The sequence below is a fragment of the Mesoplodon densirostris genome, chromosome 9, assembly GCF_025265405.1.
Source record: "Mesoplodon densirostris isolate mMesDen1 chromosome 9, mMesDen1 primary haplotype, whole genome shotgun sequence".
NCBI classification, from domain to species: domain Eukaryota; kingdom Metazoa; phylum Chordata; class Mammalia; order Artiodactyla; family Ziphiidae; genus Mesoplodon; species Mesoplodon densirostris.
The window spans coordinates 56,473,743-56,762,100 of record NC_082669.1 but is presented as its reverse complement, the minus strand read 5'-3'; the positions used below and the strand labels follow the sequence as shown (position 1 = coordinate 56,762,100).

The window sequence follows — 288,358 nt, the reverse complement described above, 5'->3', positions numbered from 1 at the left end:
GTTTTCTCATTTTGGTGAGGCTGAGGCTTTTGGGCTTACTAGTACCAAGAATGAGACTTTTCTTCAAAGTTTCCATCCCCTCTGGAATTGGCTAAGGTCATTCCAAGTTAATCACATCCAGCCACTAGGAGATGCTTCAGAGCAAATCACAGAATATACATGCGTCAGTCAGATCCTAGTAGGAAACAGATTTCACATGCAAATTAGGTTAATTTGAGGAAGATTATTAAAGGAAACATATATGAAACTATGAGTATTAGGGAGACCATAAACACTGTCCTGGAGTTATTGGCAGCAGAGCTGCTCCCCTTAACCCATGAAGAAATGAAGACAGGGAGAGGTTTTGGAACCCAAAAAGAGAGAGAGTCTTGTCAAGCAGTCTCCCTAGAAAGCAGCAGTTACCTTTATTCAGGAACACAGCCAGAAAGGTAACTTTGCAAAGAAGCAGCCAGGGTAATAAATATCCTTACTTTTCTTCTTCCCTCCAGTTTCTTATTGAGGCATCCTTAATAGCCAACCCCAACTGGAAACCAGAGTGCCAGAGGAGGCCTATTGATGTGGTCCATGTAGGTGAGCACCTTTGGCAGAAAGGAGAGTGGGGACGGTGGAGAATAGACCCTATGGGGCAAGGGGAAGCTATCAGAACAATAAAAACCTTTGGAGAATAAAATATAATGACCAATAAACATGTTTCAAATGCTGGCTAGTGGAAAATAATGCACTAGATTCAGAGTAGAAGAGGAAAGGATTCTTCATTTTTCTAAAACCTTCAGCAGTGATTCAGATCAGAGAACTGCTGAGCCTTGGGGTGCTGGACAGTTGAATCTAGTGTCTATGACCTTTTTTACCATGACTTGAGCATATCATTCTCTGTCTTCATTAATCAAGAGAGCCTAGCAACTACCAACTCATCCCACACGCTTCATAGTTACTATTTCCTCTGTAAGTCTCAAATGTATTACAGAGATAAGTGTGTCTCCTTCCACTGTATCCCACAGAAATTTACCACAGATAAAAGTCTTAGTAACTGCAGTGCTATAGCTTGCCAGGGGCTACAAACAGGTTATTTTAACTCACATATATTATTAGGCATATATTCATATACATTATATATTATTTATGTTATACATACATATATGTGCATATATATACATTTATTCATTTACTCAAGTTTCCTTAAATTATAGAAAGTTTACAAAATTAGCTGAGAAAAACAGTAAGCTTAAAAAATCCTATTACTATTATGGAAAATTAAACTATTGTTTTTAAACCTTCTTACAAAAACAACGTAAGCCAAATAGATTTATGCACCATTTCAGGAAGCTATAAATAATATATATGAATAAATTCATACATATGTGAATAAACACAAATATATGTGAATAAATCTATAAACACAAGTTCATGTCTATGAATTTAGTAATTTAATTGTTTTCAAATTTGTTGGTGTAAATTTTTGGTAGCAGTCTCTTATTACACTTTTTTTCTCATTAACTTTTTTTTAAATTAAAAAGCTTTGAAGGGGAAGATTGTAGATTCACATGCAGTTGTAAGAAATAATTCAGAGAGATCCAGTGTATGCTTTGCCTACTTTCCCCCAGTGGTGATAACTTGGAGTAGCTTGGAGAGCTACAGTATGAAATCACAAGCAGGATAGTGACATTGATACAGTCAAGATACAGGCAATTCCATCCCTACAAGGATCACGTATATTGCCCTTTTATAACCATACCCATTTTTCACCCTACTTCCCCAGACTCCTGGCAACCAATAATCTATTCTCCATTTCTATAGTTTCATCATTTCAAGAATGTTATATGAATGGAATCACTCAGTATGTAAACTTGTGGGATTGGATTTTTTTACAGCCAATTCCAAGTTGTTGAGTGCATCAATAGTTTATTCATTTTATTGCTAAGTAATATTTTATAGCATAGGCATTTTATAGTTTGTTTACCTATTTACCATAAGGACACCCGGGTTGTTTCCAGTTTTGGGATATTATGAGCAAAGTTATTTTAAATATTTCTGTACAAGACTTTGTGTAAACATAACTTTTCATTTCTCTGGGATAAATGCTCAAGAGTACAACTGCTGGATGGTCTAATAGCTGCACAGTTAGATTTTAAAGAAACTGTAGGGGGAGGGGGAATCAAGATGGCAGTGTGGGAAGATGTGGAGTTAGCATCTCCCTACAACTAGGGTGCCTGCCGGCCGCTGGTGGGGGACTCTGATCCCCAAGGAGATGGGAGGAACTCCAGAATGAACCAATAGGATGTAGGGGGACAGAGGCAGGAGGAGAAGTGGAGGTCAGACAAAATCAGCTCCCCTAAGGCCAGGGAGATGAGGAGAGGCAGGTGGGAGGGACTCTCTGGGAAGAGCTGGAGAGGAGCAGAGGGTGATCACCTGGCCCACTTGGGCTGGGAGCCTGCTGAGCTCCCAAACCAGTTCCCCCACTCCAAAGCCCCATCCAGGCAGCGTGGGTCCTGGGGGCATAGGAGGGAGGCTGGAGAGATCAGGAGTGACAGGTGGGAGGGGTCCTCCCAGACCCCAGACAGGAGGAGCAGTAGAGGAGAGGAGGGTGTTTGCCCCACCCACTTGAGCCCAGGAAGCCTGCTGGGCTCCCAGGGGAGGTCCCCTACCCTCTGAGATCAGGGGTGGGGGGCACACCTGGGCCCCTTCTGTTCTCTGAGCCTAAGCCCTACCCCCTACCGCCCCCAGGGCCTTTTCCAGCCCTGTGGGTCCTAAGCATTGGCCCCACCCACTGCCCAAGCCTTGCCCTTGCTTAGGCTCTGCTCTCCACAGCCAAGGCCTTTCACCCTCATTTTTTTTTTTCTTTTCCCTCCTCCTCTTTTTACTATGGTGGTAGTGATGTACCTTCTGGTTGTTGATTCATCTATATTTTTATTTTTACATTCTTTCTAACATATCTGTTAGTTTCCTAGTCTAATTTTATTTTTTACTTTGTTATTGTTCTTTTATTTATTTATTTTTTTAACACCACACTCAGGCTGCAGGATTTTCATATGAGCGTCTGGGGTCGGGTGGCAGCTCCTGCGGTGGGATCTGTGAGTCCGAACCACTGGACTATCAGAGAACCTCAGACCCCAGGGAATATTCATTGGAGTGAGGTCTCACAAAGGTCGTCATCTCAGCATCAAGACACAGCTCTACCCAATAGCCTATAAACTCCAGTGTTGGAAGCCTCAGGCCAAACAACCAGTAAGACAGGAGCACAATTCCACTCATAAAAAAAAAAAAAAAATAAGATGGCAAAAATACATGTCACAGAAGAAGAAGCAGGTAAAAACCTACAAGACCAAATAAATGAAGAGACAATAGGCAATCTACCTGAAAAAGAATTCAGAGTAATGATAGAAAAGATGATCTGGAATCTTGGAAACAGAATGGAAGCACGGACTGAGAAAATACAAGAAATGTTTAACAAAGATCTGGAAGAACTAAAGAACAAACAAACAAAGATGAACAACACAATAACTGAAATGAAAAATACACTAGAAGGAATCAGTAACAGGATAATGGAGGCAGAAGAACGAATAAGTGACCTGGAAGACAAAATGGTGGAAATAACTGCCAAGGAGCAGGATAAATAAAAAAGAATGAAAAGAATTGAAGACAATCTCAGAGACCTCTGGGAAAACACTAAATGCACCAATATTCGAATTATAGGGGTCCCAGAAGAAGAAGAGAAAAAGAAAGGGTCTGAGAAAATATTTGAAGAGATTATAGTGGAAAACTTCCCTAACATGGGAAAGGAAATAGTCACCCAAGTCCAGGAAGCACAGAAAGTCCCATACAGGATAAACCCTAGGAAAAACACACCAAGACACATATTAATCAAACTAACAAAAATTAAATTCAAAGAAAACATATTAAAAGCAGCAAGGGAAAAACAAAAAACAACATACAAAGGAATCCCCATAAAGTTATCAGCCGATTTTTCATTGGAAACTCTGCAGGCCAGAAGGGAGTGGCACGATATACTTAAAGTGATGAAAGAGAAAAACCTACAACCAAGATTACTCTACCCATCAAGGATCTCATTCAGATTCCATGGAGAAGTCAAAAGGTTTTCAGCCAAACAAAAGCTAATCGAATTCAGCACCACCAAACCAGCTTTACAACAAATGCTAAAGAAACTTCTCTAAGTGGGAAATACAAGAGAAGAAAAAGACCCAGAAAAACAAATCCAAAACAATTAAGAAAATGGTAATAGGAACATACATATCGATAATAACCTTGAATGTAAATGGATTAAATGCCCCAACGAAAAGACACAGGCTGGCTGAATGGATACAAAAACAAGACCCATATATATGCTGACTATAAGAGACCCACTTCAGACCTAGGGACACATACAGACTGAAAGTGAAGGGATGGAAAAAGATATTCCATGCAAATGGAAATCAAAAGAAAGCTGGAGTTGCAATGCTCATATCAGATAAAATAGACTTTATTTTACTTTTTATTTTATTTATTTTTGGCTGTGTTGGGTCTTTGTTGTTGTGTGTGGGCTTTCTCTAGTTGCAGGAGTGGGGGCTACTCTTTGTGGCAGTGCACGGGCTTCTCATTGCAGTGGCTTCTCTTGTTGAGGAGCATGGGCTCTAGGCTCACAGGCTTCAGTAGTTGTGGCACGTGGGCTCTAGAGCACAGGCTCATTAGTTGTGGTGTACAGGCTTAGTTGCTCTGCGGCATGTTGGATCTTCTGGGACAAGGGATCGAATCTGTGTCCCTGTACTGGCAGGAGGATTCTTAACCACTGTGCCACCAGGGAAGTCCCTAAAATAGACTTTAAAGTAAAGACTGTTACAAGAGATAAGGAGGGACACTACATAATGATCAAAGGATCAACCCAAGAAGAAGATATAAAAATTATAAATGTTTATGCACCCAGCATAGGAGCAACTCAATACCTAAGGCAAATGCTAACAACCACGAAAGGAGAAATTGATAGTAACACGATAATAGTAGGGAACTTTAACACCCCACTTACACCAATGGACAGAGCATCCAAACAGAAAATAAATTAGGAAACACAAGCTTTAATGACACAATAGACCAGATAGATCTAATTAATATTTATAGAAAATTCCACCCAAAAGTGGTAGAATACACTTTCTTCTCAAGTGCACATGGAACATTCTCCAAGATAGATCACATCTTGGGTCACAAATCAAGCCTCGGAAATTTAAGAAAATTGAAATCGTATCAAGCATCTTTTCTGACCACAATGCTATGAGATTGGAAATCAAAAACAGGAAAAAAACTGTAAAAAACACAAATACATGGAGGCTAAATAGTGTACTACTAAATAACCAAGAGATCACTGAAGAAATCAAAGAAGAAATTAAAAAATACACAGAAACAAATGACAATGAAAACACGATGACCCAAAACCTGTGGGATGCAGCAAAAGCAGTTCTAAGAGGGAAGTTTATAGCAATTCAATCTCACCTCAAGAAACAATAAAAATCTCAAATAAGCAATCTAACCCTACACTTAAAACAACTAGAGAAAGAAGAACAAAGAAAACCCAAAGTCAGTAGAAGGAAAGAAATCATAAAGATCAGAACAGAAATAAATGAAATAGAACCGAAGAAAACAATAGCAAAGATCAGTAAAACTAAAAGTTGGTTCTTTGATAAGATAACCAAAACTGGTAAACCATTAGCCAGACTGATCAAGAAGAAAACGGAGAGGATACAAATCAACAAAACTAGAAATGAAAAAGGAGGAATCACAACAGACACTGCAGAAATGCAAAGGATTATAAGAGACTACTACAAACAACTATCTGTCAATAAAATGGAAAGCCATGAAGAAATAGACAGATTCTTGGAAAGGTACAATTTTCCAAGACTGAACAAGGAAGAATTAGAAAATATAAACAGACCTATCACAAGTAATGAAATTGAAACCATAATTTAAAATCTTCCAACAAACAAAAGTCCAGGACCAGACGGCTTCACAGGCGAATTCTATCAAACAGTTAGGGAAGAGCTAACACCGTTCCTTCTCAAATTCTTCCAAAAAAATTGCAGAGGAAGAAACACTTCCAAATTCATTCTACAAAGCCACCATCATCCTGATATCAAAACCAGAAAAAGATATCACAAAAAAAGAAAATTATAGACCAATATCACTGATGAAAATGGATGAAAAAATCATGAACAAAATACGAGCAAACAGAATCCAACAGCACATTAAAAGGATCATACACTATGATCAAGTGAGATTTATCCAAGGGATGCAAGGATTCTTCAATATATGCAAATCAATCAATGTGATACACCACATTAACAAATTAAGGAATAAAAACCATATAATCATCTCAATAGAGGCAGAAAAAGCTTTTGACAAAACTCAACACCCATTTATGATAAAAACTCTCCAGAAAATGGGCATAGAGGGAACCTACCTCAACATAATAAAGGCCATATATGACAAACCCACAGCAAGCATAATACTCAATGGCAAAAAACTGAAAGCATTTCCACTAGGATCAGGAACAAGACAAGGATGTCCACTCTTGCCACTCATATTCAACATAGTTTTGGAAGTCCTAGCCACAGCAATCAGAGAAGAAAAAGAAATAAAAGGAATTCAAATTGGAAAAGAAGAAGTAAAACTGTCACTGTTTGCCGATGACATGATACTATACATAGAAAATCCTATGATGCCACCAGAAAACTACTAGAACTAATCAATGAATTTGGTCAGGTTGGAGGATACAAAATTAATGCACAGGTATCTCTGGCATTCCTATGCACCAACAATGAAAAATCAGAAAGAGGAATTAAGGAAACACTCACATTTACCATTGCAACAAAAAGAATAAAATACCTAGGAATAAACCTGCCTAAGGAGGCAAAAGACTTGTACTCAGAACACTGATGAAAGAAATCAAAGATGACATAAACACTGGAGAAATATACCATGTTCTTGGATTGGAAGAAACAATATTGTGAAAATGACTATACTTCCCAAAGCAATCAACAGATTCAGCGCAATCCCTATCAAACTACCAGTGGCATTCTTCACAGAATTAGAACAAAAAATCTTACAATTCATATGGAAACACAAAAGACCCTGAATAGCCAAAGCAATCTTGAGAAAGGAAAATGGAGTTGGAGGAATCAGGCTCCCTGTCTTCAAACTATACCACAAAGCTACAGTAGTCAAAACACTATGGCACAAAAACAGAAATATAGATCAATGGTACAGGATAGAATGCCCAGAGGTAAACCCATGCACATATGGGCACCTAATTTATGACAAAGGAGGCAAGAACATACAATGGAGAAAAGACAGCCTCTTCAATATGTGGTGCTGGGAAAACTGGACAGCTACATGTAAAAAAATGAAATTAGAACACTACCTAACACCATACACAAAAACAAACTCCAAATGGATTAAAGAATTAAATGTAAGACCAGACACTATAAAACTTTTAGAGGAAAACAGGAAAAACACTCTTTGACATACACCATAGCAAGATCTTTTTTGACCCACCTCCTAGAGTAACAGAAATAAAAACAAAAATAAACAAATGGGACTTAATTAAACTTAAAAGCTTTTGCACAGCAAAGGAAACTATAAAAAAGACAAAAGGACAACCCCCAGAATGGGAGAAAATATTTGCAATTGAAACAACAGATAAAGGATTAATCTCCAAAATATACAAACAGGTCATGGAGCTCAATATAAAAAAACAAATAATCCAGTTAAAAAATGGGTGGAAGACCTAAATAGACATTTCACCTAGGAAGACATATATATGGCCAAGAGGCCCATGAAAAGATGCTCTACATCACTAATTATTAGAGAAATGCAAATCAAAACTACAATGAGTATCACCTCATGCCTGTCAGAATGGCCATTTTCAATAAAGCTAGAAACAATAAATGCTGGAAAGGGTGTGGTGAAAAGGGAACCCTCCTACACTGTTGGTGGGAATGTAAATTGATACAACCACTATGGAGAACAGTATGGAGGTTCCTTAAAAAACTAAAAATAGAACTACCATACGGCCCAGGAATCCCATTACTGGCCATATACCCTGAGAAAACCATAATTCAAAAAGAGACGTGGACCACAATGTTCACTGCAGCACTATTTACAATAGCCAGGACATGGAAGCAACCTAAATGTCCATTGCCAGATTAATGGATAAAGAAGATGTGGCACATATATACTATGGCATATTACTCAGCCATAAAAAGAAATGAAATTGAGTTATTTATAGTGAGGTGGATGGACCTAGAGTCTGTCATACAGAGTGAAGTCAGAAAGAGAAAAACAAATACCGTATGGTAACACATATATATGGAATGTATATTAAAAAAATGGTACTGATGAACCTAGTCGCAGGGCAGGAATAAAGAGGTAGGCATAGAGAATGGACTTGATGACATGGATGGAAGGGCACATTGAGAGTAGCATCAACATATACACACTACCGGATGTAAAATTGTTGGCTGGTGGGAAGCAGCAGCATAGCACAGAGAGATCAGCTCGATGCTTTGTGATGACCTAGAGGGATGGGATAGGGAGGATGGGAGGGAGGCTCAAGAGGGAGGGAATATGGGGACACATGTATGCATATGGCTGATTCGCTTTGTTGTGCAACAGAAACTAACACGGTCTTGTGAAGCAATTATACTCCAATAAAGATCTATTAAAAAAACAAAAAAAAACAAAAACCCATCTGGATTCACATAAACCTAACATCAAAGAGATTTGCAAAAATGTAAAATAATACCATGCTTCTCCCTACTTTATTTTGGAAAATATAATTTTTTTCATAAAAATATGTTAATATGCAATGGGTTTACTTTATTAGTTTTAAATAAATAAATATTTTGAAATTTAAAAAAAAGAAAGAAACTGCCAAACCATCTTCCAGATCGGCTATATCATTTTATAACCCATCTACATTACATGTGTTTCTCTGCTTCCTTCCAAAATATAGTGTTGGCACTACTTTTTTATGCTAGCCATTCTGATAAGCATTTAGTGATAACACATTTTGATCTTTTAGAAATATCTTTACTGGAGAATAATTGCTTTACAATGTTGTGTTAATTTCTGCTATACAACAAAGTGAATCAGCTATATGTATACATATATCCCCATATTCCCTCTTTCTTGAGCCTGCATTTCCCTAATGGCTAATGATGTTGAGCATCTTTTCATGTGCTTATTTGCCATCTATATATCCTCTTTGATTAAATGTCTCAATGTTTTTTCATGTCCCTTGCCCATTTCTGATTGGATTGGGTGTTTTTAACAGGTGATATTTTAGGGTTCTTTATATATTCAGGATAATAATCCTTTGTTAAATATGTGGTTTGTAAATATTTTCTTCCATTCTGTATCTGTCTTTTCATCCTCATGATAGGATCCTCACAGAACAAAATTTTTGATTTTGATTAAGTCCAATTTATTAACTCTTCTTTTATGGTGCTTTTGGTGTCAAGTCTAAGAATTCTTTGCCTAGCCCTAGATAGCAAATACTTTCTCCTGTTTTTTTTCTTAAAAGTTTTATAATTTTATAAAATTTTAAAAACTTATAATTAAATCTAAACCTGTGATCCATTTTGAGTTAATTTTTGCATTAAGTGTGAGGTTTAGGTTTAAGTTCATTTTAAAACCTGTGGATGATCAATTGCTTCAGCACCATTTGTTGAAAAGACTATCCTTCCTCCATTGAATTACTTTTACAGTTTTGTCAAAAATCAGTTGAGCATATTTATGAGTCTATTTATAAGCCTTCTATTCTGTCCCATTGACCTATGTGTCTCTTTCTCTGTCACACAGCCTTGACCATTTTATAAGATGTGAAATCAAGTAAGTCGATTCCTCTCAATTCTTTAAAAATTTCTTTTAGCTATTCTACTTTTTTTGCCTTTCCATATAAATTTTACAACAATTTTGTCTATACAAAGAATCTTGCTGGAATTTTAACAGAAATTTCACTAAAAATGTATAAATTTGGGGAGAATGGATACATTTATTATGTTGAGTCTTTTAATCCTTTAACATAGTATGTCTCTCCATGTAGTCAATCTTTGATTTCTTTCATCAGCATGTTGTAGTTTTCAATATAAGAGTGATAAGGAGGGTGGGAGGGAGACGCAAGAGGGAGGAGATATGGGGATATATGTATATGTATAGCTGATTCACTTTTTTATAAAGCAGAAACTAACACACCATTGTAAATCAATTATACTCCAATAAGGATGTAAAAAAAAGAAAAAAGAAAAAAAAGAGTTATGCACATGTTTTGTTAGACTTAAATTGAACTATTTCACTTTTTTGAGTGATTATCAAAGATATTGATATTTTATTTTAGTGTCCATGTGTTTATTGCTCATATATAGAAAGACTATTTATTTTTGTATGTTAATTTTGTATACTGTGACCTTGCTGAACTCGCTTATAAGTTCTAGGTGGGTTTTTTTGGTAGATTCCATAGGATTTTTTATGTAGAAAATCACATAATTTTCAGTTTTTATTTCTTCCTTTCTGATCTGTATGTTTTTATTTCCTTTCTTGCTTTATTGCATTAGCTTGAACTTCCAGTACAATGTTGAATAAAAGTGGTAAGAGCACACATCTTAGCCTTGTTCTCATTCTTGGGATATAAACAATTAGTCTTTTACCATTAAGTATGATGTTAACTGTATGTTTTTTTGTAGATGCTCTTTATTAAGTTGAGGAGGTCCTCCTCTATTCCTTGTTTTCAATGAGATTTTATCACAAATGAATGTTGAATACTGTCACATGATTTTTCTCTATAAGTTGGCATGTTATGTAATTTTCTACTTTAGCCTGTTAATATGGTAGTTGATTAATTTTTGAATATTTAATCACCCTTGTATTTTGGTATATACTCCACTTGCCATGGTATATAATTCTTTTATATATTGATGAATTGTTTGCTTATGTTTTGTTAAGGATCTTTTGTGTTTACGTTCATGAGGGATATTGGTCTTTTCTTTGGGAGAGGCACTCTCTTTGTCTGGTTTTGGCATCAGGGTAATTCTAGATTTATAAAGTCAACTAGGAATGGTTCTTCTATTTTCGGGAAGAGATTGTATATAATTGGCATTAATTTTTCTTTACTTGTTTGGTAGAGTTCTCCAGTGAAAGTATCTGGGCCTGGGGACTTCATTTTTGGGAATTTAAAAATTATATATTCAATTTCCTTAGGGGTTATAAGTTATTCAAATGATCTAATTTACACTGGACAAGATATAGTAGTTTGTACTTCTCTGATAATTGGTCAACTTTATCTAAGTTGTAAAATTTATCTGTGTAGAGATGTTCATAGTATTCCCTTATTATCCTTTTAATGTTTTCAGAGTCTATAATGATATCCCTGTTTCATTCTTGATATTGGTAATTCTTCTTTTCTTTGTCTTGCTAGAGGTTTGTCAATTTTATTGATCTTTTCTAATCACTAGCTTTTTAAAAGTTGATTTTCTCTATTGTTCTGATTTCAATTTCACTGAATTCTGCTCTTATCTTTGACTCTAGTATGTGCTGGTGTGGTTTTCTTTGGGTTTATTCAAGTGAGGTTTCCTTTGCTCAGCTTTTTTAATCTGTAGATTTATATATTTTCCCAGCTTTGGGAAGTTTGTAGCCATTATTTCTTCCAGTAATTTTTCAGTCCCACCCTCTTTCTCCACTCTTACGATTACTATTAAATGAATAATAGATTTTTTTTTCTTTTTTATGGTCTCACAGTTCCTGAATCTCTCTGCATTTTTTCAGACTGGTGATTTCTTTTCTTTCTTTTTTTAAAAACTTTATTTATTTATATTTATTTTTGGCTGCGTTGGGTTTTTGTTGCTGTGCAGGGGCTTTTCTCTAGTTGTGGTGAGCGAGGGCTACTCTTTGTTGTGGTGCACGGGCTTCTCATTGGGTGGCTTCTCTTGTTGCAGAACATGGGTTCTAGGTGCATGGGCTTCAGTAGTTGTGGCACTCGGGCTCAGCAGTTGTGGCACATGGGCTTAGTTGCTCCGCGGCATGTGGGATCTTCCCAGACTGGGGCTTGAACCCGTGTCCTCTGCATTGGCAGGCAGATTCTTAACCACTGTGCCACCAGGGAAGCCCCAGACTGGTGATTTCTATTATTTTATCTTCAAGTTCACTAATTCTTTCCTCTGTCCCCTGAATTCTGTTGAGTCAATCCTTTGTGTTGCCTATTTTAATTATTGTGTTTTTAATTCTAAAATGTCCATACAGTTATTCTCTACATCTTCTATTTGTTTGCTGAATCTATTTGTTTGCTGAAACTTTTTTCATTTGTTTCAAGTGCCTTCACAGTTCCTCACTGAAGCACTTTTACTATGTTTTAAAGTCTTTGTTAGAGAATTCGAATCTCTCTGGCATCTTGGTGTTGGCATCAATCAATTGTATTTTTTCATTCATTTTGAGATTTTATTTTTTTGGTTCTTGGTATGATGAGTGACTTTTTTTTATTGAAACCTGTACATTTTGGGTACTCTGTTATGAGGATCTAAATCTTATTTAAAGCTTCTGTTTTAATTGGCTTTTGTGACATCACTCTGTCAGGGAAAATGGCGGTGCCCTTTGCCTTGTTCCTCCCAGTTGGGGATAAAAATCCAGCTTTCCCACTTGATTTCCATTAACACCTGAGTGGGGCATTACTACTGAACAAGGGTGAGAGTTCTGGTTTCCCACTTGGTGCTGGTAACACCCTGCATCATGCTGTTTCTTTTGATCTCTAGGTCCCTAGCTACTTTACCTTCCATTCTCTACCTTTAAAAGCCATCTTTTGACACCTGTTGTAGTTAGTGAAAAGAATAGGGGAAAATGTACCTACTCCATCTTCATAAAAGCTGAAATCTGTATTTTTAGCTTTATCTGTAATTATGTTTCTTTTTCTTTAATTATTTTATGGTCAATCATACCAGAAGTTTGTGTATTTTGTTAGTTTGTTTCAAAAAGCCAGTTTTTGGTTTATTGAGCTCTTCTGTTTTCTTTTTATAACATTAATTTCTGCTTTTATCTTTATTGTAATATATTTAAATTTTTTCTTTGAGATATTCTATTTTTTAATTTCCTAAGTTTATACCTAATTGATTTTCATTATGTTTTATTGTCTGGAATAAGCAATTAAGCCATACATTTCTCTCCATGCAACACTTTTGCCTCATCTCTCAAGTTTTGAAATGTAATGTTTTAATTTTTATTCAGTTATAAGTGCTTTAAAATTTCCTCTTTTTTTTAGCTTATAAGTTTTTGGGTTTGATTTTAAATTTCCAAATATATAAGGGTGCTTCTATTTAGTTATTTTTATTATCCACTTCAGACTTCCTTGCATTATAGTCCAAGAATGTGCATCGCTTATGCTTATTGTTTGAAGTTGATAAGACCTCCTCTCTAGACAATAAATTACCAGAAACTCAACCAAGTAGTAGTCCTAATTGCAATTTCATTGACAGTTGTGGTATCTTTCCTAGAGAAGATTAGAATGATCTCAGGAACATGGTATGAGGGCACTGCTTTAACCAATGCCTTATATTCTAGCCCTATCAGAAAAAAAGATCAGAAATGGACAGCAGTATACAGTCAATAGTTTTGCCCAAGGACTACATAAACTCTTGGTCCCTCTGTCATGATATCAGTTGCACATATCTGGACATCCTGCTGAACATCACTGTGATCCCTTACGTTGACAACATCATGCTAATCAGGTCAGATGAGCACAAGCTGGCCAGCACATTAGAAGGTTTGGTAAGAAACAAGTGCCCCAGAGGATGGGAGATAAACACTCTGAAGACTCGGGGACTGGTCACATCAGTAAAACGTGTTTGAGTCTGCTTTCAGGAGAATGTGAACTGCAACAGATTTTCTAACTCTAAAGATACCTGAACTATTGATGCCATATTTAATGTAGGCTAAAATAAATTAAAAGAACAGTATTGCTACCTTTTTGTTTATCATTTTTCTATTGCTGATCCTGTGTTTGGATTTGTTCAAAGAACCAATGAAATCCTAAAGCCCTACTTCAGATCGCAGAATATAATGCTGAATGAAACACACTAACAGAATGAAGTAAACAGCCCATTTCTGTGAATGGCTAATTTTCCTGTTCTATATGATTCCTCTCATCCTATATCTAGTCATTACCATGGGCCAGTGAATCTGAACTATGTGCAGATCAACTTCTTTCTTATCCAATAAACTAGCTATAATGCTTTTTTTTTCTGTAACATGATTTTGAATTAATGCTAAATTATTTTTAAACACTTAGCTCACTTGGAGCTTTCTCTACAGATATTTATATTTGGAAACATCTCTTTGTGTAGACATTCAGAAATCAGATTGTCTTAGTTTAGTAAATGGGATCTGTTTTTATCTAGGACTTGGAACTGCTTTAATTTTGTTTTATCTGAGTTTGGTGTTTGTGATAGTCATGGGAATGCACTTGGCAGATCTCTAACCGTAGGGAGCTTAACTGACCAAGGGCCTTTGCTGCTGGGCTTTGAAATCCATTCCTGCATTTGAACCAAGGCAAATTCCATGGGCTTCTTGCAGCCAATGATTTATCAAAGCAAGAATACTAAGGAAGGCTGGTTTCTGGGATATCTGAGACTCCTGATGGCTGATTTTTGGTTTAAGGACTGTGATAGTTCTCCAGAGAAACAGAACCAATAGGATGTATATATATAGAGAGAGATGTATACACACACACTCCACACTCACATATTGTGTGTGTGTGTGTGTGTGTGTGTGTGTGTATGTTGCAGCTGGAGTCCGAAGGCAGCCTCTCTAGAATTTCTTCTTCCTTGGAAGACTTCAGTCTTTTCTCTCTTAAGACCTTCAACTGATTGGATGAGGCTCACCCACCTTATGGAGGACAAGCTGCTTTACTCAAAGTCTACTGATTTAAATGTTAACATTATCTTTAAAAAAAATATACCTTTGGGACTTCCCTGATGGCGCAGTGGTTAAGAATCTGCCTGCCAATGCAGGGGACACGAGTTCGATCCCTGGTCCGGGGGAGATCCCACATGCTGCAGAGCAACTAAGCCCGTGTGCCACAACTACTGAGCCCATGTGCTGCAGTTACTGAGGCCCGTGTGCCTAGAGCCCATGCTCCGCAACGAGAAGCCACCATAGTGAGAAGCCCACACACTGCAATGAAGAGTGGCCCCCACTCGCTGCAACTAGAGAAAGCCTGCGCGCAGCAACAAAGACCCAACACAGCCAAAAATAAATAAATAAATAAATAAATTTATTTAAAAAAATTACCTTCACAGCAACATCTAGATGGCTGTTTGATATAATATGTGGGTGGCCAAATATCTGGGTACCTTGCCCTAGCCAAGTGACACACATCTTAAGTAAATCACTAAAATACGGGCTTAAACTATATTTTCGGCAACAAGGATGAGAGGATGACAGCATTTCACTAAAGGGTAAATTTTTGGATTTCAAACTGAACAATTGTCTCCTTCCACTAATGAAAGAAGATGCAATTTTTTACTTACTTGGAATGTATTCAGTGGTGACATAGGACTCTTAGGCTATAAAGCCTGCCTTGGAATTGGAAACTCATCTACAACGTTATGATGATGGTATACATACATATTTAAGTTTTTAAAATACAGAAAAGAACAGAGAATTATAGTACACATACTTTAATTAGAGCTGGGCTTCTTGACAGTAGAGAAGGTGAAAAATCTATAAATATTTCAGTGCATATGAACTCTTTTCTAGTATGTTTTAAGTTGTGCAGCAGGAAGACCTTTGAAGGAGCAAGAAATATAAAAATAAGTGAGGGGCTTCCCTGGTGGTGCAGTGGTTGAGAGTCCGCCTGATGATGCAGGGGACACGGGTTCGTGCCCCGGTCTGGGAAGATCCCACATGCCGCGGAGTGGCTGGGCCCGTGAGCCACGGCCGCTGAGCCTGCGCGTCCGGAGCCTGTGCTCTGCAATGGGAGAGGCCACAACAGTGAGAGGCCCGCATACCGGAAAAAAAAAAAAGTGAGAAAATAAAAGTTTTTAAGAAAAATAACTTAGTCTATACAATAAGTGAACTTCCCTTTGTGATTACTTTCGGAGAGTTTTCTTTGCTAATCCACATTCCAAATAGCCAGAAGCAGAATCCCATGTAGTTTCCAAAGCTCATTTGTTCTGGTCACCATTCATTTTGAGAGTGTTGATTAACATTTCCTTTTGAACACTGAGTTGTGAAACTTTTGTATTACAATGACCTAATCAATGATTCTCAAGTTAAAAAAATATCTGATGCCTTCTCACTCTAGGTAGGCCTTATCTGAATTAGGAGACAGAATAGGCAATTTGGAAAGACCTCTCAGGGAATTCTGTTCAGCTGAGAACTGCTGGCTTATGAATAGTAAATTATTAATATTTAAATATTACATTCCAAATTTCTATTTTTCAAGACCAAATTCCATGGACCTAAGGAAAATATAAAGCTAAATAAAGAGAATTATGATAAATCAATATGCTTGTCAAATTTATCCAGCGTAGTTCAGCTATGTTTTATTTGCAAAAGAAAAACTGACACACTTATTACTCTGCTGTTCCTTGGTAAAGTGGGCTTGGATGATGATGATGATCATCATCATCATCATTATTTTGAGCAAGATAAAAAAGTGATAGTGATCTTCTTGAGTTATACAATCATCTAACTTCCAAAGCACTCACAAAACTGAGCAAATAAAGCCAGTATCTGCATATTAGGGGAAGGAAATATATTGCTAATGGAAGCCACAGGCCTAGTCAAAAATAAATGTTTTGTATCAAGTGGTAAAATAAAAGAGGGATTCTACCCCAAGACCACCACCTCGATAAGGACCCATGAGTTACTGCAGCTGCAAGGGAGGGTCCACCAAAGCCACCTCAGTAAATAGCAGCCTAAAAAGCAGATGTGTTGGCACATCATTACAAGCCCCCACCCCACCCCACCCCATCATAGCCATTTGCTCTCCAGAGATGGTCTAGAGTTTCTTGCAAGGGAGAGATGCACTGGCAGGGCCACCTCCCAAGTCCAAAACAGGGAGAGGCAGTAGCATGGGGCTGGCCTGGGGCCCTGACTTTCTGAGGGTGGACAAGTAAGGCATACAGACAGAGCCCCTGCCTGAAGAATACTCAGATTTATCTGTGAAAAACAGATTCAGTGAGACAAAAATGTTGTTAAATTTTAACTTTGGCCCTAAAACGATAGAAATCAGATACCAAAGTTAGGTGATACACCAAAATGTGTATTTTCAAAGTAAATGTCCAAGAAACAATTGACCTACAATAAAGACATAAAAGCATTGACAGCATAGAGCAGGGGTTGGCAACCTTTTCCTGTAAAGAGCCAGATGGTAAATATTTTAGGTTTGTGGGCTGTATGGTCTCTGTTGCAACTACTCAACTCTGTTGCAATGCAAAAGCAGCCAAAGCCAATACTTACAAAAATGAGCGTGGCTGTGTTCCAATAAAACTGTATTTAAAAGTAAAAGACAGGCTGCATTTGGTCTACGAGCTGTAGTTTGCCCACTGCTGGCACTGAGGAAGAGAGGGTTTATGAAGAGGTTCTTTTGGTGAAAGTTCTCCCAACCACCACAAGAACCTCATCCTGAGCCTAGAAAGAGAGGGGCTTCAAGAGGACCACGTGGAGTGCTTGATGCATCCTCTTGACTTTATGGGGCATGTTGTTCCCAAGACTGGACGTTAGCTGCACTCCCTACCAACGGTAGAACAGACATCCATTAGTGTTTCTCATGCACCCCAGGTAGATCATGGGGGAGAGAGCATCTGCCTAAGCTGGTTTAATTTGAGTTCAAAAGGATCACCTGGGAAGGTAAGAGGACTCCAACAGAGACCGTTCTCTTTAGAGTAGAACGAAACTTGGAGCAGAGTGGGAAGTGGCTCCAGAGAAAACAATGCAACTGGACATTCTCATCTCTAAACTGAGACTGTGTTTGAGCAGAGGATTTTTTTATGCCAAGAGTGAATTGGTAAGTTATGAAGCTGAAATTTCATGCAGGAGCAAAGGAAAAACCTCCTCCAGTGAAAATATTTGAATGGGATTGTAAAGACAAAACAAATAGCATTTCTTGTTTCGTTTTTATAAATATTTTATAACAGAAAACTTCAAAAGCACAGTCCAAAGAAGAGAGGAGTCTGATGAACTCCCATGTCCTCATAATGCAGCAATTGTTAACTCCTGTCGAATCTTGTTGCAACTATACTGCCCATCTACCCTCCTTTCACCTTCCCCATACCCCATACACAGAATTACTTTGAAGCATATCCAATGTCTGTATTTCCTTTAAATTGGAAGTAAGATCCAGAGGCTTGATCAGATTCAGTTTCAATTATTTGGTGAGACTGTCTCACAGGTGTTGTGTGCACTCCTACAGGACTTCCAGGCCCATGATGTCTGGTCCTCTCTCAGCAATGTTAATATTGATCAGGATTTAGGACAGTTTGATTCATCTGTTATAGTTCTTTATCAGCTTTTTATAAGTTTTAGCAACCACTGATGATTTCCCATATCCATAATTTTATTAGGAAAATTACATTTTGATTACCTCTCACTAGCTGTGCATAGGTTATATGTATACATGCTAGGACACTGGGATCCCCTGGATTGGAGACTCATTAGTCTTTTCACAAGAGTCCTTTTTATTCATTAGCTTTGGAATTTTGGTGTACTTTTGTTTGTTTGGAGGTCTATGAGTTTATCAGCTGTAGAAACAAAATTCATTTTTGCTCAACTGCCTGCTACTGCATGAAAAGGAAGCCTAATTCTCCAGCCTACTTACTTTGGTAGGATCTGCAGACCTCTATGGGTATGACCTTCAGAGAACTGGTTGGTCCTCTCCTTTGAAAGACCCTTCAGTGCCAAGTACATGGTACCTTTCTGGTCTGCCTGGTAGGAATAAATGTTTATGTTGAGAGTTTTCACCTGTTTTTGTGAAACGGTTTCCCAGATCTTGTAATGTCTTGGTACCATAACTATTGTTTTTCAATTCTGAAAAATTTTCACATTTAAGAAGAAAGTAGACAGTCTTCCTCAATCCATGCCTTTGTTGGTTAATTGAGGGAAGTGGTGGGATTCTGTGTGGCTGAATGATTACATTCACCACTCCTAATTCCATCCATAGCTCCTTATTTTGCCCTCGATGGTGTTGTCCAAGCCAAGGTAGATATTTGATAGTTTCCACATCTCTCATTCCTTCCTTTTCCACCACAGTCTATTTGGGACTCACAACATGCTTAAGAGGAAACATAAATATTGTATGTACAGGGCTGAAAAGTCAGAGGCTGTATCTATAAATTTGCCAATTTAAAGTACAGATCTTGGGTTTAAAAAAATTAAGTGCTTTTGTGTCCACATTCCTGGAGGGAGAAGATCAAACTCTTAAATAACCTCAATGTCATAAGCAAGTGGGCCTCCAAAGGAAAACCCCAGGTAAAAAGATACTTTTTCTATGCTTCTACCACTTCTAAGTTGACCCAAAAAAGCAGGTGTGATGGGTATTGTGACTTTTTCATTTATTCCATATTCTATGTGTAAACAATTATTTTCAGCTCTTCCCTTTAACCGAAGCAAAAGTTCTCGGACTTTTTCCTCCTTCCATACATCTCCACTCTGCCACAAGGAATTAATATCAGCTATCTTTCTAAAACATTGATCGATTTTTCCTTTGTGAACAAGTCTGTTCATATTGTTACCTTTCCCAAGAAAGAAATATGCAATTGGTTGCTTTGTACGATACATATGCTTATATTGCCCCCTGAAAGAATTTTCCAGTGACCAAGCATACTTTTCCATTTGTTTAGAATCTTGATCTAGTTGTTGGTTTCCTGGCCAGAATAACAGGGAAGCTAGGAAATAAGGTTCTGGAAATTGATAAGTCATTCCTACTTGTTGCAAGACTTCTCGAAGCTGATCTTTCAGTTTTTTAATTGGCTTCACTATTTTGGAGGTAGGTTTAATACAGTAGAGAATGATGTTGGCCAAGATGAAATTTTGCTTTTCCCTTGGCAGGATTCTGACAGTGCACTGCTCAAAGAGAAAAGTATATTTGTTAATTATATCTTCCATGGTGCGTATAGCATCTTCTTGAGTTTTGATAAGATATTCCAAGAGCCCAGAAAACTTGTCTGCTTTTAGAACTTCTAGGCTTTTCCGATACAGCTCTACTTGAAGTGGCAAACTAAGCTTTGGTCCAAGATCTTTGTTCTGTGATTCCTCTGAGGGACCGAATATATCTGCATACTTCTTAAAATATCCAGCCACCTTTTTCCGAGTTTTGGCCTCTTCATTTTGCTTAATATTGTTCCTGGGTTTTAGAAGGACAAAGTAATCATCAAAAAAATCAAAGGACTTTTTCAAAGAAAATTTCAAATTGGTTAGATAAGGAATAAAGTTCTTGAGGACTACTTTAAATTCATTGCTTGGATCTCCAGGAATATCATTACTTCCTGATATAAAATTGATCATATCTCTTTTAGATAGTTCACTTTTATTGTCAAAAAAAGGAATGAGCTGGAGAATCTGGATTGTGTAGAGCCCAACTTCTATCTCCCCTTGATACCCAGCTATATTGTAAGTATCATACCGCCTTTTCGACTTCTGATAAAACCTTTCCTTTGCTTCATACTGTCTATCCTCACTTTGCTGTTGAGATTCTTTGAATGCATTTGAGGCATGCACTGCTAAGTCCAAAAGATCAGATAGATCATCAACTGAAATGTTCCTGTTTCTTCCATTATCCTCTAACCACCATCTAATTTTACTTTTGTACACTTGACCCAGTGTATCCGAGATATAAGAATTGTCAGGTTCTATCTTTTTTGCTTTATTTGCCCAATGTAGAGCACTGTTAAAATCCTTCTCTTTAATGTAGAAATGTCTTGTCAAGGCTTGGCAAATGAATGCATTTGGGTTGAACCGATGAATACCTTCAAGTAATACATTTTTAGCTGCCACATTCCCTTCATCTCTATGTAATGCTTCAATGAATGGGGAAAACAAAGTTCCCGTTTCACCTTCATGTTCATTGCGCTGTCTTGTGAGCAGCAGTGTTTGCATGTCTTCTAAAAATTTGCTTTTTCCTATACCAGTTTCATAGAACACATTTTCTGTTAGCATATCCAGCATAATTTGACTTTTATCTAAGTCATAGCTTATCTTCAATTCTTCCAGTGAGCGAATGGCAATCAAAGGGTGAATAGTGCGTACGCCACAGTAGTTCCCACATTCCACCACCTCTGTTTTTATTAGAATTGTAGAGTAGGTGCCCATCTTGTCTTCAAGCTTTTCTATTCCCCAGAAAGCTTTCTTGTTTGTGATTCCTAAGAACTTTTCACACTGTGATAATGAAATGGTGGTATCATGCACATATGAATTAAGTAGAGCCAGAAAAGAAAAGAGCTTTGCTTCCTTGGTGGAAATGTTTTGTCCTTTCAGAATATTCCTGACCACATTTTCTATGTACTTTTTATCAAAGTTGGTTTTCATAATCATGAAGGAATAAAAATCTTTAAAGTTTTTATGTTGCTCTTCAATTTCTTTCAGTTTAAGCTCAAAAGCTCTCTGTTCTTTGGGAGATAGTTGTTGTATTAGGGCAATACTGTCTGAGATCTTTGCACTTTTTTCAGGATTCTGTGATCTCCTGCAATTTAGGATGATCACTAGAGGCTTCTCATATCGAATATACCTATTAGCTACAGCTGTTTGAATAGAGGCCCGCAGAAGATAGACATTATCTTGTTCTTCAAAATCATCAACAAGCAGTAGTACAGGTAAGTATTCCTGATTATTTTTTGTCCCATAGGTTATTAAATTAGTCACTTGTTCTCCAATTTCAGAAAAATCCACTGTCTTGTTTTTCAGCACAGCACATCTGAATTTCTTCCTTAGTTCCCAGAGAATATGCATGGCCAAGGTAGTCCCACCACAGCCTGGATGATGAAACAGATGAATAATTTTGACACATGTTGGCTTAGAAGAATCTGCCCAGTTTTGAATCATTTCTTCAAGTCTTTCATATTTATCCCTTTTGACAAAAGAGGAAGAATAGTTTTCAGAAGAAAAGTAGAAGTTCCACCATGATACTTTGCCACCTCGATAGAAGTCTTCCTCTTTTGATGCTTTGAGTTGAAGTAATTTTTTTTGGTCCTTCTCTAAGAGTGTACCTTCACACTCATTTTCACAGAGAATTTCCAGAGCAGTCATGATATCTTCTTCTTTTTTCAGAAGGACAGTAGATGAACCAATAGATGGTAAAAATCTCTTTGAAGATTGAGTCACAGATTTTAGCTTAAGAATAGTTCCATTTATCTCTTCAAGATTTAAAGCAGAAACACATTGGCTTGATAATTCATCTTGCTGTTTTGTTAATCTTGCTTCAAGTAGATCTTTCCATCTCTGACATATGTGTGAATGTGTGCAAATACACAATATATTTTCCATTCCTTTGAGATCTTGGTAGAAAGCACAGAAGGTCTCAATGAGGGGGTCTCTTGGGTCATCCACAGGGGAGAGTAATAGAAATACCACCAAAAACTTCCCTCTTGGCATTATGTCTTCATGTGTAAGAAATGAAATCAGTTTCCTGACTTCAGATGCTTTTTCTCTTTGCCAGGAACTTGGATCTAAGGGTTTATATTTTTCACTGTCAAGGTCTAACCTGCCATTGCAGAAAATCCAGCTGAGTTGTTGATAAAGATTCAGACTAGTAATCTTCTCATCTGTGGTTTTCCCTTCCACATATAAACTTGGGAAGTGAAGGTTTGCTACTCGGGTTTCTTTGTAAGCTCTGACCACACCGTTGCTCACAGATTCAGGATCAAACTCCAACACAGCAAACCATTTAATTTCCTTTAGGAAATCTAAGTGTTTTATTTGAGTTGGATGGCATTTATTTATTACAAGAATGTACCATTCATAGTAGGAATTATCTAACAAATCCTGATTTCCTGTCAACAGATTAACAAGCTTTGGTCCCTCACTCTCTTTTTTATTTGTTTTTACTCTGCATTTTTCTTCTGCTTCTTTCCTAGATTCTGCCAGTCTTTTTAAATCTAATTTAAATGATGTGAAATATGCATTATTTTTCATGATGTCCTTAGAACTGGCCCCATCGCGCACAAAGACTGAGAATTTTGGACTTTGTGTCCATGTCTTCTTGCTGTAATTTTGCATTTTAATCTGGAAATAATCATGTTCACATTCAGAATATTTTGGAACAACATCCACTTCAATAACAAATCTGTCAGATGGAGTACTATTTGGCATTAAAACTTCTACAAATCTTGGCTCTCGAATGCAACTCTTTGCTTTTTGGACCTGATGGTCTTCAAAATATTGGTGGATCATCAGATTGAAGTGGTCAATGAGGGCTTCCTTGGTGACAGTGGTGACTTCCACACCAACAATTTTTCCATGGGGTTTGTCCTTGACTCCAAAATGAATGGTGCCATTGGTACGTGAATTCATACAAGCTGAAGCAAACCGGAAAACTTCATTGCTAAATTTCATCTTAACATCCTCTTCTGTGGCTGTTTCTGTATTCGTGAAGCTTTTGAATTCATGTATTGGATCAATGAGATTGAGTGGTCCTGTTTCAGGCTGTAGATTAAAATTTAATTTGTAACGATATGGATCACTGAATTCATCAAAAGGGTACGATACACATGTCAGTTCTACGGATGGCTGCTCTTCCTTCGTGTCATCTATTTCATCGTTCATGAACTCATTTTTTAGTGACTTAGAACCTTTAGTAACTGTGCTTATTGTACAGTCATTAACCATGTCTGATTTCTCTTTCTCCTTTTGTTTTTGCTTTGAAGTTTCTCCATTTTTCTCCTGTTTTTTAGGAACATTTTTACTGCCTTTCCCCCTCTTACTTGTCTGAAAAGGATCTCCAGAGGATGTTTCCAGGAACTCTTTGAAGAGATGTTCTATTTGGATAGCTGGTCCAAATGTTATGCCCATAGTAACAAGGTGATCTTTAGTTAAGTACTTCAAGTTTGCGCCATTCACATCTTGTGCGGTCAAAATTTCCCTGTGTTTTTGGTCAATTTTATGACTTTCTAACCACCGATTTACATCCTCTTTTGTCCATTCATCTGTATTATCTGGTAAGTTAAGTTGTGCTGCCATTCTGATACCTATTTATAGAAAAAGAAAAATTATTTAGTATTTTTATAAGTAAATTTTTAAAATAATCAGTTAATTTTTCAATAGACCAATATGTACATGTCTTATAAAACTGAAAACGCTCAAAAGGATATACATTCCATCTAATTACCCTCCTGAGAGGAAATTACCATTATCAGTTTCTTCTATATCCTTTCAGAGAAATACTACCAAATACAAATGCATTTGTATTTGGTAGTATTTTTCCATTCAAATGGCAACATACTATACTCAACTCTCTTTGCTTTGCTTTATTCACTAACTGTATCTTGGGGATGCTTCCAGTCAATATATATATATAGAGAGAGATGTTTCATCCTTCTTAATGGTTGTTTTCTATAATGTGTGTTAGCTCTATTGTTTATAAATATTCAATTCTGCTATAGAAAATAAGAAAAACAAAGGAGGCTATATGAAACTAAAGAGAGAAGGATTATGATATGAGGAGGATATATGAAACAAGGTATAGAAGCAAGTAGTTTGTGAAACATGTTATGATAGACATAGATAAAGTAAATAGAGCATATGAACATTAAACATAGTTAGGAAGAGAAAGAATGGCCAAATAGATATTAAATATTCATGAGGCACACTTGAAGCACTTTATATTTTTGACATCTTAATTGGTCCACCTACTGTTGACACCCATTCTGATCCTTTGTATACTCTAATTAAAAGACATAAATAAAATACAGAGTAGCTTATCAGGCTAACTGATGAGTTAGAGCTGTGGTCAGGCATATATGCCCCTCTGCACCTCTCTGATTGGAGCAAGTGTATGTCACTGACACAGGTGTCTTGTATCTGTTGATCCCCCTTGGACAGACCTCAACTCTGGTTCTCAAAATCACACAATCAGTGGAGAATGCTGATACTGCAGAGAGGGAGAGAGAGGATATATAAACTTGTATAACTCAGGTAATGAGATCCTTCCACCCCTCTTGTACCTTATCCAAAGTGTGTTACCCAGCTCTTTCCCCCTGCTTTTTTTTTTTTTTTTTTTTTTTTTTCTTTTTGCGGTATGCGGGCCTCTCACTGTTGTGGCCTCTCCCGTTGCGGAGCACAGGCTCCGGATGCGCAGGCCCAGCGGCCATGGCTCACGGGCCCAGCCGCTCCGCGGCATATGGGATCCTCCCAGACCAGGGCATGAACCCGTATCCCCTGCATCGGCAGGCGGACTCTTAACCACTGCGCCACCAGGGAGGCCCTCCCCCTGCTTTTTGTTGTGTATCTTAATTGATTTAATAAAGATGTGTCTCAAATACCTTAAATTGATCTGAGCCATTCTGTTCCATGACTTCTGGGATAGCTGGCTGGGTAGTGAACTTGGAGGCTACTATTATATCCATGTAAATTTTCACATAATATTTGATAATAGCTAATTCCTGGGCAGTAACAAATGGCATTACTATTTGGTATTCAGATTGAAAGACTACTATTTGGAAAAATTATTGGCCATCTGGGTTGCAGAAATATAGCAATGGTTAGAAAAAAACACAATAGAATCCAGATAATAATAGTCAGCTTTAAGTACAATCCAAAAATGGCTCAAATAACGTGAGCCATTCCTATAAAGTCACCATGGGAGAAATCAGATCAACAGAGAAGATAAGCCTGGAGAATAGTGGAAAGTAGATTATATAGGCACACTTCCATGAAATAATACACAGGAATATTACCTACCAGTGGTACATAAAAAATGAAGGTTAGGATTTACCTTCCCAACCAGACATAAAGCTGCCAGAGCAATGGTCTAATGTTAAAGCTATTATTTTTTGGTTAGTAACTCCTGCATTCATATTAAGTTAATAAAAGATATACCTTACAGCTACATTAATACAAAAATAGGCAAAGATATGCACAACGGATGGAAATTTTACTCTATTACAATACTATGACAATCAGAAACCATGGAGATTTAATGCCTTCTAAAAAAAGTGAACTAGGTGAAATTTATTTCAGTTATTTGACCTGTAGAGATTAAGAAGCTCAAATTTAAAATAAGCTGGGGAGAAAGAAAAGAGTGGAGGTGGGAAATTGTTTTAAGTGTACTGCTTTTTAAAGTAAGCCCCTTTTGTGGGACTATATCAAACTTAGAAACTATGCGTTGAAGGACACAATGAACAGAATGAAAAGGCAACTTATGGAATGGGAGAAAATATTTGCAATATTTTCAAATCATAGATCTGATAAGGGCTTAATATCTAAAATATATTTTAGAAAACTCCTGCAACTCAATGACATGACAAATAACCAGATTAAAAGTGAGCAAAGGATTTAGACATTTCTCCAAAGATGATATATGAATGACCAACAAACATATAAAAAGATGTTCAACATCACTAATCATTAGAGAAATACAAACCTAAAACACAGTGATATATCATTTCACATCTACTGTGATGACTACTATTTTTAAAAACCCCAGAAAATAACAAGTATTAGCGAAGATGATGTGGAGAAATTGGAGGAACCCTTGTGCCCTACTGGTGGGAATGTAAAATGATACAACCTACACAACCTACGTTAAGAGAATGGTTAAAGGAAGTTTTCTAAACAGAAAGAAAATAATAAGAGAAGGAATCCTGGTACATTAGGAAGAAAAAAGAACACAGTAAGCAAAAATATTGGTAAATATAATAGACCTCTCCTCTTTGGTTTTCAAAATTATGTTTGATTTTTGAAGCACTGGCTGATATGGTTCTAAATGTATGTAGTGAAAATATTTAAGACCATTATATGTGGATAGGGTAAAGGGATATGAAGGGAAGTAAGATTTCTATGCTTCACTCAAACTGGTAAAAAAAAACACTATTGGACTGTCATAAGTTATGTATGTATAATGAAACATCTAGAGCAATCAATAAAAAAGCCATACAAAGTGATACTCAAAGTGATACACTCAAAAGTGATACACTCAATTCCACTAGATAAAAGTGGAATTGTAAAAAAACTTTCAAGTAACCCTCAGGACATCAGGAAAATAAGATAGAAAATTGAAAAACATAAGTCCTAACATATAAATAATTAATTAAATATAAATGGCCTAAATACAGAAGTTAAAAGACAGAATTGGTAAAGTGGATTAAGAACATGACCCAACTATATCCTGTTGGGATATATTATAAGATGCTCACTTGAAATATAATGATATAAATAGGTTGAAAAGAAAAGTATGGATAAATATATATAATATAAATATTAATCAATAAAGACAGGAATGGTTATGTTAATGTCAGATAAAGTAGACTTCAGAGAAAAGAAAATTACCAGAGACAAAGGCATATTACATAATGATAAAATGTTCAATTCAACAAGATGACATAACAATCCTAAAAGTGTATGTGCCAAAGAAGAAAGTTTCAAAATGTTTGAAACAAATAATGACAGAACTTTTCAGTTTTAGACAAATCCACATTTATAGCTGGATATTTAGACACCTTTCTCTCTATAATTGAAAGAAAAATTAGACAGAATGTTAGTGAGGTTACAGAAGAACTCAACACCATCAACCAACAGGTACCAAACCACATTTATAGAACACTCCATTCAACAACAGCAGGAAATCTTTCTTTTTAAGTGCCCAAGATAGACCATAACCTAAATGATAAAACAAGCTTTAACAAATTTAAAATAATTGAAATCATACAGAATATGTTTGCCAACCACAATGGAATCTTATTAGGAACTGATAACAGAAAGATAAGAGGAAACTCACTAAACACTAAAACTACACTCCTAAATAATTCATGGGCCAAAGAAAAGTCTCAAGTGAAATAAAAAAAATACATTGCAGTGAATGAAAATGAAAATACAACATACCAAAATTTGTGGTACATGGTTAAAGCAGTATTGAAAAAATTGTTGCAATAAATGCATACATTAGAGAAAAGTCTCAAATTAATAATCTAAGATCTTACTTCAAAAACTTAGAAAACCTTGAAAAAGAAAAGTAAAATAACCCAAAGCAAGCAGAAGGAAAGAAATAAAGATAAGAGCAGAAATCAATTAAATTGAAAACAAAAAACAATGGAGAAAATCAATGAAACAAAATCTGCTTCCTTGAAAGATCAGTAAAATTGACAAAACTCTAGCAAAACTGACAAAGAATAAAAAAGAGAAGACACAACTTACCAATATTAGAAGTGAAACAGTGGATATAATTTTGAACTGTATAGACATCAAAAGGGAAGAAGGGAGTAGTATGAATAACTTCACACACACAAATTTGACAACTCAAATGAAATAGAACAATTCCTCAAAAAACAAATTTCCACAGTCCATTCAGTATGAAACAGATGATTTGAATAGTCCCATACTTTAAAGAAAACTGGATTTTTAACTTTAAAGATCTCCCTACAAGGAAAAATTTCCAGGCCAAGACAGATTCACTGAAGAATTCTACCAAACATTTAAAGAATTAATGCTGATTTTATATAACCTCTTCTAGAACACAGTAAAAGAGGGAATACTTCCCAATTCATTTTATGAAGCTTGTATTACCCTACTAGCAAAGCCTCTGCAAACCCAGCCTTCAGGTGAGCTCCCATGGACCAAGACTCCTGCCTCGCCCCAGTGCCAAGCCAGTCCCTGAGGCCCCAGGCTCAAAGCAGTCTCCTGCAGATCCAGGCTCCTGCCTCACTCCAGTGCAAGGCCAGCTCCCACAGACCCAGGCTCTTTGCCTGTCCTGGTGCTGGGTTGGGTTCCATGGACACAGACTCCAGATTGGTTCCCATAGACTCAGGCTCCTGGCTTGCCCCAGCCTCCAGGTTGGCTCCCGAGGACCCAGGCACATGGCCAGCCCCAGTGTCAGGCTACACCTCATGGACCCAACCTTCAGGACAGCACCTGTACCCCAAGGCTATAGGCCAACTCCTGTGGCATCAGAATCCAGGCCCACCACCAGCACTTCAGGGGCGAGGTCCACCCCATGGACCCAAATGCCAGCCTACCTCTGTAGATCCAAGCACTAGTTCAGCCCAGACACTGACCCAGGCAGCAGACCTTCCCACCTGAGGATCAAGCTCATCCTCAGAATCTACCAGACAATTCACCCACAATCTCTGGACAAGCTGACTGGTGAAGGGCTTTTCTGGCCTAAGCCCAGTCTGTAGAGACTGAAAGAGGTGCCTACTTCTTCAAATGTGCAGACAATAATGCAAGGCCAGAAGAATTATGAATAACCAATGAAACAAGCAAGGCCAGAAGAATTACCAATAATCAATGAAACATGACACCAACAAAGGAAACTAATAAAGCCCCAATAAATGACCCTAAAGAAATGAAGATCTATGAACTACCTGACAAATTATTCAGAATAATCTTCATAAACAAAGTCTGTGAACTACAAGAAAACACAGATATATAGTTAAACAAAATTAGTAAAACAATGCATGAACAAAATGAGAGGTTCAGCAAAGAAATAGAAACCATTAAAAACATATAAATGAACAAACAGAAATCCTAGCGTTGCAGAACACAGTGAATGAATTGATGAATTCAACAGAAAGCTTCAAAAGCAGACTCATCTAGGCAAAAGAATCAGTGAACTTGATGACAGTACATTTGAAATTCTCCATTCAGAGGAGCAAAAAAGAAAAAAGAATGAAAAAGAGTGAAAAAAGCCTATGTGAATTATGGGATACCACTGACAGTAAAATCTACTATTGTTGGAGTTCAAGGAGAATAGAGGAAGAAAAGGGCAGAAGGCTTATTTATAGATATGGCTGTCAATTTCCCAAATGTGGGGGGAGATTTGGACATCCAAGTTCCTGAGGCTCATAGGTGCCCCAAAAGTTTCGACACAAAAAGATCTTCTCTAAGACACATAATAATTAAACTACCTAAAATCAAAGACAAAGAATTTTAAATGCAGCAAGAGAAAAAAATTCCCACATACAAAGGAACCTCCATAAGACTATCAACAGATTCCTCAGCAGAAACCTTATAGGCCAGTAGAGAGTGGGATGATATATTCAAAGTGCTGAAACTGTCAACCGTGAATACTTAAGAACCTTACAAGTTGTCCTTCAGAAATGAAGGAGAGATAAGGACTTTCCAAGACCAAAACAAACAAACAAACAAAAAAGTTGTAGAATTCTTCACCACTAGACCTGTCTTACAAGAAATGCCAAAGGGAGGTCTTTGAGTTGTAACAAAAGTATGCTGACAACATGAAAAGAATATGAAAGTATGAAACATAGTGAAGGTGAGAATATAGTCAAACTCAGAACACTCTAATACTGTAATGGTGTTAGATAAATCACTCTTAACTCTGGTATAAAAGATAGGGACTTCCCTGGCAGTCCAGTGGTTAAAGACTTCACCTGCCAATGCAGAGGGTGTGGGTTCAGTCTCTGGTTGGGGAGCTAGGATTCCACATGCCTTGTGGCCAAAAAACTAAAACATAAAATGGAAGCAATATTGTAACAAATTCAATAAAGACTTTAAAAATGGTCCACATTAAAAAAAATCTTTAAAAAAAAAGTAAAACACAAAAGTATTAAAAATAACTATAGGTAAAATAAAATAATGTGTTAATAGATACAACATATATAAAAGATGTAAACTGTGACATTAATAACATAAAATGTGAAAGAAGTTAAGTTAAAGTGTGGAGTTTTTGTATGTGGTTGAATTTAAGTTGTTATAAACGTAAAACAGACTGTTATATCTATAAGATGAATAATGTAAACTTCATGGTAACCGCAAATAAAACACCTGTAGTAGATATACAAACAATAAAGAGAAAGGAATCAAAGCATATCACTACAAAAGGTCATCAAATCACAAAGGAAGACAGAAAGAAAGGAAGAAAGGAAAATGAAGGAATTATAAAGCAGTCAGAAAACAATGAACAATATGGCAATATTAAATCCTTACCTATCAATATTTACTTTAAATGTAAAAGGATTAAATTATCCAATCAAAGGATACAATGTGGCTAATGGATTAAAAAAATCAGATCCAAAAGTAATATGCTGCCTACAAGAGACTCATTTTAGATTTAAGGACACACATGCACTGAAAGTGAAGGGATGGAAAAACATATTCCATGCAAATGGTAACCAAAAGACAGCAGAAGTGATTATAATTAGACAAGATAGACTTTAAGTCAAAAATTGTCAAAAGTGACAAAGAAGGTTACTACATAATGATAAAGGGGTCAATTCATCAAGATGATATACAATTGTAAATATACAATGCACCCAAACTTAGGTACTTCAGTGTACCTAAAAATATAGCAGATATTAGCAGAACTAATGGGAGAAATAGACATATACAACAAGAGTAGGTGACTTCAATATCCCAGTTTTAACAATGGATAGGTCATTCAGACAGAAATTCAATAAGGAAACAGCAGGCCTAAACAACACCATAGATCAAATAGACCTAGCAGACACATTCAGTACAGTCCATCCAATAGCAACAGAGTACACATTCTTTCAAAGTGCACATGGAACATTGTCCAGGATAGATCATATATTAGCCCACAAAAGAACTCTTAACAAATTTAAGAACTTTGAAATCATATCAAATGTCTTTTCTGACCACAATGATATAAAATGAGAAATCAATAATAGAAGGAAAATTGGAAAATTTATAAATATGTGGAAGTTAAATGACACATTTCTGAAAAACCAACAGGTCAAAGAAAAAATCAAAAGGGGTATCAAGAAATATCTTGAGATTGTTAAAAATGGAAACACAACATACCATAATTTAAGAAATGCAGAACAGTTCTAAGACAGAAGTTAATAGTGATAAATGTCTACTTTAAGAAAAAAGAAAGATCTCAAATAAGCAACCTAATGTTACACCTCAAGAACAAACTCAACCTAAAGTTCACAGAAGGAATGAAATAATAAAATCAGAGCAGAAATAAATTAAATAGAAACTAGAAAAACAATAGAAAAGGTCATCCCTTCCTGGTGCTGGACCCCCCGGGCTGCGGGGCCTGACATGGGTCTCAGAATTCTCACTCCTGTGGGAGAACCTCTGTAATATAATTATTCTCCAGTCTGTGGGTCACCTACCTGGGTGATTATATCACTAGTCCTCCCCTCCTACCAGTCTTATTGTGGTTCTTTATGTCTTTAGTCGTAGAGGATCTTTTCTGGTAGGTTTCGGTTTTTTCCAATGATGGTTGTTTTGTGGATTGTTGTGATTTGGGTGTGCTCTTGAGACGAGATGAGTTTAGGGTCCTTCTACTCCACCTTCTTCTAAAGAAGACCTTCCCATCGATACCAAGTTTCTTAAAAATAGTTGTATCTCAGAGCAGCTGGGCATGAAGGAAATAACACTGCAGAGAGAAAAGGAGACCAGCCAAATTAATGACCAAGGCATCCATCTTCTCTTACCACTAAGAGCTGTTTTTTGTAAGCAAAATTAATGAACCTTTAGCTAGATTAAGAAACAAAGAGCAGAGACTCAAATAAATAAAATTATAAATGAAAGAGAGATGTTACAACTGATACTACAGAAATGCAAAGGATCATAAGATAGTACTATGAACATTTATATGCCCGCAAACTGGACAGTCTAGAATAAATAAATAAATTCCTAGAAATATACAAACTACCAAGACTGAATCATGAATAAAGAATCTGAACAGACCAATAATGAGTAAGGAGGCTGAATCAGTAACTGAAACCTCCCAAGATGGAAAAGCCTCAGACCTCATGACTTCGCCAGTGAATTCTGCCAAATATTTGAAGAAGAATTAATATGAATCCTTCTCAAACTCTTCCAAAAAATAGAAGAGGAGGGAACACTTATAAGCACATTTTATGAGGCCAGCATAACCTTGATACCAAGGCCAGATAAAGACAGTACAACAAAAAGAAAGTTACAGATCAATATCACTGATGAACATAAATGCAAGAATCCTCAATAAAATACTAGCAAACCAAGTTCAACAGAACACTATACGGATTATAAAGATCTTATACCATAATTAAATGTGATTTATCTCTGGGATGCAAGGATTGTTTGATATATGCAAATCAATAAATGTGATATATCACATTAAAAGAATGAAGGATAAAAATCATATGATCATCTCAATAGATCCAGAAAAAGTATTTGACGAAATTCAACACTATTACATGACAAAAACCCTGAACAGGGGCTTCCCTGGTGGCGCAGTGGTTGAGAGTCTGCCTGCTGATGCAGGGGACACGGGTGCGTGCCCCGGTTTGGGAGGATCCCACATGCCACGGAGTGGCTGGGCCCGTGAGTCATAGCCGCTGAGCCTGCACGTCCAGAGCCTGTGCTCCGCAGTGGGAGGGGCCACAGTGGTGAGAGGCCCGCATACCGCAAAAAAACAAAACAAAACAAAACAAAAAAACCCTGAACAAATTAGGTACAGAAGTAATGTACCTAAACATAATAAAGGCCATATATGACAAGCTCACAGCTAGCATCATACTCAGTAGTGAAAAGCTGAATGCTTTTCCTCTCAGATCAAGAACAAGACAAGGATTCCCACTCCCACAACTTTTATTCTATATAAAACTAAAAGTTCTAGCCAGATCAATTAGCAGAAAAAGAAATAAAAGCCCTCCAAAAAGGAAAAGGAGGAAGTAAAATTGTCTGTTTGCAATGATATTATACACATAAAACCTTAGACACCACCACCAAAAATAACCCCCCAAAAAACTGTTAGAACTAATAAATAAATTAGGTAAAGGTACAGGATACAAAAAAATCAATATTAAAGGGCTTCCCTGGTGGTGCAGTGGTTGAGAGTCCGCCTGCCAATGCAGGGGACACAGGTTCATGCCCTGGTCCGGGAAGATCCCACATGCTGTGGAGCGGCTGGGCCCGTGAGCCAAGGCTGCTGAGCCTGCGCGTCTGGAGCCTGTGCTCCGCAACGGGAGAGGCCACAACAGTGAGAGGCCTGTGTTCCGCAAAAAAAAAAAAAAAAAAAAATCAATATTAAAAAGTTGCATTTCTATACACTAACAGTAAACTATCTGAAAAAAAATTAAAAAAACGGTCTCACTTAACAACAGCATAAAAACTATTCAGGAATACATTTAAACAAGTAGGAGAAAGATCTGTACACTGAACACTATAAAACATTGATGAAAGAAATTGAAGAAGATACAAATAAATGGAAAGGTATCCTGTGTTCATGCATTGGAAGAATATTATTAAAATGTCCATACTGCCCAAATCAATCTAGAGATTCAATGCAATATCTATCAAAATTCCAATGACATTTTTCACAGAAATAGAAAAAATAGGCATAAAATTCATATGGAACTACAAAAGACCATGAATAACCAAAGCAACCTTGAGTAGAAAAAACAAAGTTGGAGGCCTCACACTACCTTATTTCAAAATATACTATAAAGCTATAGTTCAAACAGCATAGTACTGGCATAAAAACAGACAAATAGACCAATGGAACAGAATAGAGAGTCCAGAAATAAATCCACAGGTTAATGATCAATTGATCTTCAACAAAGGTGTTAAGAACACACAATGGGAAAAGGACAGTTTCTTCTTTAGATAATTTGGGGAAAACTGATTTTCCATAAACAGAAGAATGAAATTGGACCCTTATTTCACTCCATATACAAAAATCCACTCAAACTTGATTAAAGACTTAAATCTAAGACCTGAAACCAAAAAACTATAGATGAAAACATAGAGAAAAAGCTTCTTGACATTGGTCTGAGCAATGATTTTTGGATATGACCCCAAAAGCACATGCAGTAAAAGAAAACATAGATAAATGGGATTGCATCAAACTAAAAAGCTTCTGCACAGCAAAAGAACAATCCACAAAATGAAAAGGCAACCTATGGAATGAGAGAAAATATTGGCAAACCATATCTAATAAGGAGTTAACATCTAAAATACATGCGGAACTCAAACCACTCAATAGCAAGAAAATAAATAAACTTATTTGAAAAATAAGCAAAGGACCTGGATAGACATTTCTCAAAAGAAGACACACAAATGGCCAACAGATATAGGAAAAAGTGTTTAACATCACTGATCATCAGGGAAATACAAATTAAAACCAAAATGAGATTATCACCTCACACTTGTTAGAAGGTGTTTATCCAAAATAAAACAGATAACAAGAGTTGGTGAGGATGTGGAGAAAACAGAACCCTTGTAGACTGTTACTGGGGATGAAAATTGGTACAGCCATTATGGAAAACTGTATGGAAATTCCTCAAAAACTTAAAAACAGAATTACTACATGATTCAGCAATCTCACTTCTGACTATATGTCAGAAGGAAATGAAATAGGTATCTTGACGAGATAGCTGCACTCCCATGTTTATTGTAGCATTATTTACAATAGCCAAGATAAAGAAACAACCTAAGTGTCTGTCAATGGATGAATGGATAAGGAAGTGTGATACACACACACACACACACACACACACACACACAGTATTCAGCCACGAGAAAGAAGGAAATCCTTCCATTTGTGACAACATAGATGAAACTGAAGGACATTATGTTAAGTGAAATAAGCCAGAAAGAGAAAGACAAATACCGTATGATCTCATTTATATGTGGAATGTAAAAAACAACTCCCCCCCCCGCCGCCCCCCACCAATCCCAAAGTTGAAATCAGAGAACAGTGGCTACCAGGTGCTGGAGTGGGGAAGGGGGATGGGCAGACTGAAAGTGAGGGGGAGGAAAATGGTATTCCATGGAAATAGAAACAAAAAAAAGCTGGAGTAGCAATACTTATATCAGACAAAATAGACATTAAAAGAAAGACTGTAAGAAAAGACAAAAAAGAACATTATATAAAGATAAAGGGGGGTTTCCCTGGTGGTGCAGTGGTTAAGAGTCTGCCTGCCGATGAAGGGGACACTGGTTTGTGCCCCAGTCCGGGAAGATCCCACATGCCGCGGAGTGGCTGGGCCTGTGAGCCATGGCCGCTGGGCCTGTGCGTCCGGAGCCTGTGCTCCGCAGCAAGAGAGGCCACAGTGGTGAGGGGCCCACGTACCACAAAAAAAAAAAAAAAAAAGATAAAGGGATCAATCCAACAAAAAGATATAATAGTTGCAAATATATATGCACCCAACATAGGAGCATGTAAATACATACAGCAAATATTAACAAACATAAAGAAAGAAATTGTTACTAACACAATAATAGTATGGGACTTTTAACATCACACTTATATCAGTGGACGCATTATCCAGACAGACTATCAATAAAGAAACACTGGTCTTGAACAACACGTTAGGTGAGGTGGACTTTATATATATATATAACATTTCATCTTATAGCAGCAGAATACACATTCCTTTCAAGTGCACATAAAACATTATCAAGGATAGATTACATGCCATGCCACAAAAGAAGTCTACATAAATTTAAGAAGACTGAAATCATGTCAATCATCTTGTTGACTACAACATTCTGAAACTAGAAATCAACTACAAGACGAAAACTGCACAAACACAAACAGGTGGTAGGTAAACAATATGCTCCTAAACATCCAATGGATCACTGAAGAAATCAAAGAGGAAATAAAAAATACCTGGAGACAAATTAAAATGGAAACTCAACAATCCAAAATCTATGAGATGCAGCAAATGCAGTTCTAAGAGGGAAGTTTATAGAATACAAGCCTACATCAGGAAACAAGGAAAGTCTCAAATGAACAACATGACCTTAGACCTAAAGGAACTAGAAAAAGAACAAACAAAACCCAAAGTTAATAGAAGGAAAAAATCATTAAGATCAGAGCAGAAATAAATGAAATAGAGACTAAAAAAACAATAGAAAAGATCAATAAAGCTAGGAGCTGGTTCTTTGAAAAGATAAACAAAATAGATAAACCTTTAGCCAGACTCATCAAGAATAAAAGATAACTCAAATATATAAAACCAGAATGAAAAAGAAGAAGTTACAACCAACAGCACAGAAATATAAAAGATCATAAGAGATTACTACAATTATATGTCAATAAAATGAACAACCTAGAAGAAATGTATAAAGTCCTAGAAACATACCACATAAGAGATTACTACAATTATATGCCAATAAAATGAACAACCTGGAAGAAATGTATAAAGTCCTAGAAACATACCACATAAGAGATTACTACAATTATATGCCAATAAAATGAACAACCTAGAAGAAATATATAAATTCCTAGAAACATACCATCTCCCAAGACTGAATCAGGAAGAAATGAAAAAATATGGACAGACTGATTACCAGTAATGAAATTGAATCAGTAATAAAAAAAAAAAAACCCTCACAACAAAAGCCCAGGATCAGATGGCTTCACAGGTGACTTCTATCAAACATTTAGAGAAGAGTTAATGCCTATCTTTCTCAAACTCTTCCAAAAAATTGATGAGGAAGGAATGCTTCTGAATTATGAGGCCAGCATCACCCTGATAACAAATCAGGCAGATACCACAACAAAAGAAAAACTACAGGCCCATATTACCAAGGAACATAGATGCAAAAATGCTCAACAAAATATTAGCAAAGCAAATTCACTAATATTTTGAAAGGATCATACACCATGATCAAGTGGGATTTATCCCAGTGATGAAAGAATGGTTCAATATCTGTAAATCAATCAATGTGATAGACCACATTAACAAATTTAAGAATAAAAATGATATGATCAACTCAATACATTCAGAAAAAGCTTCTGACAATCGATTTATGATAAAAACTCTCAACATAGTGGGTACAGAGGGAACATACCTCAACATAATAAAAGCCATATATGACAAACCTACAGTCAACATCATACTCAGTAGTGAAAATCTGAAAGCATTTCCTCTAAGATCAGGAACAAGACAAGAATGCCCACTCTTGCTACTTTCATTCAACATAGTATTGGAAGTCCTAGTGACAGCAGTTAGACAAGAAAAAGAAATAAAAGTCATCCAAATTGGGTAGGAAGAAGTAAAACTGTCCTTGTTTGCAGGTAACATAATACTACATATAGAAGATCCTAAAATGCCACCAAAAAACTATTAGAATAAATGAATTCAGTAAAGTTGCAGGATATAAAATTAATATACAGAAATCTGTTGTGTTTCTATACACTAACAATGAACTATCAGAAAGAGAAATTAGGATAACAATCTCATTTACAATTGCATCAAAAATAATAAATACCTAGGAATAAATCTGAGGTAAAAGACCTGTACACTGGAAACTATATGACACTGATAAAACAAAAACAGATGGAAAAATATATTGTGGTCATGTATTGAAAGAATTAATATTTTTAAAATAACCATACTACCCAAGGCAATATACAGATTCAATGCAATCCCTATCAAAATACCAATGGCATTTTTCACAAAACTAGAACAAATAATTCTAAAATTTGTGTGGAACCATGAAAGACCCTGTATAGCCAAAACAATCTTGAGAAAGAAGAACAAACCTGGAGGTATCATGCTCCCTGATTTCAAACTATACTACAAAGCTACAGTAATCAAAACAGTATGGTACTGGCAAAGAAATAGACATATAGATCAATGGAACAGAGAGAACCCAGAGAAGAATCCATGCTTATATGGCCAATTAATCTACAACAAAGGAAACAAGAATATACAATGGGGAAAAGATAGCCTTCTCAATAAATGGTGTAGGGAAAACTGGACAGCTCCATGCAAAAGAATAAAATTGGACTACTTTCTCACACCATATATAAAAATAAATTTGAAATGTATTAAGGACATATATGAAAGACCTGAAACCATAAAACTCCTAGAAGAAAACATAGGCAATACTCTCTTTGACTTCAGTCTTAGTAATATTTTTCTGGATATGCCTCCTCAGGCAAGTGCAACAAAAGCAAAAATAAACAAATGAGAATCAAATTAAAACACTTCTGTAGAGTGAAGGAAACCATCAATAAAACAAAAAGTCTGCCTACTAAATACGAGAAGATATTTGCAAATGACATATATGATAAGGGGTTAATATCCAAAATATACAAAGAACTCATACAACTCAATATCAAAAAACAAGCAACCCAAATAAAAAATAGCAGAGGACCTTAATAGACATTTTCCCAAAGACATACAGATGGCCAACAGACAGATGAAAAGATGCTCAACATCACTAATCATCAGGCAAATGCAAATCAAAGCCACAATGAGATAACACCTCACACCAATTAGGACAGCTATTATGAAAAAGAAACAACAAGTATTGAAGAGGATGTGGAGAAAAGGGAACCCTTGTACACTACTGGTGGGTATGTAAATTGGTACACACACTGTGGAAAACAGTATGGAGGTTCCTTAAAAAATTAAAAATAGAACTACCATATTATCTAGCAATTCCACTTCTGGGTATTTTTCCAAAGAAAACAAAAACACTAATTTGAAAAGATAATCACTCCTATGTTCATTGCAGCATTATATTCAATAGCCAAGACATGGAAGCAACGTAAGTGTCCATCAATAGATAAATGTATAAAGATGATATGGTATGTACATACATACACATACACACAATGGACTATTACTCAGCCACAAAAATGAATGAAATCTTGCCATTTGGGACAACATGGATAGACCTAGAGGGTACTATGCTAAGTGAAATAAGTCAGACAAGGACCATATGATTTCACTTACAGGTGGAGTCTATAAAACAAAACAAATGAACAAAAATAAGAAAACAGAAACAGAGTCATATATACAGAGAACAGATGGGTGGTTGCCATATGGGAGAGGGGTGGGAGGATGAGTGAAATAGGTTAGGAAGATTAAGCAGTACAAACTTCCAGTTACAAAATAAATGTGTTGGGCATGAAATGCATAGTGTGGGGAATATAGTCAATAATATCAATAGTAATATCTTTGCTGACTAGATTTACAGTGGTGATCATTTTGTAATGTATAGAAATATTGAATCACTATGATGTGTACCAGGAACTAATTATACTTCAAAAACAAACTCATAGAAAAAGAGATAAGATTTCTGGTTACCAGAGGAGATGGATAAAGTGGCTTGAAGGTGGTCAAAAGGTACAAACTTCCAGTTATAAGATAAATAAGTACTAGGGATGTGATGTACAACATGATTAATATAATTAACATTATTGTATGTTATATATGAAAGATGTTTAGAGAGTAAATCCTGAGAGTTTTCATCACAAGGAAAAAGTATTGTTTTCTTTTTCTTTTATTTTGTATCTACATGAGATGATGGATGTCACTAAACTCATTGTGCTCATCATTTCATGAGGCATGTAAGTCAAATCATTATGCTATATACCTTAAACTTATATGACATATAAGATATGTCAGTTATATCTTAATAAACTGGAAGAAAGAAATTAAAAAGTCAGAAAAATAATCAGGGAGAAGGCTAAATATGGGTAGAAGAGGAAAGAAGGTGAAGCCATGGAGTAAAGTTAGTGCCTAAAATAACTTTTCAATTCTATATACTTTACTAGAATTGGCCTGAAAATTTCATTCTGAGCTTCTTAGCAACCCCATAAAAAATGGAAACATAAGTTGTTACATGATTGATCAAACCCACATATATTTATGAACTGTAGGGTTAACTGTAGGGCTTGTTAGCTTTACTAAAGCAAGTTGAAGAGCAGGCCTTTAATCTAAACTGTATTTCCCCCAACTCTTTGTATTACCTTGTTCCTTACTTTGGGGGAAACCAGACGTAAACCCAGGATTTTTAGGAAGAAATAAGAAAGCTGTCATAATTTCAAGTACTTCCTGTAGTAGTCTGTCTTCATCTCTATCACTGTCTCTGTCTCTGTCTGTCTGTGTCTTATACATATAATTTGACACTAATATCTGAGAAGTTATCAGGGAATTTTATTTTCTGGCAACTCCTTAGAGTAGATGGTGGAAGGGATCTTTGATTAATGTAAAGTACATCTTTAAAATTTCATTATATGTTCTTTCTGAAGATGCTCCTAACGCCTTGGGGGATTTCATCAATAAAAGTGCCTCTAGTTTTCCACTGCATCTTTTATGGAATGTTGTGACTCCTTCCTCAACTAATATAAAGCAGACTCTGTCACAGCAATGAACAGTCTAGGCTTAAAATATTTTTAGGCTTAAAATATTATTTTTGGAGTATATTTCAATTTTCTAATTGAGAAGTAGATTCCTTCCTAGTCAATAAAATGCTGCTACAGAGAGTAATAATACTATAAATAGCAGATATTGTACTTACCCAGATTTTTCTTGCAAAGTTCTTCTACATAAACGAGGGAAAAACCATGTATTTCGGTGTAGGAAACATTCAAACATCTGTGTTTTCTTCTTCCTACTATGTTAGAGAAAAATACTTTTTTCACTCCAGTTTTTATGAAAGCTTCTCCTCTGCTTCCACCAATCTGAACTCTGATCGGCTCAGAAAGGACAGTGTTTCTCAGTAATGGGTGTGCCGAAACTGGAAGGTGGGGGAGGAGGAAGCCTGCAGAATTGATTTCAGTTTCGTTTTCCTAGATCTGAATTTACTGAAGTGACTTTTCTCTCTGAAATGATTTTTTTTTTTTTTTTTTTTGGTAAGCCATTACTCTTCCACCTTCTGGTGTGTTTGGTTAGAAGCCAAAGGTTTAAAATCTGTTCTTTGCTTGAGAGTTTTGAGGGCTGCAGAGAGCCCAGAACTTGGGTAGGGAAGAGCTTATGTTGGCATTTCACTGGCCTTCCTGGGTGGACTATCCATCCATCTCTGTTTTCCTAAAGATAATGTAAAGGAATGGCTTTCGGGGACTTTTTGGAGCTCCCTATAAATGCTAAATTCCTCTGGGTTAGTTCTGCAGGGCAGACCAGGGTGGGACCCCTAGTGGCCACATTGCAGGTATTTTCTTTTCTAATGTCAGCCTCAGGGACAGGCACAGAACAGCCTGAGTGAGAGTGAAGAAAATAGTTAGCATTTAAAAAATTGATATCAAGTGTTAAAATTTATTGTGTGTGCTCAGTTAGCTTTTGGTTTCCACATTCCACTGTTGATTCACACTGGCTTCATGTTTTTTAAACATTTATTGGGCACATACTATGTACCAGGTACTGTTCCAAGTGCTTTATATTAATTTATTTACTCTTCACAACAATCCTCTGAGGTAGATGCTATTATTATTTCCATTTTACAGCTAAAGAAACTGAGGCGCAGAGACGTTAAATAATCTCTCTCTCTCCCCCCACCTCCCTCCTTCTCTTTCTCCAATATGTACTACTGGTTCTGTTTCTCTGGGGAATCCTAATACAAACAGGTTATAAAAATTAACTTTTCTGCTATCTCAGAGCAGTCTTATTCCCCTAGCTTATCTCATTGCTCACATTCCCTGTGAGGCCAGGTTCCAGGTCTTCAGCATGAGCAACCTTTCTCTTCTATCCTGTGTCGCCCTCCTCACGCTGCCTCTCTGACCACCCAGACAGTGCTTTTCCATTTCTTTATTAGACTATTTCCCACTTAAGGAGGGGAATTTTAACCTAGTTGTCCCCTCCCTTGAAACTGTAATACTACAGATATGCTGTATATCTGTTTATGTATATCTGTGCTTTATACATAAAAAAGAGCATCATATGCCATTAGGGAATTGCAACTTAAAACAATGAGATACCAATACACACCCATCAGAATGGCCAAAATCCAGAATACTGACTCCACCAAGGGCTGGTGAGGATATGGAGCAACAGAAACTCTCATTTATTGCTGGGGGGAATGCAAAATGGTACAGCCACTTTCGAAGACAGTTTGGTGGTTTCTTACAAAAGCAAACCTACTCTTACCGTATGATCTGGCAATCACACTCCTTGGTATTTACCCAAAGGAGTTGAAAATTTATATCCATACCAAAAACCTGCACAAAGAAGCTTATAGCAGCTTTATTCATAAATGCCAAAGCTTGGAAGCAACTAAGATGTCCTTCAGTAGGTGAATGGATAAATAAACTGGTATATCCAGACAATGGAATCTTTATTCAGTGCCAGAAAGAATTGAGCTGTCAAGCCATAAAAAGACGTGGAGGAATATTAAATGCATATTGCTTAGTGAAAGAAGTCAATCTGAAAAGGCTACAGACTATATGATTCCACCTATATGATATTCTGGGAAAGGCAAAACTTTGGAGACAGCAAAAGGATCAGTGGTTGCCAGGAGTTAGGGAGGAGGTAAGGATGAATTGGTGGGGCATAGAGGATTTTTAAGACAATGAAATTATTCTATATGACACTATAATGGCAGATTTATGCCATTATATATGTATTTGCCAAAACCCACAGAAGATACAACACCAAGGGTGAACTATAATGTGAACTATGGAGTTTGGGTGATGATGTGTTAGTGTAGGTTCATCAGTTGTAACAGATGTGCTACTCTGGTGAGGGATGTTGATAGTGAGGGAGATTAACTTTGAACGTTCTGAAAATATATACCCTCTCCCCCAGAGGGTATATGGGAAATCTCTGTACCTTCCTCTCAATTTTGCTATGAACTTAAAACTGCTCTAAAAAAATAAAGTCTATTTTAAAGAAAGTTTTTTTTTTTTTTTTGCTTCCAAGAACAGATTTTTACTTCCTTGGAGGTGATAGTGTCCCAGTTGAGAATGCATGATCTAGACTTGCATATATTGTTTGCCTGGATTCCTCATTACTTCACCCACCATGTTGGTTCAGTCCTGCTATTGCATACGAACTTCTTGGGCCAACTGTTTCCTGAAACAGTCCTATAGAAAAGGGAAACCAGTTATGCCTTTCCACCTGAGGGGATGGATTCTGCTGGTGAATTCTGATGTTGCCTAGCTCCCCCTCTCCTCCTGCGCTCTAGGATCTCAGTCTGGTTCTTCACCCATCAGCCCTCTCCTTCAAGTAAGCCTCTGAATAATCCTGGGATGTGGGCTGTCTCACTAGAGGACACGTCCTATATTTGAGAGGAATTCTCTGGTGAAGATCAGGGGAAGTTCCTTCTCTTTTCCAGGCCTTCTTTTAAACTCTTTCATTTAAATTATTTCAATAATCCAAAGAGTGAGGATCTCTTTCTTAAGAGAAGTGTGTTCAAAGTTAAGCTCCCTGGATACTATCTGATCAATGTTTCTCTTTTAACTCATTTGGGGTCCTTATACTCTAATAAAATTATTATAATGTAGCAAGCACAGAAAAATGTGTCATGATCTAGAAACACTCTGTAGAATATCTCATGCTTTCATTCCATTCTCCTTCTTTTTTATAAAATTTATCAAAGGAACAGAACCACCAAAAGTTTTACATTCGATCATGTTCCTCTTTCTCTCAGATGAAGGAAGTATTGCCATATTATAATACCAAGAAGCCTCTTAGTCCATGAGACAGGATTTTTGCAAGTGTCCGGAGCACATTTCCCTTGTTGTTATTGATTCAGAGTAATTAGGACTGAGTCTTTTTTTGTTTGTTTGTTATTATTGGTCATTTTTTTTTTTTTTTTGCGGTACGCGGGCCTCTCACTGTTGTGGCCTCTCCCTTTGCGGAGCACAGGCTCCGGACGTGCAGGCTCAGCGGCCATGGCTCACGGGCCCAGCCACTCTGCGGCATGTGGGATCTTCCCGGACCGGGACACGAACCCGCGTCCCCTGCATCGGCAGGCGGACTCTCAACCACTGCGCCACCAGGGAAGCCCTGGTCATTTTTAAGAAAGTAATATTTATAGTATATTTTTCTAGTTAAAAAGCTAATATGTGTTCAATTAAAAACATCAGAAACAACTAGAAAAAAGAAAAACAAGCTCTACCTGAATCCCATCCCTCATTCATAGTTATGAACATTTTTGGTATACAATCTCTCGGTCCTTTATAGATAATCTCTCAGATAAATATTTGCCCAATAGTAGAAGCATATGCCTTATAATGTTTTGTTCTTCTACTTAGCAAAATATAGCTTCTGTTTCCCCACATCACGAAATAGACTTTTATGGCATAATTTTTTTGGAAAATTTTAAATACAAACAAAGTAAACGGGACAGCATAATGAATCCCCTTGTAGTCATCACTCAGCTTCAAAGCTATTAGCTTTCTGTTATTCTCTCTTTTTTACATTCTGCTACTCTTGAGGTAAAACTGGAGTGCACATATATTAAATGTAAAATTTTGACAAACCATCCCAATCTAGATATAGGACATTTCTGTTACCCCATGTCCCTTCTCAGTTACTCCTAACCCCCTCCAGAGGAAACCACTCTGCTGATTTTTTTTTTCACCATAGATTAGCTTTACCTGATCTAAGTGTTGAAATACTGGAATCATATAGAATATACTCTTCTGTGACTGGTTTCTTTTATTCAACGTAATGTCATTGTGATTGGTCTAAATGTTGCATGTATCTATAGTTTGTTTCTTTTTATTGCTGAATAGTGTTCTGTTTTATTAACATACCACACTTATCTAATGTCCTTAAATAGACATTTGAGTTATTTCCATTTTTGGCAATCACACAGAAAGCTGTTATGACTATTTCTGTACAAGTCTTGTGCAGACACATATCTTCATTTCTCTTAGGTAAATAACCCTGGCAAGGAATTGCTGGATCAAATAGGTGCGTGTTTAACTTTATAAAAAACTGTACAGGCTTTGTCCAAACTGGTACCAGAAGCAATACTCTTTAAGGCATGGTGAGTCTTTGTATCAGGCGACTCTATCAGTCAAAGTGAAATAAGGAACTGGTGTAATCTCACCTGGCAAATTTAGGGATAAAGAAATAATGATACTTGGCACATCCGTATCAAAAGTCTGAGGCTGCCAGACATCACAATTTTACCCCACAACACCTGTGAGTAAAAGCGGTTTACTTTAATTAGTACCCATGATATCTGGCCTGATGTCAGAACTGTCTAATATGTTCTCATCATCTTAGGAGTGGTCAGATGTGGCACTCATTAGTCAATGTTTATATTTTTACAATAGCTGTAATGAACATCATTTCAGGACTTCCAAGATGAGCCAGCAAAGCGAATCTGCTTTATACATATTGAGCAGGCAGATGGAAATTTAATACAATTGGTTGAAAGAACAAAGTAAAGTGACATTATAAGGGTCACATATGGATATTGTATCCTACTAGGCAGTTCTTGCTCCTTCGCACACAATGGATATCTTTTAAATAACCGCAGACCACATGGATATTTCCTATTAACTCTCTAACTATTACTAATTTTTTCTTTCTGGATGGACTTATAAATTGTATGCCATGACTCATTTGAATGCTACTTTCCACTTTTCTAAGACTGTAAGAACATGGGCTTCCCTGGTGGCGCAGTGGTTGAGAGTCCGCCTGCCGATGCAGGGGACACGGGTTCGTGCCCCGGTTTGGGAAGATCCCACATGCCGCGGAGCGGCTGGGTCCGTGCGTCATGGCCGCTGAGCCTGCGCATCCGGATCCTGTGCTCCGCAACGGGAGAGGCCACAGCAGTGAGAAGCCCGCGTACCGCAAAAAAAAAAAAAAAAGACTGTAAGAACAAATTGAATATTCCTGTGGCTATTTATACCCAATACACATCTTCAGTCTTTTGGACACATGAAGCTCCTTGAAGAGCTGGCTCCATTCAGGAACTGGCTTATATCCTATGAGCAAAAGATAACACATTGCCACCTGTCCACCTGGAAGGCCCAATTTTCCCACAGGGACTAGGCATGTTTGGACAACAGAGTCTCTATTCCACATAATAAAAAAAAAAATTGGTTAAACTCAGAGCATACAGGTATGCTTTATTTACCGAAGGGTTACTCAGCTTTAAGCAGAGACCTTTGACCTTTGATGTTTCTTTAAAAATTTCTTCCTGGGAATTCCCTGGAGGTCCAGTGGTTAGGACTCGGTGCTTTCACTGCCAGGGCCTGGGTTCGATCTCTGGTCAGGGAACTAAGATCCTGCAAGTCGCGTGGTGCAGCCAAAAAAAATTTTTTTTTCTTGCCTCTTGTTACATATCTCTTTGCTAAGAGTCTTTTTGGTAACTTAAAATACTATTTACATGATTTAAAATTCCACGTTGGGCATGCATTTCTTTTTTTTTTTTTTTGCGGTACGTGGGCCTCTCACTGTTGTGGCCTCTCCCGTTGTGGAGCACAGGTTCTGGACGCGCAGGCTTAGCGGCCATGGCTCACGGGCCCAGCCGCTCCTTGGCATGTGGGATTTTCCCGGACCGGGGCACGAACCCGTGTCCCCTGCATCGGCAGGCGGACTCTCAACCACTGCGCCACCAGGGAAGCCCGTGCATTTCTTATTATAGGTATTTCCAAACTAATATACCAGTGATCACTTCAGAGTGATACCAAGCTTACTGTAAGTTTTTCTCTAATCCAGTCTCTTTGTTTATCTAGTCATGTGTTTTGAGGAAACATTGGAAGTATTGTTAATATTGGAAAATAGAATGATTGTTCCCTAAAGGATTTGCTGATCCGAAGGGCCTGTATTTATCCATCCTTCAGGAACTGTTGTAACATGGCTTCACAGTGCTCAGTAGAAGCCAACCATGTTTAAAGATATTCTGGCTCTTAGATAATTCATGCATATTTGATATTCAGGAATGATATTTATTTTCTCAAATAAAAATGAAAAAATAAAACATTTAAATGGTTTGAAGAAACATTCTGGGGTATAATTGTTTTTTCACTTTATACTTAACTTAGGTATGAGTAATGAACTAAAAAAACCTATGGGTTTGTTTTTTGTTTTTTCATCCAGTTGTTCATTTCCCTGTTTCCAATGTGATAATTAGCTTTCCAACTACTGGGAAAATATTGTTTTTACTTAAAATCATATAAACTGATGTACTGCAACATATCTACATGTGAAGATGAGCATTGGAAAAGGGGTAAACAATACAGTTTGAGAAAACTAAGGTTGTATGTTTAGGGGAAAGGGCTTGAACTAGAGTGTCAGTGAATAACTTTCTTTAACCAAAGACTGAAATGGAGTGACAAGGACAGCTATTATTTAAATTCAAGAAGGCCTCAGCAAACTTGGTAAAACACACCCATCTTAAATCAATAAAGCAATATTCATTTAGTGCTTCATAAAAATAAATTGCCTTTCATGACTGAATAAACAAAATGTGGTATATCCATATAATGGAATTTGTTTGACAGTAAAAAGAAATGAAATCATGATAATACAACATGGGTGAACCTTGAAAACATGCAAAGTGAAAGAAACCATTTACAAATAAACACATATTGTGTGATTCCATTTATATGAAATGTCCAAAATAAGCAACTCCATAGAGAAAGAGAGTAGATTAGTGGTTGCCAGGGGCTGGAGGATAGGGTAAATGGTGATTGACTGCTAATGGGTACAGGAATTCTTCTGGGGTGATGAGAGTGTTCTAAGATTGATTGTGCACAACTCTGTGGATACACCAAAACCCACCGAATTGTATAACTTTATGGTATGTGAATTATCTCAATAAATTTGCCTAATAAGAACCTTCCAAGTGCCAGATATGTAACTTATGCTATCCAATTTAATCCTCATCAGACGCTTGCAAACAAAGTTTATTATCATTTGACAAATGAGAAAACAGGGTTCTAACTTACCTGTGTACACTCACTTGATGGATGACTGGCACAAGTGGGCTTGCATTGTAAGCCTATTTTCTAAGTATAAGCTTCTTCCACTGGCTGTCTTGGGTCACACTGCTTCAAGAGTTTTATACTCCAGGTTCTCAGTGAGCTCGACTCACAGGGTCTCTGTGTTATCCTCTGCCGTTTGAACTGCTCTGGTTGTCCTAGGCAAACGGACTTTCCTCTGGAGATGCTCTTATCTTTCTCCACAGACTTGCTCTGCCCAGGTCCGAGGCACTATCTTCTCTTAGCCAGAGTCTTCTCTCAGTAACCTACCCACTGGCTCCAATGGGCGCCCCAAAGACTGTAAAGAGAAGCTCTAGGTTTTCTCTCCTGTCTGAGCCAGTGATTGCAGCAATTGCCCGTGAGCCCAGCATTCTAGAAACAGCATATGAAGGACTTCCGGCTTACCGGCTATTATTATACTTGCCCAGAGACATTGTATGTGTGTACGCGCGCGTGTCCACGGGCGCGCGCATGTGCCTGTGTGTAACATGGAGATGGTGGGAGGGCTTGTCTTTGCGTCACCTCACAGGGAAACAGGCTCCTTCTTGCTTTCTCCTTTATTGTTTCAATTCTCTGAGGAATTCTATCCAGGGAGATGGAATAGGGTGACTGACATCTGTTCTCCCCAAGCCTGTCTTTTTTTTTTTTTTTTTGCGGTACACGGGCCTCTCACTGTTGTGGCCTCTCCCGTTGCGGAGCACAGGTTCCGGACGCGCAGGCTCAGCGGCCATGGCTCACGGGCCCAGCCACTCCGTGGCATGTGGGATCTTCCCGGACCGGGGCACGAACCCGTGTCCCCTGCATCGGCAGGCGGACTCTCAACCACTGTGCCACCAGGGAAGCCCAAGCCTGTCTTTTTATCTCTACCTTATCTCAAAGGTTCCCCCATAATTCAAAGATGAAGACCCTTTATAACATTAAAAAATTTCTCAGCTGCCACCCTATGATGGGAGCTGAGAAGATATATAATGATCTGAAGCTACTATACATTTGGTAACCCTTTCAGATGAATTTTGTATTCTGTCAATTACATGAGCAACTTATGTGGTCTCTGATCTATGTTTGGTTTGGAGCTATGTATTTAATTCAAGGTGAGAATGATTTGAGCAAAAAGGTTATAATGCTTTGACATAACTCCTTGGCCCATCAGTGTCTTCAACCTTTTTTTCAGTGATGGTTTGTTAATATTTATATAGAACTTTAACATAGTTCACTGATCTGAGGCTTACAAAGTCCTTTCATGAACATTATCTGATCAGATTTATGTTCTGGAATGTTCGTATATTTTTTAACATGAGGGACCTTTATGTTTGGCAAGAAGCTGCATAGTGTAAGTAAAGGGGGAGGAGCTGTGATCAGGAAAACTATGTCATAATTAAATTATGTCTCCTCTCAGCCAACCTGTTTTCCCATTCATTGTGCGTATAGGGGAACTGGACCAGAACCAGTGTTGTTTGTTGTTTGTTTTTGTTTTGCTTCTTCAAAAGAAATGCACATGAAACTTCTGTGTCTAAATGGGTAAAGGTGGAACTGCTCTGGTTGGAACTGGGGGAAGAATTACACTTTACCTTCTTTATTCTGTTCTGGGAAAATTTTGAACCCTAGAGGTCTCCTTATGAGTACTTACTTTCAGGATCCATTCTCTAAGGACTTTTACTTTCTCTCTTTGGTGGGTGAGAAGGAAGGATCAAACTAGCAGCTTTCAGGGTGAGAACCAGTGCCCACCCCCATCTCTAGGAGGCTGGGCCTTGGCAGCCTGCAGGTAGTCATGCCTCCAGGGAAGGATGCTCGAAGTCCTGGCTGGAGCTCAGCAGGCTTATGCCCTGTTCTGATGTTCTTCGGGAGTGAAACTACAAAGCTAGCTACTTTCCTTTTCTGGAACTATGTTTAACTACATTAAAATTATGTAATTCTTCTCAGAGTCTCTGTACAAGCTAATTGTGAAGGAAAGCCTTAAATAAAATGTTGATTAAACTTCGGAGGGTTTCATCTTTAACTAGATGTAAACTTTTGATATCATCTTGAGTTACATAGGACAGAATTTTGCATAGCTGCATGTGGTCACAATTTTCTACACAGTTTCGTATGCTTGAATTCCTGATCTTCTGAACTACATTTTACTTAGGTCTTCTAGCTTCATCTCCAGAGCCTTCCACCATCAGAAACATTCTGCACCTTGCTTGCTGGAAGATTTTTTTTTTGAAGAACTCTGTAGTCAGCACAAGTGGCATCTGGCGATATGTATATGAAAGCAGTGAGATTTCTCATTCCTTTTAGAATCATTTTGCTAGAAATGGCTTATGTACACTTGGAAGTATATTCATTTCCAAAGTTCTGCTTTAGTTTTTAGAATTAGTTTTTAAAGATAGCTTTGAAAGAAAGTTGATGAAACAGATATATTTAATGATTAGAAACTTACCAGAGCTTTTCTGAAAACTTCTACTTTTTATATCAGCAACTTGAAATAGTTCTTCAAGAGGTTCTTTGATCTCCAGCAGTTAGATGAGTTGCATTTTCTTGTGAATTTGCAGGAGTCACATCCCGGAAAGCATCTATGAGGAAGTAAATATGTGAGAAGAATAGACCTGGTCATTTCCTAGTTTTACCTGAGGGTATATTTGTTGAGAATCTACTACATTAAAAAAAAAAGATATCACAGCAAAATTAAAATGTAGTTGATTGGACTGTTGCTTAGAAATTGTTTATAGGACAGATTTTCCCCTTAACTTTCTACTATAAAAATGTTCGAACATAGAAAATTCAAAAGAACATCCTTCAGCTAGATGGCATCTCTTCCTATATTCCTAAATACTGATACTTTTTTTTTTTTTTTTTTTTTTTTTTTTTTGCAGTATGCGGGCCTCTCACTGTTGTGGCCTCTCCCGTTGCGGAGCACAGGCTCCAGACGCGCAGGCTCAGCGGCCATGGCTCATGGGCACAGCTGCTCCGCGGCACATGGGATCCTCCCAGACCGGGGCACGAACCCATATCCCCTGCATCGGCAGGCGGACTCTCAACCACTGCACCACCAGGGAGGCCCAATACTGATACTTTTAATAAAAAAAAATAAACATTCAAAATATGTTGCAGGCATACTTTCTCTTTCTCTTCTCCCACATTCTACATTCAATGTGGAGAAAATCCTATAGGTTGCTTCAAAACAAGCATCTGATTACCAGCTACCACTTCCCACCAGCTGGTCCAAGTCCCCATGTCTCTCTCCTGAATTATAGGAGTGTCTGTCTCAGGAGTTTCCCTCTTGCTGTTATTGATCCCTTTGGGAGCTTCTCAAAATAGCAGCTAGAGTGATCCTTTCAAATGTAAATAACATATCAGTATTTGGTTCACTCCTTCTAGTGGCTTTCCATTTGACTTGGAGTGAAAGCTGAGCTCCTTATTATGAACTACAAGGCCTTATATGACCTGGCACCCTGTTACCCCTCTGACATAACATGTTAGTTTTATTTTTCCTCTCTCTAAATATGGTATAGCTCCCTGGCTGCCCTGTTGCTCCTCACATGTGGCACCTGCTCCTGCTTCTAGCACTACACTTGTTTCCTCTCCCTGGAATGTCCTTAGACACCTGCAGGGCTCACTCCTTCACTTCCTTCAGGTCTTTTATCAAATGCCACCTTCTCACAGAGGCACTGCTCTGCCAGCCTACTGAAAACTATCCCATCTCCCAAAGTCTCCTATCCCTCATCTGGCTTTTAAAAAAATCTAGTTAAGACTTACCACAATCAAGTATTCCATTCCATATAGTTTTACGTATTTGCCTTGTTTATTTTCTCCCCACCCATTATTCTGTGTGATTCATGAGGACAAACATTTTTGTGTGTTTTGTTCACTTATTTTACAGTGCCTAACACATAGTAGCTTCTTAACAAAAATTTGTCGAATAAATAACATATTCTCTTAGAGTAGTAAAAAATAATGAATTTTTGAAAACCCTTGAGTTAGCAGTGTCTATGGGTCAAGGGATTTTGCTCATTTCACTAGGTCAATTATTTTACTTGGCTTGAATCCCAGACTGAAATCTGGGGAACTTTCTTTTCTGTGCTGCCTGTTAGGCCAGAACTAACTCTAGCTTCAATCATCTAGTCACAAAAGATTGAAACAAAGCTACAGTAATCAAGACTGTATGGTACTGGCACAAAAACACAAATATAGATCAATGGAACAGGACAGAAAGCCCAGAGATAAACCCACACACATATGGTCACCTTACCTTCGACAAAGGAGGCAAGAATATACAATGGAGAAAAGACAGCTTCTTCAATAAGTGGAGCTGGGAAAACTGGACAGCTACATGTAAAAGAATGAAATTAGAACACTTCCTAATACCATACACAAAAATACTCAAAATTGATTAAAGACTTAAATGTAAGTCCAGACACTATAAAACTCTTAGAGGAAAACATAGGCAGAACACTCTGTGACATAAATCACAGCAAGATCTTTCTTGACCCACCTCCTAGAGTAATGGAAATAAAAATCAAAAATAACAAATGGGGCTTCCCTGGTGGCGCAGTGGTTGAGAGTCCGCCTGCCAATGCAGGGGACACGGGTTCGTGCCCCGGTCCGGGAAGATTCCACATGCTGCAGAGTGACTGGGCCCATAAGCCATGGCCGCTGAGCCTGCGCGTCTGGAGCCTGTGCTCCGTTACGGGAGAGGCCACAACAGTGAGAGGCCTGCGTACCGCAAAAAAAAAAAAACAAAAACAAATGGAACCTAATGAAACTTAAAAGCTTTTGCACAGCAAAGGAAACCATAAAAAAGACAGAAAGACAACCTTCAGAATAGGAGAAAACATTTGCAAATGAAGCAACTGACAAAGGATTAATCTCCAAAATATACAAGCAGCTCATGCAGCTCAGTACGAACAAAACAAACAACCCAATCCAAAAATAGGTGGAAGACCTAAATACACATTTCTCCAAAGAAGACATACAGATGGCCAACAAACACATGAAAAGATGCTGAACATCACTAATCATTAGAGAAATGCAAATCAAAACCACAGTCAGGTATCACCTCATACTGGTCAGAATGGCCATCATCAAGAAACATACAAACAATAAATGCTGGAGAGGGTGAGGAGATAAGGGAAACCTCCTGCACTGTTGGTAGGAATGTAAATTGATACAGCCACTATGGCGAACAGTATGGAGGTTCTTTAAAAGACTAAAAATAAAACCATTGTATGACCCAGCAATCCCACTCCTGGGCATATACCCTGAGAAAACCATAATTCAAAAAGAGTCATGTACCACAATGTTCATTGCAGCACTATTTACAATAGCCAGGATGTGGAAGCAACCTAAGTGTCCATCAACAGATGAATGGATAAAGAAGATGTGGCACATATATACAAAGGAATATTACTCAGCCATAAAAAGGAATGAAATTGAGTTATTTTTAATGAGGTGGTTGGACCTAGAGTCTGTCATAGAGTGAAGTAAGTCAGAAAGAGAAAAACAAATACCATATGCTAACGCACATATATGGAATCTATAAAAACGGTACGGAAGAACCCATTGGCAGGGCAGGAATAAAGCTGCAGGCTTATTGAATGGACTTGAGGACACGGGGGGAAGGGGAAGCTGGGATGAAGCGAGAGGGTGGCATTGACATATATACACTACCAAATGTAAAGTGGATTGCTAGTGGAAAGCAGCCGCATAGCACAGGGAGATCAGTTCAGTGCTTTGTGACCACCTAGAGGGGTGGGACAGGGAGGATGGGAGGAAGGCTCAAGAGGGAGGGGATATGGGGATATATGTATACTTATAGCTGATTCACTTTGTTGTACAACAAAAACTAACACAACATTGTAAAGCAAATATACTCCAATAAAGATATAAAAAATAAAGGGAAAAAAAAGTTTTTATCAAAAGGAAAAGAAAATGAATATATTTCCTCCCCCAGTCCTTCTAGGTACCCCAGCTCCATAATATCCCATATCAGTTTTCTGCTGTGTCATTCTCAGTCCCCAAATGAAGTCATTTGTCATACCAGGTTTTCCCCAGCATGGGTTCCTTTTTCCTCTGGGTCCTCAACACCTCTGCTGTTTTAATCTCCTGCCTCTGCTCTGGGAAGCTGATCTCCAGGTGAGGGGCCTGCCCCTTTCCACAGACACACTCTGTTTAGGTCTGATGCCATACCTTCTCTTAGCCAGAGTCTTCTTTCAGTAATTTAACCATACCCCCTCTCTCTGCATATCCTAAAGACTGAGAGGACAGACTCCAGATTTTCTCTTTTGGTTTAACCAGTGACTACAAAAGTCCAATAGGGCCCAACCTTCTGGAAATGAAGCAGCGCATCAAGAATTTCCCTCTGCAGTCCGTCCCTTATTCTTACACCTCTTTGGCCTCTATACCAGCAGTGACTCACTGTGTGCTGTGTCTAACGTAGGGGATGCTGCAAAGGGAATTTTGTGCCATCTAACAGGTGACAGTTTTCTGTTACTTTCTTTTGTTCTGATTCTGCCAATAGATACCAGGGAAATAGAAATATTCTTCTCAAATAAGGTCACTGACATTTATTCCTCAAGTATGGAGTCTTTTCTTCTGTTAAATGGAAACATCAGGAATACCTGGTCTCAATATTATATACTAAACTCTTCAATAATATCCTTGGACTGATTATAATGTCAAAAGTTGCTCAACTCCCCTCTCCCCACATGAGAGCTGTTGTGAACATATAATGATTTGAACATATTCTATCAGTAATGCTTTTTAAAATATATTTATTTATTTATTTATTTTTGACTGCATTGGGTCTTCGTTGCTGTGCGCGGGCTTCTCATTGCAGTGGCTTCTCTTGTTGTGGAGCACGGGCTCTAGGTGCATGGGCTTCAGTAGGTGTGGCATGTGGGCTCAGTAGTTGTGGCTCGCGGGCTCTAGAGCACAGGCTCAGTAGTTGTGGCGCATGGGTTTAGTTGCTCCACGGCATGTGGGATCTTCCTGGACCAGGGATCGAACTCATGTCCCTTGCATTGGCAGGAGGATTCTTAACCACTGCACTGCCAGGGAAGTCCTATCAGGAATGCTTTTAAACTAGTTTATACTTTATTAATTTTAAAAGCATATGTATATATATTGTTGGAGTTAAATAAAGATTAAAATGACTGGTGTGGACAAATTTTGAGAATGCCTTGATATAACTCCTGGCTTCCTAGGGGCCCTCATCTTCCTGTTTTGAAATAATCACGAACACAAATCTTCTTATTAGTAATAACATTAATTATTGGCAAGGGAGCTATAGGATGCCATTCTCAAGTGACTCCTCCAGTTTTCTCTCTCGAGGTATTAAACAAGAAGTAACAAATCAGCAGAGCTCTTAGGGACAAGTACTCTTAGGGATAAGTCCACCCACCCTCATCTCAGGGGTGTCCTCAGTAGCACCCCAGATATCCATGCCCTGAGGAGTTGTTCTGCTCCACAGGACTTAGAGCTGATAGTGGGGAGAGACAATTCAGAATCCTGGCTCTTGCCCAGGAAGGCTACACACACACTCCTCTGATGGTCTGATGAACTGAAACCACACATAAGCCAAGTTAGGTTTTATTTTCCTGAGGATAAGTTTTTATTTTAATTATTTTTTATTTTTTTTTCTTTTTGCGGTATGTGGGCCTCTCACTGTTGTGGCCTCTCCCGTTGCGGAGCACAGGCTCCGGACGCGCAGGCCCAGCGGCCATGGCTCACGGGCCCAGCCGCTCCGCGGCATATGGGATCCTCCCAGACCGGGGCACGAACCCGTATCCCCTGCATCGGCAGGCGGACTCCCAACCACTTGCGCCACCAGGGAGGCCCTATTTTAATTTTTAAACCAGATTGTTGTATGACATGGATGTTAAGGAAGCACTTACATTGAAAAATAGCCTCTGTGGGACATTATCTCTGATTAAATGTAAAACTTCTAGTAACATCTCAAGTTCTGGAAGACAGAATTTTGCATAATTGCACACAACCACAGGTTCCCTTACAATCTTTTATGCTTAACTTCCTGAACTTCTTTGCATTGTTTCTGTATCATTTTTCCCACTGCCCTACATGACCAGAAACACTCTCGCCACCTTATGTATACTTAATGTTCCATTTCTTTGCAGAAGAGCATTTACAAAGTTAGCTTCAGTTAGAAATACTGATATGCATTTAACCCATTGAAATGTCTAATTACGTTCATTAGTTTTACAAGTAACTGGCTTATGCACAGACACGTTTTACTATAAAAAGAAGTACAGCTGGAGTTTATGAAAATAGCTGTCTCCTCATAAGCGTAAAAAATAAAAGGGTAATGATTCAGAAACTTACCAGGATTTTTCTGAAAACTTCCTCTTCTTATGTCAGAAACTTGAAACAGTTGGTTTTTAATCTTTACTTTCTTATTCCTCTTCTAATGGGTAGGAGATGTATGATTGTAAGGATCCTTTTTAAAAAATAAGCCTTTAAGTTGTGAAGTTTACTGGTCTCCTGATGCCCTGCCTCTGTGCTGATGCAGAATGAGGAAGTAGAAATGCAAACAGTTTCAGTTTTGCTTCAGAATGTATTTATTTAGGTTTATAAAATATTAAATATATTTATAATATATGTAAATATATTTTAATGGTTATAAAATATTAAAAGATTAACATCACAAAAAATTACCAATAAAGTTGAACCATTGCTGAGAAACTATACACCAGAGTTTCAAGTTATAAGAGTTAAGAAATCAAGGTGAAAAAACACCTATAGAAAAAAACACTGGGAAAATATTAAAAAGTCAGTGTGATCCAAGTGCCTGTTATGGACTGAATTGCGCCCCGCCCACAAATTCACATGTTGAAGCCCTAACCCTCGGTATCTCAGAATGTGGCTGTATTTGGAGATAACATCTTTAAAGAGTTAATTAAGTTAAAATGAGGTCACTAGGGTGGACCCTAATCCGGATATGACTGGTTTCCTTGTAAGAAGAGATTGGCACTTGCATGCTCCCTTTCTCTCTCTCTCTCTCTCTCTCTCTCACACACACACACACACACACACACACACACACACACACATACACACAAGACTGGATGAAGACACAGGGAGAAGACAGCCATCTATAAATCAAGGAAAAGGCCTCAAAAGAAACCAACTCTGCCAAATCCTTGATCTTGGAATTCTAGCCTCTGGGAGCAAACAAATTTCTGATTTTTCAGCCACCTATTCTGTGGTACTTTATTATGGCAGCTCCAGCAAACTAATACTTCTGTGTGCTGGGTCGTCATTAATTTCATTATTTTTTGAAAATTAAAACATTAGTTTTTTCATTATGAATATGACTAAAATTCATTTTCAAACTTAAGAAATACAGAATATGGAAAGAAGCAGGGAGAACCATATTATCCAAATGCAATCTCTATTTTCCATTGTATTTTTTTCTATTCATACATTAAAAAAATATAAATTTAATATTTGGGAAATTTTACCAAACCTTGAAACATATAACTTCAAATAGGTAGTGAACAGTGCCTGGTAAAAGCTGAATTACATTTTATTTCTTGAATTAATATGATATGAACATCAAAATTCAGGACCACTGGAATATGCCAACTTTTGTTTTGGGGTTGTGTGCACAGTTTTTGTTAATTTTTTTTTTTTTTTTTTTGCGGTACATGGGCTTCTCACTGTTGTGGCCTCTCCTGTTGTGGAGCACAGGCTCCAGATGCGCAGGCTCAGCGGCCATGGCTCACGGGCCCAGCCGCTCCATGGCATGTGGGATCTTCCCGGACCGGGGCACGAACCCCTGTCCCCTGCATCGGCAGGAGGACTCTCAACCACTGCGCCACCAGGGAAGCCCCTGTTAATTTTTTTTTTTAAAGAAACAAACTGCTACATCTGCTAGTGGAAGAAAATGCTTTGTTCTGCTTTGAAGTTCTGAAATTGTTCAGGTGTATCGTGGTTCATAGATTACAAAGAATAATGCTAGTTAAATTCCAAAGAATTATTTTTACTCCTTTATATGAAATGCACAAATTTTGGGGGGGTGATAGTGGCAGTGATGCCTCCTACTACCTTATGTAAAACACTTGAACATTCTCATCAATATTGCCATCAGCTGTTTAATACTCCCAGTATATTTTCTCAGACTGTTTACTTAAAATTGTATGGAATGATATAATTAATAAGCAATAAAATCTGAATCACACACACACACACACACACACACAATCTTGGTGAGCTTGTTAAGAAACAAAATTCTATAAGAATGTCTTGAACATTTTTTCATTATTAAATGAAGATAATTTTTATAGCTGTTTGAGGTGCTGTAATGTCTGATACTCCCAGTTGTTTTACCAAACTGGCTGGCTGTTCTAAAAGCCAAGTGAGGCGTGGGTTTTCAGAATGTGCATGCTCCTGTGTACTACAACATTCTAAAGATGAAAAATTCACCCCAGTAAGACTCTTGCTACAGTTTTTGTCAAATTCATTATTTTCAGACTCTTTCGTTCTTATTTCAGTTTGTCTCCCTCTCTCAATAAGCATAGTTTCCTGGATTCTCCACTTCCCACCCCCTGACAATTTTGACCTCCATCACTCACTTGATGACAACTCTTCCTACCTAATGGACAAAATTGAAGGTATCAGGTGGGCTTTCTCACATGCTCCATTCTCCAGATCCCTAAACCCACCTGTGCCCCTACATTCCTCTCCGTACCTACTAGAGCAGTTCTCAACTCAGACTCCACAATAACATCATCTGGGGAGTTTTCAAAAAAAGCAGATGATGGGACTTCCCTGGTGGCCCAGTGTTAAGACTCTGCACTCCCAATGCAGGGGGCCTGGGTTCCATCCCCAATCAGGGAACTAGATTCCACATGCATGCCACAACTAAGAGTTCGCACGCCATAACTAAGGAGCCTTCCTGCCGCAACTAAGGAGCCCACCAGCTACAACTAAGACCTGGCGCAACCAAAAAAAAGAAATACTTAAAAAAAAAGGCAGATGATGCCCAGGACTGCTATTGGGCAATCATATATCTCTAGCGATAGGGCCAAATATCAATAAATTTTTAAAAGCTTCCTAAGCAGTTCTAATATGTAGACAGGGCAAGAATGTCTGGAATAAAATGAACTCTTCCTCTTCCCCTTTCTTTCCCTTATCTTTTTATTTCTCTTCCATTTTCAAACAATTACGTCCTAAAATCATTACATATGCAGAGAAAGGTAGGTGTCTGTGGTAGGAGAGTGGGGAAGTCAGGGCCCAGGAAGGTGGCCCTTCAGAGAGGTGACCTGGAGTGAGGAGTCAGAAACTGGACAGTGTGAAGGGAGTATCCACCTGCAAGAGTGAGCCAGTGCTGGGAATAAGAGCCTGAAGGAGGCATGGAGGGTATACAGGGGCAGCCTGGTGTGGGTGTCAGAGCCCAGGCACAGTGAGCAAAGTGTCTAAATGGAGAGTTGGCCTGGTGTGGGATATCAGAGCTCAAGCAGAAAAGACAATGTTCTTCTGGGAGAAGATCCTAAAATGAAGAATGTCAAAAATTGCACTGAGCAAAGTTAAACAGGCAAGGAAAACTTTATTCAAGACTATGGTAGTAGAAGGGAGATAGACTGAACTCAACTCAGCTGAAGTAAAACATGGGAAGGTTTTTAAGCCCTGGAATGAACTAGTGGAAAAGAACTGGAGTACTATCAGGTAGGTTGGTCAGGGGTGTGTGTCAAGCGTATGGATTGCTCCTGTTTGCAAACATTTTTCTCTGTGATTAGGCCACCTGGGTTTGCTAGTTGATGTGCATCCAAGTCAGGCTTCCACCCTCCTACTGATACTGGGAGACAGGGGTGCTATCTTCTTTGATGTTTACATTTCAAATACCTGGTTCCCTGGTGCTTGAGAAAGACAATCCTGGGTTATAAAACTGGCAACAGGGTGGGAGAAGATTTACATACATTTTAATATTTAAAATTTTTTTACATTTATTTATTTAGCTGCAGCGGGTCTTAGTTGTGGCACACGGGATCTTTTTTAGTCGCAGCATGTGGGATCTTTAGCTGCGGCATGTGGGATCTAGTTCCCTGACCAGGGATCGAATTGGGCCCTCTGCATTGGGAGTGTGGAGCCTTAGCCACTGGACCACAAGGGAAGTCCCAAGATTTACATACATTTTAAAGGGACAGAGAAAAAATTTGCCATTACAAATTCTCTAAAGTAAATGCTCTAAGGAAAGGGAGGCCTTTAGTCAGGGACCTATAATCTAGAAGATGCCTGTCCAAAGTTTAGTAAAGCTTAGGGGATCGTTAAAGGCCACTTTGGTCAAGAGTCAGATCTGAGTTGAGAGAGGAACACACCTGTGCTGGGCAGGGGATTGCTGGGCATTGAGATGGAAGATTGATTACACAGAGGGATTGCTCAAATAAGGAAATATATAAGGAAATGAAAGCCATATTTCTCACTGTTGGAGAAGTGGCTTACAAATATGAGAAGAGAGTAACTTGCAGTATGGAATTACAATTGGAGATATCTGTGTGAACTCATGGTTTTTTAATATATTTAGGTACAGAAATAAATATAGCTGTGAATATATTGTCTAGGCTTGCTGACTGAGAGGGAGTAGAGACACCACAATAGCAATGAACACAACTAGCATTCAGATGGTGTCTTCTAAATGCCATTTTTTCTATGAAGAACCAGGGCCCCTTGGAAAGACGGCTGATTCCAGAGATGGGACAGAGAAAGTATTAGATAAGCTTGGAACATCTTTTGTTCAGAAAGCAAGGAAGAAGTCAAAGAAAGATACGGACAACATTAAAAGGTCTAGTCAACTTGTATAAGCTCCTACTAGTCAAATCTAGGACAATTGGAGCATCAAAATAAATAGTGTAGTAACACATTATTCACTGAATAATCAGATAATTCACTGAATGAAATGGAAAACCACAAGTCCATACAGATAAGTAAATGAATAGATGGAAAATTTCGTGAGAAATAGTGTATTTACAAAGTTTCAAATTACCTCTCCACCAAATACTAATGACAAATGGGGAAAGACTTAACTTTACAGTGGAGAAGTTTGGCCTGTATGCCCTTTTTTCAGTGGTATTTTCAAGTCACTGAGGTGAACAACATCAATATGGGACAAATGAGATGGGATGGGATGGGATGAGTACATAGCACATAATGTGATGCAATGAGTACATAGCATCACTCCTGTGATATTCCTGCCAAGATGCATAGCTTAAATCTAATAATCTTGAAACATTATACAAACCTAAATTGAGGGATGTTCTGCAAAATAACTGGCCTGTCGTCTTAAAAAGTGTCAAGGTCATAAATATCATGGAAAGGTTAAGGAAATGTTCCAGACTGGAGGAGATTAAGTGCAACATATGCTTCCAAACTGGGTCTTTCTGTTATAAAAGACATTGTTGAGACAATTGGTGAAACCTGAATGAAGTGTGAGGATTAGATGAACGCAATCAACATTAATATTTAAGTTAATATACAATGGAATATTACTCAGCCATTAAAAAAGAACAAAATTGGGTCATTTGTAGAGTCGTGGATCGATCTAGAGACTGTCATACAGAGTGAAGTAAGTCAGAAAGAGAAAAACAAATATCATGTATTAACGCATATATGTGGAATCTAGAAAAATGGTACAGATGAACCAGTTTGCCAGGCAGAAATAGAGACACAGATGTAGAGGATAAATATATGGACACCAAGGGGGGAAAGTGGGGAGGGCGGCAGTGGTGGTGGTGGTGGGATGAATTGGGCGATTGGGATTGACATGTATACACTGATGTGTATAAAATGGATGACTAATAAGAACCTGCTGTATAAAAAATAAATAAATTAAATTAAATTAAAAAAAGAAAAAAAATAAAAGGAATGCATTCAAAAGAAAAAAAATGTGTCATGTTCAGAAATTATATAACCAACAGCAAATACAATCCAGCTTTGTTAAATCTGCACATTTTGCATTATTTGTTTCAGATTTTTCTTTTAAGAAATAAAATATGACAAAACCAAAAAAAAAAAGAAAGTGTCCATCCTAAGTTAACCATCTTGATTTGGATGGTTGTGTTGTGATTAGCTTTCCTTATACTGTGGCTAGAATTTCCTTGTTTGTTGAAATACACACTGAAGTACTGGAGGGTGATTCAATATCTTACTCAAACTGTTCATTAAAAAGTTTTGTTCTTGCATTTCCTATCAATCTGTAAGTTTCTGATTGGTAGGTTACAAGTTGGTGATTATTAAAAATAAAAAAGGAATCATACAATTATCACCTGTATAATAACACTCATAATCCCCAATAAAAGAAAGAAGTAAACTGAAGTTCATTCTCTCCTTCACTCTCAGGGACTTAACTCCAAATTAAAATTTCTCACTTTAAATGGCATCTTTCCCATCAGTAAGCAAATAGGTTGAGGTTTAGAATTCCTGGATTTTCTTTGGAGAGTTTACCACCCATTAGAATATCCACATACAATATACTGCTTAGTTTTGTCTACTGGAACTGGATTGTATGTATTCATGCACTCAGCATTTCTTCTGAGATTCATCCACATTGATGTAACTGTAGTTAATTTTTTTCATTGCTATTTAATATTCTATTGTTTGACTTTGTCATATTGACTTATCCATGCTTCTGTTGATGAATATTAAGGTGGAATAATGTAGTTCTGAACATTCTTGTGCATGTCTTCTGATGCACATGAACAAGAGCTATTCTAGAAAATATTGCCTGGAGGGGAATCCTGGGTGATGCACGCAATCAACATTCCTAAATAATACTCAAGTGTTTCTCAAAGTTGTACAAGTTTACATTCCTATTAGTACTGGATTAAGAGTTCTCCTTACTCTACGTCCTTGATAATTCTTGGTATTATGAGACTTTCTAACTTTTGTCATTCAAGTGGGTGTGAAACTGCATCTTGCTGTGATTTTAATTTCCATTTCCCTCATTACTAATAGGCTGAAAATCTTTTCATATATTTAGGGCTATTTATGCTTCCTCTTAATTCCTGTTCTTTGCACGTTTTTTAATCAGTTTGGTCATATTTGTTTTGTTTTGTTTTGTTTTCAGATGTTTTAAATCCTAATCCTTTATTCACTGTATGTGTTGCAATTTTAATTCTAGCTTTTAGTTTCTCTTTTCACTTGCTTTGTGGTGATAAACAGAAGTTCTTAATTGCAATGTGGTTAAATTTATGAGTCTTTTCCTGTGGCTTATGCTTTTTGTGTCTTATTTAGAACATCTTCCCTACTTTGAGGTCATAAGATATTTTCCCATGTTATTTTGTAAATGCTTTCTAGTTTTGCCTTCTACTGGGCATGAAGTAAGGGGTTCACTTCCACGTGGCTAACAAAATTTCCCAGCACCATATCTTTAAAAATCCATCTCTTTCCTACTGACCTGCAAAATCATACCATATTTCAAGTATCAAAATATTTGTGGGCCTATCTCCGGGCTTCATAGTTTGTTCAATTGTGTATTGACTACCCCTGCATGAAAATCATACTGACTTTATTATGACAACTTTATGTGTTGACGGCAGGTAAGGAAAATCCTGTTAGCTTGCGTGTGTTTTTTTAAATTGTCTTGGCTATTTTGGACTTTTAAAATTTTGTGCATAGAAGTTTTAAACCAAATTAAAGAATTTTCCTTTTTCAAAGCTTAATAAAATTAGTAAGAGAAAATAAAAATCAGAGGAAAAATCTCTAACCACATACAGACAAAGGAAATGGTACAAGCTTATTCCATAAACTTAAAGTGTTAATCATGAAGAGAAAGAGACAATAATAAAAGAATTTACATGTGGCATCTACTTTTAAAATTCAAAATGAGGGAAGAATGAGTAAAATAAATCTGGAAAATTTCATTAGCCTATGGAGAACCAAATAGGTCAGCAGGCAACCAAGAGGAATGATGCAAAAAAAGCCCTTTCCTATCATCTCAATGTCTTCATCCTTACCCTAACCAGAGAGTAAAGAGATGGCAGAAAAATCAGATTTTTCCTTCAGTGAAATATCTCTAGCACTGAAAGCCGAAAAAGGAAAGTAATAGGTAAGATCCATGGAGGGCATTACACACTGGAAAGTATGGTACACAGAGAGCTTTTGTTAAGTCTATCTTTTCACACACAGTTCAGATCAGTAATTATAATCTATAGGTTTCATCTCTTTTTCTCTTTTTGTCTATGAAGAGAATGAGAACAGTTGATGAAGAGTCAAGTGAAAAAAAAGGCACTTTAAAGGTGACCTAATACTCTGAAAAAAAATGTATATATACTTGAAATACAATAACTATGGAATCTATCTCAGGGTAGATGGGGATGGTCTCTCTTGGAATCAATGTTTCTGGGCTTAACCTGATTAAGAGAATGATGCTAATAGCACCCCTTCCATATGGTGTCCATTACATAGCATGCTTCCTGATACAGGACCAAATAAAATTAGATCACTTAAATCTCCTTACATTAAATTAAATTGCAGATGACTCAATGATTTAAATGTAATAAATAAATGTATTAATACCCTCTCAGAAAACATGACAGTTTTAAACATGGCATGTATTAAACTTTTCATGTGAGCTTCTGGGCATGTTTTATTTAAATGGCAAGCTAAGCTATGTAGAAACAAATAACTGGAAAAATAAAATGATCTACTGTACTTTTCTTCCTTGCCAAGGATGTTTCCCAGCCAAATCATGATTTTTGGAGGAAAGGGGATCCATTATCACCATTTTCCCTGGAGCATATGTTGAGGGTGGTGGCTATTAGAACCCAGCAACCAAAAGGTACTACTCATTTTAGCTTCAATGTTCAAAAAAGTTCAATTTTCCTGTGTCAGACTTCAAGGGACAGTGCAGGCTATTGAGAATTTAAAATTAGATGGCATCAGGTCAAATCATTTAAAAAAAATTACCCTGCTCTGGAATCAAGGATATCTCGGAGTTGGATGGGAGAAGGTAGAGAAGGGTTTGGAGGAAAGTATCTCCTGAGATAATCTCAGGAGAGAGAGTGAAGGGCAGGGAGAAGCTCCCTCCTACTCCCTGGGATAGTAGGAGTAGAGCCCAGGGCATGAGGGCTGATAGCCAGGAAGGAATAGGCTCTGGCCCCCAAAGGACTGTAATTTCAAGCCTTGTGAAGTGAGCTGGCAAAGGGTTCCACTGTGCCAGCACCAAGAGGTGACTTGATAAATAAGAGGTGATGTTGGGGGATCAGTTTATATTGCCCACTCTTCAAGATCACTTCCACCAGGGAGCTATGAGGAAATCCCATGGGCCACTCTCTAGCTAAAACTGAGAATCACCCACACAGAAAGAAAAGGCCACAAGGTAATTGCACAGCCACAGCACATAAGGCAGGGATGGGATCAGACTCTCTGTGAAGCTGAGCCTACTCAGGGAATTGGGAGAACACAAACATCATCTCATAACCAGAAACCAACCAGGAATGGAACCAACACAACTGGCCCAGGACTCCATCAGTGACAACTTCATCACCACAGTGGGATTCTGGATGCCAGGTGGAAGCAACTGCAAGTTTGCCAAAGTGGTAATGATAAGCTGGTGAAGAAAGAGATAGAGGGAGACAGAGAGACAGAGAGAGGGAACGAGTTCACTTAAAATGAATTCACAAACCAAGATTCCAAAACACAGAAAGCAGCTAATGTCAAAGAGACGGACAACAAAATTAACTATACATAAATTCCAAACAAAAATAATTAGAATTTTTTTTTTTTTTTTTCGGTATGTGGGCCTCTCACTGTTGCGGCCTCTCCCGCTGCGGAGCACAGGCTCCGGACGCACAGGCCCAGCGGCCATGGCTCACGGGCCCAGCCGCTCCGCGGCATGTGGGATCCTCCCAGACCGGGGCACGAACCCGTTTCCCCTGCATCGGCAGGCGGACTCTCAACCACTGCGCCACCAGGGAAGCCCCAATAATTAGAATTTTGATAAGCATGTTTAGGATTATCAAAGAGAAATGAAGAGATAATATCCACAAATACAACAAGAAATTATGAAAAATGTAGAAGTTAAATAAGAAAAGATAGGGAGATTGGTTCAAGGTGGCAGAGTAGAAGGATATGTGTTCACTCCCTCTTGCGAGAGCTAACTGTTGAACTAACATCACAACTAACTGTTGAACAATCATCGACAGGAAGACACTGGAACTCACCAAAAAGATACCCCACATCCAAAGAAAAAGGAGAAGCCATAATGAGATGGTAAGGGAGCGCAATCACAATAAAATCAAATCCCATAACCGCTGGGTGGATGACTCACAAACTGGAGAACAATTATACCAGAGAAGTCCACCCACTGGAGTGAAGGTCTGAGCCCCATGTCAGGCTTCCTAACCTGGGGGTCCGGCAACAGGAGGAGGAATTCCCAGAGAATCAGACTTTGAAGGCTAGTGGTATTTGATTGCAGGACTTTGACAGAGCTGGGGGAAACAGAGACTCCACTCTTGGAGGGCACACACAAAGTAGTGTGCTCATCAGGACCCAGGGGAAGGAGCAGTGACCCCATAGGTGACTGAACCAGACCTACCTGCTAGTGTTGGAGGGTCTCCTGTAGAGGTGGGGGCTGGCTGTGGCTCACCACGGGGACAAGGACACTAGCAGCAGAAGTTCTAGGAAGTACTCCTTGGCATGAGCCCTCCTGGAGTCCACCATTAGCTCCACCAAAGAGCCTGTAGCCTCCAGTGCTGGGTCACCTCAGGCCAAAAAACCAACAGAGGGAACCCAGCCCCACCCATCAGCAGACAAGCAGATTAAAGTTTTACTGAGCTCTGCCCACAAGAGTAACACCCAGCTCTACTCACCACCAGTCCCTCCCATCAGGAAGCTTGCACAAGACTCTTATATAGCGTCATCCACCAGAGGGCAGACAACAGAAGCAATAAGAACTACAATCCTGCAGCCTGTGGAACGAAAACCACAATCACAGAAAGATAGACAAAATGAAAAGCAGAGGACTATGTACTAGAAGAAGGAACAAGATAAAACACCAGAAAAACAATTAAATGAAGTGGAGATAGGCAACCTTCCAGGAAAAGAATTCAGAATAATGATAGTGAAGATTATCCAGGACCTTGGAAAAAGAATGGAGGCAAAGATCGAGAAGATGCAAGAAATGTTTAGCAAACACCTAGAAGAACTAAAGAGCAAACACCTGGAAGAATTAAAGAACAAATAAACAGAGATGAACAGTACAATAACTGAAATGAAAAATGAACTAGAAGGAATCAATAGCAGAATAACTGAGGCAGAAGAACAGATAAGCGACCTGGAAGACAGAATGGTGGAATTCACTGCCATGGAACAGAATAAAGAAAAAAGAATGAAAAGAAATGAAGACAGCCTAAGAGACCTCTGGGACAATATTAAATGAACCAACATTCACATTACAGGGGTCCCAGAAGGAGAAGAGAGAGAGAAAGGACCTGAGAAAACATTTGAAGACATTATAGTCAAAAACTTCCCTAACATGGGAAAGGAAATAGCAACCCAAGTCCAGGAAGTGCAGAGTCCCAGGCAGGATAAACCCAAGGAGAAACATGCCAGGACACACAGTAATCAAACTGACAAAAATTAAAGACAAAGAAAAATCATTAAACGCAACAAGGGAGGCACACGCAAGATGGCGGTATGAGAAGATGTGGAGTTAGCATCTCCCCACAACTGGGGTAACTTCCAGCTGCTGGTGGGGGACTCTGACACCGAAGGAGATGGGAAGAACCCCAAAGCGAACCGGTAGGACATGGGGGACTCAGGGGGGAGGGGAAGTGGAAGCCAGACAGGATCGGTGCCCCTGAGGCCAGGGAGATCAGGAGAGGCAGGCAGGAGGGACTCTCTGGGAAGAGTGGGAGAGGAGAGGAGGGCGATCACCTGGCCCACTCGATCCAGGGAGTCTGCTGAACTCCCAAGTCAGTACCCCCACTTCAAAGCCCCATGCAGGCTGCATGGGACCTGGGGGCATATAAGGGAGGCCGGAGAGATAAGGAGAGGCAGGTGGGAGGAGCCATCTGGAGGAGCGGGAGAGGAGCAGAGGGCGACTGTCCCACCCACTCTGACCCACAGGGCCTGCTGAGCTCCCAGGCTGGTCCCCTGCCCTCCAAAGCCCTCTCCAGGTTGCGTGGATCCTTGGGGGCATGGGCGGGAGGCCGGGGAGATCAGGAGAGGCAGGTGGGAAGGGTCCTCCCAGACCGGAGGAGCAAGAGAGGAGAGGAAGGCATTTGCCTCACCCACTCTAGCCCAGGAAGCCTGATGGGCTCCCAGGTGATGTCACCTGCACTCTGAGACCAGGGGTAGGGGCACACATGGGCCCCTTCTGTTCCTTGAGCCTAAGCCCCACCTCCCACATCCCCCAGGGCCTTTTCCAGCCCTGTGGGTCCTAAGCATTGGACCCCCCCACCACTGTCCAAACCTCGCCTTGGCTTAGGCCCTGCCCATCATAGCCAAGGCCTGTCCCCCCACCCCTGCTTTTTTCTTCTTTTCCCTCCTCCTCCTTTTTACTATTGTGGTACTGATGTACTTTCTGGTTGTTGATTCATCTCTATTTTTATTTTTATGTTCTTTCTAACATATCTGTTAGTTTGCTAGTCTAATTTTATTTTTTACTTTGTTATTGTTCTTTTTTTTTTTTTTTTTTGCCACCCCACTCAGCTGGCAGGATATTGATTTGAGAGCCCGGGGTTGGACGGAAACTCCTGTGATGGGAGCCCCAAGTCTGAACCACTGGACTATCAGAGAACCTCAGACCCCAGAGAATATTCATCGGAGTGAGGTCTCACAGAGGTCCTCATCTCAGCACCAAGACCCAGCTCTACCCAATAGCCTACAAACTCCAGTGTTGGAAGCCCCAGGCCAAACAACCAGTAAGACAGGAACACAATCCCACTCATTAAAAAAAAAAATGAGATGGCAAAAAAATATGTCATAGATGAAGGGGCAAGGCAAAAACCAACAAGACCAAATAAATGAAGAGGCAATAGGCAATCTACCTGAAAAAGAATTCAGAGTAATGATAGTAAAGATGATCTAGAATCTCGGAAATAGAATGGAAGCACGGACTGAGAAAATACAAGAAATGTTTAACAAAAATATGGAAGAACTAAAGAACAAACAAACAGAGATGAACAACACAATAACTGAAATTAAAAATACACTAGAAGGAATCAGTAACAGAATAACAGAGGAAGAAGAATGAATAAGTGAACTGGAAGACAAAATGGTGGAAATACCTGCCGAGGAGCAGAATAAAGAAAAAAGAATGAAAAGAATTGAAGACAATCTCAGAGACCTCTGCAACAACACTAAATGCACCAACATTCGAATTATAGGGGTCCTAGAAGAAGAAGAGAAAAAGAAAGGGTCTGAGAAAATATTTGAAGAGATTATAGTGGAAAACTTCCCTAACATGGAGAAGGAAATAGTCACCAAAGTCCAGGAAGCAAAGGGAGTCTCATACAGGATAAACCCTAGGAAAAATACACCAAGACACATATTAATCAAACTAACAAGAACTAAATTCAAAGAAAACATATTAAAAGCAGCAAAGGGAAAACAAAAAATAACATACAAAGGATTCCCCATAAGGTAATCAGTGAATTTTTCAGTGGAAACTCTGCAGGCCAGAAGGGAGTGGCAGGATATACTTAAAGTGATGAAGGAGAAAAACCAAAAACAAGGATTACTCTTCCAAGCAAGGACCTCATTCAGATTCCTTGGAGAAGTCAAAAGCTTTGCAGACAAGCAAAAGCTAAGAGAACTCAGCACCACCAAACCAGCTTTACAACAAATGCTAAAGAAACTTCTCTAGGCGGGAAACATAAGAGAAGAAAAAGGCCCACAAAAACAAACCCAAAATTACTAAAAAAATGCTAATAGGAACATACATATCGATAATAACCTTGAATGCAAATGGATTAAATGCCCCAACCAAAAGACACAGGCTGGCTGAATGGATACCAAAAAAAAGACCCATATATATGCTGTCTACAAGAGACCCATCTCAGACCTAGAGACACATACAGACTGAAAGTGAAGAGATGGAAAAAGATATTACATGTAAATGGAAATCAACAGAGAGCTGAAGTAGCAATACTCATATCAGATAAAATAGACTTTATTTCATTTTATTTTACGTTTTATTGGAGTATAATTGCTTTCAATGGTGTGTTAGTTTCTGCTTTATAACAAAGTGAATCAGTTATACATATACATATGTCCCCATATCTCTTCCCTCTTGCGTCACCCTCCCTCACACCCTCCCTATCCCACCCTTCTAGCTGGGCACAAAGCACCGAGCTGATCACCTGTGCCATGTGACTACTTCACACTAGCTATCTATTTTACATTTGGTGGTGTATATATGTCCATATATAAATTACCACTCTCTCACTTTGTCCCGGCTTACCCTTCCCCCTCCCCGTGTTCTCAAGTCCATTCTGTAGTAGGTCTGCGTCTTTATTCCCGTCTTGCCCCTAGGTTCTTCATGACCATATATATATATTTTTTTCCATTCCATATATAAGTGTTAGCATACGGTATTTGTTTTTCCCTTTCTGACTTACTTCACTCTGTATGACAGACTCTAGGTCCATCCACCTCACTATAAATAACTCAATTTCACTTCTTTTTATGGCTGAGTATTTTTCCATTGTATATATGTGCCACATCTTCTTTATCCATTCATCTGTTCATCTGTCGATGGACACTTAGGTTGCATCCATGTCCTGGCTATTGTAAATAGTGCCACAATGAACACTGTGGTACATGACTTTTTGTGTTATGGTTTTCTCAGGGTATATGTCCAGTAGTGGGATGGCTGGGTCATATGGTAGTTCTATTTTTAGTTTTTTAAGGAAGCTCCATACTGTTCTCCATAGTGGCTGTATCAATTTACATTCCCACCAACAATGCAAGAGGATTCCCTTTTCTCAACACCCTTTCCAGCATTTATTGTTTGTAGATTTTTTGATGATGGCCATTCTGACTAGTGTGAGATGATATCACATTGTAGTTTTGATTTGCATTTCTCTAATTATTAATGATGTTGAGCATTCTCTCATGTGTTTGTTGGCAATCTGTATATCTTCTTTGCAGAAATGTCTATTTAGGTCTTCTGCCCATTTTTGGATTGGGTTGTTTGTTTTTCTGATATTGAGCTGCATGAGCTGCTTGTAAATTTTGGAGATTAATTCTTTGTCAGTTGCTTCATTTGCAAACATTTTCTCCCATTCTGAGGGTTGCCTTTTTGTCTTGTTTATGGTTTCCTTTGCTGTGCAAAAGCTTTTAAGTTTCATTAGGTCCCATTTGTTTATTTTTGTTTTTATTTCCATTTCTCTAGGAGGTGGGTCAAAAAAGATCTTGTTGTGATTTATGTCATAGAGTCATAGAGTGTTCTGTCTATGTTTTCCTCTAAGAGTTTTACAGTGTCTGGCCTTGAATTTAGGTCTTTAATCCATTTTGAGTTTATTTTTGTGTATGGTGTTAGGGAGTGTTCTAATTTCATTCTTTTACATGTAGCTGTCCAGTTTTCCCAGCACCACTTATTGAAGAGGCTGTCTTTTTGCCACTGTATATTCTTGCCAACTTTATCAAAGACAAGGTGACCATATGTGCATGGGTTTATCTCTGGGCTTTCTATCCTGTTCCATTGATCTATATTTCTGTTTTTTTTTCCAGTACCATACTGTCTTGATTACTGTAGCTTTGCAGTGTTGTCTGAAGTCTGGGAGCCTGATTCCTCCAGCTCCGTTTTTCTTTCTCAAGATTGCTTTGGCTATTCAGGGTCTTTTGTGTTACCATACAAATTGTGAAATTTTTTGTTCTAGTTCTGTGAAAAATGCCAGTGGTAGTTTGATAGGGATTGCATGGAATCTGTAGATTGCTTTGGGCAGGATAGTCATTTTCACAGTGTTAATTCTTCCAATCCAAGGACATGGTATATGTCTCCATCTATTTCTATAATCTTTAATTTATTTCATCAGTGTCTTACAATTTTCTGCATATTGGTCTTTTGTCTCCTTAGGTAGATTTATTCCCAGGTATTTTATTCTTTTTGTTGCAATGGTAAATAGGAGTGTTTTCTTAATTTCACTTTCAGATTTTTCATCATTAGTGTATAGGAATGCAAGAGATTTCTGTGTATTAATTTTGTATCCTGCTACTTTGCCAAATTCATTGATTAGCTCTAGTAGTTTTCTGGTAGCACCTTTAGGATTGTCTATATATAGTATCATGTCACCTGTAAACAGTGACAGCTTTACTTCTTCTTTTCCAATTTGAATTCCTTTTATTTCTTTTTCTTCTCTGATTGCTGTGGCTAAAACTTCCAGAACTATGTTGAATAACAGTGGTGAGAGTGGGCAACCTTGTCTTGTTCCTGAGCTTAGAGAAAATAGTTTCAGTTTTTCACTATTGAGAACGATGTTGGCTGTGGGTTTGTCACATATGGCCTTTATTATGTTGAGGTAAGTTCCCTCTATGCCTACTTTCTGCAGGGTTTTTATCATAAATGGGTTTTGAATTTTGTCGAAAGCTTTTTCTGCATCTATTGAGATGATCATATGGTTTTTCTCCTTCAATACGGTTCATCACATTGATTGATTTGCATATACTGAAGAATCCTTGCATTCCAGGGATAATCCCCAGTTGATCATGGTGTATGATCCTTTTAATGTGCTGTTGGATTCTGTGTGCTAGTATTTTTTTTTTTTTTTTTTTTCTTTTTGCGGTATGTGGGCCTCTCACTGTTGTGGCCTCTCCCGTTGCGGAGCACAGGCTCCGGATGCGCAGGCCCAGCGGCCATGGCTCACGGGCCCAGCCGCTCCGCGGCATATGGGATCCTCCCAGACCGGGGCACGAACCCGTATCCCCTGCATCGGCAGGTGGACTCTTAACCACTTGCGCCACCAGGGAGGCCCATGTGTGCTAGTATTTTGTTGAGGATTTTTGCATCTATGTTCATCAGTGATATTGGTCTGTAGTTTTCTTTCTTTGTGACATCTTTGTCTGGTTTTGGTATCAGGGTGATGGTGGTCCCGTTTGAGTTTGGGAGTATTTCTCCCTCTGCTATATTTTGGAAGAGTTTGAGAAGGATAGGTGTTAGCTCTTCTCTAAATGTTTGATAGAATTCGCCTGTGAAGCCATCTGGTCCTGAGCTTTTGTTTGTTGGAAGATTTTTAATCACAGTTACAATTTCAGTGCTGTGATTGGTCTGTTCATATTTTCTATTTCTTCCTGGTTCAGTCTCGGAAGGTTGTGCATTTCTAAGAATTTCTCCATTTCTTCCAGGTTGTCCATTTTATGGCATAGAGTTGCTTGTAGTAATCTCTCATGATCCTTTGTATTTATGCAGTGTCAGTTGTTACTTCTCCCTTTTCAGTTCTAATTCTATTGATTTGAGTCTTCTCCCTTTTTTTCTTGATGAGTCTGGCTAATGGTTTATCAATTTTGTTTATCTTCTCAAAGAACCAGATTTTATTGATCTTTGCTATCGTTTACTTCATCTTTTTTCATTTATTTCTGATCTGATCTTTATGATTTCTTTCCTTCTGCTAACTTTAGGTTTTTTTTTTTTTTTTTTTTTTTTTTTTTTTTTTTTTGCGGTATGCGGGCCTCTCACTGTTGTGGCCTCCCCCGTTGCAGAGCACAGGCTCCGGACGCGCAGGCTCAGCGGCCATGGCTCACGGGCCCAGCCGCTCCGCGGCATATGGGATCCTCCCAGACCGGGGCACGAACCCGTATCCCCTGCATCGGCAGGCGGACTCTCAACCACTTGCGCCACCAGGGAGGCCCATGTGTTTGTATTTTTTACAGATTTTTTCCTGTAATAGATATCTAGTCTCAGAGCGTTGTGGTCAGAAAAGAAACTTGATACGATTTCAATTTTCTTAAATTTACCAAGGCTTGACTTGTGGCCCAAGATATGATATATCCTGGAGAATGTTCCATGAGCATTTGAGAAGAAAGTGTATTCTGTTATTTTTGGATGGAATGTCCTATAAATATCAATTAAGTCCATCTTGTTTAATGTATCATTTAAAGCTTGTGTTTCCTTATTTATTTTCATTTTGGATGATCTGTCCATTCGTGAAAGTGGGGTGTTAATGTCCCATACTATGATTGTGTTACTGTCAATTTCCCCTTTTATGGCTGTTAGCATTTGCCTTATGTATTGAGGTGCTCCTATGTTGGGTGCATAAGTATTTACAGTTGTTATATCTTCTTCTTGCATTGATCCTTTGAGGATTATGTAGTGTCCTTCTTTGTCTCTTGTAATAGTCTTTGTTTTAAAGTCTATTTTGTCTGATATGAGAATTGCTACTCCAGGTTTCTTTTGTTTTCCATTTGCATGGAATATCTTTTTCCATCCCTTCACTTTCAGTCTGTATGTGTCCCTAGGTCTGAAGTGGGTCTCTTGTAGACAACATATATATGGGTCTTGTTTTTGTATCCATTCAGCCAGTCTATGTCTTTTGGTTGTAGCATCTAATCCATTTATATTTAAAGTAATTATCGATATGTATGTTCCTTTTACCATTTTCTTAATTGTTTTGGTTTTGTTATTGTAGGTCTTTTCCTTCTCTTGTGTTTCCTGCCTAGAGAAGTTCCTTTAGCATTTGTTGTAAAGCTGGTTTGGTTGTGCTGAATTCTCTTAGCTTTTGCTTGTCTGTAAATGTTTTAATTTCTCCATCAAATCTGAATGAGATCCTTGCTGGATAGAGTAATCTTGGTTGTAGGTTTTTCCCTTTCATTACTTTAAATATGTCCTGCCACTCCCTTCTGGCTTGCAGAGTTTCAGCTGAACAATCAGCTGTTAACCTTATGGGGATTCCCTTGTGTGTTATTTGTTGTTTTTCCTTTGTTGCTTTTAATATTTTTTTCTTTGTATTTAATTTTTGATAGTTTGATTAATATATTTCTTGGTGCGTTTCTCCTTGAATTTATCCTGTATGAGAGTCTCTGTGTTTCCTGGACTTGATTAACTATTTCCTTACCCATATTAGGGAAGTTTTCAACTACAATCTCTTCAAACATTTTCTCAGACCCTGTCTTTTCCTCTTCTTCTTCTGGGACCCCTATAATTTGAATGTTGGTGCATTTAATCTTGTCCCAGAGTCCTCTGAGACTGTGCTCAATTCTTTTCATTCTTTTTTCTTTATTCTGCTCTGCAGTAGTTATGTCCACTATTTTATCTTCCAGGTCATTTATCTGTTCTTCTGCCTCAGTTATTCTGCTATTGATCCCTTCTAGAGAATTTTTAATTTCATTTATTGTGTTGTTCATGATTGTTTGTTTGCTCTTTAGTTCTTCTAGGTCCTTGTTAATAGTTTCTTGTATTTTCTCCATTCTATTTCCAAGATTTTGGATCATCTTTACTATCATTACTCTGAATTCTTTTTCAGGTAGACTGCCTATTTCCTCTTCATTTGTTAGGTCTGGTGGGTTTTTGCCTTGCTCCTTCATCTGCTGTGTGTTTCTGTGTCTTCTCATTTTGCTTAACTTACTGTGTTCGAAATCTCCTTTTCACAGGCTGCAGGGGTGTAGTTCCCATTGTTTTTGGTGTCTGCCCCCAGCGGCTAAGGTTGGTTCAGTGGGTTGTGTAGGCTTCCTGGTGGAGGGGACTAGTGCCTGTGTTCTGGTGGATGAGGCTGGATCTTGTCTTTCTGGTGGGCAGGTCCACGTCTGGTGGTGTGTTTTGGGGTGCCTGTGACCTTATTATGATTTTAGGCAGTCTCTATGCTAATGGGTGGAGTTGTGTTCCTGTCTTGCTAGTGGTTTCCCATAGGGTGTCCAGCACTGTAGCTTGCTGGTCGTTGAGTGTAGCTGGGTCTTGGCATTGAGGTGGAGATCTCTGGGAGGTTTTTGCTGTTTGATATTATGTGGAGCTGTGATGTCTCTTGTGGGCAAGTGTCCTGAACTTAGCTCTCCCACCTCAGAGGCACAGCCCTGACACCTGGCTGGAGCACCAAGAGCCTGTCATCCACATGGCTCAGAATAAAAGGGAGAAAAAAAGAAAAAGATAAAATAAAATAAAATAAAATAGTTATTAAAATAAAAACTAAAAAATAAGTATTAAAAAATTTTAAAGTAATTAAAAAAATAAAAGCTGGTTCTTTGAGAAGATAAACAAAATTGATAAACACTTAACCAGACTCATGAAGAAAAAAAGGGAGAGGACGCACATCAATAAAATTAGAAATTAAAAAGGAGAAATCACAACTGACATTGCAGAAACACAAAGGATTAAAGAGACTACTACAAACAACTATACGCCAATAAAATGGAAAACCACGAAGGTACAATTTTCCAAGACTGAACCAGGAAGTATTAGAAAATATAAGCAGACCTATCACAAGTAATGAAATTGAAACTGTAATTAAAATTCTTCCAAAAAAGAAAAGTCCAGAACCAGACGGCTTCACAGGCCAATTCTCTCAAACATTTAGAGAAGAGCTAACACCATTCCTTCACAAACTCTTCCAAAAAATTTCAGAGGGAGAAACACTCTCAAATTCATTCTACAAAGCCACCATCACCCTGATTCCAAAACCAGGAAAAGATATCACAAAAAAAGAAAATTATAGACGAATATCACTGATGAACATAGATGCAAAAATCGTGAACAAAATACTAGCAAACAGAATCCAACAGCACATTAAAAGGATCATACAGCATGATCAAGTGGGATATATCCATGGGATGCAAGGATTCTTCAATATATGCAAATCAATCAGTGTGATACACCACATTAACAAATTAAGGAATAAAAACCATAAGATCATCTCAGTGAATGCAGAAAAAGCTTTTGACAAAATTCAACACCATTTATTGTAAAATCTCTCCAGAAATTGGGCATAGAGGGAACCTACCTCAACATAATAAAGGCTATATATGACAAACCCACAGCAAGCATCATACTCAATGGTGAAAAACTGAAAGCATTTCCACTAGGATCAGGAAAAAGACAAGGATGTCCACTCTTGCCACTCTTATTTAACAGTTTTGGAAGTCCTAGCCACAGCAATCAGAGAAGAAAAAGAACTAAAAGGAATCCAAATTGGAAAGGAAGAAATAAAACTGTCTCTGCCAATCACATGATATCATACATAGAAAATCCTAAGATGCCACCAGAAAACTACTAGAACTAATCAGTGAATTTGGTAAGGTTGCAGGATACAAAATTAATGCACAGAAATCTCCGACATTCCTATACACCAACAATGAAAATTCAGAAATAGAAATTAAGGAAACACTCCCATTTACCACTGCAACCAAAAGAATTAAATACGTAGGAATAGACCTGCCTAAGGAGGCAAAAGACTTGTACTCAGAAAACTGTAAAACACTAATGAAAGAAATCAAAGATGACATAAACAGATGGAGAAATATACCATGTTCTTGGATTGGAAGAATCAATATTGTGAAAATGAATATACTACCCAAAGCAATCTACAGATTCAGTGCAATCCCTATCAAACTACCAATGGCATTCTTCACAGAATTAGAACAAAAAATCTTACAATGCATATGGAAACACAAAAGACCCCAACTTGAGAAAGAAAAACGGAGTTGCAGGAATCAGACTCTCTAACTTCAAACTATACCACAAGGTTACAGTAATCAAGACAGTATGGTGGTGGCACAAAAACAGAAATATAGATCAATGGTACAGGATAGAAAGCCCAGAGATAAACCCATGCACATATGGGCACCTAATTCATGACAAAGGAGGCAAGAACATTCAATGGAGAAAGGCAGCCTCTTCAATAAGTGATGCTGGGAAAACTGGACAGCTACATGTTAAAGAATGAAATTAGAACACTACCTAACACCATACACAAAAATAAACTCCAAATGGATTAAGGACTTAAATGTAAGACCAGACAGTATAAAATTCTTAGAGGAAAACATAGGAAAAACACCCTTTGACATAAGCCACAGCAAGATCTTTTTTGACTCACCTCTTAGAGTAACAGAAATAAAAACAAAAATAAACAAATGGGACTTAATTAAACTTAAAAGCTTTTGCACAGCATAGGAAACCATAAACAGGACAAAAAGGCAACCCTCAGAATGGGAGAATATATTTGCAAATGAAACAACAGACAGAGGAGTAATCTCCAAAATATACAAACAGCTCATGGAGCTCAGTATCAAAAAAACAAACAATCCAGTTAAAAAATAGGCAGAAGACCTAAACAGACATTTCACCAAGAAGACATACAGATGGCCAAGTGGCACATGAAAAGATGCTCTACATCACCAATTATTAGACAAATGCAAATCAAAACTACAGTGAGGTATTAACTCACATCAGTCAGAATGGCCATTATCAAAAAATCTAGAAACAATAAATGCTGGAAAGGGCATAGAGAAAAGGGAACCCTCCTGCACTGTTGGTGGGAATGTAAATTAATACAACCACTATGGAAAACAGTATGGAGGTTCCTTAAAAAACTATAGAACTACCATATGACCCAGCAATCCCACTACTGGGCATATACCCTAAGAAAACCATAATTCAAAAAGGGACATGTACCACAATGTTCGTTGCAGTACTATTTATAATAGCCAGGACATGGAAGCAACCTAAATATCCATCAACAGATGAGTGGATAAAGAAGATGTGGCACATATGTACAATGGAATATTACTCAGCCATAAAAAGAAACGAAATTGAGTTATTTGTAGTGAGGTGGATTGACCTAGAGTCTGTCCTACAGAGTGAAGTATGTCAGAAATAGAAAAACAAGTACCGTATGCTAACACATATATATGGAATCTGAAAAAAATAAATGGTACTGATGAACCTAGTTGCAGGGCAGGAATAAAGAGGTAGACATAGAGAATGGACTTGAGGACATGGGGTGGGAGAATCTGGGGTGAAGTGAGAGTAGCGTCGACATATATATACGACAGAATGTAAAATAGTTGGCTGGTGGGAAGCAGCAGCATAGCACAGGGAGATGGGTTTGGTCCTTTTTGATGACCTAGAGGGGGTGGGATAGGGAGGATGGGAGTCAGGCTCCAGAGGGAGGGAATATGGGGCCATGTGTATGCATATGGTTGATTTGCTTTCTTGTGCAACAGAAACTAACACAGTATTGTAAAGCAATTATACACCAATAAAGATCTATTAAAAAAGAAAAGCAACAAGGGAAAATAAGAAAAAATAGAGAGGAAAGAGTGGACTGAAAATCTTAGAAATTATACACGTACCTACATATATATAAAATCTTAGAAATTATATACATATACACACATATATACATATAATATAAATACATACATAAATATTATACATATATATAATTTTGTTTTATGTGTATGTTGTGTATATTATGTATAATATATGCATATATGTTATATGTGTATTATATATGTGTATGCATCTTATATGTATATATGCATATATCCAATAAGAATGATAAAATCTGATTATAGTAAAATAGAAAATTTGTGTGTTGAAAGATACTTCTGAGGAATATACCCAAATTAAGCCCAAAGAAAAAAATTAAAATATATGAAAGAACCATTAAAATATATGGTGAAGATTTTGTGAGACTTCACCAAATGTCTGATGGTTGTTTCAGAAGAAGTGAAGAGAGCCAATAATATTTATTGCGATAATGGCAGATGCTTTTCAGAATTGAAGAAAAACATGAATTCTTTGGTTGAAAATAGAGAAAAAATAACAAATAAAAGCAGAAGAAATAAAAATAAATTTACAGCTACACATAGCATAATGAAACTGAAAGATATCAAGTATAAATAAAAATTTAAACCCCCAAAGAAAACACCCCATATAATCTACAAAAGACTGGGGACAGAATTCTCATTAGAAATAGCTGATGAAAAAAGATGATGGATAATATATTCAATACTTTGAGAGAAAATATGTATCAGCCTGGAAACTTACACTCAGGTAAACCATAATTCCAAGGTAAAATTAAATTAAGACATTTCCAGAGATATAAATTTCTAGAGGATTTATCACTAATTGATTCTAATTGAAAAAGTGATTACAGGATGAATTTTAATAAGAAGAGAAGTGAGCCTAGAGGGAAGACACATGACTTAAAAAGTTAGAGGCACATAGGACATTAAGGAAAATATGGAGGCACACAAATTGATAAAATGTACTGAAAATTTAATTCTCTAACTAAAACTCTAACCAGCAATAACAAAGTGTGTGTGTATGCGTGTCTGTGTGCATGTGTGTTGTGATGAGAGAATATTAAAGCACTGTATTTTTCAGAGAGGACTATAAAGATATACATTAACTTCAGATTTTGAAATAAAATTAATTTTAAAAATATAGGGTACTACAAACGGTAGAGAAATATATTCTAGAGCTTCCATGAGGATATAAGAAAATGCAGAAAACTTTATCAACTTAATGGGAGGCATAAAAACAAACAAAAAAAAGAAACAAAGGAAAAGTATGATAATCAGAAAATATATGAAGGAAATATAAAGGAAAAAGAATTCAAATATATAGTAATCACAGTGAATGTAAATGGATTAAACTCACTTATTGAAATTCAGTCTATCATGTTGAATATATGCAGCTTAAAAAAGACCCAACTAAAATAAAAATAACACAAATAGATTTAAAATAAAGTATTGAAAAATACATCAGGCAAATAACCAAAGGGTATATCAATGTTAATATAAAACAAAATAAAATAGAATAAAAGACAAAAAACTTTGATAGCAATAAAGAACATTCTACCAAGAAAATATAAAAATAAATTTGTGGGTATCTAACAACATAACCTTGAAATACATAGAGCAAAAGCTAATTATATGGTGAAATTGATGAAACACCATCCAGTTGAATTAAAATCCTAAATATGAAATGAAAAATTTTAGAAAAATATACTTAAAACTTCAGATTTGAAAAAGAATTTTTGCCACAGGCGGAAGAACACAAACCATAAAGGAAAATAACAAAATATATATTTTTTACATTAAAAAACTCTTGTATCAGAAGATACCAACACAAGTGATATAATCAATATAGGATTATAAAATCAATAAAGGATTAATATCCAGTCTGTAAAGAGCGCCTACAAATAAATACAAAATGATAACTTGTTAGAAAAATAGGCAAAAGATATAAAGAATTAAAGAGGAAAGAATTTGATTGGCCAATAAACATAAGAAAAGATTTTGTAGTCACTAGTAATCAGGGAAATATATATCAAAACTACACAATAAGATAATATTTCACATATAGGAAAAATAATATAAAAAGTGTGTGCAACAAAATGCTCATAGATTCTTGGTGGGAATATAAGCTGTTAAGGAGAGTAATTAGTCAGTATTAGAGAAGTTGAAAATATCTTTGACACTAAGCTTGATTTTCAGTTTCTAGGTTTATACCATAGAGAAACTCTCACACAAGTTCATGAAAAAAAATAAATGAGAATATTTATTGTTCCAGTGAAGAACAAGAAAAGATTCAATTGCCCAACAGCCAGAGGAAAGATAAATATATTGTGAGATACTGATAAAATTTAACATTACATACAATTAAGATGGATGAACTAGACCTACATGTATAAATCTCCAAAATTTGTTAATGCATCATAAGACTGAGTTGGAAAGTATCTATAACATGGCACTATTCATTAAAAAATTTAAAACTTAAAAACAATACTATAAATTGATTATGATTACATAAATATATGGCATAGAAGAAATTTTAGACGTTATGTTGGGTTTAAAAAAATAAATCTGGGCTTCCCTGGTGGCGCAGTGGTTGAGAGTCCGCCTGCTGATGCAGGGGACACGGGTTCGTGCCCCGGTCTGGGAAGATCCCACATGCCGCAGAGCGGCTGGGCCTGTGAGCCATGGCTGCTGAGCCTTCGCGTCCGTAGCCTGTGCTCCGCAACGGGAGAGGCCACAACAGTGAGAGGCCCGCGTACCGCAAAAAAATAAAAAATAAAAAATAAATAAAAAAATAATAAATCTGATGTCCATCAACAGATGAATGGATAAAGAGGGTGTGAGATACATATATATATGTGTGTGTGTGTGTGTGTGTGTGTATATATATATATATATATATAAGCATACCTACACACAATGGAATATTACTCAGCCATAAAAAAGAATGAAATAATGCCATTTGTAGCAACATGGATGGACCTAGAGATTCTCGTACTGAGTGAAGTAAGTCAGAAAGAGAAAGACAAATATCATATGATATCACACATATGGAATCTAAAAAGATTATACAAATGAACTTATTTACAAAAGAGAAACAGACTCATAGATATAGAAAACAAATTTATGGTTACCAAAGGGGAAAGGGGGTGGTGGAGGGATGGATTGGGAGTTTGGTATTGGCAGGTGCAAACTATTATATATAGAATGGATAAACAACAAGGTCCTAGTGTATAGCACAGGCAACTATATTCAATATCTTGTAGTAACCTATAATGGAAAAGAATTTGAGAAAGATATAAAACTGAATCACTTTGCTTTACACCTGAAACATTGTAAATCAACTGTACTTTAATTTAAAAAAACCCCTCTCTCACCCTAAATCTAGACCATAAGTCCTTATACTCAAGGGAAAGAGACACAGAGGGACTGGCAAAGAAACCAACCAAGTAGCAGCATGGATGGACAAGGACTACAACCAAGAGGAACAAGACGGGGCCGGCCTTATTAGCTCATCGTAGGAAATGCAGAGAGAGGAGTGTGATTACCACAGGAAAGGTGGCCCAGGGGAATTCAATCAGTGAGCCACAAGCCCTATGCAGAGGAGGGAACACAGGGTAAAAAAAAGTGCTGGAAATGTGTGTGTGTACACACATGTGCATGGGTCGGGGGTAGGGGGCTCCTTCCGTTGTGGATTATTACAAGAGAGGAGCAAAAAGTGTTTCTCTAATGCTCAGATTTTACAAATTAAGTCAGTCCAATGTATATTGAGCACCTACAAAAGCAAAAAGCACGTGGCTGGGTGCTCTATATGCTGCAAAGATGACAAACTCTCTCCTCATGTAGGAGCTGACGATCTGATGGGGCAAAAGCAAGAACAGAATCTGAGCTGGAAGGATGTTCGTTACCCTTACTACAGTGCATTAAGTTGAGAGATCATCAATGGATATAAAGAGCACATAAAGGCAAACTGGAAATGCTATAAATGAGGGATCAAGGAGTGAAAGGGAAAGTTAGTTCAGCTCAAGTAATGTGGAAAATGTTTTGAACAATGAAGTGAAGACCAGAGCAAAAAATGAACAGATATGTTACCTATGTCCCTAGCTACCAGTTTTTATCCTGTATTCTTTTTTTTTTAACATCTTTATTGGAGCTTAATTGCTTTACAGTGTTGTGTTGGTTTCTGCTCTGTAACAAAGTGAATCAGCTATATGCATATGTATATCCCCATATCCACTCCCTCTTGCATCTCCCTTCCACCCTCCTTATCCCACCCCTCTAGGTGGTTGCAAAGCACCGAGCTGATCTCCCTGTGCCATGCAGCTGCTTCCCACTAGCTATGTATTTTACATTTGGTACTGTATATATGTCAGTGCTACTCTCACTTTGTCCCAGCTTACCCTTCCCCCTCCCCATGTCCTTAAGTCCATTCTCTATGTTTGTGTCTTTATTCCTGTCCTGCCCCTAGGTTCATCAGAACCATTTTTTTTTAAGATTCCATATATATGTGTTAGCATACAGTATTTTTTTTTCTCTTTCTGACTTACTTCACTCTGTATGACAGACTCTAGGTCCATCCACCGCATTACAAATAACTCAGTTTCATTTCTTTTTATGGCTGAGTAATATTCCATTGTATATATGTGCCACATCTTCTTTATCCATTCATCTGTCGATGGACACTTAGGTTGCTTCCATGCCCTGGCTATTGTAAATAGAGCTGCAGTGAACATTGTGGTACATGTCTCTTTTTGAATTATGGTTTTCTCAGGGTATATGGCCAGTAATGGGATTGCTGGGTCGTATGGTAGTTCTATTTTTAATTTTTGAAGGAACCTCCATACTGTTCTCCATAATGGCTATATCAATTTACATTCCCAACAACAGTGCAAGAGGGTTCCCTTTTCTCCACACCCTCTCCAGCATTTGTTGTTTGTAGATTTTCTGATGATGCCCATTCTAACTGGTGTGAGGTGATACCTCACTGTAGTTTTGATTTGCATTTCTCTAATGATTAGTGATGTTGAGCATTCTTTCATGTGTTTGTTGGCAGTCTGTATATCTTCTTTGGAGAAGGTCTATTTAGGTCTTCTGCCCACTTTTGGATTGGGTTGTTTGTTTTTTTGATATTGAGCTGCATGAGCTGCTTGTAAATTTTGGAGATTAATCCTTTGTCAGTTGCTTCGTTTGCAAATGTTTTCTACCATTCTGAGAGTTGTCTTTTTGTCTTGTTTATGGTTTCCTTTGCTGTGCAGAAGCTTTTAAGTTTCATTAGGTCCCATTTGTTTATTTTCATTTTCATTTCCATTTCTCTAGGAGGTGCGTCAAAAAGGATCTTGCTGTGATTTATGTCATAGAGTGTTCTGCCTATGTTTTCCTCTAAGAGTTTGATAATGTCTGGCCTTACATTTGGTCTTTAATCCATTTTGAGTTTATTTTTGTGTATGGTGTTAGGAAGTGTTCTAATTTCATGACTTAAATGGTCATTTTGATGAATTGCTAGAAGCTGAGCATGAACTAACATGAGAATGAGAAACTTTCAGTCTTAGAAGGGCCCCCACGCTTTGATGGGTTTTATCTCCAGGAAACTCATGGTGAAGAACTAAGAAAATTCTGCCTTATAGCTCTGGCAAGGGGAGGAGAGAAGTAACCATTCTGAAATAAACCTACAGCACTCTTCACAACAAAGGCCTACTTTCCAGGGGGAAAGACTACCAGAGTCTTACCCCACCTACTGGGAATGGCATTTATCCAACTATCCTTCCTGTCTTACCTAAGGGGGGAGAAGCTAAGAAACAGCTGTGAAAGTCACAGCTCAGGGACAAGGTTCCACTAAAAAACTGATATTTAATCATAGGATTATAGAATGCTTTCCCTCTCCCCCACCTTAGCACCACATCAACAGGGCTCCAGGTTAGTCACAGTGGATTATAGTTAAAAGAGCTTAAAAATATAGATTCTATTTACGGAGGATGCAAAACCAAGAACATTAGAGGAATTTAAACCCTCTGAAACCTACAGTTCATGCATTCCCAGAGCTCAGTATATTAATTTTCTAAGGCTACTGAAATTACCACAGACTGGGTGGATTAAACAAAAGAAATTTATTGTCTCACAGTTCTGCAGGCAGAAGTCAAAAACCAAGGTGCTGAGATAGTTGGTTTCTTTTGAGGGCTGTGAAGGAAAGTCTGTTTCATGCCTCTCTTCTAGCTTCTGGTGGCCTAAGTCACTTCTTGGCTTGTACATAGTGTTCCCTTGTGTCTTCACATAGTCTTCCCTGTATGTGTCTCTGTATCTTTACATGGTGTTCTTTTTACAAGGACACCGGTCATTGGATTAGAGGCCCACCCAACTCCGGTATTACCTAATCATAACTAATTACATCTGCAATGACTCTATTTCCCAAAGAGGTCACATTCCTAGGTATTAGGAATTACTAGGAGTCAGGATTCAACATATGAATTTTGGGAGGGGGCACAATTCAACCCATAATACAGACTAATAAAGGGAAGAAACATAAATTGATAATATCAGAAATGAAAGAGAGGACATTACTACTTATCCCACTGACATTAAAAAAGATAAAAGAGGAATACCACAAACAACCCTATGATCACAAATTTGGTATCTTTGATGAAATAGACCACTTCCTTGCAATATACAAATTATTAAAATTCATACAAGGAGAAATAGATAATATGAATAGGCCTATATTTTTAAGATATCAAATCAATAATTAATAACCTTCCAAAAAAGAAAGTACATGCTTAGATGGTTTCACAGGTTTCTATCAGACATTTAAAAAGTAAACAATACTAGTTGTGTATAATCTTTTCCAGAAAACAGAAGCTGAGGGAACAAATCCTGACTCACTCTGTGAGGTTAGCAATTCCCTAATACCAAAACTTGACTAAGACAAAAGAAAGGAAAATTACAAACCAATATCTTTCATGAACACAGACGCAAAAATCCTCAAAAAGGTATTAGCAAATAAAATCCAACAGTCTTTAAAAAGAATTATACATCACAACCAAGTAAGGTATATTCCAGTTATGGAAGGTTGTTTCAACATTTGAAAATTAATGCAATCCACCACATCAATGGGCTAGAGAAAAAATAATAATACGATCCTGTCAACTGAGTAAAGGTAATTGGCAAAATCCAACACCTATTCATAATAAAAACTCTCAGCAAACTAGGAGTAGTGGAGAAATTTCTCTGCTTGATAAAGAACATCTACAAAAAACCTAGAGCTAATACCACACTTAATGGTAAGAAACCAGATGCTTTTCCCCTAAGATCAAGAACAAGGCAAAGATGTCCTTACCACTCCTATCTCAAACTGCATGGAAGTACTAGCTAGTGAATTTAGACAAAAAATTAAATCAATGGTATACACGTTGGGTAAAAAGAAAGAAAACTATTGAGACTATTAAAACTAATAAGACATTATTGCAGTAATGCAGACAAGAGATAATGGTGACCCGGATTAACATGGTGGTGGAGATGGAGAGAAGATGGATTTAAGAGGTAGGAAGTAGAAGTGAAAGAGCTTGGAGATGGATTAAATGCTCATGATGAAGGAGAGGGAAACATCAAGGATGACTTTTAGCATTTGCTGTGTATAACAAGATTGGTGGTGGGCCATTTATAGAGATGAAAGAGGACACTGAAAGAGTAAGTTTGGAAGGAAAAATCATGAGTTAGGTTTTGGTTAAATAGAGACTGAGATACCTTAGAGATCTTTTTTTTTTTTTTTTTGCGATACGCGGGCCTCTCCCGTTGTGGAGCACAGGCTCCGGAAGCGCAGGCTCAGTGGCCATGGCTCACAGGCCCAGCCTCCCCGCGGCATGTGGGATCCTCCCGGACTGGGGCACGAACCCATGTCCCCTGCATTGGCAGGCAGACTCTCAACCACTGCGCCACCAGGGAAGCCCACCTTAGAGATCTTTAAGAAGTGAAGAAATATATATTTTTTACATGTGTTCCTGGAGCTCAGAAGAAAGTACTGGGCCAGAAATTAGGGTTTGTGAATCATTTGGATATAGGTGGTAATTTAAATCATAGCTATAAAGAATTTCCTAGGAAGAGATTAAAGAGTGAGAAGAGGGTCAAAGACTGAGCTATGATATTCAATGGCCAAGAAGAGGAGGATGAGCACTGGAAGAAACAGAGAAGTGTCTAGAGAAGTGTGTGTGTGGGGGAAGCCAAGAGTAATGAGTGTTTCAGGAAGGAGGTGTTGGTCAAGAGTGTTGACTACTGTTGCGACACTACAAAGAATACCGAAAAAAGTCCATGTTTAGTAATCTGGAGGTCATTAGTGATTTTACAGAGAGCTGTTTTAATGGAATGATGGGGGCACATGCCAGACTAGAGTGAGTTTAAGCCTGAGCAGGAGGTATGAAAATTGTAATAACAAATAAAGAAATTAAGAAGCTTGACTGTGAAGTGAGAGATAGAGATAGGAGTATATGTTGTCAGAAGTGAGGGCATAGAGGATGTGGGTTTGAGTGAAGAATTCTTATTATTAGTTTGGATATCAGACACGAGTATATTTTAAAGCTGGTGGAACACATTCCACTGATAGGAAAGACTGAATATACAGAAGAGAAGAAAAGGATAATGGATGGTGTAAAGTTCTTGAGTAGGTAACAGGGGGTAGATGCCAAAGCATCTAGAGGTAAAGAGGTTAGTTCCCTCTATGATAATTAGAGAAATGCAGACCAGGATGGAAGTACAAGGGAGGTGTGTATTTTCTTTCTTTTTTTTTTTTTTTGTGGTATGCGGGTCTCTCACTGTTGTGGCCTCTCCCGCTGTGGAGCGCAGGCTCCGTACGCGTAGGCTCAGTGGCCATGGCTCACAGGCCCAGCCGCTCCGCAGCATGTGGCATCTTCCTGGACAGGGGCACGAACCCGTGTCCCCTGCATCGGCAGGCGGACTCTCAATCACTGCGCCACCAGGGAAGCCCTTGTATTTTTTATTTTAGAAAAATGAAGGAGTTTCCATCTGGTGACTTCTGTTTTCTCTGCAAAGTAGGGACTTTGTCTCACTTATCTTGACTGGTACATATGCAAAAGACAACAATCAGCACATGTATAAATTCTGTTTTCTAGGCACACAGCTGTTTAGTTTTGTGGGTTATGGATTTTATTTTTTGGTGTCCTATTGCATACTGTAGTTTATTATCTCTTTAGGGTCTTGACAGTTTCTAAAAGACCTGAAATCTTTCTATAAGGATAAAAATTATAGAAATTACAACTGAAGGTGATTTTCTCTTTTTGACATTTTTTAAATGGTTGCATCATATTCCAACTCATACATGTATTATAATCATTTGAACATTAACTTATTTTAAATACTACTGTAATAAATATTCTTATACATGTGTCTTTGTCCCTCATCATTTCTTAAACATGGATTACTGGGTTAAAGAGTCTAAACATTTTAAAATCTCCTATTGCATATTAGGAGATTTGCCCTCCAGAAAGATATTCCGTTCATTTAGTCAAACCCAAACGGCAAAACATAACAGAATGATAAATACGGTAATTTAAAAACAGATTACTGTTCAAAATACACAGATTTTATACTTTAATCTAACACTTTCTAATTTGGAACCATAGGTGGCACTAAAAGATCAGGGAATGGAACCACTTCCAGAATCCCAGGTTGGAAGGGATTTTGAATGGACATCTCAGCCATAGACAAGCTATAAACAATTCTAGAAAAATAATCCTTCCTGTTCTTAATTTATCTATAAATCAACTTGGCTGAACATTCTAATCTTATACTTTTAGTATTAACTGTCATATTTGAGACTGTGTAACAGTGCAAGACCTATTTGCATTTATCTTCTCTTCTAGACTGTGGAGTATACTTCACCCTGCCATTTGCTAACTATTTGTAAAAATACCAATTGTTTTATGCAGAAGCTTTCATTCTTCTGCTTCTATAACTTTTGTTTTTTCCAATAAGAAAACATATAGTCGTGAGTCAGAAAAGCAAAGAGTTCTCCCATGATCTGATCATAAAGATAAACATTGTAACAATCTGGATGTGAGTTTATGTGACATACTTAATTTGCTAAGCTGTATGGTGACTTTCTAAGTTTGCAGTGTGAAAATTGTGTTTTAAACAAAATATATATGAATGCCAAACTGATGCATCCTACTAGAGATGGTTTTGCGTGCTCCCACTGTCCACTGTTTACACTGTTAGTGGGAGTTGTTCATGTGACTTCTTACTTAGCACTTCTACATTTCAACAGGCCAGCGACTGAGAAGAAAACAGGCTTGCAGGCGCCTGATTTTCTTAGAAGACCAAATGGCCCCTGCTGATCCAGATGAAACATACATACATTAAATACTTCTGGCCTTGACTTAGCTTGAAATGAAAATGTGGGAGTTGGCTTTCCCTCTGTAACTCCCTTCAGTAATGACAGTAGAAAATGTTTTCATCACCCCCAATTTATGGTTGGGAGATAGGAAGGGGAGAGAAGCGATGGGAAACATATATCTTAGTGCCTTTATAACGATATGCCACAAAATGCTAACCTTATTATTTGTCGCTCACAATAAAAACGCATCAGATGCAGAGGACATGAGAATTGAGTCTACTCATTAAAACTAGCTTACACTAGTTTAAACAAGTACCCACTACTTCAGAGAACTTTCAGAGCCACTTTAAACACAGACACACAGACATAAACACACACACACACACACACATGCCCTGCCTTCATCTGGACCTTCTTGTTTTTATATAAATAAAAGTTACACTAACAACACTCTGGGAGCAGCTTGGTATCAGGGATATGAGTTGAAATTCTGGGTACCCAATTCTAGAAATGTCAGGACCATTACCTTATCTTTATCTCTCTGCAGATAAAGAAGTTTGGAAATGGAAACATTGCCTGAATATATATAAATATGTATATAGATGTTTCTATATATAAAAAATATATTTATATGTACATATGAGTATATATTATATACACACATATTGAGAGATACATACTCCTTTTGATTATAGCTTGTTGATTCTGCTTTTAAAAAAATTCTCCATTTTTTTCTACTTTTTATCTGTAAAGGAGAAGCCACCTGAACACTAAACAACTTAAATAGTCTATGTTCTACTGCTATTTAACTCCAGTTAAATTGTCTTAGCACTTAGAGGCATTAGCTGGGGACATTGTAAATAAACACATGGCCTCATGAAGCCTTCCATATAATTTCACAAAGCAGTCTTTGCTGGACTGGGCCAGGAGGTAGCTAGAGGTGACACAGACATTAACTTATTAGTTGATGACACTGGAGAGATGACCCAACTTCTCTGAACCTCAGTTTCTTCATCTATAAAGTAGGGATAGTGCTTTATATAATTATTCTGAGAGATAGGGAGAATATATTTTAAATGCCCGGCAGAGGTTGGTATATATCGCACAATACATTGAACAATAAATTAAGGGAATCCATGAAAGGCCTCTGCCTCAGGTTAGTCTTTTGTGTTCCAAAGCAACGTGCTTCAGTTCAACTTCAATTCAGTTCAATTCAATTCAATGACATAGACTTTTAGCCATAAGAAGCAAGATGCCAAATATATAATATCTTTCACTCACCGTTCTGACTAACCTGGAAGTTGCCATGGTAACAAACAGCTCTGTCTGTTTTTGGTGATGAGGCTCCTTCACTCCAGGTTTCACCCTTCTTCTTTCTTTTACAACCCAGCTGGAGAAGCAGGCAGGCCATTACAGTCAAATCTACATATTTTGATAAAGAAAGTTCTAGGTTTCATCAATATAATTTTGTTTTAAATATCTCCGTTGCCAGGCTCTGAATCTTGATGTCCTTCCATCTTGGCCACAGTTCTTCTCAAGTGGCCAGAATCACACAGTTAGTCCCAAATCCTCTATTTGGGGAGCCCTGGGCCATACTCAGAGCCACTCCCCATTACAAATGTCACCTGTTCACACTCTGTGATTTTTACCTTTCAGGGATCCAGCCTGGGGGAAGGGAGAAAGGAAATTAAAGGCAGAAGGACATGAAATGCAACAAGGAGAAATGAAAGCAGAAAAAAAAGAAGCAACATCAGGAGGAAAGGGACAAGGAAAATGAAAAGAAAAAAGAGTGTAAATGAAGAGGACAGAACACTGTCGAACAAATGGAATTTCAGGCAGATGTGTGATTAAAATGTTAGGTTCTCCTTATTAAATGCTTTTTGCCATTTTAAAATTGTAAACATATATCAAGCAGGGATATATGTTTTCTGTAAAGTGAAAAAGAAATATGTTTATATGTTTTCTGTAAAGTGAAAAAGAAAAAATGCAAGCCTTTCTACCCACTACTCTTTTCTTCTTTCCAGGGGTTGCTACCATTGACACTTCAGTATATTTCTTACTGAATATTTTCTTTAAAAAAAATTAATTAAGGGGCTTCCCTGGTGGCGCAGTGGTTGAGAGTCCGCCTGCAGATGCAGGGGACACGAGTTCGTGCCCCGCTCCGGGAAGATCCCACATGCCGCGGAGCGGCTGGGCCCGTGAGCCATGGCCGCTGAGCCTGCGCGTCCGGAGCCTGTGCTCCGCAACGGGGGAGGCCACAGCAGTGAGAGGCCTGCGTACCGCAAAAAAAAAAAAAAAAAAAAAAAAAAAATTAATTTGTTTGTTTTTATTTTTGGCTGTTTTGGATCTTCGTTGCTGTGTGCGGGCTCTCTCCAGTTGCGGTGAGCAGGGGCTGCTCTTCATTGCAGTGCGTGGGCTTCTCATTGTCGTGGCTTCTCTTGTTGCGGAGCACGGGCTATGGGTGCACGGGCTTCAGTAGTTGTGGCAGGTGGGCTCAGTAGTTGTGGCTCGCAGACTCTAGAGCGCAGGCTCAGTAGTTGTGGCTCACGTGCTTAGTTGCTCCATGGCATGTGGGGTCCTCCTGGACCAGGGATCGAACCCATGTACCCTGCATTGGCAGGTGGATTCTTAACCACAGTGCCACCAGGGAAGCCCTGAATATTTTCTTTATATAAAATTTTTTATCTACATAAGGAATCATACCATAAAACTGACCTGTGACATATTGTTTTGCAGCTAATAATATGTACAGAATTTTCCCTCGTTATTATCACTTACTTTTTAATAGTTACATAGTGCCCTAACTCAATGTAACTAGTATTTAACTGATGCTCTGTGAATTGGTGTTTAGGCTGGTTTCTTCTTCCCTTCCTTTAAACATATAACTTGAAAAAGAAAAAAAATCAAAAATAATGACTGGAAAAATTGTGGACAGTTCACTGACATCACAGTACACTGTGTGTAATCACTTATTGGTGCTTACACTAAGTAGTACTGCATAAAAATCGTAAGAGTACAAGTAAGGTGCCATGCTGAGCTCTTAGATGAGAAAACAAACCCTTTATGACTAGCTTCTCTTTCAGTTATTTTAGCAAAGGCAGCAGCTTGGTTAAAAAATTTTGACCTTTCAATATGTCTGCTAAGCAGATATAGATTTTGTAGTAATTAATAAAATGATAAGTCATGGAATTCAAGGAAATTAAAGAGCTTTTTTGGTCATCCCTCTCACATTACAGATTAGACAACCAGGACTGGGCAAAAAAAGTGTTTGGTTTAAAAATACACTAGTATTTTTAAATAACATTTAACATTTCTACATTTATAACCTAATAACTAAAAAAGTTATTTTATTTATTTAAAATTATTTCAAGAGCTTCCCCAAGATGGCAGAGTAGGAAGACCCTAAATCACCTCCTCTCACAGGTACACCAAAATTACAACTACTTACAGAGCAACTATCTATGAGAACAACATGAATACCGGTCGAAACTATTTTCCACAACTAAACAACTAAAGATATAAAGAAGGAGTCACAACAAGGAGTAGGAGGGGCCGAGATGGGATATAGTCAAGACTCACATCCCCAGGTAAGTGACCCACAACAGGAGGAATATCACAATCACAAAGGTCCTCCCCAAGGAGTGGGGGGTCCAAGCCCTACAGTGGGTTCCCCATCCCAGGGGTCCTGAACTGGGAAGATGAGCTCCCAGAATGTCTGGTTTTGAAAAACAGTGGGGCTTATGTTCAGGAGAGCTGAGGGCTGTAGGAAACAAAGACTCCATTCTTAAAGGGCACGCACAAAATCTCACATGCTCTGAGTCCTAGTACAGCAGCATTAGTTTGAAAGTAACCTGGGTCAGACCCACATGTTGATCCTGGAGAAACTTCCAAAGAGGCAGGAAGTAAGTAGGACTCCTTTGGGGGACAGAATCACTGGTGGCAGCCATTTTTGAGAGCTCGTTCTACTGTGATGACACCTGCAGTGGCAAGCACCATTTTGGAATCCTCCCTCTATCTTATAGGCGCTGGGGACTTGCCCCACTCACCAGCTGCCCAAAGTAGCTGCATGCTACCTGGCTGCACAGCAAAATGCACCGAAAGCCTACCCTGCCCTCCAGTGGGCCCACAGCCACTGCACAAGGCGGGACCTCACAGGCCACCGGGCCAGGGACCAGCCCTGTCCCCAGCGTGCCCACAGTAGTTGTCTCTATTACACTGAAGAGCCCATGCAGCCCACATAGGGGGCACAGCACTCCTAGAGCATATAGCTCTGGTGACCAGAGGGGAGTGTGCTGCTGGGCCCCATAAGATGTTTCTTACAAAAGACCACTTCTCCAAGATCAGGAAATGTAACTGAACTACCTAATACATATAAATGAACACAGAGAATTAGGCAAAATGAGAAGACAAATGAGTATGTTCCAAATGAAGAAGCAAAATAAAACCCCAGAAGAATAACTGAGAGAAGTGGAGATAAGCAAACTATCTGACAAAGAGTTCAAGGTAATGATCATAAAGATGCTCAATGAACTTGGGAGGAGACTGGATGAACATACTGAGAATTTTAACAGAATTAGAAAATATGAAGAAAATCTAAACCGAACTGAAGAAACAGAAAAAAAAAACTATAAGCAATCAACTGTAGATTAGGTGATACAGAGAAGTGGATCAGTGAACTGGAAGACTTATAGATAGTGGAAATCACCCAGGTTGAACAAAAAAGAAAAAAAAAGAAAAAAGAATTTAAAAAAATGAGGACAGTTTAAGAGACCTCTAGAATAACATCAAGCATTATAGGAGTTCCAGAAGGAGAAGAGAGAGAAAAGGGGGCAGAGAACTTATTTGAAGTGATAGTAGCTGAAAACTTCCCTAACCTGGGAAAAGAAACAGGCATCCAAGTCCAGGAAGCAAGGAAAAATGGCTCCCAAAATTATCAAGTGCCCTGAGAGTCAATCTCAAAGAACTGGAAGACTATTGGAAACAGTAATTTATTTGCCTCCTATCCCTGGTGTCTTCATTAAATATACAAAGCATAGGTAATGCAATTCATTACAATTCAAAAACCATTTATTGTCTGTGTTCTAAAGTGCATATAATGGGATGGATGCCATATGGGACACTCAGAAGAGCTGGCTGTCATGGGGGCATGGTCTCTTAAGTCCCCACCTCTTCAGACAACTGGTTTTTGTAGAACTTAAGCAACTGACTGCTCTGAAGCTTCAGAAAGCCTCTGCCAACAACCTAAAGCGGAATTCTGCTACAGGAACCATCTGCCAGTTTATGCCCCATTGTGTGGTGAGCAATAGAGCTGTCATCTTCCCCAGGAGCATATTCAAACGAGAAAGTTCTCAGACACAAACAAAAACCAAATAAATATAGTCAGCCCTCCATATCTGTGGGTTCTGCATCCATGGATTCAACCATAGATTGAAGACACCAGAAAAAAAATTCCAGAAATTTCCCCAAAGCAAAACCTGAATTTGCCGTGCAGGCAACTATTTACATAGCACTAACATTGTGTTTACAACTATTTACATAGCATTTACATTGTGTTAGGTGTTATAACTAATCTAAAGATGATTTAAAGTATAGGAGATGATTGTGTAGGTTATGTGCAAATACATTTTATATAAGGGACTTGAGCAAATCTTTTAATTTCCTGTGTATTTGTCCCTTCATCTGTAAAGCAGGCATGCTTGTTCTAGCCCACAAGGTTCTTGTGAAGATCAGTGGGGGTAGTGGGTGTAAAAGTATTTGTAAACTTCAAGGTTAACATGGTAATTCCAGTAAAAAGTGTACCTGGCAGATGAGAAGGAAAGAGAGTACCAGTGTTAAATCCAAGTGCTGTGTCTGATTTCTGCCTACTCATGAGAAAGGAATCTCTGCTTTCTTACTGCCTTATGAAACTAAAACATACACATTCATATGTATATGAACATGAACTTTAGAGGAATATGTAAGAATGACAGAGAAGTTCACAGGGATGCACAGAAGTAGAAGCATACAGAAGCAGAAAATTAAAACTTTCTAAAAATAAGTTAAATCTTTAATAACATAGTAAAATAGCTACCTATATGCCATGTACTATGCTATCATTCAATTTTATTAAACAGAACCTTATAAGGTGCATGATCTTATAAAACTGAGGGATCACATAAATCGTCTTAGAGTGTATTTTGCAGTTTATTTTAACTGAAATTGTCTTATTAATATGGAAGTGCACAAATGTCAAAAAACAAGGAAAACTTTTATTCATAAGTATTTTAATTTTTGCTTAAAAGTCTATCAGTAGGATATACTCTTTCAAAATAATAAGCAGGAGGAATATGAATCTATTCCAAGTTAGAAGCAGTAATATGAAGTTAAACATTTTAATTAACAACAGCCAAGATTATGTTTAGTAATAAGGAAAGAACTTTAGGCTGGTTTTTAAAGATTAATTTGTTAATTAGGTGAACATCTGGGTTGGTTCATCATTTCCCTTGGAAATCTTGATTAATTTATAAGATTTTCATCCCCATTTACTAAAAAAGCAGTGAGTCATCCAGTGTTACACACCAGTGACAGCAAAAGTTAATTGGATTCTAGATCCTTTCACACTTCTCCCTTCCGTAATTCCTTGCTGCTTTGAGTGGAACCATGCACTGAGTCTGTGTGTTTTTGTGTGTGTGAGAGAGACACAGAAGTGAGAGAAATAGCAAGTGATTGAAAAGTGAGTTTGAAAAAAATAAGTATATGTGTTTGTATTTCCCTTGGTTGTGGTAAGAAAGTCTGGAGGGATACAAAGAAATAGCCTAACCCAAAACCAAAACCAAAAACTAATAAAAACCAGTTATTTTAGTGCATACTTTTAATAGGATTTTGATTTGTGAATCATGTGAATGTATTATTACCTATTAAAAGGCTGTTTAAGATTGTCTATGTTTTAAAGTGTCCCAGAGTTGGGTCTAGAAAAGAGAACACAGAGATGCAGCAGTAGCTCATTGTAGTTAGGGTCGGCTCTACAAGTAAGAAGACACGTGGTCTCCAGGAGGGGATTCAAACTTGAGAAAGGAGGGGAGAGATAGATGTATCTGGGGTGACTGGGTGACTGGGAAAGCTGACCTGCTCTCTCCTAGCCCTGCAGTAAGATTTCACCCTTTCTTTGGCTCTGACAACTAACAAATCGCACAGAGGCCCCTCCTTAGACATCCTCCTGTATATGCCGCATGATCTCAGTGGTATAAAACAATACTCTCAGATGAAGGGAAATTCATCATACTAGTTATTAACCTCATTTCTTCTTTCGCCTTGCCTTTGTAAACTCTCATTTTTCCTTCATCCTGTTTTCTTTATCACCTTTATTTTTGGGGGTGTATTTTATCTTGTTATATTATGCATTTATATGAGCTACCATAAATCCTTTCTGGAACTGGAAGGAGTAGGAATAAACGTATGCATAACTAACCTGGGAAAATGCTAACAGTTTATTTCTGGGAGGTGAGATTACAAGTGATTTTAAATTTTTATCCAGATTTATTGAGACATAATTGACATATAACATTGTATAACTTTAAGGTGTGGTGATTTGGTACACGTATATATTATGAAATAATTACCACAATAAGGTTAGTTAACACATCCATCACCTCACATAATTACATTTGTTTATTTTGGTCATGAGAATATTTCAGAGCTACTCTCTACAGGTGATTTTAATTGTCTTATGGTTAGCCTTCTGCATTTCCAAGTGTATATATATATATTTAACAATGGGCAGGGATTCCTTTTCTAATTAGATAATTTTTTTTTTACCAAATGTAGAAGAAAATATATGTGGTGGAACTGATAGACTTTTCCAGCAGAAAAATATGTAATGGTGTTAGAGAAAGAAAACCAGGAAAGAAGATAGGGTAGGTTCTAAGACTTAGTCTTAATTTTTCTTTCACCATGTTCTTCTATGAAAATATGGGAGGTATAGTATAAATATAGTGGTTCACTTGAAATATGTTTTTTAAAAATGCTATTCTTTTTTATTATTTTTAAAAATTTTATTTCTTCAATTTAAGTATAGTTGATTCACAATATTGTGTTAGTTCCAGGTGTACAGCAAAGTGATTCAGTTATACATATATATATATTCTTTTTCAGATTCTTTTCCCTTATAGGTTATTATAAAATATTGAGTAGAGTTCTCTGTGCTATACAGTAGGTCCTTGTTGGTTATCTATTTTATATATAGCAGTGTGTATATGTTAATCCAAAACTCCTAATTTGGCCCTTCCCTCCCTTTCTCCTTTGGTAACCATAAGTTTCTTTTCTATGCCTGTGGGTCTATTTCTGTTTTGTAAATAAGTTTACTTGTATCATCTTTTTAGATTCCACATATAAGCAACATCACATGATATTTGTCTTTCCCTGTCTTTCTTTGTCTTCACTTCATATGATAATCTCTAGGTCCATCCATGTTGCTGCAAATGGTGTTATTTCATTCTTTTTTATTGCTGAGTAATATTCCATTGTGTGTATGTATATATATATACCACATCTTCATTATCCATTCATCTGTTGATGGACATTTAGGTTGCTTCCTTGTCATGGCTATTGTAGACAGTGCTGCAATGAACACTGGGGGGCATGTATCTCTTAGAATTAGCGTTTTCTCCAGATATAGGACCAAGAGTGGGATTGCTGGATCATATGGTAACTATTTTTAGTTTTTTAAGGAACCTCCATACTTCTTCATAGTGGCTGCACCAATTTACATTCCCACCAACAGTGTAGGAGGGTTCCCTTTTCTCCACACCCTCTCCAGCATTTATTTTTTGTAGACTTTTTGATGATGGCCATTCTGACCACTGTGAGGTAATACTTCACTGTAGTTTTGATTTGCAAGAAATGCTATTCTTTTGATTTCTTTCTCCCGTATAAAATAATAGGCCATGAGACATAGCTTAAAGTCAGAAAATATAGTCGTATTTCTTCTTTTTTAATCGTTGCAAGGTGAATCATTGTATGGACCTAATGTCACTAATGTCATTTTAAAATCCCCCACTGTTGTATATTTAGGTTGTTTCTACCTTTATTTAGCCAGAATAAAATTCTAAAGAGTGGCATTGGCAGGTCAGAGTGTCTGTAGCCAATGTCAGTAAACATAAATTTACATAATCTTTCATCTTCAAGATCTACAAGATTCAGATGACTGCTCCATTCCCACTCCCTGGGCCGCACTGTACCCTGAAGAGTTACCCGTGCCACTCTGTATACCTGCTTCTCTCTAGGTCTCAGATCACCTTTCCCTCACAGAGTTTCTGCATTCTAACCCTTAGTAGTTTTATCTGGTACCTTTTATCTAGCAGTCTTGACTAATGATAATTGTTATCTGAATCAGTTATTTCATTTGGGGGATATAAAGTGGTGTTTTTTTAATTCTACTGTTTGGTGTCTAACTGATTTTTTAAACTACAGCAATATACAAGTAGAATCCACAACTCAATAAAGTAAAAAATTCAAGCCTGAAAGTAAATAGTCATGTGAGTGCAAGAGTCTTATTTTAGTAGCTCTCTATGATGCACATTGGGAAATAAGGATAAAAAATCTAATTCTATAATGTTATTTTATGTAAAATTTTTACTCTAAAATACAAAGAATCAAGGCCATATAAAAGCAAAAGCAGAATAATTTATTTGAATCCATCTTTCTTTGAACAAAAATAAAAATAAGACTCTAAGTCATTTCCTTCAGCATTTTACGTCTTTTCAAAAACACCATTGGTGATTGACAACCTAGAAGGCACAGTCTTGCTTTTGTGACAATCATCTTTATTATTCTGTGGTACAAACAGCAAGAAGGAAGTTTGGGAATGACATAAAAATATATAGCAATCTAAATAGTAATGAGAATTTAATAAAACAAAGCCTGCTGAAATTTTTACAAATATAAGGTTTCCACATTTGTAGGTTAGATAGGATAGTGTCAATGCTGATGAAATGGAACATATAGATTAGAACTAATTGAGCTCTGTAGGAAACTTGATACCAAAAAAGTAATTGGAAAGTCCCATCCTTTTCTTCCTTCCGTCAGGGCAATAAAGACTGTCCGCTGAGAACTCTTTCCCCTCCATGCTCCTCTGTAACACAATGCATTGTGTGTATGCTGGAAAACCTGCAGTATGATTTTTTTTTTTGCGGTACGCAGGCCTCTCACCACTGTGGCCTCTCCCGTTGCGGAGCACAGGCTCTGGACGCGCAGGCTCAGTGGCCAGGGCTCACGGGCTTAGCTGCTCCGTGGCATGTGGGATCTTCCTGGACCGGGGCACGAACCCGTGTTCCCTGCATCGGCAGGCGGACTCAACCGCTGCGCCACCAGTGAAGCCCTGATTTTTATAAATGACTCTATTCTGCATTAAAAGGAGTGATGAGTAAGAGGTATCGGGTTTGATTCCTTCACTGATTCCGGATGAATATACATTTTCACTGTTTTTCCTCAATATGTGCTTTCATTATTTTGCTTCAATGCATTGCTTTGCCCATGAATGCTCACCTGGCGAAGAGACGTGTAAAATGTTCTAAAGATTTCCAGGTCTACAGGTCGAAGAACCTTAAATTCTTTTATTCTTTTTCACAGCTGTGAATAATATGAGTGTTTTTAACTAGTTTAAGAAAATTACATTTACAAACCAATAAGTATAAAGAGTAAGCAATCACTAAATTCTGTAGATAATTTCCTTTTGAAACTAAAAGGTTTACTTACTTGGATGTCCTGTGAGCAAGTTGAGTTCAAAACAAACTGTGCCAAGAGCATTTAATGAGGTCAACAGACAGCATTTAAATAAATGTAGCCATAAGTTCAATAAACAAATAACTGGGCTGAGTAGCAGAATATGAACACAGGCCAACTTACCAATTTGTTAAACACCAGTTCAGTTAGGTAATAGATGCATGTAGTAATGAAAACAACACTGCTAGAATAGTCTAAGAGCCAAAGGAAAAAAATTTTGGCTGTGTTTCTACCTCAGAACCAACTGTCAAATAGAGGTAAAAGAAAGCAGGAAATTACAGTTCTTCACCCAGACCTGGCACATTTACTTTGGGAATGGGGGAGATTCACTAACCACCTATAATACTGCATTATTCATGAAATTGATCTTTGAATTTAATTGGACCTAGAGAATAAAACCATAGGTAAGAAAAAGGGTCTCTGAATGTTTAGGGAATGTTTATTCTATTGAGGAATATTTATTCTACTGAGGATCATTGATCTTCAGTTAAAATAAGCAAAGAGGAGCCCATTAAGCTATGAAATCTTTAAAAGACTGAGTCTTATTTAATCTCTGTCCCTAGGACATAGTTAATGACCTGGAGATGTTTGTGGATTGACTGTAAATAAAACAAGTGCAAAACAGTTTCTAATGAAATAAAGAGAAAATATTCTACTTGTTTGTTTTTTTTTTTTTTTTTTTTTTTGTGGTATGCGGGCCTCTCACTGTTGTGGCCTCCCCCGTTGCGGAGCACAGGCTCCGGACGCGCAGGTTCCGGATGCGCAGGCCCAGCGGCCATGGCTCACGGGCCCAGCCGCTCCACGGCATATGGGATCCTCCCAGACCGGGGCACGAACCCGTATCCCCTGCATCGGCAGGCGGACTCTCAACCACTGCGCCACCAGGGAGGCTACTTGTTTGTTTTTAAAATTCAGAATAGGTAACACACATCTGTATTCAAGGAAAACAACACTTGTAAAAATGCTGGCTCCTCTTTAGGATGAGCTGGAAGGGAGAAAGAGGAGGAAAAATTTTAAAGAGATATTAGAGAGAAGGGAGACAGTCTTCAGAGAAAGAAAAGAAAAGAGAAGGCAGATTCAGAGAGGGAAGACATCTCAGGATGGAGGTGAAGTCCAGACAAAGACACACAAAGGGCAACTTCCTCAGAAGATGGGGCAGAAGGAGGTGAGAAGAGAGAGGCTATGGAGATGGGGAGGGGAAGGCACTGGGGCTGGAGTATGACGGAGTTCTTGCATGGACTGCCCCTGGAAGGAGCATGTCCTCAACACCAGTTAAATAGTCCTTTATGTGCTGGAAAAAGAGCTTTTCTGCTTTATTTTCAACCTTCAAAGGTTATTTCTGAAATCAAATTTTATACTCCCACAAAATTCTAAATACATTGCTCATGTCTGAAAGCAGTCTAATTTCAGAGGATGATTTTTTTTAAATTTAAGGAATCATTTTTTTCACATGCAAAACCCACCGAATCACTTTATCTGGTGCTCTGAAATTATAGCTGCCATATTCCACAGTTTAAAATCATCATTTATTTCATTGTTAGGAGTCTTAAAAGATAAACCTCAAGTTTTCATTTGGTTTGTTTGCAGGCTAACTGGAAAAATAGATACATAGAATAAAGGACATATAGAAAAACAAATGAGTTTAAGTAGGGTAACATTTTTGATTGGATACAATCTTAAAATTAGGAAGCAGACATATTCTCAAAATTCTTTATATTCCTTATTTTTAACAGAGAAAAATATCCCTTCATTTTCTATTCTCCAAAGTAAAGAGGGTTAGATATCATTTTAGAGAGGTTTTTTTTTAACTGTCATGGAATAACATTCCACTATTGTGTTCTATTAGATTAGTAACATAATGCTATAAAGCAATTTTCTTTTCTTTTCAAACCAGAAGCTCCCAGTTCCATCAGAGTCTGCTCCTAATTTACCTGACTCCCTTTTCTCCAGGCTCCCTGAGACAAGAAGGAATGCACTGATGGGGTGCTCTGAGGTGCTCTCGCCACTTATTTAGCCCTTAAATGACTGCATAGTACCCCCAGGACTGGGTCTCCTCCCCGGAAGACCGTTTCCCATGCATTCATCCACAGCTAGCTGTTATTTTTGGTATTTACCCAGAGGTGTGCATGAATTACTTCACTAGAAGTGTTTCTTTTGCCAAAGGGGAAGTTCCTGTGTGTGGTTATTGATGTTCTTTTCAAAGTCAATGAATGACAAATAAAGAAATGATGGAAGATGATTTGTGGCAGTTATGCCTGCAGGCAGCTACAGCCCACAAAAAAGGGAAGTTCATTTCATTATTTCAAAAGGCTGTAGGCTTAGTTTTCCACAAATGGGAAGGGAAGGCGACTGCTTGGTGTCAGCCCCGAGGTTAATTGGATAAGCAGTTTCCTGGCTTTGGCCTCAGCTTAAGTTTTACTTCTCTGGGTGTGAGGCCAGTGGTTTTATTCACTTGGGAGTAGACTGCTTTGAATCTGTGAGAGGTGGGCATTTGATGGTGACGCTGTTGGGCACATTTTGCAGGTTCGTTTTTTTCCTGGTCCTATTTGTAGTGATAGATCACTGGCTTTAAAACCACCACAGTCACTGGAAAATCATCAAGATAACCAAGATGGCTGGAGAACTGGTCTAAAGACCCCTTTCTTACCAAGATGTGGATTCCCTGGGGGAATTGCTGGATTCTAGAGCTCTGCATCTGGTCCACTGGCCGAAGTACATGGCCCCAGAAGATACTTGTGTGTTAGCCTGTTTTATTTATTAAAACTATTTTCAGGTGGGAAAGTGTGTTCAAATGTACAGGAACTATAATTTCCTGTTTTAACATTTTTTTCTTCTGAGCCTTTCAATAAACTCTGGGGACAGCTGGGGATGAATGCTGAGTCCTTTCAACGTAGCATCATCAAATGCAAGTTCATACTTACTCTGGATGGTCTTGCTGTTGGGCAGGGATGTGCTGAATAACTTCGTAAATTGTACTGTGCAAATCTTGCTCTGGTACACCATCAGAGGCTGGAACAGATCTCGTTGGCATCTAGAAAATGTGGCACGTTAAAAAAAATTGGCAGACTAGTAAATAGTATTCCCACTATGTTGCATAGTTGAAAACAACTGGAAGAGGTGAAGATTAGAAAACTAGAACTATTTAACTTCCCTTCAATATCCATTTCCTCCTTGCTACAGTTCCCTGCACTGACCCTATGGTAGTTTCTGCAGTGGCATAGCTATGAGGTCAGAAGAGGAATAGCTGGACAAACTATCACTTTCTTCCTCCATTTAAGAAAAAAGCTGGCAGTACTGTAAAGGAAATACAGTAGAAAAAAATAGCAAAAGAGAAGATATCAGGATAGCTTAGAATCAAAGAGCATATTTTACTATACTTTATATTACATCTGTCTTACCTTTCTGACACTAATTGCCAATCATGTGTGCAAGGGTGGTTTAGAAAAAAAGAATAACTTACAGCCAGAAGCCTTCATCACATTGCAAGTTAGTAAAGACAGTACCAAGAAATACAGAACACACAAAAGAAGATGTTTGGGTTTGAATGCAGTAATGGGCTCTAAAAAGTAAGGCTTGGATGAATGTGGAAAGTACAGTAGTGTATGTCTGTCTGGTTAAAATCAACATGTATTATATTGAAATTGGCATCCATGTTTCATTAACTCCTATTCCTTATGTTTGATACTGTTATTCTTGTAAACACTGTTTTCCAATTACTTAGCTAAAGTCTGGTTCCCCTCCTCATCCCAAACTCTTTCTATTTTCATTGTACTTCTGGCCACTTTCAGTCCTTTATATTTATACAGATCCACCTAGAGGACTCTTTGCCCTTGATAAATCATCTGAAGAGTTCTTTATCTCATTTGACCTGCTAGGTTACTTTGGAATATCTTAGCCTTAGATTTTTCTGGAAACTGCCTGTTTCTATTCTACTTGTTAAAGCTCTCATGGCAGTCGTAGGCTATTTATCCTAGGGCTGAATAGGTGATTCATCCTATCATTTTTGTGTCAAGGGGATTTTGGTTTAGAGTTTTTACTTAAGATCAACTCTTGATTTTCTTTGGTATAGAGGTGTTTAGGGGCTATGATAAAAGCAATCTATAGATAATGACTAACTTACTCAACTAACCTTAGACTTGTTAGCAAGTAATAAATTTGTTCATTTCATGCCACTGCTTTCTGTCCAATTCCCCAAAAGAAGTGCTAAATGGGCAATGAAATGTACAGTAAGTAGGGAGAGGAGGAGTACGCATCTGTACATGTACCATGACAAGCTAAAAGATGATTCTGATTTTTAAAAACTCAAAAAGTTAGTAATCAATTTATTTCCCTTCTTAACTTCAATTCTGAGATCTTGGTAATGTTATTATTATTCCTTTTCTTCTCAAAACCATTGCATTTAGCTGTTAATCTTCACACATAACTGCCATTCTGGCTGCTTCTCACACAGATCCTCCTACTCATGTCCGGGTCCTTCTGCTCCTTGGGTTGTTGGTGTTGGTTTCTCACTTCTTCCCAAAGCACCTGGAACTGCCAATGAAGGACCTCAGCTGATTCCTCAGGAGTTCTCAGCATTGAAGATGGGCATAGTTCCAAGTCAAGTTATTCTACTTACGACAGATATGAGCGGGGCTTCTGATAGGTAATCAAGCACTTATTTCTCTGCCTCAGGTTCTTTAGAACTGTAGCGTTTTGAGCAAATAGAGGTCCGCTCAGTAAAATCTTGAAACTGAGTACTGATTAATTGCAAGGCTAAATTTAAAGTTTCCTACATAGATCTCACTCCTTTCCAATGCATTCCTAGGAATAAAAACTGACTTCAAAATTCACTTTTAAGTCTTATTAGCTCTTCAGTTTCCTGCTTTCCCATTTAAAAGCCACACCTGAGAGGGGTGCTTTCTGCCATGGTGAGGAGCTGTTTGAAATAACTGATCCACCAAATATTTATTTTTGTCTTTTTGGTTGTAGAAGTGAAGGGTGAGCCAATCCTGCCTGACACTGAATAGGACATTGCAAAGCTTTTGCAATGCAGTTTTTCTCTTCATCTGTGATGTGGGCACTGGCGCTACGACTCACCCATAGGAGGATGAAATCCAATCAATCCCCCTCCATTACTCACATGGCATTTGAGAACTAAAGCCTGTGGCCAGGTAACTTACTGCTTGAAACTTAGAATCTTATATAGAATTCTCTGAACAAGTGAGGTAACCAATCCCTAACAACAAATATTGATAGTTCTCTTTTAAAAAGGAAATGAAAATGCCCAGAGGCAAGTAGTCCGTTTCTGACCCCTTCCTTAAGTGAACTATCATAAGGGAATAAGGAAACAGAGGAAAGATCGGTTGTACATAAATCTGTAAAAATGTTAATGAGCTGATTAGCTCAGAGAAACATTCTTCTTGCCTGTTAAACAAAACTGATTGCTTAAAAGACCTTGTTTGTGTGGACTGAAAAAAATGGCTTCAACTGTATAAAAGTTCCCGCTCTTACATCTCACGCACCTTTAGGAAAAAATAAAGATATGTACCTGCATACTTTGGGTTTATATGGTACCTTCCTTCTGAAGAGCATAAGGTACCTTCAAGGGTATAATCAATTGTCTTTGCAATGTCCTCATGAGGTATGAGGAAGAAATAAAGGGGAAACTGAGCAACAGAGAGTCAGTGAAGTGACACGCTGCAGTCATCAGAGTGATGCAGAATTATTTAAACCAGGGTCTCTTGGACCCCTATTTATTCACTTCTCTTGACCTTCAACCTAGTTAATTCTCTCTTCCCTGAGCTTACCAGGTAAAGAATGTTTATGAATTCCTGTAACTTCCTTATTTGTGTTAGCTTTATTGATAGAGGCTGAGAAAGATGCTTTAGCTCCCCAGATCCGGCAATGTCATTCATTACAGAGTAGGTAAACACTGCTGAGGGTAATGCAGCCATTTGATCACACTGCCCACATGCTTAAATGAATGCTGCTTACACCTCTGGTGAAGCAGAATGCTACTTCTGGGCTAATCGGCCACTAGGAAAACCAACCCTGGGAACACCAGAAGCATCTGGAAAAGCAACAAATTCATATATTCCAAAGTCATCCAGAGCATCTTCGTGGCCTGAAATGGAAAACAAATACTACTTACAAACCAAATGCCTCAAATTGCTATTGCTATTTTTTAGAAAAACCTTTATAAAACTTATCTTCATGGTTTGCTTCAAGTGGTATGTGTACAAAACCAATTTAACATTTCTTAATCCCCTATAGTCATGCTGCCACTAAATAGTACTGGAAATCACTCCTGTTGAAGCTCAGAATTGAAACTGAATTGGGACAATTATTCTTAAAGTCTGACGTGGAAACAGTGTATTATATATTAATACACTGTTAATATATATATATTATATATACACATGTGGGCAGCCTTGTCCTTTGTAACTCTCAGTTACCAGAGACATAAACACCAAGGCTTCAATCTGTCATTCACAGCAGCTCTTAATCCACCCATAATATCTACTGTACTCTGCTAGATCTAACAGAGTCCACCAGGACTAATAAGAATAAATAAGCTGCCCATACATACAAAACAGAAAACAAGTCCGATGTCACCTAAACTATCATCAGTAAAATGACAGGAATGGGGTGGTTGGGAGGAATCAGGTGGTCTCTGGGGCCTTTCTGAACTCTGACGGTTTATCATTTGTGAGAAAGGACTAGACAACAGGAAGAAGACCCATGTTTACTGAGCATCCAGGCATTGTATTAGGCACTCCACCTACATTACTGGATTTAATTCTCAGAGCAACCCTGAGGGGAAGTTATGATCTCTACTGTATAGATGAGTTGAGGTCAGGAAAAATAATTAATTTTCCCAAGGTGACATTGGGGGAAAGTGGCACAGATGGGATAGAAACCCAGCTCCTCTGACTCCAAGGCCTGAGCAAAAGCCCCACTGTTAACTTACAACAACTCAGTAGGGAGTCAGAAGTGAGGGGCACCGCTGGGGACAGGGAAGTAGCAAACCTGTGGGACCTCCCTTTCCTCTTCTCCCTGGGAAGGAGCTGCCAGCACTGTATCTGCTTTAGGAACTGACATAGTGAGAGAACCCTTGGGCATTTTCAAAATAATAAGAGGATCAATGGAACAGGATTCAGCAGAACTCAGTGATGGCGGGCAAGAGACAGTCTCTCTGAACCTTAGTTCTCTTGCCTGTGAAATGGAGTTGAAAGTGCCTTTCAGGCTTATCTTACAGACCTGTGTGACTTACATAAAACTAATACAAGGGATAGAACTTTGTGAAGTGAGGGCAGTCATCCTGGGAAGGGAGTGTTAGTGTTATCTCATGTGAATTCTGTTATGTCAATAGTACATTTCACATATATAATTAATATCAACAATATATATTAATATACATTAATATTGATAACAGCCCCCTCAGCCCAGCCATTACCTGAAAACGTTTGAGTTTTCCTGTATTCAGTTTCTGGCCTGAAAAGACAAATTGGTGTTTCTGTCAGTCTTAATCATTGAGGAAAAAGCATTCAAGAGAAAAATTATTTTCATAGAAATATAGGCATTACCTGCCTTCTAGCTTTTGCTTTATAACTAAAACCAAAAAAGAAAAAACACAGTAAGATACACTTTAGTGCACATATAAAACCATTCAAAAATTTTGTTTTAAATTTTCACCTACCTTTGTAGGGTTGATATTTTTTCCATAGGAGGAGAAGACACATGGATATAATCAAAAAGAGTGATATTCCAGTTATACTTGCTAAAGGGGACAATGATTTCCCTTTTTGTGCAAGCTTCTCTATTCCTAAATAAAAAGACAAATATATTTTTATTAAAGATCAATAATAAATTGATCCTAAATAAATAAATCCTAAACAGTACAGTACTGCAAATGTGTGTATATATATATATATATATATATATATATATATATATATATATATACATATATATATATATACACATATATATATAGGGAGAGAGAGAGAGAGAGAGAGAAGTCTGAGTGAGACCAAACAGAAGGCAGGCACTTATTTTAGAATACATACTAAACTCTCTAAGGATATTTGTGATTGGAAATGTGGTGAGCTGTCCAGGATAATACCAATATGTTGTACTAGATGTAGCAAATAGCTCATGTCATACTTTTCAATAGTGTTCACCAGCATTTAGCTTGGATCTGTTGGATCTCATTGTATAAAACATCCCCAGATGCTAGGCTGTTCTCTATCTCTCTTTCCATCTCACTCTTTTAACATTGTTCGGGTATGTGGATTTTCTAGGGCAGTGGTATGTAGTTAAAGGTGTGGGAGGGGAGGTGTTCATTTCAAATAATTACTAATTTTTGACCAATAAAGAAATTTTAATCCTTAAAATAGAATGCGTGATTGTCAATAAGACATTTAAAGTCCCACCTTTGACTACAATTCACTGTGTTTTGCAAGTCATTCCTTTTGTTAATATTTCTATATAAAATATAGTGCTAAAAGCTAACACTTGCTGAGTGATTATAATACATCAGACTCTGTTCTAAGAGCACATGATACGTATTAACCCATGGAATGTCCACAACGATGTTATTAGGGAGGTAATATTATTATTATTATCCCCTCTTAGAGATGGGAGCCTGAGGCTTGCCTGAGGTCACTCAGGTAGTAAGTGGCAGAGTCCAGATGTGCCCCCAGACTCTTGACACTTTGTGCTGCCTCACTTTGATGCTGTTTTGACAAGACTTACTAAGTATGGCAATGTTAACACCAGTTCCAGACTATAACATGCTTAGTCAGAGAGTTAATCTATAAAGTGGAAAGTTGTGTGGCCTCCCAGAAAAGCAAGTAACAGATGTCTTCCATGTTATCATGTTAATCAGACATTGATGTGGAAATGAATGGTGGCAGTTGCCTGTCTCTGCCCAGTTTAATGTGGGAGTGAAAGTTATGGGATGGCACTTCCCTTCTGCCGTGGTGGAGAACAGCTTGGAGCATCTGGGTGTGGTGAAGAACATGGTGCGGACTCAGCTCTGCAATAAATACCCAGCCTGCACCCTGTTGCCTTCCACCACAAAGCCTCTACTGAGGTCTCCAGCAGCCAAGATAAGGATGAAACCTTAATCTTTCCCTTCTTTCATTGTGGACCTATATGTACTCTCTCAGCTTTTCTACCTACAACGCTTTCACTTTTTAATCTTCCCAGAATCTTTTCATAATGTAGTGTAGATCATATATGTTAAACTCCAGTTAAAAAGTCATGGAGGGCTTCCCTGGTGGTGCAGTGGTTGGGAGTCCGCCTGCCGATGCAGGGGATGCGGGTTCGTGCCCTGGTCCGGGGGGATCCCGCGTGCCGCGGAGTGGCTGGGCCCGTGAGCCGTGGCTGCGCCCGTGAGCCGTGGCTGCTGGGCCTGCGCGTCCGGAGCCTGTGCTCCGCAATGGGAGAGGCCGCGGCAGTGGGAGGCCCACGTACCGCAAAAAAAAAAAAAAAAGTCATGGAAATCATGATATCTCCTCTAATTTTCCCATGTAATGCTGTTCTAGTATTCCCTTTAAGTCCTTAAGAGTTTAAGCAGGTTGCTTTTCATCACCAAAAATCTTTACCATCTCAGATGGTATATTTATAAATTTCTGATATGCATTCAGAGAATTGTGTTCTTAAAATGTTCTTTTTATGGGATTACAATAGCTGTGTAATATTTATTGCTTTAAAACAGATTTTAAGTTAAACTCCTTTTAGCTTTGGGTGGAAGAAATAAATGCAAGGTAGTATAAAATGGACTAGAATGGCAATTTATTGGTTCTGATCTAGACCAGAACATCACAAAACTTATTAGAAATATTATTTTTCCTCCTTTTCTCTTGGTTAATAATTTGTAGGAAAAGTTATATTCTCCCACTCTTAGAATGCTGAGCTTCTAGTTTGTAACTACTTTAGCATTTGGGTGATCTCTGTGTGAGGTCTTAGCCTTTCTTCAGATACTGTGCTCCTACTTCACAGGTTTGTTCTCTCTAAAGAGCTGGGCAGCTTTGAATGAGCCACTTGACTCTAAGGGTCTGGATTTTCCCAGTAGTAAAATGAGGAGGCTAGAATGACTGGTTTTTAAGTTCTTTTGTTGCTCAGATATTATATGATTTGAGGCAGCCAAAGAGTTTTACATGAAGTTTATGTAAATAGGACACTATACCCAATGGTATGCTAGTAACTGAGTATAAAAAGAATTATATGCACATATATACATACAAAAGTTATAAATTTTACTGATATGAAGGATGTGTAGCCTAATTTAGAATTAATAATAAAATATGCAGTACTGTTTATTGTTAATTCCATATATCTAATTGATTCTCATGGAATGCTTTTGTTGATTTTTGCTGAACTCTTGCATTTTCAACCTGTGGATGAGATTCAACCATGCTTTGAAACAATTAGACTTCAAATAAATGCTTGGTTACTATGCAATTCAGCAAAGAGATAGCTTACGTCATAGATGAACAAGTGTAGCTTCAACACGAACGCTGGCTGATATTTACTAAGGTGAAAGTGAAACAACAATGACATTCGTTGGAATTTCATTTAACAGAGATGTGAATGACTTCTTTGCTAAATTGGAAAATAGATTTTGAATACCGGGAGAACTCAATTTTTTTTCGCCATATGTAATGTAATGGCTACAGAAACAATGCACTTTTAAATTTAATCTGTATTATCATCTCCATCACTTTCTTAAGTGTAACAATCAACAATTTCTCCATCACTTTTGTACGTGTAGACAATCTTATTAACTGAACAACATCCTCTGAGTTTTGAAAAGTATTTTCATTATTATTAAGTTCAAAATATTTTATAATATTCATTGCAATTTCTTATTTATCCTAGAGATTATTTAGAAGCATATTGTTTAATTTCCTTATGCCTGGGAGTTTTCTTTCTTGATTTTTTTAGTTAAATTCCACTCTATTTAGAATGCATACTCTGCTTGATATAAATCTTTTAAAATCTGTTGAGATTTTTAAAAAAATGACCATATATATAGGTGCATGCTTCTAAAGTATAAATTCAGAAGGACCCATACTCTGCTGTGGTTGTCAATAAGATAAAGGCAAACAGAATGGTCTCTTGAGACACCAGCAGTGATACAAAAGCAAAGTAATAAAGAAGAAAAAATTGTTAAGAAATACTAAATAATCAAATGGCATGATTTAAGACACAGCATATGATTTGGGTACCACTTTTATCAAGAGAATTCTCTTATTTCTTTATTTTAGATCCAATACTAAAATCAAAACTACACAATTTTCAGATATGCACAATTAAATGTATGCGCATTATATGTATATAAAACCAAGTGTACATTTGTTTCCCATGTATTTGGAACAGATATGTCATATCAGTAATAATGAAAATAATAAAGAAATTTAAAGTGTCATTTATAGGTACAGATAAAGAAATAGTTTCAGAGAAATGAAAATATTGGCCACAGTCAGTAAGTCCTAGAACAGGGACCGGAACATAGTTTTTTCCCTGACTGCAAATTTAATTTTTTGCTGTTGATCCATGGTCAAAGAATGGTTTTCCCACAGGCTTTTCTTTTCTTTTTTTAAATAAATTTATTTATTTATATTTTTATTTATTTTTGGCTGCACTGGGTCTTCGTTGCTGCGCGCAGGCTTTCTCTAGTTGTGGCGAGCAGGGGTTACTCTTCATTGCTATGCACGGGTTTCTCATTGTGGTGGCTTCTCTTGTTGTGGAGCACGGGCTCCAGGTGCGAGGGCTTCAGCAGTTGTAGCACGCGGGCTCAGTAGTTGTGGCTCATGGGCTCTAGAGCGCAGGCTCAGTAGTTGTGGCGCACGGGCTTGGTTGCTCCGTGGCATGTGGGATCCTCCCGGACCAGGGCTCAAACCTGTGTCCCCAGCATTGGCAGGCAGATTCCTAACCACTGTGCCACCAGGGAAGCCCAAGAATGGTTTTCATAATTGGCAGGTAGCCCTCAATATATTCAGTTTTTCCTCCAACCTTTTCTAACACCAGATTTGATGTGCTCTGACTCTCTCATTTCTTGATAGCCAGACTGCCTTCACTAAAATTCAATATCCCTTAGTCCCTAAAAAAAAAAAATCAATGCTAATTTATTCTAGTCCAGTTTCAACAATGAACTTTACAATGAAAAATATTTTAGTGTAGTGTCAGCTGTTTTTTTTCCCCTTAAACCTGAAAATATGCTAATAAGTATTATTTCAGAGTATTTCTCATTCTAATGCTGAAGTTACACTATGGCATACATCAGCTCTTTGCCAGGCACTTCCATGATTCTGAGGCCTTGTAATAGGTTTAACATACAATGACTGGATGTCTCACACTATATAAGATATATCTCCTCCCCTCTCCATTTTTACCTTTTTGTCCCTTTTGTGTTTCCTAAAATGACTGAATTTGTACATTCTGTCCTACAGAGGATCCAACTCATTCCCTTTACCATTATTTCCTTATTTCTTCAGACTCCTTCCTTATTGCCCTCTTTCCTCTCTCTCCCTTGACCTCTGTTAGCCCTCCATCAGAGAACCACCCTGAGGTGACCAGCACCTGTTAGCTTAAAACCTTGGCTATGGCAAAGGCCAAGTGTCCTTTCCCTGGAGAATGAAGAATATAGTCCTTTTCTCAGAACAAATGATCTTCCCTGTTGGGCCCCCTTCTCTTCTAGAGCATCCTGGCTCTCTATGCTAAGCACTGCTTCTCTCTACCAGAACACACAAGATTTACCAGGTCCAGCATTTGAAATTCACAAAATAAAAATGCCAGATATCTCTGGGATCAAATCAAGGGGCACAGTTGCCGTTGTGTCAGCTCTAGGCAAGTGTATTTTAGAGAGAAGGATTTCTAGAGCCCAACTTGAAAATAAGTCAACAGGGAAATTCTGACCCTATTGCCACAAAGAATGTACAGGGATCCCAAGTGCAGTTCTGGATACTTGCAGGAGCCCCATTCTTCCTCCTTTCAGAGAGTTTTGTACTCTTTAGCACATAGCATGCCACTCTCCCCATTATGTAAACATGACTGACTCATTTACCAAAGCCCTAGTGCAAATGCTACTTGCCCCCTCCTTTGACAAACAAATAAAATGAAATAACATATTAAGTGCAAATATAGGCAAGAGGTGTGGTATCCATTGCAACCCTGCTGCTTGAGAGACTGCACCTAAAACAGGATAGCCGTATGCTCCAGTCAGTGTCTATTTCAAGATCAGAATGGAGTCCTGAGATCTCTCCCATCCAATCTGTTAGCTGATTACAGCCGCTGATTCATGTCCCTATGGAAATGAAGGTGCCCTACTGGGGGGCCATGCTATTTCCACACTCTATTATGGCTCCACCTGACAGACACCGTGGTTCTATGTTAGATGCTCATGGGATGTCACCTAACGTTTCAGGTTCTGGATGTCAGGGCTGTAGCTTATCTCAGTTGTTATGTCCCATGGTCCAAGGTGAAATACACCTCTTGGAGATCTTAACCAGAGAAATTTCTAGATAGTTAGAAGAAATCAGTAAATTTATCTTTCTGCCTAGTAGTAGTGTCATTTTCCTATTCTCTTCTTTATGAAAAGATGTGCAATAGAAATAGATATGAAAAAATTATAGATTTTGCAGGATCATGTACAAAAATATTTCTACTATAGCTAAATCTCAAACTATGGCCATGTGGCTGTTGAGAACTCTAATAATGTATACAGTGGAATGTTTTCATTAAATGTGAACATTTGCATTCTGATCATAAACATTTTCATTTTATACATATTGCATGTCACAATAGTGATTTAGGCCCAGTTAAATTTTAAAGTAGGGACACTTGCATTCAAGGAAGTCTTTAATTAAAGTAATAAAATCATTCTTTTTCCAAAATATGAATGCTAATTTATTACTTTAATTGCTATTCTTTCCTTGAAACTTATATGCTGTTACTTTTAGTTACAGATATTTCATAATTTCTCACTAGTATGAAAGTATACACATGTCTGGATAAACCAGAGTATCTTTGTATATAGCATGAAGTTAGTTAAGGTGATAAGAAAATACACACTATCCTGTACATATATGTGACATATCTTGTATATATGTGACATATCTTTTAGATATTGATATTCTCAGTCAAGAACATCCAGGGAGACAGTTTATACAGTGGTTAAAAAAAAAGGTTTTGGGGGCTTCCCTGGTGGTGCAGTGGTTGAGAGTCCGCCTGCCGATGCAGAGGACATGGGTTCGTGCCCCGGTCTGGGAAGATCCCACATGCCACGGAGCGGCTAGGCCCGTGAGCCATGGCCACTGAGCCTGCACGTCCGGAGCCTGTGCTCCTCAATGGGAGAGGCCACAACAGTGAGAGGCCCGTGTACCGCAAAAAAAAAAAAAAAGGGTTTTGAATTTAGATACTATTTTATTACCAACTAGCTGTGTGAATTTGCCTATTTCCCCTGTTTTCTTTAGGATATCTCTACTAAGATACAGAAAGGTCAACTGATATCTCAAATTAGATGTGAATCATAGCCCACAGAGGTGGAAGGCACCATCTGGTCTAGTCTTACACAGGCAGGAAAACATAGAGCTAATTGTCACATTCTCCAGACTTCCTCTCCCCAACTGAAAGTCCCTAATAAAACTTTTGATTATTTCCAGACTTTGTTATTTTCTTTCCATATTTGTGACCCTGGCATCATCTTTGACTCCTTTTTCCTTTGTCTCCCACTTCTTATTGTTGAGACTTTTTGATTGGCCACATTCTTTGCCTCATTAAAAACAAATGTTCATCTATTTCTTATAACTGGACTCTGGTTATGCCAAACACAACTTGGTTTTGAAAATATCTCAGAGGCAGGTATCTTATCCCTCTAAATTATTTCAAATTTTCCACAGATATTAACATAGGTAGCTCATCAAAGTGGATGGTAAGTGCTCAATTGATAGTTACAAGAGATGTCCATTTTTTTCACTGTAGCTTGGTGTACCCTTAATCTGCATTGCAGAGATTAATTCATTTGGAAAGCTTTAAAAAAAATCAAATACTTAAAACACATCAATACTACTCATTTTCTTTGCCATTTGCCGCTGTTTAAGATCTGTGGACATTTAGGGATTGGAAAACAGCTCTAAAAGCCACAAAGAGGTTATGAATGTTGACAACATTGAATCCTTCTGAAAAATAAGCACCTGCCCTTCTTATTTACAATAATAACAAATGTCTGGTCCTTGTACCAGTCAAACAGGTTTTTTAGATTTTACAAAAGGTAATTATTTGATATTAAGACTGTAGCTGTCTTTGGACCTTGGTAATAAGATCTTAATCAAATACTGGGGGCTTCGGATACTATGACAATATCTTAGCTAAATATTAATGGAGAAAGTTTAGGTAGTAAGAAAGGCTTCACTGCAGTATTCACCTACATATTATAGCCATGTTTTCACTTGCAGTGAGCATGAGGAACAAGTCTATGATAACATCCAGATTGCCACAAAATTATTTTATATACTTAATTATGGTGTGTTTCAAAATTATGTTTCAGTTACCACTGAGGTAAAAAGCTCATTAAATCATATTAGAAATTTAGTAAAATATAAAGCAAAGAATGCTAGCTGTTTACATACATGCCTGCCATCCATATGAAGTTGTGAGCATCTTGTTAGCAGGAATTATTTTTTTTAAATGGCATTTTCAATGCTTACCCTAGTATTTGTCCCATTATAGGTGTTAAATAATGAATGAATGAGTGCCTGATTTATATAACCCTGAACACATACATGCTTTGGGGACCTATAAGGGAAATACGTTATTAACTACTGCCCAAATGAAGCATAATTCAGGTTAAAATTCTAGAGCTGCATCATCCAGTATGGTAGCCACTAGACATATGTGGCTATTTACATTCAAATTAAAGTTAATAGAGATAAAATGAAATAAAAGCTTCAGTTCCTCAGTGGCATAACCATATTTTAAGTGCTCAAAAGTCAAATGAGGCTAGGGACTACCATACTGGATAGAGCAGACATCAAACATTTCCTTCATTGCAGAAAGTTCCACTGGATATCACTCTTCTAGAGAGTGTGGTATTTTCTTCATGTGATAAAAAACAAAATCTCACCATGCCAGTATGTAAATTCTAATGTACTCAAATGATTTTGCAAATATGAATACCCTCAACTTCAAGGAGTCTTGGGAAGGCCCCACCTACCATATATTTATCAATCTGTAGATTTTTAATAGCCTTATCATTCTCAATGGTTTGTTAAGAGTTTTAAATTAAATTCAAAAGGCGATGGAGAAAAAAAAAAACACCTTAAACAAGTGGGTGTCACACTTGTGCTTGCTAAATAATCAGATCCAAGATCCTAGCTGCCAGGTCCTGATCTGATAGGTCTGAGGTATCTTAATGAAAATACATTATTAGACCACCCCAAGTGATTTTGATGCACATGGCCCAAAGGCCAAGTACTGCAAAATTTGGCCTAAGAATTCCAAGGATTGTATTCTTGCTTTATACATTAAAAAAACATGTACTGACTCTATGTAACGGACCCTATTCTAGGCCGCAGGTCTGTAAAGACAGAGAAAGAGAAGACACCAACGCAGAAGGTATTAATGAGTGGCGCCTTTTGCAAACTTGTTCCTCTACCAATCATAGGAACCCTGACCACCACTTCCTGTCCAAGCCTGTCCCCAGGTTGTCCCCAGGTGGAATCTGGCTTGTCTTCGTCTGTATGCAAAGAAGAGTCTAAGAAGGACTTGACAGTAGCAGTAGAAGTAGCAGCAGTAGAGGACAGAGCAAAAGAAGAAGAACGTGGAAGCAGAGGAGAAAGCAGAAGGGGAGGAGGAAGAGGAGGAGGAGGGGAGAAAAAGGGAGAAGAAGGAAGAAGGAGGGAAGAGAATGGGCTTGAGAGATAGAAAGAAAGGAAACTTGATGACTGGATGTTAGGCAGGGCAATAAGCAAGAGAAAAAAGTCTGGGATGGCGTTTAGCTTTCTGGCTAAGGTTGGTAGATACTAGGACCATTCATTTAAACAGGGAATACAGAAAGAATGGCAATTTGGGGGAAAAGAAGATGTTTCATTTTTGATATATTGAACCAGTATGTCGCCTCTGGCACTTGAAAGTAGAGACATTTAGAAGGTAACTGGGAATACAGTTTTAGATCTTTAAAGATAAAGATTTGGGATGTACCAGTGTCACATGAAACCACGGGACTGAATGAAATCATACTGTAGAGAGAAAAGAGAAGGCTCAGAAAGTTGGGAATTTGGTGGACATAAATATTTTAGGCAGTGATTCTTAACTATTTAGATTGATGACATTTCTGAAAACCAGATGACCTCTAGAAAATGCCAAATTTCACAGTTACAAAATTTTGTAGTTTCCAAGGTGTCGAGACCCCTATTGTGAACTCCCACAGATTTCAGGTTTTAAATGGTGAAAGAAGAAGGGAAGCCTGTGAAGGACAGTGAGAAGGGAGCCAGATAGGAAAACCAGATTTCATGGAGATGTATTCACCTGACCTAATGCAACAGTAGATATAAACCTTTTAAATGAATAACCTCTTCTCTTATATTCCTGTTTGTAAAATCAGGAAAGCAAGAATATACATTTAGAAGTAATTTATTGAATTCCCTTTTTCTTTATAGCCCCTCAGAGCTAGCAATTGAATTCTCTCTCCATTATTCTTTGGGTTTTCTTTCTTTGACTCTTAGAAACCATGGCTTAGTTAACTCAGGAAAGAGTTTCTTAGAGTATATGAACAATCCCACAATGATATTCTCTTCCACACAGGTATAAAAGAGGAGTAGAGGAAGGCTATCGTGCATTTGTGTTTCATTGGGATCCCTGGCTTTTACATCACACTCACCTACAGAAGTGATGATGATGGTGAAATGAGTTTCATCTCGCCTTCCAGTTACATTGTTGTAAGCACAGCACACATAGTCAGTTGTCTTCTGGGCTATTTTCTCAGATGCAACTTCCAAGCGAGGCCCGTGCTTAATGACATATGTGACATTGTCTGTCCTCCGGATCCAGGAGTAGGTGTTGGGAGGATAAGAATCAGCAGAACAATCAAACAAGATCGCTTCTCCAATATCCACAGTGAACACTTCCCCTACTTTTAGCCCTTTATCAGAATTAACTTGAAGTCCATAAGGTCCATCTACATTAATTGAAAAAAGAAATAAAGGGGTGACATAAATGATCACAACATAGTTTTTGAGTTTGGGAGAGCTTAGCAGCATTTTATTTTGCATGAAAGTCCTCATGTTAAACGTGGGCAAATAGGTCTTCATTTAGACTCCCAGTAAATGATAAGGACCTAAAAGTGTTTTATTCTGGTATCCATGGAAATGGAAATAATTTGAGATGTGATTGAACTTATCTGAAATAATGTAAACCCTAAAACTTAGGATATAATTGTACAGACACTGTTATCATGACTGTGGTGCTAAGCTTTTGAGTCATGTATAGATAAATATGCAATTTTGTTAGACAAATTCCATCTTTCTGAAACTGCAGTTGTACTTAAAAGCATTTAAAAAATAGATTATGGCCACTATTTTCTCTTTGACAACCTTTCTTTGAGTATTATCTACTTTTCTTCTAAGTGCTGGGACAGTTCATGCAAATATTTATGTTACACAGTTTCACATGCAACACAAATTTGTGCAGAAAGATATAGGAGTATTCCATATTTTCATGACATTTTTAAAAAAAGAGTTTAAAGAATTAAAAAAATTCCTCCCACAAGCTAAGCATAGATTCCATTTGGAAAAAATACATCTTCATTATCATCAACAAATATTCATTGATCATCAATAAACTACTTAATCATGGATATCCCCTGGTATTTTTCCTTACACTGCAATATTCCTGTAGCAGCTTGTTATTTCTATGGCACCAGATTGCCTGCAGAGACACATTCCCCACTGATTTTTTCAGAGAACATATAAAAAGAGATTTAAAAAATATTCCCCAGCTAGATAGGTTTTTCTCATTCAGTATATATCCTGACTTATATTCTAAAAACTTTAAGGTTTAGGCATTATTGTACTCATTTTTCAGTTGACCATAACCAATATTTGTTGGATATTCACCATCTGAAGACACTTTAAGTACTTATGCAGACAACCACATTTAATCTTTAAAGCAACCGCATAAGGTAAATGCTATTATTCCCATTATAACGTGAAGGAAGAGATATTTAAAAAATTAATTTCCCCATGGTCACATAGCTATTAAATGGCAGCTCTGGGACTATAAAATATATGTATTTAATTATTCATATTACCTCTCCAAAAAAACTGTTAAGTGGTATAACTTTCTATATCAAAATAGTTTCTGGTTTTCTAACTGTATTATTTGTTCTACAATAAATTACTGTCTAATTATACATTAATTCTGTACTCAGTTAATCAAGTAATCAATCAAAAAATACTTGTTTGAGAGATACTGTTACATATTTAATATGTGAGAGATAAAAAATGTGTAAGACACAGTTCCTACTCTCAAGGAATTTATAAACTGGATAAGGCTATGGATGGATTGCTCAGAAATAACCTAATCTCAAAGGTGCTGATTTAAAAAAAAGTAATGACTGTTCATCTCTCATTGTGTGGAATAATACAATGTAGTGATTAGACAGTAGGATAATGAGGTTAAATCCCAATTTTGTCAATGATTAGTAAAGTGTTCTTCAAAAGTCATTTAAACTTCTGGGGTCTCACTTTCCTCACCTTTACTATAAAAAGATTGATTAGATGACTGGTTGCCAATCGTGCTACCTTTGAAACACCATGATTCATGCCATGCTAAAGTTATTTTGGATACTGGCAAGCCAACCCCAAATTTGCAGATTGCCAGAATGGTTCTCCATTATGTCAGCATATTCTGACCAATCTACCATTGGGGAGACAAATTTCCCAAGATACAACAGAAACTGAAGGTGCAAAACAATAAATTATATTTAGCTAGAGGACATACACTTTACACATATTTACTTCCTAAAGACACAGAGGCATCTGAAGGAAACCTGTAGATTTATACTAATATGTATACATGAGATGATCCTGCTTTCAGAAAGCAAACATAGAAGCACCTTCAAATTCGAAGTAATCAGGAACTGGAGATGGAGCATTAAAGTGAAGAGAAATGGATGCCCCTTTCCTGTGACTGAACTAGAACCCTGTCGTACTGTTTTCTCATTTCAGGCTGTGATACGGTCTCAGGGGAAAACCTCTGCTTTAGAACTGCGTGTTGTAAAATAAAACACTCTTATTCTGAATTCCATTGAATAATATTGTGTAATGGGAATTAAACGTTGTTCTCACTCACTCAACCAAAATCAATATTGAGATGCTATTGTGTGCATGATACTGTTCTAGGCATTGTGAGGAGACCTGAGGTGTCGTATACGTGGTTCCTGTTGCTATTATCTCAGACCCAGTGCAGCAGCAGGGTTCCCTCAAGTTGTCAGCATTGATAGAACATTAGGGAAGCAAAGGCCAGCGACTGGTGGGCACTGGTTATGGTTCCCATAGTAAGAAACCAATGGGAGGAATCAACAGAGGTTTGGAGCGGCAAAAGCCCCGAGTCTGTCACAAAGATTAAAGTCTGAGAGCAGAGAGGCAGGCTTGAAAAGGAAGAGAAGTGTGGTCATTCAGTATTTTCTGTCTTCCCACTTGTTTTCAGGGTTTATAGAATATGAGTATAAAAGCAAATTGTTTGACAATTTAACACACATAAAAATGAGAAATACTGCTTTCAAAGTGTGCTGACATTACTCAAAACTTTTTGGGAAACTTCCCATTTGGAATTGCTTTAGGACCTTGCAACATAATGGAATATTCTCAAAAGTAGTAATTCTTCCATTTTGGAGAGTGGGTTCCATTTGCAGAGAAAGCCCACAGTAATGTAGAGCCAAGGCTGGTGAATAAGGTTGATTATCTAATTTAATGATCACTCTAGTTTAAAATAAAACATGTTTTTAAAGAAAGGAATCTGATTGTCTTAGTTCCTCTTCCCTATACTCATGTTTATTTTGATTTTGCTACTTCCTCACTTATTGGGTTTCACGATTGGCATAATATTTTCTCTCCTGTCTGCTTAATTATATGCTATATGTGGCTCTTCGGAGTCAGCATCAAATACCTCAAACTCCCCCCGCCACCACACAAGCACCTCTTCTAGTTCCGGGAACCTAACACCTTGAAGAATTTAAGTTCCTTGCTTCTGATATGATTTCTTAAAATGTAGCATATTTTATCTGATTTTATAAGAGATACATGTTCACTGCAGAAAATCCTAAAATTCCAGAGAAGGATGAAGATGAAAACTCACTTGTTTTCATCTCAGAGAATGAATATCCATATTTCAGTGTATGATCTTTAAGTCTTTTTTCTCTACCTCTCTCTCTCTCTCTCTCTCTCTCACACACACACACGGATTGATCTATCATCTATCTATTTATCATCTATCTATCTATCATCTATCTATCTGTCTATCACACTCTACCTACAGCTTACAAGCTATTTTCTTCTTCCTATACTATGTTATTTCCTTCTCATTAGCACATCAGGCTGACCATCCTTTACTTTGAAGTGCAGCCTAGTATATTATTCATGGGAATGAGCAATCCAATTGAAGACATTTGGAGTGATTCAACCAGTGTGGCCTCTGACATTGTAGATGAAAGCAGAAGGATAATTCTATTTTGACTGTGGTTCAGTTTCTTGCCCTTGGCAGAGAACTCCCAATACAAGTGAACCCTTTGCCTCAGGAATGGCTGTTTACTGAGTGACTTGTAAAATACATATCATCTGTTCTCTTTAACAATTTATGGCTGGGCAGGAACAGTACCTAAATTTCCATCATGATGCTGCTTGCCACCCTGCTTGGGAGCAGATGGTAAATATTTACTGTGGATGACCTTTTTTCCTTTAATTTTTATCACTTAGAGCACTTCCCTGCAGCAGTGCCATATGTTGCACGCAAAATGCATCAGTTACTGGGTTATTATTTACAACAGAGCTGGAAGGCATACACATTTCATGAACTGCAAGTAGCTACTAGCCTGAATTACTGGCTTGACATTGTATTCCACCAAGGCCAATACCAGGTTATGACATCGTAACCTCATAAATATATGGTCACTCTTGATTTTGTTGTACTTTTTCTGCCAAAATAAAAAATAATTCCTGCTTTCATGAAGGAAATTGTCATAGAAACAGCGCCTTAAGAAAATAGAAGAGGTGATTCATGCTGAAATTCTAAATGATGATGTGGTCCTCTATGGGGGAATATTGGAATATAACATTTACCACATTACTGAGGAACTTTGCTAAAGGTCAGAAAAAACAAAAACAAAGCAAAACATAACGACAAAGGGCCAGAGCACGATAACTAAGAAGCTGTTATAATGGGAATTTAGCCTTCCCACAGCTTCATCAAGTAACACTGAAATCTGAAAGGGATATGAAGAAAGATAATCTGGTCTATTTTAACCAAATTCAAGAAACCTCTATTGAATTCTTAATCTGTGTCAAGTATGGCCTTAGGGATACAAAGATGAATAACACGGAGCTCTTATTTTGGCCTGAGGTGCTTATAAGTGGAAGAGACTCAAGGAAGCATAATGCAGTGAGTTCCAGGGGAGAGATGTGCATGGGGTGCTACAGGAGCACAGCAAACCTCTTAGTGACACTGAAGACCTGAGACCAGGTCGGGGGTAGGTGAGCCTTTCTGGAGAAGATGATATTGTGAAGGAAGAGGAGGGTATAACCAGGTGAAGAAAGAGAAGTGGGAACAACATCAACTAAGGCACATATTCTCAGTTTGCATGGAATAATAAAGATTGAAAGCATGTTGATGCCGTATCAATAGGGTAAATGACAGTTCTTCAGATTACATATTTTATTTAATTCTTTTAACCCCAAACCCAAACCCAAACCAACAAAACAAAAACAAACAACAAAATGGCTAAAACTGTGACAGTAAAAACAAATAATGAATATGGGTTGTGTTTCTGTACGTTACATGATAGGTAAAAACTGCTTAGCACAAACAAGACCATGATGTTTGATTTCTGAATCAAATCAAACCATAAGTGAATGAGTGAATAAATGAATGAATTAGATCAATGAATAAGATCAATAAGATGAGATGTTGACCAAGTGAAGGTTCTTGCATTTGAATGCAAAAATAATCAAGAAAATAAATTATTAACACTCTATTCACAATGACCACATAGTAAGAGTAAAAAATCTTAAATCATCTAGATAATTCATCTTTACAATGTGGAAATGGAACCCACATTGTAAAATTTTCTAAGTGTTCTTCTTTCTACTACCTGTCACTAGTCTTTACTCATGACAGGTGTTTCTCTGTGAGATTTCCATAGACTATGCCTAAAAGAGTGCAAAGAAGAAAGTTCAGTCTATAAATAGAAGATATGTCCTGTAAAATCTGAACTGAATCAGACGGGGATATTCTAATTATTTCAAATAACACAGGAAAGGAAAGAGGATTTAGGAGTTTAAAGCGTAATATTTAACATTTACAGGTGTGATTATGGTTTTCCCCCCATTTTAATACTTTATACACTGTGTATCACCATATTCTGTGATAATTATAAGATTAGGGCATGAACTTGCACATGTTGAAAGAAAGATCTTATTTTCACTTTGCCAGATAAAACTAAACTATATAGCAAAGCAAAAGTGTATTTCAAGATGCAAATGATACTTTCATGTACCTGTAATTGCTTATGCAATTTCCCCCAGGAATTTTTCATTTAAATCTATGGCTAAAGTTTAAAGATAGGTAAATAGACGGTGAGATAAATAGATAATAATAAGAATTCATGTAAAGAAAATATTTTCATGTAGAAAAATAAAATGTGTTAAATAATGGTAACGTCTGGGGAAGAAAGTTCTTTTCAAAGTATTCTTTCAGTTTTCTTTTTGCAGGTATCTTCTAAATTACCCAGGCTTTCCACAACTTCTTGCTGTCATGTTGCCAATTATGTAAGCATAGTTTGGGTTCCAAGGGAAAAAAAAATAAGAAAAAAAAAGAGGAAAAGCAAAAGAGCGAACATTATTGAGTTTTCCCTATGTGCCACTTGCTGCCTTCTTTACACATAAAATCTCACTTAATCCTCCCCATCCCTCTAGAGATAGGTATTAGCCTTACACTGAGACAGTGTAGATAAGGAGATGAGGAAACTGACACACAGGGTGACAATGGCAGTCTGAATGGACAGCTTAGGCTCCTAACACCGTGCTATCCACTACACTCTCCAAAGGACACGATATTTACTAGAGTCCATGGTTGAAACAAAATAAAATCAGGTTTTCTTCAGTGGACAAAGAATGCTCCAACACAATCTTACTTCTGCTCTTACCACATTGAATGATTGTTCCTCCAAATTAATATTCAGTAGATGATATCTGGCTGGTTTAATATCTTGTTTTGCATTTTGTATGTTTTCTATGTGAATGTAAACCATTTAGACCAAATAATAAAGAACAATGTAAGGATGTGTCTATATAGCCCTAGATTTGATTCCATTTGTCTGCTCACATTTTCTTTCACTGTGTTCAAGTACCTTGAATGCTTAGGTCTGTGCTACCTGGAGTTGAATGGAAGTTTTAATTCATGTCAGAATAACCTTATTCAGTCAAGAATATGACTACATGTATAATAGATGGTGCCAAATCTAAATTTTCACTCCAATTCAATGCTAGTCGTGCAGAGAGTCACAGTTTACACTTCGTAAATCTATTTCTCCGCCTTGTGCTTTAAGGCAGACAGAATATTTTCACAATGTAACTAATGATTGTAATAAATCTTATATAAGTTGCTTCTAGTGAGTGGTGTTTGGTATTTTTTGGTGAAAAACTGTAATTTCCTTCTTCTTTGGCAATCTTTAATATAATTTCCTCTGTTTCTGTTTCTCTGTTCATCTTTGAGACACTGAATTCTGAACTAGGTTGGACTAGCAGTTAATCCTCTTTGAGTTCCCCTACACCAAAGGTGAATTACACAATCAATGTATGAAGTTTTTTCTATTTCTGTGTGAACAATATTTTTCAGAAAAAAATGCTTTCGAATTGCTCTTAGACATGTTTAATCACTGTATGGAGTTCAAAATTGGTGACTTTTTTTCTCTATATTATAGGTTAATAATATATATCCTACCTCCCTTTTTTCCTTTCCTATAAACACTCTTTCTATAATTGCATGACATTTGTGATCTATTTTGAAAAATGTGCTCTCTTGACAAACATTTCTTGATTTAGTCTAGAATATGTGTATTTATTTATAAAACATTCTGTAGTCTTTTAAAAAATTTGAACCTTTGCTTTAAAAATAATTTTCCTCATTGTTTACCAAGTAATGCCTGGCATTCAAAGCTCCCCCTAATCTGACTCAAATATACAGGTATCCTCTGCTTTCCAAAAGTTTGCATTACGCTACTTGGCTTTTATGAAAGACCTACATTAGTACCTGTTTTAGCTGACTGAAAGAAATCTGAAGAGGATTTTTGCTTTCACAAAAAAGATGAAAAGCAAAAAATAGCGTTCAGGGTTTGTTTTGCAGGAGCTGTTTTAGAGGCAGTGGGCACCCCAGCAGCGAAAGTGGCGCCATCAAGTCCCTTCCCAGGGAACTACACTCAGCATCTCCGCATGAAGGCTCCATAGCTTTGAACTGCGTCTGTGAGCAACTGTGCTTTATTTTTTTATTATTTTTTTTAAATGATTTTAATTCCTAATTTTATTTATTTATTTATTTATTTTTGCTGTGTTGGGTCTTCGTTTCCGTGCGAGGGCTTTCTCTAGTTGTGGCAAGCGGGGGCCACTCTTCATCGCAGTGCACGGGCCTTCTCACTATCGCGGCCTCTCTTGTTGCAGAGCACAGGCTCCATACGTGCAGGCTCAGTAGTTGTGGCTCATGGGCCTAGTTGCCCCGCGGCATGTGGGATCCTCCCAGACCAGGGCTCGAACCCGTGTCCCCTGCATTAGCAGGCAGATTCTCAACCACTGCGCCACCAGGGAAGCCCCGACTGTGCTTTATTTTGTGCATCCATTAGCAAGACATGTCATAAGCAACTGCTTATTCACTTTATACCATTTCGGTTCACACAAGGTTTCATAGGAACGCTCTACTTTCTGATGGAAGGGTGTGGGGAACCTCTATCTATTCCTCATTGTATCCTACACTCTAGCCAAACTGGACCATTTGCCAAATACTTTGACCCCTGCTTAGTGTCTGTGTCTGCTGTCCCTATTGCGTGAAATGTTTTTTACAGACATTTCCCCTTGCCCCATTCATACCCATTGTTCAAGGTCCATCTCAAATATTACTTTCTATAATAAGCCTTCTCTCCAGCTAGAAGTAATGTTTTTGTCTCTGAATTCCCATAGACTCATAATATTATAGTAATAATAATGGCCAACAGTTATATAGTATTTACTATGGGCCAATCACTGTTCTAAGCAATTTACATAAAGTAACAGATTTAATCCAAACAATAACTCTGTGAAGTAGGTACTATCATTATCACCATTATATGGTTGAAGAAACTGAGGCACAAGAGAGGTAAGGCAGTAGAAGCAGGATTTCTGGATCCAGAGTTCTGTGCCTAGCCACTATACTCCTTTGTATACATTCCTATTGTAGCTAAGACATTCTCATACATTTCATTGCCACATTTTCTCACTTCTGCTAATAGGAGAGCTTCCAGTTTTAAGATTCAATGGTTCTATTTTTATCTTAATTTTGCTTAATTAAACAAACGTTATTGTATAACTGTTATCACACCACTGTACTCCACTTCCCAGAAGTTGCTTTTCCTGCCACAATTCTGCGGCTCAGTTTTATTGTTAAGCTTTATCTAGTTGAAAAAACTACATATGCTGGTACTTTTTTCCAAAGAGTTGATAACACACTTCCTCAAGAAGACTATCAATTTTCTATTGAAGAAAATAGAATACAGATGTATCAATAATACAAACAGTTTCCATTTACTGAATGCTTGCTTGGTGTCATCTACTGACTATTCTTCAGAGAGGATTGATTTCATTTAATGTGGTGAGGTAGTTTTAACCATCTCCATTTTACAGATGAGGCTCAGAAAGGTCAAGGGATTTCTTAAAGTCACATAGGTAGTGACAGAACCCATTTCCCACTTAGGTCTGTCTACCTCCTAAGCACCTAAACACTAGGTTTTAGGGCCTTTCTGAGCATTATGCAGATATATTTGATGAGTGAGTAGATACATTTACAAGGCTTAATTTTACCCTTGTGATTCAACCAGCTGAAACCTCCACCCTCATGCCACAGAGTGAGCTTTGCCATGCCTTATTTATTGTGTTATATTGCTGTTGTGGCCATGCACTAAGCTATAATGGTAACTGATCAGATGACTTCCCAATGTGATAGGCCGTTGGTTCAACTAGGGGAGATTTTGCACACACCAGTCCCTCTCCCCCACACTCAGGGGACATATGGCAACGTCCAGAGACATTTTTAGTTGTCACAACTTGAGGGGAGGGTGCTACTGGTATGTAGTGGGTAGGGGCCATGGATGCTATTAAACATCCTATAATGCATAGGGCAACTCCCCACAACAAAGAGTTGTCCAGCCAAAATGTCATTAGTGTGGAGGTTGAGAAACCTTGTGAGAAGCTGAAATTAGAATGCAATGTTAAACATATTGGAGGTGGTGCTACGGAGCAGAGGGGATGGGGAAAAATAATACAGTCAAGAGAGAGAAATCTTGCTTGGGTTGGTGATGATAATATGACATGAAATGAAAAGTTTGGTGAACTTAACTTGTACATGAGATTAAACAAAAATAACTATAGCAACTACATCAACAGAAAAAAGAACCAGAGAGAATTGAAAGCCAAAATAATTACGGATTCCCTGGGAAGCTGAATAGCTTACTGCAGAATAATTATGTTTTCTCTGTGATCCTCTCTGCACCCTGCCTCTAGAAGTGGAGCTGAGAAAATGGGCAGAGAGAACAGCCAGGCCTTGGGCCACATTTCCCATGCATAACCCGGGAACATTCTTTCTCCCTGTAGTCAGCTCCAGAGCACATCCCTCTCCCATTTTATGATGAACAGCTCTTCCTCCATGGGGGTGAATAAATCAGTGCCTTCTGCATGGTTCTGGGTTTGAAATTGAAGTTCCTACTTTCCACAGAATTAAGGTCACACATGCACTGAGTCAGAGAATGTATCCTAAAAGGCCCCTGGCCAATATCTCAACTTGATTTCAAGAAACAGGGTTGCGCAAGTAACTATATTTCATGACAAGACAGTGCCTAGGAAGTATAATTGCACCTAGTACTATATTAAAATGATGGTGAAAACCAAATGACATCTGGTGTCAACATCTGGTGATGTTCTCTGTGACTCCTCTCGTGAAAACTTCCCAGAAGAAAACTCACGGGTATGTACATATTTTTAAAAACTTACAATATATGGTAGGCATAATGATGTCACTTTCCATCTCACTGATAGGGTTCTTCACCAGGCAACTGTAATTCCCAATGTCTTCTTTGGTCACTGGAACAATATGAAGGCTGTTGTTTTGGAGAGAAAAGGAGTTGGTGGAGCTGGTGTGGACAGGCCTCCCATTTTTTAGCCACTGGTAAACCAGCCGGGTGCCCCCTTCCACGAGGCATGTCAGGGTCATGTTCCCCACGTACTCCACAGCCCCAGAGGAAGGCTGACTCTGGACCACTGGTTTCGTGACAGGATCTGCAACATCAGAACAGATAGAAATGATTTTTGCCACCACAGAATTATAATAAAAGTCTATGAGGTCTTTCAAATATTAAATCCTAGGAAAATGATTCCAATGGTTTGCACTTTATAAATGTAGACAGTTCAGGAAGTAATTAAAGAAGAAAATAAAAAAGTCATGGCAAACACAAAATGATAAAATATAAAAATACCATTTATAGCAGAAATAACTGAGTCTAGAAGTTACTCTTCAAGGATTTTCTAATGGAAACCTTTACTTTATAGATAATGCAGTTAGTAGTAGAGAATGTCGGCTTCCTTATTTCCTGTTCATTATGCTTTCCCCCGACACCATAAGGGTGTACTCTCACAAGCAAAGTTTACGTAGTTATTCCCCTCTCTTGATTTGTCCTAATATCCCAAGAGCAGCTGGTTGGGATACATGTGGTGAGCCCAAATTCTTACCCACCATCTGCAAAATACAAAGCTCAGATATATTATACTTTGGGGGGATTGAGAGAAAGTTTTAAAGAATCACATTTGCACCATTTACTTTTCCTTCTATGTAAGTGAACTAATTATATGTTTTAATTACTGTGTATTTATACTGCAGCGTTATGTTAGTCACTGTACCATGTTAGTCACTTTAACGAACGAAAGCCTATAATAATCTCCTTCTATGCATGATTACAGGACACACAGAGAATGAGATGATATATAAGCAACAGACAATTGGCTCCAATGTTTAGCTTTCAATTTCCTATCGAACTTTTAATTGGGGTTGAGATAAACCCACGCACGTATGGTCACCTTATCTTTGATAAAGGAGGTAAGAACATACAATGGAGAAAAGACAGCCTCTCCAATAAGTGGTGCTGGGAAAACTGGACAGCTACATGTAAAAGAATGAAATTAGAACACTTCCTAACAGCATACGCAAAAATAAACTAAAAATGGATTAAAGACCTAAAAGTTAAGCCAGGCACTGTAAAACTCTTAGAGGAAAACTTAGGCAGAACACCCTGACATAAATTACAGCAGGATCCTTTTTGACCCACCTCCTAGAGAAAGGGAAATAAAAACAAAAATAAACAAATGGGACCTAATGAAACTTCAAAGCTTTTGCACAGCAAAGGAAACCATAAACAAGACGAAAAGACAACTGTCAGAATGGGAGAAAATATTTGCAAATGAAGCAACAGACAAAGGATTAATCTCCAAAATATACAAGCGGCTCATGCAGCTCAATATCAAAAAAACAAACAACCGAGTCCAAAAATGGGCAGAAGACCTAAATAGACATTTCTCCAAAGAAGATATACAGATTGCCAACAAACACATGAAAGGATGCTCAACATCACTAATCATTATAGAAATGCAAGTCAAAACTACAATGAGGTATCACCTCACATGGGTCAGAATGGCCATCATTAAAAAATCTACAAACAATAAATGCTGGAGAGGGTGTGGAGAAAAAGGAACCCTCTTGCACTGTTTGTGGGAATGTAAATTGATACAGCCACTATGGAGAACAGCATGGAGGTTCCTCAAAAAACTAAAAATAGAACTACCATATGACCCAGCAATCCCACTACTGGGCATATACCCTGAGAAAACCATAATTCAAAAAGAGTCAGGTACCACAATGTTCATTGCAGCTCTATTTACAATACCAGGACATGGAAGCAACCCAAGTGTCCATTGACAGATGAATGTATAAAGAAGATGTGGCACATATATAAAATGGAATATTACTCGGCCATAAAAAGAAACAAAACTGAGTTATTTGTAGCTAGGTGGATGGACCTAGAGACTGTCATACAGAGTGAAGTAAGTCAGAAAGAGAAAAACAAATACCGTATGCTAACACATATATATGGAATCTAAAAAAAATGTTTCTGAAGAACCTAGGGACAGGACAGGAATAAAGATGTAGACATAGAGAATAGACTTGAGGACATGGGGAGGGGGAAGGGTAAGCTGGGATGAAGTGAGAGAGTGGCATGGACATATATACAGTATCAAATGTAAAACAGATAGCTAGTGGGAAGCAGCCTCATAGCACAGGGAGATCAGCTCGGTGCTTTGTGACCACCTAGAGGGGTGGGATAGGGAGGGTGGGAGGGAGACGCAAGAGGGAGGAGATATGGGGATATATGTATATGTATAGCTGATTCACTTTGTTATAAAGCAGAAACTAACACACCATTATAAAGCAATTCTACTCCAATAAAGATGTTAAAAAAACAACAACAACTTTTAATTGGGGTTGATGCATCTTCTCAGGTAAATTTGTCTTGACTCATGTTCACATTTTTTTTACACTGGAAAATGTGCATTAGAGCACAAACAGATCTAATCCTTCCGCCCAGAGAAGACAGGAAAAAATGAAAGATAAGGAGAAAAGAGGTTGAAAGGTAACTTGCAGGGGTGCTGAGTAGTTCTGAAGGCTCCAGCCTTTCTCAAGATGGGTGCAATCAAGTGGTCCACTCAATTTAACCCTTTATATTCCCTGGCAAGAACAAAGGGTTTGGAATAGCTTTTGTTTACATTACTATGATTTAAAAAGAAAAATGAATTGGTACATTTATTATGTAGAAAAAGCTTATGTTTCAAATGTGCCCATGCATGGAAATACATATGGTATGGAATAAGTCAAATAGGTGATGTTGAAGGTCTCATATGGGAGAGCCAATCATTAGAATAGACGATGGTACTGTGATCATACACTTGCATTTAACAGTGTAACTCAGATATGGAAGTTTCCTAAGAAGATTTTTTACACAGGCCCTAAACCCCTATCAAGACCTTTTCGTTGCAGGGGAAGGCACAATATAGGAGTAGGTTAATAAGAAGTACAAACTACTATGTATAAAATAAATAAGTTACAAGGATATATTGTACAGCACAGGGAACAGATCCAATATTTTATAATAACTGTAAATGGAGTATAATCTATAAAATTTTTGAATCACTGTATTGTATACCTGTAACTAATATAATATTGTAAATCAACTATACCTCAATAAAAAAATTTTTAGAAAGAACTTTTGGCTGCATGTCCATAAACAGATCCAATTGTACTACATATTAACAAGTAATGGATGTTCTATTAAAAGTTTGGAGGGAGAGACAAGATACTACCCAGGAGAATTTCATGAAAATATGAAAACGTCCTCCTTTTCTCTCCCCAAAGTTGTTCTCTAGGCATCTGCTGCCACATCCTGTGTCTTTGTTTCCCTGCAAGCCCTCCAGTTTCCACTCATTTACTGTGCACATATTTACTGAGTGCCTACAAATGGCCTGCATCGGGGTTTAGGCAGTGAGGAAAAAGCAGCAAACAATACAAAGCCTGCTTCCATGGACCTTGTATTCTAGGCAAGTAAGAGAAACAATAAAAAAATAAAAATATACAATACGTCCAGTGTTATGAATAGAATAAAGCAGAACTCAAGATAAAGAGTAACTCTCTCTCCCTCTCTCTGTATACTTTACATAAGGTGGTCAGGAAAGCCTTTACAGATAAAGTGACACTCTGGCTGGGACCGAAAGGAAATAGGGGATAGTGCCATTACCTAGGAGAAGAGCAATCTAGGTAGAGAGAACCGTCAAGTACAAAGGCCCTGAGGTGTGAGTGTGTTTGGCCTGTTCTAGGAAGAGCGAGGAGGCCAGTGTGGTCAGAACAGAGTGAGTGAGGGGAGGAGAGGTGGGAAGGGGTCAGAGAGGTAGTGGGTATGTTGGGGGGGTCACACTGGGCCTTGTGGGACATCGCTAGCACTTTGGCTTTGCTTGTGAGTGAGACAGGAAGCTATGGGAGGATTCTGAGCTGCAGGAGGCAGGGGTAGAAACGGGGAGAGTGGACAGCAGGCTGTTAGGACAGTTCAGGCCAGAGCTGATGGTGGGGTTGAGCGGGGCGGTAGTGGGCGTGGTGAGAAGTGACTCACTTCTGTCCATATCTTGAAGGTAAAGATGGCAGGGTTAACTTGTGGACTGGATGTGGGGTGTGAGAGAAAGAGGGAGTCAAGGGTGATGGCAAGGTTTTGTCCTAAGCAACTGAAGGAATGAAGCTGCTATTTGCTAAAACAGAGGAATATTGTTAAATAGACAGGTTTAGGGGGGAAAAATCAGAAGTTGGGCTTTGGGTGTAGTATATTTAAGGTATGCTGCTTACATACCTCAATAAGGAAAATAAATGTCTGAAAGTTAGCTGAACCGCACTCTCCCTCAGAGGACATACCCAGCAAATTCTATTGTTGCTTAAGTATGGTCACTGAGCAAGTTTCATCCTCCCCAGTGTACCAAAATAAAAATTCTTTATGTGACAAAAATGGGGCGCTTCCCAGGGTACATTCTGTTAATGAGAAATAAAATTTTCTCTGCCTCATTATATCAGCAACTTTATACCTGATAGTTTCCAGGCAAACAAATAATACGTTCTCCTTACTGCTTGGTTACCTTTAGCTGGGCACTGCGCATATACTTTACATGCAAGTCTTATTTAATCCTCACAAAGCCTCATGAGGTGGATAATGTCATTCGTGCCATGAGCCACTGAGGCTCTGAGGGTTAATTTGCCCAAAGTTGCAGAGCCAGGACCTAAAGCCCAGGTAGTCTAATCTCCTGAGCCATTGCTAACTGCTGTGCTACTCAGCTGCCCATGTCACTTATAGCGGACTTACCATCAACAGTAACTTGAATCTTCTGACTAGCTGACACAGTTCCATTTCCCTGAATGTTGACCTTCACGATGTAATTGCCTTCATCAGTGAACTGCAATGGGTTGATGAGCAGGGAGGCATTGGGTGGCATCATGGTGAATTTGTGTTGGTATTCCAAGTCGGGAACCACAGACTTGTTCACAGAGCCCAGTAAGTATTTGGGCATCGTGTGGGGTCTCTCAAACAGCCATATGATCTGGATGTCTGATGCTGGAGTGTGGAATCCATAGTGTACGGGGAGGTAGAGAGCCTGACCCCTGATGCCATGGACTGTGTGTGATGGCACCGCCACCTTCAGCCCGGAACAAGCACCTGCTATGAAGGAAAGGAAAGTTGTAAAGACCCTGGACCACATTTCACAATCTAAAGGGGAAATACAGAGAGAACCTGATTGGGCGATAATCCTTTTCAAAGAAGAGAGGCTTCTAGGTACTGACTCTTCTAGTACTGGTTAGCTGTAGAGGTACTTATTTGTCTCTGAGACCTGCATTTTAAAAACTCCCCACAAAGGCTGTTCATTGCATGACCTCTTTAAAGGCAAGATGAAAAGGAAAAGCAGAAGTTATTATCTCTAACTGTTAAAGAATAATGGGAAAAGGAGAACTGGGAAAGATTATTAGTTCTAAAGTCCAATGAGACCTTTTAAAAAATTTGAAATTGTGACTGATTAATGTCCGAGTCATATCATATCCTAATCAAACTGTGTGGTTGAGGGGCTACTTCCTCCTGAGAATCTTCCTCCACAGTCTTCTGAAATGGCTTAAAAGTCCATAATTGGAAGTTTTTCCTTTTAGCTGAAGCCTTGCCAAATGCAAATATCCTAAGGAGAACGGCATTAAACTATGACCAGTTGTGACTGGTTATTCCTGCTCAGAAGCAGGGATCTGGTTGGTGTGTTTGAGCCACAGCAAGAGGCAGGAGCAGGTGGAGAAGGTGGAGTGTGGTGAGACAGGAGGCCAGCAAGGTGGCTGGCCCAGACCAGGGAGTGCCTTAGGGTCATGGCAAACACTTTGGCAATTTTACTTTGAGTGAGGTGGGAACTCAGCTGGATTTTTGTGAGCAAGAGGGATAGAGGTCTTTCTTTTTATTTTTTTAGGTGTACTCTAGCTGCCGTGAGAACTGACTGAAATAGGGGAAAGAGCAGGAGCAGGGAGACCACTTAGGAGATGACTGCAGTAAAGTAGGCAAGAGATGACTGTGCTGTAGATAAGGGTGCTAGTAAAAGATATTGTGAGAAAAGCCTGGTGGTGCTAACAGAATTTGATGACACATTGCGGGTGGGATACAAGAAACAAAGATGAGTCAAGAATGAGTCTAAGGGCCTCCCTGGTGGCGCAAGTGGTTGAGAGTCCGCCTGCCGATGCAGGGGATACGGGTTCGTGCCCCGGTCTGGGAGGATCCCATATGCCGCGGAGCGGCTGGGCCCGTGAGCCATGGCCGCTGGGCCTGCGCGTCCGGAGCCTGTGCTCCGCAACGGGAGAGGCCACAACAGTGAGAGGCCCGCATACCGCAAAAAAAAGAAAAAAAAAAAAAAAAAAAAAAAAAAAAGAATGAGTCTAAGGTTGTTGACCTGATCAGCTGGAAGAATGGAGTCGTCATTTATTAATGGGCAACTAATCAATTAATCATGGGGAATACTGTGGGAGACATTTTTGTGGAAAGATTGGGAGTCAGCTTTGGACATGTTCATTTTAGATGCCCATTAGAAATCTAAGAGGCAAGGTTTCTTCGTAGTTTCTGGCACCTGGAGATTTCCCCTTCTTTACCTTGAGCTATATATTGTTTTATTTTATCTAGTATATATATATATATATATATATATATATATATATATATATTTACAATTGAGAAGAGAGTCCTCCTTAGCTCAGGTTACCATGTAGCTACCATTTTCTACCATTTTGATTAGAATACTAATCAAAAGCTCTTTGCTTCAAAATCCTCATTTTAAAGGGGAGCAATACTGTACCTCCATCGTATGAACAGTGGAGGAGAAAATGAGAGGAATTTAAATGTGAAGTCTTTTGAGCAGTGATGGAAAAAAGAAAGAACGGAAAGGAAATTGGAGACAGTTGGCATAGACAACACTTCTGGGGAGTTTTGCTGAGAAAAGGAGCAGAAAAAGTATTTTTTAAAATTTCTTTTTGTTTCTTTGGATAGATGCTGAACAGCATGTTTGGAGCTATTGGAATGATCACTAGAAAGAGAAATCTTGATGAAGCACAAAACAGATGGGTGAGGGTGGAAAAGAATCCTAGGTGAGGAGGGATGAAAATTTGGGCACAAATAGAGATATCTTACGATTTCAATTTTGTCATATACAAAATGTTTATCTTCTTTGATTGCTTCTCCCTTTTCATCTCTACTAGGAAGGGGATCTTTAAGATTTATCTGAATCATGTTGTGGAAGGTCATCAATATTAGGAAGAGAATGGTAGAAAGGTCTGTTTGTTCAATGATTTATTTGGAGAAACTGAAATAGGTAGGTCTGCTCCTATGAGGAATCAAATTCTACCAACAGTAAATTCCTCTCTTTCTTTCCCAGGGTGGAGGTTAGAGCAAAGATTTCCATGGTTTTCATTTTTGGGTAGCTGTTGGTAAACAGTGAGACCCTGGGGCCAGCAGGGAACTCAGAGCAAGGAACTGAAGAGGAGAAAGGACAAAGAGGAAGATCAGAGGAGGTTAAGGGGAGAAGGGGTGCCTAGATGCTCAACTGAAACTGACCATACAGACTAAAAATTAGGTGACTCTATGGGAAAAATAAATATGTGTCTTACAGTCTCCTTGGGCTCTGTGTGTATTTGTGATTGACATGTAATTTTTTTTCTGATAATGGGCTGTACCTGTACATTCATTGTAGTGATCTGGTCCATAACAAAGGAGTTACAAAGTTATGAGGATTTGCTTCTGTTTTCTTTTCTGGCAAGTGCAAGAATGTTAAATTTGTAGTTCTTCTTAATTTGAATCATTAGAAAAAGAAGGAGCTTGTTGCTGGGAATTATAAAGAGGAGATAAAGTGTACTGCAGAAAAGGCAAGGAAATCATAAGAGAGCTAAAGGGAGATGAGAGAGTAAATCTAGGACTTAAAACTAGTGATGTCTGAGATACGTGAAGCAGAGACTGAGAGAAGGGAGTGAAGCTCTTGAAGTCACAGATACAGAAAGACATTGGGCATTGGATGGCGGACCTGTACAGGACAAGATTCCTCTTAGTACATGTGTTATCTGCGTGAAACAACATGCATTTTCATGTCTTTCATTGTAATTGGTGATAGGAAGTGCCTAACAAGTTCCTGGTAAGCAGAACTAGCTTTTTAGCACCCATTATTACTAACTTAAGATATGTAAAATGTACTTTTCACTGTATTTATTGTGTTGCTGTTTCCTTTTTTACTTCAGTGAATACAAAAATATTCCTGAGGGTTTTCACGGTTCATTCTTGATCTTGGACTCCCTTGTCCATACAGTCTTAAATTAATCACTTGCAAATTGCCTGGAAATAGGGATTTCAGGAACCTATTTTCTAAACTTGCAGAGAGATTTCTGAATTTCCTACTTTGATAAAGTTAAAAGTACACTGAAATACGAGGTCTTAGTACAGAACACCTACTTGGGATAAAATGGTGATTAGGTAACTGACCTTAGATAAGTCATTTTAATTCTCTGGATGGCAGTTTTCTTATGTGTGAAAAAAGGGTAATATTAGATGAGGTCCAAGGCCTCTCTCTACTCTTTAGGTTTATGTTCTTGACATCCTAAGGTGCTTTTCTCAGGGTAGCAGCTACCCTACAGTTTAAAGGGGAAGGACTCATATTTTAGTGAGAGAGGGCCCAAAGAATTTTGCAGTATTGAATCTCAGATTTAAGTCCACTTATTAAGTTGGATATCTTTTAATAAAGTGGCAGTTCTGTGCTTTTTGCCAAGGTATCAAGGGGGATGGTGGGAATCTACATCATTGCCTTGAGAATGCACTGGAAAAAAACGGCATGGCTCCTGATATAAAACTCGGTAGTTGCCTCCGACAGTAAGCAATTTGGTCATTGACTTATTGGTCCCCTTAATACATTTCACAGCTCAACCTAGAAACCACTGCTAGATTGAGCTGTAGATAGAGATGGCCTGAGTGCAATTCTGGCCAATCTGTTCTCGGAGTTTGGGGAAATTATTGCAGAAGTCCTTGTTTACATTTTTTTTTTTTTCTGAAAAGGGGAAGAACGCTTTTTCTCTACTTTTTGTGTGGTTGAGTTGAAAAAGATTAACTGAGTTTGTAATATTCTGAAAATGATTGGGAGGCATTTTCTTACCATGGAGTGCGAGCATGACTAGAATAGAAATGTAGGTGACTTTTGGATCTTGACTCAGAAAGCTGAATCTTAAGTAAGAAAGCTTGATTGGAGAGTCTATGACTGAAGTTATGGGAAGAAATTTTATTTAATAAAATATTAAATATGATACAAATATTGCAGCCCAGGGAAAAATGAAACTACTTTAGCAGAAAATAACATTTTATATGGCACTTACAATAATCATTAAGGGGAGTGAACTAGTTCTTTAGTCTATTTTAGAAACTGCATCATGTAATATAATACCTTAAATAATATATTACCATCAGTAGTATCTCTGAATATATTCAATGCTTATCATAACAAATGATATGAAATCATGTTATTTAATTTTTTTTCAAATATGTGTGCTTTTTCAAATATATGTATGACAGTGAGAAGACAGCACAGCTGTTACAATAGCTGTTTGCTTAGATTGCCTACACCATTTTTTTTTTTTTTTTTTTTTGTGGTACGCGGGCCTCTCACTGCTGTGGCCTCTCCTGTTGTGGAGCACAGGTTCTGGACGCGCAGGTTCAGCGGCCATGGCTCACGGGTCCAGCCGCTCCGCGGCATGTGGGATCCTCCCGGACAGGGGCACGAACCCGTGTCCCCTGCATCAGCAGGTAGACTCTCAACCATTGCGCCACCAGGGAAGCCCTGCCTACACCATTTTTATCAGATAAATTATAGGTAGCAAGTTATAAGAGTATCAGTGAAGAATGAAATTTTCTTTATACAGTTTTTAATCTCAGCCACTAAAATCTTTTTATTTTGCAGGAAAGACATGAATCTATTGATATGATGCAATCGTTACTTGTAGTGAACTTTGCAGAATAAACAGATAATAGGATGCTTTTGCTACATTTTAGAATCACATACTCTTTTGCCATTGCTATATTTCCCCTGACAGGTGTGGAATCCATGCTGGCAAAACAGCAGCTTACGGACTTAAAAAAATTGGCTTCATTTTGAGAAATTTTCAAGTGCTCTTTCCTTGTTGTACGAGAAAACGTAAATGACTAAACTATTGATTTTAGGAAGTCAACCTCTGTAAGAACAAATAAACTTTATGAAAATAAATGATATAAAAATGGATGAAATTTTAATTTCCCCTTAATATTGCAAATATTTGAACATAAATGAAAATTCAATTTTATTATTAGATTCACTAATACGTACTTTTTGAGTACAAAAAAGGAAACTCTCGACTTTTTGCATATAAGGCACTACACTAATTTGGAGAACATTGATAATACCATTAAAAATCTGACATACAGGGACTTCCCTGGTGGCACAGTGGTTAAGAATCCGTCTGCCAATGCAGGGGACACGGGTTCGAGCACTGGTCCGGGAAGATCCCACATGCCGTGGAGCAACTAAGCCCGTGCACCACAGCTACTGAGCCTGCGCTCTAGAGCCCGCAAGCCACAACTACTGAGCCCGCGTGCCACAACTACTGTAGCCTGTGCGCCTAGAGCCCATGCTCCGCAACAAGAGAAGCCACCGCAATGAGAAGCCCACGCACCACAATGAAGAGTAGCCCCTGTTCGCCACAACTAGAGAAAGCCTGCGCGCAGCAACAAAGACCCAACGCAGCCAAAAATAAATAAATAAATAAATTTATAAAATTAAAAAAAAAATCTGACGTACAAAGTTATAGCAATACTCTCCCCTTCAGAGACTCCCTTAAACTATAAAACTAAGACATTATAAAGGACTGTCCAGCGATAAAGAACACTTTTGACGTCATATTGCAAAATTTATCTATATTCCAGCAACAAAAGACTCCCTAGACCAGTTTCACTGTATTTAATATAAACATCAGACTTCACAAAGTGACCTCTACTGTGGCTCAAAATAGTTGGCATTTACTTCCCCACTGCCATGTATGATATTAGCAAGCACAACACAACTATTATTGACTGAAAATAAACTCTTGTATCTTTAGAGAAAACAGAAATTATAATGTACTTTGAACAGACTTTACGAACTACATTTGGGCTTCAAATTTCTAAGATTTTTTTAAAAGAAAAAACAAACTGATACTCAATATTCCAAAATACAAAAAAATTTCCAAATTACCCATGGTCTTTACAACATACTACCAATGGAGAAAAGTAAATTTGTGAAAGAAAGAAAATCTTAAGGGATAATAACTGCTTTAGCTACCTATGAACATGCTATTTCTCTAAAGTATGTTTAATTTTATTTTAGTAGAATTCTTCAAATGAATTGTCTCTAAGTTCTTCTTAAAGCCAATTACAAACAATTACTTAGGAAATGACAGCAGTCCCATTGTTATAAAATTAAGTGTGGCACTGACACAAAGGATACTTTCAAAGCCCAGAAAAATGCACAAAGATAAAAAAGCCAGTTACGGTCATTGCTTAATTTTCCTAAAAATTTCAAAACCTAAACAGCTATATAGGCTTGAATTTGACAACATAAACACTGGAACAACAATCACGACTATGGAAAACTCAAACATTTAAAAAATTTACAAACTGTATATTTCAAATATGTGGAATATGAACAATATTAGGGACAAATGTAAATAACAATCACATTTACTATGAAAACTATACCATAAGATACCAGTAAGTGCAAAGCTCTAAACTACTGAAGAAGGCTAAAACTTAAGTTGTTTATTTAGATAATTTGTTCTTAAAATTTAAGGAATAAAGTTTTTTTTAATTCCTGTCTCTTGGATATAAATAAAACAAGAGACTTTTAAAACTGATAAATAGGAAGAATGGAAAGAAAACACCTGGTGAAAATAATGATGACATAAAAACAGTGGGAATGTTGGAGAAAGACTTTAAACTCTAAGGTTAAAGAGGAAAATGAAGGAGAAATATTAAAGTAGAGAAAAAAAATTTTAATTGAACTAGCCATTGGTCAAAGAGAAAGGCTAAAGGCATTTTGGAGAAATAATACTTTTAAACACATTTCTCCCGATTGTGTATAAAATATTTTTTGTCAGTTTGGAATCTCACTTCTTTCCACATTTCATAAGATAGGTAAAAAATAGGTAGAGCTAACAGTTTGCCACAATACCTTTAATTAAAACAGCCCAAAACCATGTTCAAAACTTGTTTTAAGTTTCACTGTAAGCGGTCACAAATTCATGACCTACAAGAATATTTGCCAAAGTAGAATGCATTAAAAAGCATTGAACCTATATATAAACTCTGTAAAAAGAAGAGATTCATTAAGCTTTTAGAATGTCTTAACTTTCTTAATGAGTGCTACTTACAATAATTGTTGTCCTAAGAAAACAATAACCATCTATTTATTGAATCTCACTTCTTCTAAATGATCCTGTTTCTTTGCTGGAACAAAGTGTGTTATTGTTTAAAATTCTGAGCTGCTCTTCAATTATCTGAGTGAATCTACAGCCTAAAGCAAATATTTACCTTATGCCCACAATTTAATAAAAAGGTAGCTAGAACAAACTTCATGCAGTGCCTTACCTAAGAGAAGGAGGTATATTTTGCACTGAAAGACCCCAACCGTGCTGCTGAAGGGCTCCATGAAAGCATCCTGTCCCATGCATACAGTGCCCTGTTCCTGGTGGCAACTTGGTTCATGGACCAGCAGCTGCTGGTTTATTTGCCAGGGAAATTAGCAGTGAGGTAACATACCCTAGCCTGCCTCTTGCTTCTGTGATTTGAATACAGAATGAATGTGTATACAAAGGACACAGGGAGTGGGAACACCTGTTATATGCTCTGCAAAAAAAATAGGCTTGTGACTTTCAGAACAGCTTCTTAGCGATTATCAGTAATTGTCAGCATATTTCATGAATTATTCTTAGTTATTAATAATCACATGAAGGAAAACATCCTTTTGGGTGACTCTAATGAAACCCAGTATGCTTTCATAATGAGAGCATATTGTGAAATTTCCTGAAAAACAAAAGCGGGTTTCCTATCATGTAAAACGATGCCATTATTTTGAAATTAAAATTTTTTTCAATGAAAACTGCAGTATTTCATGTATCTGCTAAACAGTTATAAATCACCATGAAGTCACTAAGTAACATGTAAAAGTTATACCAAAGAAAACAGAGCACCTTAATGTCTTTAAATGTGTATTTTTCTATGTAGTATTTCCTGTTACAAATGTCTGCCATGGTTTTATTGAATCTATGGATTCATGTAATTTTTAAAAGCAAACCACAGGTGTGTTTCCAAGTGACACTGAATCATGGACCATGTGTAATTATAGATAAAAGCTTAAACCAAAAGATAATATCTGAGGTCACATTTTCACAACTGAAGCACAGAGTAAGTGAACCAAGGCCCAGAGACAATCTTGCCTCTTACGGTGGTATCTGGGCTACAGATTTTCTGCCTGGCCTTTTCACTGCCATGGCAGCAGGCAGTCTGCACATTTCCGCTTAATTTACTAAGTTATAAGTTAACCCCTATTTCATTTCATCTACTGCAAGAAGGTTCTAGCCCAAGCCTTTGCTATATAAAATAAAAATTTGCATCTAATCAAGCAAAATTCCTTGCATAAATCATTTTTTTAAAGTAAAGGCTCACTGAAGAAGTTCAGTGATAATAGGGGAAGGAAGAATATTCCTCAAGTGTAATTAAAGGTAAAAAAAAGGAATGATAGTTATTTTGGAGTTCAAGTTTGGAAACACTTTTAGCATTAAAGCTTCCAGAACTGTTTCCACAGGCAAAGAAAACAAGTGACTATTGGAAAACCTGAGGCCTCTTCAGAGGTCACTTTATGACCTCTCCAAGCTTCAGAAAAATGGTAAGAGCTTCTCCCTGGTAATTATTATACCACAACTTTCTCTGTGCTATCTCTAAATCTTGCATGTGTGATTTAGAGATAGCAGCACTATTTCAGCACTTATCTCATTAACCTCAATTGATTTTATTGCATGTTTATTTTCCCTCTGGGCTCATCTAATACAAAGACTGGTCTTATTCATCTATGGATCTAGCATAGTGGTTAACTAGTATTTTTGTTAAGTTGTTCCCCCAGAAATAAACCCAAATATTCCTTGGCCCATGTCTTCTGATTCTCAGTTGATGCTTAAGAAATGCATATAAATTTTAATATTGGATTGCACAAAATACAATTTGGAAAGTAATATTGAAGTTCTATATATAGCACATAGACTCCCCCTCACATCTTTTAAATCAATATTAATCTCTAATTGCTTTTATTAAATAAGCTCTTTCTAGTGCTTTTCAGACACAGTGCTGGCTCATGATAAAGTGTTTTGGGTCCTAGGCAAAGTGAGAGAAATAAAGATGATGGAGTAAGTTTTTCCTAATGTTAAATTTACTCAATCTAAAGGACTGATATTTATTCAGAAATTTTTTTCTGTTTTTTGGTGTTATATTAAAAAATCCTTTACTTTATGACATAGCGATAACAGATGTTACATAAATAAATTAAATTCCAAAATGAATTAGGTCATCTTTTCATGTCATGGCACACAGTAAAAAACGACAACGCCTGTCTGGCACATCCTGAGAAAGTGTTGTCACAGAACCATGATAATGCGCCCTCTAGTGGCAGGTAGTAGGAATAAAATCTTAGCTGCTGGAGTTATTTCTGAATTCAGGATGTTTACACAGGAAGCCATACAAGATAATGTTAAAATATACCTTCATTTGATAAAGGAGGCAAGAATATAAAATGGAGAAAAGACAGCCTCTTCAATAAGTGGTGGTGGGAAAACTGAACAGCTACACGTAAAAGAATGAAATTAGAACACTCCCTAACACCATACACAAAAATAAACTCAAAATGGATTAAAGACCTAAATGTAAGCCAGACACTATCAAACTCTTAGAGGAAAACATAGGCAGAACACTCTGTGACATAAATCACAGCAAGATCCTTTTTGACCCACTCCCTAGAGAAATGGAAATAAAAACAAACAAATGGGACCTAATGAAACTTAAAAGCTTTTGCACAGCAAAGGAAACCATAAACAAGACAAAAAGACAACCCTCAGAATGGTAGAAAATATTTGCAAATGAAGCAACTGACAAAGGTTTAATCTCCAAAATTTACAAGCAGCTCATGCAGCTCAATTTCAAAAAAACAAACAACTCAATCCAAAAATGGGCAGAAGACCTAAATAACATTTCTCCAAAGAAGACATACAGATGGTCAACAAACACATGAAAGAATACTCAACATCATTAATCATTAGAGAAATGCAAATCAAAACTACAAAGTGATATCATCTCACACCAGTCAGAATGGCCATCATCAAAACATCTACAAACAATAAATGCTGGAGAGGGTGTGGAGAAAAGGAAACCCTCTTGCACTGTTGGTGGGAATGTAAATTGATACAGCCACTATGGAGAACAGTATGGAGGTTCCTTAAAAAACTAAAAATAGAACTACCATACGACCCAGCAATCCCACTATGGGGCATATACCCTGAGAAAACCATAATTCAAAAAGTGACATGTACCACAATGTTCACTGCAGCTCTATTTACAATAGCCAGGACATGGAAGCAACCTAAGTGTCCATCAACAGATGAATGGATAAAGAAGATGTGGCACATACATACAATGGAATATTACTCAGCCATAAAAAGAAACAAAATTGAGTTATTTGTAGTGAGATGGATGGATGCAGAGTCTGTCATACAGAGTGAAGTAAGTCAGAAAGCAAAAAACAAATACCGTATGCTAACACATATATATGGAATCTAAAAAATAAAAAAGAAGTCATGAAGAACCTAGGGGCAGGACGGGAATAAAGACGCGAGCTACTAGAGAATGGACTTGAGGACAGGGGGAGGGGGAAGGGTAAGCTGGGACAAAGTGAGAGAGTGGCATGGACATATATACACTACCAAATGTAAAATCAACAGCTAGTGGGAAGCAGCCGCATAGCACAGGGAGATCAGCTCGGTGCTTTGTGACCACCTAGAGGGGTGGGATAGGGAGGATGGGAGGGAGGAAGCCACAAGAGGAAAGAGATATGGGGATATAGGTATATGTATAGCTGATTTACTTTGTTATAAAGCAGAAACTAACACACCATTGTAAGCAATTATACTCCAACAAAGATGTTAAAAAATATATAACTTCAATTGCTTTCCATTTTTACATGATTATTAAAGATGGTTTAAAGTGTTTTATCGTTATAAGAAATTTCCCACCATCAACATCTCACATCTCACCTGTAACCTACTGAGGGGCTCTGCCTTACCATATTGTTCAGGAGCTTGTTTATTGATCTTAGTTATATTTGCATTTAAAGTGGAAAAACTGATTACATTAAGCAATCTATATCCATGGTGACTAAACTGCAAACAATGCAAGAAGCTACTGGGGGTAGTATGTGTGTGTGTATGGGTTTGGGTGGGGGTGAGTGCAAGGCTTTTTTGTCACTTCTCAACTCACACTGTAGTTTACTGTCAAGTTTGTTTAAATTTTAAGTAAGGCTTGTCTTGCTTTATAAAGCAAAGAGTCTGCCATATGCATTTCAAACATCCACATTCATTATTTACTAGTAGCATGAATGCTTTGGAATGGTAGGAAGAATTGGGAATGAGGGGTGGTGACATGCCAATGCCAAGGTCAACATAGGACAGTGGGGAATAAGAAGAACTGGGGAAAGAAAACCCTGTCTTATGTTCTAATTCGATAGGTCTTAGGAAAGATTAGAGTTTACAGGGCAGAGCTGGCTGCTAGAGGAGGCCATCATGACCGCCTGTGCCTGTGCTAGTGTTCACTCCTACTACAGTGCTGCCTCCCAGAGGCCCTCATCTACTGATATGGCCACTAAATGACTATACAGCAATGTTTTCCTCCCCGGGCCCTTCTCCAGGTCACTGCTTTACCATTGGCAAGTGTCCTGTTTTCTACTACTGCTTGCTCAGGTAGTGTAGTTACATCATCCTGGGGAGGCCACATCTTTCTGCTGCTTGGATATTTATAGGATGACTAGAAATGTATCTTCCTAATCAAACCAGGATCTCAGCTTTTATTTAAGCTTCCAGGGGCTCCTCCTATTTGAGCCATCAGATATATGTCCTTATCTTCCTTTACTGCTAACAGTACTGCCCCGAATCAGATCAACTTACTTAATTCTTAGCCCGGATGTTCCAATCTACAAAAATGGGGCTGGCACCCCTTTACCAAGGTACGGCTGTCCAACAGGTTCTCCTCAAGACTTAACTGGCAGGCCATCCACACCCTCCACTAGTTTGCTCTGGCCTACCACTAATGACCCTCAGGCAACTGTGAAAGTTCTAAGTCTCATATATGTTTTTATTTATTTATTTTTTTTGCGGTACGCGGGCCTCTCACTGTTGTGGCTTCTCTGGTTGCAGAGCACAGGCTCCGGACGCGCAGGCTCAGCGGCCATGGCTCACGGGCCCAGCCGCTCTGCGGCATGTGGGATCTTCCCGGACCGGGGCACGAACCCGTGTCCCCTGCATCGGCAGGCGGACTCTCAACCACTGCACCACCAGGGAAGCCCTCATATATGTATTTTTGAAAAATGGAAATGAAATGACATACTTCACCTTTTAAAAAGTGGTCTTTAGGGCTCTAGGTTTTTGTTTTTATTTTTTAGTTTAGGGAGTTAAAAAGGTAGCATGGGTGGCTCAGTTATTTTCTAGAGTGTTAGGGTATGCTGAATTAGAAAATATATTTTATTTAGGCAACAGCACTGATTTACTTTACATGCTTCCAATATTATAGTTACAGCCTTTGAACTTTTAGAGGCCTGGCTGTCCACTTCATTTTAGTTAATAAGATGTAAACTAAAATGTAGAGTATTAGAGTTAAACAAAGTTGTAATGCTTTCTTGCCTCTTCAGGGTCAAGTAGATACAGAAAACACTCGTTTCCCCAGTTTGGCGGATAGGAAAAAAACAAATATACAAAATGAAAAAAACTTTTTTTTTTTGTCACCTTCAACTTTGTGTATTGAGGGGAAAAATTCTGGGTTTGGATCTGGGCTCTAGTCCTGTGACCTCAGAACCTTAGATGGATTCATTTTCTCATGCTAAAGAGTAGATTTTAAATGCTAGAGCTGGTTGCCTATAAGAATCTCTTGACCTTAAACAAAGAACTCCCGCAAAAATGATAACAATAACAACGGCACCCTCCTCAGGTGAATCTGAACAGTCAAGTTTGAGAACTACTGGACTTGGATCACCCCTAATATATGCTTTTCAACGAAACTGTAAACTCCTTAAAGGTCAAAACTGTATTTTATTAATCTGAAGTGCTTAGGATAGTGTTGACTAGTGCCCAATAATCAACAAACGTTTACTGAACTGGGTTTCATTTTATATGCTAATATGGTCAGCAGTTTCTGTCTCTTTGATAGTTTCAGGGACTTCTAAATACTGAAGACTTTCACACAGTAAGAACTCTCTGGCAATTAAGATTAGAGCAGGTAAAGAATGAACTAAACTAAGGTTGCCCAAAAAGTACTGAAATTTCTTCATGGCGTTAGAAGTAACAGAGTCAGAAAACCATATAGGTAAGCATATCATTTTAAAAGGAACTGTCAAGCACAATGACAGAACTATGAACAGCGTGGTTCTGTTGGAGCAGAAAACTGGGCAGAATTATGACTATAATACTTCATAATTGTAAGGTGCTTTACAATTTATAAATTGCATTCACTTACATGCTCTCACTTACCCTTACAAAACCCTAAGTCAAATATTACAACCTCATTTGTAAAAAATTCATAAGACAAGATGCTGAGAGGTCAAAAACTAGAAATTCAGAGTTGCCAATAACCTCTATATTAGTGTCCCCCATTTGCACACCACTTTTATTATTTTTGCCATATCTATCACCCACTACTGTTGTTTGTCTAATATTTTTCATTAGTTTGGCACACTTTAACATTTCTTTAGTTGTCCTAAGAAATATCTTTGAAATCATGGGTCTGTGTTTTATTATTTTCTAATAAACATTTATTAAAATAAATGCAAAAAGAAAATCCTTGGTAGCCTTACTTAAAACATCTGGATAAAGAGCCCTTCAGTTTCTGCTTGCACATCTGCAGTAACCTTAGGCAAGTTACTTAATTTCTCCGTACCTCAGATTCCTCATCTTTAAAATGGGGATAATAGTACCAACTCCATATGACGCTTGTGTGGATAATTGAGATACCAAACGTAAAGCTATTAGCAGAGTTTTTGACAGGTAGTAAGCTCTCAATAAATGTTATCTATTGTTAATTGTTAGCTCTGGGTCACTTTTTTTTTTCTGGTATTCTCATAATTGGAAAGTTCTTTCTTAAACTGAGCCCCAAACCACTCCCCTATTGCTTCCCCCAGTTTAGCTAAACTGCTAAAAGTTGAAAAGAGGACGTTAAAGTGACATGTGTACTTATTGTTATATTTTCCATCTTGACTTGCCTTAGATTACACAGGTGGTAAAATGATAAGTGGGGATTAAATCCTTTGGTTTTAGTTTTCTGCTCTGGATGCCAATACTGAGGAAGAACAGCCCTAACCTGGACAGCCGCCATTGGACAACGTGGACTACTCTTTTCCTCAGGCCAAGCCCTGCGCCACCTGGGGAGTGCCAAGTTCTCAGGTCACCTCTTGGAGCCTTCCCGTCTCTGGCGTTCCCGTCCCTTCGCGTGAGTCTGTCGTCCTCTCACTCCGCTCCTCAAGACCAGGTGGGGTTTCCTCCACCACACTCCTGGGGCGGGGGGGTCATGTCAGTCTGGTTTATATACTGTCTTCTCAGTGTTTGTTCCTGTTGCTCAATGTCTGGTTACCTGTGAGTTAGGTTTTCGCCTCACCGGAGCAGCTACCGAGAGCAACTACCTCTGTAAAGGCCGGCGACCGCCGTGGTCTCTTAGAGCAAGATTTGTGGGGCTTAACCGAAGCGTCAGCTGCTTTCCTTGCCGGGAAGTGTAGTACCTGGGCCTTCCTCTCGCCTCCACTGCAGGGGCCGACGGCAGCCGGGGGACTACAATTCCCAGAATGCTCGGGGAAAGGAAGGGAAACCCAGCTCGGCAGCTCCACGTGACCACTCACTATGGCTTCCCTGTGTTGGGACCGGCTGTTTGGTGGTTCTGTGTGATTTGTTAGTTCTCTGCGGCAAGGTGCCCCCTCACGAATTCGACATGCAAAGAATCAAATCTCTTATGACCCGGCAGGTAAGTCGCAGAGGCTGAAGCAAAGGTCTCCTTCATCTCTCCTGGGAGAGGAGCCGAGATGTTCTGTCCCTGGGCCGCAGGCAGGCAGATAACCAAATTATAGGTTGTGGCAGGTGTCAGGGGCACCATAAAGCTCGAGCACACCCTGGAAAACTCACCTAAGCCGCCAGGTTCGGAGCCCTGCTCAGGTGGATCCCGGTGACCCAGAAACATTCCTTTAGATGAGGTCAATGAGGAAGTCGGAGGCTACATTTGTTCGTCCTTTTCTCCCTTTTGCCAGCTGTCCAGTGATAGCCCTAACTACTCTGCAGGGTTCCCTTTATCCAAGCTGCCCATCGTCTGTGAGGGTGGCCTGGGTAGGGAAGTGGGGTCTGTGCAATAGAGATGACTAGAAAGAGTGAAAAAAGCAGATAATTTGAAGACAGAATTGATAGCTTTATGACTTTGGGCAAGTCCCTAAATCTAGTAGCTTTAAGTTTCCGGTTGTGAAAATGAGAATAATAATTATTTTTGTTCATCCTGTCTCACAGTTCTGTTATCGGAGTCATCAGTAAGTTAGTGTATGTGAAATGATACTTTAAAAAAATCATTGTCATGGCAAAATAATGGTCTTTTATTTTTTTGCCAGAATGCTAATTCATGAATTAAAACTTTGGCTGTTTTCTGTCTCATCTCATAAATGTTAGGGACTTCCTAATAATGTGTCAGCTTCCTTCAAATCAGAAGTGGAAGAAACTTACTTTTATGTACTTATTGATTATGGTTTGGTTTTAGATACCTTTATTTATTTCAACTCTAATATTTTACTAGAATTGGCCATTCTTTATTATTTTTATATGAGAGAAGGGTAATTTAGATTAAAGTTTTAAATCAGTGTGACTTTGGGAACTTTGGAGAATGTGAAGGATGATCATTTAGTGGAAGGTTCATTGGTGAATTTTTTTGTTGTTGATTAAAAAAAGACTACAAATGCCAAATTAAATTCTTATTTGATAGTTTAGAATTTGAGAGGTAGCTGAATAGATTACAAATTGTACATCTCTGGTGAAGAATACACGAATCCTATGTGTTTATTTTACTTCTGTCAAATTATATTGTTAATGTCATGAAAATAAAATTTAGAAGTTCTGTGAATAATAAGAGATTTAATTAAGTGTGTAATAACAGTTGGCAGTCCCTCACATTTGTTGAGTCCTGGTCTTATGCTTCATAACACTTCTTTTTTGAGGATGGGTTTGAGTCCTGCTCCATCCTGTAGTAGCTGTGTGACCTTGAGCAACTTACCTAACTTTTTTGAGCATCTGTTTTCACATCTTTAAAATAGGAATGATAACATGTATCACATGGGGCTTTCCTAGTGGTGATGTGTATATGATATGATCAAGGTAAAGAGATAAAGGAGTTACCACAGTTCCTGGGCCTTATCAAAGAAGTGCATGATCATAGAGATCATCTCAGTGACTGAATTGATGGTTGGAAAGCGGGAAAACTGGAAGCCGGCAGTAATTCAAACAATAGTTGATTTCAGGCTGACTTTGGTATCCGTTTGATTTTTTAAAAAATTTATTTATTTATTTATTTATTTTTGGCTGTATTGGGTCTTCATTGCTGCGCACAGGCTTTCTCTAGTTGCAGCGAGCGGGGGCTACTCTTCCTTGCAGTGCGTGGGCTTCTCATTGCGGTGGCTTCTCTTGTTTCAGAGCACGGGCTCTAGGTGCGTGGGCTTCAGTAGTTGTGGCACGTGGGCTCAATAGTTGTGGCTCGCAGGCTCTGGAGTGCAGGCTCAGTAATTGTGGCGCATGGGCTTAGTTGCTCTGTGGCATGTGGGATCTTCCCGGACCAGGGTTTGAACCCTTGTCCCCTGCATTTGCAGGTGGATTCTTAACCACTGCACTATCAGGGAAGTACCCCCATTTGATTTTTAAAACAATATACATCTTTGTACATTATGCCACTAATACCCCTAAACTGCCTCTGGGATGCTGAATTTGGACTTTTGTGCCTCAGCTAAGTTTGGTGCTCTCTCCTGTTGCTTGCTGGCAGTTCAGCACAGTTGATATTGTCATCATTGTATAGCAACTTTGATTAGTTTGTTTTCTTTTTTTAAAAATAAATTTATTTATTTTATTTTTGGCTGCATTGGGTCTTTGTTGCTGTGCACGGGCTTTCTCTAGTTGCGGTGAGTGGGGGCTACTCTTCGTTGTGGTGTGCGGGCTTCTCATTGTGGTGGCTTCTCTTGTTGTGGAGCACGGGCTCTAGGTGCATGGGCTTCAGTAGTTGCAGCACGTGGGCTCAGTAGTTGTGACTCGCGGGCTGTAGAGTGCAGGCTCAGTAGTTGTGGTGCACGGGCTTAGTTGATCCATGGCATGGGAGATCTTCCCAGACCAGGGCTCGAACCTGTGTCGCCTGCATTGGCAGGCGGATTCTCAGCCACTGTGCCACCAGGGAAGTCCCGGTTGGTTTGTTTTCTAACCCTATTTTGTAATAGTGAGTGGGAGAGAAAAATACAGAAGTCCAGATACCAGTGATAATAAGTTTATGTCTCTTAAATGTAGTGAAATTGTTCTGAAAATGAACTCTTCAGCCTCAACCAGTTGTTTATTGGATTGAGCAGGTAAAATCTGTGGTTAGTTGGGATGGAAAAAAAAAAACTGAACTAAAGAGCACATACCAAAAGCTGGAACTACACTGTGTAAAAGGTGAGGTAAAATTCAGAGTTTCATATTTTAAAAGTCATCCTAATTATATTTGTTTATGGCTTGACTTCCACGTGTTTAATCATTATTAATACACATTTCATGAATCTATGAGGTAGGAAAGTAGGGTGCTGTCTAGAGTTACATTGGGGATTTTATTTGTACTGTTTGTTGTTAGGTTAAACGTAGTAGTATTACAAATAAATATACATAAAGATGTTTCTTTTTTGTGAGGCTAAAGAACATGCTGATAATATATTGTTGTTGATGTGGAGAGATGTGAAATTAAGGTCTATGAAACTTAGAGTTTTGGCCATTTCAGCTCTCCAAGGATCTTGGTTTGGAGGAGAGTGTAGAGCAGGCTTTGTTAGCTCTCTTTACTGAGATGAGCTCTTTTGTTCTGCTTTCTCCATTATGCTGGGCTCCGTTGTTTCAGTTCATTCAACAAATGATTATTTAACACTATGTGCCAGGCACCATTCTAAGTTTGGGGGATGCAGCAGTTAACAAAACAAAGTGCTAAGGCAGACGTGGTGATACATGCTTTGGAGGAATAGAGGTTAGGGAATCCTGGGAGTTACTGGCCATTTGGGGTCATTTATAATTTTAGATAGGGTGGCCGTGGAAGGCCTCACTGAGAAGGTGACATTTGAGTAAAAACCTGAAGGAGGTGAGGGAGTAAACTCTGAGGATGTCTGGGAAGGAGCCTTCTGGGTGGAAGGAAAAGCAGGTGCAGAAGCCTTGAGGCAGAAGCCTTGAGGCAGGAGCACGTTTGAGGAGCAGCAAAGGGCAGTGTGGGTGGAGTGAAGTGAGTGAGGAGAGAAGTAGTAGGAGATGAGGTCAGAGAGCTGAGGGCACGAAGCCTGATCACATAGACCCTCATCCTCACCTCACCTCCTCTACTTTTCTCCTCACTCATAGCAAGGCCAGGGAGACCAATAAGGATGCTAATGCAGTAATCCAAGTGAGATACGGTATGGGCCTCACTCAGGGTGCTAAGTGGTGGACTTGTTGAGAAGAGGTCAGATTGTGGATGTATCATAAATGTGGAGTTGACAGGATTTCTTAATAGATTGGATTTGGGCTGTGAGAGAAAGAGAAGCTTCAAGGTTGACTCCAAATGGTTTGGCCCCAGCAGTTGGAAGAATGGAATTGCCATTTAATGAGGTGGGTAAGACTGAGAGAGGAACAGATTGAAGGAAGGGAGAAAGTTTTAAGACTTGTTCATTTCAAAGCCTCTTGGATATTTGGAGAAAGAAAATAGGCAGTTGGCTAAAAGCCTGAATTTCTGAGGAGAAATTCAGGGTATAGATAAAAATTTAGGAGTTATGAGAATAAAGAGGGTATACAAATTGACTAAGATCACCAATGGAGTGACTGTAGAAATAAAACGAGTCCACAGTTGGAGCTTTTGAGGATTCAGTGTTTCAAGGTCGGGAGAAGAGGTGGATCTAGGAAGGCGGATTGAGAAGGAGCAGCCAGTGAGGTGAGCAGTCTGCTGCAACCTGAAGAGCACCTGTCCTGTAGCAGATGCTCAATAAATATTTGTTAGATAGAGAACATCCAAATCGAGTGGGTCCTGGAAGCCACGTAAAGAATTTACAAGAAGAGGGAGTGATCAGCAGTGTTAAATGCTACAGATGGCCCGTGGAAGGTGAGAATAAGAATGAGCCTTTGGACTGAGCAGCAATAAGGTCATCGGTGACCTGACAACAGCACTTCTGTGAAGTGGTGAGGAGGAAAGCCTGATTAGGGTGGGTTTGAGAGAAACTGAGGGCTGTGTATAAACACTCTGTTGAGTTTTGCTGAAACTTTTTCTGAAAAGAAAAGGAATCACAAATCATCTCACAGCCTCCTTTTGATCATTGGGATGTAAGTTGCTGGTCTCACAAATGGAAATTGAGTATTCATATAGACAAAACAGAAGTACTCTGAAGTGTAGTCTGATTTGGGCAAAGAAATAAAGTTGCAGAGACAGGTATTATTTATGATGGATTTTATATAAATTCAAACTGGGGAATTATGAAAACAAAAATCAGATACAAAAGAAAATCAAATAATGGTTAATGATTATAGTGAAAGTTTTAATTTAATAAAGGCAGAGTACTGTACTTATAACCATGACTTCCTGCTTTAAAGAGGCGAAGATAAAATAAAAATGCTGACTTCATATTTGTTAGTAGAAATTTATAAAATTCCTAATCAAAGGGTTGAAGATCTATAATCCTAAAATACAGGTGAGTCATATTGTGCTTTGAGACATTTATGTAATTCTTTATTTCTGTTCACAGCATTTCTCTGTGATATTCAGAATAATGGTCAACACTTAAAGAGTGCTTACCATGTACAAGACACCATTTTTGGCCTCTCATATATGTTATCTCCTTTATCCCTTATAACAACCTGTGAGTTACTGTCACCATCGTTAGACTATGATGACAGGCAGGTTGTCTGCAGAAGCCATTCTGTGAATCCCCTGCTTCCTAACATGTACATAGGGTTTCCAATTTTTATTACTTTTATTTTGTACATTTGGTGGGAAGTTGTCATGTATTAGTAGCAAATTATCATGTGTGGTAACTAATTTGGAGGCAAGGCCTTTTCCTAGATATTGGTATATACCACTTGTTTACTTTCAGGCTTTGGTTTCTTTACTGAGTAACTCTAGGGAAAGAGAAAATTACACCTGATATATTCCTTCAGGAATTTATTAGAGTGGTTAAACAAATCTATACTTTTTAAAATGTTTGTTTAAAAGTCATGGCAATTATGTTTTTAAAAGGTATTTTAGGGGTGGTCGTGATTTTGAATCAAATTATGAAGTTTTACTCTCATGTATGTGTATATGTTTGAATGTATATAAGTGTGTGTATATAATGTATAGAGAAGTTTAATTCCATAACCCAACCTTGCCTTCTTTACCACTTTTGGTGCTATGCCCTTGTGATGACTCTTGGTGAGAAATTGGGACAAGGAAGAACAAACACACAAGAGTAGTTTCGTACTTTTATTTTCTCACTCACTGTAAGACTTTCAGCCTCAGTATGCTTTTCTTATTCCTGCAGACTTGCCTAGAAACTTCATTTTAAAGTCAGTTGCATATTCCCATGGGAACGATGGTCTAATTAGTTAGTGATTGGAGCCTAAGACTCCAAATAATTTACTAATTTCTTTGGTGCTTACTCTGTTCCTGGGACTGTGCTAGCTCCTGGGCTGTAAAGACATATAGAGGACTTGGTCTTTCCCTTCTCTTGGGTCTGAGGGAGATATATATTTAATATTTAAAACTTCACTACTTGGGCAGAGGTGTTGGGAAATGTCTAGTGGGGTTTCTAAAACATTAGAGATTATAGTAGTCATCCAGGTTGCTTGTTAAAATGCAACTCCTGGTCCTAATCTAGAAATACCTATTTATTAGCTCTGTGGTGGGACCTAGAAGTTTTATGTGGAAGTTTTATGTTTAAAAACTTCCCTGGGTAATGTTGATGGAGATGATCCATGAGCATTACTGAGAAATAGTGTTTCTTTGAAACGTAAGATTTAGGAAAACTTCATAGAGGAGTTCTGAAAGTGGAGTATTGGTTTGGTTTCTTTAGAGGGTGGTGTGTGTGTGTGTGTGTGTGTGTGTGTGTGTGTGTGTGTGTGTGTGTGTGTGTGTGTGTGTGTGTGTGTGTGTGTGTGTGTAGAGAGAGAGAGAGAGAGAGAGAGACAGAGACAGAGACAGAGACAGAGACAGAGACAGAGAGAGAGCCAGAGAGCCTGAGAGAGAGTATGAGAGAGAGAGAGACAAAGAAGGCTGGAGGGGGGGCGGTATTCCGGGGATAATGGAAGATTGGGGATGCGGTAGAGCACCTTGTCATAAAATATTGTAGCTCTGACTGGTGGTATTTTATAGTAGGGAAGAGAAAATACACACCTCTATAATTTAAAAATGAGCAAGTTCCACTCTAAGACCCAAGTAATCAACCCAAACATAACATATATTTTGGTTACCAAGGACACCAAAGAGCCAATATAGAGTATCTAAAAGGACAGAAACTTGACAGTAGCGTAAATCTCTCCTCAAGTTCATGTACCAGCTAATTTTGCTTATAGACTAATATTACAGGGAATTTAGGTGTCTGCTTTGAATAGACTATGTTAAAAAGAGGCTTTTAAAGAAAATTTAAATGGCTGACTTCTTTCTGTCTTGATAACTTTCCCTGGTACAAATGAGACTTTCAGAATCCCTCATTTGATGTGAATATAGAAAGTACCAGGTACTTTCTTTAAAGAGCTAAAGCGGTGAGATGTGAGATTTAAGTCTCAATTATGTAGTATAAATTGGGTGCATTGGTGAGAAATGATAAAATCTAGGGATTACTTATGTATTAACTAAGCAATTATCATTATTTAAAAATCTTTGGTTAGCTCAGTCAGTTGGTATATTATATCTGTGGGTCATAATGCTTGGACCTTTTTACCATGTGCATTTGGTCATGATTAATAGATAAGTGCTTTTATAGAATGCTTTTTGTCACCCAAGTTTCTCTTTGTTGTTTTTGAATCATGGTTAAGTTAGACTTCAACCATTAGGTATAAAGGTGCCATATAGTAATTTTATTTTAAATTTCCAAAAGTACATCTTTACTTGATTTAATAATAGTATAGTACTATATGTGTTGTGACAATTGTTTTTAGAAACATATGTTCTATCTATTTTAAAGCAGGAAAATTTCTGTTTTTAAAATGGTGATTTCTATTTCAATAAGTATATTTTATCATGTTACAGTTCTGCAGCACAATTAAAATTCCTTTTATGTTATTTTTTTTTAAGGGTCTGAAAAGTCCCCCAGAGAGCCTCAGTGATGTTGGTGCCATTGAGAGTCTCCGGGTCCCTGGAAAGGTATTGATCTACATGAGTGAGAGTGACTTTTCACTTCCTTAAGAAAATATTGTTGCCTTTGGATGATTAATTCACAGAAGCTTTTCCTTCCCACAGGCAGATGGTTGTTATGATGAGCTAGGTAAAGTTTTATAATGCAGTAGGCTTGGAGCTTGTTTTTGCTTTCATTACTCATTGGGATGCAGTATGATTCATTATAGTGAAGCAGAAAATGCGAAATAGATAAATTTAGAGTTTATTATTGTATCAGATTCTTTGCCTGAAAGCAGTTATATATCTATAAATGAAACTTATTGATTCATCTGCTGTAATTTGGATAAATAAAATGAAATGGCTTACTTTTTATGCTGTAACACTGAGCCAAAAATCATAGTAAATTATGTTTTTGTTATGGAGCAGAGATTTTTTTTATTTTATAAATTTATTTATTTATTTATTTATTTTTGGCTGCATTGGGTCTTTGTTGCTACATGCGGGCTTTCTCTAGTTGCAGCGAGCGGGGGCTCCTCTTTATTGCGGTGCACGGGCTTCTCATTAAGGTGGCTTCTCTTGTTGCAGAGCACGGGCTCTAGGTGCGTGGGTTTCAGTAGTTTTGGCACGGGCTCAGTCGTTGTGGCTTGTGGGCTCTAGAGTGCAGGCTCAGTAGTTGTGACTCACGGGCTTAGTTGCTCCGTGGCATGTGGGATCTTCCTGGACCAGGGCTTAAACCCGTGTCCCCTGCATTGGCAGGTGGCTTCTTAACCACTGTGACACCAGGGAAGTCCCTGGAGCAGAGATTTTTGAGTAAGTAGCTAAAGCACAGCTTATGCTAAATTGTAGATATCTTAGATTTTAATCCCCTGATATTCATGTGAACTTCGCAGTCTACAAATTTAATAGGTGTCATTTGAAAGCTAGCTGGCTTCCCCTCAGGAGAAGTATGAGCCATTGTTAAATAAATAAATCCCCGCTGTCTCACTCTCCGGGGCCTCGCCACTCACAGCTGCCTCCATGTATAGCAGCTGTATCGCGGATCAAAGCCTGTTTTGAATGTCTACTCTTGTGATTTTCAATTTGAGGATCATATTTGAAACTACTGTTTGTTTCCTGTGTCTGGCAGCTTAATACACAGGGCTTTTTTCTCTTGATCAGCAATCATACGGCCTCTTATCACACCTCAGTGTCAGCTGCTTAGGATTATGATTTCTCACCTCTTTGAGGTGCCTTACCCCATAAAGTGAATTTTGTATTTACTGCTTAGCTTTTATATTAGGTCAGATACAAATATGATAAAATTCTAACCAACGCTTTTGCATGAAATGGCTCAGAAGCTATAAAGAGGCATTTTGAATAGTTTTATATAATTTTAGAAAAGACTATTGGATGTGATAAAATTGGGAACTAAGAGATAACCATAAATCCTAATTGACAGATGATTCTCTGTATTTCTTTGACTTAAAAAAAAGATTATCAGGCATTATGAACATGCCTTGAAGTAGATTGCATTAGATGTTTCAGAACCAGAGTAAAATTGATAAGTGAGCCTCTTTAAAAAATACATGAATGTATTGCATAGGAACTTTCTGTTGTCTTTAAACCATGAGTCCATGATGTTTTTCCAGTAGTGGTAGGTAGAGAATTTATAATGATTTCATTACATAGTCTTCTTACTGACTCCACACCCTCTCCCCATCAGTGATCAGTGGTGTATACTCTTTATTTTTTTTTAAAAAGTTTATTTTTATTTTTTAATTTTTTAAAAAAATTTATTTTATATTGGAGTATAGTTGATTAATGCACAGGGAATTCTATGCAATATTCTGTAATAACGTAAATGGGAAGAGAATTTGAAAAAGAGTAGATACTTGTATATGTATAGCAGTGTATACTTTTAAGATGATGGGCTCTGGCTAGAGAGGCCAGTCTGGAATCACAAGGTCAGCAAGTGTAAATGGTTCAGGTGATGATTAAGCCTAGGGCAGTGGGCTGATTGATACACACTAAGAAGCTAATTTAGTTAAACTGTAAAACAGCTAATGGTAAAATTAGCATCAATGCCCTCAGCTTAAATTTAGCCTTATACTAAGAAAGCCTTATGAGTTTTTTGCGTCTATTCTCTCTGTGCTCTCTCTGGAAACATCTCAAGTACTGCAGGGTGAGCTACTCTGGGTGGTTTTGAGAAATTGAATTGCTGGATCTGGAGAGTGGCAAAGCTCCAGTCAGTAGATTAAGTTTGATGTGGTTGAAGTTCACAGTCAGTATTGAAACTAAGAATTAAGAAGGCTCACGTTCAGAAATTCCTTACACAGCATAGCTTGGTATAACTTGAATGCTGAAACATAATGCTGTGTTTCACAACTTAGATGTTACTTTATAGTTAGGTCATACATATAAATTTAATTTTCTCTAAAAATTCTATAGCTGTTTATGGTGACAGGTGTTAACTAGACCTATTGTGGTGATCATTTTGCAATATATGCAAATATCAAATGATTATTTTGTACACCTGAAACTAATATACTGTTGTACCTCAATTATACCTCAATTTAAAAGAAGCATTATTTTAGCTTGGATTCCCCTGATATTCCAGTGGGAAAAGTAAAAAACAAACAAAAAATCAATCTACACTGTTTAAGTGTTCAATGTAAATACTTGTATAGAGACGCTTTTAAACATTAATTCATTTAATAGCTCTATCTCTCAAGTATGGGTAGAACATTTAAAGAAAAGGCATATTTCATCTTCAGGAATGGACCCATTTCTTTTTCCTGTTCTTGTCATCATATTTTTCTAAGTTGTAACAAGGAATTGAGATTTCATTGGGGTTTTCAAGAAAGAAAGTTTAGCTTGGGTGTTACATTAAAAGGTTCTTGTATAAAGGATAAGTAGGAGGGAAATATTAAGGTGGAGCATATGAAATGGCTTTAGATTAGAAATGGTCTGCTATTGGCGAATTTCATGTGGTTCGACTCATTAGGAAAAGGAGGATAGTTAAGGAGAACTGAAGAAGGGAATCAGGTGAGCTTGATAACCCAGAAAGTACTATTGATTTTTTTTTCTTGAGAACTATATAAATTCTGAGTGGGAAGAAACCTTAGAAGTCATCTGGTACAATTTCTGCATTTTAAGAGGAGATGTGAGTCAAATAATAATCCATATACTGGAAAATTGGAATTTTGGTGGAGAAAATAGTACAGAAAGTTAAAAAAAAAAAAAAGAAAGGATTCTTTTCAGAATTTGCTATAGGAAAGGAAACTTTGAGCAGATTAAAAACATCTTAGCTTAAATAGTTAAGAGCCAAGGTCAATGGTGCCCAAACTTTGCTGCATATTAGAATTACCAGTACCCAGGCCGTACCCCAGTCCAATTAAATCACCGCGTTGGGGGTGGAGCCAGGCATCGGTAGCATTTAAATATCCCCAGCTGATTCCAGCGTGGAGCCATGTTTGGGAACTATCGGCCAAGCTGAGGACGCGGTGAGGAGAAAGAACAGGAATACAGGAACCGTTCTAGATAAAATTTTGGAAGTTTTATTGACAATTTTTGTGGGAAAAAGTAGAATGAAGAGTTAGTGATGATCTAGAATTTCATTCCTGGGAAATGGATTCTGTTGTTTTCAAATTAATGGGATTTTCATGCAGAGGTAAGGATATAAGAAATTAATCTATATTGTATTTACTGACTAAACTTGTTATCCATTTAAGGAAATGTATATTGTTGGAATTATGTGAAAGATTTTTAGATAATTTAATTGGTTACAGAATTATGAAGAATTAAGACCAACATTTGTTATATAATACTTGTAATAGCCACATGGTTGGTAGTTATAGAACTTATTGGGACTGTGTTTGAGAGGATTTGTTGAATCCCGATTAAAAAATAAAAATATCAGGACCTTATAAATCTATATCTTAAGTAAACTTAAGTAAACGTCTTAAGTAAACTTCCCACAGTGCTTCTATAATGTTTACATATCATAAACCTGAAAAAAGTACTCATATGGATATTGTTTATGAATTTTTACTGAAATACTGCCTTCTGATATTATTCTTTAAAGATAAGGGTTTTTTTTGGTTGGTTTTGTTTTTTAAGGCCTTGACTTTACTGACTTGTAAATACAAATAGGATTCAGCTGCGTTTACTCTTGCATGATTGGCTTAACTATGCCTTTGATTTTCTTCATCAAAGAAAAATATAGGGTGAGGAGACAAAAGAAATAGCTGTTGCAGTCAAAACCTGAAAATATATTTGTCTAAATATAAGAAGTATTTTTGTTTGTATACTTAATTTATTCCATAAATATTTATTGAGTACCTACTTACTCTGTAGCATTTCTATTATATAACAGTTTGGGAGTTTGGGCAGAGTGTTTTCTAGCTTTTAGAATACTTCTGTGAAGTAAGATAAATGGATTTGACTGACTTCTTAGAATCCGTGAAAAGAATCCTAAAACCACACTAATTACAGAGCTTTATTTTCAGAACTTTACCAAAACATGAGGAAAGTGCTGGCATAAGAGCCAAGAGAGCTAGGTTCAAGTATTGACTTAAACATTCAGCTTATTTTATTTTAGATGTTGGGGGTAGGAGTATATTAATTAATTAATTTTTGCTGTGTTGGGTCTTCGTTTCTGTGTGAGGGCTTTCTGTAGTTGTGGCAACTTTTCATCGCAGTGCGCGGGCCCTCTCACTATCACGGCCTCTCTTGTTGCGGAGCACAGGCTCCAGTCGCGCAGGCTCAGTAGTTGTGGCTCACGGGCCTAGTTGCTCCGCGGCATCTGGGATCCTCCCAGACCAGGGCTCGAACCCGTGTCTCTTGCATTAGCAGGCAGATTCTCAACCACTGCGCCACCAGGGAAGCCCAAACATTCAGCTTATTAAAGGGAAGTCATTTTAATAGCTTTGTGCCCCAGTGTGCTCATCTGTGAAAACATGTGATTAAACGAGATGATTTTTTTTTTTTTTTTTGCGGTACGCGGGCCTCTCACTGTTGTGGCCTCTCCCGTTGCGGAGTACAGGCTCCGGACGCACAGGCTCAGCAGCCATGGCTTACGGGCCCAGCCGCTCCGTGGCAAGTGGGATCTTCTCGGACCGGGGCACGAACCCCTGTCCCCTGCATCGCCAGGCAGACTCTCAACCACTGCGCCACCAGGGAAGCCCGAACTAGATGATATTTAAGAGCCCTTTTAGCTCTGATATTTTATACTATCTTTATTGTAATATGTGTAGGAGAGAGATGACAAAAATACAGTCAAAAGGATAAACTGATGAGTCTATTGCTATCTGATTTAGACAGGATTAGTATTGAAATTTATGACTAGGAGACTTTTTTTAGCTTTAGTGATTGGGATAAATCACTAAATTTCAATTTAGGATTATGTTTCATTTAAGACAGGTGTCTTCTGCAGGTGGTACCAAGAGGGACTCTAACCATGGATCTGCAGAATCATTTAGACTTTTTCTTAGGAATTCATGGCTAAAAATATTTAACTGTGTTCTTTTTAACCATTAATGAAATTATGCTTCTCTTGGCTTCAGATGCTTTGATATTCTTAACCCTTCTTTCGTAGCAAATCTTAAAAGATCATTTAAGCAGTGCATTTGGCAATCATTTATTGAGCCAGGCTGTTACTAAGTTTTGAAGATGCAAAGAGGTACAAGATTCTATTCCTACCTGAACCTGAGTAGGAGAGACAAGCAAAAATAGATAATTGCAGAGGAGTATAGTAGAGGTCTATACTAAGGTATGCACAGTGGTAGCACAGTTAGGAGAGGATTAGGGGTAGGTAGACGTGAGTGCGGGGTCTTCTAGGGTTGGTGATTAATTTGTTTTAGAAAGATAACTAGGGTACAGATAGATATTTGAGTGGCAATCCTAGACCAGGATACTGATTAAGAAGATAAGAGTATGAGGTTTAGGAAATGGAGAAGGGTTAAATTTGAGAGACATTTTAAAAGTAGGATTTAGGACTGAGAAATTTATTGGATGTAGAAGGTGTAGAAATTGGAAAGCCTGGGGTCATTAGACACTGGGATTGAAGGTGCTGTGTCTTTTCTCAGAATAGATAGTATTTCTTCTTTTAAGGAGGGGTCTGATGAGGTGTTTGAAAACTAAAAAACCAGAAAACCATAAATTAAGACTTATACACTGGACTTTTCTGTCTGTGCTTCAGCTTATGTGTCTTTTCTTCAGCTTTAGCTAGACAGGCATGTGGCAAACAGCTTGATATTTTTCACTGAGGTTGAGAAATTTTTAAAGATAGCTTTTAAAATAATTTATATATTTGATGTCTCCAAAGCTATTATCAGTGTTTTCCTTTTCATAGAAATAAACTTAGGAAAATACTTGTTAAAATAGTATGTTGAATAAGAGGAGTAAATAAAAATATTTGGCAGAGTATCAAATATGAAAGTTTTGCTTTCCAGTTTTGTGATTTTTAGTATGTGTTAGTAATTCAGTACATTTCCATGAATAAAATCAGTTTTCCTTCAAGATCTGTTTCTTTAAAAACAAATGTGTATATTTGGAATGTTGTTATTTTGAAGAAAGGATTAAAATACATTATTTTTATCACTTAAGTATAAAGCTGGATTAAAATAATGCCACTTTAATAACCTTTTATAAAAATCTTCTGTAAATCATTTTGCTGAAACCTCCTTTCAAATTGTAACCCTAGGGCCTCCCTGGTGGCGCAAGTGGTTGAGAGTCCGCCTGCCGATGCAGGGGATACGGGTTCGTGCCCCGGTCTGGGAGGATCCCATGTGCCGCGGAGCGGCTGGGCCCGTGAGCCATGGCCGCTGAGCCTGCGCGTCCGGAGCCTGTGCTCCGCAACGGGGGAGGCCACAGCAGTGAGAGGCCCGCATACCGCAAAAAAAAAAAAAAAAAAAAAAAAAAAAAATTGTAACCCTAGTAATATTCCACTAGATGGCACTGAGAGCCTGAAGAAAAACAGGGTTGGCTTGAAAAGTTCTGTTTTATTTAAAACACACACACAAACTGATGAAATGGCTGCTTTGATGGATTATTATTGTTCTAGTGGGATTTTAAGAAAATGTGCCATTTCCCCAAATAATCAGACATCTGCCAATTCATTATAAACGTACATGGTATATATATAGTTTTAGGGTGTTTGTGATCTTGAATCCTATTTCATTTGGAAACAGAAAACCTGTTTTTGTTCAGTGATTTATGATTTTTATCGTACTGATTGCATATTGAAAACTTCATGTCTTTGTTCTTTAAGCTCTGTGTAGTTTTTGGTAGATAAACATTTTTTGCTCTCAATTAGAGCTCTAATGTGATAACTTCAGTAAGACTATGGTTTCTGTTTTTAGAATAGCCATTTTTGTTAACTGATGAAAGATGCAAACAGAAAAATAAAGCTTTTGTCTTGGCAAACCCAAATTCATGCTTTATAAGAGCAAACTTTCTTCCTTTACTCCCTTCCTTTCTCCCTCCCAACACAATGAATTCTGCATTTATTCCGGTATATAATGTGAACTATGGTCTAATAAGCTAAGTACAGAGATGGAAGTTGGTTTGCATTTCTTTTTTTATTCTACTATGCATTTTCTTCCGGGTTTTGAAACCTCACTTGTGAAATGAAGATTTTTGCATTCATCTTTTTGTTCGAATAAAAACCTACTACTGCAGCTGATGTTTCCAGGCTGTTCTGTGGGTTTAAATATGAAATTCCTTTAAAAGAGAATATTGAATTGAATAATGTTAAGGAGAACTGTTAAGCCATCACAGCTAACTTTTTACATTTATAAAAGTGAATAAGATTGAAAGTCTGAGCTTGGGTTGATGTTTTTAATTAGTGTGGTATTTTGGGTAATTTGAAAGTAGTCATTAAATATAAAATTTGCAGTCTTTCTTTTCCCTCCTAAACTTGAATGCATTCCCTTAAGAGGTGAACTCTTAAGTGGGAAATAGCTTTGTAAAATTATAGCCTGGTTTCTTTAGAAACCATAAATGTATTGGAAATGTTTTATAACACCTTACACTTGAGGGCTCTAATTATTTTATAGAGTTGACTCCCCAGTTCTCATATAACCTTTTGTTGTTACGTTGAGAGGAAAAATGGCTCAGCTAAAATCAAAGATGTTGGCTTAAATGTTTATTATGATTGTTTTTCTTTATTTTTCATAAAGTTACATTTACAATATGCATTTTTATATGTTTGTTCACATAGCTTTATCTTGGAGATGATCAAAATAGAAGAATAGGATAGGTAGTATGTGTTATATGCAACCTTATAGTGTATTGTGACTGCTGGAAAAGACAGCCTCTAAAGTATTGAATGACTTCTTCGTTATCTACCAGTTTTCCTAAAATATTCCTGCTTGGTTTATTATGTTAAGAAAATATTGAATGTTTATGCTTACTTTTTGGTTACAGTGTCTGGCACAGTGATATGTGTTAAGATATTTTTAGTAAAGGAAAAATATGGTTTTAGTATATATAAAAGTGTGTTGAATTTTAAAAACATCTCTCCCCCATGACATTTTTCTGCCCTGTGGGAAGCCACCCTCTATTCCTTAATCTGTTCTATGCTTTCCCACTCCACTGTTTTTACTTTTGCTTTGCTTTATATTTTGGAACCTTATTCCCCCAATTTCTAATATTTGAGATTTTACCTTTTCTCATATTCTCTGAATGCCACCTCTTCCATCAGATGTGAACTCACCATCATTTGATGCCCTTCATTTTGTTTGTATTTCCTTTATGTTCTGCCTTGCATCGTCATTGTTTATTCATCTAACCCCCTCCTATTACTTCAGCAGCTATTTGTGGGAAGATTTGTATTTTACACATCTTTGTTTCTGTATGACCTAGTACAGAGAATTTTTACATAGTGGGAATTTGAAAAGAAATTGTTAAATTAAAATATATGACTTGACCGGCAAAGATAATACTAGAGCTTTGACAATAAGCAGGTTATTTCCTGATGATAGTATGGGAGAGAGGTTTGATTTGTTCTTTTTTGACATTTGTACTTTTGTTTTTATCTCCTTTACATTTAAACTCATTACTTTAATTGTAGTTTTTCTCCAGCTTTAATTCTGGGGTGATGTTCCTATACTTTTTAGGTGTAGTTGATTACCTACCATCAGCAGGCAAGTTGTGGCACATTTGATGGTCTGTAGTTGTTGACATATTATTTTTGGATTTTCAAAGTTTGCAGAGCATTTAGAGCACTATTATTAATGATAATATGTATTTATTAGTTACTATGTATCATAAACTTTACTATAACAATTCTTTAAAAATTTTTATTAATATAATATCAGTCCATAAGACTGAAATATTTTATTACTAAACATTGTTAAAGCATCTAATCTTCTTGGTAACTTTTAAAAACATTACATATTTTAATATGGTATAAGGAGTTTCATTTGTTATTCTATTCCCTTGATTGTGCCTTTAAAATTTTTTTGTAGGAAATCTTTTGTTCATTTTGTTTATGTAAAATTTTGCCTCATACATTTATATTGGCTTGCAAAACTGGTTCTCTTTTACATGAAGAATTATGTATTTTTGTACATCTCCAATCCTAGAAAACCAGTTTATATAATGGCAGAATTATGGAGTAATTGTTTTAAGAATATGCCATCTAGCTGTTTCTGTTTATTTTTCTAATTTACATGCATAAAATATCCCTATAATCATTTTACATTTATTGTTATTTCTAGTTAGAAGAAAGAAGCCTTTCCTTAAGAGTTTGTGGAAAATTTTGACTATCAAAACAAGAACATGTTGTCTCTTCCTTTCCTTTTGTTCATATATTCCTTTTTTTATACAGTTCACTGTGTAAATTAATTTTAGTTTGATTCATGATTTTTATCTACAGTGTGCCTTGGCACTTTGGAACATAATGATGGAGAATAAGGAGAAACCTCAGTTCTCAAGAAGTGTGTAATCTGATCGAGCTGTCAGCACTAACAGCGATGAAACGTTTAGAGAATGATTGGGTAGCAGCAGAGTCTTACAGACAACCAGTGCAGTGGGATTAACAGGAACACGGTGATTGGGATTCTAGTCAGAATGGAGTTTGTCTGAGTTCAGATGTATGTTTTCACACAGGAGCCACTAAGTTGTCTGAAAGGAGAGGGTATTTTATAGGGATATGGTGTTGGGCATTTGTTTTTGTTTTTGAATTCTGCTTTGTGTGCTATGTTTCTTTTTCTGCCTTTCTTTGTTTTATCTCTCTCCTTAGTCCAGGTTACTTGGAGTGTCAAGTGTTACATGTCACTTCTTTGAAATTATATGAGTTTGTCTGCTCTCTGTGATATAATTGCTTAGTTCTCCAGGAAGGAATGGCGTTTGACCTTTTTATATGCATATACAGATTGTACTTTTTTACAGATTCATCACACTTGTGAAACGTGCACTTGTGAAATATTTATAAATGAAATCATGCTTTCCCTTTGACATTTTTAATAACTTTGGATATTTGTTTCACTGTCGTTTTGAGTGTGTGTGTATGTATGTATGTCCTTTACAGGTGAAAAAAAACTAGGCATGAAGAGACTAAGTAAGTTGTCCAAGGTTAATAAGAGTTGCAGCTAAAACCTAAGTGTCTTTACCTTTAGAACAATCAATTAGGTTGTATAGGGAGAACAGCATGTAGTTACATGCCATTGGCATTTACACATTTGAGATGAAAGTGCTCATTCATTGCAGTCTATTTGAATTCCTGGCTTGTTTCATATCTGATGGTTTTCATTCTTAGCAATTTTTGTAATCTTCAATTTTTAAAAAAATTTATTTATGTATTTATTTTTGGCTGTGTTGGGTCTTCATTGCTGTGCGAGGGCTTTCTCCAGTTGCGGCGAGTGGAGGCCACTCTTCATTGCGGTGCGCGGGCCTCTCACTGTCGCGGCTGCTCCCGTTGCGGAGCACAGGCTCCAGACGCGCAGGCTCAGTAGTTGTGGCTCACGGGCCCAGCCGCTCCACGGCATGTGGGATCCTCCCAGACCAGGGCACGAACCCATGTCCCCTGCATCAACAGGCGGACTCTCAACCACTGCGCCACCAGGGAAGCCCTAATCTTCAATTTTTTGGGGAATAGTACCAAGTACATTTATTTGCTAGTGGTGCTATGGAATTACTAGGGAGGCAACATTGCTATATCCTCACTTGGGCTTTATTCCTTCCCTCAGCTTGCAGCATCTGAAGCTGGTATTTCAAATGCCTATGACCCTTTAGGGAAGGAGATTGCTAGGAATTTCTCATCTCTTTTTGTATTTCATGTCTCACTGTCGATTCAGATTTCCAGTGGATGCAGGGAGGTTGCCTGTGGATAAGCGAACTAGTTGGGAACTCTTCCACAAATGGTGTGGGTTTAACCCATGTCTGTTAAACCTCTTCAGTGCCATTGTCCAAGGTGCTACACAGATTAGTGGGTTGTAGATAAATCCCCACCGAAATACAGCTCCACTGTTAGGATGCTGGATTTCTTAGTACACTCATAGTATCTAATTGCATGCTAAATCAGTGATGGTTGTCTTTAACCTTTTTTTTTTTTTTTTTTTTTTTGGTTAGTGTATTTTTAGAAGTTGAGTTTTGGTACCAAAGAGGCATTTTCTTTTTCATGCACTTTTAATTCTGCAGGTTTAGTTTTTATATGACTTTGCCTTCTCTTTTCAATTTATTGAAATTTTAAATGTAAACAGTTAAGTATTCTCTTAAGTTTCAGATTTATTGCTCCAATATTTTCTTTTAGCTTGAATATACTAAGAGGAATTTATAGTAATAATTTTATCAATTTAAAATATAAATTAAAATCTAAAAGATATATAATCTAGGCTCTTTTTTATAAATGAAAACTAGCCCTGCAATAAAACAATCTAGAGTTATCTCTATTTGGAAAATATTGTCCTCAAATTAACCATATAATTTTTGTGTATTTAATTAGTGATGATTCATTAAGAATTTTTGTTAAGTATTAGGTAAAATGATTTTTAATACTAGTTTCTTTTTAAAAAAATTTACTTATTTTTTTTGGCTGTGTTGAGTCTTCATTACTGCGCACAGGCTTTCTCTATTTGTGGCGAGCGGGGGCTACTCTTCATTGAGGTGTGCGGGCTTCTCATTGCGGTGGCTTCTCTTGTTGCAGGGCACGGGCGCTAGGGCACGCAGGTTTCAGTAGTTGCAGCTCGTGGGCTCTAGAGCGCAGGCTCAGTAGTTGTGGCACACGGACTTAGTTGCTCCACGGCATGTGGGATCTTCGCGGCCAGGGCTTGAACCTGTGTCCCCTGCATTAGCAGGCGGATTCTTAACCATTGTGCCACCAGGGAAGTCCCAATACTACTTTCTTTTTGTGTACTTAAATGTATTTGAGATTAATTTTAATAAAAAACTGAATGTCTAAATTATATGTCTGTAATAATGTCTTGATTAATGAGTGTGTCAGAGAGTGGGTATCTGAGTTATTGAAATTTTCTGTTTAACTGAAGGTTTATCCAATTATGCAGTGAACTTGCATAGGATAAGGATGCTGACATTAGGGGTAGAGATTTGTCTGTTAAGCTCTTTTTTTGTTGTATAAATCCATAGAAGCCCCATACTCGATCATTAGAAAGCAAGCATTTTATCAAACTCAGAGCTTTAGGTTCATAATCAGTTCATTAATTGTACTATCAGTACACCTTGAAGGAAGCCTCATGGAATTACAGAGCTAAACTTGTGAACCTTTTCTAGACATAAAATTACAGAACTAATCTTGTGAACCATTTCTGGAACCAGTATTTCTTAGCCAAGCAGTGAGATTTTCAGCAGAAGGAAGGATTTCTGCTGTTCAGGGTTCCAATACTAATTGTGACCTGAAAGTCATTGAGATGTACACTGGTTATCTGTGGTGAGAGAGATTTAGAACATTGTTAGATGATGAAAATGTATATATATGTGATATGTATATATGATAGATATTAGGTAGTCTCTTTGTTTTTTTCTTTGTTAAACATCTAAATTCTTTCAGCTACTAGTTGGCATGCAAGGAATTGAAAATAAAATCTAGATCTTCAAACTGGCTCGTTTTTCCCTCCAGTAGATGGGTAGTTTTTAGTGTTCGGCTGTTTACTAATTTTCCATGAACTTTCCTGTTTTCTATTAGTATGTCTCCTTGGTCAGAATGTTTCCTGGGAGAATTGTCAGTGTTAAGACAGATGATTATTTATTTCCATGCAGATAGAATTATAACAGTTACAAGTACTATAATTGTGGTTTCCTTTCCCTTAAAGGAGGAATTCCGAGAACTTCGAGAACAACCTAGTGATCCTCAAGCTGAACAAGAACTAATTAATAGTATCGAACAAGTGTATTTTTCTACGGACTCATTTGATATTGTTAAATATGAGCTGGAGGTAAAAAAAAATCATTAACCTATCTAAAGCCTATTTTGTTCAGTGACTGAATTTGTGAGTGAGATATGAATGCCTTTTAGGGGCATTGTAGTTTTTTGATGCCAGGACTGGTCTATGATGACCATATTGTGACTAAATGAACTATCAGCATTGTTTAAAGACAAGAGTATTTTTAAAAAGGTAAAATTAAGTGCAGCTGTAGAATATTGGTCCAGGAAACATTTTTGTATTTTTGGTTTTTAACTCTTATCACACAATATGTTCATATGTTATCTCTATCTTATTTTATGTTGGCTAAATATGTTTGGGAAAGCTCTGAGACTTTTAATCATGAAAGTATATTTACATAATTGTTTAGTCATAATTAATACCCCATGCCTTACTTTTTTTTTTTAATTTATTTTTTTAACATCTTTTCTGGAGTATAATTGCTTTACAGTGTTGTTAGTTTCTGCCGTATAACAAAGTGAATCATCTATACATATACATATATCCCCATATCCCCTCCCTCTTGTGTCTCCCTCCCACCCTCCCTATCCCACCCCTCTAGGTGGTCACAAAGCACAGAGCTGATCTCCCTGTGCTATGCAGCTGCTTCCCACTAGCTATCTATTTTACATGTAGTAGTGTATATATGTCAGTGCCACTCTCTCACTACGTCCCAGCTTACCCTTCCCCCTCCCTGTGTCCTCAAGTCTGTTCTCTATGTCCATGTCTTTATTCCTGTCCTGCCCTTAGGTTCTTCAGAACCTTTTATTTTTTTTTTAGATTCCATATATATGTGTTAGTATACAGTATTTGTTTTTCTCTTTCTGACTTCACTCTGTATGACAGACTCTAGGTCCATCCACCTCACTACAAATAACTCGATTTCATTTCTTTTTATGGCTGAGTAATATTCCATTGTATATATGTGCCACATCTTCTTTATCCATTCATCTGTCGACGGACACTTAGGTTGCTTTCATGTCCTGGCTATTGTAAATAGTACTGCAATGAACATTGTGGTACATGTCACTTTTTAAATTTATTTATTTATTTTTGCTGTGTTGGGTCTTAGTTTCTGTGCGAGGGCTTTCTCTAGTTGTGGCAAGTGGGGGCCACTCTTCATCGCAGTGCGCAGGCCTCTCACTATCACGGCCTCTCTTGTTGTGGAGCACAGGCTCCAGATGTGCAGGCTCAGTACTTGTGGCTCACAGGCCTAGTTGCTCCGCGGCATGTGGGATCCTCCCAGACCAGGGCTCAAACCCGTGTCCCCTGCATTAGCAGGCAGATTCTCAACCACTGCGCCACCTGGGAAGCCCAACATGTCACTTTTTGAATTATGGTTTTCTCAGGGTATATGCCCTGTAGTGGGATTGCTGGGTCGTATGACTTCAGACTATACTACAAAGGTACAGTAATCAAGACAGTATGGTACTGGCACAAAAAAAGAAATACAGATAAATGGAATAGAATAGAAAGCCCAGAGATAAACCCACGCACGTATGGTCACCTTGTCTTTGATAAAGGAGGCAAGTATATACAATGGAGAAAAGACAGCCTCTTCAATAAATGGTGCTGGGAAAACTGGACAGCTACACGTAAAAGAATGAAATTAGAACACTCCCTAACACCATACACAAAAATAAACTCAAAATGGATTAAAGACCTAAATGTAAGGCCAGACACTATCAAACTCTTAGAGGAAAACATAGGCAGAACACTCTGTGACATAAATCACAGCAAGATCCTTTTTGACCTACCTCCTAGAGAAATGGAAATAAAAGCAAAAATAAATGAATGGGACCTAATGAAACTTAAAAGCTTTTGCACAACAAAGGAAACCATAAACAAGACGAAAAGACAATCCTCAGAATTGGGGAAAATATTTGCAAATGAAGCAACTGACAAAGGATTAATCTCCAAAATTTACAAGCAGCTCATGCAGCTCAATATCATAATTGTTTATAACATTGGCATTTTACATTTATAAGAACTTCAAAAAAAGTCAGAATAGTAAAATTTGGGTTTTAGATGAAACCAATTGCAGTATGCATACGTACTTCATATGCAGTACATACAGAGTTAGTACCCAACGTATTCTGAAATTTCATCATCAGTTGACTGAGACTTGAAGTCTAACTTGGGAGTTTCCCATCTACACAATGGTATGCATTTTTGTTAGTTTCCGTACTATCCTCCAGAGTATGTATAATCCAGAATGTACTCCAACAACTGTCACTATCACACTGTAGTGCTTAGTTACCATTCATAGTATTTCAGAGGGGAAATATGTTTTGAGTTCTGTCCTGGACGAGTAGGGATATATGGTCACTGGTAGAGTGGGGGATAAGGGTTAGGACTTTCTCTCATTCTCCTGTTGCAGGTTGTGGAAGCAGTGTTTCCCAGCTCAGGGGCCGGAGTCCCGGTGGTGGTGGGGATTCCAGGAGGTTGGAGGTGGCAGCATTGGAGATAGCAGGGCTGGGTGAGGGATGGAACTTGAGTACCAGGGGCTTGGGTAACAGAGATATAGGCTTTTGTGTCTGGAGTCTAGTGGGGAGGTGGGGAGGATGGGAGGCGTGGGATGTGGCACCGTTTTGTATGTGCAGGTTGTAGTTCCTAAGTCAGGTGTGCAGTTAAATGAAACCAAATTAAACAATTGATTTTTTACTCTTTATTTATGGATTTTTTTTAGAAGCTCCCTCCTGTTCTCAATTTGCAAGACTTAGAGGAGTACAGAGACAAATTAAAACAACAGCAAGCTGCAGTAAGTAAAAAAACACATTTCTGACAAAACTGTAAATGAAACACAACAGAGAGGTGTAACGTTTGCAGGTTTTATTGTTTAACTAATATACTAACATTTTAAACAAATCTTATTGTTTAACATGACTTTGACTCAAATGATACATTTATACTTATTCAAATTTATTGTCTATTCAGTTTCCCTCACATTACCTTGATAGATGTGCTTCTCGAACTTACAGTTCTTTCTCTGGAATCCTAAACGTGATCAAAGAATTTTGAACTTTTTTTCAGATTACTAAGTACCTTTTTAGATTACTCCTTGTCATGCATGAATGACTTTCCTACCCATGGTTTTGTGATGGAGCTTTCTTATCTCAGAATAAAGGCTCCCACTTCTAGTTGAAATAGGTCCAAAGAGATTACAGGGTTAAGATTCAGAAAGTCTGAATTGCTGTCACTATTAATTGTGTGATGTTGGGCAAGTCACTTAACCTTGCTAAATCTCTTGTTTCATCTGTGAAGTAATGGGTTGGGCCTGCATTTTCTCTAATGCTGTAAAATTCTGTGATTTTGTATTTTCCTTGTGTTAGGCTGAATTCCTTTTATAAAACTCAGACTGTACTGTAGAAGATGAAATAATGGTAGTAAGTGGTCTTATTAATTTTTTAATACTGAAAGAGCAATAGTAATAAATTTAGACATTTTAAGGTATGATCTTTAATAATACATCTGACAAATAAAGGAGGATATACTTCTCTTTCTTTAGTGTTACACCCAGATGTCTCAGTGGCTGCTTGGATCTCCCTGGGGGTAGCAGCATTGGTGTGGGGAAGGACCTTGAGCACTAGAGGGTTGTGTGGTAAAAATATGTTGTTGTTTTTGGAGAATTAGAGTTCAGTGGATGGTGGCACCTTTTGCCTGCTCCTGGTTTCAGCATATTTAAATATGTACTCCTCCATCTCTGTACTTTATGTGGTAGTATTCTTTTGGGGATGAACCCCACCACAAGGGCCGTGTAGCACAGTGGCCTTTGGAATTTAATCAACCTGGCCTTGAATCCTGACCTGGCAGCTTACTAACTGTGGGTATATTACTGCTATGCTTAAGATTACTCATCTGGAAAATGAAGCATGTAACCCATTTCAGTAGATTGTCATAAGTACTAATTGAGATAATGTAGGAAAAGCAGTCAGTACCCTGCCTAGCACAGTGTAGACTAACAGTAACTACATGGTCTATTTAAAACAAAAAAATGAAAAACCCATAACTCAAAAAAAAAAAAAGGCAATGACCCAAATAAATAAATAAATAAATAAAGTGATAAAAAACCCCAATTTGGTAAAATTAGGTGGGTTTCTGTCTGTGTACATCTATACACATTCATCTATTACACATTTGTAATACAAATTCAGAGCAGATTAAGAAAACATGAAAGAATTAATGCAATCTTTGAATGTATGTGTAGTGTTTTGTTCTCAGTTGGCTTGGGGAAGGGGATACAGTTGTGTTTCTTGAGCAGATATTCACTAAATACCATTGGTGTGCCATGCTTCATGCTGGACGTGGTACCTCTGTAGTGTAGTCCTACAGGGGCCCCTGAAATTGTGAAATAAGAGCCTCATGTTCAAAATCATTATAATTCTAACTCGCATACGTTACCATTTTTCATGGAACTGACCAAGAAACCTTAGGTATCTTCATAGCGCTCCAGAAAACACGTTTCCAGTTTTTCAGAAGTAGTGGGCCAAACTGCTGTTTGTCTTCTTACGCGGTACAAAGGATTTAAAGGATGTTCTGTTTCCCAGATAGAATTTCCATAAATACAGTAGATTAAACATTTATTTATCTTAACAAGTCTATCTTTTTTAAAGCAAATCCTGTACCCTTAAAGATGGTTATACTTTTGTGCATGTTAGTTAAAGCAGATACTCATGTTATTAACCGTAATAATGACCACATGTTGAGTTTCTATTAAGGACCAAGTACTGTGCTACATGCTATACCTCTTGTACTAATTTCATAGCCAAAGAAATGTACGTGGCCATAGCATGCCAATATTTGCTGTAGAAGTTATTAGGAAGACCTATGGAATATTCTTGCTAAAATTTTAAATGTAAAATGTAATAGGAAGCATGAGGCTTTTTCTTTTATTTCCTTTGTTTGATTGCATGTTCTTATAGGTCTCTAAAAAAGTAGCAGATTTAATCCTTGAAAAACAGCCTGCTTATGTAAAGGTAGGATAACATTTGTTATTTTTAATAGTAAAATATTAAAAATGTTTGAGTGACTTATACTTGGAACTTGAAATATTTTAATTTATTCTTTTGTCTATAGTTTATAGCAGCATATTAACTCTATTTGGGTTGTGTATATGTATATTTTTTTCTCTCATTTGGGGAATTTACCAAACTGCAAGAAGTGGAAGAGTTTTTATATTTGATTCTAAAGTAATCTATTTGGTTTTCCTAACTTGAAGAGCCAATGAAAATTGCTTCAGTGCACTTTGTAACTCATAGATCATTAATAATGACTGCTCAGTCTGCCTTTAAAATATGATAAAATTGGAACTGTCTAGCTGAATCTGCCCTTTCATCAGAAAATAAGAGACTTCAAAATCCATTGAAATATCTAACTGTTCAAATGAAGACATTCATTGTCAAAGCATCTTAGCAAACAAATCATATATGTCATATCCTTGATTACCTCGTGAAGTTCTGTTGGATAGAAACATTTAAACGGATATATTATTAGTATTTATTTACACCCATCTAAAGAAGTTCAGTCTAGATTTCCTTAAAAACAATACTGCCTAAATATTTTGTCACATGCCATTGTGAAAATCAATTGAAAGTGGTTATTTAAAATAATTTTGTGGAAAAATATACCAACAATGTTCAAGTTCAGATATTTTTGTTGCTACTTTGTTTTCCAAGCAGGCTTTTCTTTGAAGCCCACTGAAGTTTTTGTTAGAGAACCATACCAATAAGAAAGAAAAATAAAATGCCTCAAACAGTAACCTACACCTAATCTTTCCATAGGAACTTGAAAGAGTTACCTCATTACAGACAGGTCTTCAGTTAGCTGCTGTTATCTGCACAAATGGGAGGAGGTATTGGATTTGATGATACTTTGTTCAAGCTGAGTAACGCCTAAGAGAAACTCTGAAACTGTCATGGAAAATTGATTTTTTTTTTATGATGATTGCGGTTTATAGAATGCCATTCATTAACTGAACATATATAATGGTCTAAAAACTGCACTACGAAGGTCTGTGAGAAATGTCTTTAAATCTAGTTATGGGTTAAAAATATTACTGTTTTTGTGTTGCTTAAATCAGTGCTTCTCAAACTGTCTTTGGTGAAGGACCAGTCTTTTTTTTTTCTTTTTTAATTTCCAACTTGTTACAGATTATTGTTTTTGTAAAATGCAATAAAAACAAATTACTAGGAAAATGAATTTTAAAAGACCCAACCAAACACATACAAAATAGTCTCATTTTTTCTATTATCAGATTCATCAAACATAAAATTATTGTGTCAACTTTTGCTCTGTGTTTAAAAATTTTTTTTTATTATTAGATTCATCAAGCATAAAATTGTTCTGTCACCTTTTCTTCTACATGTTTTTAAATGCTTATTCTCAATTTCTGTACTTTTTCTTGTGGTAGACCAGTAACAGTTTGAAGATTGGTATCAGACCACCCACCATGCTTCAAGTGATGCTGGTTTAGTTTGAGCCATTGAATAAATTTGTCAAATAGTGCTCACAGTCCCCAAATTTAAGAGCAATTCAGGATACTATTTCATTATTGCCTAATTGTTCTGTGTGGATAGTGTTCTTATTATACTAGAAAAACTTAACTATTTATTTTTCACTTTTACAGACACTTGAATATTGCAAAGGAAGGTTTTACTCAAGCTAGTTTAGGCCTTCTTGCAAATCAAAGGAAACGTCAGTTGCTGATTGGACTTCTGAAATCTCTGAGAACTATAAAAACATTGGTATATACAGGTTACTTTTTAAAAATTAAAGCTTAATTTTATGGTTGAAACAGATTTTACCTTTTGATTTATGTTTTTTTCAGCAAAGAACAGATGTCCGCTTAAGTGAAATGCTGGAGGTGAGTTTACAAGGCTTGGAAATTTGGTGATCCTAATAATATTAAATAGAGAATTATTGTGAAAAAAATTCAGATGTGCATTTTTCTCAAATTGGTATATGGTATGAAGAGCATTTTTAGACATGTAAAGGAACTTGCTCTAGTGCATCTTTTTCTATTGACATGATATACTTCATTTAGAAAAAATTATTGGGGGAAATGTTCAGTTTGTAGCAATGTGGGAGTGTTAACTTCAGTATCTTTTGATTATATCTGTGCCCAAATAGCAATGAAATTATCTTTTGTGTCTAACATAAAGTAGTGATTTGAGGAGTATGTCATAGATTAGTTATGTTTGGTGTCTCATATATTAATTGATTTTCTGAGTGAGCCATCTGTTTTCTGTGTGATGCTTTCTTAACATTGTCTGTATACTTTCGTTATAAGATTCACCAAAGCCTAATATATTACGTGTTTCCCCATAATACTCGAGCACCTTTGGGTAGGTACTTTGTCATCATCTCAGCATCCCCTGTGGTTTGAATTGCCTTTGTTGAATTTAGATTATGAACTTAAGGAACTTTTTTTAATGATTTTCTGTATAATCACTGTATTACTTCTAAACTATTACCACTAAAACTAGGGTTTGAGAAATCCATATGAAAAATTCATTTGGCATTAAATTACTGTTTAGGAATATTTGGGACCATTAATGAATATTTCACTTTTTTCCAAATTTATTTGTTTAAGAATATTTATGGATTTATGATAGAACTGTTGAATGTTGATTACAAGTAGAATGCATACTGTTTTGGAACATTTTATATAAACATTACTGAAAGAAGAATGTTAACAGTTAAAGAACTCCTTCCCTCTGAAGCAACTTGTACTTCTACATAGGCTTTATCTACATGTCATGGTCTCAGAGGGCTATTACTGTGTTTTTAAGGGAACAGCATATTTTTTTCATGGATACATTTTAGGCCTGGAGGTAGTTGCTTTGTTATATTTTACTATTTTTCTGTTGTTTGGATTATGATCCTTATTTGAGAGGAATTAAAATTTTCTGGTGCTGTAACTTTGGATAGAGTATGAACAGAGATTTTTCTTTTTCAGAAGCTTTAAGAAAAATGTTTCCAGCCTAATGACTTCTGTTGTTGATTCAGGAAGAAGACTATCCAGGAGCTATTCAGCTGTGCCTGGAATGCCAGAAAGCTGCCAGCACTTTTAAACATTATAGTTGCATAAGGTAAGGTGATGTAAAAATTTTAAAGCTGACTTTATTGTCAATTTTTATATAGGAGTTCTGTAACATACAATGTTAATAAACACTGAACATTAATATTAAGTGCTATGTTCTAGTTTAGCCTTCTTATTTGTAAATGAGCAGCACAGTAAAATTATAAATAACAATTCTTAAGGTTTGAAAGATCAGACACTTTCTAATCCTGTTTCTTGTCACCTCATTGAAACTCTTTTTCATATTTTTCCAATCTTATTGATTTCATTTTTATGGAGTAGTAGAGAATAAATTCATCTGTTCATGTCTCCATTGCAGCTCTTGGGAATTCTTCCTCCTTAACTATGCCCAGCTTATAAATATTGAGAGTTCTGTTGCAGTTTGCTTTTCAGATCCAGATGGTTCAATTGTTGGCTCATCATGATAAGAATTCTTTTGGACAATTTAAAGTGATTTCACTTTATGTAGGAGTCATCTTTGTAATATTTAAGTGATTATGTATTTAATGTATTATATCTTCTGTTTATTTATAAAATGTACAGTGTAAAAATAGCTACTGCATCCTCTGCTCTTAGTTCTAACTTAATGGATTTTGGTCTGCTTAAAATGAAGGTTTTGCATTAGTTGTGACAGTACCTTGAGGAATCTCTAATCCTCAAGTGTAATTTCCGCCATTCCTCTAAAAGCATCAAAAATAAATATAAAATCTAGGGAAAACAGTGAGCTTGCCAAGGAAACCCAGTTTCAAATTAAATTCATACTTATCCTAGAATGTAGTCCCTTAGTCTCCCCTGTATGGAGAATCTGGCACTCAGTGAGCAGGATGCACTGATATTGTAGATGTTGATTGCTAGTATCTGAAAAAATAAAAGGATTATGATAGAACAAAACATTAATACAGCTTTGGATTAAATTTTTTCTTTTAATATACTCTCACATCATAGGTCTGTGCTGCGTGTAGAATAACTAGGTATTTTCCCCCTAGAGATGATATTTTTTTTTCTTTAGGATTATGCATATTGAAGCGACCACTTTTTATTTGATTAGGAAGTGCATAGTTGGGTAGTACCAGTAATATTTTGATTTTATCCATTTTGACAGTGATTAACTGTCACTATTAAAAACTTGATTATGTCATTTATACTTATTAAGTTGGGTGAATAGTGAATTAGCTCTAATATGTTGACTATATTTGAAAATTTCTAGCAAGGCCTTCTGGCTCCTGAAGAAGCATAGCGCTCATTTAGTTCATTTCATGGTGATAAATCTGTTAGAATGAGAAAAGCTTATTTATGATTGGCTCAAAATACTTCAGGCAGTTATGTATTTACTGAGCGTTTATTATATGCTTGGTGCTTTGTTTTGGAATTGGCTGTATAGTGATGAACCACATATAATGTAATCAGTATAATCCATGGTTTTCTAGAGTGCTTAGTCTATCAAGATGGATTTGGATTGAAGCAGGCCCAAGTAGAATGGGGCTTTATAGAGAAGGAAGTTGAGCATACGGTGGAAGCGTTGGGATCTAATTTTCCTTAGGGGGTAAAGACTAAGGAGGACCTGAAGGAGGTGCAGGAGGGGTTAGCTAAACCAAGGTAGGAGGCGTTGTAATTATGAGATTACGGGTATCATGATGAAGTCTTTGCTGCAGAGATGCCAAGCAAACTGAGGACGAAAATATCTATAGCATTTATAGCAACAAAGAAATCAGAGTTGACCTTGTTAGGGACAGATTTGGTTGAAGTGTAAGTGTAGGATGAGGAAATTTTATATGGAGGAGAGATGTGGAATTGAGAAGGAGCAACCTGAATGTTTGAAAATCAATGCGAAAGAGTGAGAGGTTAAAAGTAAGACAGAGAACATAATAATAAAGCTTCATAGGGATTATTGGAGAGATTGACTTCGAAAAAGTCACCATTCTATTATAATAGAAAAGAATGAGTGTGGAAATTTGTTGGCAGGAGATTGAGGGTGCAGGTGACACGTTGACACTTCATTTTTTCCATTAATTAAAATTTTTATTTTAGGTTTGCTAAAGTAAATATCTTACTTGGTGAGAGTTAACTATAAAAAACTGAAAGAAATCCTTATCTGGGCTTTTTCAAGTTAGCGTGAAGTGGCTTCTAAGCACTTTTTCATTTTTATGTATATAGTGATATGTGGAGGAGTTATCTGACCTGGTAAAAAGTTTTGATCAAAAAGATCTGTAATGATTTAAGTTAATCATTGTTTTATTTTAGATAATACGGTTTATAAGCGGCATGCTGTGTTTACATATATGAGTCATGCATGCAGTAATAAGAAAAGTTTGTCTTATATTCTGAAAATAGGTAATGCACAGATACATTAAAATGTCCTAAGGAATTCATTGTAGTGGGATTTTATCTTAGGCTTCCTAGAAATCTGTTAGAGTTGTGTTTTTAACTTGGTGATTTAGTGACAACATCAGGGTGGCTCCGAAAGCAGAGCTGTTAGTTGGAAATGCTTGGTGGTGAGGATAGGCCCTCCACCAGCAATTCTTCTCCCCCACATAGAGCAGTGTTTCCTTTGCCTGCCACCATTCATCCTGCCTGACCCAATCCCCTTCTCCCTTCACCTTTTTTTTTTTTTTTTTTTTGCCGTATGCGGGCCTCTCACTGTTGTGGCCTCTCCCGTTGTGGAGCACAGGCTCCGGATGCACAGGCCCAGCGGCCATGGCTCACGGGCCCAGCCGCTCCGCGGCATATGGGATCCTCCCAGACCGGGGCACGAACCCGTATCCCCTGCATCGGCAGGCGGACTCTCAACCACTGCGCCACCAGGGAGGCCCTCCCTTCACCTCTTATTTCACCCGTTAGCTCCTAGTTGGGAGAATGTAGGTTTGTTCACTTCTTGTAGATAATGTGATATAGGAAATAGCAATAGAATTAGTTGCTATGTGGGACAGATTGAGTCCACAAAAATGAAAGGAATTTTATTCTAATTTCCTTTTATTTTTGTCTTTATTAATTAGATGCCCCTTTCTTATTCTATGCATTTATTTTTGTTTTGCTCTTTTTCCTCTGGTCTTCTGAATACAATCAGTATTGAACCTGTTCTTGAGCTCTTTCATTGGGTCTGTTCAGACATAATTCACCAACACTTTAAACGTTCTTTTAATTTACCTGGATCTGTGGAATTTAGCAAAGGCAAGATTCAATCTTTGCTTGGACCTGAATGCATCAGGGTGAAAAGTCATTTGACACTCTGGTAATCATAGGAATAGTCATTTCCAACTGAATTCACACTCTTATTTTCTTTAAATTTAAATGTATTTAAATGTATTTTTATTCCTGTTGATGGTTAGAGAATCAAGAAATATATTCTTTTTAAGAAACGTCCTTTAAGAGAATCATTCCATGATTCTGAGCGTTTCTGAATTCTTGTGTGGTGTTTCTGTTTTTTTGTTTTCATGTTGCAGGCAAATTCATATGTACAGTGTATCTACTCATGCACTTCTTCATTTTTCTTTAGTAGATTATATGTTCCTCTTTTAATACCTTGTGTCTTCCTTGAGATGTGCTGTGTTTCAGCATCTTTAGTAAAAGATACTGTAACACCAGTTTTGTTCGCTTTGATAACTGACAGGGTCCATTTTTACATTATTTGACATTTCTTGAGTTGATTGACAGAGAGTTATATAGTTGGGATTTACTGGGAATAAGAATCAGAGTGTGTTTATGTTAAAATACGTCTGAATGAAGCATTTAATTTCTTTATCACTTGACATTTATCTAAATTAGTTTCAAGAAAAGTTATTAAAAGTCAGAACTTCTTTATTTTTTAAAATTTCATTTGAAAGGAACTACTGGAATGTACCTGAGAGCATGCTGGATTATGCTCTGAAAAGTTTGTATACCAACTGAACTAGTTTGTTGAGTACTACATTTTAACATACACAGATGGATTTAATTTCTCATAATCTTTAAAATATCCTTTTATTTTTTTCTCTGAAGACAATCTTGGCAGTTGAAAGAAAATTGTAGGTTTTAGAACTTTAAATCACAGAATAATGAGCACAGCTTTTACGTACAAATACAGCAGTGCTGGGGACTATTCTTCCCTTGTTGCCCTTGATTTCATCTTAGCAAGCAGTGCCTGCTCTCTTTCTCTAGACTCAGGCAAGGGGAGCGCAGGAACCTTGCCTGGAGCAGTGTTGAGCAGTGTTTCTGCAGGATCACCAGGCCTGCTTAGCTACACCTGTATGTAGATCTGAAGTCCCTGTTGCTTGATTGGCTTGGGCTGAGTTATTGATACCATGCTATTTGGACACCACCTGCATTCCTTATGTTTTATCTTAACTTGTTTTCCTCTGGCTTCCTCCCCCACACAGTGCCCTTTAAAATTAATGTAAAGTGAAATCTACACAAAACATAATATTTGAACAAAAGGTCTTAAAAGGTAAAGGTTTTTCTTTCTGCCCACCACCCATCATTCCCTTTCCTACTACCTAGTATAAACTGCTTTTACAGCTTATTAATTTTTTTCCTAATAGATTTCACTGTAATTTAACTACATGACAATATCTTTTTCCTGATTTATCATTGTAGATAGTTGTTGATGCTCTGACTGTTTACTCCCCATAATAAAAATCAATAAGAGATAGGTGTTTGGTATACATTTTCCTTCTATTTCCTTCTCCATCTTCCAAGTTTTGTTAGTGAAACTCTTATTTTTACTTGGTCAAGTTTATAATGTTTATATTCTTTTCACAACTATAATTAAATCTGTGCGTTTTCTAACAGGTTACTTCTAAAAAACTAACCTAATAGGAATCATATTTACTATATTATGTTTATTTAAATATTATTATCTGCAGAACTGAGTGATTGGACTTATAAAAAAGGAAAAATAATCCTTTGTCTCTGAACGAAAATCAAAATCCATTAGTGTCTTTCTATTTCTGTTGAACATTTTTCACCTTTTTGGTATGACTCGGCTGCTATCATTTCTTTGTAATATTCCTTTTTTGTGTATTTCTCTGTCCTGTGTTGTTATAGTTACCTCTCTGAAAATTATTTTTTTTGATATGGGATACATGGGGTGTAAGTGTTCAGATTTTGAAATGACCTTTATTTAGTCCATACACAATTGAAAGAAAAATTATTTTTTTCCTTAGAAAATGGAAGGCATTGCTCAGCTGTCTTTTCTAGCCTTCTGTTTTGTAGGACAAAGTCAAATGCTACTCCGATTCTCATTCCACCATAAATAGTGTCTTTCCTTTAGAATTTTTAGGATTTTTTTTTCTACTTGAAGTTATAAAATTTCACCTGTCTAGAAAAGTCCTGTGTCACTCTTTACTCCTAGATGATGAGACAAGAATGAAGTATTATTTAATGCTTAACTGCATGAGATGCTATGTTACTTGTTATACCAAGAGCTCTTGAAATTTATTTCTCTAGGAGTTTGTAATAGGCAGTTAACAGGCAGGACTGTGGGATAATATACCAGTTAAGAGCACAGAGTGCATAAACGAAAGCCATCAGACATGTTCAACCTGTGAATGGCTCACTTCCCATACCCCAGCAGGGATGGGAAATACTGACATTTATAGGAGTGGGAGTAGAAGCTAGGCACCATTAGCTAAGGCAGCACTGACCATACAGTAATTCTAAATTATATTTTAATAAGGTTTTCTCACTAAAGATATTGAGTCGTGATGATGGTGATAATGATGATGGTATAATAATACTTAAATTTTGGCCTTTACTATGTGTCAAGTGCTGTACTTGTCATTTTCCTTACTTTTTCTTATTTAGCATTAACAAAATATTCCTCGGAGGTGTTATTGTCTCTCTTTTATAGATGAGGATGTCGATGCTCTATAAAGTAAGTGGCAAAACCAGGATTTAAACATAGATCTGTTGGGTTGCAGAGCTTGTTGTTCTTAAACCACAACTATGCTAGACTGTCTACCAGTGTGATAACTATTATGTGTAGTGGAAGCTCATGGCTGTTAGGCCAGTTTATATTATTCTGCTCCAGTATCTGAGTTATATTCTTACTAGAGTTAATTTTATTTTTTCCTAAAACCTATTTCTGCCAGTTGTGTTTGTTACTGTATTTATGTTGTTTAAGTAAATAAACTAATGAGATGAAACAAAATTTTTTGAAAGTAAGTTGAATGCATTAGAAAAACAACATATTGTTAAAAATGAATTTCCTTTTGAATTTTTTGTAGATGAAACAACTCATAAATTGGGGCATATAAGGTAGCAGTGTGATCTGACATTTGGATTGTTTTGCATTTGTTTTTAAGCTCCTTCACTTTTGAGAAACTGGAACTTGAAATTACAGACAATTTACTAGTCATTTGGCTCATATGAGACTAAGAAGTTAAAACTCCAGTCAAATGAAAAGACAAGACCTTGGCTCAAAATCAGAAATGGGTGAATGGGGCTCCCCTGGTGGCGCAATGGTTGAGAGTCCGCCTGCCGATGCAGGGGACACGGGTTCGTGCCCCAGTCCGGGAAGATCCCACATGCCGCGGAGCGGCTGGGCCCGTGAGCCATGGCCGCTGAGCCTGCGCGTCTGGAGCCTGTGCTCCACAACGGGAGAGGCCACAGCAGTGAGAGGCCCGCGTACCGCAAAAAAAAAAAAAAGAAATGGGTGAATGAAGTACATTTATACAATTTTAGTTAAAATATTCAGTACACATAAATATTCTTGTTTTAACTTTGATCAGTTGACCAACTAAAAGGTCTTCTGCTGAACTCTAGCACAAGGTTGGCAGAGGGCCTTTGTCTTTAAAGGGCCAGATAATAAATATTTTAAGCTTTGCAGGCCATAAGATCTCGGTTTCAACTCTTCGGCTCTGCCCTTGAAGACCAAGAGCTGCCTTAGATGATATGTAAACAAATGCATATGGCTGTGTTTCAATAAAACTTTATTTAGAAACATAGCCGGTTGGCTAGATTTGGTTCCTCAGCCTGACATCTGCTCTGGAATTACAATTCATAAAGTTTGGAGATATTGTGAACATTTTTAGTGTCCTTAGTAATGGACTGTAGGCTTTCTCTGTGGTGAATGATTGTGTTCTGCGTTAGGTCAGGGAATTCTGAACAGTGTGTGGGCAGAGATCTGGGTAGATCCAAAGTGATGTTCAGAGTTCTTTTACAGTTTGTTCATTGTTTGAAGGATCATGTGGACACTTCATGGTACCTCAGAGTTGTTTGTTTAGCTTCAAAGTGTTTGAAAATCACGTTTTCTGTGAGGTCTGTTGATAAACTCAGCAGCAGTGAGTAGACTGAAATCATTGGAATAGACCTTTGATCTAAACAGACTGGAGTTTCCAGGGCCCATGGACATACAGTATAAACTTGGAAGAATAAATTTTACTTACGTGTATTTCAGAAGTTTTAGCACTCTACTGAACCATATATAAAGATGTGGTAATTGGGTAACTGGTGTTCAGCATATAATGGAATCTTGAAACTTTAGAGCTAGAAGCAACCTTTTAGATCCAGCCCACTTTTGCATAGGAAACTGATGCCCAGAGTTATTAAGAGACTTGTCTTAAATCACATGGCTTAATAACAGAACAGGGAAAGATCATTAAGAGGCTAATTACTTTCATACTATTTTGTCTTTCAGCAAGTCAACTTTGTACAAAATTTTGATTTATATGCAACTTTCCAAGACGCATTTTGCAAGTGTGTGTCCAGATCAGTTATTTAAAAGAAAACTTTTAATTATTTATGGATATGTTATCTTTAATATTTTCTATAGTGATTATAAAAATGCCACCCCAAAATTGTTTGATTCATTCCATTCACTTGCAGATAGCCTTTAATAGCTTTTAGCCTTTCACCTTACAACTGGTAATTTTTTTTACTGTAATGTAGCTTTTATTTATCCAAATGTTTATGAATAGGTCCTTTTTACATACTTTGATTAATTGACTGAAATAACTGGAATTCAGGTTTCTAAATGATGGCTAAGGGTTTCTTTAAAGGCTGTACATTTAATATGTCCACTCGTTAATCACATTTTTACATATGTATCTTTAATTAGTAGCAAACTGTTATCAAACTACAGTTGTAGATTTTGAGAGCATTTTTAATAAGACCAAAATGTTTGATTTATAAATTTTATATTTAAAATTTTCTGCATACTATTTACCATGTTTGCATTAACTCTTAATATATAGGCTATAAAACCATTTTAACCATAAATAATAGAAGCAATAAAAACATCTAGATTTATAATAACATTGTAAATAAACTCTAAAGCCCATTTTTTCAATTAAGAGGCTGAAAAAATCATTACTCTCACCTATGAATTAGTTTAGATATATTCCTTTTTTCTCCAAACTCACAATATTCCCTGAGAATATGTTTACCAGTTCTGATATTTATTATTCTGGATGTTCTTGCTTCTCCATATCTGTGTCTCTAGCTTCAACCTTAGGTGAACTTCTGAGCCCTGTGTGATAGAGGAGTGGAACCAGCTTCCACTCTGCTTATCTCTTTTTCTTTCACTAAGGCACATGTAGACCCAGAGCATGTCTGACTCTTTTTCTTCTAAAACGTTCTCCTTTTTTTTTGTTTTATCTCTGTAGTTTTTTTTTTTTTAAATTTGAAGTAGAAAATGGGGGCTGAAAGAATGATGGTAAAATTTTGTCATTTTTTGTTTAAATTGCAAATTTGACTTTGCAGATATTTATTACTTGCTCTGAGTCAGGCAGTGAGTTTAGTTATTCCTGGGGTGTCACTGGGAAATAAGCCACAGTCTGCTCTGACAGATAGTCACAGATATTTCTTTACTATAATTCAGGGTGCTGTAAGCAGAGCATTGTGAAACTTAAGGGAACAGTCAGCAGAGGAAGACTTCTGAGAAAAGATGACATTTGGAAGATAGATGGACATTTGGGCCCAAGTGAGAAAAGGAGAATGTACTTTATAGTTATTGTGAACATTATATGCAAGAACAGAGGGTGTGAAAGTCTGGGGTTTGTTTGGGGAGTTGCCCATAGTCTATATGACTAAAATACAGTTGACCCTTGAACAATGTAGGGGTGAAGGGCGCTAACCCTCAGCTCAGTCGAAAATCCATGTATAACTTATATAGTTATAAATTATACTCTGAATCTGTGATTCTGCTTCCGAGGATTCAACCGAGGATTATGTAGTACTGTAGTATTTACTATTGAAAAATATCCGCTTGTAAGTCGACCAGTGCAGTTCCAATCCCTGTTGTTCAAGGGTCAACTGTATAAGCACTGACAAGTGAATGGGAAGCTAATTTTTCATGTCAATTGTTAAGTCTTATGTGCCATGCTAATTTGGGGCTTTATCCTTGGTTTAATCGGGCGCCATCAAACATTTTAAAGTAGTGGATTAATGTGATTTTTATTTCTGCTTTACTTAGGAACTGCAAACTCAGATGTCTTTAGGGACCAGGCAGGTAACATATATATGAAGCTGCCAGATGACAGCAGGAAATGGTCAGGTCCACAGGACTGTCGGGCCTTGCCTAAAGCCTTTCACATACAAGCTATTTGAAAATGATGCATCTGCCAAATCAAACAGAATGTTGACCAAATCCAGTCTGGAGTTAGACTCCTGCTCAGAGCTATCCCTGAAAGCTTTTTGGAGTTTGTTGTACAATGTTTGGTATGCAGGTCGATGGTGTTCATCAAATAAATGGATGTATGAGTTGAAGGGTGGGATGTATGTGTTGTCTGCAGAGATTCATTAGGAGGTTATTAAGTGATAATACTTGATTTAGAGCACAAACTTGATAAAGGAGAAGCATAGGTGGATATGAGAAATACTGAAACGGTAGAATGATCAGGGTCTGATTACCAGTTATATATGAAGAGAGAGAAGAATTAAAGATGACTTTAGAATTTCCAGCTTGGATTGAATGGGTGGTAGTCATATGAATCAAAAGAGAGAACATGGGAGAAGGAACAACTCTGGGAGTTGATACTGATTTTTTTTTAATTGGGTGGAATGAGGAATTAATTCTAAGTGCTAAGGTGCTATCATGGCTATCCTTTTAGAGGTATTATTTTGAAGCCTTTAGCTCTCATTCCTTTTTTTTTTCATTCATTCATTTATTCTTTTTCAGACAGAAATTCTCAGAATCATTTTTTTTAAGGAAAATCTCACTCCTGCCTACAAGTATTTCCTTAACCTATATTTTTGTCTGTGGCTATTTTTTCAGGCATAAATCCTGGTTAGAGACCCTAATTTTTAAAATAAGGTATTAATCCTACACTGTTGATTGTCAAATCCTGAAGATTTGTTCATTCTCAGTGTTTACTAGAGAATATAATCTTCAATTCTCAACCTTAATCAAAAGCATGCTTATGATAAATAATATTTGTAGAAAATGGTCTAATTCCTTTACGTGTTTGGATGTTTATCTTTGAGGCCATCAGAAACTGGATACTTGTATTATTATTGGTTTTACTTTTCTGACAAATTGCTTTGCATTTGTATCTCTCTCTCTCTCTATCAAACCACTTTGGTGTTATCTCCTCAGTTTGCATTAAAAGGCTCTATAAGAAGCAAAGACAAGGAGTCCATGAATCCATATTGTATATTCTGTAAGGCTGTTACCAAGGGTGTTGTTCCTTAGGAGATAAAATATTGCTATCCTCTTTATCAAGACTGGCAAAATTTTCTCTCTCACTTAACGCCAACAAAAGTGGGTTTTTTTCTCTTTGTTTTGTTTTTTCTCTTGAGTTACTGGTGTGTTTTGATATTCTGGACACTGAATTGTGTACTCTGGGCTTCCCTATTTGTTTTGGCTGCTAGGACTTTGAGAGTCACATTTATAATCAGATGACAGTTGTAAAAAACCTTGTATAATTTTGGTGTATTAAACTACATCTTCCACTTGTTCTTACTGTTCTATTTTAGTTTCGCCTTAACCTCTTTTGTTAAAAATGTTTTCTCTAAAATTGTATTTATTTTGTTAGATACCACAGATCTTTTTTAATATTGGGATATTATAATTCAAATAATATCAGTTTTTTAAAAAACTGACCTAGGGAGAATTAAAGGGGAAAAAATCAGATTCAATCACATATCCCAAGTGTATAACTCAATATATTTTTACAAAGTGAACATAATTGTGTAATTACCTCCCAGAAACAGAAACAGAACTAGAACATTTCTAGTACCCCAGAAACTTCCTTCATGCCCCATTCCAGTCATTATTTTCCCAAGGTAACCAGTGTTCTGGCTTCTGTTACTAACGTTAGTTTTGCCTGTTTTGAACTTTAAAAAGTACATACTGTATGATTCCATTTATACAAACTGACTTCTTTTTGTCCAGTATTATGTTTTTGAGATTCAGGTAGTATATTTTCATTGCTATAGTATTTCATCATAAATATATCTCACTTTACCCATTTAATTGTTCACAGACAATTGAGTTGCTTCACTTTGCCTATTACAAATAATGCTGCAAGGACTGTGTATGCACTTATGAAAGATACATATCTAGGACTTCTGGGACATAGAGTATTTGTGTGTTGAGTTTTAGGACGTATTAACAGTTTCCCAAGAGGTGCTATCAGTTTTCCCTTCCTCCAGGATTGAATTGCGTGTTCCTTTTGTTCTACATCCTTGCCAACATTTGTTGATGTCATTTTTAATTTTTAAAAAATATTTTTAGCCATTATGGTCGTTTGTTATACTGTCTTATTGCAGTTTTAATTTGCATTTCCTGAATGCCTGATGGAGTGCATATTTAAATGTTTTATTGGCCAATTGGGTATCTCCTTCGACAAGTATCTGTTTAAGGCTTTTACCCTTCGTTTTTATTCTGTTCTGTTGCTCTGCTTATGTATCCTTATAATAAGTACCACACTATCTTATTGCTGTAACTTTATAATAAACCTTAACCTATTTTAGTATATGTCTTACAGCATTGTTCTTCACAGTATTCTTGACTGGTCTTAGCCCTTTGAGTTTCCACATAAATTTTAGAAGCAGCTTGTCAGTTTCTACATTAAAAAGCCTTCTGAGATTTTGATTAGAATTTCAGTTATTCTAGGAGATCATTTTGGTGAGAACTGATATCAACAATATTGAAGGTTTTAGTCTGTTTACATGGTATATACCTCTATGTAGTTAAGTCTTCTTTATTTTAGCTGTATTTTGTATATTTTTTATTTGATTTATTCCCAGGTATTTGGTTTTTTGAAATTGTATTTTTAAAAATTTCATTGTCTTAATTCTTTGTTTCTAATATATAGGGATTAAGTTTATTTTTGACATTTTACTTTTCATCTATATTATACTTATTATTTTTAAAACTTGCTATCAGTATTTAATTCTTAAATTCTTAGTTTTATCTATAGATTCTTCAGGATTTTCTGCCCACACAATCCTGTTGCTGCTAGTGATGACTCTTCTGTTTCTTCCTTTCTAATTCTTTTCCTTTTATTTATTTTTCTTGCCTTTTTGTACTGTCTTTAGGATCAGCAGCACAACTTACTGCTCATACTATTGATCTGTGCATTTAATTATTCAGTTTGTCTCTTTTAAAGATTGACACACCTAATTCTGTTTTATTTAATAGTGAACTGAATTCAAAGCTGCAAGATACTTTAGAGCAAATTGAGGTAAGAAGAATTATATATTAAGTTAAATGACTTTTTATTTTCAGAGGTTTTTGAATAGCGTAGATGCATCTTATGTTTTGACTTTCATGTTATTATCAGTGTTTCTACATCACTGTGCTTTGTGTTTTTCATTTGGAATATCTGTGCATGGTCAAGTTAATGTTAATTTACTTGTACTCTCAATAATACTTTAGGAATTGTGGGATCTGAAAAGAGTATTTGAAAATATTACCATATCCAGCAAGATCCCTAAACTGTTAGTCATAGGTGTGTTCTCATGTAAACTATAGGCAAAATACTTAACCATGTATTAATTATTTTTTGATTATCAACTGCTACTCCTTTTTAGTTTAGTGAGTTTATTTATTTAAGAATGATTATTGGCTGATGATAACCCTCCTAAATTCCTAAACCTCATAATAATATCTCATACAATTCATCAAATATGTAGAAACTGGAAAGGAAAAGCTATGTTATTGTGAGCATAAAGCCTTTTCCTCCTACATTTATTCAGAGTTCATCTCTTTCCTCAGAATCTTTGCAAAGCAGAGTGCTCATTTATAAACTTAATAAGAATTATTTGGTTTCTTCTGGTACTTTATTTTGTTGTTTTCCTGATGAGAGTACTTAGAAAAGTTGAGGCTAGACTTTCAAATGATTTTTGTAAAAGTAGTTTTTGATCATAAATGCAATTATTTCCTAATTGTAAGAATGACAGTTTATTTGATAAACATAAATAGAACTGCTTTGAAAATCCCTTAAGTAAATAATCACGTGAAAATTTTAATGAGGACTTTCTTTCAAAGCTCAGTTTCTTTCATTCTTATAATTTTCTCTATAAGTACAGAATAATATTTATCTTAAAATGAAATCATTGAGATAGAAACCCATAAACAAAGTTGGTACATTTAGATGTAAAAGAGCAGTACCTTGAGGTATGTACTTTTAAGGTCAATGTAGTTTTCTTGAAAATTATCAATGCTTTTCAGTGATTTACAGAAGGATTGTTTTATTTTTCAGTAGTCCTACAAACTCAGTTCATATAATTGTAAGATTTTAGCAGATGCTTGAGGAAACATAGTAAAGTAAAATTAAAAACTAAAATTCTTTTAGAGACTATGATAATTGTTTTGTGTCCCTTGAAACACTAGGCATGGTTTTTTAAAAAACTCATATATTAATAATATCTCAATAAACTTGAGTATAGCTGGTAATAAGAATTATAATTGGCCTCCCTGGTGGCGCAGTGGTTAAGAGTCCGCCTGCCGATGCAGGGGATATGGGTTCGTGCCCTGGTCTGGGAGGATCCCATATGCCGCGGAGCGGCTGGGCCCGTGAGCCATGGCCGCTGGGCCTGCGCATCCGGAGCCTGTGCTCCGCAACGGGAGAGGCCACAACAGTGAGAGGCCCGCATACCGCAAAAAGAAAGGAAAAAAAAAAAAAAAAAAGAATTATAATTTATTTATATTTTTATTTAAATTTGTTTTTGACTATTAAATCCAGTGTAATAGTAAATGTGTTTAGATATTAGTTAAAAGTGAGAAATTAGTCTTAATATTTTCTTCTTACTACCTTGAAAATATAATTCCTTAGCCACCTCTTGCCTCTTTTAATTATACAGGAACAGTTGGATGTTGCTCTGTCCAAAATCTGCAAGAATTTTGACATTAACCATTATACCAAGGTTCAACAAGCTTATCGACTTCTTGGAAAAACACAGGTTAGTTTTGAAAGGATGTTTTCTTTTTTCTTAGTCAGGGATCTGTTGATCTTCATGATTGCTTAAGTTTGAATATTATTATTAATATAGAGTGCTTAAAAAGTTTCATTTAACAAAGTAAATTTTTATGTTGTATTAACAATAGTAACATGATCTCATAGGCTCAGAGTGTGTGTAGTGTGATTAAAACATTACAGAAGTCTGTTTTAAACTATGAAGTGTTTCTCAGGTTTAATATTTTCACCATTCTATGTAGGTTTTTTAAAAAGTATATTATGAGATAATTCAGTGGGAGAGAATTGTAGTCTTTTTTACCTCAACTCTTGGTCCCAAATAAGAACTTCTAAATTTGGAGCCTCATGGTTCCTAGATGGGCCATCATGACTCCCTCAAAGTTGTATGTAAACTTTTGTGCATTGTGTACATTTGTTGTAAAACAGGTCTGTTGCATTTATCAGATTTTTCAAAGGATTCTATTATCCTCAGAATGTCCTCACTGCTCCCATGAAGCATGGCTTTACATACTCTTACTGCTCAAGGGCTTCCTTGAAAAATTTGAAGTAGAGGCCACAGTTTGAAAATTAATTATATCTTCTGCAAATATAGGATTATACATTTTTCTAGAGAACATCCAAACATGATAGGTGTAAATGTTTTCTTCCCTTAAATGGTCTCTTGTCTTAGAAGGAAATTGAAGACTTTACCAAACTACTTAAACTCTATTTACATTTTATAATAAGAATAAAGAAGTTTGGTTATTTATTGTACTTTATTAGTTTTTATATCTGAAGCTATACCTAGGGAAAAATACTAGAAGGAAGACATTTGGTAATTTCGAGGGACATGTTTAAAGACCTTTGAAAATACAACTATAACTTCTGGTTTCCCCCATTAGATGAATTCTTTCACTCATTAAATATTTATGGGTACCTACTATGTGCATTGCTCCAGGCACCTGGATATAGGCCCTCATGTATCTTACCTTCTAGTGAGGGAGACAAACATTAAAGAAATAAATCAGTGTAAGTGGATAGAGTGATGCAAAGTACTGATTTATATAGGATAGTCAGGAAAGGCTTCTCTGAGAAGATGACCGTTGAGTATCCTGAACAATGTAAAGGAATGATGGCAGATCGCATCCAAAGGTGTGATTATGCATGACATGTTTGGGAAAAGGTAGGATGGGTACCAGTGATAAATACAGAGCAACAGAGCAGTGTTCACAATTCAGATTTATCTTTAGTGGTATGATGTTCTGGTTATTTGCAGGGTTATTTGCAAATAATCAACACTTATAATTCTGTGTGTAATAGTTATTCATGCTGTAGCTAAAATTGGTAAAGATTTTTTCCTGTGTTTTTAAAATCTGTTGAAATTTATTTTAATAATATGAGATTATGTTGTATGTTTTTTCTTTCCATAGACAGCAATGGATCAACTTCATATGCACTTCACACAAGCCATTCATAATACCGTGTTTCAAGTTGTTCTTGGTTATGTGGAACTATGTGCAGGAAACACAGATACAAAATTCCAAAAGCTGCAATATAAGGATCTCTGTACGGTATGTCATAACTTAATTATTGTTCATATCTATTTTAGTTTCTAAGTTTATATTTCATTTCTTTTAGAGCCTACTATTTGAAGATATGTTTGCAAACAGCTTTTCTCCCATATTATTCTTTTCCTCATAGAGAAACTGGAAGATTCAGTCACATAAATAGTAAAGGTTGATGAGATGGTACAGATTTGTGGAATGTGGTTGCTTCTAAATGGACTCTCTACCCTCTTATAACTTCTTTTACCCCTCTGTCTCAGGGTCTTAACTCTCTTCTGTGATAGCATCTAGGGTGCTTTTAAGCAATCATCTTTGCTGTTTTTCCTTACATACTTTCAATCAGTCTTTTCATGTGTATAAATGTTGCTTCTGTCAGCATCTGTAACCAATTTTTCTTTTTCATTCTTAAACATAGGTCTGTAGGTAAGATAATCCACAGGTGGGAAGTGAACTGAGTTGGGTTCTCCTTTCGAATTCTTCTTGCTGATGGATTGATGTAGTGTGAGGAAAAGAGAATGATAACCTCTTGGAGAATAGGGGTGCTGTTTGCTTTTAAAGGAAGCCTGGTAAAGCATGAATTCTGTTTGATACTTATTAACAGAATTAGGTATGATAGGTTCTTTAATGTTGAAAGAACAGACTTAGAGGAGCTGAATAATGAGATGAAGAATATGATGCATTTTAAGGTGGCCCACTTTCTTTGGCACTATTCTTTTTTTTTTTTTTTTTTTTTTGTGCGGTACGCGGGCCTCTCACTGCTGTGGCCTCTCCCGCCGCGGAGCACAGGCTCCGGACACGCAGGCCCAGCAGCCATGGCTCACGGGCCCAGCCGCTCCACGGCACGTGGGATCCTCCCGGACCGGGGCACGAACCCGTGTCCCCTGCATCGGCAGGCGGACCCTCAACCACTGCGCCACCAGGGAAGCCCTCTTTGGCACTATTCTTGATAAAAAATTAAGGAAGTTTAGAAATTACCTCAGGCCTCTTGGAAGTATTTAAGTCAGTGCTGTTACTGGCAGACAGGGATGTGAATATCTCTTATAAGCCTAAGTAAGTTTTAATTTGTTTCATAATATTGAGTTATATTTGACCTGTTTAAACCAGGTAAGATTAAGAAGAGATTATCTCATATCAGATTTATTTATTTAGTTTGATGAAAAGATGTGGACTTGTAGTAACTGAGTTCTATAAATGAAAGTGGTTAGCTCAATAGAGGAAAAATGGAAGGAAGCCTTAGAAGTTCAATCAAAGCTGATGAAAGGAAACTTAAATATGTTTTCCTGGTGAGAACACATATCAAGGATCTGGAATGGCATAACTCAGGCAAGTGAGGTGATTTGTGAAGGAGCCTTGTATTAGAATGTACAATTCTTAATTTTTCAATATATGGCAATTGGGAATCATTTTTGCCCTAATTAAAATTAACTGATAATAATTATTGACGAAATACTGGTGTAGGAGCATATGTGGCAACCGAGTGTCAGGTAAGAAGGAAACAACAGAGCCCTCAGGATATATGTGCAGGGTGTTGACTCGCAGATTTTGGAAGTGAGAAGGAAGAGCCCAGGCATTTGGGCAGTTGTTTTTCTCTGTATAGTAGCAATATTTTGAAGGAAGTCTTTAATCATAGATAAATGTTTAAATATAACATTAAAAATTGAAATAAGTGATTTAAAATTTTGTGTTGAAGTATAGTTGATTTAAAATTTCTGCTGCACAGAGAAGTGATTCAGTTATACGTATATATGTTCTTTTTTGTATTTTTTCCCATTGTGGTTTATCACAGGCTATTGAATGTAGTTCCCTGTGCTGTACAGTAGAACCTTGTTGTTTATTTTATATATGGTAGTTTGTATCAGTTTAGCTCTTTTATTCTTTTTTAACATCTTTATTGGAGTATAATTGCTTCACAATGCTGTGTTAGTTTCTGCTGTATAATAAAGTGAGTCAGCTATACATAAACAGAAATTCCCATATCTCCTCCCTCTCAAGACTCCCTCCCACCCTCCCTATCCCACCCCTCTAGGTGGTCACAAAGCACTGAGCTGATCTCCCTGTGCTATGCGGCGGCTTCCCACTAGCTATCTGCTTTACATTTGGTGTGTATATATGTCCATGTCTTTTATTTTAGACAATCACTTCCCCTTTTTATATTTTTCATGGCATCCCATGTTTGAAAAGACCAGGCCCTCTGCCTTATGGAATGTGGCAACGGATCTTACTTTTGATCCCCTCTGCTCAGCACAGGGTCTGGTAATAGTAGCCTTTCTGTCCATTTGCTGAGCACTTGAAAACAGTGATAATGGTTATGAGTAATAATCACAGAAGCTAAAAAAAAAATTGAAATAAATAAAATAGTACACTGATCAGAGTTGATAGAGGGATAGTGTTTCTGTAAACGGGAACATTTTGTTTCCTTTAAATGGAAAGAGATTGGAAATGAAAAGAGATAATCATCTGCTTGTTCTTATTCACAGTATTATTTTATAAATTTTTTAAAATATAAATTTATTTTTGGCTGTGTTGGGTCTTCATTGCTGCGCGCAGGCTTACTCTAGTTGCAGCAAGCGGGGGCTACTCTTTATTGCGGTGCGCGGGCTTGACATTGTGGTAGCTTCTCTTGTTGCGGAGCATGGGATCTAGGCATGCGGGCTTCAGTAGTTGTGGCACACGGGCTCAGTAGTTGTGGCTCACGGGCTCTGGAGCGTAGGCTCAGTAGTTGTGGCACATGGGCTTAGTTGCTCCGTGGCATGTGGGGTCTTCCCGGACCAGGGCTTGAACCCATGTCCCCTGCACTGGCAGGCGGATTCTTAACCACTGCGCCACCAGGGAAACCCCACAGTATTGTTTTAAACCACTCACAGATGTCAGTCTGTTACTAAATGGGCTAGAATGAAATTGAACTCTTTTTTTTTCTTCTTTTTGGACATTCCTTTACAAAGAAACCTGGGGCAAAATCAGTGTTCCGTTTTTTATTTTCTCTGGTAAACAGAGAACTTCAGCGTTCTTAAGGCCAGCAGCATACTGTCCCATTATGAAGTGTCTGCCATTTGTGTTCTGTCACCACTGCTCTAAGTTTAAAAGTTTAATTGACTTTGAACTCTTTGAATTCATTTTGTAACTGAATGTACTTTCTTTACTAAACTGTAATTTCTAAGTGATCTAATTAAAGGCACGTTTATAGCTTATCTTTGTCTAGTTTCCTGTTTTTTCTTGAATGTATCGACTTAAGAGTCTTTAGATCAGTAATTTAGGCTCTTTTAAAAAATATGTACATTATCTTGAAGCACAGATAAAGGACTACTCCTTAGAAGCAAAAGTTTCAAATGAGAATTAAATCTCATTTCTGGCAAGGGCCAATGTAAAGGGGCATAGTGGTTATTTTATCTGATTAAAAGGCCTTTTTGTGATTGCGTTTATCAATACATTGATGTACCCTACATGTTCACACCAGTTTGTGGAGAGATATAAAGGCACCAAGTGGAAGCTCTTTATTTAGTGACCTTGTAGAGAAACATTCTGTAGGTGTTTTGAAAGTTTATGAAGTATGCATCAGTTTTAAAAAAAATGTTGTTGTTTTTTAACATTTTTTTTTTGGCAGGCTGATAGGTTTCCCTTGGGAGCTTATTTCAAGATGTTAATTAGGATACTGTTGATTAATTTTATGATAATAGAGCTGGCTAAGCTGGCTGCAGTGTTCTCAACCATTTTTCAACTGTTCATTTCGAAATGCTTTTAATGAGTTTTGAGTTCTGTTTTTGAAATGAACTTGATAATATAATAATACTTTGGGGGAAAATGTAATGTTTCTTTTAGAAAAAGCTTTCTGAAATAATTTCAATAGGTATTTTCTCCTTTTGGCACATTGGAGGTGTTTAGTAAATGTTTCTTTAGTATACTGGATTGACCTCGTTGTCTCTAACTTGTGTGGTGTTGGCTTAATTTTCAGATTTGATTAAGTGAGAGGGAAAGGAAACCAACATTGAGCGCTTTCTCCATGCCATGTACTTTTACAGGTTTTTTACATGCATACATCATAGAAAGACCAACTAAAGGCTCATCAAATGTTCCATTCTTCTAGGTTTTAAATTTTCAATTCTTATAAATAATACTTCTTGATATTAAATTGTAATTAAGTGGCAGTTTGAGGGTCAATAAATATTTTTAGTAAGATCTCTGTTGAAGGTATAGTTTATTTTGATGTTCATATAAGAGCCTAGAGAAATTTCCTCTTTTGAGACAAAAAGCTATTTCTGTTCTTAAATTCTCAGGGCACTTTCTGTTGTGAAGAATTAATATATTTTCTCTTATCAAATAGTATGAGAGTATACAGACTCTCTATAATGATAAGCTGCTAGGAATTTCAGTGCTAAATTTAATATTCATTTGTAGTAACCGTCTTGTTTTGGGTTTTCTGTAGAATTAACTGCCTCCTTATCCTTTTTCTGTTTTCTGACTTCTTCAACTAGTCTCTTTATGTGTTTTTATATCACTCACAGTATTTATGGAGTTAGAATACTCATTATATAAGTAGTCGCTCAAATTCAGCAATCATTATTTAATATGTTTACTCTTAAAATACATGTATTTTAAATTATACACCTAAAACATTGATTGTAGGAAAATACAGATAAGCAAAAGAAGAAAATAAAAAATAATATTTCTTTATGCAGAGCTGGTTCTTTTAATGTGTATATAAGCAAATAGCTTTTTAAAGTAGGATTGTGCTGTACATACAGATTTAGAACTTTTTTCCACTTGCTACGTTATAAACAGTTTTTCATTTCAGTAAATATGCTATGCACATACCTTTTAGTGGCTTGACAGTACTTCATTGTAAGTGATCCTGTTGATTAATTAACCAGTTTCTTATTCTTTGATGTTCATAATGACAAAAGTTGGAAATAATATAAATAACACTGTAGTAAATATTTTTAAAGCTAAGTCTTTGCACACATCATTAATTATTTCTTTAGGATAAATGATGAAAAATAAAATTGCATTGCCAAAGGCTTTGGTTTATATTTCCAAAATTGCCCTCTAGAAAGTGTGTTTCAAATTACACTCCTCATCAGTAGTGTCTGCTTTTATCCTTTTCCCTGTGCACATGAATGCTGATTATTTTACATTTAATAGCTTAATTGTCAGATACCAGAAGGTAGCATATCAATACTAATTTATGTAGCTTGTCACTCAAGCATATTTAGGATGTGAAGGAAATTAAACAGGGACATTTCATTGATTGATGAGGTTAATTTGGTTGATTTGGTTGGATAAGTGAGTGGACCTTTCCTTTCTTACTAGAGAAACCTTTTCAGTTGGAGGAATAATGCTATTTACTTGATTGCTTTATCAGATCAGTTTTAAAATACCCTAAGAATTCAGATGTCACATTTTTTCTTACCACTTATGTAGTAGCACCCAGCTAATTTTTTATATGAGTTACATATTGTTTTTTTTTAATATAAGAGTTATATATTGGTTTCTAAATATTTAAGGTAAAATAAAAAATAAATTTTGGTAATTTTAAATATTCAAAACTTAATGATCAAAAGATAAGGAAAGTTTATCTGTCTCTTCCTTTTTCCCTGCCATTTACTTTTTGGATTGTCAAGAACTGTGAAGGGTCTGAAATTTCATTGTACTTGCAGATTAACAAGCTAGACTGTTACTGTTTCATGGATGCTGGTAGAAGATGCAAGATTACACTTTCTTAGTGCTCTGACTTAGTATAAACCAGTTTCCCTTGTCATTACCCAGCTTTTGTTAATCAGTCAAGTAATGGGTTCAGCTCAGCAAAGGTAAATATGGTTATAAAGAGTTTGTAACCTAGTAAGGTCACATTAATTATGATCAGAGGTAGAATAAGAAAAGTTCAAACAACATATACAATAGTGTCAATGGGATCAACACAGTTCTTTAAGGGTTTAAGGAGGCAAAAGAGGAGCCTGCAAGTTTTGAGTTGGTTTTGGATTTCAAGAAGCACGATGTATGTGGCTGAGTACAGGGATACAGAGGAAATATCCTGAGCAATGGCATGAAAGAAGAGCATAGGGCAAGTGAAAGGAACAGTAGGTTATCTGGCTTGGTTTAACTGGATTAAACCAAGTATGATGATTTGGTGGTTTCTACCATACCCTGGAACTAATGAGTGCCTATGGAGAACATGCTTTGGGCTGATGTTATCTGAGTAACCAGCTTTCCCTCTCTTGGCTGGAAGTGAAGGGGTTTTCTAGTCACTTGAAACTGGCTTAGGTGTGATGCCCAAGTCTATGAACCCTTAAAACTATCAATGTAATTTAGACTGCTGGGTGATTGTGTGTGTGTGTGTGTGTCTGTGTGTGTGTGGAGGATGGGGGTAAATGTTAAAGAGCCAACCTATTTTTAAGATGTGGTACACAGCTGCCAGCAGAAACAAAGTAATTTACTGGTAAAAGCCATTCTCAGAACCTGCCAAGAAACCATATTCTTAATTTGTCTTTTTACATTTAAGCACTGCCCATTTTTGGTGATAATCTTAGCATAGGGGTTCACAGCATTTTATTACTTGAAACTTTGAAAGATAAATTATATATTCTGATAACACAAGCTTTGCTTGTTTTATAGTATTAAGCTTAAACTGATTAAATTTGTTATAAAGCAAAAAATAAAAAAACAAAAACAAAAAAACATTTAGCAGCAATTAGACAAAACTGAGGATGGTAATAAAGGAGCCCCCTTCTGTGTACTTCACAATTTAGAGGGTGCTAGTTACTTAGTTCCAAGTTGGCATCATTCATACCATACATATTACATATGTCTTCATGTGTAAATACATATTTAGTATTAATGATAAAATGCCTGGGAGATGAGAATGACTTTTTTCACCAAGACATTTGTGTTGTTGTGTTTTTTGTTTTTTTGTTTTTTTGTTTTTATTTGTTTTTATTTTTTATTTTTGCATTACGCGGGCCTCTCACTATTGTGGCCTCTCCCGTTGCGGAGCACAGGCTCCGGACGCGCAGGCTCAACGGCCATGGCTCACAGGCCCAGCCGCTCCGCGGCATGTGGGATCTTCCCAGACCGGGGCACAAACCCGTGTCCCCTGCATTGCCAGGCGGACTCTCAACCACTGCGCCACCAGGGAAGCCCTGTTTTGTTTTTTACAATGTTGTGTTACCTTCTGCTGTACAGCAGAGTGAATCAGCTATATGGATACATATATCCCCTCTTTTTTGGATTTCCTTCCCATTAAGGTCACCACAGAGCACTGAGTAGAGTTCCCTGTGCTATACAGTCTGTTTTCATTAGTTATCTATTTTATACATAGTAGTGTATATATGTCAGTCCCAATCTCCCAGTTCATCCCACTCCCCACATCCCCCCTTGGTGTCCATACATTTGTTCTCTATGTCTGTGTCTCCATTTCTGCTTTGCAAACAGGTTCATCTGTACCATTTTTCTAGATTCCACATAAATGTGTTAATATACAATATTTATTTTTCTCTTTCTGACTGACTTCACTCTGTATGACAGACTCTAGGTCTGTCCATGTCTCTGCAAATGGCACAATTTTGTTCCTTTTTATGGCTGAGTAATATTCCAACGTATATACGTACCACATCTTCTTTATCCATTCCTCTGTTGTTGGACATTTAGGTTGCTTCCATGTCCTGGCTCTTGTAAATAGTGCTGCAGTGAACATGGGATGCATGTAGCTTTTGGAATTACAGTTTTCTCTGGGTATGCCCAGGAGTGGGATTGCTGGGTCATATGGTAGTTCTATTTTTAGTTTTTTAAGGAGGCTCCATACTGTTCTCCACAGTGGCTGTATCAATTTACATTCCCACCAACAGTGCAAGAGGGTTCCCTTTTCTCCACACCCTCTCCAGCATTTGCTCTTTGCAAATTTTTTGATGATGGCCATTTGGACTGGTGTGAGGTGATACCTCATTGTAGTTTTGATTTGCATTTCTCTAATAATTAGTGATGTTCAGCAGCTTTTCATGTGCTTCTTGGCCATCTGTTGGTCTTCTTTGGAGGAATGTCTATTTAGGTCTTATGCCCATTTTTGGATTGGGTTGTTTGTTTTTTTTAATATTGAGCTGCATGAGCTGTTTATATATTTTGGAGATTAATCCTTTGTTGCTTCATTTGCAAATATTTTCTCCCATTTTGAGGATTGTTTTTTTGTCTTGTTTATGGTTTCCTTTGCTGTGCAAAAGCTTTGAAGTTTCATTAGGTCCCATTTGTTTTGTTTTTAATTCCATTTCTCTAGGAGGTGGGTCAAAAAGGATCTTGCTGTGATTTATGACATACAGTGCTCTGCCTATGTTTTCCTCTAAGAGTTTTATAGTGTCTGGCCTTACATTTAGGTCCCTAATCCATTTTGAGATTATTTTTGTGTATGGTGTTAAGAAGTGTTCTGATTTCATTCTTTTACATGTAGCTGTCCAGTTTTCCCAGCACCACTTACTGAAGAGGCTGTCTTTCCTCTATTGTATATCCTTGCCTCCTTTGTCTTAGGTTAGTTGACTGTAGGTGCGTGGGTTTATCTCTGGGCTTTCTATCCTGTTTCATTGATCTATATTTCTGTTTTTGTGCCAGTACCATACATACTCTCTTGATTACTGTAGCTTTGTAATTTAGTCTGGAGTTAGGGAGCCTGATTCCTCCAGTTCTGTTTTTCTTTCTCAAGATTGCTTTGGCTATTCAGGGTCTTTTTTGTTTCCATAAAAATGTGAAAAGTGCCGTTGGTAATTTGGTAGGGATTGCATTGAATCTGTAGCTTTCTTTGGGTATTTTAGTCATTTTCACAATATTGATTCTTCCAGTCCAAGAACATGGTTTATCTGTCCATCTTTGTGTCATCTTTGATTTCTTTCATCCTTATCTTACAGTTTTTGCATACAAATCTTTTGCCTCCTTAGGTAGGTTTATTCCTAGGTATTTTACTCTTTTTGTTGCACTGATAAATGGAATTGTTTCCTTAATTTCTCCTTCTGATCTTTCGTTGTTAGTGTGTAAGAATGCAAGAGATTTCATGCATTGATTTTTGTATCCTGCAGCTTTACCAAATTCATTGATCAGCACCAGTAGTTTTCTGGTGGCATCTTTAGGATTTTTTTTATGTATAGTATCATGTCATCTGCAAACTGACAGTTTTACTTCTTGTTTTCCGATTTGGTTTCCTTTTATTTCTTTTTCTTCTCTGATGGCTGTGGCTCAGACTTCATGTTTTAAAATCATGAATGAATCTAGTTTAGTATAAGGAAAGTTTTGCTACAGCATATGCGTATTTTACCTATGGAGAGTCATAGTTTTTAAAGCTTCAGAGAGACTCTAGGTTATTTGCTTTATCCCTTGGCATTAGATATATGAAGTAAAATGCTGGAGTCATGATCAAGTAAGTCACAAAGTTGGGACCCAAGCTCAAATATGTGCCATCCAGTCCACTATACTGAGCACCACTCTGATTTCCAATGATTAGAAAGTACCTAAGCTATTCATATTTTGTACAGCTTGGTCCTTACAGAAGTAATTAGAGGTTGGAGAGATCTTGTAATTGCTTGGCCCAGCCACTTATTTAGGCCCAGAGTTCAGCCTTCCCAGAGATATTTTTAGCTCCCTGGGCCTAGTGCTGTTTTGACCTGCAGCATATTTCCAGAAACCTCCCAGCTAAACGGTAGTCCTTTCCAGCAGCTTCTGGTGATGTGAGCTCACTGTGCTAATGGCATTCATCTAAAGATGCTGATAAGCCTTTGTGATTTTTTTTTTGAAATCCATCTATGAGTGAGTGAGTGACTGTGTGTGTGTGTGTGTGTGTGTGTGTTTGGATGGGGGTGGGGATGGCAGCACTAGGAGTTTTAAATCTCTGTGAGGATGCCAAAACATCTGCTCCCTTTATGTTTGTCAGGATGTGATTAGAGTGATAAATCAAAGTGAAACGAGCATAATAATACTTAAAGGATACTCCTAAGAATTTTTATTTTGATGTTTTAATATTAAAAAATCATCTTCCTGAAATTTTTGGAGGTAATTGGTAATAGAGATTTCTGATGGGTATAAAAATAAATTAATGTGAACTAAAAGGCTAAATTTAGCGGCCTCTTTTTTCCATATTTACCACTTTGCACCTAAGCAACTTTCAAAAGGACATTTTTTTCATTGTGTGCTTCAGATTTGAAAAGGCTGCATATATTTATTTCTGGATTTATACTGTTCTGTGAAAATGGCCTCTAGATTCTTATTAAATTTATTATTTATAATTAAGGCTGAGATGTTGCTGGTTTTAATAAGCTAATTTCATGATTTTAATTTTGACCAGGTAGGTTGGTTGGGATGGTTAATAGTAGAGATGGGAGGTACAAAGTTTTACTCTTAACTGATAGTGATGAGATTGGAAATCAGATCTGTGTATTCTGTGAAAGTGTTAATCAAGATTTGATTAAGGAGTGAATTTTGATGTTTGAATAGTGAAGCTTAGTTGTAATGCTATGTTGAGCTTTTTGCATTGTAACATCTGGATTTGTGAATCTTCTCTAAATCTTGCCCCCCAGGATATTTGTTACCTGTGATCACTGGTTACTAGACATGTATGTTATCTGTATGGAGGTTGTGAGTTACAAAAAACAAACAAACAAACAAACTAGGTTACTTAAAATATTCCTCCTTTTCTGCATGATTTTTGAGATAGTTCTGAAATACTACACCTTTTTCCTCTTTTCTTCTCACCTCTCAACCTTTCCTGAATAAATTGGTACTACTAGCTTTAGAATGGAAGTGGAAAATAGCTCTGGAACACAGAGAAATGTTTGATAAGTACATTTCTATTTCCCATATATTCTTTAAAAATTTTTAAGACATGCTATTTAGTTCTTTGGGGTGTCTCACTGTGTGAATATTTTCTAAATTGCTTAATTCAAGGCTTTCGTTGCCATCATTGATACGTGATAAGAACATTGAACTGGAATTGCAATATGGCACTCCTCTGCCTTTGTATTCCTGGTTTTATACTAAATGAATCACCCATTAATTGAGACTCGAACTGAGTTGCAGTGTTAGGTATCTAGTAATAAGTGAATGGATTAAACCAATGAAGAGATAGCAGATCCAGGAATCTCTAACACTGTTTCATGAAAGGTGAACCTAAGATATCCAGAGTGGTTTACTATCTAAGGGCCTGTGACTGGTAAGTTGTAGAATTGGTGCTGGCTGGGATGCAGGGCTTCCAATTTCTTGTCTAGTTCTCTTTCTGTTATGCTCTGCTGGTGTGAAGAAGAATTGATGTCTAAGTGGAAGTTGTAATTCAGAAACTCAGATTCTCTTCTTGGCCTGCCTTTTATTTTTTGACTACTTATACAATTACTTGCTTTTTTGTTGGTTTCTTTGAACCTGTGTTGTTATAGTTATGGTTCACACATGTCTGTGTAATAAGATTCTCTATTTGAAATTTGGAGGTGATTTTTATAAATTAATGAGAGAGCACTAGTTATGAATGATTTTAGTGATAAGGTGTTAAAAGCATCAGAAGCATTTGTTGCTTTGAGAACTGACACTAGTTGATTGCACAGTATTAGGGGAAAGTGGTTTCTGGAGTCCAACTTTAAAATGAAATGACTCTATTGTCAGCGTAGTCTTCAAGTACAGAGATGAACACATTTTGGCTTAAATCTATTAAGAAAAATATTTATATATCTATCCCACCTTGCCATTTTCCTTGAACTATTTACTTTCTGTGTATTTACTATAATGAGTCTATACATTTGTTTCTATTTTAGAATATAAATTTAGGTAAGAATCATCTTGCTCAGTACATCATAGCCTTATGTTTGTACATATGAACATTTTTGAAGATCAGTTTGGGAGACTTTTAGACATGGGCATTGGCCTAGCTAGATTTGTGAATTATTTACACCTGAGTAAGTTTGGGGAGAAAAAGCTTGGTATAATTTCAGTAAATAATTTCAACGTTTTCTGAAAAAAATTTCATATAAACATTTCTGGGTGTATAATCTCATCCAAACCCATTAAAGTTTAGCAAATAGTCAAGAAGTAACACAGTAAAGAACCTCCTTTTCCTTGAATAAATAGGCAAATAATGTAGCTAGACAGTGGTTGGGTGGAGAATAGAAGGTAGTAGTTCCAAGTTTCAATTTTCTGGTTTGTTAAACTGTGGCAAGTATTATAAAAGTTAATTGGTGGGCTATAGCACAATTATTTGTATAGTTATAATTTTTCTTTGGGAAAAATAAGACTAACACTGCCTTCCTTTTATCTGTCAGAAAGATATGTTGGGATATAATTAGATTAAATTTATTTGCATAATATAAACACAAATTTATGCAAAGTTGAGTTTATGAAAGTTTGTAGAAGAGTACCTTTATTCCGGTGAATGATTTTTGAGTTGCAGCCCAGAATGTTTTTGTGATTTTTGCTTTTCTTTGTCTTCTGCTTTTAGCTTTTTCCTGACCCTGTGCATCATTATCGGTTTTCATTACATGTGTGTGGTATGAGAGCTATGTCAGTTGTAATGATGTGGTAAAAATAAACCAAGGAAAAAAGCAAGACTGGTTCATTGTAAAGGTAGTAATTATAATAGTAAACAGGGAAAGTCGACATAAAAAGTTACCCCAAATTATGGCATAAATATGCAGAAATATTTGTGTTGATCTCTGCAAGCCATGTGTAAATCTGGATAGCCATTCTAATTTTTCTGTAAATAGGTACCCGTAGCCAATTCGGTATACTCAGAAGTTTCACTCCCTCCTGTGTTCCTTCCATTTTTATTCCCCACGTCACCTCTTACAGGTAACTGACTTCAGTGTTTTCTTCTTTATATTCACTGTGTTTATTTTTTTGATGATAGGCAGATATATCATTAATTTTTTTCTATTTCTTATGACATATATATGTATATAAAATTTTTTCCCTTTCTCACATGTATATGTATCATATGAAAGGGAAAATTTTTTATTAAAAAATTTTTTTAAATGTATATGTCTGCTTATCATTATTTTTCACAGGTGCAAAGTGCTCTTTTGTGTGTGTGAAGATAGTTTATCCACCTGATCTCCTGTGTTTGGACATGTAGATAGATTCCAGTATTTTGCAGTTACAGATAATCCTTCAACGAATAACCTTGTGTGTATGTATTTTCACATTGTTTGAAGTACACCTTCAGGATAAATTCCTAGAAGTGAGATTGCTGGGTCAAAGGGAAAATACATATGTAGTTTTGTTAGACAGTGTGGTTTTGTTAGATAATGTCAGATTCATTTCCAGAGGATCGTATCATTTTGCATTCCCACCAGCAGTGGATGAGAGTTCCTGTTTTTTTGTTCACAGCCTTGCTAACAGAGTATATATGGTATCAAAGATAAACAAAACTGGACACTAATAAAAGTGGTATGGACAGATTTCAATCAGTAATATACTGTTGTAATGGGGAAAATAATCCATTGTGAACTGAACTCATCTTCCATTTGTACAGGGGTCACTGGGCATTGTAAAGGGAGAAAGAGGGACTAGGAAGGGGGATGAGCAGGGGCTCAGAAGAAGCAAGGAAGTGAAAAATTACAAAAAACAAGGGGGCTTGGTCCATGTGCAACCCATCTGGGTTAGGCTCCCACCTTCTTCCTCAGAGACTGGGAGACAAGGGCCCTATCTTCAGGTTTTAGCTGGAACAAACAATATATTCTTTTGGCAGCCTTGACTTTTCTCAGGCAAGCACTTTAAGGGGTGCTAGGGTCATCCTAGGGTTGTGGCCGTGAGCTGCTAGAAACTACATTAGTGTCTTGTTCAACTCTTTGTAGGTCAGGATTGAGGACTAATGAAGGAGAGGGCTCAGGGAGCTGGCTAGAGTTTGGTCAAGGGGAGAATCTTTGTTAATGGTCAGCTTTAAAATTTTCACTGATCTGATGTGTGAGAATTTGTTTCTTACTGTAGTTTTAATTTACATTTGCCCTATTATGAGTGAAGTTGGATATGTTTTCAAATATTTAAGGGCCATCTTTATATCTCTGTTAAGTGTGTTTATATCTTCTTCCCATTTTTTATAGGATTTTTGGTCTTTTCCCCCATATTTTTAAGAGTTCATTATAAATGTGAGATTTTTTTTATTGTGACATGTATTGTGAATACTTTTTTCAAATTTATCATTTGATTTGTTTACTGTTTTTTTTGTTGTTATACAAAATTTATAAAATTTTTATGTAGTAAAATTTATCAAATTTTACTTTTATTACTACTGAATTTTGAGTCATAATTAGAAAGCCTTTACCTATATCAAGGTGAGTGAAGAATTAACTCATGTTTTCTTTTGGTGCTAGTATAATTTTATTTTTTAGGTTCAGCTGTCTTATCCATTTGGAGTTTGTTCTTGTGGATGGTGTGAGGAGTAGATCTTAGTCTTTTTCCAACTGACTATCCAGTTGTCCCAACACTATTAATGAAAAAGACTGTCTTCACTTAAGTGATATGAGATGCTATCTTTATCATATACCATATTTTTATATGAGGCCAGATCTATTTCTGGACTTGTTTTTATTGGTATCTCAGTAAATTCATAAATTAACTTAGGGAGAACTGACATCTCTGATGTTGAGACATCCTAACCAAGAGTGAGGGATGTCTTTCTATTTGTTCAAGTCTACCTTTATGTCTTTCAGTTTTCTTCATAGAATTTTGGATCACTTTTTGTTAAGTTTATTCCTAAAATTTTTATCTTTTTTGTTGTTATTATAAGTGGAGATTTCTCATTCATTGTATCTTCTAAATAGTTATTATTTGTGTATATGAATTCTGTTATTTTTATATGTTAATTTTATAACCTGCTACTTTGCTGAATTCTTTTACTGTTTGAGTTTTATCATTCATTCTCTAGGAATTATATTCTAGGTATATTATGTCATTTACAGATAGAAGTAGTTTTATTTCTTCTTTTCCTATTCTTTTGCTTCTTATCATTTTCTCTAATCTAATTGCATTGGCTAGTACCTCAAGAACATTGTTAAAAAGTAGTGGAGGGCTTCCCTGGTGGCACAGTGGTTGAGGGTCTGCCTGCCGATGCCGGGGACGCGGGTTCGTGCCCCGGTCTGGGAAGATCCCACGTGCCGGGGAGCGGCTGGGCCCGTGAGCCGTGGCCGCTGAGCCTGTGCGTCCGGAGCCTGTGCTCCGCAACGGGAGAGGCCACAGCGGTGAGAGGCCCGCGTAGTGCAAAAAAAAAAAAAAAAGAAAGAAAGAAAAAGAAAAAGTAGTGGAGATAGTGGACATTTTTGTCTTCTTCCTGACCACAGTGGATATGCACTAAAGTTTCCTCATCTTAGGGAAATGTTTATCCGTTTTTATTTTCTCATGAGTTATTATTAGGAATGGCTGTTGAATTTTGTCAAAGGGTTTTCAGCATCTTTGGGGACAATCATTTTGTTTTTCTTCTTAGACCTATTAATGTGACAGATTGTTAATAGATCCTGTAAGATTGAACCATTGTACTGTTGTTGGCATAAGCCCCACTTGGGCAGCCTGACTCCAGTGGTTAACAGCTCTTTTATTTTACTACTTCTTAGTTGAGTTTCAGAGATTTGACATGCCTACACAAAAGTGTACTTGCTGAGTCATACAAATTAGTATTTTTATTAATTGCTTGATGAATGAATGTTTTAGTAACTGGGGAATTTAGAGGAGAGGGAAATCATTATGGAGAGAAAAAATACTTTTTGATAGAGAGAGGACGACTACCAACTGGGATTTCCTGAGCATCAATAATGCCACAGCTATACTTTCTATATAGCTTATTTCTACTAGCTATTTATTTTGGAGGGCTTGCATCATAGTCTTATTAGCCTTTCACTGTTTTATCAGCATGATCAGTTGTGGTGGATTGATTACAAATTGAAGAAATGCTACGAAATCTCAAATGATGGAGCAGATGCTCCACTGTGACAGACAGAAAGCCTGCAAAATAGAATCGAGGCATTATTCTACCTGCAGAAAAGAAGGGCAGAATGAGAAACTGATAGTTTTTACAAAGGGTAGAGGGAGAAAAATCCATGCATTTCCTTTAGGGAGAAGATTTGGGACCACATATTGTTTCATAGCCATGTTATATAAAACATTTTAAAATGCTGTTGTCAAATATGAAATATCTATATCCATGTGATTTACAGAATTCGCAGATTGTCAAAGGTGCTTACTTAATTTACATAAATAAAATGATTGACTTGTAAATTATGACCACCTTTTGCAAGTTGTAACTTGGGTCCAAGGGTGAGTGTAAAGCTAGCTGCATTTCATGCTAAGAACATGGCTTTGAAAAAATATATTTGGGGAAGTTTGCACTCCTGGTTATGAGAGCACTTGCCATTCAGTAGTATGTGGATTCATAGTATATGGACTGATACTCCTAATGAATACTAAAAAGCCATGTTGAAATAGGAATTACTTGAACAAAATTTTCTTGCCATTGAACTTTCTTTTTAGATATATCAGTGGAAGAAATTTTCTTATCTAATTCTTCAATGCATTTGATTGACACCGTAACATTTTATCTTGGTCAACTTTGTGTTAAAGTAAACATGATAATTTGAAAGTTGGCTCTTGTCATTTTCTTCAGCATGTTACACCAGACAGCTATATTCCATGCCTTGCTGACCTGTGCAAAGCACTGTGGGAGGTTATGCTCAGCTATTACAGAACTATGGAATGGCATGAAAAGCATGACAGTGAGGATACTACTTCTGCTTCTGGTAGGAAATTATTTTGATTTGATTTTAAAAACGGAACTATAAATATGCCGTATTTCTGGAATAAGGAGAAAGAAAAGGGACAGCTATACTTTTAGAATTTGGGGGACCATGATGACCATAGGTTAAATGTTCACCAGAGAAAGTGATTCAGCTGCTATAAAAACTCCATTACCTTTGGGGATTAACTGGGCCGAAGGACTTCTTATGTGATAGGTATTACAAGTTCCATATGTGGTGATGACCTTAGGACTAAGTTATTAAGAAAGAGCTTTAAAAATGAGTTGCAAACTAGGTAGGACATTGCTCTGTCCAAATTTACTATAAAATTAATGCTAATGTTCAATATTAAGTCTTTTTTGCGAATTTTCAAGTTTACTAATAAAACTAGATTCTAAGGATTAATAATTATACTGATACTTTTCTTCCTGAAAATAGATAGCAGGACATAAAAATTTCATAAAAAATGATGTTTTTAAATACCATCTTTGCAAGCAAAATACAACTTTGAATGTCTATGGTATAGTCATAAAGAGCAAATCTTTGAGAAATTATATTAATTAGGCATGTTTAAATTACTTCATGTAATTACATATCTTAAGTGATTATCCTTGAACAATAGCTAAGATTAAGTATTCAAAATACTTTTAAAAGTAATAAATGAGTACCAGTATTAGTATGGGCAAAATAAATTATACTGTACTTGTTTTTTTGTATTACATACAGTTTAATATAGCTAGTCAATCAAGTTGTTTTAGTAACTTCTAATTTCTGAAGTGTTTGGTTTCTATGATTGGGTGGGTGGAGGAATGCTCAAATCTTAGTTTGATTAAACATAGGATTTTGGTAGTATAGAAGACATACATTTAATATTTATCTTGACTCATAAGAAGCTCATAAATATAGATAGCAAAAAATAAGAAAGATAAATTCTGTGGAAGGATTTTCATTCTTTTAGAAATATTGTTGAGGGAGGAAGGTTTAAAGGAAGAGAGAAAAAGGAGAAAGCAGAAAACAGGGGTGGGCATTGAGCCAGGATTCTAGGCCAGACTATTTTTACCCAACTCCTCTACTACCTCTGGGAGTATGGGCTTTGCAGTCAGAGATACCTCGCTTCAAAGTTTGACTGCCATTTACCAAAGGCGAGAATGTGAATAGGTCACTTTATCATCTCCGGGCCTCAGTTTGCTCCTTAAAATGATAGGTTAAGAAAACAAAACAAACAAAAAACTTCATAGTGTAGTAACACATCTACCTGTAGGATTGCTATAAGGTTTAGAGAAAGTGTAAAAAGTGCTTACACTGGTTGTTGTTAATGTCATCAAAGGAAATGGATCAAGAGAGATGATTATAATAATAATGAAATGTCTATAGGCCTTTTTTTTAAAAATTTCATTTTACTTAGGGAATTCCTGGGCTTAAGGGATTTTTTCCCCACAAAGTTTTACTTGTTTTGGCAACCTTTATTTTTTTCTAGATATGGCACCTGTTTAGATATCTCAGCACCTCTTTTCCTTTTTCTAGTACATTATTTAAGGAGAAACCAAAGGAAAAGTTTGGAACAAAATTAATACATACTTTAAATATAAGAGTATAGAAGACAATATATACTTATTATGGTGAAGCTCGCTTTTTGCTTCAGGCTAATAGTATACAGGTATTATGTATTGTATGCATTTTCATTGGGGTATAGATTCAAACTTAAAACTCTATTTGAACCTTCTATACTTAGTCCTCTGCTAAAATTCCTTCACCCTAATCTGTATAATTTAAGAATGTTGAGGACTCTGATCAGTCTAATAGTCAGCTGACAATATCTAGGACTGTAAAAAGTTATTTGTTCACCAGAAATTCTTCCTTTCGTAGTCACATTAAGGACTAAAATTGTAGGAATCAGTAATTTAAAAGTTATTCTTCACAGAACTTCATACAGCTGAAAGGGCCTCTAGAGTTCATCCGTTGTAGTTCTCTAGTGATACTACTGGTGTCCGAACACTTCACCATTCTAAATAAACTAAAGCTGTAGCTCAGGTGCACTGCTCTGAGCTGCTGCGTTCCTAATAGCCAGACCATACAGATGATATGGCTTAAGCTGTAGGAGTAGTCATGGGTACATTAGGCATGTATCTGGGGCCTGGCCTATGAAAGGGCCTTTTGCTGCTTACCAGTGGATACCCTGCTAGCCTAAGATGAGATCATATCCTCCGTTCTTCTGCACAGTTTACTTGCACAAAGGCATAATTTTTAAAATACAATGTGTATGTGTATTTTCAGTTGCTTTTAGGGGGAGAATTATTTTGAGGCAGGTCATTGATCTTACCTGTTGAACTGGACATTGTTAGATTATTTACCTAGAATGGATAAAAGTATTCTGGATCATGAAAAATATAAAATGTATGCATCATTGCCTCACTGCATGAGCAGTTTTGCACTCTGTACTCTTGTTAACATGCATATTAATTGAAAATTGGGTTAGTTGGTCCTGTAATGCCCTGGCAGTAGGCAGTATATGGGTCATTAAGAATCTGGTTTCTGGGATTGCACTACCCAAGTTGGAATCCCAGCTATAATCACATATAAGCTGAGTGGTCTTAGGTGTAAAGTACTTAAGATTTCAGAGTCTGAATTTGTCTATCTTATCAAATGAGTTTAATCCTAATTCCTATTTTTTGACATTGTTTTGGTTGTATAAATATTGAGAATATTTTCTATATTTTACACATGCTTATAATATATGAGAATCCAAATTTATTATTTTTTTGAAAACAAAAATGTGAAGCAAATTTTAAAACGTATACCATCTTTTATTTCAGAAGGGAGTAATATGATGGGTACTGAAGAAACAAATTTTGATCGTGGCTACATAAAAAAGAAATTAGAACATGGACTTACACGAATATGGCAGGTTTGGTTTTTTTAAACTATTTTTTTTACAAAAGCAATAGAAACCTTCATGTCAAAGTTGTTTTAGAAATTCAGTATTTAAGTTTTCTGTATTTGTTTGTTTTCCCTGCAGATCTAATCATGTGTTTTTCTTTAGAATAAGTCTACCATTTGAGTTCTGTAATTTAGTTGTCAATTATATTTGACTATAAGTGGCAGTAGAAAAAGTTTTAATTTGAAAATATCCATTGGAAATATTCCTTGATTACATTTTGCTTTTAGTGACCTAACAGATTTGTGCTTTCCTGAAGAAGTTGTTTTCTCATTGAGATACTGTTTATTTTGTGTGTGTTTTTTTTCCTTTTCTATTAATTTTAGGAAAAGGATAACTATATAATAGATGACATAGTTGGGTTGGAGTCTAGAACAGAATGAAGAATTCTAAGTCAGTGATTTTTGTGCCTTGAGTGAATCTTATGTATTTATTGACTGAATGTGTATTCCTTGGCTTTTCTTTTGCAGTTTAGTAGCTCAGTTGTTATCAGACAACTAAATTTGTTAATTTGTTAAAAATTTTCACTTCCTAGATAAGTGTAATTTCTTTGGTGATAACTTTGTTCTTTTTGGACTGCTTCAATATTTAGAAGACTATATAGACACTTTGACCATATTATGGTCTTTTAAAATGTATTTTTGATTTTTCTAATGAAGTTGATGTTTAGTTTGAAAATCTTTTATAGGATTTCTTTTGAAAAAATTGTTTAGGAAAATATATACTGAAAACATAAATTTCCTCAAGAATCACTTAGCAGTTATAATTTAGTGCTCTTCTAACTTTTGATAACTTTCTATTAGAGATATGCTATTTGAATTTATACTTTAATATTTAAATATGTGATAGTGGTAAGAGCTTTGCCTTTTGTATTTTCTGATATGACCATATGAAACTAATTTTTAGTTTTCCATTAATTATGGGTTGGGGCTGACTTTTTTCTGAATGTTATGTATAACAGAAAGGAAAATCTCATTCTCTAGTGTCAGATATGAGTTGTTTCTGATTTAGTCTTCTAACAGGCTCTAATTATACTTTGTTGAAATTGTAGAATCTATGATAGAATTTCTGGTAATTCAAAGTACTTTGGATTATTGGCCTGGTATTTTATATAGCTAGTTTCTATTCAGTCTGGCAACCTGATGTCATTCTTGATATAGGAATATCTGTTAAATGTAAGATTTAGTAAAGCTATTATCATTTAAGTGTTTGGCCAGTTTAATGAAAGTCATCATGCTTTTGAATACAGATAATTGTGTTGTAGGTTTCAAGTTTTAGAATATCTTCATCTCCACCCACTTCAAGTCCCTTTTGCACCTCCAACCCCAGTTCTCATCCAGTTCTACACAGGACTTTGTGTACGTTAGGAACTCATTAGTATTTGTTCAATTGAAATCACAAAGCTCAATGCAATTGAAAAAGGCAAAAACTCTGAAAAATAAATGTTTTTTGAGAACACATCTGGCAGACAAAACCTGGCATCATTTGATAGCACAATCTGACCAGTATTGTCATTTGGCTTTTCGTAGTATTTGTTTATCCCGTTAAGGTGAACATTCATATGTTGAAGGGATATAAATGTGTTTTATTTTGGGATACTGCCTTAGAGCCCACTGGGGATGTTATATAATATATGCTATACATACCATAATATATTTCTAATATCTGAAATGCTAAATTCCAAAGCACAAGTGAGCATGTGACAGTTTATTGACATTATAAATTTATTATAGAGATGATTGAGAAGCATAAGAAGATAGTTAAATATTTCTGACATAAAACTAAACTCAGAATCATAATCACCTTGATAATTATTATAAAAACTTTTCAGTTTTTAGAATATTGTCGCAAATTTTCCATGCATTTTGACTCAGAACCTTTAAGGGAAAAAGGTTGTATCAGTCATAATATGTGTATCGCACTGTTTGTGGGTTTAAGAACACAGTGGTGAAAGCATGGTCCTTGACCTCATGGAGCTTACATATCCAACCATATGAAAGTCGTTGTCTTTCAAGATTTTCTTTTTAGTCTTTAAATATTTGATACGTGAGAAGTGACAGTTTTAAAATGCTTATTATTTATTTCTTTTTACTATAGAAAATTAGGGTTGGAATATTTCTACTTTTTGTGAATTTGAGATTTTCTTTACAGCCTAATAAACCACCCACTTTTAAATTTCTTCCTGGGGCATTTGAAAAATAAACATGTATTTCTTCTTTGTATTGGGAATTAGGTTCTCTATGTAAATTAAAGCAGTTTATTATTTATATGTATTATTCTCATCTATATTCTTATTTGGTTGTGGTTTTCTTGGTCTGTGCTGTTCTGAGGGAGGAGTTTTAATCTTCCAGAATGATTGTAGTTTTGTCAGGTTTTTCTTTTATTTCTAACAGCTTTTGTTTTTATACTCAGATGCCATGTTGATTGATGATGCAATGCTAATAACCACTTTACTTACCCTCACTGTACATAATTCTCTTTATTAATTTAAAAAAATAGCTCTTTTCTCCTTAGGCATTTTGCAGTGAATTCTAGTTTGCTTTATTATTACCATTGCTGTATTTATTTTGTTCATATTTTCCTGATAAATCCTTGACTATTCCTTTATTTTAAATGTTTTTCTATCATATTTTAGTTTTAAAAATAAAGATAATATGTAAAGTTCTTAGTATAATGCTTGACAAAAGTAAATAATCAGAAAACAGTAGTTTTTACTGCTGTTAAGCTTTTATGTGTATATTAGCACTGTTTCTGATTTATTTTTCCTATTCCATTGACTTTTCTCTATATTGCTAGCATTTTTTGGTAGTTTTAAATATATTTAATATAGGTGGTACAAGTCCCCCATCATCCCTGATAACTTCATCCTTTCAAAGTGCTATTTTTAAAAAAGAGGTTATTGTCTACTTATTATTTCTAGTGAATTTTAGAATAATTGTTCAGAAGAAAAGTTTTTTTGTGTGTGTGATTTTGGTTAGAATTTCACTGTATCTCTACATTAACTTGGAGAAATTGACATATTTACAGTATTTAGTCATGTATTCAGTCCTTTAACTCTCAATTTATGGAAATTTCTTTTGTATCCCATTAGAATTGTTAGTTTTTTATTATAGGTCTGATAGCTCTTATTAAAATTATTCCTAAGTATATTGTATTTTCAATATTTGTTTTAAATGAAATCTCTCCATTTTTAGGTACTTCAGCCAGGTATACATGAAAACTATTAATTTTTATATACTGTACTTAAACACTTCACACAATCATCTTATTCTAATTATTTTTGAATTGATTATTTTGGGGTTTCTAGCTTACTGAACCATGCCCAAATAATGATGATTTTTATCAGTATATCTAGTATGAGGATATAATTCTTATCTTGCATGTGTGTGTGTATTAGTAGTGATGATTATGTTCTGTACTTTTTTTAAAAATTAATTTATTTATTTTTGGTTGCATTGGGTCTTTGTTGCTGCGCGGGCCTTCTCTAGTTGCAGTGAGCGGGGGCTACTCTTCGTTGCAGTGCGTGGGCTTCTCACTGCGGTGGCTTCTCTTGTTGCGGAGCACGGGCTCTAGGCATGTGGGCTTCAGTAGTTGTGGCTCACGGGCTCTAGAGCGCAGGCTCACTAGTTGTGGTGCACGGGTTTAGTTGCTCCGTGGCATGTGGGATCTTCCTGGACCAGGGCTCGAACCCGTGTCCCCTGCATTGGCAGGCGGATTCTTAACCACTGCGCCACCAGGGAAGCCCCAATTCTATACTATTTTTATATCTGATGTTCATGGAATTGTCTTTATGATATCACCCTAAATATGTTGACTATTAGCCTAACTAGATATTTTTTTATCAAGTTAAGAATCTATTCCTGTCTCATTTTAATGTGTAACTATACAAAAAATGGTTCTGAGAACTTACTTTCTATATTTTGGATTTACTTGAAATATTTATTTATTGTTTTTTTTTTATAGGATGTTCAGCTAAAAGTAAAAACCTACTTGCTTGGAACTGATTTGTCTATATTCAAATATGATGACTTCATCTTTGTTTTGGATATAATCAGCAGGTAGTGTTTGAGATCTTGTCTTATTCTTTAGTTTGATTCATTGAACCATGATAATCAATGAAGTCATGAATCACTGAGTTGTATAACGTAATGGAAGTAAAGATAATTGAGCATTCATAGTCTAATTTCTGCTAGGTTTATGTGTGAGTGTGTTTAAATGTTTCTGCCCTTTGGATGTTGTAAACTGTAATGAATGTGATCTTCAGAATTTCTTCAAACATCCAAATTTTTATGATTTGTTACCTTTGAATAAAGATGACCCGTACTTCTCTTTTTTCCCTATAATAAACATGTTGCTGAAATTTACGTAAATCATTCTGTCCAACTAGGTTGATGCAAGTTGGAGAAGAATTCTGTGGTAGCAAGTCTGAAGTTTTGCAAGAGTCTATTAGAAAACAAAGTGTCAATTATTTTAAGAACTACCATAGGTAAGAACTCTAATAAAATATGAATAGACTTATTTAGGTAGTGAGAATACCTTTGTCTAATGCTTAACCTTATAGTGTTAATTGGTTTAAAATAATTACTTTTGAATTTGAAAGACTATCTTCTTTGTAGCTTTTTTTAGGATGGTTAAGGATTTTTTTGCCAAAAATATCATAGAGTATTCTGATTACTTATTTTTTGTAAATTTCAATATGTGTTTTGTCTTGAGGGGCTTAAAATACTGAACTGACTTCTGTATGGGTGGAAGATGATTATTACATTAGGGATCCCCAGAAGAATTTGGCCCCTATTCTCTACCTGCATATACGGTGTGAGCTAGTAAGGAAGTTAAATCAGTAGCGGCAGCACTCAGTGAGCGGGGGATGCTTGAAACTGTGTGCCATTTAGGAGTAAAAAGGCTTTCAGAGAACAGGGCATGATAATCAGAATGTAGCTACAAAGCCAAGATTTTGTACTACATTGCTTTGCAAAACAATCACTACTAACTTTAAAAAGGGTGCCTAGGAATGGTTTTGGGAGTGGAAGAAGGTAGGAAAGAATGTTTATATAGCAATGTGTTTGTATGCTTAAAGCAGCGTTAAATTGAGAGAGAGACTATTTATTAGACCTTTCTTCATATAAGCTGGACCCTATGCTGTACACCTTATATACATTTGATCATTTGAATTGAGTTACAGCTCACTTTTTATTCTGCATTTTTACTTTTTAAAATTAAGTTTTGATTTTGTTGTTATTTGCTGCTGGGGAGAGTTGGGATTTGAAATTCTCCTTTCTCTCCTTGTTCATAGTCAACCCCTGGTCACAGGGATATGTGCTATGTCAGAAGAGAGGTTACTGGATGTGAAACCATTGACTAATTTATTATTAAATATATTTAAGTACACATTTTCTGTCTTAATTGTAAACTATTAAATATTTGTTTTGAAAGTATATTTAAGTTGATTCTGTACCAAAGCAGAGCCTTTGAGTTTCACAATTGAATGAAGAGAATGTTTAAAAAATAAAAAAATTTTTTTAATTGATTAAACCTCAGGAAAACAGTGGTAAGGGAACAACATGAAACCCTAACACTACCTTAATTTATAACTTCCTTTTCTGTTAAAACTTAAGCCCTGTTAAAACAGAAGGCTTGGCCTGTATACATTGCTGTCCAAAATTAGAGGGGCCTTATACTCACAGTTGGGAAAGGATAAAGAACTATGAAGGAGCTAGGAGCTTCACTTACCCTATCAGAATGCAGGCATTGCTGGATGTCCATTTCTCAAAGATTGCTTTATATCCAACAAGACAACTGGGGTGTCTTTTGATGTTCATTGTGACTGCAAGATGTGTGTAATACAAAAACATGGATTTATTTAATGGTTTGCATTCTGCATTCCATTTTACTTACTGTCAAAAGGTGTCTGTCATCTGTGGCCACCAGGAAAGGGCATTTCTAGACTCTGACTATGATGGATATTCCTTACAAAAGTTCACCTTGATGAAATTAGAAAATACAGAAATGAATTATTATTTCCAAGACACTCAATATTTTAATGGACTTTTCTTGTTAGAAACATTTGTGAAACTTGTTTCCCATTGAGGAGGCTGTATTGTATTGTTAGAAGGAGAGCAGGACTGGGAAATGGTAAACTCGGGCTCTTACCACATTTTTGCCACCTGCCATCTCTCTGTCATTGGACAAATCATTTAACCCTTCTGAGATATGGTTCTATCTATCAATCGTAAAATGAGGTGGCTGGACTAAAAGGTCTCCCAAAGTATTACCTGCAGATCTTTCCCTTTTTTCTTGCTGCATTGTGTATTATAAAAATTGGAATAGGTTAAAAAAAAGTAAAGATGTAATCTTTCTTTGTAGTATTCTTCTCTTTTCCCAGTGTTTAAACCAGTCTTGCTCATATACTGCCTGTAGTCATTCTCTCTCCAACAGCTGCCATTTGGGAAATTATAATGAAATCACTTGGTAAAGTTGGTGCCAACCATCAGTGTGTTCTGAAGTACATCTGTTTCTTTATAAAGCAAGATAAACTTGACAGGCAGTTTAGAAATGATGCCAATGTATATATATTGAGTTGATGAAAGTCATTACATTAGCCAGTGATGAACCTAAATCTACTAAATTCTGATTTAATATATCCTTCACCAAATCATATTACATAAATACCGAAAAATACCATGAAACATGGTGAAATATAGATCATCTGTTTCAATTTTGTTAGTGTTTAAATATGCTTACAATTTGTTTCATGGTCCTCTACTGCCAAGTAGAGCTCTTGAGAATAAAGAAACTCTTGAACCGAATTACTCTTATTTTACAGTCCATTTAGGTTGTTGGTTTGAAGATGTAAGCATAATAAAAAGGTGAAAGTAGAAGCATTTTACTCTTTGGCAGAACATCTGTTTATAAAATGTACCCATGTTGCTGGTGGAAGTTGTATTAAAGCTTGTGTGCCATTATCTTTTTCTAGGGCAAAGCTGGATGAGCGTGTGAGGGAGCACAGTCTCTGTCATCTGTCAGTGTAAATTCTTATCTTTCAAAGATATATTTTATTCTCCCAGGTTTCGTTATGTTCTAAGTTTGTATTCACCCAGTGCTGTCATTCTTCTGCCAGATGTTGCAGAATGCCCCAAAGCACAAATAATCTAATTTGAACAGTAACGACAGAGAAATTATGTAGCAGTGTGCTATTGCCAAAACATTCTATTTAACAAGTACCTTTTAATTTTAATTACTTTAGTATTTAGAGCATATAAATGTTTTCAGTGATCCTAAAGGTGCACTGACTAATGTCAGAAGAGAGGAAAGGTCACCTATCCTTTTACGGAGAAAAGTCTCTCCTTGCCTTTTAAGGTTTAAGTTTATTAAGGTTTGGTTTATTCCTTAAGTGTCTTTAAAATGTGTGTTTCTAGGGTCAGTTTTATTATCCATATACTTATCTTTGTTTTCTGTCTGGATCAAATGATTTAATCATCTCTTCTGTTTTTGAATACTGGGCCTGACATCTAGAACTGACCTGCCAGCATGTGTTGCACCCCTACCCCTAATCCCCCGCCCATATATCCTCTGCCAAATAAGTTGTTTTGGTTAAGGCTTCAGGCAGAGTAGTAAGTAAGTTACCAATAATTTTAGTTGTTTTATAGGAGATCTCATAAAGAGGTTTTTTTTTTTTTAAAAAAGAAAAACCTAACCTATAATAGCTTCAATTTATGAGTGTCCACGGATATATTTTCCTAGTATTGCTTTGTAACAAACTGTCCTGAAACTTACAGGCTTAAAACAACCATCATCTTATCATTATTACATGTATTCTGTGAGTCAGGAATAATTCAGGCAGGGATCAACTTGATTCTTCTGCTCCTCATAGCACTGACTGAGGTGACTAAGCAGTACTCAGCTGGTGGAAAGCTTGCGTAGCAGGTTCAAGACGGCTTCACTTGCACCTTGGTGGAGATGGCTGGAAGGGTGTACAGCTGGGTTGGTTAGTCAACATGCCTTCATGTGGCCACTCCAGTATGGTGATCTAAGGGTGGTTGGACTTCTTATGTGGCAGCTGGCTTCCCATAGGACTAGAGTTCCAAGAGAACCACACAGAGGCTGCATGACCTTTTCTGATATAGGCTCAGGAGACACGCAGTCCTTCTACCATATTCCTTTGAATACAGGCTTGTCGTAAGGCTGGTCCAGACTCAAGAGGAGGGAAATTAGACTTTTTCTTTTGATTGGGGAGTGGTAAGGTCGTGTCATAGAAGAGCATGTGTGTGGGATAGGAGGTGTTGTTGCAGCTCTCTTTGATATATTCCTTGGGAAAATAAGGAGAAATGCTTTCAAAAAATAATTTTTTTTTGGATTTGGTGATAATGGTGCCAATAAGTTAAATTTATTTTTAATATGTGAAGTGTTTTACTGAAAATTTATGTAAAAGTACAACTATTTTCCATCTCTAAACTATACAAGAGGGCTTAAATTTTGGACTTAAAATGAGAACAAAAGGAACAATGTCTTCATAATATATATCTCTTACTTTACACTACTCCCTCTTCTGTATATATGTACATACACATAGATACACAATAATAATGGGTAGGCAACTATTAAACTCCTCTTAGTAAATACAGTTGTTACTGATTTCCAATTTTCTTCCTGCTGGTAAAGAGTCTGGGGCAGTGTGGTGTTATCCATGGCCTCTAAAGTGTTATTCACTAGCTTCATGGCCTGTGTGATTTTAACCAAATTTTTTACTTCTCTGAACATCAAATTCCTTCTCTTTAAAGTGTATAAAGGCTTATATTAGATACTCTACCTTCTTTAAACCTTGTGCTTTTATCATTCGTTTTTGGAACTTACATTTTACTGCTTCAAGTCTTTTATTAGGTTAAGTAAAAGATCTGTGTTTCACACAGTTCTAATTCACTAACACTTATCCTTTAACTTGTAGGTCAATATATTTGAGACACATTGTAGATCGGTTATTATCTCCTTCACTATATTTGCACTTTAAAATCTCTTTAATTTTATTTTGATTGTACGTATTTTTTTGTATACCAGAGAAGGTTTTTTGTGTCCTGCTTGTGTGTTGTTTCTAAAGATGCAGGTGGCACCCAGAGTGCTTAAAGTAATAATTGGGACTGCTTTTCACATAACTATGATTATAGTCAGTTCTGTTATTCAACATCTGATTACAGTTTGTACCTTACATACTCATTGCTTTTTCATCATAACTGCCATCTTTTTTGTGTATTAGAGTAAAATAGAAGAAAGGAAATAAAATGCAAATCTTTCAATTTGTGTAAAATGTTCTTGGGGAAAGAGATGCAAAGGAAGTTTTCTTTGGCTCTATTGAATCAATTTGGATAATATTAACCAACATCATTTACAGTAAAAAAAAAAAAAAAAAAAAAAAGTAAATTTTTGCCTTTGACTATTGTTTCCAACCATGTTGCAGTGAAAAGAACAAGATTTGGAAATCAGGGCCCCTGTCTCTGCTGTCTACTACTTGTGACCTTGTGACCCTTCACAAGTGGATTAATGTTTCCTTGGGCCATTTGTGGCCTTATCTTAATGGACCTGCCCTTTATTGCAGACAATTTGGGGAGGGTAGTGAGTAGATTATTACAGTTTTTTCCTTTGAAAAACTTTATTAAATCATAATTCACATAAATGTATGCATATCTTATTGTACAACTCTATGAATTTTTTAAATATATGTACACCACATAAACTGCCCGGATTAAGACATGGAACTTTTCCAATATCCTAGAACAAGGTATAAGGTGTATCCCTTGTACCTTTTCTTGGTCAGTAGCCTTCTCAAAGGTAACTGCTATTCTTCTGTCACCATTGACTAGTCATGCCCGTTTTGAACATTATGTAAATATTGTAGTTTTATTAATGTTGTTCTGAATTGTATTGCTTTTTATTTTAAATTTCTTGTTGTTTCTTACACACACACACATACACACACACGTTGATTTAGTTAGTATATTGACCTTGGATTCCTATGATCTGGTGGTTAAATTAGCATTTTATTAAATCTAATAGTTTGGAAATTCTTTTGAATTGTTTATACAATATGTCAAATGTGAATAATGATGGTTTTATATATTTCTTTCTAATCTTTGTATTGGTTAGGAGTTCTGGTACAATGTTGAATAGAAGTGCCAACAAGGGACATCCTTTCATTCAGTACTTTATGATATTTGTATGATATTTGTGGTAGGTTTTTGTAGATACTCTATATCAGATTAAAGAAATTCCTAAGAGACAGTCAACTTTAAGGCAAGAAATATTGGTAAAAGTAAAGGGGATACTTCATAATTATGATAGATTGTTAAGAAGATATAATAATCCTAAATTTGTATATTCCTACTAAAATAAATTTGAAATAATATAAAGCAAAAGTATTCAGACTAAAAGGAGAAATAGACAAATTGATAATCATAGTTGGGAAATTTTATGTGCCACTTTCAGTAATTGGTAATATAAGCAGACAAAAAAAATCAGTAAGGATATATGTTTGACTAACATATTAGTAAAATTTGCCTAATTGATATAGGTATACTGGTATATGTATGTTTATACATGTGTATATATATTACAACACTTGACAGCTGAAGAATTCATTTTTTTTTAAGAGCAGAGGAAAGTTTATCAAAATCAATCAACTGCTGGGCCCTAAAGCAAGTCCTAAAAAAAAAAAAAAATTCAAAAGATTGAAATCATAGAGAGCATATTCTCTGACCACAGTGGAATTAAACTACAAATAAATAACAGAGAGATAATGAGAAAACCTGCCAAAATTTTGAAATTAACCTATTTTCAGTGTTAAAGAAGAAATCGTATTGGGAATTAGAAATTATTTTAAAATGAATGACAATAAAAGTATGATATAAAAATTGTGAGATATAGCTAAAGCAGAAGGGGGAATTTTTAGCTTTAAATGCATTTTTTGGTAAAGAAGAATGTTTGAAAATCAGTGCACTGAACTTCCATTTCAAGAAGTTAAAAAAAATGACCACAAATTAAACCTAAAGAAACAGAGGGAAGATAATTACAGGAGCAGGAATCAATGAAAGAGAAAGTAAATGTATAATAGAAATCTACAATGCTACTTAGCAAGACTGAGCAAGAAAAAGAAACACAAATTATATCAGCAGTTAAAAAGAAGGTACCTATACATCTTAAGACATTAAAAATAAAACAAAATGATATAAACTTTATGCTGATAAAGACAATTTAGATTGAAAAGAACGAATTCCTTGTACATATTTAATAAGCTGATAAAATAAAACATAGAAAATCTGAATAATCCTGTATCTTTAAAGAAATTGAATCTTTGCTTCAAAGCATTTCCATAAAGAATCTCCAGGCCTGCTGCTGTCACTGGTCAATTTAGCTAAATATTTAATGCACAAGTAATATCAATATAAACTCTTTCAGAGAACAGAAAAGGACAGAATGCTTTATAACTTATTTTATGAGGCCTTCATAGCACTGATACCAAAACATAACAAGTATGTTACAAAAAAAAAATTACAGGCTAGTACCTCATAAGAACATAAGTGTAAAAATCCTGAACAAAAGATTGGCATATTACATCCAGTGATATCTAAAAACAACAATACATCATGAACAGACAGGGTTTATTGCAGGAAAACAAGGTTGGCTAAACATTTTAAAAATTAATAAATTTAATTTACTAATTAACAGCTACAGGAAAAACACCACATTGATCATTTAAACAGATGAAGAAAAAAATTTTGATGAAAATTCCACCCTAGTTCCAGATTTTAAGAAATCATGTCTGTAATTTTTACTTTCAATCTAGTTTTGTTTCTGACCTAATTTTAATTTCAATCTTATATGTAAAGTATGCCTTTTATAAACAGCATGTAGTCTTTTTTTGTTTTCATGTTTTAAAATCCAATCTGATGATTTTTGTGTTTTTTTTTTGTTTTGTTTTTTTACATCCTTATTGGAGTATAACTGCTTTACAATGGTGTGTTAGTTTCTGCTTTATAACAAGTGAATCAGTTATACATATACATATGTTCCCATATCTCTTCCCTCTTGTGTCTCCCTCCCTCCCATCCTCCCTATCCCACCCCACCAGGTGGTCACAAAGCACCGAGCTGATCTCCCTGTGCTATGAGGCTGCTTCCCACTAGCTATCTGTTTTACATTTGGTAGTGTATATATGTCCATGCCACTCTCTCACTTTGTCACAGCTTACCCTTCCCCCTCCCCATATCCTCAAGTCCATTCTCAAGTAGGTCTGTGTCTTTATTCCTGTCTTACCCCTAGGTTCTTCATGACATTTTTTCTTCTTAAATTCCATATATATGTGTTAGCATACGGTATTTGTCTTTCTCTTTCTGACTTACTTCACTCTGTATGACAGACTCTAGGTCTATCCACCTCATTACAAATAGCTCAATTTCGTTTCTTTTTATGGCTGAGTAATATTCCATTGTATATATGTGCCACATCTTCTTTATGCATTCATCCGATGATGGACACTTAGGTTGTTTCCATGTCCTGGCTATTGTAAATAGGGCTGCAATGAACATTTTGGTACATGACTATTTTTGAATTATGGTTTTCTCAGGGTATATGCCCAGTAGTGGGATTGCTGGGTCATATGGTAGTTCTTTTTTTTTTTTTTTCTTTTTTTTTTTCTTATGACATCACTTACATGTGGAATCTTTTTTTTTTTTTTTTTTAGTTTCTGCTTTATAACAAAGTGAATCAGTCATACATATACATCTGTTCCCACATCCCTTCCCTCATGCATCTCCCTCCCTCCCACCCTCCCCATCCTACCCCTCCAGGCGGTCACAAAGCACCGAGCTGATCTCCCTGTGCTCTGCGGCTGCTTCCCACTATCTATCTACCTTACGTTTGGTAGTGTATATATGTCCATGCCTCTCTTTCGCTTTGTCACAGCTTACCCTTCCCCCTCCCCATATCCTCAAGTCCATTCTCAAGTAGGTCTGTGTCTTTATTCCCGTTTTACCCCTAGGTTCTTCATGACATCTTTTTTTTAAAATTCCGTATATATGTGTTAGCATACGGTATTTGTCTTTCTCTTTCTGACTTACTTCACTCTGTATGACAGACTCTAGGTCTATCCACCTCATTACAAATAGCTCAGTTTCGTTTCTTTTTATGGCTGAGTAATATTCCATTGTATATATGTGCCACATCTTCTTTATCCATTCATCTGATGATGGACACTTAGGTTGTTTCCAGCTCCGGGCTATTGTGAATAGAGCTGCAATGAACATTTTGGTACATGTCTCTTTTTGAATTATGGTTTTCTCGGGGTATATGCCTAGTAGTGGGATTGCTGGGTCATATGGTAGTTCTATTTGTAGTTTTTTAAGGAACCTCCATACTGTTCTCCATAGTGGCTACCAATTCACATTCCCACCAGCAGTGCAAGAGTGTTCCCTTTTCTCCACACTCTCTCCAGCATTTATTGTTTGTAGATTTTTTGATGATGGCCATTCTGACTGGTGTGAGATGATATCTCATTGTAGTTTTGATTTGCATTTCTCTAATGATTAATGATGTTGAGCATTCTTTCATGTGTTTGTTGGCAATCTATATCTTCTTTGGAGAAATGTCTGTTTAGGTCTTCTGCCCATTTTTGGATTGGGTTGTTTGTTTTTTTGTTATTGAGCTGCATGAGCTGCTTATAAATTTTGGAGATTAATCCTTTGTCAGTTGCTTCATTTGCAAATATTTTCTCCCATTCTGAGGGTTGTCTTTTGGTCTTGTTTATGGTTTCCTTTGCTGTGCAAAAGCTTTGAAGTTTCATTAGGTCCCACTTGTTTATTTTTGTTTTTATTTCCATTTCTCTAGGAGGTAGGTCCAAAAGGATCTTGCTGTGATTTATGTCATAGAGTGTTCTGCCTATGTTTTCCTGTAAGAGTTTGATAGTTTCTGGCCTTACATTTAGGTCTTTAATCCACTTTGAGCTTATTTTTGTGTATGGTGTTAGGGAGTGATCTTATCTCATACTTTTACATGTCCCTGTCCAGTTTTCCCAGCACCACTTATTGAAGAGGCTGTCCTTTCTCCACTGTACATTCCTGCCTCCTTTATCAAAGATAAGGTGACCATATGTGCGTGGGTTTATCTCTGGGCTTTCTATCCTGTTCCATTGATCTATCTTTCTGTTTTTGTGCCAGTACCATACTGTCTTGATTACTGTAGCTTTGTAGTACAGTCTGAGGTCAGAGAGCCTGATTCGTCCAGCTCTGTTTTTCGTTCTCAAGATTGCTTTGGCTATTTGGGGTCTTTTGTTTTTCCAAACAAATTTTGAAATTTTTTGTTCTAGTTCTGTGAAAACTGCCAGTGGTAGTTTGATAGGGATTGCATTGAATCTGTAGATTGCTTTGGGTAGTAGAATCATTTTCACAGTGTTGATTCTTCCAATCCAAGAACATGGTATATCTCTCCATCTATTTGTATCATCTTTAATTTCTTTCATCAGTGTCTTATAATTTTCTGCATACAGGTCTTTTGTCTCCTTAGGTAGGTTTATTCCTAGATATTTTATTCTTTTTGTTGCAGTGGTAAATGGGAGTTTTTTCTTGATTTCACATTCAGATTTTTCATCATTAGTGTATAGGAATGCCAGAGATTTCTGTGCATTAATTTTGTATCCTGCTACTTTACCAAATTCATTGATTAGCTCTAGTAGTTTTCTGGTAGCATCTTTAGGATTCTCTATGTATAGTATCATGTCATCTGCAAACAGTGACAGCTTTACTTCTTCTTTTCCGATTTGGATTCCTTTTATTTCCTTTTCTTCTCTGATTGCTGTGGCTAAAACTTCCAAAACTATGTTGAATAAGAGTGGTGAGAGTGGGCAACTTTGTCTTGTTCCTGATCTTAGTGGAAATGGTTTCAGTTTTTCACCATTGAGGACGATGTTGGCTGTGGGTCTGTCATGTATGGCCTTTATTATGTTGAGGAAAGTTCCCTCTATGCCTACTTTCTGCAGAGTTTTTATCATAAATGGGTGTTGAATTTTGTCTAAAGCTTTTTCTGCATCTATTGAGATGGTCATATGGTTTTTCTCCTTCAGTTTGTTAATACGGTGTATCACATTGACTGATTGGCATATATTGAAGAATCCTTGCATTCCTGGAATAAACCCCACTTAATCATGGTGTATGATCCTTTTAATGTGCTGTTGGATTCTGTTTGCTAGTATTTTGTTGAGGATTTTTGTATCTATGTTCATCAGTGATATTGGCCTGTAGTTTTCTTTCTTTGTGACATCTTTGTCTGGTTTTGGTATCAGGGTGATGGTGGCCTCGTAGAATGAGTTTGGGAGTATTCCTCCCTCTGCTATATTTTGGAAGAGTTTGAGAAGGATAGGTGTTAGCTCTTCTCTAAATGTTTGATAGAATTCTCCTGTGAAGCCATCTGGTCCTGGGCTTTTGTTTGTTGGAAGATTTTTAATCACAGTTACAATTTCAGTGCTTGTAATTGGTCTGTTCATATTTTCTATTTCTTCCTGGTTCAGTCTCGGAAGGTTGTGCATTTCTAAGAATTTGTCCATTTCTTCCAGGTTGTCATTTTATGGCATAGAGTTGCTTGTAGTAATCTCTCATGATCCTTTGTATTTATGCAGTGTCACTTGTTACTTCTCCCTTTTCAGTTCTAATTCTATTGATTTGAGTCTTCTCCCTTTTTTCTTTTTTTTTTTTTTTTTTTTTTTTTTTTTTCTGTACGTGGGCCTCTCACTGCTGTGGCCTCTCCCGTTGCGGAGCACAGGCTCCGGACACACAGGCTCCGCGGCCATGGCTCACGGGCCCAGCCGCTCCGCGGCATGTGGGATCTTCCGGGATCGGGGCACGAACCCGTGTCCCCTGCATCGGCAGGCGGACTCTCAACCACTGCGCCACCAGGGAAGCCCCTCCCTTTTTTTCTTGATGAGTCTGGCTAATGGTTTATCAATTTTGTTTATCTTCTCAAAGAACTAGCTTTTAGTTTTATTGATCTTTGCTATCGTTTTCTTCATTTCTTTTTCATTTATTTCTGATCTGATTTTTATGGTTTCTTTCCTTCTGCTAACTTTGGGGTGTTTTTATTCTTCTTTCTCTAATTGCTTTAGGTGCAAGGTTAGGTTGTTTATTCGCGATGTTTCCTGTTTCTTAAGGTGGGATTGTATTGCTATAAACTTCCCTCTTAGAACTGCTTTTGCTGCATCCCATAGGTTTTGGGTCGTCTTTTCTCCATTGTCATTTGTTTCTAGGTATTTTTTTGATTTCCTCTTTGATTTCTTCAGTTATCACTTCGTTATTAAGTAGTGTATTGTTTAGCCTCCATGTGTTTGTATTTTTTACAGATCTTTTCCTGTAATTGATATCTAGTCTCATAGTGTTGTGGTCGGAAAAGATACTTGATACAATTTCAATTTTCTTAAATTTACCAAGGCTTGATTTGTGACCCAAGATATGATCTATCTTGGAGAATGTTCCATGAGCACTTGAGAAAAATGTGTATTCTGTTCTTTTTGGATGAAATGTCCTATAAATACCAATTAAGTCCATCTTGTTTAATGTATCATTTAAAGCTTGTGTTTCCTTATTTATTTTCATTTTGGGTGATCTGTCCATTGGTGAGAGTGGGGTGTTAAAGTCCCCTACTATGAATGTGTTACTGTCGATTTTCCCTTTTATGGCTGTTAGTATTTGCCTTATGTATTGAGGTGCTCCTATGTTTGGTGCATAAATATTTACAATTGTTATATCTTCTTCTTGGATCGATCCCTTGATCATTATGTAGTGTCCTTCTTTGTCTCTTCTAGTAGTCTTTATTTTAAAGTCTATTTTGTCTGATATGAGAATTGCTACTCCAGGTTTCTTTTGTTTTCCATTTGCATGGAATATCTTTTTCCATCCCCTTACTTTCAGTCTGTATGTGTCTCTAGGTCTGAAGTGGGTCTCTTGTAGACAGCATATATATGGGTCTTATTTTTTTATCCATTCATCCAATCTGTGTCTTTTGGTGGGAGCATTTAGTCCAGTTACATTTAAGGTAATTATCGATATGTATGTTCCTATTCCCATTTTCTTAATTGTTTTGGGTTCATTATTGTAGGTCTTTTCCTTCTGTTGTGTTTCTTGCCTAGAGAAGTTCCTTTAGCATTTGTTGTAAAGCTGGTTTGGTGGCGCTGAACTCTCTCAGCTTTTGCTTGTCTGTAAACATTTTAATTTCTCCATCAAATCTGAATGAGATCCTTGTTGGGTAGAGTAATCTTGGTTGCAGGTTTTTCTCCTTCATCACTTTAAATATGTCCTGCCAGTCCCTTCTGGCTTGCAGAGTTTCTGCTGAAAGATCAGCTGTTAACCTTATGGGGATTCCCTTGTGTGTTATTTGTTGTTTTTCCCTTGCTGCTTTTAATATGTTTTCTTTGTATTTAATTTTTGACAGTTTGATTAATATGTGTCTTGGCGTATTTCTCCTTGGATTTATCCTGTATGGGACTCTCTGTGCCTCCTGGACTTGATTAACTATTTCCTTTCCCATAGTAAGGAAGTTTTCAACTATAATCTCTTTAAATATTTTCTCAGTCCCTTTCTTTTTCTCTTCCTCTTCTGGAACCCCTATAATTCGAATGTTGGTGCGTTTAATGTTGTCCCAGAGGTCTCTGAGACTGTCCTCTGTTCTTTTCATTCTTTTTTCTTTCTTCTGCTCTGCAGTAGTTATTTCCACTATTTTATCTTCCACCTCACTTATCTGTTCTTCTGCCTCAGTTATTCTGCTATTGATCCCATCTAGAGTATTTTTAATTTCATTTATTGTGTTTCTAATCATTTCTTGATTCATCTTTAGTTCTTCTAGGTGTTTGTTAACTGTTTCTTGCATTTTGTCTATTCTATTTCCAAGATTTTGGATCATCTTTACTATCATTATTCTGAATTCTTTTTCAGGTAGACTGCCTATTTCCTCTTCATTTGTTAGGTCTGGTGGGTTTTTATCTTGCTCCTTCTCCTGCTGTGTGTTTTTCTGTCTTCTCATTTTGCTTATCTTACTGTGTTTGGGGTCTCCTTTTTGCAGGCTGCAGGTTCCTAGTTCCCGTTGTTTTTGGTGTCTGTCCCCGGTGGCTAAGGTTGGTTCAGTGGGTTGTGTAGGCTTCCTGGTGGAGGGGACTAGTGCCTGTGTTCTGGTGGATGAGGCTGGATCTTGTCTTTCTGGTGGGCAGGTCCACGTCTGGTAGTGTGTTTTGGGGTGTCTGTGGACTTATTATGATTTTAGGCAGCCTCTCTGCTAATGGGTGGCGTTGTGTTCCTGTCTTGCTAGTTGTTTGTCATGGGGTGTCCAGCACTGTAGCTTGCTGGTCGTTGAGTGAAGCTGGGTGCTGGTGTTGAGATGGAGATCTCTGGAAGATTTTCGCCATTTGATATTATGTGGAGCTGGGAAGTCTCTTGTGGACCAGTGTCCTGAAGTTGGCTCTCCCACCTCAGGCACAGCACTGACTCCTGGCTGTAGCACCAAGAACGTTTCTTGCACACGGCTTCTCAATTTGGGATGATTTGTTGTCTATTCATGTATTCCACAGATGCAGGGTACATCAAGTTGATTGTGGAGCTTTAATCCGCTGCTTCTGAGGCTGCTGGGAGAGATTTCCCTTTCTCTTCTTTGTTCTCACAGCTCCCGGGTCCCAGCTTTGGATTTGTCACTGCCTCTGGGTGTAGGTCGCCGGAGGGCGTCTGTTCTTCGTTCAGACAGGACAGAGTTAAAGGAGCAGCCGCTTGAGGGACTCTGGCTCACTCACGCTGGAGGGAGGGAGGGGTACGGAGTGCGGGGCGAGCCTGCGGCGGCAGAGGCCAGCGTGACGTTGCACCAGCCCGAGGCGTGCCGTGTGCTCTCCCGGGGAAGCCGTCCGTGGATCCCGGGACCCCGGCAGTGACGGGCTGCAGAGGCTCCACGGAAGGGGGGCATGGACAGTGACCTGCGCTTGCACACAGTCCTCTTGGCGGCGGCAGCAGCAGCCCCAGCAGCCCCAGCGTCCCACGCCCGTCTCTGTGGTCCACGCTTTCAGCCGCGGCTCGCGCCCGTCTCTGGAGCTCCCTTAAGCAGCGCTCTTAATCCCCTCTCCTCGCGCACCCGGAAACAAAGAGGGAAGAAAAAGTCTCTTGCCTCATTGGCAGGTCCATACTTTTTCCCGGACTCCTTCATGGCTAGCTGTGGCGCATTAGCCCCTTCAGGCTGTGTTCACGCCGCCAGCCCCAGTCCTCTCCCTGCGCTCTGACCGAAGCCTGAGCCTCAGCTCCCAGCCCTGCCCGCCCTGGCGGGCGAGCAGACAAGCCTCTAGGGCTGATGAGTGCCGGTCGGCAGCGATCCTCTGTGCGGGAATCTCTCCGCTTTGCCCTCCGCACCCCTGTTGCTGCGCTTTCCTCCGTGACTCGGAAGCTTTCCCCCTCCGCCACCCACAGTCTTCGCCCGCGAAGGGGCTTCCTAGTGTGTGGAAACCTTTCCTCCTTCACGGCTCCCTCCCACTGGTGCAGGTCCCGTCCCTATCCTTTTGTGTCTGTTTATTCTTTTTTCTTTTGCCCTACCCAGGTACGTGGGGAGTTTCTTGCCTTTTGGGAGGTCTGAGGTCTTCTGCCAGCGTTCAGTAGGTGTTCTGTAGGAGTTGTTCCACGTGTAGCTGTATTTGTGGTGTATCTGTGGGGAAGAAGGTGATCTCCATGTCTTATTCTTCCGCCATCTTTCTCTTTTTTGTTTTTATTATTACAATGCTTTAAATTTTTCATTTCTGTCCATTTTGTGCATCTTTTTCTCTATTTTATTTAACTTATTTATAGTAGTTATCTTAAAGTCCTTGTCTGTTAACTCTAATATTTGGAGCAATTTCTGCTTTTCACAGATTTTACCATTTATTCCCTCTTTACTTTAGAACCTGTGGATTTAAAAAAATCTAGATTTTGTTTTTAGCTTGATTTTGGTAACAACAATGAGGCTTGTTGCAGGAAGAAGGAAGAACAGGGCAGACTCTGGCCCTTTGTTTCCTGGGTTAACAGGAAGGAAGTATTTGTTTTTCTGGAATTGCTCATATAATGTACTGATTACTCAGGAGAGACAGTAAGAGCAATAGCGTTAAAGAAAGAAGGAATCAGTATGACATGTGACTACTTGCTAATTTAAGTGCCATACTTCCTAATTTAATTGGTAAATGCTGTGTGGAGATAGATAGGCCCTGAGCTAAAATATATTTAGATAGTGATAATCAACTTGATCTTTTGGCTTAGTAAGAATGATTAAGATCTATGCTTTTTAGCATAAAACATTTATTAGCGTTTGTGGTTTTATAAACCCTATAAATTATTTCTTGTTTTTTTTGGCACCAATAGCTAAGGATGTCTTAAGTACCTGAGTTGGTGAGTAGGTTTTAGTTTAGTCCCTTAAGAAAAATATCATTTCCTATGCATTCATTATTTTTGCAATATAGTAAAATTATTCTGAGTTTAGTAAATATTTGTGGTTTTTCTCTTACAGATGATAAGATATTAACAAGTATGTAAAAGTAAATGTGTTTACTGCGTTGGTCTGATGGGTTTTCAAAGTTGATTATGATCATGATGATAACTCTATAATAGTTTTGTTATATTAATTCTTGTGTGCAGTGTACTTTTCTTATTTTTTGGAGTATTCATTTTCTTTTTTTAAGAACACGGCTTGATGAACTGAGAATGTTTCTAGAAAATGAGACCTGGGAACTTTGTCCTGTTAAGTCAAATTTCAGCATCTTGCAACTTCATGTAAGTTTAAGAGCGAATAAATCAGTCTTTTATGTAGTCATCTTTAAAAGCAAACCATATATATGGAAACATTTATAAAATAATTAAATTAAGAAATAGTGCCTTTCCTTTTTTCCTTAAAAGTGATTAATAATAAGCCTCTTTTACAAGGTGATACTTCAATGGATGTCATAATCTGTCTCTTTTTACAAATTCATTTTATACACTTGAGGAAAACTCCTTTGCCTGAAAAGAGTCACAATTAACATAATTTGTTTTCTTTAGATTTCAGAAGAGGGTCTACTGCCTCATTTAAATTTTGCAGAAAAATCAGTTATATTTTGATGGTCTTTAATGAAAATGCTTATATTTGTAGAATATTTGTCATTTCTTAAAGGGTCTAATAGGTTCTGAATTTATGCTGCAACTCATAAATTTGTCTGTAATGAGAAAATGCCTCAGAGATAAAAGAGGCACTTATAAAAAAAAACAACTAAGTTTTATTAGTTAATTGATTCCTTGAATCCTATAATGTAATATGTGAAAATATCTTTAATTTTTTTCTCTGGGTTGAAACATATTATAGATAAATATTTCTTGTGTGGTAGACCATGTCCTATCTGACAAATATCAAATATCAGAATAGAGTATATAAATTTAGATCCCTGTTTAGAAGGTTGAGTGTGTAGTTTTTGCCTTTAGAAGAAATGGCTTTCTAGAAAGAAGTTTCTTATTCCTGGATAAATGTAAAGAATGCATGATTAAAAGTTTTTTTAAAGGGACAGTGTTTATGCTCATATTGTATAATAGCTTACTTCTCATCCAGGTTTATCATATTGCTTTCCTAATGTGGAAATATTAAATACACTGAAACATGTTGATTAATAAATGCTTTAAAGACAATGAAATTAACATTAATTTTAACATTATTTAGAGTTATTAAATTAAGATGATTTCTTGACATTATTTAGAATTCCAGCATTAATTTTAGAATCTCTATTTAAATACTTTTATTTGAATTCATATTTAACCATCAATTTGTGTGTGTGTGTGGTGCATGTGTATATAAACTTGCTGTAATTAGAAAATGACTTTTTTACAAGGTACGTTGAAACATTTCCATCCAAGTGAGCATTATATCCTTAAAAGTGGTTACCTTGAAGTTTCAGTTATGTAAGATGAGTAAGTTCTAGAGATCTATGGTACAACATTTTGCCTGTAGTTAACAATACTGTACTGTGCACTTAAAATTTTTTTAATGGTAGATCTCACGTTGTAACCACAGTGGGGGAAAAAAGTAATTACATTGAAAACTATTTACAGCTGAGATAGTGTTCATTTGACACATGTATTCCTGTAGATTTTGTTTAAAAAATTTTTTGTCTTATTTATAGTCACCCCTTGTTTAGAATTTTAAAAATAATGGCCTGATTTTTAAGCATTATTGTGGATCTGATTTAATGTATAGCTGCAATTTAAAAAGAAAATAAACACATCATTTGAAACTTAGTAAACCAATGTAATTTTAAAGAAGATTATCTCTGAATATGAAAAATCTTAAATTGGGGAATAATATTAAAATGATTAGAAGGTATAAGAAAAATGTGTACTAAATTTTTGTTAAAAATCATTAAATCAAGAGTTTTGTAATTCAAAAGAACTTTAGCCATTATTCTATCTCTTCCTCTAATTAGCTGTATAATCTTGAACTTGGACCTGCATCCCTCTGGACTGCCTCAGTTTCCTCATCTGAGAAGTCTGTGATTTGGACTGGGTGCTATAACTCTGTAGCTTTAGTATTTGTGATTCTTTGATCTAGATCGACCCTTTCATTTTACAGATGAGGAAATGGAGGCATAGGGAATCAGGGGACATTCCCAATATTATATAGGAAGTTAATGGAATATAATGGATTAAAGTCAACCTAGGACTAGACGATGTATCATCTGACTTCAGCATGTATTTTTGTTGTCTGCTTCTTTGTATATGAAGAAAAATAAATGAAAGTTTATAGACATCAATATAACAAAGAAAGGTATATCTTTTATGCTTGGATTTCAATGTATTCACGTAGAGTATCTCAAATGGTGCAAGCTATTTGACTTAACAACAATTAGTTTTTATGAATGACTTTATTAAAACTGTACTCTACTAGGACTTTTGCTGTTATGTAAAAATTTTTAGAATTATCATTCAAATTGAAGTTATTTAAAAAAATTTTCTGTGCAGTTCCATAAAGTAAGCCAAAAGCAGCTTGATGCGGATAACACTGTTTTAAGTGACATCAGCGTGACTGAGTTGTCTTTAGGAAAACCTTTGAACATGTATGTCCAAGTTTGTGCTTTCAGATAACTTGCAAGATTTAAAAATGAATAACCTAAAATAAAAAAAAAGAATAGCCTAAAAAATAGGATTGTTTTCTTTACTAACTACATCTGCACTGATGGAATATGTTTATGTACTTGAATTTTATTGTTGTTGCTAAAAGGGATCTGGCTCCTTTTTTTTTTTTTTTTTTAAATGTCTAGGAATTTAAATTCATGGAACAGTCACGTTCCCCATCAGTTTCACCCAGTAAGCAGCCATCCTCAACTTCCTCAAAAATGGTAACCTTGTTTGAGCAGTACTGTAGTGGTGGGAATCCATTTGAAATTCAGGCTGACCACAAAGATGAAGAAACAGAAGACGTCCTGGCTTCTAATGGGGTATGTGGTGTTTTAAAAAATACTGTGGAACATTAGTGGGATTTTCTTATTGAGCGTGTTGTACCCAATGAGCAAGATAATTGACTAGATTTATTCATACTTTTACCACCCACCGTCCTACCTATATACTTAGATACCTGTAATACTAATTGTACAGGTAATGAATGGCTTTCCAGTATGCTTTGTTGACATTGTCCTTTTGAATGATAAGTTTTGCCTTTATGTTTATTTTATGTTATTATTAGATTACTTTATGTTCTTACCAGATTACTAATTGAGTAGGAGCATAGTTTATTCACTGCATAGTTATATGATTTATTGGATAGACAGACGTATGAAGGAATAGATCATCTGCACTTTTTTCTCAACGCCACTTGTTGGGTAACTAAGGAAGTCATTTTGTTCCATGTCCCCTTAACTGAAACAAGGTAATGTCTTGTTTAATTACCTGGCAGGGATATTTTGAGGATTTAGGAATACAGTGTTTTAACAGCACTCTGAGCAGCTCAAAAAACAATATAAACTAGAAGTAGTGTGAGTTAATGGAAAGGTTTGCAGGCAGATGAATGAATATGACCTTTATTATTGATTAACTGTGTGGATCTTGGCAAGTTATTGTGATTTTGTGACCCTCAGTTTCCCCATATTTACAATGAGGAAATACTTACTTCACAGTTACCTATAGGGCGTTTTTACAAGTATTTAATTTCCAGAGGGACTAGGTATAATTTTTATTTTAGATTTGATGAAGTTGAAGTGAAAACTGTTTGGGTTTGACAAAAATCTGTTGAATTTGTCTCCATATTTTTGGTTTGTTTTTGTTATTAAGTGAAGATATAATTTAAAAAATATTGTCATGAAAATATACCACTATCATGTTTTATCATGAAGTAGAAGTTATTCCATAGAGAACCATATTTAAAATTATAATTTAGTGATTCTTTGTGACATTTTGCCTCTATAAAGTAGACTAAACTGAAAGGAATTAAGTCATTCCAATATTTTTGAAATAATATATCCCTCTGCACTGGTGATTTGTTAATTTAAATCTCACATAACATTTGATTCTCATTATTTCTGGCAGTTGTGTTCAATAAAGTAAGCACGAATTCTGAATTAACAAATACAGAACTGTTGTTCTTAAGCAAAATATGGGATTAAGTATCTGCAAGCCTCTGGTCACAACATTTTCACCAACTGGTCAATACACAACCTTGTTTTACGTGTGTTTTTCCTTAAAGACACCTAATTTAATATTAGTGTTGATTCATTAACATTGAACACATGACCAACAGCACTGTAACTCATGCCTGAGTGAAGCTTATCTAACATACGTATTTTTACCTTAAGGCACATTACAGTCTTCTCGCACTTGGGAACACTAGACGGCACTTTAGTACTATGATTGGGGGGCATTCTGAACAGTGAAATCACCAGCAAAAAGTACAAAAATTTTAAGAATGTGACACTAATAGACTTTGAAAAGGGCACTTGTTTACAGCAGGAGGGCTGAAATAAGAAGGTAGAGTGTCGCTTGATCTTAGCTGGGAACATGTATGTCGGGTGACTCAAAAGTGTTTGCCACTCCACATGGCACACATCCGTGAATGACCAAGCAGTGTCATGAAGTACTGATGTTGGGGTTACAAATTTTATCGAGTAGGGAAATCTGCAAATAAAGAATCCTTGAAAATGAGGATCTGTTGTACTGTGGAACTGACCCTAGTTTGTGTAGAACACCTTTCTGAATGTCACCAGGATCACATTGTGTACAAGTGGGGGAGAATGTCTCTAATGTTTGTTTGTAGTTATTAATGTGTGATCTAATCTTCACAGGTACAGCATAGGTCCTGAGGGTCAGGGTCCACATCTTAAAACAGCCTGTCATAATGCTTTAGACTCTTAAAAAATAGTTGTTGAATTAGGGGGCTGACTTCTTCCCTTATTGTCATTATACTGGTCTCCTCAACTGGCATATGGAGACAAAACTTCCTCATAGAATTGTTTTGAAAATTCAGTGAGACAATTTATGGAAGCACTTAGCCCAGTACTTGGTTGAAACTCAATAAATGTTAGCCATTATTTAATCATATTAGTGTATAATACTAATCAGCAATGATGATGGTGATACTGCCACTGCTTCCTTTGTTGTTCATGGACTCCATTGTCTTCTCTCATGCTGGCACTGGGCCATGGTGCCAAAAAGATGATGAAAAGGCACTCTTCCTCTCAAGAGAAAATCCACCATTTTTGTCCTTGCTCTCAGTAGTCCATAGGTGTTAAGCCTAATTTTCTAAGTTGCCCTTGGAATTAAATCTCATCATAATGAATTAGATAGAATATTAGCATGTGTGTTTTGCTTATTAAGCTGACTTAATACTTCCAGAGTACCAGAATTGTATTCTCAAGCTTTTTATAATGAACTAGCAAAATGGAAATAAATAGGATGAAACCACTTGAAGGAAGAGTTTTTTTTTAATCAAGTAAACACTCTTTTCCTGTTCTAAGGTCTAGCAGGGTATGTGTTTGTTTTCATTTGTTTATATGGAGATTCTTTTGGGCATTTATAAGCTTTTGAAATATAATGTTTGTATTTTCTTTTGAGCTGGTTAAGGTAGGATGATGAAGAAGAAAATGGAAAGTTAATATGATTCTTGATGGCAAAATTAAAGCTCAGTTATTAAGAACTTTCATCTGTAATGTACTTCTTATAAAACTGGATACTTTTTTACTGTGTTGAAAGACTCCAAGAAAGGTTGGTTCTTCGTACCCATTGTTGAATAATATACTGTGTTCTTTTCAGTATGAATCTGATGAACAAGAAAAAAGTGCCTATCAGGAGTATGACAGTGACAGTGATGTTCCTGAGGAACTAAAACAAGATTATGTTGATGAGCAGACAGGCGATGCTCCTGTGAAAAGGTACTTATTCTTGGAATTTATGGTATTTCTCATTTTATGTTGCACGTTTAGCATATAGGATTTACTTGAAAGGTTAAGAAAAAAAACTCAAAAATTAAACTTTTCTTTTGGTTATAGTGTCATGTGACAGAAGTTAATGGTTTTTTTTTTTTAACATCTTTATTGGAGTATAGTTGCTTTACAATGGTGTGTTAGTTTCTGCCTTATAACAAAGTGAATCAGCTATACATATACATATATCCCCATATCTCCTCCCTCTTGCGTTTCCCTCCCACCCTCCCTATCCAGCCCCTCTAGGTGGTCACAAAGCACCAAGCTGATCTCCCTGTGCTATGCAGCTGCTTCCCACTAGCTATCTATTTTACATTTGGTAGTGTATATATGTCCATGCCACTCTCTCACTTCATCCCAGCTTCCCCTTCCCCCTCCCCGTGTCCTCAAGTCCATTCTCTGTGTCTGCGTCTTTATTCCTGTCCTGCCCCTAGGTTCTTCAGAACCATTTTTTTTTGTTTTGTTTCCATATATATGTGTTAGCATATGGTATTTATTTTTCTCTTTCTGACTTCACTCTGTATGACAGACTCTAGGTCCATCCACCTCACTACAGATACCTCAGTTTCATTTCTTTTTATGGCTGAGTAATAGTCCATTGTATATATGTGCCACATCTTCTTTATCCATTCATCTGTTGATGGACACTTAGGTTGCTTCCATGTCTTGGCTATTGTAAATAGAGCTGCAGTGAACATTGTGGTACATGAGTCTCAGCAATCCCACTACTGGGCACATACCCTGAGAAGTTAATGTATTTTAAAAATGATTCCTGAAAGGCTAAAAATGTAGTTTTTTTGATAATGGGCATAACCCAAGAGCTCTTAATCTAGAGATCAGTGGTTTTTGCAGAAAAACAAACTTTTGATTTATAGAATCAGTGCCGCCTTTGGAGGCGGTTTATGCTTCACATAGATCAATTTATGTTTCACATTGATTTCCTTTTTCTCAAGGAGGAAAATAGTCATTTGTTTTGTATGTGGCTTTGCTGCCTCAATCTAGTAAATACAGAAAAATCTTCCCAATGTCATTTTTATTTGCTATTTGAGCCTTCTATTAAGGTTCCTTTTCTTGTACTTGAGTTTTGTTTTGTGATAAACTGTCTTCTTCAAAAACTATGATAACTGTATAAGAATTTTTGTCACCTTCTTTAAATTGGGCCTGATTCTGATTTGTGAGTGAGGTAGTTTCATGACTATCAGATATTGAGTGACCACAAATATACTTTATTTTTAATGATAGATTTAAGTATACTCTTCCCTACTCTTTACCCCCAAAGTACCTAGTGAATACTTGATTGATTTGACACCCTGATTGATATAATCTCTCACCTCAAAAGTGAACAACTCATATAATTGGGGATATTTTAATTGGGGAAATTTGTTTCCATTGGTTTACACAAATATATAGTATTTAATTATCTACATCTGTGATCCATTATGAACCGAATAGAACTATTTTGTTGGACTTTTTCATTAGATGTTTTGAGTATGTTTTTACTAAAAGAAAAGGTCTAATTAAGTTGAAGTGAACAAACGCCTGCCACTATATGTGTATGTCCTCGCATTCTTTGTAGGGTTATGCAGCCTCTTAAACTGTCGTTAACCTACCCCTAAGAAATATACACAATGTAAACTACTGATTGCAGTTAACCAGTTGACTGTTATATCAATTCCAACTTCTAAGTGTCTCTTGAATTTATCAAAATTTCTTGTATTTCACTGCTACCATCCTAGTTCATGCAGAAATCTCTGGGCCAGATTATTGAATCAGCCTCCTTACCGTGGCTTCCCATTTCCAGTCTTAACCCTTTCTAATCTGTTCTTGGATACAAATTTAGATTTTTCTTTTATATACAAATTTGATCATGTCATTTTCCTGGTTAAAATGTTTAATGGCTCACCACTGCATTTAAGATACGGTTCATACTCGTTACAATCATGAGGTTCAATTCCTTTCAGTGATCTGGCCTTTACTTACCTCCTTTCTTATCACATTTCCCTCTGCCCACTCATTCTCCAGGCTACCACTGTCAACTCCTTGTGCTTCTCTAAGCGTACTCTGTTCTCTTACTTCTGATCTTATTACATGTTGTCCCCTTTTTTTCTGTACTTACCATATAACTTCTACTTTTTCTTTGAATCTAGCGCTGCCCCCCAACCCCAGGCTTTACCATTATACTTTATGCCTAATTCAAATTCTAAGGAAGGTATTTTTCATATTTGTAGGTCTGAAATCATGATGCTTGGTACAGTTGATGTATAATTTTCCTAGAACATTTTTTTAAGTGACATAGCTTCTTTTTTGTTTATTATTTTATTTATTTGTTTTTTATTGAAGTATAGTTGATTTACAATATTGTGTTAGTTTTCAGTGTACAGCAAAGTGATTTGCTTATACATATATGTGTATATATATTCTTTTTAAAAATTATTTTCCATTATAGTTTATTATAAGGTGTTGAATATAGATCCCCATGCTATACAGTAAATGCTTGTTGTTTATCTATTTTATATCTATTTTTATGCATCTGTTAATCCCACACTCCCAGTTTATCCCCCGCTACTTCTCCTTTGGTGTAACCATAAGTTTGTTTTCTATGTCTGTGAGTCTGTTTCTGTTTGTTAAATATGTTCATTTGTACGATTTTTTAGATCCCACATATAAGTGATATCATATAATATTTGTCTTCGACTTACTTCACTTAGTGTGATAATCTCTAGGCCCATCCATGTTGCTGCAAATGGCATTATTTCATTCTTTTTTATGGCTGAGTAATATTCCATTGTATATATACACCACATCTTCTTTGTCTACTCATCTGTTGATGGACACTTAAGTTACTTCGATGTCTTGGCTGTTGTAAATAATGCCACTGTTAACATTTGGGGTGCATGTATCTTTTTGAATTAGAGCTTTTGGCTTTTCTGGGTGTATGCCCAGTAGTGGGATTGCTGGATCATGTGGTAACTCTAGTTTTAGTTTTTTAAGGACCCTCCATACTGCTCTCCATAGTGACTGTATCAATTTACATTCCCACCAACAGTGCAAGAGGCTTCCCTTTTCTCCACACCCTCTCCAGCATTTATTATTTATAGACTTTTGATGATGGCCATTCTGACTGGTGTGAGCTGATACCTCATTGTAGTTTTGATTTGCATTTCTCTAATAATTAGTGATGCTGAGCATCTTTTCATGTGCCTGTTGGCCATCTGTATGTCTTCTTTGGAGAAGTATCTATTTAGGTCTTCGGCCCATTTTTTGTTTGGGTTGTTGTCTTTTTGTTATTGAGTTGTATGAGCTGTTTGTATACTTTGGAAATTAAGCCCTTGTCAGTCGCATCATTTGCAAATATTTTCTCCCATTCTATAGGTTGTCTTTTCATTTTGTTTATGGTTTCCTTTACTGTGCAAAAGCTTATAAGTTTGATTAGGTACCATCTGTTTATTTTTGCTTTTATTTCTATTGCCTTGGGAGACCTAAGAAAACATTGCTACAATTTAGTGACATAGCTTCTTTTAATGGTTGTTAATTAATGTCTGAGAACCAAATAAATACATTATAGTACTTTATTTCTTTGTTTACTGATTTCTCTTCTGCTCTGTACTGTAAGCTCTGTAAGGACAGGAGGATAATCTCTATATCCCCAGCTGATACGTGGTAAGATTTTCAGTAACTAATTGGTGATTTTCAGTAACTAATTAGCAAATTAGATCCTAAGCTGAATTACTTATTGATTTACTACTTGACAACCCTAATTGCAAATCTGTTTTGTTTTCTCCTATTAAGTGTTTCTCGAGAGACTCTAAAAAGCAGGAAGAAATCAGATTACAGTCTAAATAAAGTGAATGCACCCATCTTAACAAATACAACACTGAATGTAATAAGACTCGTTGGTAAGTAGCTACACCTTTAAAAAAAAAACATTATTATAGCAGTTAAATTAGTCTACATTTGTTACCAAATGGGTTTTCATTGTGTACTCCAGTGCCCACCACAGTGAATGATTTAAGATGGTCATATGTCAGTGCCTTCTCATCTTAATTGCTCCAAATAGTATAATACTAATATTAATGTCAGTTTTTCCTTTTTAGTTAACTACTTAAAATTTGTGTCTTCCACTTTTTCTAAAATATTCCAATTAATAGAAATGTAGTGGAAAAATTCTCTGTGAGTTAGAGGTACATGTAGGATGATGATAATACCAGTTTTATATTTGCACAATATTTTGTACTTAATTGTTTCATTGATCTTTGCAATCTTCTTGTCAGATAGGCAGAGTGGATAGTGATTTTCTGGCATTTTCAGACACAAAAGTTCTATAAGCTAAATGTTCACACCATAGGGAATGTTGTTCTTATTACAGATAAGACCTTTATTGATGATTTTGTAGAAGGCAAATAGCAGGAAGAAATGCTGTATGAAATATTTAGGTTTGAAGATGTTATGGATTTTTAATATCAGTATTTCAAAATTTTATATGCTATCTCAACCTTTGTATTTCACAAATAGGTCTGTACATTTGACAAATAAGTTATAGAGATGTTTTCTCATGTTAATTAAGTCATTTATACCAGTCAAGAATCTTAGTGATTTTCTATAAAGATCTCTGTCTTCTGTTTATGGAGATGATGATTTCCTGTTTCCTGGTTTAATTACTCTTAGCTCTGATAAAATAGTCTGTGTTCCTGAAGATAATTTCTAAATTTCATTAATGAATAGGATAAAGAAGACTTTTTTAAGAAGTCCCACTTTCTTTTCGGGAAAATAGTGTGGAAAATTATAATAATGAACTGAGTAGAAAAGAAAAATTACGTATTTTTATGACAGAAAAATGACAGATTCTAAAAAGCTATTGTATGACTGATTATTGCTGGGGAATTAGCTTTTCTCCTTTATCCAAGAATGCTAACATCATGAGTTAGTCTCTAGCATCATGAGTTAGTCTAGCATCATGAACCTAGCATCATGAGTTAATCTCTAGAATTTACAGAATCAGAATTAGAAGAATTCTGAAGAGGTCATCTGGTATAACTTACCATAGAATGAGCATTTCTTTCTTTACTGCATCTGATATGTGGTGGCCATCTAGCCTCTGTTTTATGTCTTACAATTGCTGGAAGCATATTACTTTGCAAGACTACTCATTCTGCTATTAGACTGATTTAATTGGTAGAAATCTCGTCCTCATGGTAAACCAGAATCTCTATCTCTGTCTCTAATTCTACCCTCTGGTCTTAGTTATGCCCTTAAAAGCAAAAAGAGTAAGTCTGTACTTTTTTCTCCTACTTTTCCATGTGGTCACTTTTCAGATATGTGGTGGTAGGTATACTGTCCTTCCTTTCCTTGTACTTCCCCTTCCCCAGTCCATTCTTCAGGGTCAGGGTACTCAGTTGCCTTATATGGTGCTCACCGAGGGGTATTCCAAAGTCCTTGTCATCCTCCTCAGTCTTCAGTACTCACTGTAGTTTTCGGTGTCTGGATACACGCTTGAGATGTAGTTGAATGAAGTCAGCTTTTGCTCGGTTATGTTGAAGTAACAAAACACCCTAACATATCAGTGGCTTTCAGCCCAGAGGTTTATCATGATGCGTATTGACTCCTGATCATCTTAGTTCTGCCCCATGTATGTCTTCATTCTGAGATGAAGGCTGAAAAAGTAGCACCAATCTAGGATTTGGGGAGAAGAGTAGAGCTGAACCATGTTATGACTCTTAAAGCTGCCACTCTGATGTGCCACCCTGACATGTCACTGGTCGTAGCAAGTCAGGCTTGACTGGAAGAGACAAGTGTACTTCTGTCACAGGAAGGCACAACCAGTCCAGGGCAGTGGACAAGGATGCATAATCCTCTTACAAGGAGTGGAGGTGGGGAAGAGCAGATAACTGGGGAAAATAATACAATCAACCACATTTAAGTGGTTGTATATTTCTTTTTCCTTACCTAGTTCAAAAAAGACTAGAGGACGGGGCCTCCCTGGTGGCGCAAGTGGTTGAGAGTCCGCCTGCCGATGCAGGGGATACGGGTTCGTGCCCCGGTCTGGGAGGATCCCATATGCCGCGGAGCGGCTGGGCCCGTGAGCCATGGCCGCTGAGCCTGCGCGTCCGGAGCCTGTGCGTCCGGAGCCTGTGCTCCGCAGCGGGGGAGGCCACAGCAGTGAGAGGCCCGCATACCGCAAAAAAAAAAAAAAAAAAGACTAGAGGTCATCATATTGCTTTTTACTCTAAAAGACATACATTTACTCAAATCAAATCAGATATAAAGCCACAACAAAATTGAGGAGGGGTAAGTCATGTTTTATTCAGTTCAATGCAGACAAATCCAAATCGTCACTTCTTGATAGGCATAAGGAAACGAAGAAACAATGCATTGTGCTATTCTCATTATCTAAGAAGGGATATTATAACGATAGAAGTGTGCTGCTGGTGCTAAGTTCAGAAGACAGTAACAATAAATTCTTATATAAGGATTACTGACCAACACACTGGACACTGTTTTCTAACAGTGGACTTACAGAAACAGAAAAGCTGCATTCTGATGGGCCTTTGGTAATCAGCCATATAAAGCCAGAGCAGTCCTGAATAAAACCTTACTCAGGGAAGAAAATCTGACCGTTTTCATTTCAGTCTTCTTCCCACTAGATCTTTTACTAGAGTTGCAATTAGGAAACAAGGCCTAGTATGAAAATTTAACTTTCATGTCTTTCCATTTAGGGCTGGGATTAGGTGCTGCCATTATTCCCCAGTAGACTTTCATGCCTACCACTTTCTCTCTCCCTGGGATGTCTTTATCTTCATATTGAACATATTCATAAAATAGAACTTTAAGGGAACCACTCACTAAGGGGTCTCCAACTAGTAAATGCACTATTCCAACCACGGTTTTTATTGCATAGAGGTGCTTGAAGACTATAAACTGGCAAAGGTAATGTCTCTTCTTACAAAGCCAGGAGTACAGTTGTGTAAATAAGATAGATTAATTTTTGGTGCCTGGGAAGACGAAGGAACTAATTACTCAGTGGCTGAGAGACACGTTTTAGAACATTAAAGGCCTATTCAAAATGTTGTTTTTAAGTGGTATTTATTTGACATAATTAGGAGAGATTAAACAAAAGAGTGTTAATGGGGCTTCCCAGCCCCAGGTGGTACCTAAATCTGTTAGAAAGGCTTGGTGTTTTTCGCAAGCTAAGAGGACCAATCAGAATGCTTGCTTGTCAAAAAAGAAAATCCTGTTAGCCTGACGATTTCTTGCAGACAGAGGCAGAGAAATTTTAGGGAATGTGTCTCATCACTGAAGTAGCCTTGGTATCTAAGGAGGCAGCTCTCACTTGAGCGGGTGTGATAGGTCTGAGGGGCAGAAGATAGGTTGCCGAAACCCATGTTTGTAAAACCTACAGACCTTACAACAAAATTATTACTTTAGCAGCTGGAAAAAATACCAGCATGTGCACAGGACTTAACATTAAACCAGAATATGTACATAAGGGATATTTAGTCATACTGTGGCTGAGTTGCAGTGTATATGATGAACACAGAAATAGGAGGGAAGAAATCTCCTTCATTGGTACATTCTTTTAGGTGAGGCATTGATATTTTTGTTTTATCATGGAGTGTTTTAAATTGAAAAAGTAATGCATGAAAATGGTTAAAAATTAAAATACCCTGAGGTATAAACAAAACTCCTGACCTCCAAGTCTCCTTCCTCATTTATAGCATTTCCAGTTTGCCTTTATGTGCTCTTTATACCCATTGATGATCTCTCAACTTAGTGCACTGTAGTAAGGGAACATCCTTCCAGCTCAGATTCTGTTCTTGCTTTTGCCCCATCAGATCGTCAGCTCCTACATGAGGAGAGAGTTTGTCATCTTTGCAGCATATAAAGCACCCAGCCACGTGCTTTTCGCTTTTGTAGGTGCTCAATATACATTGGACTGACAAAACTTAATTTGTAAAATCTGAGTGTTAGAGAAACAGCTTGTTCCTCTCTTGTAATAATCCACAATGGAAGGAGCCCCTCACCCCCACCCCCAACCCATGCAAATGTGTGTACACACACACACACACTTCCAGCACTTCTTTTTACCCTGTGTTCCCTCCTCTGCATAGGGGTTGTGGTTCACTGATTGAATTCCCCTGGGCCAGCTTTCCTGTGGTAATCACACTCCTCTCTCTGCATTTCCTACGATGAGCTAGTAAGGCAGGCCCCGTCTTGTTCCTCTTGGTTGTAGTCCTTGTCCATCCATGCTGCTACTTGGTTGGTTTCTTTGCCAGTCCCTCTGTGTCTCTTCCCCTTGAGTATAAGGACTCATGGTCTAGATTTAGGGTGAGAGAGGGTTTTTTTTTAATTAAAGTACAGTTGATTTACAATGTTTCATGTGTAAAGCAAAGTGATTCAGTTATATATAGATATACACACACACACACACATACATACATATATATGTATATATTTCTTTTTCAAATTCTTTTCCATTATAGGTTATTACAAGATATTGAATATAGTTCCCTGTGCTATACAGTAGGTCCTTGTTATTTATTTTTTATATAGTAGTTTGTAACCCCAAATTCCTAATTATCCCTCCCTCACTCTTGGTAACCATAAGTTTGTTTTCTATGTCTGTGAGTCTATTTCTGTTTTGTAAATAAGTTCGTTTGTATCATTTTTTGGATTCCACATATAAGTGATATCGTGTGATATTTGTCTTTCTCTGACTTTGCTTAGTATGATAATCTCTAGGTCCATCCATGTTGCTGCAAAGGATGAGAGTTTAAACGGTGCTTCCCCTGTGAAGCTTTTCCTAATCTCTAGATTAGGCTAGATTCCCTTCACGTAACATCCTATATATACTTCTCCCTTTTTGCATTCATCATAAGTATATTTATTTTAAAATAATAGCAGAGGTAGCTAAGACTTCTTGCTCTTTTATTATATGCTATGTAAACACTTCACATGAATTTTCTCATGAATTCTTCATAGTACCCTTTTTACAAACTAAATTGAAGCCCAGAGATAAATAACTTGCCTTATGTCTGTCACACAACTGGTAAGTGGCAGAACCAGGTTGTCTGATCTTAGAGCCAGTAAGTTCTTAACTTTCATGCTTCACAGTCAGTGGAGGACATCTGGAGCATTAATTCCTGGACAGAGTTCAGCAAGTTTATAATATAGGTTGGAGGCAGGAGTAGGAACTTCTCGCAGTTTGTAATTTGGGAAGAGACATCTTTTCTGGTTATCTGGGCTATGTATTAGGTAACCTTCCTCCGTGTTCCCAAAGCATGCTGTGTCCACCGCTCTCTCTGTGCCCTCTATCGGGAACTCTGGAGAGGAAGAGAGAGGGTGGTATGCATCTGAACCATATCTTGAACCACTGACCACATTTTTCCAACTAGGCTGGCTAACTTTAGAACCATGCTTCTATTTTTTATCAAGGTAGCACCTCTCACAGCAACACATTAAATAGTAAAGAAGAGCTTGCGGTGAAAAGCAGGTGTCTCCCACCCACCCACTGCTCCCTACCAGGAGTGTGAAGGCAATCTCTTGATTTGTTTCTGTTTGTCTTTCTTCTAGTTGTAATTGCCCAGAAAAGGGTGATAAGAAGTAAATGTTTTAAATCCTTGTCAGTCTAAATATGTCTTTATTCTGCTCTTTCACGGAGTGACAATTTAGTTGGGTATAGAATTGCCGTTAAAAATTACTTTTCCTCAGAAAGTTAAAACCTCTAATGTTCTATTCATGTTATTGTAGGTGAATTTCTTCTCTCTCTCTCTCTCTGAAACCTTTTAGTGTTTTTTCCCTTGATGTTTCAAAATTCTCTATTGAGGTATCTATGTGTGAGTTCTTTTTCATTAAGTGTGTTGGGTAGTTTGTGACCCTTTCAATATGAAGGTTCATGTGTTCCTCAGCTGTGACTGATACTACTGTTTCTTTGAGGATTTCCACCTCCCTGTTTTCTTTAATCTCTTTCTTTGATTTCCCCTTACTCAAATGTTTAGTCTCTTAGGTTGGCCCTTTATGTCTGTCATATTTTTCTAATATTTTTCTATATTCTTTTTGCTGTACCTTCTGAGAGACTTCCTTTTTCCCATTTCTTTAATTTTTTATTTAAAAAAATCACATTTTTAATGACTTTAAATCTTTAAGAACCCTTCTATAATCTGCGTTTTTTTCTGCCATATTCACCTTTTATAGGGTTTTATATAATTACTGTATTTCTCTTCCTTAGCTTCAATTATTTTATTTTCTCTGGGACCAGCTTTTCTTTTTACTTTCAGTCTCTGAATTTTCCTCATGGGCTTGGTGATGTTTGATTATTCTTCCCTAAAATAGAAGGCCTGTATGGCCATTGTGGGTGTCCTCTGCTGAGTAACGAGAACTGTGTTGGAGCTGGCTCTTTCTCCTTAGAATGAATCCTGACTAGGAACTTTATGTATAGATTAGGGCAGGTCTGGGTGGATTTACTGGTAGCCTTTACATTATGGGGACAGATCCCCAAATTCCCAGAATGAGATAGATTTCTTTTTTTTTTTTGCGGTACACGGGCCTCTCACTGTTGTGGCCTCTCCCATTGTGGAGCACAGGCTCCGGACGCACAGTCTCAGCGGCCATGGCTCACGGGCCTAGCCGCTCTGTGGCATGTGGGATCTTCCCGGACCGGGGCACGAACCTGTGTCCCCTGCATTGGCAGGCGGACTCTCAACCACTGGGCCACCAGGGAAGCCCCAGAATGAGATAGATTTTTATCTGTGGTGCCAATATCCACACTAAAAACCTTCTAATTTATTTTCTTAACTTTGCTCATTTTGGGGGATGGGGGGGCTTGTTTACTTCTTTTGAAGAGGAATCCTAGGGGGTTTTATTGTTTTTGCCTGTGGGAAAATTCTGGCAGCTTCTACAGTAGTCCTCCCTTATTTGTGGGGGATATGTTCCAAGATATATCCCCTGTGGATTCCTGAAACCACAGATAGTAGCAAACACTATATATACTATGTCTTTTCTTATACATACATACCTATAATAAAGTCTAACTTATAAATTAGGCGCAGGAAGAAATTAACAACAAAAACTAATAATAAAAATAGAATAATTATAACAATATGCTATAATAAAAGTTACGTAAGTGTAGTCTCTCTCTCTCTCTCTCTATCTCTATCTCTCTCTCTCTCTCTCTCTCTATATATATATATATATCTTATTGTACAGATTTAATGCCTTTGCCATTTTAGCTAAGCACTTATCGCTGTGACTGTATCTTTTGCAGTCTGAGGTGTGACAACAGAACTAGCATCAATTTCTTTTTCCTTCTTCCAAGTTTCACAGATAGAAGATTCATTCTTACCACAGCTCTTAGCAACCTCACCATACGACTTATTTTCTTTCGTTATTAAGTCATGAACTTTCACCTTTTCACTTGAAAGAAGCACTTTACAACTTCTCTTTGGCATACCTGAATTGCCAGCATCACTACTCTTGCGTTTTGGGGCCATAATTAAATAAAATAAGAATTACCGAACACAAGCAGTGAGATACCACAACAGTTGATCTGATAACTGAGATGGCTACTAAGTGACTAATGGGCAGAATGTGCGGGACAAAGGGATGGCGCCAGATGGCACAAGATTTCATCATGCTACTCAGAACAACACTTGATTGAAAACTTATGAATTGTTTATTTCTGGAATTTTCTATTTAATATTCTTGGACTGAGGTTGACTGTGGGTAACTGAAACTGCTGATAAGGGGTGGGGGGGCTACAGTAATAACTGCTGGGGAGGAACAGTAACTGGGGGCATGTGGACAGGTAGTTTGTCCCATATGTAGACCTTCAATTAATCCGTCCTTTCTCAGCCCTATTTCTTGCTCCTGTTCTCTTGCTGTGCCTGCTGCTTCTAAGCAGTCACATCCTATCGGACAGCTTCCATCTTCTTTGTGGTTCTCTTTGCATTTTTCCATCAACCTGTTTCCATCTACTGTCTGTCATCTAGTACAGGGGTTGGGAAACTATAGCCTGCAGGCCAAATCAATCTGCCTGTTTTTGTAAATAACGTTTTATTGGAATACAACCATGCTCATTTGTTCACATATTGTCTATGGCTGCTTTTGTGCTATGACAGCAGAATTGAATAGTTGAAACAGAGACCAGCAGAGCTGAGTATCTGCCACAGAGACTGAATGACATACGAAGCCTAAACTATCTAGTCTTTGGTCCTTTACAGGAAAGGTTTGCCAACCCCTGGTCTAGAAATGTTTTGAGATTTCTTATTTTCTGGTGATCATACCTACCTGCTGTTACCTTCTCACCCACTTCTCTTCATAGATGTTTTAATTCATTGTAAAATTCTCTTTTAGTTCAGTAAGTCTGAGGGGGTGCATAAGTTCCCTCAGGCCTCCAAAGGCCTACTCTGCCCTCTTGAACTGGAAAGACAGAGTTCTCACTCTTCTACATTTGAATATACTGGCAGCCTGCTTATCAATGGCTGCCTTCCATGTATGACCATTTAAGGTCATGGAAGGAGCTCTGTGAGAGAGCAGAGACTCTGTGTAGTTCCTTGTGTATTAACACAATGCCAAGAACATAGTAAGCTTTCAAAAAGTGTTTGTTGAATGTATTGAATGAGTGAATGAATATAATTATGGTTTTTTTTTTTCAGAGCATTTGGGACCATCTAATTTTTTTTTTCCTTCTGAATGCACATTTAAAATAGCTTTTACCTATTAAGAATTCATTTTTATATCCTTTCTTAAGATGAATTATATGAACAATGGTTACTCTTATTAGGAATGGAGAGGAGCTTTGTATTCTGGATATGTATCAACCCTGATGTTTGCATCCTTCCTCATTCTACTATTCACCTGTTTAAAATTTTCTTTTATGGATTAAAGTAATATAACATTTTTTCCCTTTACAGTATCACATTATTTAATGTGTAAATAGTTACAGTTTAAATAGCTATATGTTTGCAGTCAATGAAATATCTGCACAGTGATCCAGAATGTTCTAGGAGCATATTTTCAAATATTTTTCAATTGAGATTTATTTTAAATGTCTGATTATGTGAAATAATTACAAAGAATGATTCTGAAACAAAAGACTTGTACATAGGAATAAGAACAGAATCTAAATTGAATAGTTTTTACTTTACGATGTGTATATCTTCCTGACCATCTATTATTTAGAATCATTTCTCATGTAAATTAAGATGGATGGACTGAGTTCTTAGATAATAAAGAAATGGTTTTGATAGTAGACATTTCCATTAGAGTAAATTTGTCATTTTTTTCTACTGCAGTTAATGTGTTTTCTCTTGAATCCTGGTGTCCTCAGTAGTACCAATTTAAAATTTATAGCAGTTATATAAAGTAGAGCCAGCACCTGAATTATTTGCTCATTTGGAAATAAAGCAAATGGCCTGTTTTAACATCTTCTGCAGAAGAGCATTTTTTTAATAGATATGCTTCTTTCCCTATTATTTCCTATAAAAAATAAACACAATTAGGGACTCATTATCGTTTGTTATTTGATTCAGCCCATCTCCCATGCACCCTTCAGACACATTAACAAGTTAATGAATGTAGACATTTTGGTTTTTAAATTTTTTTCTGTAACTGTGTCATATGTTTAGAGGAAAAAGAGTGGAATATTGGCATCTTCCAAAGGAAGGAATGAGGAGGATATGTTCTTGGCACTTTGCGAGTGTTGAGCTCTTGAGTGATGTAGTGATAAAGAAATGTTCTTAGCCTCTTGACGCTAGATTTCACAGGGCTAGGATTCAGAGGAATGGGAAGTGTCTTCCACGTGTCCTTTTTTTCTTGTTTGTTTACTTTTGCTATGTGTGTATAAGCTTATGAAAAGAACCCCACTCTTCCTCAAGTACATTGTCTTTTGTTTTATTACACTTAAACATTTTTGAAGACATTGTTTGAAATGGAATCTCCAAGAAATGAGGAACTGTGTTGTTTGTACAGTGTCATTGTAGAAGAGTTAGTTTAAGAGTTCCATAACTATAAGACAAACAGTAAAATATAATGATATGAAAAATCTTTGTAGGTATTTTTTGATATCAGTGCCATCCAGTAGTACTTTCCAAGATGGTGTAACTGTTCTGTATCAGTGCTGTTCAGTACAGTAGCCACTAAGCTACAAGCGACTGTTGAGTACTTGAGGCATGGCTAGTGTGACTGAGGAATGTAATATTTCATTAAAAAAATATTTTGGTAAAGTAATTTTATGGTTTCTTAATAATTATAGACTAACAGATTTTAATTCTCTATTTAATTTCTTTTCTTTTCAGGTAAATATATGCAGATGATGAACATTCTTAAGCCAATTGCTTTTGATGTTATCCATTTCATGTCTCAGCTATTTGATTACTACTTGTATGCAATATATACCTTTTTTGGTCGGAATGATTCAGTAAGTCAACCTTTTAGGGGAGGAGTCTGTTTCTTTTAAAATTTATTTGTTTTTGTAAATGTAAAATTCTCTCTGTATAAAATACATAAATAACATTAATTTGAAAATTATCCATCAAAAATCCAACATATTATTGATATTAGCTTTTTGTGTGCCCCATCACCTTATTTAAAATACATTAATTTTAAGCTTTGATATGATAAACATATTGTACGTTCAAATTTTTGGCAGAAAAAATGCAGCATCAATTTCTAACCTTGACATATTTTGGTGATGAAAAATGTGCAGGTTGCCTTGTTTAAATCTGACCCAGTGTGTAATTATTACACAGTAAATGAGACATTTTAAATATTGGCTAACAACCTTAGCAGGCACTACTACATTCAGAAGATAATGACAAATATTTATTTAAAATAATTGAAAATCTTTGAACTGAACCTGCCACAGAATTAATTTTCCTGCACCTCCTTTTTGTGTTTCCAAAGCTCTTGTTGAGTTTATCTTTTTCTACTCCTAAGGAGAACAGCACAGTATTAAGCAGGTAACTGATCTGATACTTGGGAATTATTTGTAGTTCACCTACATGTTTGACAGTTTTTCGTATAAAAGCATACTCATAATACTAACTTTTCGCATACTATATTTTGTACCTTTTCAAAAGCTTATGAATTTTAATGGATAAAAACATTCATCATATAAATGTTCATAGTCTTGCTGTGATTACAAGTATATCAAAGACATGATCTTTTAATATGGGATCTGAATTTCCTATGTTCTTAACTCTGCAAAATTAGAAAGAATACTAATATAATCAGAAACTAAGTTGCTGCAGAATTTATGTTACTATAAAATAGGTACTAATCCATCACTCTCAATAAATAAATATTAAAGAAGAAAGACATTCTGGAGTTTTAGCCAATTGTCAGAATCGTTTAGTCTTCTACATGAGCTTTACTCTGTCTTCTTGGACTATGCCTCTAGACCAGTGCGGTCTAAGAGAAGTTTTGCAGTAATGGAAATGTTCTATATTTGTACTGTCCAATATGGTAGCCATAAGCCATAAGTGGCTTTTGAGCACTTGAAAAGTGACTGGTATGATTGGGGACTGAATTTTTAATTGTACTTGATTTTAGTTAGTTTATCTTGAAATATAAATAGCCACACATGACTTGTGACTATCATATTAGTTAAAACAGTTCTGAACCACAGTTTTGATAAGATGTGTTCAAGTAGAGTCCTTCAGAAACTTTGGGAACTGAGTGCTTTTGGATGTGACTTTCTAGCTGATTAGATACTGGCACAGATTTGTTTACAGTGGGGTTCACTAGAAGCTGATGAAAGTTAGCAAAGTGCAGGTAGGTGCTCACTGTAAAATATGCTGCATATTTTATTTAAAATCTGTTATGTTTTAAAGAAAACATTAGTCTGATATTTCATATTAAAAGCATTTTTAATCCTAAGACTCAGTAAGACTCAGTAAAAGCCATTTCACTGTATTCAAACAATATTGTTAATTATAAGGGTTTCTTTCTATCTGGATGTTCACCCATATGCTGTATTAGAAACTGTGTATTCTATGAACCAGAACAAAACATGCATATGAGCAAGTTTGTATGAGTGCATACTGCATTTACTCTACCTCTTACTTGAACTTTTTAACATGGCTACTGCTGCTTCCTTCCCAGAAGAGAGAGAATTGTATGAGTGAGTTTAAATGGTTGCTGCTCATGGAAGAATAAGCATCTCATTGTGTCCTGGGGTTTCTAGAAAGTCATTGTCTGGGAGGGAGGACGCAGTGTATGCATTAGGTTAAGGGATTTTTTTCCTGTTCATACTAATTACTCCTGAAGCTCCTACTCTTCACTGAACTGGTTATAGCCTACTACATCATGTTATAGTATATATCTAATCCATTTGATTCTATTATAATGGTACTCATAGTATTGCTTCGTCTTGCCTTGCCTCAAGGCTTCTGTTGTTCAACTCTTGAGTTATGTTTTCCTTGGTCCTTCCTGTTCACATTCTTTTGTGAAGACCATTCTGTAGCTTACCTTAATGCAGTAGTAAGCACATAGTAGATTCTTACGAGATATGGATTGATATCCTAAATATTTCTTTTTAAATAATTTTATTTATTTATTTATTTGGCTGCATTGGGTCTTTGCTGCTGCACATGGGCTTTCTCTAGTTGTGGCAAGCAGGGGCTAGTCTTCATTGCAGTGCATGGGTTTCTTATTGCGGTGGCTTCTCTTGTTGCGGAGCATGGGCTCTAGGCGCGCGGGCTTCCGTAGTTGCAGCATGTGGGCTCAGTAGTTTTGGCACTCGGGCCCTAGAGTTCGTGGTCTTCCGTAGTTGCAGTGCATGGGCTCAGTAGTTGCAGCATGTGGACTTCCACTGCAGTGACTTCTCTTATTGTAGAGTACAGGCTCTAGGTGTGCAGGCTTCAGTAGTTGTGGCATGCTGGCTCAGTAGTTGTGGCTCACAGGCTCTAGAGCACAGGCTCAGTAGTTGTGGCGCACTGGCTTAGTTGCTCTGTGGCATGTGGGATCTTTCCAGACCAGGGCTTGAACCCATGTCCCCTGCTTTGGCAGGCGGATTCTTAACCACTGCACTACCAAGGAAGTCTGATATCCTAATTATTTCTTATCCAAGTAAATCTTATGAGGGTTATTACTTGAAAACGGTTTGTGAGCCTCATTTAAAGTTAACTTTCATTAATGGAACTGGTTTTTTGTAGAGAGTCTGATTCAAAATCTAAACTTTTAAGAATGAATTAACTTCCATTTCTGGGTATGAGGGACTGAGACCTTATTAGATGATATTTCTTGCAGAAAACAGTTATAAAACCTGGATGCTTTATAAAACAATAGGGAACTTCTTGAAGATGCTGGAGAGTGAACAGAAGCATATAGACTCTGGTGGGAGTTCACACTAGCGGTTGAGGAAAGGGAAGCTATAAAAAGAAATTCTGGGCTTCCCCGGTGGCGCAGTGGTTGAGAGTCTGCCTGCCAATGCAGGGGCCACAGGTTTGAGCCCTGGTCTGGGAAGATCCCACATGCCGCTGAGCAACTAAGCCCATGCACCACAACTACTGAGCCCTCGTGCCACAACTACTGAAGCCCATGCTCCGAGAGCCTGTGCTCTGCAACAAGGGAAGCCACCACAATGAGAAGCCCACGCACCGCAATGAATAGCCCCCACTTGCCTCAACTAGAGAAAGCCCGGGCAGAGCAATAAAGACCCAATGCAGCCAAAAATAAATAAATTAATTAATTTTAAAAAAACTTCCATCTCCGTGGCCTTTAGCCCAGGACTAAGTGCAGTCCCTGAGGCACATAACTGGAGACACGCATAAGGAAACCTACAGTCTTTATGGATTGGGGGACCAGAAAAGTGAAGCCTGGGAACACTGAAAAGAGTAGGGAGAAGTTCAGACGGGGAAGAGTCAGAGGAGGGATCCCCAATTTCTGTCTACCCACATCTCTGGCTAACTCATGAACCATGTTTGTGTGGAACAGACTGACTTCAGCCAGTCAAAGAAAAAAGATCTGAATAGAGACTGAAGCTGCTACACAAGAGTTAGTTTATAGTTCAAGCCTGGCCAAGAAAATTGCATACTGAAAACAAAGGAAACAGTACTTATTGGAGAAAAATAATAGAATCCAAAATCTCCAGAATCAAATGGATGATGCAATCCAATGTTACCTAAATACATAGAGCCAAAAAAGAGGAATACATCCTTCAGTAAAAAGAAAATCAATATAGCCTGAACTCAAGATGTTGGAACTAAGGGATAAAGATTTTAAATGGACCATTTTAACTATCTTCAATAAAGTAAAACAAAACATGTTTTAAGTGCATGAACATCTCATTAGAGAAATAAGAAGTTCTAGTAGAAACAGTAGGAAGAAAACCAAAGAGAAATCCTAGAACTGAAAATTCAGTTCCAGCAATTAAAAAAAATCACTGAATGTACTTAGCCAAATGGACATGACAGAGGAAAGAATTTGTGAACTTGAAAAGAGATCAATAGAAATTATTCAAAATGAAGAACATAGAGAAAAAAAGATTGAAAAACAAAGATGATCAAAACCTTAGGGACATGCTAAGTTATATCAAATGGTCAAACATACATTTAATTGGAATACCAGGTGGAGATGAGAGAGACAGAATGAGGTAGAAAAAATACTTGAAGAAACGCTGTCCAAAAATTTGCAGATACAAGATGCTAAATGAACAGCAAACAGAATAAACACAAAGAAAAGTCTAGTGGGGTACCTCATGAGGAAATTGTCTCTTGAAAACTTTAATAGACTTATGACATAAAAGGGACCAATGATCTGATTAACAGCTGACTTCTCACGAGAAGGTGTGGAGACTAGAAGAGAGTTAAACAACACCTTTCAGACACCGAAAGAAAAGAAAAAATGTCCAAAATTTTATAGCCACCAAAAATACTATTCAAGCATGAATATGAAATTAAAACATTTTCAGATAAAAAGAAAAAAAGCACTAAGAGAAGTTGTCACCAACAGACATGTAATACAAGAAATGTTGAAGGAAGTTTTCCAGAGTGAAGGAAAATGACATCAGATGAAAACATCAATCCTCAGAAAGTATGAAAACATTGATAATGGAAACTACTTGGGGAAATGCAAAGGATTGTTGTTGTTTTTTCTTTATTTTTCCACTTAATTTCTTTTTAAACCATATAGCTGTTTAAACCTGAAATTATAACATTCTTTTCTGGAGTTCATAATATATGTAAATGTATTATGTATAACAACTATAGCATGGTATGTGGAGGGATGTGGACCTATAAGATGGCAAGATTTCTATATATTATGTAAAACAGTACATTGTTAACAGTAAATGGACTGTGAAATGTCAAGAATGTATATTATAATCCATAGAAGAATAATGAAAAATAATACAAAGAACTTTAACTTTTGCCTACAGGAAAATTAAAGTAGGATTCTAATAAAAGAAAAAAATCATCTAATTAGAAAAAGCAGGAAAGGAGGAACCAAAGAACAAAAAAGAAAACATGTAATGGTAGATGTAAACCCAGCCACAGTAAATGTTCCTGGACTAAATACTCATATTAAAAGGTAGAGATTGTCAGAGTGGATTAAAAACAAAGCCCATACTTAATAACAAAAAACATAGATTGAAAACAGACAGATTGAAAAGATATGCCATGCAAACAGTAAGCATAAGATGGCTGCAGTGGCTATGATATGAGATAAAATAAGTTTGAAAACAGAATGTATTACCAGAGATAGAGGGATTTCTAATGATGTAAGGATCAATTCAATTGGAAGACATAATGATTGTAAATGTGTATGTGCCTAGTAACAGACCTTCAAAATAGATGAAGCAATAATTGACAGAATTCAAGAGGAAATGAAAAAATTCAATGACAGCTGGAGATTTTAACACCAGAGTAACTAATAGAACAAGTTAGATAGAAAATCAGCAAGTACACAGAAGATTGGAACAACTCTTTCAACCATTTTGACTTAATTGATATTTGTAGGACAACATACCTAACAATGGTGGGATATATATTCAAGTGCAGATGGTACATTTATCAGGAGAGACCATATATTCTGGGCCATTAAACATGTCGTAATGAGTTTAAAACATTGAAATCATACAGAATATATTTTCTGATGTCAATGTAATTAAATTGGAAACCAATATCAATAAAATAGGAAAACCTAAGTGTTTGGAGATTAAACAACACACATCTAAATAAAGATTGGGTTAATGAAGAAACCACAAAAGAAATTAGAAAATATTTTGAAGTGAATGATAATGAAAACACAACCTATCAAAATTTGTGGGATGCAGCTAAGTGAGTGCTTAGAGGGAAGTATCTAGTATTTAGCTTTACCTCTTCTTTTCCAATATGTATGCCTTATATTTTCCAATCCGTATGCCTCATACAGCATATATCTGTATGATGGAGGTCAATTACAAAAAATTGAATTCCAGCACAATGTAAAATAAAAGTGGTGAGAGTTGCTAACAAACACATGAAAGAATGCTCAACATCACTAATCATTTAGTGATTGCACTGTTGGGAATGTAAATTGATACAGCCACTATGGAGAACAGTATAGAGGTTCCTTAAAAAACTAAAAATAGAACTACCATATGACCCGGCAATCCCACTACTGGGCATATACCCTGAGAAAACCATAATTCAAAAAGAGTCATGTACCACAATGTTCATTGCAGCTCTGTTTACAATAGCCAGGACATGGAAGCAACCTAAGTGTCCATCAACAGATGAATGGATAAAGAAGATGTGGCACATATATACAATATACGGCTGAATATTACTCAGCCGTAAAAAGAATCAAAATTGAGTTATTTGTAGTGATGTGGATGGACCTAGAGTCTGTCATACAGAGTGAAGTAAGTCAGAAAGCGAAAAACAAATACCGTATGCTAACACATATGTATGGAATCTAAAAAAAAAAAAGGTTCCGAAGAACCTAGGGGCAGATCAGGAATAAAGACGCGGACATGGAGAATGGACTTGAGGACATGGGGAGGGGGAAGGGTAAGCTGGGACAAAGTGAGAGTGGCATGGACTTATATGTACTACCAAACGTAAGATAGATAGCTAGTGGGAAGCAGCCGCATAGCACAGGGAGATCAGCTCAGTGCTTTGTGACCACCTAGAGGGGTGGGATAGGGAGGGTGGGAGGGAGACGCAAGAGGGAGGAGATATGGGGATATATGTATATGTATAGCTGATTCACTTTGTTATGCAGCAGAAACTAACACACCATTGTAAAGCAATTACACTCCAATAGAGATGTTATTAAAAAAATGATTTGAAATCAAAGGTTTTACCTCTCAAGAAAAAAAAGTGGTAAGAGTTGACATCCTCGTCTTGTTCCCTCCACTTTCATCTATCCTGGATAGAAAGCATTGAGCCTTTCACCATTGAGTATGATGCTAGCTATTTTATAGATGCCTGTAGTCATGTTGAAGAAACTCTCCTCTGTTACTGAATTTTTCTGAATTTTTATCATGAAAGGATAAATTTAGTCAAATGGCTTTTTCTGAATCTGTTTAAACAATCATAACTTTCTTTCCAAAAGAAATATATTAATATGGTGAAATACATTGGTTAACTTCAAAGTAGGATTTTAGGCTGTTAAACCATCTTGCATTCCCAAGACAAATACCACTTGGTCATGAATCAGTTTGCTAATATTTTAAGGATTTTAAAAAATTGTGTCCATAAAGTTTAGGAGTCTGTAGTTAGGTTTTCTGTGGTATCTTTGTTTGGTTTAGGAATCAGAGTAATATTAGTAAAACAATAAAACAATTGGGAAACATTCTCCTACTTTCTGAGAGTCTATGTAGGACTAGTACTTTTTGAAGGTTTTTATTAAATGAAATTTAATTAATAAAGAGCTACTAAAGTTTTCTATTTCTTCTTAGGTCAATTTTTATAATATGAGCTTGTCAAGGAATTTGTTTCATCTGGTTTGGTAAATTTATTGGCATGAGATTATTCATAATATTCCCTTATTATCCTTTTGGTGTTTCAACATTAGATCTGTAGTGTTATCCATGCTCTCATTCTTGATATTGAAAGTATGTATCATCTCTGTTTTGTTTTTTCTGTATCAGTGTGGCCCTTCCTATCCTTGGGTTCTTTAAGTATCTAAAAATCTTAAGTTTTGCAATTAAAAATAATAACTTGTGGGAAAGAAATTCTGGTGAACTCTCTCCTGATAAATCCATTAGATTGATAGATGTTAGTGTGACCTGTAAATACACATGTGTAAATAGCTCTCTTGTTCCTTTGAGGGTTAAGATTTGATTTCTGTCTGATGTTTTGGTATTTTTAAATGCAATTTGGAAACCCTCTGAGTGCTAAGTATCTGAGTGAAAACTCACCACATACTTACTTTTCATTAATTTGAAGTTACAACATTTGCAGGGTTATCTCCACAGCAATTTAACATGTCTCTCGTTTTCTTTTTCAGTTGGAATCCACGGGACTAGGTCTTAGCAGTAGTAGACTAAGAACAACTCTAAACAGAATACAAGAAAGCCTCATTGATCTGGTAAGTAATCAATTCTTTTACGTTATTTAAAATAGAAATTGGCGATCTATTCAACTACATGTAAGTGTATTTCTATATGTACATCGAGTTCCTGTGTTCCTAGAACATTAATGGCATGCAGTAAGTAAAATGGAGGTTTCTTATAGTCTGATGGAGAGAGAAAGCTGGTATACACAAAAGAATATGATATTGGCTCTACATGCAGTACAAGTTCAAAGAGAAGAAAGGTTTATGTTCAAAATTACTGTCAGAGAATGACTGAAGGAGGAAGTGAGACTTATGCTAGACTTTGAAGAGTAGGCATGGGATCAGTGGGGAAGAGGAGAAAGAACGGCATTCAAGTTCAGGTTCAGAGGCTGAGCAAGGGCCTTGAGGTGGGAGCAAGCCTGGCCCAAATTTTGGCAGATTTTTGTGATGGGGCACCAGTTTATGCCAAAGAGTTGTGTTGCAAAGAGTGTTTAGGACGACTTTATAAATGGCTTTAACATTTGAGACGTTTAGGTTTAGTCGGCTGTGCAGTAGGGGGTCTGGATTCTTAACTGTGTCATGTGATGAAATGCATGTTTTAAAAGGCTGGGTTAAGCAGCAAAACAGGGCTGATCCTCTATAGTATTTAAGCCAACATAAGCAGTTAAAATAAGAAAAAAAAAATTTCTTATGCTTGGTCACTATAGCCAGAGACTTTTGTTATTCAGTGCATTTCTCTGCATCTATGAATTTTCCTTTATTCCGTCACTTACCCAAATAAGCAATCACTTTCCTCGTTTCTCATAAGCTCTATATTATGAGCATACTTCTGTTATTGAAGTTTTTATAAAGCAATGTAATCATTCATTCTTTTAAGAAATACTTGTTTGGAATAATTATTATATGCCAGGCATTGTAGGCCTGGAAAGTCATCAGTGAACAAAAGAGGTAATTCCTGTCTTCTTGGAACTTGAATCTTATTGGGGCAGAGAGACAGATAAATGTATAAGAGTGTCAGATACTGATCAGTGCCAAGAAGAAGATGAAGCAGAGTGATGGGACAGTGATCTTTAAGCAGAGATATGAATAAAGTGAGAGAGGCGTATGCAGATATTTCAGGTGAGCACTGTTTACACAGAGAAAATAACCTGTATCTGTCTCATCCATCCCCCTTAAAATTTGGAGATCTTTTTGCCTGGCACATATTTTTTTAATGTATGTTCATAGTCCTAGCACTTACCTTGGCACATAGCATCTCTTCAATAAATGTTTATAGAGTAAATGAATAAACTCGAATCCCTGAGTTTGGTGTCTCCTGGATTAACCTGGCTTGTTTTCTTGTCCACTTAATCCTGATCTTTGTTTTCAGAGTCAAGGCTCCTTGTTTGACAAAGCCATCTATTTCTTTTTCTTTTTTCTTTCTTTCTTTTTTTGTTTGGTCTTTGTTGTGTAAAATCCATCATTGGCTTTCAGTCCCATTGGCAGTTATCTGTTTTGATTTTGCTTCTCCTTGTTTGATACTTAGTATAACCTTGACCTGAAGATCTTGTTTTCCAGATCTTAGTCCACAGCTTAAGTTTTTCTTGTTTCTGGCTGAATGCCTCAAGATAGGTGGGCTGAAATATACCACTAGAATCATTCACTCTAGCATTTCTCTGCCAGCTCTGCTAGTTACTAGCTTATGATTGTCAAACCACAGTTCCAGATCTGACCCTTAAGCTGTGGATTTAATGCTGCCATACAGTGTGTAATGAAATAGCATGACCCAGTAAACAATGGGACCAAACTAGCTGTTATTTAAGACAAGCTGTCACCCATCTAACAATAACAATGTATCTGTAGCATCTGTCAGACCAGTTCTTTGTTCATTGGATAAGTTTTTTCCTGAATTGGTATAATAGTCAATTTTAGAAATGCATTTTTTTAAAACCAGCTACACAATAAATTGATAGATGTGCCTGTTTTTTTCTTTGCCACCTTGTCTTTTAAAAATATCTTTTTTTTAAGGCCTTATTCTTGGCATCTCTTAAATCAAAGACTGCACCTTGGAGCAGAAGACTGTGTGAGCCGTTGTTCCTCTGTCAGTTTGTAAGGAGCACTGACCTTTGACAGAGCCTCTCCATGGTCCCCACTCCTCTGATGGATAAGACTTTACAACAATACAGTAGAAGTTTTTCTGAAAATTTCCAGTGTTTTACATGTTATTACACATACTGATAAGCATCGTTTTATTTTTTATTTTTTTATTTTTTTGCGGTACGCAGGCCTCTCACTGTTGTGGCCTCTCCTGTTGCGGAGCACAGGCTCCGGACGCGCAGGCTCAGCGGCCATGGCTCACGGGCCCAGCCGCTCTGTGGCATGTGGGTTCTTCCCGGACCGGGGCACGAACCCATGTCCCCTGCATCGGCAGGCGGACTCTAAACCACTATGCCACCAGGGAAGCCCCTCGTTTTATTATTTTAAAAAATATATTTGTCATTTACTAGACCTTGATCTCAGGTTTTCACAAACTGGTATATAAATTTTCTTCACTTCATTAATTTGCATCTGCATTGGCAGAGAACATTAATTGGTTTCTTGCTATTCAACACATTCTTTGGCTATTAAAATAATTTATAGCCTAATCTGGAACCACTGGATGGAGGTAGTATTTTTCTTTATATTTCTCCTATGTGTTAGTTAAAACTTTAATAAGCACTTTTTTGGTAATTTTATTTTCTCCATATATATCTTCTAAGTTTTGCTTCTCTTTAAGCTGTAAAAGGCAAAATGGAGTCATTATGTTCTTTAAAATGCCACCTGAAATTGTTTATGTTTATCATATAAATTCACTGTAAACTAAGAAAATTTGTTTTACACATCAAATAAAAGTCTAAGAAAAATTGTCTAATAGTGGACAAGCAGGAAAGGAAGCTGGTGTAAGTGGTAATGGTACCAGAAATGTGAATTTTTAGTTATCTACCTGGTGATGCTAAACTGTTTAAGACCTGTGGCCAACTTTGAACCTTTGATAATAAAAATGTATTTTAAATTGATACAGAAAAGTCCATAAATATTAATTTTCTTTGTGTTAGTTAGTACATTACTGGCAGGAAAGGCTAAAAATATAACTTTCATTGTGAGAGTAAAGATTGATTAAGGTTTCATTTTTTTAAAGTCTTCAAAGAGTTATATATCCTTTCCTTACTATACTGGTATAAGCTGAAACATGGATCCTGTTTAGGAGCTTTTCCATTTAAGTGTGCAATAAGCACATACCATTTATTTATGTCAGCTTGACATTTTGGGACTTTCTTGCTCTCTTCAAGTGTATTTCCCTAAATGGATCTGTTTTGAAGGTAGACACATTAAGATTTGTTGATGGATTATAAGAGTGTGACACTGAGAAGAATCAAGGATGGCACCTGACTTCTGGAGAATGGAGGTGCCATTAATGGGGATGGATAAGACTTTTAGGAGGACACATTTGAAGAGGACATCAAGAGTTCAGTTTCAGATATGTTAAATGCGCTAGAGGTGAGAGAGGGGTCAGAGCAAGTATATAAATTTAGAGCTGTTGGCATGTGGATGGCATTTAAAACTGTGAGACCGGATGAAATCATGTAGGGAGTAGAATGTAAGTCAGAGAAGTCTCAGGACTGAACCCTGGGGCACTCCAGTGTTTAAAGGTCAGGGGGAATATTCAGAGATGGATATTCAGAGTTGGCTATTGGATTTGGCCATAAGGAGGCCAGTGGGGACCTTGCTTACTCTTTCTTTGGAGTGAAGCAGACAAAAACCTGGTTGGAATGGGCTTGAAAGAGGATAATAGGAGAGGAAGAGAAGATTTTTATCATCATCTCCATCAATGAAACTAACAGAGGGCCTGCTAATGACAACAGGCATGCCAAGGACTTAAGGGTACAAAGAGGGTGAAATTGGTCCCTACCCGCCAAGAACTCACAATGAGGTAGGAGAGTTAGAAAACAACAACTGAGGTAGGAGAGTTAGAAAACAACTGATAAAAGTATGCTGTATGCCACATACAGGTATATGTATATGTATAGGCAATATTAACACAAGTAAGATAGTTATTTTTCTTGGGAGACTGAGAAAGTTATAGAAAGGAGGTGAATATGAGTTCATACTTAAAAAATGAGGTAAGAGCCAGGCAGGCAAGGAGAAGAGAGCTGGTAAGACAGGAGTGTGAGTAGGACAGGTGTAGTAAGCAGTCCAGTGTGACTAGACCTTAGGGGTGTAGAGATTATCTTGAAATGAGACTGGCAAGGTAGCTGTTTGTAAAGGAGTAATATCGTGGCAACAAGTTTAGGCTTTTTTTCTGTAAGGAAGGGATCGTCAGTTGAGACTTTTAAATTACGGAGTGTTATGGTCACATCTCCATTTTAGAAAGATTACCTAGGTATTACTGAAGTAATGACATGAGGAAGAAACAAACAAGAGAGGTGTCTGGTTAGGCATGATGGAGGTGCAGAGGAAGAAGGGGTGTTCAAGAATGATTCTAAGGTTCTTCACTTGGACAGTCTGGTAGATGGTGATTAAATAGGCCCCCAGGGACTTCCCTGGTGGTCCAGTGGTTAAGATTCCATGCTCCCAATGCAGGGGGCCTGGGTTCGATCCCTGGTCAGGGAACTAGATCCCACATGCCGCAACAAAGATCCTGTGTGCTGCAACTAAGACCTGGCACAGCCAAATAAATAAGTAAATCTTAAAAATAATAATTATAAAAAAGTATTAAATAAATAGCCACCAGAATTAACTTAAATAGCACAGGCCACCCAATTGGTACCAAACTGTATGTAATTTTGTGGTTTGTGTAGTTTTTTTTTTGTTTTTTTTTGGCAGTAGTGGGGTGATTATTTTCCTTTTTAGTAGAAGGAAATAAATAGTGGAGCTGTGACATTGATTAAGTTGCATAGTTCCCTTATCCTGATTCTCCTTAGAGAAAGCACAGTTGTTCCCAAAATAACTTTTAAATGCTAATTGAGTAATTAGAGATTGAAGAGAGACAATACCTTTAGTAGAATATAGGATATAAAAAAGAACTAAACAAGAATAAAACCATTTTCTAACTTGAAAGGTTTTATAATGTATTATTTCCATTTTGCAAAATTTATAAACCTGTTATACTCCCAGAGTCCTATGCATTTGATGTCTCTTTTATTCGTAAGGCAAATGTTAGAGATTTGTGATTATGTAATTGATTTAAAAAGTAATCTAGATTTACATTTTGTACACTTTTAGATTTGTTTGTATTCAATTTTTGTGCTGTAATTTTCTTTGAGGATCTTTTAAGGCTCAGTCCACTCTGCTCTTTGGACATCCCTTTCTTTTATTTCCGTTTACCATCTTTAGGTCAGTAATCTATCCCTAGAGATATACAATACAGTTGCTTCTGTTTCAGTTTAGAACTACATTTTAGTCCTGCCTTCTTGGGATTATACCAAAGTTACCTTGATTAAGGTTTAGGTGTGAAATGGTTAATCACACCATAATTTTGGATTTGACCAGCCTGGTCCTGGAGAGGCAGTCTGTTCTTCCTCGTTTACAAGTTCTTGAAGGGCATCTCACTATTGTCTCTGTGAAATATTTGTCAATTCATAAAGATTCCTTGTGTTGGCCAATTTTAGGTCATGCACAGATAATAGCATATGGAGTTGGATCATTTTCACTTAGTATAAAAAGGAAAGTTCTAGTAGTTAGAAAATGTAAAAGGAGGAAAAAGAGAAATGAAACTAAGTGTAATTAATGTATGCCTGAGAGCATTCTAATTATAGCTCCAGTTTTGTAAAATCACATGGGTTATTGCTGTTAGATTTGCTATTTCAGGCTGTGTGTGTATATGTATGTTATATTTTCAGGAAGTTTCAGCTGATCCTACTGCCACGCTCACAGCAGCAGAAGAGAGAAAGGAGAAGGTACCGAGCCCTCACCTCAGTCACCTAGTGGTTTTGACATTTGGGGATACATTGTATGGGTTGGCGGAAAGAGTGGTAGCCACAGAATCCTTGTAAGTTGTTAAAAACAGTTGCTTTGCCATTAAATATTTAAGAAAGATTATAAAAGTAAGCACTGTATTCTAGCTGTATGCATTTCCCACTTCTAAATATTCCTTAAATTACTCAATATTTCTGAGAAGTATATCCTAAACTAGATTACCACTCAGTTTTTAAAATTGCATGGTTGATTTTCAGGTGTATAAATGGAAGGAGGGTAATCTTTTAAGTTTCTTTCTTTAGCAGCATGATCCTTGCTTTAAGTAAGACTTTAGAAAAGCATATTATAGTATAGTACTTTATAGTTTCCCATTGAATTACAATTCTAGAGAAACTGTAGTTACATTGTCAGTTTAGTGTTAAATGTAGTCGACCCTTGACATCAGCAGGAGTGCATCCTGACCTTTATAAATCCCCAAGTTCTTTAATAAAATGAGGGCATATAACTTCTTCCATAAAATATGGTCCAGTATAATTTAAGAGTTTTTGTATATAACAAAAAGTAGTGAAAAACAGTATGACTACCCGCAGTCTTCAGCTGAATGATTCCAATTCATGCACGTGTATGTCTCATGTATGCATGTCAAGTTCACGTCTATGTCTCAGGCAAGTTCCACTTTATTTCCTGTTATGAATGTTTGGGTTATTTCTGAGAAGTGTCAGGTGTTAAATCTGTAAATTCTTGGGTCTGTTGTGTGTAATTACATGAGAAATCCTTCTAAAAATACTGTTGTATTCTTTCTTCAATCTTTTATGTTATCTGTGCTCATATCTTACATGCAAAGCAGCATAACTGTACACCTTGTGGTAACCAGATTAGCTCCTTTGAAGTCATCCTTCTTTCACATCAGCTCACGTTCAGTGATAACTCAGCATTAATTTTTGTGTGAATTGTAAATGAGTGTGTCAAGTGGCAATGCAAGGTAGTTCTTTAAAATGGAAAATAATTTTAATTGTTAAACTTTTGCTCAGAGATCTAAAAGATTAGTTACACAAAAAATATTGACAGGCTCTAAATACTGTGTTTTGTTTACATGGTGGGTTATTTATTCCCTTTAGGGTATTCTTGGCTGAACAGTTTGAGTTCCTTCAGCCACATCTGGATGCTGTGATGCCTGCAGTCAAAAAACCCTTTCTTCAGCAGTTTTATTCTCAGGTCAGACATGTCTTATATATCATTTCAACTGTGAGCAAGATAGGACTGTCACATGGTATTTAGGTTATTATTATTTTTTAACTAGTGGTCAGTCTCTCAACCTCAGGAGAGGTGGATTAGAATATTTGTTTATTCATTCATGAATTCCTGTATTAAATAAATACTTATTGAGCACCTCATATAACTTTTAGTCTAGTAAGAGAAAGAGCCAATTAAAACTATATTACAATAAAGTATAGTTAAGGGAAAGAAACAGTGGCAGGGTATTTAACCTTGACTGGAGGCGGAGAGGGGCTATGGTTGGGGGGAGGTTATCTCTAACGGCTGTGTTGAGGAAGTGATGTTTAAACTGGACCAGAGAGAAAGAGGGTGAGAGGAGTATATTTCGACTAAGGTAGTGGCTTATATGAAGACCTACAGATGAGAGAGCACGGTGCCTGTGAGCAGCTAAGGAAAATTCAAATTCTCAGAGTGGGGAAGAGGGCCAGTGATGAGAAAGATGGCCGGAGTGATTAAGCAGAAGTCACGTGACATACAGTGCTCCCAGCCAGGAGCTGGACTTTGTTCCAAGGGTACTGGGAAGCTACTGGAGGATTTGAAAGAGGTGGTGAGTAGCATGGTGAGGTGTGTGTTTTAGAAAGCACTTTGGCAGAAGTGTGAAGAATGGACCTCAGATGGCAAACCTAGAGGCAGGAGACTGGTTTAAAGACTTTTAGACTAATGTGGGTGAGAGATGATGGGATCTTGAGATGCAGTGTGGAAGTGGAAGTGGAAATGGAGAGAAGTGAAAAAACTGTAGTTTTTTAGTTGAATTGTCAGTGGACTCAAGTTTGTTGAGTATCTCAAAATTATGTTTTGAGTCAGACCCTTGCCCATGAGTTAAAGTATTCTCATAATTTATATCTCCAAGTGTATAGTGTTTTATATTTAGATATGATGTGTACTAGAAACAGGAACAAAATATATTTTAGAAATTTGATACTTTTAGAAAATATTTGGTTTCATTTCTGTGAAATTTATTTCAGACCGTCTCAACAGCCAGTGAACTACGCAAACCAATTTACTGGATTGTAGCTGGTAAAGCCATTGATTATGAACAGATGCTGCTCCTAATGGCTAATGTGAAATGGGATGTAAAAGAAATTATGTCACAGCACAACATATATGTAGATGCACTGTTAAAGGCAAGTATTCTGGGAAACATCTCTGTTAAAGATAATTCTACTAAGGGAATTATTCCTGTAATTGCAATAGCTCCAAAATTGTGAGATTATAGTTTGTACCACATTCTAGCATTCTTGTGCTATTAAAGTCCCTGAGTTGGATTAGGATTTCTTTCCAAATTTTGTGTTCTTTTAGACCCAAGAATACTTTGTAGATTTTTTGTTTTTGCTCAGTAATATCCCATTTTGAATTAGAGTCTGATTAGTGTGTCTTAGCTGGCTTCATATTATGTAATCTCAGTGGCCATGACTGTACTGACGAGGATATTTCTGTTTAATTAGAAGATATTTCTAGAGTTGTGAATATTCATTAGCAAGAGACTACACCCCTGATTATTCTAAGTTTTTTTTCCAGAAATCACATTACTTCTGCAATGTGTAATGCAAACACCTTTGTGTTCAATGACTTAACATTTATAAGTTTTCGGAAAGAATTGTGGTAATTTTTTTTCATTTATGCATCAAGAGATATTTATAAATCACCTGACATATGCCATGTACTGATCTAGGTGCTGGCAATATAGTTGTGAGTTAAGGAACTTATGTGCCATCGAGGAATTTATATGCCAGTGCAGGGACAGCAATAATGAGATACATTAATATATAATACATCAGGTGATGAATAGTCTGGTGAAAAAATAACCAGCAGAAGACAGATAGGGAGTGGCAGGGTGTGAGTTGGAGAGGAATACCATTCATTTACTTATGGTCAGAGAAGGACTCTGATAAAGTGAGAACTGAGGAGAGGCCTGAGGGAGGTGAGGAAATGAACCGTGTGCACGTCTGAGATGAGGGAAGAGCATCTGAGAAAATGAAAACAGCTTTCAGAAAAATTTTGCTTTTCATATTTGTCAGCGAAAAGAAATTGGCCCTTCTTAGCTCTTGACTTACCTCATTTACACCAACATTCTTACCTGCTTAGTCCAAGGCAGTAGATAATAGGCTGGGACACTTGAGAACCAGTAAACAAAGCCAGAGATCAAAACAGAGATAGCAGCTGAATTTAGCTGGTGTGCCAGCTCCCAGTGATGTCTGGCACCTTTCTGGAGGGCTGGGTTGAGGACTCTTGGGCTATCCCCAGACTCAAGGAACTAAGGGTGCCAGATCAGTTAACAATGTCTAGGTATTAGCATGAGATCTAAGCATGCTCTATAATTGCCACCCTGGAAGAACTTTGATTTCTAGATCACCTAGGAGACTTCAGCTGGAAATTTTAATTTGGAATGTAAAAGATACATGTAATTTATAAATCACACCCCTTCTTTTTTGAACAGTTCTGTTTTTGAAAAGTTGTTTCTGTTTTTTATGACATGCTGATTATGGTACTTATGGGGAAACAAGAAAAAAGAAACTCTACCTTCAGTGAATATACATACTAGAAGAGGCTACTTGCTTCAGTTATTCTTAATTCCAAGAAACATTAATATTACAAGAAAGAACCAGTGTTCTTCAGATTATTAACCTGAACCCAAGTTTCAGCAGTTTAAGACTTTCTCTCATAAAGAAACTTTTATGGGACTTCCCTGGTGGCGCAGTGATTGAGAATCCGCCTGCCAATGCAGGGGACACGGGTTCGAGCCCTGGTCCGGGAAGATCCCACATACCGCAGAGCAGCTAAGCCCATGCACCACAACTACTGAGCCTGTGCTCTAGAGCCCACGTGCCACAACTACTGAAGCCCGTGCGCCTAGAGCCTGTGCTCCGCAACAAGAGAAGCCGCTGCAATGAGAAGCCCGCGCACCGCAACAAAGAGTAGCCCCTGCTCGCCACAACTAGAGAAAGCCTGCGCGCAGCAAAGAAGACCCAATGCAGCCAAAAATAAATAAATAAATTTATTAAAAAAAGAAAAGAAACTTTTATGATAACTTTTGTTCTGTTACTTTTCCAAGTCCAAACCTTTAGGTAAAAGCAGTCTGCAAAAGAATCTGTCCCAAAAGAATCATAAGTAAAATGAAATAGTTTTATTATTCATTTAACAATAAGCATTCTTGAACATTGGATTTAGCAATGAGTAGAATGGCATTTCATATAGTAAGCCTATAAATTTATCTTTAAAATATTAATGAAAAGTATTGAATTATGACTCTTGAAATCTAAAGCAGAGTTTAGTGTAGTGAAGTATAAATAGAGTAGCAAATACTGTTTTGCTAGATTCATGAAATGAAAAAGAGGAAGAGCAATTACTTATTTACTTGGATTTTCAAAGGTAAGCTTAGTGGACTGAAGACCTACTTCTTTCTGATAAATGATTAAAAGCAGTTAACTGTCAAAAATCATTAAAATAGTGTGATTTAGGAAGCAGCTAGAGATAACACAACGATCATGTGGTAGCTTGATTAGTGATGATCAGATTTTTTTCCACCTGTGTGTTATTTGAACACATGTCAGTCTTGACTTGGTACACATTGTGTAGTTTCTCTATTGAGGAAACTAAAGAAAAATATCATTTTAAGGCTTGTTAAAGTTATTTGAACTGTATTGTCGAGAAAGGATCAACAGCATTTACTTTTGTAAATGAACATATTTAGATGATAATAGTCTAAAGAAATCAGAAATAAATTTACTGAAGGGTGAACCATCTGCTGCTTTCATGTAGCTGTTGAAATTTTCTAAATTAGTTACATATATTTTATTTTTAGTAGAGTGGTATCACAAAAGGTACTAATAAGTAATAAAAATGTTCAGTTTTTCAATAGGTAATGAGATAATGTATATTATGGAGTTTTTTTGGTGCTAAAGATTTACAACTATTACATGACTTTTGAATCATTCAGTATGTAATAATTTATTTACTTTAAAAGAATGTTTAGGAAAGAGAATAATTTATCAGATTGCTCTGTAAGGTGTACAGCTACAAATTACAAATAGTTCACTCTGAGGTGAAAGCTCATTAAAACGCTTTTTTAAAATCTGGGTTTCTTAAAGATATTTTAAAGACATACTGACAGTCATAGAAAAATTTGAGATGTAGAAACACTTGAACATTGTTTAATCAGTTAATGACACTTATTTCCTTTGAGATGAAATGTAGTGTACTCTGTATTACAACATGATTTATTCAATTTGATATACTTAAAAAAACACTTCACACTAAGTCCAAATTATCTTTGGCATTATCTCTCTTTGTTTTACTTGATTTCATTCTGAGCGTTTTAAAATCTTTTTTGCCTCTAAGATGCGAAAGCAATGTAACATTATAATTATATTCACATATGGCCATGATTTTTGTCTTCTTAGGAATTTGAGCAGTTTAACACGAGGTTAAATGAAGTTTCTAAGAGAGTTCGGATACCCTTGCCCGTGTCTAATATACTTTGGGAACATTGTATACGTCTGGCTAATAGAACAATTGTGGAAGGGTAAGTTTTTCATGAAAGCATTATCTGATTCTTCAGTGATAAATCATAATATATGAATAACATTATATGTTATCACTAATGGATGCAGAGAATTGGTAGAGATAGTGATAAATAGTGATAAATAACAGACAGTCTCATAGTAATTCAGGTTTAACTTTGGAATGTAATTAGAAAAGAGACCTTAAACGCCACTGTGTCACTTTTTTTTCTTGCTGGTGACTTAGAATCAGCTAGTAAAGGAGTGAGGAATGCAGCATCTAATGGTTATCTGAAAATTAAACTAGTAATAATTATTATTACCTAATACAATTATTACAATGTTGATATACATAGTATTCATTGAGTGCTATTTGTCATTTATTGAACCAAGCCCTTCACAGGATTCTATCCTAACGTAAACTCTCTTTGGTGGTAGTATTCTCTCTGTTTTGTCAACAGAGAGATAGCCTAGCCTCAGAAACTCAAGGCTAAAGGGGTTAAGTAACTTGTCCAAGATCACACAGTTTTTAAATGCAGAGAAGGCTTATGAACTCCTCATTTTCTAATGGCAAAATCAGTCCTCATAACCACTATATCACTGTTAATATCATTATTATATCATTTTAAACCGTATCAATCTTTCATATGTTGAGTTTACAGATCAAAAGTAATTTTCCCACTTACTCAGAGACCATGCTTACTCTGCCTGTAACATCTAGAATACAAATAAGAATCAGTAATACTGATATTTAATATATCCCTGGAAAGCAAACTGCTATTTCAAAGACTATTCACAGTGATCTAGAATTGCACATCAGTTGAATTTTCACACTATCACTTATCTGATTTCTCATCGGTTCTTATTTGTTATAAAAAAAGAATGTGTTTGAAAGTGGAAGTGACGGTGACAAGCTGACAACAGCCTTGGCATTTTGTATAATACACCATCCAGTCTGTTAGGGTTAGGGGTTAGGGTTGGGGTTAGGGTTAGGGTTAGGGTTAGGGTTGAAACCAGCAGTGCTGTAAATCCCAAAATGGCTCTCCTTCAACAATCATGACTGGATTGTACTGTTAACAAATTTATTTAGTAGTAGAAAAGTGAATAACAAATGTTATATTTGTGTATAAAACACTTCTTATTTTTTTAAAAAAAGCTTGGTCACTTTAAATAATATAAACTAGTTTTCTTGCAGATTTCCTTAGGGGAAGTACCTCATTTCCTAGTGTTGAATTCTCCACATTTTGTATGATTGAAGGAATGAGACACTTATTTATGAATAATAAAATGTACTGTTAGGGTTAACATATTTATTCTTATTACTAGTCCATCTTAGAACAGTTTTTTAGTAGTGTGGGGTCTCAGAATAAGTCTATAAAGTGTTATTTTATGAAAAATATGTATGTACTTTCTATGCTTATATGCTTACATGTTTCTTAGGTTTGCTGAATGTTTATGGGAGAGTTATTTCATTTGTTTTCTTTGCCTTGAGTAGTTAAAATATTGAACAGTTTTATGAAGCTAAGATTACTTGGGAATATTCATAGCTTAGTTTTATAAATAATTCTCGGCAGCCAGATTAACTGGAATACCAGTTAAATACCAGTTTAACATTCTTACAGGTGATTATGTTAATTGAGTAGGCAGAACTATGGTCTGTAGAGCAGGAAGAAACCTTAGAAGTTATTTGATCTTTTTGCTTTGAAAATGAGGAAACTGAGGCCCAGATAGGTAAAATGACTGCTTAGTCACAGGGCTGGAACACAGCCCAGTCCTTCTGACTCAAGGCTCATGTGCTCTTTTTTCTCATAGAATCTCACCAAATGTGGATTAGAGAAAAGTTTAAGTACCTAAAGGTTTCTTTTTCTAACCATCCCATCATTTATGTTTTTTTATTCTTGTGTGTCTTAGATATGCCAACGTCAAGAAGTGTAGTAATGAGGGTCGTGCCTTGATGCAATTGGATTTTCAACAGTTTTTAATGAAACTTGAAAAACTAACAGATATTAGACCGATTCCAGATAAAGAATTTGTGGAAACCTATATTAAAGCCTACTATCTAACTGAGAATGACATGGAACGCTGGATCAAAGAGCATAGGGTGAGAGCTGGGAAACAGTCAATTAAGTTTTTATTCCTTATCCATTGTGCTGTTCTTGTATATTATATAATTCAAAATCATATGGGTGAAATAGAAACATTTGCTTTTTTAGCATGAACTACTTATGCCAGTTCTTTACCATCTTCACACTGTTTATGCAATGCCCTTTGCCTAATCAAATCCTTTTGAGACTTTGTGAACTGTAGCAGTCAGTAATTATCTGGAAAGACAGCCAGAGTCTGAACTTTAGCTGTGTTTATCCTACATCTGTGTTGTAGGAGAAGGCTGAAATTGGTTAACATCAGGACAAATTGAATATAGCAACATTGAAATGATTCACAAGCTAAAGTCTGTTATATAACTTAAACCTTCTTGTAGCCCTGAACAATGAACGGGTGATGGCCGGAACACACTGACATGTAATAGTGATGATTGGTATATTAATATTTAAATAGCTAAATTTAACCTCATCCTACATTAGATTTTACCTTAAGTATAGATGAGATTATTTTTCTTTTGTGTGACTATATAGGTAAGTAGAGAAAAATGCTACTTATAACAAGTGTTATTGTGGATGCTGAATTTTTTTGACACAGTTCAACTCAACATATATCACCAGAGAATGCTCAATACAGGGAGCTTTTTGGTACGATTGTTATTACATATCATTTGTCTAGATAGGCAGTATGTGAAGACAGATTTAATGAAAATATGAGAAGTGTTCAAATTATCACCAAATCTTATTCCATCAATGACTCTCGTGTTCACATTTATTAATACTGTAAACATCGTGGGTAAAAGCTAAGTAAATTTTTATTTCATTTGACTGGGTAAGGAAGTAAGGAATTATTTATATTTACATAATCAGGCTCATCCTTTCTAGTTTCAACACTCTAGAAAAATGAAATGAGTTTTAGTCTGGACCATTAGCTGAACTTTGTGTAAATGTGCCCACTGTAGGGCTGAGAGCAAAGTAGAAATGTACATGTTATTTTCAGTGATTTAATCAATACACCAGAATTGAGAAAAATGTCACCACTTTTTGTCCCATTGACCTCCGTCATTTGAGAACCAAAATGCTAAACCAGATGCAGATGAACTGCTGATGTTGCTAGAATCCATTTAATAAAATAAGCTGTAAACACTTTGGGGTTGGTACTGAGGAAGGGGTTTGGGGTAAAAGGACAAGTAGCTGAAGAGAAAAAGCACAGCTTGTAGAGGTCCATTATTTGATGTAAGAACGATGCCCATTTTAGGGTTTCTTCTTTTAATATAGTGGACTAAAATTTTTAGTAATCGTATTTTGGAAAAGCTTTAACTAACTGATATTTGTAATACAGTGAAAATTTCCCAGCAGCCCGGATTGTCCTGTTTTCCGAGAACTTTCCACAATGTCTAGTGCAGTGCTTGGGTGGTACTTTCTAAATGTTGAGTGATTACTTGAGAGAATTTATGAGGTGTTTACAGGTGCTCTCAGAGATCAGATACACAAACTGAGCAGTTTGCTGAAGTTTTAAGATGAACTCTTTCTCATGTTTTGAAATTGCACTGTCTTTATTGGTTACCTCCAATGAAGACATGTTCTTTTCTTATTAGATGATAGTACACAACTCTTTCCCGAGCTGAACTCTTACTGTTCATCCTCCAGAACCAAATGAAGATATAAAACTTTCTGATGAGCTCCTATTCATGCTCATCCTAACAACTTATCTGAAATTCAGGAACTAAATTGATTTGTACAGCAAAATAATACTTACATAGTTGACCCTTGAACAACACGGATTTGAACTGTACAGGTTCACTTATATGCAAATCTTTTCAATAGTAAATACTATAGTACTACATGATCCTCAGTTGGTTGAATCCTCGAATATAGAGGAACCTTGGATGAGGAGGGCTAACTATAATTATGTGCAGGTTTTCCACTGCATGGAGGGTCAGCACCCCTAATCCCTGCATTGTTCAAGGATCAACTGTAGTCTTAATTTTACTTTCTAGCTACCAATTATAATACGAGGGTTTAAAAACCAGTAACTTTTTGTCCTTTGTTACCTTATTCATTTGTTATATCTCAGAAGAGTTGTTCTGTGGTTGGAGATTTTTTTCTCTTACCTAAAATGTTTGCAAAAGGTACAGTGCTAGAAACTGCTTACTTAGTGGCATTTAAAAATTTTGAAATGTCAGTGTATTTTGATAACCTAATAACAAAGACTGTCATAGAAAGAAGCATAGTGTGTGATCTTAATTGGTATGTTATGTGCCATATTAAAAAGATTCTAGTGCTTCCTGTTTCAAGTGTGTACTATAGGTATCCTTATTCCCCACTATTACAGCTCTATAAACAGTGTGTCTTCCATGTCTTGACTACAGTTTCCACTGCTTTACACTGATTTCTAGTGCTCAGTAACTATCCACTGAGACCTGAATATCTATCTTCCTGTTTTTTGCATTGATCACATACATGTGTTTTAGTGTACTAAATTTGAATCTTCTTTTTTCGAGCAGGAGTATTCAACGAAGCAGCTGACCAATCTGGTAAATGTTTGTCTGGGATCCCATATCAATAAGAAAGCAAGACAAAAACTTCTCTCAGCTATAGATGATATAGACAGACCCAAAAGATAATGAACACAGTCCTTTTTCCTCAATGACATTGATCTTCTCTCAACATACATGACATGAAAGCCAATTTTTCATGCACTCCTGACAACTGTCTTAAAAAAACTTTGTGCATGTTCTTTCCAACTGGAAAGTGGAAAACATTGGAGTTTGTGTGGTGTTCTCAAATGATTTTTATATGCCCCGATTGCTTCTCTTCAATTTTTAGTTTCATTTGTTGTATTTCTTTCTTGAAATGATATTGCCTCATCATAACTATTGTTATGTGACTACAGTTGTACCTTTTACTGAAGAATGTACTATAAATATATGATTAGAAAGAACAGTGACAATACATTCGTGGGCAGTTTTGGAGAATGAATTTATGTTGGCATTTTTCTACCCTCTGAATTTGGTTCTTAATAAGCATAATATGAGAGTGTTAATGTATAGTAGTATCTCCTAATTATGAGCACTGCATGACAATTGAAAAGTACATGTAAGCAAAATAGTTGAAAAATCAGTTTGCTGTCTGTGTTTCTAAATGTGAAAGTTTGTGTTAGGGTTAATTTGGTTGTGAGAGTGATCATAAATGATGAAAATTAATAAATATTATACTCTAACATGATCAGCCTATGTGAGACTGCATTTTGGTATTTTTCCACAGCAGGCAGATTTCATGAAACTATAATGGGATTTTTTTAGTGTGTTCTAATTTTAATGGTCTTGTATCCTGAAACCAATGGTGAAAGGTAATTTCATTGGGTAAACCTCTTCAGTGCCTGAGTAGCATGCAGAATGGTTATGGTAGGATTTCCTTCCTTCCTCCCTCCCTTGCTTCCTGCCTCCCTTGCTTCCTTCCTCCCTCCCTCCCTTCCTTTTTAAATAATGGGATATTTTTCCCTGTAAGCTTTACTGTCTTTGAATTTAACTTTTCTCTTAGAACAGCAAAACCTGGCTTAGCTGACTCAGGGAAAGAATTGCCAGTTAGTTAAGCATAAGTACAGGGTCATATGTTCACCATTCTTAAATGTCTGCTTTGTATCACAGATACAATGTGAGTTTAGCCAGTGATAAACTTCGGAACTCAGTCTTTAGTGACTGTGTACTGTTACTCTAAACTTTGCTTTGAAGCCAGGGATATTCTACCAACAAATATGACATAAAAATCAATTTCCCTTGTGCTCCTGCCAACTGTCTGATAAGGAATGTTTTGCATGTTCTTTCTGACTGGGGAGAAGCTTGTGTGTTGGTCCGGGATTACTGGCATGACCTGTAACATCAATAGCTCACAATCCTGAAACATCTCATGAGAAACTGGCCTTGTGTACTGTGAGTCTTCAAGAGCTGAGGTGCTGAAGTGAAGGGCAAAGTGTGACGTGATTAAGCACAGAGGTGACAAGGAGATGATTGCCACTCAGTGTCCATTGGTCGCTGCAGGTACCCATAACCGGCACAAGATAACGTGAAACACTTTTTGAGACTATGTCTGTGTGAGGGGTGTTAGTTTGCATCTGTGTGATGAGTTTTTTGTTTTCAGTCTCTCGCTTCCCTGTTCATTTGCTGCCAATTTAATATTGACAGTAAATCTTCCTTCTTGTGAAAAGGTATGAATTTGGTGCCATTGTGATCTACTTGTGGAACTAGACTGTGTACTTGTAAGGTAGGTCCTGCTGGTAGCCATTATCTATTTGCAGCCACTTGAAGAAAACAAACATGAGATAAGCTTGGTCCTTGTGTTTCAATGCCATATTCAGCTGGGCACATAAGGAGCTTATCAATCTCATTTCTTAGTTGATTAGGAGCTGCTTATTTCTTATTTTTCACATAGATTTCATAGTTGGCTTTCTTTAATTTCTACTTTAGTTCACTCTGGATAGTAGGAACAGCAGTTTTCTGCCTGGTAGGGTATTTTCCTGGGTGATAACAATTGATACAGAGAATTACTTATCTTGTTAGAGACTCAACCGTGCAGTTGGAGAGACCTTTTAGCTTAACCATACTTTGCTTTCCCCATCTTCAAAATAAAAATCTTTCTGATACTTTTTGGAAAAGGTTTTTTGTTTGTGTTTTCATTAAAAGGTAACTTAATAAGTGCAAATAACATCAAAATAATAGGATATTTGAATCATTAAATTACCTAATAACAAGAGAGTTACCAGACATTTCTCAAATATATTATTGAATGATATTGAATTATAATCATAACAGTTTATGAAACTAATTTTATTATAATAGTTTATAAAACTAATTTTAAGATAAATAGAATTGAAAAGCTTGAGAATATAAATGGAATTATACACGTTCTAAAAACTTTACTATTATAAAACATTTCTTTTAGTGTCTAGTGTTCCTGAACTTTGACATTTTGTATGAATGTGTCCTGTAGAATTCAAGATTTTAAGTTGAAATGAGAGCCTGGTAAATTATTCCCTGAGAAAGAATGATGATTTCTACAAATACATTGTTTCGCATTAAGAAATACTAGGGAGATGCATAGCAATTCAAGTGAACTAGTTTGCTTCAGTTTATGAAACCTATAGAGATCTTATAAGTTCACTTTGACTAATAAGCTCATTTGCTCAACTTACAAAATGAAATCGAATTTCTCTTGAAACCTTATGGATCTTATGGTATTTTATCATATCTTTAAGCAGAATTTCCTTTGAAATCTTCTATTTAGCTGAGTGCTAAAGTGAAACTTTGTTAGATTAAATAGCTTTTTCTTTACCCATTCACTGAAATGTAGTCATGAAAAAAGGCTTGTAATTAAATTCACTTTGAAAGCATAGTTATCTTTTCAAATGAAAAATTGTGCCTGAAGGTGAAATAAAAGTTGTGCTTAGAGAAAAATAAGTGGTCCAGGGAGAAATATTTCTAATTTATATTTACTCTTTGGAGTAATTTTAATACAGACTTCGTGGTTAACAAAATGATATTTAACTCTGGACAATGATTAATGACAAGAGAATTATTAATACTCTGGTGTATTCTTTGTAAATGTTAAAACCAATGCAGCTTTTTACAGATTTTTTTTTATTGTGTTGAAACATATTTGCACAATTCTTATCATCTACAGGTTTTTAAAGGCCATCAAAAAGTTTAAGGAGTCTGTATACAGGAGGGAAAACCCAGAACATCCATCTGTGTGTTTCCTTGTGCACCTTGACAGCACTTAGCACAGAATCTTACTTTGCTCAGAACTACACGATGGATGGAGTCGTCACATGGATGAGATGCAAGTGCTTGGGCCCATCAAACTAGAATTCCCTCCTAAACTGTCCTGAATAGCTGGGCAGTTTCTTTGGGGCAGGACTGTCACGAGTTAATGTCTTTACACTCCAGAGGTCCTTGTCCTGGATCAGACACCTAATTGTTGTTTGTTTATTGACTTCTCAGTACTGAGGAAAGGATTAATTACTCAGTGATTGTTGAAGAGAGTTGCCCACTGGCATTGGAAGCTGAAACAATAGCAGTTTAAAAAGAAGCAAATACTTCTATTCCTTAATTTTTTTTGCACACCTGCAGGCAGCCTGAGATGAAGATTGACTTGTTTTAATAGACTGCGCCCTAGACCAGTGGTTCTCAGAGTCTGGTTCCCAGACCAGCAGCCTCAACATCACCTGAGAACCTACTAGACAAGCAAATTCTCAGGCTCCACCAAAGACCTTTGGAATCAGGAACTCTGGGGGTGGGACCCTGCAGTTGGTAGTTTGACAAACTCTGATGCATGGTAAAGTTTGAGAGCCACTGCCTTCAAACACACACACACACACACACACACACACACACACACAGAGAAACAGGGATGAAGTGATCCAGAGCAGTTGTTCACTTGGAACTTTCTCCTCACAGAAAGGACTGTAGTATAGCTATTACAGACAGACTGCTGAACAGGCCTTTTTTTTTCTTTTTTTCTTTTTTCCCCCACTTTAGGATAAGAATTGATACTTTTCTACAGAATAAATCTTAGAGCATTGCCTTCCCCATATGAGCCTTTATGAGTGACTAGTGTTTGAACAAGCCACCAAGCATGTGTGTGTCCTTCACTCTGACTTGAGTAGAATCAGAAAGATTCTCCCAGGAGAGTTTTAATTGGCGCATAAGTCACAAGCAGTGAGAAGAGTGGAACTGCAGGAATAACTAATATAATGTATTTTACAGAGATTTTGTCTTTGATTCTCTCAGCAATTCACTGAATCAGACGGAGAGGGGCCAGCTGATGATTTGACAAGGGAAGCTTGGCATGAGCTGAATGTGTGTTGGTGACTGGGCTTCTGTTGAGTTCATATTCTCTCATTCCTGCCTAGTCTCTAGGTACTCCTCTGTGTCAATAATTTTAAATTTCTGTTTATCTAAGATGGGATAATAATAGTACCTATTTCTGCTTTGTGACCGCCTGGAGGGGTGGGATGGGGAGGGTGGGAGGGAGGGAGATGCATGAGGGAAGGGATGTGGGAACAGATGTATATGTATGACTGATTCACTTTGTTGTAAAGCAGAAACTAATAAAAAAATAAAATAAAATAAAAATAAAAATATAACAAATTTCATGCTTAAAAAAATAATAATAATAGTACCTATTTCATAGAACTATTGTAAGGATAAAAGAAAATGTGAAATTAAGTTCTTAGAACAGTGCCTAGCATTTAGTTAAGGGTTCAATAACTGGTGGTTATTATATTAACTTTGTTTTGTGGAGATGGTGATCGGGGCCCAGGAGGCCGAAGCTGTCTTCCCAGAGTCACGTTGCAAGGCAGGGAAGCAGCACTTGAACCAAGCGCTCTTCCCATCACAGCTTCTAATAGTGGTCTAATCTATGTATTGGCCACTGATGGACCTCATCACGTTTCTTCAGAAGCCTGGTCTGCCTGAATTGCCTCCCTTGGTCAGTTCCTTGGCTGTACTTTTGCCTCCTTCCTGAACGGTTGGCTGGCGTACTGCAGAATTCATGCTGGTCCTCACTGGGGCTCCTTCCGCTTTTAGTGCTTCCAGATTTAATAGCAGAACCTGCTGCAGGTGAGTGATGTGTCTTGACTTGGGGAGGTGAGAATCAGTGTTTATGCCATTATGACAGGCAAATGTTCAAGAGGCCTTTCCTTCATGCATTCTGTTGGTAAACCACCCAAGGGACCCTCTTCTGACTCGTAAATCAAGAAACTCAGGGATGATACATCTGGCAGCGCTAGTGTTTCTGCTGCCATGTCAGCTTCTAAGGAAATCCTAAATGTTACGCTCAGTTCCACCTCAGGCGTGCAGAAGGTTTTCTTTTTTGCCTCCTCTTCATAACAAGATACCCCGTCTTCCCAGTCTCTGTTCAGGGGCTTAAGTCTAGGGCTGTGGAGTGGCAGGTGGCCCACAGGTAATAGGAATGTTCACACTCAGGGCAGCTCAGCACTGTGTCCCTTCTTTGGTCTCCTCTCCATTTGGCAGAATTGCCTTCCTTTTTCTCTGCTTTGCTCTTCTCCATACCTTCCTTTTTCATCAGTCACCCCACTGAGAAAGTCAGCCTCTTTCTCTAGCCTCAGTCTTACCACGTTTTGGGGAACAAGTGGTTCTGCAAGTGGACATGTTTTTGTTTGCACTGTGTCAACTAGGTTTTAGTAATTCAGCTTCTTTGAGGGTTGAAGGAGGAAAAATGGCACTTGCATGCTAGTGAGAGGCAAAGAAAAGGGAAATAACCAGAAAACCAACAGAGGCATTAATGGAGATACAACCCTGCCATTTATTAATATCTTAAGAGTGTCAAAGAGTACTCTCAATTCTTTTAATAAGTTTCTTTATAATTTGTAAATTTATAAATATGAGGACCTAATATTTTCCTCTCCAGGCTTGTATGTTCACATACATCTCCTGGAGCTCCCAGCTTCATTGACTAAACAAATGTACTGCCTGGTGTCTGTTTCTTCAGATAATGGAATAGTTATTTTAAAATTTATTTCAGCTGAGGCCCATCAGTTACCTCTTCTGAGTCATTAATCTTTGAGACAAGGCTTGTTGCAAGCAAACTAACTGCAGTTTTGTCCCTGAGATTTAAGTGTGTATCAATAATAAAATTCTAAATGAGATTATAATTAGTGCATGCTGAGGGGCTGAGATTTGGCAGTACCTGATACACTTTTCTCAGTAAGTACTTTGTCTTCATCTTTAAAAAGCTCAGTTGTTGGAAGGGGGTTTAAATGCTTTCCTAAGCATCTTACAGAGAAAAGCCAAGATGATTTTCATAAGTGAAATTCGATTGACCACTTTGAATGTATCAGAGGAGCTTTCAACATACTGGCAATTTGCAGTGTTGTTTGGCTGGTGTTTAACCATGGTAAAAGGTACTGGGCTCTTACGGTTTAAGGCATCTTGATAGTTTTTAAAAAAAATTTTAGGCCAAAACAGCTTTTGGGTTTATTTGTTTGTTTGTTTGTGGGGTTTTGGGGGGGAGGGTTGTTTTGTTTTTGTTACAGGTCAGACTTCTCTTTTTCCTTTGACCCTTGTTTTGCTCTTTCATCTTCAGGAGAACATGAAGAGGAACTTTGGGAAGAGATCACAATTTAATAAAAATGATGGTGGCGTAGAAGACTTTGTGCAGGGGTTGGGATGAGCAGGTATTGACCAGTTGATGCTATGAGCTGCTGTTCCCTGAGCTTCAGGGACAATGTATAAAAGACCTAATTGTAGCATTTGAAATAGGAAGATTTAGCAATGACAGCATCACACTAAAATTGTCCATCTGGCGAGGTAGAGTTGGGGGGTAAAAAATATTTTAGTGAAAACAAATAACAATTGAGCATAAAAATAAAAGACAAACAATTATCTCTTCACCATAATTTGGGGAGTCCACCATAGATCTACATGGAGGTGGGGGAGTGACAAGTAAGCAGGGAACGTCAGGAATCTTATGTGAACCCAAAGTCCAGGAGCATCCTGTTTTCCCAGGATCCAGTGGGTCTATATGGAAGGCAGCATATGGGCCTGGCAGCAGGGATACATAATATTATACATAGCCCCAGGGGATAACAAGATGAGGTGCTGAGAAGCTTCCAGAGTAACATCTAACAGTTTTGAAGCTAGTAGGAAGCTTCAAGGTTACCTAGTGCAACCTTCCACTAGGAAAGTTATAGGTATCCATAACCTCTGAGTATTCACAAGGCAGGATATCCTTTACAGCATACTTACCAGATCAGTCCTAGCTACTTTCTGAGAATTTCCAGCATCAGGAAACTTGCTTCCTCACAACCTCTCATCAGAGATGTCCCTGGATCTGAAACTGTACTCCATGGGGCCTACATTCATTGTCCTGTGTTCTGCTTTCTGATCAGAGAGAATATAGGAATGTTTCTATCTCCCTTCTATTAATGCTACCTGCATTAATATGATGATAACCAGGTTGTTTGCAGGATGCTAACTCATTTTGAGCTTTAAGTAGTCACCTGAAGGTCTTACATTGATTCAGTGCTGTTAAAATCTATCCTCTTCAGCATTTGTGCAGTGGATTATTTTAAATGTCGATTCAAGATCTTATGCAATTTTTGTATAGATGTTATTACTTTTGGCCTTATTGTAGCCTGTCTAGGATTTTTTGGTTCTAGATTCTGCCATTCAGAATATGAAGTATGCCCCACTTTGCTGCCCAGGCAATAAGGTGGTATTTTTTGTAGGTCCTCGGTCAAGTGGATAAAAATGTAAGTGAGACAGAACCAAGGACAGAGCTTTCAGGCCCAGCACAAGGTAACTCCAGTAATCAGAACTCTTTGAACAGGTATATTAGAACGATGAGTGTACTACCTTTTATCATTTTCCCCAGGTTTTTCTAGTTTGACCACAAAGGTAATATGAAATTTTGTGAAATTCTTTGTTGGGAATAAAATAGTAACAACACTGTCAAAACGATAAGTGAAAATATTTTAGTATTCTTGTCCTCGCTTGATTCTATACTGGCTTTTGATGATGACCTTTTGTAAGTGCTCACAAACCAATTTTTAATATTTTATTCTTGAAATCTGCCAGTATTCCATGGTAAGCTCACCAGCTGGTTGTGTGGAAAGCTTAATCGCTTTCAATATTAGAATGTTATTCACCTAATTCCAGGCTTCAGACACTTTGTGTCCATTTGTAGAATTGTGCAGAAATTTCTGCTAGATCTCACTTCTAGTTCCTTTGTAACCACAGGAGGAAGACTTGAACTAACGTAAAGTTTCTAGGTATTTGTTTACTTATTGGAGTATTATGTATCTCTGACTTCCATTTATCTTAATAGTGTTTGTTCTTCCTTTTCTAATTATAATGAACATTCCTCTTTTTAATTTAAACCTAATTAATATTACTTCATATACCTCAAGCAGCGATGTGTTTTCCTCCTCCTTCGGGCCTGGAACACATATGTTAATACACTGAGAGTTGTCCTGAGGCTCCTGATATCTCAGGTCATACTGTGCTCTAACCTCCTGAAAGGTCACTTGTCACTCTTTTGCATTTGACTCTGGTTATACACCTACCTCTCTGTTCATCTTTTGTACTTTCTACAGTGAAATGAGTGGAATATT

The 288,358-nt window shown here is 37.0% G+C and overlaps 3 protein-coding genes across 17 annotated transcripts; 1 reads left to right on the top strand and 2 right to left on the bottom strand.

Moving 5' to 3' along the window:
- Positions 1 to 17,007: 17,007 nt before the first annotated feature.
- SAMD9 (sterile alpha motif domain containing 9) lies at positions 17,008 to 41,590 on the bottom strand. 2 transcript variants are annotated; one of them, XM_060108425.1, is made up of 3 exons: positions 41,407 to 41,494; positions 32,265 to 32,530; positions 17,008 to 24,200 (listed from the first exon to the last, which is right to left on the bottom strand). In XM_060108425.1, the coding sequence occupies exon 3, from the start codon at positions 24,190 to 24,192 to the stop codon at positions 19,441 to 19,443; it is 4,752 nt and encodes a 1,583-aa protein (XP_059964408.1). In that variant the 5' UTR covers positions 24,193 to 24,200; positions 32,265 to 32,530; positions 41,407 to 41,494; the 3' UTR covers positions 17,008 to 19,440. The 2 variants fall into 2 exon arrangements, with proteins under 2 accessions (XP_059964408.1, XP_059964409.1); XM_060108426.1 differs by lacking the exon at positions 32,265 to 32,530 and having other exon boundaries at positions 41,407 to 41,590.
- A 9,682-nt stretch (positions 41,591 to 51,272) lies between these two features.
- On the bottom strand, positions 51,273 to 149,661 carry HEPACAM2 (HEPACAM family member 2). 14 transcript variants are annotated; one of them, XM_060107881.1, is made up of 13 exons: positions 149,581 to 149,661; positions 134,461 to 134,814; positions 129,512 to 129,796; positions 118,891 to 119,187; positions 108,703 to 108,828; positions 108,590 to 108,614; positions 108,460 to 108,497; positions 107,054 to 107,127; positions 103,946 to 104,055; positions 91,561 to 91,656; positions 57,083 to 57,260; positions 52,995 to 53,071; positions 51,273 to 51,318 (listed from the first exon to the last, which is right to left on the bottom strand). In XM_060107881.1, exons 2-11 carry the CDS (start codon positions 134,663 to 134,665, stop codon positions 57,146 to 57,148), a joined length of 1,371 nt encoding a protein of 456 aa, XP_059963864.1. In that variant the 5' UTR covers positions 134,666 to 134,814; positions 149,581 to 149,661; the 3' UTR covers positions 51,273 to 51,318; positions 52,995 to 53,071; positions 57,083 to 57,145. The 14 variants fall into 14 exon arrangements, with proteins under 14 accessions (XP_059963864.1, XP_059963861.1, XP_059963862.1 ...); XM_060107878.1 differs by having other exon boundaries at positions 149,311 to 149,653; XM_060107879.1 differs by having other exon boundaries at positions 134,461 to 134,811; positions 149,311 to 149,653.
- Positions 149,662 to 149,842: 181 nt separating this feature from the next.
- On the top strand, positions 149,843 to 280,465 carry VPS50 (VPS50 subunit of EARP/GARPII complex). The gene is made up of 28 exons (XM_060107650.1): positions 149,843 to 149,964; positions 157,477 to 157,545; positions 170,769 to 170,891; positions 173,569 to 173,640; positions 175,802 to 175,855; positions 176,660 to 176,730; positions 177,505 to 177,622; positions 177,706 to 177,741; positions 178,887 to 178,969; positions 191,519 to 191,561; positions 193,183 to 193,281; positions 194,705 to 194,845; positions 211,431 to 211,563; positions 214,374 to 214,465; positions 218,459 to 218,553; positions 218,883 to 218,981; positions 235,194 to 235,284; positions 237,792 to 237,968; positions 240,772 to 240,890; positions 244,731 to 244,837; positions 255,230 to 255,351; positions 263,370 to 263,450; positions 269,276 to 269,424; positions 270,470 to 270,566; positions 271,592 to 271,750; positions 275,027 to 275,148; positions 277,037 to 277,226; positions 279,732 to 280,465. Exons 1-28 carry the CDS (start codon positions 149,932 to 149,934, stop codon positions 279,849 to 279,851), a joined length of 2,895 nt encoding a protein of 964 aa, XP_059963633.1. The 5' UTR covers positions 149,843 to 149,931; the 3' UTR covers positions 279,852 to 280,465.
- Positions 280,466 to 288,358: the final 7,893 nt, after the last annotated feature.

Coding starts and splice junctions, on each gene's coding strand:
- SAMD9 (XM_060108426.1), bottom strand. CDS start 24,192: ATGGCAGCACAACTTAACTTACCAGATAATACAGATGAATGGACAAAA.
- HEPACAM2 (XM_060107875.1), bottom strand. CDS start 134,854: ATGTGGTCCAGGGTCTTTACAACTTTCCTTTCCTTCATAGCAGGTGCT. Junction 129,797..134,460: donor GATTCAAGTTACTGTTGATG/GTAAGTCCGCTA, acceptor CTGATGTTGCAG/ATCCTGTCACGAAACCAGTG. Junction 108,498..108,589: donor AAGCAAAAGCTAGAAGGCAG/GTAATGCCTATA, acceptor TTGTCTTTTCAG/GCCAGAAACTGAATACAGGA.
- VPS50 (XM_060107650.1), top strand. CDS start 149,932: ATGCAAAGAATCAAATCTCTTATGACCCGGCAG. Junction 173,641..175,801: donor TAAAACAACAGCAAGCTGCA/GTAAGTAAAAAA, acceptor ATGTTCTTATAG/GTCTCTAAAAAAGTAGCAGA. Junction 175,856..176,659: donor AACAGCCTGCTTATGTAAAG/GTAGGATAACAT, acceptor ATCTTTCCATAG/GAACTTGAAAGAGTTACCTC.